General features: G+C 39.6%; 2 protein-coding genes across 2 annotated transcripts; one reads left to right on the top strand and one right to left on the bottom strand.

The window, feature by feature from the left end:
* Window positions 1–37,760: 37,760 nt before the first annotated feature.
* LOC128638090 (ferritin light chain, oocyte isoform) lies at window positions 37,761–45,047 on the top strand. The gene is made up of 4 exons (XM_053689952.1): window positions 37,761–37,998; window positions 40,578–40,724; window positions 42,882–43,007; window positions 44,805–45,047. The coding sequence occupies exons 1-4, from the start codon at window positions 37,897–37,899 to the stop codon at window positions 44,961–44,963; spliced, it is 534 nt and encodes a 177-aa protein (XP_053545927.1). The 5' UTR covers window positions 37,761–37,896; the 3' UTR covers window positions 44,964–45,047.
* A 14,042-nt stretch (window positions 45,048–59,089) lies between these two features.
* LOC128638672 (circularly permutated Ras protein 1) lies at window positions 59,090–243,340 on the bottom strand. The gene is made up of 15 exons (XM_053690786.1): window positions 243,254–243,340; window positions 239,147–239,329; window positions 195,785–195,844; window positions 173,516–173,605; window positions 172,590–172,741; window positions 139,400–139,481; window positions 121,283–121,410; window positions 120,040–120,124; window positions 89,521–89,627; window positions 89,283–89,395; window positions 67,321–67,432; window positions 66,312–66,452; window positions 61,516–61,612; window positions 61,205–61,246; window positions 59,090–59,450 (listed from the first exon to the last, which is right to left on the bottom strand). Exons 2-15 carry the CDS (start codon window positions 239,270–239,272, stop codon window positions 59,364–59,366), a joined length of 1,422 nt encoding a protein of 473 aa, XP_053546761.1. The 5' UTR covers window positions 239,273–239,329; window positions 243,254–243,340; the 3' UTR covers window positions 59,090–59,363.
* Between the last annotated feature and the right edge of the window lie 31,717 nt (window positions 243,341–275,057).

Raw genomic sequence — 275,057 nt, forward strand, 5'->3', positions numbered from 1 at the left:
TCAACAGATGCAAGTCCTACAGGTTGGGGAGCTGTGTGGGGGTCTCTGACAGCACAAGGGGTTTGGGAATCTCAGGAGGTGAGATTACCGATCAATATTTTGGAACTCCGTGCAATTTTCAGAGCTCTTCAGTCTTGGCCTCTTCTAAAGAGAGAATCGTTCATTTGTTTTCAGACAGAAAATGTCACAACTGTGGCATACATCAATCATCAAGGAAGGACTCACAGTCCTCTGGCTATGAAAGAAGTATCTCGAATTCCGATATGGGCGGAATCCAGCTCCTGTCTAGTTTCTGCGGTTCATATCCCAGGTATAGACAATTGGGAAGCGGATTATCTCAGTCGCCACACATTTCATCCGGGCGAATGGTCTCTTCTCCCAGAGGTATTTCTTCAGATTGTTCAAATATGGGGTCTTCCAGAAATGGATCTGATGGCTTCTCATCTAAACAAGAAACTTCCCAGGTATCTGTCCAGATCCAGGGATCCTCAAGCGGAAGCAGTGGATGCGTTGTCACTTCCTTGGAAGTATCATCCTGCCTATATCTTTCCGCCTCTAGTTCTTCTTCCAAGAGTAATCTCCAAGATTCTGAAGGAATGCTCATTTGTTCTGCTGGTGGCTCCAGCATGGCCTCTCAGGTTTTTGGTATGCGGATCCTGTCCGGATGGCCTCTTGCCAACCGTGGACTCTTCCGTTAAGACCAGACCTTCTGTCACAAGGTCCTTTTTTTCCATCAGGATCTCAAATCCTTAAATTTAAAGGTATGGAGATTGAACGCTTGATTCTTAGTCAAAGAGGTTTCTCTGACTCTGTGATTAATACTATGTTACAGGCTCGTAAATCCGTATCTAGGGAGATATATTATAGAGTCTGGAAGACTTATATTTCTTGGTGTCTTTCTCATCATTTTTCCTGGCATTCTTTTAGAATTCCGAGAATTTTACAGTTTCTTCAGGATGGTTTGGATAAAGGTTTGTCGGCAAGTTCCTTGAAAAGACAAATCTCTGCTCTTTCTGTTCTTTTTCACAGAAAGATTGTTAATCTTCCTGATATTCGTTGTTTTGTACAAGCTTTGGTTCGTATAAAACCTGTCATTAAGTCAATTTCTCCTCCTTGGAGTTTGAATTTGGTTCTGGGGGCTCTTCAAGCTCCTCCGTTTGAACCTATGCATTCTTTGGACATTAAATTACTTTCTTGAAAAGTTTTGTTCCTTTTGGCCATCTCTTCTGCCAGAAGAGTTTCTGAATTATCTGCTCTTTCTTGTGAGTCTCCTTTTCTGATTTTTCATCAGGATAAGGCGGTGTTGCGAACTTCTTTTAAATTTTTACCTAAGGTTGTGAATTCTAACAACATTAGTAGAGAAATTGTGGTTCCTTCATTATGTCCTAATCCTAAGAATTCTAAGGAGAAATCATTGCTTTCTTTGGATGTAGTTAGAGCTTTGAAATATTATGTTGAAGCTACTAAGAATTTCCGAAAGACTTCTAGTCTATTTGTTATCTTTTCCGGTTCTAGGAAAGGTCAGAAGGCTTCTGCCATTTCTTTGGCATCTTGGTTGAAATCTTTAATTCATCATGCTTATGTCGAGTCGGGTAAAACTCCGCCTCAAAGGATTACAGCTCATTCTACTAGGTCAGTTTCTACTTCCTGGTCGTTTAGGAATGAAGCTTCGGTTGTTCAGATTTGCAAAGCAGCAACTTGGTCTTCTTTGCATACTTTTACTAAATTCTACCATTTTGATGTGTTTTCTTCTTCTGAAGCAGTTTTTGGTAGAAAAGTACTTCAGGCAGCTGTTTCAGTTTGATTCTTCTGCTTATAATTTCAGTTTTTTTCATTATAAGTTTTAAACTTTGTTTGGGTGTGGATTATTTTCAGCGGAATTGGCTGTCTTTATTTTATCCCTCCTTCTCTAGTGACTCTTGCGTGGAAGATCCACATCTTGGGTAGTCATTATCCCATACGTCACTAGCTCATGGACTCTTGCTAATTACATGAAAGAAAACATAATTTATGTAAGAACTTACCTGATAAATTCATTTCTTTCATATTAGCAAGAGTCCATGAGGCCCACCCTTTTTTGTGGTGGTTATGATTTTTTTGTATAAAGCACAATTATTCCAATTCCTTATATTTATGCTTCACACTTTTTTCTTATCACCCCACTTCTTGGCTATTCGTTAAACTGATTTGTGGGTGTGGTGAGGGGTGTATTTATAGGCATTTTGAGGTTTGGGAAACTTTGCCCCTCCTGGTAGGAATGTATATCCCATACGTCACTAGCTCATGGACTCTTGCTAATATGAAAGAAATGAATTTATCAGGTAAGTTCTTACATAAATTATGTTTTTTCTAAGAATTTAACACCCCCGACTCCTGGTGACATCACCGATGATATACGTTTAGGGGAATCATGTGGGTATGACCAGGAAGTGCAGACAGGCAGGATTTTTGGCGTGGATTTGCTTTACTTCATGCTAGCGTTTTGGCTGTAATCTCCCTGCATTATGGTATAGCGTAGCCTCTTAAACAGCTTTAGCAGGTACTTACGTGTTTCTTTTTTACTTATTTCATTCAATGTTGTATTTATGCCTTATCAGTATTTGGCACTGTTCCTTAATTAGACACATAAAACACTACAGATATTAAATTGTGTGATGTATACGCTTTTCACTATTTTATTAAATTGATCATTATGCTTGATGTTTGGCATTATTTAGAATCTGAACTTTAGCTGAATGATTTATTTGCTCATGTTGTGTATGGGTTGCCATGACAATGTAATGGTGCCTTTTTTTACTAGGGAGTGATGTTATGGTCTATTTAAACTGTATGATGCACTTGTTGTCAGACTGAGGAAGGGACCTGAAATTGCCACGCCCCCTTGACCATGCCCCTGACCACAACCCTCACTGGCACCGCACCAGCTGGTCCCAGTTTCACCTCTAAAAATTATGGTAAGCCTATATATATATATATATATATATATATATATACACAGGTAGCCCTCAGTTTACGCCGGGGTTAGGTTCCAGAAGGAATGGTTGTAAATTGAAACCGTTGTAAATTGAAACCCAGTTTATAATGTAAGTCAATGGGAAGTGAGGGAGATAGGCATCTCTCAAAATTGTCATAAGTAACACCTAATACATTATTTTTAAAGCTTTTAAATGAAGACTTTAAATGCTAAACAGCATTATAAACCTAATAAAATAATCACACAACACAGAATATATAATTAAACTAAGTTAAATGAACAAAAACATTTGCTAAACAGCAATATGAACCAAAACAAAATAATCACACAACGCAGACTTCACTGCATTTTTCTGAAAACAGTTCTTTCTATGCATTTCAATCTGGACTGATTTATAGACAGGAAGATCTTGTTCCTTTGAACTCTGCTCGATAGCTCAGGTCTGGTTAAACTGATTAATTTCAGCTTGCTTGGCTTTGCTGCAACACAAGCGGACAGCTCCACCTACTGGCTATTTTAATAAATGCACTGCTTCTCAATGCTTTTCAATAGCAGTCACATGACTGGAAAAAAAGGTTGTTATTCTGAAACGGTGTAAATTGAACCGTTGTAAAACGAGGGCCACCTGTATATATATATATAAAACCAATCCAAAGTAAAGGCACTGACTGGACTTTAAATAAAATATGTCGGTTTTAAACTTGTAAAATAAACGTTGTTATAAACGTTATATTTTCCAGCCAGTGCCTTTAGTTTCGATTGGTTCTCTATGCTACTACTTAAGTGCACCCTGGCAGTTGTGATAATAGTAAGACTGTGCTTATCCTGTTTGGAACTTTTTAATATATATATGGACCTTGGATGCTTGCTAATTTCTCTCTCTTGAGATTTTATTCTGTATGTATGTTTTGTTTGCTCTGTACTGCCTTACATTTTGCAAATAAAGCTTGTTTTTTAAAAAATAAATAAATCCTAAAGTCATGTACCAAAAATGAGATGTATGATGAGTGAAACTTGCTACAGCCAGGTACAGACAGCATATCACGGTGGTACATGATTTTCCAACTTAATTTGTTTTTGGCTCAAAATGTGCAAACAACAGGTTAAGAATGTGTATGACTGGAAAAGGAACTTAAATATGTATGTTAGATGTAACTGAGCAACAGGGCCATATGTGGTAACATTGAAATTTAGAACACTGCAACAATTAATAATTTACTCTCAATGATGTTAGCTCATAAATAAAGTATCAGAAAATCTTGAAACTGGATTGTAAACATGTTAGTGCATGAAAGTTGTACCTTTTAGTGATGGTATCATTCTGTGGTTTTATGTATTGGATCTGCAACTATATAAAAATGTAAAATTATTATTTTTCTCTTAAAATAGCAATTGGATATGATTATATATCCAATGGCTATTGTAAGAGGGAAAAAATAATATAGATAGATAGGCAACACCTGGAGAATCCGGGGATACAAGTGACGTCACCAGGACCAGGAAACCCAGATGAACACCGGGTTGTTGCAGAAGGTTTAAGTGAAATGCATGAAGGGGGTAAGTATTCAAAAACCTCAATCTCAAATCCCTTAAGCCCTATAAACTACCAAGACCTATCGTTTGAAAGAGAAAAACATAATTTATGCTTACCTGATAAATTCCTTTCTTCTGTAGTGTGATCAGTCCACGGGTCATCATTACTTCTGGGATATTACTCCTCCCCAACAGGAAGTGCAAGAGGATTCACCCAGCAGAGCTGCATATAGCTCCTCCCCTCTACGTCACTCCCAGTCATTCGACCAAGGACCAACGAGAAAGGAGAAGCCAAGGGTGTAGTGGTGACTGGAGTATAATTTAAAAAAATATTTACCTGCCTGAAAAAACAGGGCGGGCCGTGGACTGATCACACTACAGAAGAAAGGAACTTATCAGGTAAGCATAAATTATGTTTTCTTCTGTTAAGTGTGATCAGTCCACGGGTCATCATTACTTCTGGGATACCAATACCAAAGCAAAAGTACACGGATGACGGGAGGGATAGGCAGGCTCTTTATACAGAAGGAACCACTGCCTGAAGAACCTTTCTCCCAAAAATAGCCTCCGAGGAAGCAAAAGTGTCAAATTTGTAAAATTTGGAAAAAGTATGAAGCGAAGACCAAGTTGCAGCCTTGCAAATCTGTTCAACAGAGGCCTCATTCTTGAAGGCCCAAGTGGAAGCCACAGCTCTAGTAGAATGAGCTGCAATTCTTTCAGGAGGCTGCTGTCCAGCAGTCTCATAAGCTAAACGAATTATGCTACGAAGCCAAAAAGAAAGAGAGGTAGCAGAAGCCTTTTGACCTCTCCTCTGACCAGAGTAAACGACAAACAGAGAAGACGTTTGTCGAAATTCCTTAGTTGCCTGTAAGTAAAATTTTAGGGCACGAACTACGTCCAGATTGTGCAGTAGACGTTCCTTCTTCGAAGAAGGATTTGGGCACAAAGAAGGAACAACAATCTCTTGATTGATATTCCTGTTAGTGACTACCTTAGGTAAGAACCCAGGTTTAGTACGCAGAACTACCTTATCCGAATGAAAAATCAAATAAGGAGAATCACAATGTAAGGCTGATAACTCAGAGACTCTTCGAGCCGAGGAAATAGCCATTAAAAATAGAACTTTCCAAGATAACAACTTTATATCAATGGAATGAAGGGGTTCGAACGGAACGCCCTGTAAAACATTAAGAACAAGGTTTAAACTCCATGGTGGAGCAACAGTTTTAAACACAGGCTTAATCCTGGCTAAAGCCTGACAAAAAGCCTGAACGTCTGGAACTTCTGACAGACGTTTGTGTAACAGAATGGACAGAGCTGAGATCTGTCCCTTTAATGAACTAGCAGATAAACCCTTTTCTAAACCTTCTTGTAGAAAAGACAATATCCTAGGAATCCTAACCTTACTCCAAGAGTAACCTTTGGATTCACACCAATATAGGTATTTACGCCATATCTTATGGTAAATCCTTCTGGTAACAGGCTTCCTAGCCTGTATTAAGGTATCAATAACTGACTCAGAAAACCCACGTCTTGATAAAATCAAGCGTTCAATTTCCAAGCAGTCAGCTTCAGAGAAGTTAGATTTTGATGTTTGAAAGGACCCTGTATCAGAAGGTCCTGTTTCAGAGGTAGAGACCAAGGTGGACAGGATGACATGTCCACCAGGTCTGCATACCAAGTCCTGCGTGGCCATGCAGGTGCTATTAGAATCACTGATGCTCTCTCCTGTTTGATTCTGGCAATCAATCGAGGAAGCATCGGGAAGGGTGGAAACACGTAAGCCATCCTGAAGTCCCAAGGTGCTGTCAGGGCATCTATCAGGACTGCTCCTGGATCCCTGGATCTGGACCCGTAACGAGGAAGCTTGGCGTTCTGTCGAGACTCCATGAGATCTATTTCTGGTTTGCCCCAACGTCGAAGTATTTGGGCAAAGACCTCCGGATGAAGTTCCCACTCCCCCGGATGAAAAGTCTGACGACTTAAGAAATCCGCCTCCCAGTTCTCCACTCCCGGGATGTGGATTGCTGACAGGTGGCAAGAGTGAGACTCTACCCAGCGAATTATCTTTGATACTTCCATCATTGCTAGGGAGCTTCTTGTCCCTCCCTGATGGTTGATGTAAGCTACAGTCGTGATGTTGTCCGACTGAAACCTGATGAACCCCCGAGTTGTCAACTGGGGCCAAGCCAGGAGGGCATTGAGAACTGCTCTCAATTCCAGAATGTTTATTGGCAGGAGACTCTCCTCCTGACTCCATTGTCCCTGAGCCTTCAGAGAATTCCAGACGGCACCCCAACCTAGAAGGCTGGCGTCTGTTGTTACAATTGTCCAGTCTGGTCTGCTGAATGGCATCCCCCTGGACAGATGTGGCCGAGAAAGCCACCATAGAAGAGAATTTCTGGTCTCTTGATCCAGATTCAGAGAAGGGGACAAGTCTGAGTAATCCCCATTCCACTGACTTAGCATGCACAGTTGCAGTGGTCTGAGGTGTAAGCGAGCAAAGGGCACTATGTCCATTGCCGCTACCATTAAGCCGATTACCTCCATGCATTGAGCCACTGACGGGTGTTGAATGGAATGAAGGGTGCGGCAAGCACTTTGAAGTCTTGTTAACCTGTCCTCTGTCAGGTAAATCTTCATTTCTACAGAATCTATAAGAGTTCCCAGGAAGGGAACTCTTGTGAGTGGAACGAGTGAACTTTTCTTTTCGTTCACCTTCCATCCATGTGACCTTAGAAAAGCCAGTACTAACTCTGTATGAGACTTGGCAGTTTGAAAGCTTGAAGCTTGTATCAGAATGTCGTCTAGGTACGGAGCTACCGAGATTCCCCGTGGTCTTAGTACCGCCAGAAGAGCACCCAGAACCTTTGTGAAGATTCTTGGAGCTGTAGCCAATCCGAATGGAAGAGCTACAAACTGGTAATGCCTGTCTAGGAAGGTAAACCTTAGATACCGGTAATGATCTTTGTGAATCGGTATGTGAAGGTAAGCATCCTTTAAATCCACTGTGGTCATGTACTGACCCTTTTGGATCATGGGTAAAATTGTCCGAATAGTCTCCATTTTGAATGATGGAACTCTTAGGAATTTGTTTAGGATCTTTAAATCCAGGATTGGTCTGAAAGTTCCCTCTTTTTTGGGAACCACAAACAGATTTGAGTAAAACCCTTGTCCCTGTTCCGACCGTGAAACTGGATGGATTACTCCCATTAACAAAAGTTCTTGTACGCAGCGTAGAAACGCCTCTTTCTTTGTTTGGTTTGTTGACAACCTTGACAGATGAAATCTCTCTCTTGGAGGAGAGTATTTGAAGTCCAGAAGGTATCCCTGAGATATTATCTCTAGCGCCCAGGGGTCCTGGACATCTCTTGCCCAAGCCTGGGCGAAGAGAGAAAGTCTGCCCCCCACTAGATCCGATCCCGGATCGGGGGCCCTCAATTCATGCTGTTTTAGGGGCAGCAGCAGGTTTCCTGGCCTGCTTGCCCTTGTTCCAAGACTGATTAGGTCTCCAGCTTTGTCTGTAGCGAGCAACAGATCCTTCTTGTTTTGGGGCAGTGGAAGTTGATGCTGCTCCTGCTTTGAAATTCCGAAAGGAAAGAAAATTAGACTGTCTAGCCTTAGGTTTGGCTCTGTCTTGAGGCAGGGCGTGGCCCTTACCTCCTGTAATGTCAGCGATAGTTTCTTTCAAACCGGGCCCAAATAAGGTCTGCCCTTTGAAAGGTATATTAAGTAATTTGGACTTAGAAGTTACATCAGCTGACCAGGATTTTAGCCACAGTGCTCTGCGCGCCTAAATGGCGAATCCGGAATTCTTAGCCGTAAGTTTAGTTAAATGTACTAAGGCTTCCGAAATGAATGAATTAGCTAGCTTAAGGATTCTAAGCCTGTCCGTAATGTCGTCCAGAGTAGCTGAACTAAGGTTCTCTTCCAGAGACTCAATCCAGAATGCCGCTGCAGCCGTGATCGGCGCAATGCATGCAAGGGGTTGCAATATAAAACCTTGTTGAACAAACATTTTCTTAAGGTAACCCTCTAACTTTTTATCCATTGGATCTGAAAAGGCACAGCTATCCTCCACCGGGATAGTGGTACGCTTAGCTAAAGTAGAAACTGCTCCCTCCACCTTAGGGACCGATTGCCATAAGTCCCGTGTGGTGGTGTCTATTGGAAACATCTTTCTAAATATCGGAGGGGGTGAGAACGGCACACCGGGCCTATCCCACTCCTTAGTAATAATTTCAATTAGTCTCTTAGGTATAGGAAAAACGTCAGTACTTGTTGGTACAGCAAAATATTTATCCAACCTACACATCTTCTCTGGTATTGCAACTGTGTTACAATCATTCAGAGCCGCTAACACCTCCCCTAGTAATACATGGAGGTTTTCCAGCTTAAATTTAAAATTTGAAATATCTGAATCCAATCTGTTTGGATCAGAACCGTCAGCCGCAGAATGAAGCTCTCCGTCCTCATGTTCTGCAAGTTGTGACGCAGTATCTGACATGGCCCTAGCATTATCAGCACACTCTGTTCTCACCCCAGAGTGATCACGCTTGCCTCTTAGCTCTGGTAATTTAGCCAAAACCTCAGTCATAACAGTAGCCATATCTTGTAATGTTATTTTTAATGGCCGCCCAGATGTACTGGGCGCCACAATATCGCGCACCTCCCGAGCGGGAGATGTAGGTACTGTCATGTGAGGCGAGTTAGTCGGCATAACTCTCCCCTCGTTGTTTGGTGAAATTTGTTCAATTTGTACAGATTGACTTTTATTTAAAGTAGCATCAATACAGTTAGTACATAAATTTCTATTGGGCTCCACTTTGGCGTTAGTACAAATAGTACAGGTCTCATCCTCTGAATCAGACATGTTTAACACACTAGCAACTAAACTTGCAACTTGGAAATATTATTCAAGTAAAATACAATGAAACACGTACTGTGCCTAAGAAGCACAGAAAGATATATGACAGTTGAAATCAATAAACTGAAAAGGTTACAGCATCAAACTTTGTAAAACAAAACACAATTTTAGCAAAGGCTTGTTCCCATTAGCAAAGAATAACTAACCCTGATGGCATAAAAAAGTTAAAGAATAAACGTTTTTTATCACAGTCAACTACAATCTCACAGCTCTGTTGTGAAGATTACTTCCCTCAAACAAGCTTTGAAGACCCCTGAGTTCTGTAGAGATGAACCGGAACATGCAGGAAAAAACAATGAGTTTCTGACTGAAATTTTTGATGCGTAGCAAAAGCGCCAAAAAAAGGCCCCTCCCCCTCACACACAACAGTGAGAGAGATCAGTAAACTGTCATAATTAGATCAAGCAACTGCCAAGTGGAAAAATAGTGCCCAAACATTTTATTCACCCAGTACCTCAGAAAATGAAAACGATTTTACATTCCAGCAAAAACGTTTAACATAAATTAAGAGTTATTAAAAAGCCTGTTGCTTGCAAATAGGCTAAAGTCTTATATACACAGTGTAATTCCAGTGAAGTACCATTCCCCAGAATACTCAAATGTAAAATATACATACATGATATTATATCGGTATGGCAGGATTTTTTCATCAATTCCATTGTCAGAAAATAAAAGCTGCTACATACCTCTTTGCAGATTAATCTGCCCGCTGTCCCCTGATCTGAAGTTTACCTCTCCTCAGATGGCCGAGAAACAGCAATATGATCTTAACTACTCCGGCTAAAATCATAGTAAAAACTCTGGTAGATTCTTCTTCAAATTCTACCAGAGAAGGAATAACACACTCCGGTGCTATTAAAAAATAACAAACTCTTGATTGAAGAAATAAAACTAAATAAAATCACCATAGTCCTCTCACACATCCTATCTAGTCGTTGGGTGCAAGAGAATGACTGGGAGTGACGTAGAGGGGAGGAGCTATATGCAGCTCTGCTGGGTGAATCCTCTTGCACTTCCTGTTGGGGAGGAGTAATATCCCAGAAGTAATGATGACCCGTGGACTGATCACACTTAACAGAAGAAAGCCTGTTCTTTTAAACAGTGGATAACTTAGGGGAGTAAAGTAAAAACACATTTTTTTAATAAATTAAAATAAAAAAATACACATTTTGTAGGCAGATAGTCTATATGGGCCTTTAAAAGTGAATCAAAACGGCCTAGAGACCCCCAAGACCCTTAAATTTAAAGCCCAGAAGCTCACTAAAAAAAACCTAACATGCTCATATATAGCTCTGAATAGCAAGGTAATAACAGTGGTAATATTGATCACCTGGCTTGATTAATTGTGCACCTATATGAGTGGAGGCTCATGGGAGCCCCTATGTGCAGATAAAAAAATTACACCCAAAGGGCCTTTTTTATATGTTGATAAACCCTTTTTCTTTTTACAACAGAGTTTAGAAAAAAAACACACACACACAATTTGTTACAGCCTTGTTTATTACAATTTTAAGAAAATATACATTTTGAATACACATTTTGTTGCAGAGTTCTCATTTGTCATGATATCTAGATAAAATATTAATCTGCATTGGTTTCTCACTAAAAATGACTACAGTGGGGATTAGATGTGAGCAGCACCTAAATACCCAAATTAACTCAGCACAGGAAGTGGAAATGGCTCAACAGTTAAAGTGATGGTAAACTTTCCCGATTGTATAAACAGATCCATAATGATAGCAATATTTAAGATGGAGTTTAATCCATCAGTTGTAATGAAGATGCGTTTTAACTTACTTCTTAATTTAGCGCTGAAATTTAAATACCCTGCGCTCCGGCCGCTTAATTTTTTTTATTTGTGAGCTAATGGTTTCAACTGTTCTACAATAAGCACTCTAGCCATACAGCTTTATTTTTGTAGCTAGAGAGCTGATTGAAGAACAGTTCAAACCGGGGAATTTGAATTTCAGTGCTACATTGAAAAGTAATTTATAGTGTATCTTCATGTATTCCCCCAAAGAAGTCAATGAAGACAAAAAGTGGAAAAAATAATTAACACCCCACTCTCGCGTAAATATTTCTACATATATATGATTTTTGGGTACATTATATATCTATACATATATATATATATATATATATATATATATATATGTATAGATATATACACACATATATATATATATATATATATATATATATATATATATGTATGAATATCTATAGAAAAAGTTAGAACATATTCTGCTATGTACATGACATTGTACTGTGAAATATTTACAGTAAATATGCAGTATAACACTTTATTAAAAATGAATATTGCATAAATGTTTTTACATGTTTTCATCTACTTAACCGCAAAGGGCTCCAATGCACTTCTATATATGTCTACATATGTATTTATATGTTTATATGTGTATATATGTCTGTAAATACATATATACACATATAAATAAATACATATATAGACACATATATAGACACACACACACATATATATATATATACACAGTATATACACAATACAGGTTTATAAAAAAAAGTTAAATATATGTGTGGCACAATTATTGGCACTTTTAGTCAATACTTTGTGCTACCTCCCTTTGCAGCTCTGAATCTTCTCCTATAATGCCTGCTGAGGTTGGAGAATACAGGGCAAGGTATCTGAGACCATTCCTCCATACAGAATCTCTCCAGATCCTTCATATTTTGAGGTCGACACTGGTGGACTCCCCTCTTCAGTTAACCCACAAGTTTTCTATGGGGTTAAAGTCAGGGGACTGGGATGGTCATGGCAGGACCTTGATTTTGTGGTCAGTAAACCATTTTTGTGTTGATTTTGATGTATGTTTTGGATCATTGTCCTGGAAGATCCAACCATGGCTTATTTTAAGCCTTCTGGCTGAGGCAGTCAGATGTTCATTTAATATCTGTAGATGTTTGATAGAGTCTATGATGCCATGTATCCTAACAAAATGTCCAGGTCCTCTGGCAGAAAAACAGCCCCAAAACATTAAAGAACCACCACCATATTTAACCTTGGGCATAAGGTACTTTATCCTATGGCTACCTCTCTGTGTGCTCCAAACCTACCTCGGGTGTTTATTGCCAAATGCTCTATTTTGGTTTCATCTGACAACAAAACCTGATCCCATTTGATGTTCCAGTAGTGTCTGGCAAACTAAAGATGCTTGAGTTTGTTTTTGGATGAGAGTAGAGGCTTTTTTTCTTTCCTAAGATATGGAGAGTCCACAACGTTTTTCAATTACTAGTGGGAATATCACTCCTGGCCAGCAGGAGTAGGCAAAGAGCACCACAGTAAAGCTGTTAAGTGTCACTCCCCTACCCATAATCCCCAGTCATTCTCTTTGCCTCTGTCAATGGAGGAGGTGAAGTTTGGTTTGGTTCTGAAGAAATTAATTCCTTTTTCCCTGCCAGCAAGGATTTGAGTTTAGTCCACATCAATCTCTTCAGTAGAGTGGTGGCTTTTAAGCAGTTAGGAAGTTGTGAGGTAGTCCTTGCTTTGTTTCCTAACCCGTTGCTGCCCATGGTACAGAAAGCCAGAAATGGTTACTCTGTTCTTTCTTTTTCTACAGGTCTCTGTAAGGAGTATGTCTTCCTGCTGGACAGCTAGTCTGCAGGTAAGTGCTTTTGTCTTCTACGTCTTGGAGACTTGCACTTCAGAAGACTATGTCATATGCAGTAGATGTGGACTTTTTAAAATCCTTTATACAGGATTTTCTTTGACAGTAGGCAGGCACATTGTGTATGTTGAGACTAGGGGTTAATTTTCCCTTTATTGGGACGTTTTTCCTCTTTAGGCTAATTTTGTTGAAATACTTTATTAGTATGTGTGTGGCTTATTTTTTATACAGGGATTTATTATATATAAACATAAAATTTGGCAGTTGGTTTTCTTTGCTTGCTTAGCTAGAACAGGCTAACTGACAGGCTGCTTGAGCGTTTGTGTAAATTAAGCTCCGGTGTTGTAGGCAGAGGGAAAAGCGCGCCTTTGCTGCATAGTTTCCTCTCTCTGCCGGTCATGTTACTTCTCTCTGCTGTCAGATATTCTCGGAACGGAGCGGCGTAATTAAATTTCAGTCTCTTCAGTGTTGATCTACTATATAATCGTTTTAGAGACTTCTGGCAGCCAAATTGTGTATACGTGTTACGGTAAGGCACCTTAGTCTGTCTGAGGTGTAGGGGGCCTGATTGGTTTATTATTTTAAATAATCTTTGCATAAGGTTAAGTGGCTGTGGTATTAAAAATTCTTAAAGTGACAGTGTATTTAAAAAAATTCTACAATTTGGGGAATTTTTTATTTAGTATTATGGACATGGACCAAGACTCTGTGTCTTTTGACAAATGCTTGTTATGCCTTGAGGTACAGATTGTTTTGCCTATGCAATTCTGTGCTGCATGCTTAGCTAGAACACTTCAATTTAAAGATAAATTGTTGTCCTCCGAGCCCCATGTCTCTCAGGATGATGCTGTTCAGGCAATGCCACAGCTTTCTCCTCAAATGTCCTAAGCCTCTATGGCATCACATACAGTGCCCTGCAGTTCCTTTCAGCCTCCTGGAGGAGTTTATTTGCCTGCAGTTTTTGCTGCACAGGTATCTTCTGCGGTATCTGTGGCATTATCTGGTTTTCCTATGCTGGGAAAACGTAAGAGGAAAATTAGACATTCAGATAGTAAGGTTTCTGTTCCACCTATTGCTACACAGGTTGCCCTTCCTCATAAGTCTGATGAGGAGGATAGGTCGGTAGCCTCTGAGGGTGAAATCTCAGATTTAGATAGTATTATTCCTTCATCTGATACTGAAAAAGTAAATTTCAGATTTAAGCTTGAACACCTTTGTGTACTGTTAACGGAGGTATTGGCTACTTTGGAAGACTCCGATACTTCTGTCGTTGTCAACCCTAAGAAGTCTAGTAAACTTAATAAATACTATGATGTTCCTTCCTCTGTGGAAGTTTTTCCTGTCCCAGACCGTGTGACTGAGATTATTTCATAGGAATAGGAGAAGCTAGGGATTCCTTTCTCCCCGACTCCTGTATTTAAAAAGTTGTTTCCTGTTGCTGACTCCATTAAAGATTCTTGGCGCACGGTGCCTAAAGTAGAAGGGGCTATTTCTACTCTGGCTAAGAGAACTACGATCCCTATAGAGGATAGCTGCTCCTCTAAGGATCCCATGGACAAAAAGCTGGAAGATTATTTGAAGAAGATGTATGTTCATCAATGTCTTCAATGGCAACCTGCAGTTTGTATTGCCACATTAGCAAGTGTGGCATCTTATTGGTGCGACGCCTTGTCTGAATCAATTTTAGTAGAGACTCCATTGGAGGAGATACAAGATAGGATTAAGGCTCTCAAATTAACCAATTCCTTTATTTCTGATGCTAACATGCAAGTTATTAGACTGGGAGCCAAGATGTCTGGCTTCTCTGTCCTAGCCCGTAGGGCATTGTGGCTAAAATCTTGGTCAGCTGATGTTTCCTCTAGGTCCAAGCTTCTGGTGCTTCCTTACAAGGGTAAGACCTTGTTCAGACCTGGTCTGGCAGAAATAATTTCTGATATTACGGGTGGAAAAGGGTCTTTTCTACCGTTAGACAAGAAGAACAGACTCAAAGGATATCAAAGTAATTTTCATGCCTTTCGTACCTTTAAAGGTCAAAAGTCTTCCTCTGCCTCTTCCAAGTAGGAGCAGTCCAAGTCTTTTTGGAAGCCCAATCAGTCTTGGAATAAGGAGAAGCAATAAAAGAAAGCCTCAGCTGAGTCTAAGTCAGCATGAAGGGTCGGTCCCCCGGTCCGGGATCGGATCAAGTGGGGGGCAGACTTTCCCTATTTTGTCAAGCGTGGAGACGAGATGTCCCAGATCCTTGGGTTGTGGACATAGTATCTCAGAGTTACAAAATAGAATTCAAAATGTTCCCTCCCAGGGGCAGATTCCACCTCTCAAGATTATCTGCAGACCAGGTAAAAAGAGAGGCATTCTTGAACTGCGTTCAGGACCTTTCCTCCCTGGGAGTGATTGTTCCAGTTCCACTAAGGGAACAGGGTCTATGATTCTATTCAAATCTGTTAGTGGTTCCTAAAAAAGAGTGAACTTTTCAACCCATTTTAGACCTAAAGTGCCTCAACAAGTTTCTCGGGGTACCATCCTTCAAAATGGAAACCATTCTTTCCATTCTTCCTTTGATCCAAGAGGGTCAGTTCATGTTCCCATTCACAGGGATCATCACAAATTCCTGAGATTTGCCTTTCTAGATAAACACTTTCAGTTTGTGGCTCTTCCGTTTGGACAGCTCCCAGAATTTTCTCAAAGGTTCTGGGGACTCTCTTGGGAGTGATCAGGTCTCGGGGAATTGCAGTGGCGCCATACCTGGTTCAGGTGCCATCTTTTCAACAAGCAAACCTCATACAGAGATCTTGTTGTCTTTTCTACGTTCCCACAGTTGGAAAGTGAATCTGGAAAAGAGTTCCCTTGTTCCAGTTACAAGGGTGGTTTTCTTAGGGCCATAATAGATTCCCTATCTATGAAAATTTTTCTGACGGAGGTCAGAAAATCCAAAGTTCTCTCCTCTTGCCTCTCTCTTCAGTCTACTGTTCGCCATAAGTGGCTCAATTTATAGAGGTAATTGGTCTGATGGTCGCTTCCATGGACATTATTTCCTTTGCTCGATTCCATTTGAGAGCTCTGCAATTATGCATGCTCAGACAATGGAATGGAGACCATTCAGATCTGTCTCACAGGATAGATCTAGACCAGTCGACAAGAGACTCTCTCCCGTGGTGGCTTTTTCAGGACCATCTATCTATGGGCACATGCTTCCGGAGACCTTCCTGGGTGAATGTGACCACGGACGCCAGCCTGCTAGGCTGGGGAGCAGTCTGGGACTCGTTAAAGGCACAGGGACTATGGACTCGGGAGAAGTCTGCTTTTCCCATAAACACCTTAGAGTTGAGAGTGATTTACAATGCTCTGATGGCTTGGCCTCAATTGTCTTTAGCCCGGTTTATCAGGTTTCAGTCGGACAACATCACCTCAGTGGTTTACATCAGGGAAGAACTTGGAGTTCCTTAGCCATGAAGGAGATGGCACGGATTATTCAGTGGGCGGAAGCTCACAATTGTTGTCTATCTGCCATCCACATTCCTGGAGTGGACAACTGGGAAGCGGATGTCCTGAGCAGACAGACATTTCATCCCGGGGAGTGGGCTCTCCATCTGGAGGTGTTCTCCAGGTTAACCCTCAAATGGGGGGTGCCGGAGTTGGATCTGATGGCGTCTCGGCAGAACGCCAAGCTTCCAAGGTACGGTTCAAGGTCAAGAGATCTTCAGGCCACTCTGATAGATTCTCTGGCGGTTCCTTGAGATTTCGGTCTAGCATACCTGTTTCCTCCATTTGCGCTCATTCCACGAGTTATTGCTCGTATCAAACAAGAGAGAGCATCTGTAATTCTAATAGCTCCTACATGGCCTCGCAGGATCTGGTATGCAGACCTAGTGAAGATGTCATCTCGGCCGCATTGGAGGTTGCCTCTGAGGAAGGACCTTCTAACTCAGGGTCCATTCCTCCATCCAAAACTCATTTCTCTGAAGCTGACTGCTTGGAGATTGAACGCTTAGTTCTGTCTAAGTGTGGATTTTCTGAGTCGTCATTGAGACCATGATCCAGACTCGCAAGCCTGTTACTCGAAACATTTACCATAAGGTATGGCGTAAATACCTTTATTGGTGTGAATCTAAGGGCTACTCTTGGAGTAGGGTCAGGATTCCTAGATTTCTGCATTATCTATTTTGTGCCAGTAGTTCAATCTTTTTGTCAGTCCCTGGTCAGAATCAGGCCTGTGTTTAAACCTGTTGCTCCTCCTTGGAGCCTTAATCTTGTTCTTAAAGTTTTGCAGCAGGCTCCGTTTGAGCCAATGCATTTCATAGATATTAAAGGGACAGTCAACCCAAAAATTATTATAACTTATTCAGATAATGTTTTTAATGATTTGTACAGCAAACTGTAGCCCAATTTTGATGTAAATATATTTTACAAGTAAAAAGACTTACTAGTATTCCTCTGGCCGTTTTGAAATGGCCTCCTGACCCCTCCTTTCCTGACGTCACTCCAGCTTCCACTGAATGAATTAAGTCTATCCTGCATGTTCCCTTGTTTAATGCATGCGCAATGCGCCGGTTTCCTCAAGGGGGACTTTTTAAGTATGGAACTGAAAAAAAAGCTCTAGGGAATTGGAGTAAGCAATTGTCAGTCCATATTCGCTAAAAGCACTTTTACATGTTGATTCAAAATTAATCCCTAAGGAATGTAAAAAGTTAAAAGTCATGTATACAATTATAAGAGCCTGGCAATTATTATGTAAAAAAACTGATTTAGTATTTAATAAATCTAACTAACTATCTCGAAATTACGGAAAACCCACTATTTTCAGAAAGTTTAAGGTCTGAAGTATTTTACAGATGGAGAAGATCAGGTTTGATATATGCTGCACAAGCAGTAGATTATATAGGAGGAACTGAGACAATAAAGTTATTTGAAGAACTAAGGAAAGAGTATAATATACCACAGAAAGACTTTTTCGCATACCTACAATTTAGACATTGGTTAACTAAAATCAGGAATGAATACAAAGGAGACTGGAACTGAAACCAAATAGAATCATGCGTGAGTTTATGTAGATCAGGGAATTACTCTATAAATAAATAGTACAATTGTCTCTTGGGGACAGAAGGTAAATTAATGACTAAGAATCTGCTTCTTAAATGGCGTTTGAAGGGTATGCGTCTAGTAGAAGAAACTATTAAAAATAGTATAACAAGCGCCAGGAGAGCTTTACGAGCTAATAATTTTAGAGAGGCACACTTAAATATAATACATCAGATTTATTTTACACCCTCCTTTCTTCATAGATGGAGAGTAGATGTCAGTGATAAATATATTATCTGGAGGAAGGTATTATTCTGGAGGAAGATTAATTATTGGTTATCAAATATTCTCCATGAAAATTATAATTTACAACTCGCAAACGTGATGTTTCTTCTCCCAAAACAAAATAGATATAAGAATAAAGACCTTGTACATGTTTCCATCTTATTAGGGAGGAATTTAATCCTAAAAAATGGATTTCTATAAAAAGTCCCACTATAGCTGAAGTTGTGAAAAGAATGTACAGCGAGTTGGTTCTGGAACAGTGTGAAGTAGATTTAAGTAAGGAGAATGAAATGAAAAAATGTTTTAAAAAAATGGGAGGATTTGATAAAATCATATTCAATATGAATTCAAAAGATGATAACCTATCCGTTCCGACATTCTATTTATTTTTAAGAGACAACATTAAGAGGGGACTTCTCCTAAATCTAGGTATATGGGAGTAATGGGGGAGGGGGAAGGAGTGAAAGAAAAGGGGGGAAAAACATTTTATTTCTTTTTTTTTTATTATTATTTTTAATTATTTTCTTTATTTTTTGTGGGTGGGGGGGATATGAATAATTTAAAAGAGCTCTGCAATTTTGAATTGTCATGATTAAGAAAAAGAATACTGTGTAGATCTTCATATATTTTAGATTCCGCTGTTTGTTATTTTACATAACTTGTATGTTATCTACAAAAGTATGTTACTTTGTTTTCCTGCTTCTTGTTTTTCCTTTATGGTTGTATTTGGGTATGATAAATAAAGGATATATATATATATATATATATATATATATATATATATTCTTTTTAAAAAGCAATTATTATTTACTAAAGCATTGTTTAGCAATCTAATAGCTGTCTTCTCAATAATGATACGCATAAAAGTAAATGTGCTATATTATGGTCTCTTATATATGTCAACAAATCAAACTGTGACAGATTGCATCCAAAAATTCTTACACAGCGCTGTGCTATTGAACGGAAGCGATGCCTGATCACAGTAGATGGCTAATTGGAAGTACTCGTGAGCAAAGCCAGTAGTAAGAGCTGGAAGGAAATTCATCAGGGATCCGGTGCGCATGCTATCATCTTCTTACACTACTGCTCATGCGCTTGAGTGCGGCAATGGCCGATTATAATATTCATAATTGCCCAAGATGACTGGACACATATATTGCGGTTGGAACAGCCCATTATTTTAGCTGCCTTAGTTAGTCACACTGCAAATAAAATGATTTAATTTTTAGCAAAAGCAAACTTCATTTTGTGAAAAAAGTAAGTTCTTTTTTATTTATCTTATAATGCTAAATTGATTATATGTTTTGTTTATAAGACTTTTATGAGAGATTTATAATCCGTTTAATGCACAAGAGCTTACTTACTACTCAGTAGTTACACTCTGAGATCAGTATGACTTCAAGTAAGCACATTAAAATTGTATGCTGTACTTCCGTCATTTTATCCACATTGTGCTTTCCCCTTGCCCTGCTCAAAACCTGCTCTTTTGGTTACATCCTATAAATCTCCCCTTTTCTAGTCTTACAGCTGCAAACAAGGGCCGATGACCTAAAACGCTCCACTTCATCGACATGTTCTAAAAAGATCCATCAGTGATGTGATATTACATGATCTAAAAAGATCCATCGGTGATGTGACATTACATGATCTAAAAAGATCCATCAGTGATGTGATATTACATGATCTAAAAAGATCCATCGGTGATGTGATATTACATGATCTAAAAAGATCCATCAGTGATGTGACATTACATGATCTAAAAAGATCCATCGGTGATGTGACATTACATGATCTAAAAAGATCCATCAGTGATGTGACATTACTTGATCTAAAAAGATCCATCAGTGATGTGACATTACATGATCTAAAAAGATCCATCAGTGATGTGACATTACATGATCTAAAAAGATCCACCAGTGATGTGACATTACTTGATCTAAAAAGATCCATCAGTGATGTGACATTACTTGATCTAAAAAGATCCATCAGTGATGTGACATTACTTGATCTAAAAAGATCCATCAGTGATGTGACATTACTTGATCTAAAAAGATCCATCAGTGATGTGATATTACATGATCTAAAAAGATCCATCAGTGATGTGATATTACATGATCTAAAAAGATCCATCGGTGATGTGACATTACATGATCTAAAAAGATCCATCAGTGATGTGACATTACTTGATCTAAAAAGATCCATCAGTGATGTGACATTACATGATCTAAAAAGATCCATCAGTGATGTGATATTACATGATCTAAAAAGATCCATCAGTGATGTGACATTACTTGATCTAAAAAGATCCATCAGTGATGTGACATTACTTGATCTAAAAAGATCCATCAGTGATGTGATATTACATGATCTAAAAAGATCCATCAGTGATGTGACATTACATGATCTAAAAAGATCCATCAGTGATGTGATATTACATGATCTAAAAAGATCCATCAGTGATGTGATATTACATGATCTAAAAAGATCCATCAGTGATGTGACATTACATGATCTAAAAAGATCCATCAGTGATGTGATATTACATGATCTAAAAAGATCCATCAGTGATTTGACATTACTTGATCTAAAAGCACATTTTACACTGTGAGCTGTATATTTTGCCTAAGGCTGCATGATCAAAAACTCGCCGGCATGCAGGGAAATCACGCTAAATCTTTAGGCACTTTTTCTTTAGCTTTAAATTGTAATATTGGTATCACTCCTTCACACCCAGAACCCAGCGTAGTGAGATAAACCACAATCATGCTAAAATTTGCCTTTCTAAAAGACCTTGCAGTCCTGGTGAGACTTCTTAGATAATCTTGGCAGAGCTTTAGATCATTCTGTAATGGTGATATACTGTACATGCATTCAGGATAGTGCTCAATGAACTAAGGATTTCAAAAGCACATTGACTGTATGTTGTAAAAACTGTAATCATATTGTGCATAAAAACTTGTATACATAGTTTGCATTCAAATTGGGGTTAAAAACCTGCTGCAAATCTTAATTTACATAATACCATACAGTAAATGTTAAAGGGACAGTCTACACCTTGGTCATCTTAAAGTCTTACCTTAGATAAAGCTGCAAATAGCCTCCTGCAGCTTTTTCTATATCATGCAGCAAGAATGGTAAAAAAGTTAATTTAAAATGAATATTGTTTCTGGCCACTTTGAAATGGCTGCCAAGCTCAGCCCACTGATGACACCATTATCTGGACTGTATATGGCATCCAATCACAAAAGGCTCACTAGTTTGATGCAACAATACTATTCAGCAGAGTGCCTAGATGCAGCCCAGATTGTGATGTCAATTTCAAAGTAGCCAGAAAAAATATTCATTTTAAAATAACTGTCACTGTTGCTATGGAAATGACTAAGCATACAGTGGAAATGTTTTCTAATGTTCACATAGCTTTATTGTAAACATAACACACTCGTGTACTGTACACACAGGATAAATAACGTTACATATATAGCGATTTACACAGTGTCTGCTACTGAGCGCATGTAGCTGCTGCTATAGCAATGCCTGCTCAGTGACCAGTAGTAGCCTTTGGCTTGCAGCCTGATGCTCATTATGTGACCGTAAAGCCATGTGTGCCAGGAAAATACTGCACTAGTCACTGGCACTGTTGGAATTAATGTGTCACCCGGGTGGACTGTTAGCGTCTTGCTAACATGGCAACTGCATGTCCCATAGTGCTGTGTACCTCACATGCTGCCTACCCTCACGCTTGCCGCACATCATGTGACTGACGTTACTCACTTCTGTGCTATTCAGTGCTGCACTACTTAGCTTCACAGTGCCACTGACTGTAAACGAAGTTTGTCAGGCAGTCAGTAAGGCACATGGACAGAATGGACCCAAAACTGTCCGTTTTAAAAAAAAAAAGTAATTTACCGGACAGCAAACAGAAATACCGGACTGTCCAGTCAAATACAAGACACCTGGCAAACTGGGACAGAATGAACAATCAGGTGGGACACTGGGACAGCGCCTCCAAACAGGGACAATCCCAGTCAAACTGGGACTTCTGGTAAGCCTACATTTAGGGGTTTACTGCAAAATGTTGCTGCATTGAAGTTCAATATTTATTATGCTTTTCCTAAGAAATATATGATATGTGGTTTAATAAATAAATACAGGTATTATGTAATTACAGGGCATAGGGATATCTTTGTAACATTTGTACAAGAATTGATCAGATCTTCCCTATGGATTTTAAACTATTAATGCACTCAGTAACAGACAGTGAATGGATAAACTGTAAAACTGAATTCAAATTGGAAAGTTTGTTTCCCTTTAATAGTTTAAACGCTGACTCGTACATATTTTCTGCAAGTTAAAGGGACATTAAACCCAAAATGTTCCTTTCATAATTCAGACAGATAATACAATTTTAAACAACATTCCAATTTACTTCTATTATCTAATTTGCTTCATTCTTTAGATATCCTTTGTTAAAGAAATAGCAATGCACACGGGCAAGCCAATCACAGGAGGCATCTATGTGCAGCCACCAATCAGAAGCTACTAAGCCTATCTAGATATGCTTTTCAGGAAAGAATATCAAGAGAATGAAGCAAATTATATAATATAAGTAAATTAGAAAGTTGTTTAAAATGGTATTCTCTAAGAAACTCTTCCTTTTTTTATTTTTTTTTAGCATAAACAGCAGACATTGTTACTATGAATAATTGTAATATGCTCCTATTTATCTATTGTGTATGTACCAGATTGTGGTTTATTGTTGCATCTTTTCTTTTTATGTGGGTACTGTTGAAAACCTCAATAAAAATTATATTTAAAAAAATAAATAAAAAAAAAGGTATTCTCTATTTGAATCATGAAAGAAAAAAATTGGGTTTAAGGTCCCTTTAATTTTATAACAAAAATATTCTCTTCAAATATACGATATGTGTATTCTGACAGCAGCAATGCAGGAAGTGCTTGATATGTAATTTGTGATCTAGTGACCCATTGCCTCAACATTTTGTCCAGTGACTCATCAAAAAAATCTTCTACTCACAACATGACTTAGCAGGTTATGATCCAAAGGCAACATTACTCAGCAAGTTAATTCTCTTCTATTTTTCTTCTAAATTATTACAATTATATGCACTCACATAGGCCTAGATTTGGAGTTCGGCGGTAGCCGTCAAAACCAGCGTTAGAGGCTCCTAACGCTGGTTTTGGCCGCCCGCTGGTATTTGGAGTCAGTGATTAAAGGGTCTAACGCTCACTTTTCAGCCGCGACTTTTCCATACCGCAGATCCCCCTACGCCATTTGCGTATCCTATCTTTTCAATGGGATCTTCCTAACGCCGGTATTTAGAGTCGTTTCTGAAGTGAGCGTTAGAGCTCTAACGACAAAACTCCAGCCGCCTGAAAATAGCAGGAGTTAAGAGCTTTCTGGCTAACGCCGGTTCATAAAGCTCTTAACTACTGTACCCTAAAGTACACTAACACCCATAAACTACCTATCTACCCCTAAACCGAGCTTCCCCCACATTGCCGCCAATCGATTAAAATATTTTAACCCCTAATCTGCCGACCGCCACCTACGTTATACTTATGTACCCCTAATCTGCTGCCCCTAACCCCGCCGACCCCTGTATTACATTTATTAACCCCTAACCTGCCCCCCACAACGTCGCCGCCAGCTACTTAAAATAATTAACCCCTAATCTTCCGACCGCAAAGCGCCGCTACCTACGTTATCCCTATGTACCCCTAATCTGCTGCCCCTAACACCGCCGACCCCTATATTATATTTATTAACCCCTAATCTGCCCCCCTCAACGTCGCCGACACCTGCCTACACTTATTAACCCCTAATCTGACGACCGGAGCTCATCGCTACTATAATAAATGGATTAACCCCTAAAGCTAAGTCTAACCCTAACACTAACACCCCCCTAACTTAAATATAATTTACATCTAACGAAATAAATTAACTCTTATTAAATAAATTATTCCTATTTAAATCTAAATACTTACCTGTAAAATAAATCCTAATATAGCTACAATATAAATTATAATTATATTATAGCTATTTTAGGATTAATATTCATTTTACAGGCAACTTTGTATTTATTTTAACCAGGTACAATAGCTATTAAATAGTTAAGAACTATTTAATAGTTACCTAGTTAAAATAATAACAAATTTACCTGTAAAATAAATCCTAACCTAAGATATAATTAAACCTAACACTACCCTATCAATACATTAATTAAATAAACTACCTACAATTACCTACAATTAACCTAACACTACACTATCAATAAATTAATTAAACACAATTCCTACAAATAAATACAATTAAATAAACTAGCTAAAGTACAAAAAATAAAAAAGAACTAAGTTACAAAAAATAAAAAAATATTTACAAACATAAGAAAAATATTACAACAATTTTAAACTAATTACACCTACTCTAAGCCCCCTAATAAAATAACAAAGCCCCCCAAAATAAAAAATTCCATACCCTATTCTAAATTAAAAAATTTACAAGCTCTTTTACCTTACCAGCCCTGAACAGGGCCCTTTGCGGGGCATGCCCCAAGAATTTCAGCTCTTTTGCCTGTAAAAAAAAACATACCATACCCCCCCCCCAACATTACAACCCACCACCCACATACCCCTAATCTAACCCAAACCCCCCTTAAAGAAACCTAACACTAAGCCCCTGAAGATCTTCCTACCTTGTCTTCACCATCCAGGTATCACCGATCCGTCCTGGCTCCAACATCTTCATCCAACCCAAGCGGGGGTTGGCGATCCATCATCCGGTGGCTGAAGAGGTCCAGAAGAGGCTCCAAAGTCTTCCTCCTATCCGGCAAGAAGAGGACATCCGGACCGGCAAACATCTTCTCCAAGCGGCATCTTCGATCTTCTTCCATCCGGTGCGGAGCGGGTCCATCTTGAAGCAGGCGACGCGGATCCATCCTCTTCTTCCGTTGTCTCCCGACGAATGACGGTTCCTTTAAGGGACGTCATCCAAGATGGCGTCCCTCGAATTCCGATTGGCTGATAGGATTCTATCAGCCAATCGGAATTAAGGTAGGAATTATCTGATTGGCTGATGGAATCAGCCAATCAGAATCAAGTTCAATCCGATTGGCTGATCCAATCAGCCAATCAGATTGAGCTCGCATTCTATTGGCTGTTCCGATCAGCCAATAGAATGTGAGCGCAATCTGATTGGCTGATTGGATCAGCCAATCGGATTGAACTTGATTCTGATTGGCTGATTCCATCAGCCAATCAGAAAATTCCTACCTTAATTCCGATTGGCTGATAGAATCCTATCAGCCAATCGGAATTCGAGGGATGCCATCTTGGATGACGTCCCTTAAAGGAACCGTCATTCGTCGGGAGACAAAGGAAGAAGAGGATGGATCCGCGTCGCCTGCTTCAAGATGGACCCGCTCCGCACCGGATGGAAGAAGATCGAAGATGCCGCTTGGAGAAGATGTTTGCCGGTCCGGATGTCCTCTTCTTGCCGGATAGGAGGAAGACTTTGGAGCCTCTTCTGGACCTCTTCAGCCACCGGATGATGGATCGCCAACCCCCGCTTGGGTTGGATGAAGATGTTGGAGCCAGGACGGATCGGTGATACCTGGATGGTGAAGACAAGGTAGGAAGATCTTCAGGGGCTTAGTGTTAGGTTTCTTTAAGGGGGGTTTGGGTTAGATTAGGGGTATGTGGGTGGCGGGTTGTAATGTTGGGGGGGGGTATGGTATGTTTTTTTTTTACAGGCAAAAGAGCTGAAATTCTTGGGGCATGCCCCGCAAAGGGCCCTGTTCAGGGCTGGTAAGGTAAAAGAGCTTGTAACTTTTTTAATTTAGAATAGGGTAGGGAATTTTTTATTTTGGGGGGCTTTGTTATTTTATTAGGGGGCTTAGAGTAGGTGTAATTAGTTTAAAATTGTTGTAATATTTTTCTTATGTTTGTAAATATTTTTTTATTTTTTGTAACTTAGTTCTTTTTTATTTTTTGTACTTTAGCTAGTTTATTTAATTGTATTTATTTGTAGGAATTGTGTTTAATTAATTTATTGATAGTGTAGTGTTAGGTTAATTGTAGGTAATTGTAGGTAGTTTATTTAATTAATGTATTGATAGGGTAGTGTTAGGTTTAATTATATCTTAGGTTAGGATTTATTTTACAGGTAAATTTGTTATTATTTTAACTAGGTAACTATTAAATAGTTCTTAACTATTTAATAGCTATTGTACCTGGTTAAAATAATTACAAAGTTGCCTGTAAAATAAATATTAATCCTAAAATAGCTATAATATAATTATAATTTATATTGTAGCTATATTAGGATTTATTTTACAGGTAAGTATTTAGCTTTAAATAGGAATAAGTTATTTAATAAGAGTTAATTTATTTAGTTAGATGTAAATTATATTTAAGTTAGGGGGGTGTTAGTGTTAGGGTTAGACTTAGCTTTAGGGGTTAATACATTTATTAGAATAGCGGTGAGGTCCGCTCGGCAGATTAGGGGTTAATAATTGAAGGTAGGTGTCGGCGATGTTAGGGAGGGCAGATTAGGGGTTAATACTATTTATGATAGGGTTAGTGAGGCGGATTAGGGGTTAATAACTTTATTATAGTAGCGCTCAGGTCCGCTCGGCAGATTAGGGTTTAATAAGTGTAGGCAGGTGTCGGCGACGTTGAGGGGGGCAGATTAGGGGTTAATAAATATAATATAGGGGTCGGCGATGTTAGGGCAGCAGATTAGGGGTACATAGGGATAACGTAGGTTGCGGCGGTTTACGGAGCGGCAGATTAGGGGTTAAAAAAATATGCAGGGGTCAGCGATAGCGGGGGCGGCAGAATAGGGGTTAATAAGTGTAAGGTTAGGGGTGTTTAGACTCGGGGTACATGTTAGAGTGTTAGGTGCAGACGTAGGAAGTGTTTCCCCATAGGAAACAATGGGGCTGCGTTAGGAGCTGAACGCTGCTTTTTTGCAGGTGTTAGGTTTTTTTTCAGCTCAAACAGTCCCATTGTTTCCTATGGGAGAATCGTGCACGAGCACGTTTTTGAGGCTGGCCGCGTCCGTAAGCAACTCTGGTATCGAGAGTTGCATTTGCGGAAAAAATGCTCTACGCTCCTTTTTTGGAGCCTAACGCAGCATTTGTTTGAACTCTCGATACCAGAGTTAAATTTATGGTGCGGCCAGAAAAAAGCCCGCGGAGCGTTAACAGCCCTTCTACCGCCAAACTCCAAATCTAGGCCATAGACTTTTAATGCACATAACAAATTAAGTTTAGACATGAGAGAACATTTCTTTGTTGTTTTTTTTTGTCTTCATTTAAGACAAATGTTTTGTTGATACTTGGTGGATTTATTGGAGGCTGGTTTTTAAAGTGATTTAACATTTCTATTATATAACACACCAAAAACCTTAATCTAACGGGTCTAAAGGTCCAAGTTGAAACCCTGTAGGGTGCAAGACTGTGAAAAAAAGATGCAAAATGTGTGAAACTGAACATGTTAGCAGACCTCACAACTGTGCCTATATGAAAGAGACAGTCCCTGATTCGGAGCGCTGTTCCTTTTTCCCTCTAAAACAGCCATATGTCCCTCTTTACAGACTTTTCCTTAGCCCCACTCACGGAACACCCATAAACACCCACAAACTGCCCTGACACACCCACAGACCACCCAGAAAGAGCCACAATCCCGCCCACTAACCACACATGATCCCTCCCCTCCTAACACTGCACCACCCAAAAAATGGTAACGGGCTTCTATCAACCTCCTGTGTCCCTCATTGTCAGAAAGAAATGTTTTTAGGTATGTGTTAGTAAAAGTCTTGTGGATTGAATCTGCACTAACAAAAGTCGTGGGGAAGAAAAAAAAGCAATTGGTAATGACCAGTGAAACTAAAAACTTAAAATATATATTTTCACCTATGCCTCTTCCCTCATGCCAACTGCTGTCTAACAAGTTGGTTTTGCTAGTATGTAAGGAACCCCTAGGCATCTATTTATCAAGCCGTAAACCGCAAATACGCTGGAATTCCGCAGCGTATTTGTGGCGAGCCTGATTCGCCTTAGTTATCAAACCCTACAAACCTGCAAAAGTAGAATTTAGTGACGTAACATACGATCCGCCGGACTCAGTCCGACACAGATCGATGCTTACGTCACTACAGATGTTCCAAATGCAAGTTCGGCACAATCTGACTACTTTTGTAAGTTATCAAATATCTACCAAGTACGCACAAACTACCACCAAATGATACAGCGCAATACTATCCCAGCAAGAATTAAAGACAATTAGTTAAAAATATATGCAGAATTTGAATGAGTATTCTATTCCAAGATAAACAGTTTCATACCTAAAAAAATAAAAAAATAAATTATATATGAAAATATGTGTATTGATTGAGAAATAATAAAAAGAATAATAAAAAAACAAACTGAAATAAAGTCTTATAAATAGGAACCAATAATTTTGTATAAATCCAAATGTGGACACAGTCTTACTGTTGATTGTAGTTGTTCCAAAGATATTCCTTTCAGACCCAGCTGCAGCTATTTCAAACACACTGCTTGTCTTGCAGTTTAATCACCAAACACTTCTCTCCCAGAAAAACAGCGCAGACTGTGAAAAAAAGGACTCCAATAGTGCAATATTGTATGAAATAAGCACTCTTTATTTACAACAGACAAGCCAAATACTCACAATATCTGGCGTGGTTAAAATCACATAAAGGTATCTTTAAAATAACAGCTGATCTTGAGCAATCCTGTGGTCTGTACACGCTTGGGAAGTGAACAGCGATGTACCCGATCTACCAAGTACGCTCGCCACTATTCCGTTCCAGCATACCTGGTTGGAGGCGGCAGATGCCATAGGAATCAATGGGAGTGGGAAAGCAGCGAAAGCTTATGTTCGCTGCTGCCTAATATCTCATTGATTCCTATGTGAATGTTTACACCTAACCCCTTAACATGTACCCCGAGTCTAAACACCCCTAATCTGCCCCCCCTACACCGCCGCCACCTACATTATACTTATTAACCCCTAATCTGCCGTCCCTACACCGCCGCCACCTAAATAAAAGTTATTAACCCCTATCCCGCCGCTCCCGGACCCTGCCGCAACTAAATAAACTTATTAACCCCTAAACCGCAGCTCCCGGAGCCCACCGCCACCTACATTATACTTATTAACCCCTAATCTGCCGCCCCCAACGTCACCGCCACTATATTAAATTTATTAACCCCTAAACCTAAGTCTAACCCTAACACCCCCTAACTTAAATATAATTTAAATAAATCTAAATAAATATTACTATCATTAAATAAATTATTCCTATTTAAAACTAAATACTTACCTATAAAATAAACCCTAAGATAGCTACAATATAACTAATAGTTACATTGTAGCTAGCTTAGGGTTTATTTTTATTTTACAGGCAAGTTTGTATTTATTTTAACTAGGTACAATAGTTATTAAATAGTTATTAACTATTTAATAACGTCCTAGTTAAAATAAATACAAAAGTACCTGTAAAATAAAACCTAACCTAAGTTACAATTACACCTAACACTACACTATAATTAAATAAATTCCCTAAACTAAATACAATTAAATAAAATTAAAAAAAATTATCTAAAGTACAAAAACAAACAAACACTAAATTACAGAAAATAATAAAATAATTACAAGATTTTTAAACTAATTACACCTAATCTAATCCCCCTAACAAAATAAAAAATCCCCCCCAAAATAAAAAAGCCCTACCCTACACTAAATTACAAATAGCCCTTAAAAGGGCCTTTTGCGGGGCATTGCCCCAAAGTAATCAGCTCTTTTACCTGTAAAAAAAAATTACAACCCCCCAAACATTAAAACCCACCACCCACACAACCAACCCTACTCTAAAACCCACCCAAGCCCCCCTTAAAAAAACCTAACACTAACCCCTTGAAGATCACCCTACCTTGAGAAGTCTTCACCCAACCAGGCCGAAGTCCTCAACGAAGCTCGCAGAAGTTGTCCTCCAGACGGCAGAAGTAGTCCTCCAGACGGGCAGAAGTCTTCATCCAGGCGGCATCTTCTATCTTCATCCATCCGGGGCGGAGTGGCTCCATCTTCAAGACATCCGACGCGGAGCATCCTCTTCTGACGACGGCGACTGAAGAATGAAGGTTCCTTTAAGTGAAGTCATCCAAGATGGCGTCCCTTTGGAACAGCCAATAGAATGCGAGCTCAATCCTATTGGCTGATTGGATCAGCCAATAGCATTGAACTTCAATCCTATTGGCTGAATGCATCAGCCAATAGGATTTTGCCTACCTTAATTCCGATTGGCTGAATTCTATCAGCCAATCGGAATTAAGGTAGGCAAAATCCTATTGGCTGATGCAATCAGCCAATAGTATTGAAGTTCAATCCTATTGGCTGATCCAATCAGCCAATAGTATTGAGCTCGCATTCTATTGGCTGTTCCAATCAGCCAATAGAATGCAAACTCAATCCTATAGGCTGATTGCATCAGCCAATAGGATTTTTCCTACCTTAATTCCGATTGGCTGATAGAATTCTATCAGCCAATCGGAATTGAAGGGACGCCATCTTGGATGACGTCACTTAAAGGAACCTTCATTCTTCAGTCGCTATCGTCAGAAGAGGATGCTCCGCGTCGGATGTCTTGAAGATGGAGCCGCTCCGCGCCGGATGGATGAAGATAGAAGATGCCGTCTGGATGAAGACTTCTACCCGTCTGGAGGACCACTTCTGCCCGTCTGGAGGACCACTTCTGCCGGCTTCGTTAAAGACTTCGGCCCGGTTGGGTGAAGACTTCTCAAGGTAGGGTGATCTTCAAGGGGTTAGTGTTAGGTTTTTTTTAAGGGGGGATTGGGTGGGTTTTAGAGTAGGGTTGGTTGTGTGGGTGGTGGGTTTTAATGTTGGGGGGGAATTGTAATATTTTTTTTACAGGTAAAAGAGCTGATTACTTTGGGGCAATGCCCCGCAAAAGGCCCTTTTAAGGGCTATTTGTAATTTAGTGTAGGGTAGGGCTTTTTTTATTTTGGGGGGGATTTTTTATTTTGTTAGGGGGATTAGATTAGGTGTAATTAGTTTAAAAATCTTGTAATTATTTTATTATTTTCTGTAATTTAGTGTTGTTTTTTTTTTGTACTTTAGATAATTTTTTTTAAATTGTATTTAATTGTATTTAGTTTAGGGAATTTATTTAATTATAGTGTAGTGTTAGGTGTATTTGTAACTTAGGTTAGGTTTTATTTTACAGGTAAATTTGTCTTTATTTTAACTAGGAAGTTATTAAATAATTAATAACTATTTAATAACTATTGTACCTAGTTAAAATAAATACAAAGTTGTCTGTAAAATAAAAATAAACCCTAAACTAGCTACAATGTAAATATTACTTATATTGTAGCTATCTTAGGGTTTATTTTATAGGTAACCCACCACCCTGGTTATTTAAAAAGCAAGAATGTAAGTTTAGATGCCGGCCCATTTTTGGTGAACAACCTGGGTTGTTCTTGCTGATTGGTGGATAAATTCACCCACCAATAAACAAGTGCTGTCCAAAATGCTGAACCAAAAATTGTCTGGCTCCTTAGCTTAGAAGCCTTTTTTCAAATAAAAATAGCAAGAGAACAAAGAAAAATTGATAATAGGAGTATATAAGAAAGTAAATAAGAAAGTTGCTTAAAATTGCATGCTCTATCTGAATCACGGAATAATTTTTTTTGGTTTCATTGTCCCTTTAAAAGCTCCCAGTTTAGCACTGTTGATGTGGTAAGGCTGGGACAATCACTGAAAGGGGCTTGGGAAACAGGAACTGCAGGCACAGATAATACAAACAATAGCAGCTAGAATCTGTAGACATCAGTATACATCTAAAATGTTGTGGCTTGGTTAGGAGTCTGAAAATCAGCACAATGTTATTAACAAAATAAGCAAAACTATACATTGTTACAAAAACACTCCCAGATGGGCTAAATAAATGGATCATCTACAAAACATTTATGCAAAGAAAAATCTAGTGTACAATGTCCCTTTAAGTCATTATATTTATCACATTTAAATCAATGGGTTTCTTGCATAGCTCAGAAATATCAAACAATTATTGTTATGCCCTTCTGTGGAATCTGGCAGACTTTCAATGTGACATTCCAAAATACAAAATACAATGTTTCAAAATTACACTCCCACGGCAAATAACACATTCTCGCTATAAACAATTCCTGTGGCAAATGACAAAATTAAAGGGAGAGTTAAGTTAAAATTGATTCACATGCAATTAGAAATGACTTTACAATTTGTTTCTATTACCTCATTTGCTTTGTTTGCTTGGTATACTTTGTTCAAAGCCATACCTAGGTAGGCTTGGGAGCAGCGATGCGCCACTGGGAGCTAGCTGCTGATTGATGGTTGCAGATATATGACTTTTGTTACTGGTTCACCAGATGTGTTCAGCTATTTCCCAGTGGTGCATTGCTGCTCCTTCATCAAAGAATTATAAGAGAATTAAGCTTATTTGCTAATAGAAGTAAAATGGAAAGTTGATTAAAATAGTATCATGAAAGAAAAGTGTTGGGATTCATGTCCCTTTAACGACCAGCGACATACCCTGTGGATTGCTTTTTTGATATAGCACATTCTATTCCAGGATATCTGCAGGAGGAAGGGAGATCTTATTAGTGAAACCCGCACTATTATGGCCTGAAAAACCCTGAACGACCAGCAACGTACAGGGTTGGAAGTGGTCGTTATGGGGTTAAAGAACAAATCAGTAAGACCAACACCTGTGAAAAATAGCATGCAAGCTGCTAGAATAACTGCACTTCCTCATAAACTATGTATAACAAACTGCAGCAGCACAGCATAAAAATAAAAGCAACTAAACAAATCTGAAATGCTTCTCTAATAAGAGTTGTTTTTATTTTATGCTGTGCTGCTGCAATTTGTTGTACATGTCCTTTAAAGGGGACATAAAGCTGCAATAGTAAAATCCTCTGTGCTTAAAGGGACATAGGGTTGCCACCTCAGCCATGTTTTCCTGGACACTTATGAGTTACACATGCTGCAGGGTGTGCAGGGAGGAACATGTATTGTGTTTCTGGACAGCACTATTCATATTCCTCCCTGCACACCCTGCAGCATGTGTAAGTTATAAGTGTTCTGTATTTTAAGCGACAGGTGGCAACCCTAAAGGGACATGAAACCCAAAAAATTTTTCTTTCATGATTTAGAAAGAGCATGCAATTTTAAACAACTTTCTAATTTACTTGTATTATCTAATTTGCTTCATTCTCTTGATATTCTTTGCTGAAAAGCATATCTAGATAGGCTTAATAGCCGTAAATTGGTGGCTGCACATAGATGCCTCGTGTGATTGGCTCACCCATGTGCATTGCTATTTATTCAACAAAGGATATCTAGAAAATGAAGCAAATTAGATTATAGAAGTAAAATGGAATGTTGTTCAAAATTGTATTCTCTATCTGAATCATGAAATACACTTTTTGGATTTAATGTGTCCCTTTAATGAAACATGTTATGGGGAATAGTGAATTCTGAGTTTACTGTCCCTTTATCTACATGTTTACACCAATACAAGAGACCATTTTCTTATTGTAAATTTATGTTGCTTTTAAAACAAAATGTTTAGCTAGGACTGGAAATTTGTTAATAACCTTGATTGTTCAAAAAAATACATTGTAATGTAAAAATGAAATGCTCTAATTTGCTAGAGTTTACCATTTCTGCATTACTGGCTATGTGTTTTTCCATCTACAAAGGGATTAAACACATAACTATCATCTCACTGGGGAGCCTCAGCACTTTGCAACTCAGGAATAGCTTCATGTATGTATTTACTCACTGGCCTCTTGCTCAGAAGCTGCAATATATTGAGGCTCTAGCACGACAGTTAAAGGGACAGTGTCATTGCAAATGATTTAATTTGTTTCCAATGACTTGTTTAACCAACAGTATATATTAAAATGCATGGGAAAGTGCTCATTTAACTTTTTACAACTTATTTTAATCCTTATCTCTCACTGTATACACAAAGGCCATACTTGTAGAGAGCAATTGAAAATGAACATTTTAGTACATACCTCTATTATCCCCCAGACAGACAGTGCATACAATTTAAAAAAAAAAAAGTTTCCAATTTACATTTTCTTATCAAATTTGCTTTGTTTCCATGGTATTCTGTGTTGAAGAGATACCTAAGTAAGTGTCTGGAGCACTAAATGGCAGGAAATAGTGCTGCCATCTAGTGCTCTAGCAGATGGATAACATTCTTGCAAAACTTCTGCCAAATAGTGATCCAGACGCTCACACTCCTGAGCTTACATATGTTTTGCAACAGAAGATACCAAAAAAGATAAAGATTTGATGATAGAAGTAAATTAGAGAGTTGTTTAATCAAAAAAGAAAAATGTGGGAGTTTCATGTCTCTTGAAAGGAGATTAAAAAATTACAGTACACTGTCCCTTTAAGCTGTTTAACCCTTTTTGAACATTACAGCATTTAAAGGGCCATTAAACCCAAAAAATGTATTTCACGATTCAGATAGAGAAAACAATTTTAAACAACATTCCAATTTACTTCTATTATCTAATTTGCTGCAATCTTTAGATATCCTTTGTTAAAGAAATAGCAATGCACATTGGTGAGCCAATCACACGTGGCATCTATGTGCAGCTACCAATCAGAAGCTACTGAGCCTATCTAGATATGCTTTTCAGGAAAGAATATCAAGAGAATGGAGCAAATTAGATAATTGAAATAAATTAGAAAGTTGTTTAAATGGTATTCTCTATCTAAATCATCAAAGAAAAAAATTGGGTTTAATGTCCCTTTAAAGATGGAATGAGAGAGATAAAAGATTTGGAACATCTCTGCTCTTGGTAAATTTAAAGGGACAGTAAAGTCAAAAATAAACCTAAATTGATTGGATAGAGTATGACATGTTAATCAATTTCCAATTTACTTCTATCATCAATTTTGCTTATTTCTCTTGGTATCCTTTGTTAAAGAGTAATCCTAGGTGAACTATCTGTCAGCAGTGTTTGCAACATTATTTTTTAAATGTACACAACAACAAAAATTCATGAAAAAATATGACATTCTGTAAGGAACCATATCACAGTATCTATTCCTTTAAATATATTTTTACTCTAATGAGAAGAAGAACAAAAACAACCTGTCCCTCATATTTCAGTCATTCTTTACTGCTTATTGTCAAACCATAAAAGTGTTAATGTTGAGAGTGTGGTATAACCCAGCAAAAACCACACCCGTAGGGGGTGCCTCCAAACACAAATGACAAAAAATAGTAGTGTGAAAGGAAAAAGAGAAAATGGATATACAACTCTATAAGCACTATATCTACCAAACAATGTCCATAGGAGATATGTGGAAAAAAAGTTCCAATGTACAATAGTCCAAAAAAAGTGTGGCAGCTCTCGGTTGTAGGATGGTCTTCCTATGATGTTAGATAACTGAAAAAAGAAAAAACAGAGGCGCCGACATGGCCTAGTAATGCAAAGATAAGTGGCTTCAATAAACACAAATCCAGATGTATACTCACAAGAGCAGCGCACCCTGTGGTGCTATTGATGCAGGCCGGAGCCTCGCAGTGGTCCAGCTCACTGTGGGATTGAAGTGGATACCCAGAAGATGTCCCTGAGGGGATTGATAGTAGATATCCTATGTGGACACAAAGTATATGCACATAGCCCAGTATTGTTAAGACAGAGAGACAAGTAAGTATAGAATAAACTTACAAGATCCAATGCACCTCCAGGTGCATTAACAGCAGGCTGGGACCTAACAGTCACCCAGCAGACTGGAAAACTCCCAGCAGGTCCTGGTCTTCCTCAGGTGGCTAATAGCAGCACAGCCCAATTATGTACTCACAAAAAATACACCAAAGGGCAAGCAAGTGTATTAAAATGTATAAAACTTTAATAAAAATTCACGCGTTTCTCAGCTGACTAAGAGCTGTTTCCTAAGGCTAAAAAATATCAATATATCAGAGTTAAGTCAAATCTCATGAGATCACAGTAAAAGAGTTTATGACCTCAGCACTGCTGATGCTGATTGGCTGCTGTTCATTTCTTCATTTTTTTTATTTTTTTTACCTGCAGCTGGGAGCAGCTGAGTATAACTTTTTACACAGAACTTACTGTGCTGAGCTGAGGAAGTTGTGAGATAAAATATCTTCCTTTTTTTACATAGAGATGCTCAGGTGATATTTTCCTGTCAGCTTTTTACAGTTATACTGCATCAGTTTCAAGTGATTTAGCATATGAGTATTATGTCCCTTTAAAGGACCAGTAAATACTGTAGATTTGCATAATTAACAAATACATGATAAAAACAAAATGCAATAGAACTTAGTCTGAACATCAAATAAGTAGTAGATTTTTTTCTGACAATTTTCACTTATGTCTGTTTCCACTCCCCCGTATCATGTGACTGCTATCAGTCAATTACAAATGTATATACATATATTCTGTGAATTCTTGCACATGATCAATATGAACGGTTAACTCAAAAAGTGTAAATATAAATAGACTGTGCACATTTTGTTAATGGACGTAAATTGGAAAGTTGATTAACCCTTTCGTGACAGGGTTAAAGTGCCTACATCGGAACAACTGTTCCGATGTAGACAAATTGAAACTACGCGATCGTGCATACGATCGCGAGATTTCAATTATTGGATCGCATCTGGGGGGCGTCCCTACAATCCTAGGAACGCCCTCCAGACCGCGATTAAATCCCTGAAGCACAGAAGGCTTCAGGACAGCCGTTAGTTATGACGTTCCATTCCGTCATAACGGCTTTAAAGCCCAGTCTAATTATGACGGAATGGAACGGCATAACGGCTTTAAAAGGTTAAAATTGTATGCTCTATCAGAATCATGAAAGTTTAATTTTGACTTGTGTCCCTTTAATGACTAAATGCATTTCAGTAAATCTTCCTTGCTAAGTTACCAATGTATGTGATATTGTGACACTGCCTTATTCTATCACCATTATATATAATATATATTACATTATAAGCTAATTTTGCATTGTATATATTACATTATAAGCTAATTTTGCACTGAATTTCCATATGTTCTGAGAATGTATAGAAATTATTTTTGTCATGACAAAGTAGCCACACATCCATAAAATATGTAGATACATATCTATCTAATCTATCAATCTATGTCAGGGCTAAATTATGTTTCTGTTTAGCAATGAAATTTGGAAAACTAAAATCCCAACCGGCATTTTACATTGGAATGGGTGGAGTTCACTGGGGATGCCCCGCCTACCGCCAGTATAAAACCTCTAACGCTCATGCAAGTAAGTCAGATCAGATATACCAGTCATCAGTATTACTTGGGGGACGGTTCTTGCTTCAACAGTGCTTGAACGGAACTTGTGTACTTAGCTTGTTATCATTTAGACATCCCCGTTATATAGCACTCGACTTTACCATGAGCTCCCAGATCCGTCACAATTACCATCAGGAAAGCGAGGCCGGTGTCAACCGCATTGTGAACCTGCAGTTACATACTTCTTATGCCTTCTTGTCTTTGGTGAGTCCCTCTACTCTTGTAAGCTGCAACCTGTTACAATATATATTACTAACGTATGTAGTTCGCCATCTGTCTGCTTGCAGGATTGTGTTACACCACTACTGCATCCTTGTCTCCATTTAGTGTTGCGTCTGGTAATATTGTTTTGAAGGTTTTAACATTCATTTTATAGCAGTTAATCAACCGATCCACTAATGAGCTCAATTTTCAGTCTAAATGAGGACATGCGCAGCTTGTTTACCCCCCCGCACTGAGCTGCGTTATCCTTCACTCAAATCTAAATCGCATTTTCCCAGTTGCATTAGCTCTCCCTCAAATCTGTTCTACAGGCTTTTTTTCCCCCGACTGCTAAACCAGCATTCTGGCTCTCATGTCCGTAAAACTGAAGTCTGAATACGAAACACATCACTGTAATGACAACCTAGAGGCGCTACTGCGTTTTCGTGAACTATAGTAAGCGGCATTCTCCTTTACTAAAAGGGATTTTGAGTTTTGCTGACCGTGTAACATGGCGGTCCAGATGCTGCTACTTTCCCTCAGTAGTAAGTTTCCTCAAACGCTGCACCCGCTGTTTTTATCTAAGTTTCATATTAGGCGGGTACAGGACAGGTATAAAACCTGCAATAATCCTTCAGCGATTTACAATTGTATTTCTCATAATTCAGAGTATGGAGTTTTAAACTGCTTTCCAATCTGCTGCTATTATTGCATTTGTTTTTATTCTCGACATTGTCTGGTGTTTGTTTGTTTTTTTGAAAGGTTTATTGGGGGTGCACTCTCTATGCCTCATTATGTTGGCTCATCTAGTGAATTCAGCTAGCTCCCTGTAGTGTGTTGCTGCTAGTTCAGAGAATAACAAAATGAAGCAAACGTGGTGATATTAAAACAAATTGAAAGGTTTTTTTTTTTTTATTCTGAGCCTTTAAAGGGTTTTATGTCCCTTTAAAGGGAAAAACTTAATTCAGTGTGCAGTTTAAAGGGATAGTCAAAACAAAAATTGTTTAAAAAAAAAAATGCCTTTACTACCCGTTCCCCAGCTTTGCATAACCAACATGGGTTATATTAATATACTTTATAAACTTTAAACCTCTAATTTTCTGTCTTAAGTCACTTAAAGTAATAACTATAAATTAGTACCCGTTTTTTTAAAAATACTATTAAACGGGGGCACTTTCATTGAAAGTTTACATTGCACCGTATTTTTATAAATACCTTTTTTACTTCAAAGTCGGATCGGCATCCCGCCTGCAGGTCCTCTGTAAATTCGTCTCCAATGATGAAACCGACTTCCTCCAATCACAGGGTCCATCTCGTGAGGCCCTGCTGTGATTGTCGGAAGTCTGTTTAGTCATTGGAGACGTATTTAGAGGACCTGCAGGCGGGGGATGCCGATCCGGCTTTGAAGAAGTAAAAGGTATTCGTAAACTTTCAATGAAAGTGCCCCTGTTTTTTAAAAGTATATTTAAAAACCAGGCACTAATTGATGAAAGTTTGACATTTACTTTAAGACAGCCCCACGATCACATGCTTTTTATTGGCTTTTCACAACAGGGGTGTGCTAGTTCATATGAGACGGATAACATTGTGCTCACTCTTGTGGGTTCTAACACAGCACTAATTGGCTTAAATGCAAATTATGATATTGGTCATTTGATCAGGGGGCTGTCAGAAGATGCTTGGATACAAGGTAATCGGATGTAAAGTGTATTAACTTTTCTGTGAAACTGGGGAATGGTAATAAAGAAGGGATTATCTATTTTTGTACTCCAATTTTTTTTTTTTTTTTTTTTTAGCTGACTGTCCATTTAAGTTTCCAGTTTTGCTTCCATGAACAAATTGTGTACTACTTTAAATATGTACACACTTTTTAGGCTGTTCTCAACTCCAGTAACCAAGTACCCCTAACAGGCCAGATTTTCATGATACCTTGACTATAGCACAAGTGAAATCAGCTTATGGATGAGAGCAGGTTAATAATCATGGTTACTGACCTAAAACACAAAAGAAACAAGTGTGCCAAAATGGCCTAGTGCAGTCTAACAAAACTATGAAATGTGTACAGAAGGCTCACATTTTGGAGCCCTTGTTTTCTTTGTTAGATTATTTCACCTGTGCTCAAGATATCTTGAGAATCTGTCCCGTTAGGGGTACTTGAGGACTGGAGTTGAGAAGCTTTGTTCTAAGGCAATGGCTCCTACTGAGCATGCACAAGAGTTCACTGTATACCTGAGTCTGATGGCTGTGAAATTAAAGGACATTTATAAATGTGTTTGAATTTTAAATAAGACACACACGCAAGCACACATTTTCTTCTTATTCACTTGTGGATTATACAATTCTACTGTATTGGGTCCTTTATGTAACATTTTATAAATGACAATGTTTTGTTGCAGTTAAATTGTCTAATGCCATAGGGTTGGCTACATATTCTGTGGAGAACAGTCAAGTGGTCTAAACAACTTAAACTAACCTTGCACTTTCTTGTAGCTACAAAAACTGTGCTATGTCTAAAATGTAGGTCAAGCACATAACATTTCCCTCTACTAATTTTTTTTATTTTTCCTTGTTTTAATCTTTAGGGAAGTTACTTTGACCGTGATGATGTTGCACTGCCCAAATTCTCCAAGTTTTTCCGTAAACAGTCTGAGAAGAAGAGGGAGCAGTCAGAGAAGTTCCTTGAATTCCAAAACAAACGTGGTGGAAGGGTGGTGCTTCAAGATATTAAGGTACACAACACTTCAGATAAGTAACCTCTTTAGAGCTGTATCATCAAACTAAACATTCTTTCATGATTCAGATACTGCATGAAATTTTTTTTTTTTCTATCTTTTGTTAAAAAGCAGGGACGTAAATTTTTAGGAGCCAGCCCATTTCTTGAGCACGATAGGGCAGCACTTTTGCAAGAATGTGTTATCAATTAGCAAGAGCACTAGATGGCAGCGCTGTTTCCTGTCATGTTAGGGCTCTTCAACACGAATATCATAGGAACAATGCAAATTTGATAGAAGTAAATTGGAAACTTTTTTAAAAGTGGTTTTTTTTTTTTTTTTTGCATTGCTTGACAGCCCAAGGATGGTCTGCTGGAGCACAATGAGCTGCTAGTTTTAATGTACAATTTGGCTTAAAGGGCCATAATACCCAAATGTTTAAACACTTGAAAGTGATGCAGCATAGCTGTAAAAAGCTGATTAGAAAATATCACCTGAACATCTCTATGTAAAAAAGAAAGATATTTTACCTCAAAAGTTCCTCAGTAGCCACCTCCCATTGTAAAGGATTTCTAAGCAGCATTTTAGTGTTTGTCCTGGGACAGCCGAAGGGACTAGCATCGTGCACTCATATTATTTTTCCAATCAGGTAAAGGAAGCTTACTGTGAAATATCATGAGATCACAGTAAGAGTTCATGACCTCAGCACTGCTGATGCTGATTGGCTGCTGTTCACTTCTTCATTTTTTTAAATTTGTTTACCTGCAGCTGGGAGCAGCTGAGTATAACTTTTTACACAGAACTTACTCTGCTGAGCTGAGGAAATTGTGAGGTAAAATATCTTCCTTTTTTACATAGAGATGCTCAGGTGATATTGTCCTGTCAGCTTTTTACAGTTATACTGCATCAGTTTCAAGTGATTTAGCATATGAGTATTATGTCCCTTTAACTATGCACTTAAAAATTAATATCTCGATTTAGAGCAGGCGATTTTTAAAGAACTTTCCAGTTTACTTCCATTAGCAAAATGTGCAGTCTTTCAAAGTCACACGCTCCTACTGAGCATGTGCAAGAATTCGCAGAATATACGTATATATGCATTTGTGATTGACTGATGGCTGTCACATGATAGGGGGAGTGGAAATAGCCTGATCTTCAAATGAGTGAGTTTTTTTTAATTTTTTTGTCGCTGGCATTTGTAAATGCACTCATACATACCCCCCCCCCCCCCCCATTCAGGGCTTTCTTGTGATACCCTTAATAGTAAAGCATTTTTGCTGTTTAACTTCTGCAAAAAATAGTGTAGTAAAATAGTTCAAATCTAAGCCTCTACAGACAGCCCCCTTATATCAAAGCTATTTATGGTCTTAAATTTTAGCCAATTAGTGCTGTGTCCTGCACACATGAATGCAGTGTCTTGTTGTGAAAAGCTAATACAAATGCAAGTGATAAGAAGCTGTAGTGGCTTAGAAACAGGCAGAAAGTTAGAGGTTTAAATGCTATGTTAATATACTTTAAAACAATGGTGGTTGTGCAAATCTGGGGAATGGGTAGTAAAGGTGTTATATATATTTTTTTTTTTAAACAACAATTTGTGTAGACTGTCAATTTAACCATGCTTGGACTGCAGTCACCCAATCCAAAACAACTACACAAGTATCTTTGTAGGAACTACACACTAGTACTTATGTAGAGGAATTTTGACTCAACACTTACTGCCAAGTAAAAAAAAATGAAACATAGGGATAAAAACACACTTTAGTAAAAAATAAACCTAACACTTGAAACAGATGCTGACAGTGAGAGGACTCAAGACAAACCATTGTTTACAAACCATGGCTTAACATTTCAGATGTGGTCACATGACATTAGGGACACTTTCAGAATCACTAGACTGCCTCACTTCATGCCTTTATGTATAAAGTCACTGAATGGCTCACACTGACTTCATATAAGGGTGGCACCCAACTGCCTGAGGTGACCTCCATATTGCTATTTCTGCAATGACTTGCTACGGAGGTGTGCTAAAATAGCAATCTCAGACACATGCTACCCTAGCCCAGGAAGCATTAAGGGGTTAGTATACCAGTATCCACTTGTGTAAAATGCTTATCTGGTAACTTGTATCTAAGTTCTGTTTAACAAATCTTTAAAACGTCTGTCCCATGCCTATAGAAGCCAGAAGCTGATGAGTGGGGAAATGGGACCCAAGCCATGGAATATGCCCTAAAACTAGAAAGGAGTGTGAACCAGGCCCTACTGGACTTGCATAAAACTGCCACTGGTCATGTTGATCCTCATGTAAGTTACTGATGGGTATTTTGTTCCCATTTTTGTTTTGTCGTGCCCCCCTTTATCTCCACTGCTATTGGTTTCAATACAGAGATTGACCTAAATGGGAAATATGGATTTCCTATAGAAAGCTACTTGAAGTGGTGGAAATGGGCCATTAAAGTTGTAAAAATAACAAATTAAAGCATGGTGGTTTTTTTTTCTTTCAATTAATGGTCTTTTAATGATAAAGGCAAAGTGGTTATGGTTAGTTCAAATACTACCACTTAAACTCCATAAACGTGCCATTCTACAGGGTAAATGTTTAAGACCTGCAAGTTTGCACTGTTTTAAACACATTACTTCAAATCTACTCAAAGCAAGCTTTTGCATTTAAAAAAAATACTTGCGCTTTTTTTTTTTTTTTTAAAGGGACACGATACCCAAAAATTTTTTTTTTAATAAAATTAACTTCCTAATTTACTTCTATTATAAAATTTGCTTCGTATGAAGGAACAGCAAATAACTACTGGGACCTATATACTCTAATCACATGACATTGACTATTCATGTATGCGGCTAGCTCCCAGTAGTACACTGCTGCTCACAAGCCTACCTAGGTTTGCTTTTCAACAAATGATATCAAGAGAACAGAGCAAATGAGATAATAGAAGCAAATCAAAGTTTTAACATTGTAAGCTATATAAATCAAACTTTTTTTTTTTTTTTTAAATGCTTGTTTTCATAATCATTTTATTCTATTTAACACTAATACAGCAGTGAGTTGTCCATGTGCAAAAATTATGCTTGTACAATAGTTGGTAGAGATAAATAAAAACAAACTTGTCTGCTTACAAGTTTTTAAGAGCCTGCAAAAATATCAGCTTTGACTTTCCTTGGCAATATTTTGAGTAGTCCATTTAAAGGGTCGTAGAACACAATGTTAGGACTAGCATTCCTATGTTTAACCTCCACATGAATTAAAAACGTAGTTAAGGCATTGCTCACAGCTGCAAGGATAAAAACTGCAGTAGTTGGACACCAGATGTGTCAATGCTTTTGCTGATTACCTCAGTGGCTGCATCCACTTAGGACCTGCAGATTTCTGCAGTACTTTTAACACGTTTTTGGGGTTAAGCACAAAGTGTACTGCAGGGTCAGAAGTACTAAAATTATGTAAGATTATTTTTGCACCATAATATCCTTTTAAGACTGATTACATTTAATTAATGGTGGTTCACTGATCATTGTTGTAGAAGGGACATTAATCACCTTCACCATAAAGTGATGGTACTTTCCCCTTGATAAAAACAGATCTGGAATTTTTTTTTAATTTTTTTTTTTTTTTTTTTTTTTTTTTTTTAAATATGAAATTCAAATACTCCACCACATACTTGCTCAAGTCACAGTTCCAGAGCTTACTGTTTGAACTGTTCTCCAATCCGCACTCTCCCCTTATGGCACTTTGAATTGTTGTCCAATTGGCACTTTAGCTAAAACCAGTGCCATATGGGGAAAGAACTGATTGGAGAACAGTTAAAACCGTTGGCTCACTGAAATATTGACTTGTGTGCAGCAGAGCATTTGAATTTCAAATCTATATTAAAAATTATAGCGCATTTTCATTACAACTGAATCAACATGGAGGACCACAGTTGAGAAACACTGCACTACATGACTATGGAGTGTAGTTACATGATTAGTATGCAGGGATAACCGATTTATACAGATTAAAATCTGCCTTATGATCAAAGTGCAGACTGCACTCTGGAAGTCCTCACTTGAATACCCCTTCACTGACTTGCTTTCTTGATCTCTCCCTATCAGATGTGTGACTTCCTTGAGTCGGAATACTTGGACAAAGAAGTAAAGCTAATTAAGAAGTTGGGTGACCATATCACCAATCTGAAGCGTCTAAAGGCAGCTGAGGTGGGAATGGGAGAATACCTCTTTGACAGACTGACCCTTGGAGAAGACAGTGACTAACAGTGCTTCCATAATCTGGTCATACTGTAAAAATCTACAGAAGTTATCTGAGAATACTCAATAAAGCCTCCATAAAAGCATAAATTTGTGTTTGGGTTAGTTTTGATAGGTTTACTATAGCTCATGTCTATTACCTAGATTCTTGCTGGTACAGCATGTTTGCAGCAATTTGTACATCCTAGGGGTTTCAAAGGGATTAACTTAAAGGGACAGTAAAGTCAAATTAAACTTTCATGATTAAGATAGGGAATACAAGTTTATAAAATTTGCTTCTCTTGGGTTTTGAAGAGTAAACCTAGGTAGGCTCATATGCAAATGTCTAAACCCTTGCAGTCTGCCTCTTACCTCAGTACGCTTTATTAGCATTTTACAGCCATATAGTGCTAGTTCATGTGACATATAAACATTGTGCCACTTCTGTAGAGTTATGCAGGAACCAGCACTAATTGGCTATAATGCCCCCTTAGCTCAGTGCTTTTTATAAACTTAAATGTAGCTTACTAATTAGTTTACCCCAAGTGCTGTATTTTAAGTGTCCTTATAACTGAAGCTTGCTCGGTCACTTGAGTGCAACACAACAGCGCTACATAATTAGCATGACAGACTTTAAGTTAAGTGATAAGGCTAGAATAAAAGTGTAATAGACGTGTAAAACATATTAAAATAAAGTTTCTCCTATATACATATTAAATGTAAAAAAAAAAACTTAATGAAAAAAATGTATAAAGTGATATGGTATATCACAAGGTGTTTGACTGGAAAGGACTCAAATTTGTTATCTATCCTAATTTAAAAAAAAAAATTAAATAGTTTTCCCTCATTAAGTGTTTCTCTATATATCAGCTATTATATTTCAGATATGGTAGTGAGTCCCAAAATTCCTGTTCTTACTTATGGGGAATACTTAACCGAGCCACTAAGAGGAAGCAAAGACACCCCAAACAGAGCATTCACATTCTCCCCTCCCAGTAGTTCTTTGCCTTGCTCATGGAGGTAGGTTTGGGACAATGTAATTCTGAGTTTAGGTGTATTTTAGTTCCTGTCACATGGAAGTTCCTATGCCTTTACCAGTGAACTCATGCTATATACCCCTTTTCAGGCAAATGGCGTTGGTTACTTTTTTTTTTTTCTTTATGGTACAGGACTGCTCAACAGAAACAGGAGTTAGTCATGCCTTTTTCTTATAAGATAGATCCTTGCCTCCTAATGGCTTGTTGCCTAACAGATGTGGAGTTGACTTTGAGGTCACTATCTGCAGGATTCCTGTAGCTGCAGAAGTTAATTTACATGCCTGATATATTGAAAAGGTGTAAGGATTATTCTCCATTGGGCAATCTGCAACAAAACTCAGTGAGTTCCTATTATACCCAGAGTCTCCATGTTTAATTAGTGTGACTTGACTCAGGAGACCGCACCGGGTCTTAAGACTTAACTTGCCTTTCACTTAGTGCATGCCACTGTACTTGGATTCTAATCCGGTCATTTATGGGACCATATCTTGGGCCCATTGAGCAATTTGATTTGCAGTGGTAGGAGTTAATAATTTTCCCTGTCATATTTGGTTTGGACTCGGCCCTATCTGCTGACCCAGATTGCACAATGCTTCAGACCTCTCTGATCAGAGCAGCGATGTGGGAGCTGACAGGCTTGTCCAGAGGTGGTAAGACGCCTCGGACGGAGCATTATTTTATCATGGTGCTGATATCTTATTGTACTGTGAGGTAAATCGCAGGGGACCCCACTACCTTTTATCTCACTGCTAACACCCTGTTAAATCAGGTGCAAAGGGTAACTGGACAGTAATGGAGTGATTAAGTTAGATCAATAGGGGAATCTTTCTACTTGGTGGTTTTAAAAATGTGCTCTAAGTTACATATGGTATACTCTCCTGCAACTGTTCTCTTGTCTCATTCTGGGGGTGCTAGTACCCAGACTACTGCAGTATCTCCCCCTCACATTCTGTACCTAGTCAGCATTTTCTGAATCTAGGACCAGCAGTTCTGTTGGAGCAGCAGCTGTTAGTCATATGCAGCTTTCTGAAGTGGACTATTCCTCGGCTAGTTCTGAAGGTGAACTTTCATCTTCTAACTCTGGAAAATCTGAAACCGATTCTGAGGATATATTTTAGATTTAAAATAGAACACCTAAGATATTAAAGGGATACAAAACCCAAGTTTTTCTTTGATTCAGAAACGGCATATGATAAACAACTTTCTAATTTATTTCTATTTCTTCGCGCTCTTGGTATATTTTCCTAAAAAAATAGGGACGTAAGCTCGAGCCGGCCCATTTGTCAAGCACTATATGGCAAGTTTTACGGGAATGTCTTCAATTTGAAAGTAGTAGATGGCAGCATTATTGCCTGCCATGTAGTTCTCCAGATGCCTTCCTATGTATATACTAAACTCAGAATATCATGGGAACAAAGCAAATGTGGTGATAGAAGTAAATTGGAGACTGTGTGGGTTTTTTTTTTTTTTTTTTTTTGTCCCATCTTAGACCTGAAGTGCCTCAACAAAATAGTAAGGGTACCTCCATTCTTCCGCTTCTGCAGGAGGGTCAATTCATGACCACCATAGATATGAAGGATACATACCTTCGCATTCAGATAATACCAGTATCTGTTTTGCTTTCCTGATCAACAATTACCAATTTAAAGCTCTCCCGTTTGGTTCAGCTACTGCTCCCAGGATCTTTACAAAGGTGTTGGGATCTCGCATTGCTGTGTCTCCTTACTTGGATGCTATCTTTAAATTTAGTGACTTCTCGCACAGAAGTTACTCTATCTTCAGACGCATGGCTGGAAGTTAAACCTAGAAGAGTTCTCACAAGAGTGAGCTTTCTGTGGATCATCATTGATTCAGCATGCATATTTACCTCATAGATCAACACAGGGAGAAGCTTCAGGCTGCCTACCATCTACTTCATTGTACAACAGAATATAAATACAGCGCTTAGCCTAAAAAGTTATAACTTGCCACTCTCAGACCACCTCCCTTAGGATGGACTAGGATAATGTTACAAAATGGATGAAAAAAGAGGGCGCTAAAAAGCCAGATATAACACATTCTGTTAACATATAGTCAAATGGAAAAATCTACATATGTCTAAAATTCATAAAATAAAAACAGATATCAGGGACGTCTCCCTTAATAAGATAATAATCTAGGTTATATTCAAAATTGTTAAGTATCTGTAAGAATAATGACCAATACCACCTTTATAATCAAACAACCTTTAAACGGCTCCAAATAATGGACAGTTAATTTTCCTTATACAGAGAGAGGATTCGTGTCTTCAGGCAATAGATCCAAATAGTCTGTGTGCACATGCAACAATGTAGCAGATAATGGCTTAATAAGAAATGTAACAGATCTTCTTTAGTAACTTTGTTACTTTAAAAGGCAACTTGGTACAAAATGTGTGCAGTCCGCCAGGTCTTAATAAACCACTGCTCACCTTCAGGGAAAGTAGGATGGATAACACTTACCCCACTTATGCAGCTGGTGTATTACTACTCAGTCCTACCGGATCACGGTTTGTCAGGCTAGTGTCTTACGTGAAAGATTCAGTACTCAGTCCTTTATGTCTGAGAAGAGCCGACAGGATCCCGGTGATTAGTAGAATTCGTGTTCAACAAAAATGAACCCGCACTTAGCGTATATCACGAGAGTGAGCTTTCTGGGGATCATCATAGATTCAGCATGCATATTTACCTCACAGATCAGCACAAGGAGAAGCTTCAGGCTGCCTACCATCTACATCACTCTACTTTGCCCTTCGGTGGCTCAGTGCATGGAAGTGGTAGGTTTTATGGTTGCAGCAGCGGACACTACTCCTTTTGCGTGCTTTCATCTGAGACCTCTAGTGATATGTATGCTAATGGAAGTCATTTAGACCTGTCTGGATCCAGAGATATTACATGAGACGGGAGTCTCTATTCTGGTGGCTATCTCTGGAAACCTCTCTACAGGGCATGTGCTTTCAGCGCTAATTCTGGGAAATTATAACAGATGGTGTTTGACAGGCTTGTGGGCCGTGTGGTGTTCTCTGCGAGCTAAGGGCAGCTGGCGCCCAGAGGCAAACTAAGATTCTGATCAACAGCCTGGAACTGAGGGCCATCGCCAATGCTCTTCTGTCATGGCCCCAGCTATGTTCCGTCTGTTATAATCTATTTAAGACAACATCACTACAGTGGCTTATGTCAACTGTTAGTGTCAAACTCGCAGCTCTCTGGTGATGCTGGAGGTACCTCGTATTCTTCAATGGGCAGAAACTCATCTGTGCCATACACTTCCCAGGTTTATAGAACTGGGAAACTGATTTCCTGAGCAGACGGACTCTGCATTCCAGGGGAATGTTTGCTAAACCAGGAGCTGTTTTGCAAGATCACCCGCAGGTGGGGGTGCCTGGAGATAGATCGGATGGCTTTCTGTCTCAATGCCAAACTGAGAAGGGTCGAGATTGAGATCCTGAGGCTGAGTTGGTTGACGCCTTAGCAGTTCCGTGTCCTTTTAATCTAGTGTATCTTGTTCCTCTGTTCTACTTCTTCAAATACTAGCTTGAGTCAAACAGAAGAGAATATCGGCGATTGTTAGCTCCTGCATAGCCACTTGGTATGCAGACCTTGTAAGAATGTCATCTGCCCTCCATGGTGGCTACCTCAGAGGCTGGACCTTCTGGCGCAAGGTCTGTTCTATCAAAATCTAGATTCTGAGGCTGACTGCATAGAAATTGAACTGTTATATATCCAAGGTTACAATATCATTTAATTATATCTCAGCAGTAACCTTTAATGTATTATATTTACGTAACTATTTTTGATTAATGGAATTATGAATATTAATAATCACAAAATTATCGTCTGCAATATCAATTCTGAGATGACAGAAATTGTCATACTCCAGTGAAACATTAAATCTCAGTGTATTTCAAAATGCTGAGATATCTAGATTTTATGACAAAATTATCAACATAAGTATTCTCAAATTAAATTAATTCATGAGTTCTGACCAGTTAAACTTTATGTACACATTGAAAATATTTATGTAGAAAATAGTGTATTAATTATGACCAATTATAAATGTCTAGTTGCAATATTCTATACAAAGCAAGCTATAAAAATATTTAATGAAGTCTGGTAACCTTAAAATGAATTGCTTATTAAATATCACACATGAATAAAAATATTTAATGAAGTCTGGTAACCTTAAAATGAATTGCTTATTAAATATCACACATGAATTATGCTAGAACAATTTATAACATTGATCCAATGCCAAAATATGGGTTTATGATTTAAGACTTGATATTATATCCCAATGTTATAAGAATCTTAACTCAAATTCAACAAGTCTAATGGAATTTCCAGGGAAATATAATTCACTCTTTTCAACCCAATATAATCTTCTAATACTTTAAATAATCAACAAGAGAAATTTGTATATTATCAACACAATAGCCAATTTATGTGCAGTTCTTAAAAGATCTCTCAGCAGATAAAACTGAATTTATAATTATGGAATACAAAACCTTTCCTAATAATAAAATTACTTGGGGTCTTCCAGAGAGATCTCATGGCCTCTCATCTAAACAAGAAACTTCCCAGATACCTGTCCAGGGATGTTCAGGCGGAAGCAGTGGATGTGCTGACACTTCCTTGGTGTTATCAACCTGCTTATATCTTCCCGCCTCTCTCTTCCAAGAGTGATCTCCAAAATCATCAAGGAACAATCGTTTGTGTTGCTGGTGGCTGCAGCATGGCCACACAGGTTTTGGTATGCGGATCTGTTCGGATGTCCAGTTGCCAGCCTTGGCCACTTCCGTTAAGGCCGGACCTACTGTCTAAAGGTCCGTTTTTCCATCAGGATCTCAAATCATTAAATTTGAAGGTATGGAAATTGAACGCTTAGTACTAAGTCATAGAGGTTTCTCTGACTCGGTGATTAATACTATGTTACAAGCTCGTAAATCTGTCTCTAGAAAGATTTATAGAGTTTGGAAGACTTACATTTCATGGTGTTCTCATAAATTCTCTTGGCATTCTTTTAGAATTTTACAGTTTCTTCAGGATGGTTTGGATAAGGGTTTGTCTGCAAGTTCCTTGAAGGGACAAATCTCTGCTCTTTCTGTTTTATTTCACAGAAAGATTGCTATACTTCCTGATATTCACTGTTTTGTACAGGCTTTAGTTCGTATTAAGCCTGTCATTAAATCGATTTCTCCTCCTTGGAGTCTTAATTTGGGTTTGAAGGCTAAGCATTCTTTGGACATTAAACTACTTTCTTGGAAAGTGGTGTTCCTTTTGGCTATCTCCTCTTTCTTGTGAGTCTCCTTTTCTGATCTTTCATCAGGATAAGGCAGTTTTGCGGACTTCTTTTTCAATTTTTACCTAAGGTTGTGAATTCTAACAACATTAGTAGAGAAATTGTTGTTCCTTCCTTGTGTCCTAATCCTAAGAATTCTTTGGAGAGATCCTTACATTCTTTGGATGTGGTAAGAGCTTTGAAATATTATATGGAAGCTACTAAAGATTTCAGGAAGACTTCCAGTCTATTTGTTTTATTTTCTGGTCCTAGGAAAGGTCAGAAGGCTTCTGCTATTTCCTTGGCTTCTTGGTTGAAACTTTTGATTCATCAAGCTTATTTGGAGTCGGGTCTGGCCCCGCCTCAGAGAATTACAGCTCATTCTACTAGATCAGTCTCCACTTCGTGGGCCTTTAAGAATGAAACTTCAGTTGATCAGATTTGCAAAGCGGCAACTTGGTCCTCTTTGCATACATTTACTAAATTCTACCGTTTTGATGTATTTGCTTCTTCGGAAGCAGTTTTTGGTATAAAGGTTCTTCAGGCAGCTGTTTCAGTTTGATTCTTCTGCTTTTGATTTAAGTTTTTTTCTTTCATTTATGAGAAACTTATTTTTTTGGGTTGTGGATTAATTTTTTCAGCAGAAAATGGCTTATTTGTATCCCTCCCTCTAGTGACTTTTGCGTGGAGTTCCACATCTTGGGTATTGCTATCCCATACGTTACTAGCTCATGGACTCTTGCCAATTACATGAAAGAAAACATAATTTATGTAAGAACTTACCTGATAAATTCATTTCTTTCATATTGGCAAGAGTCCATGAGGCTCACCCTTTTTATGGTGGTTATGATTTTTTTTTTTTTTTTTGTATAAAGCACAATTATTTCCAAATTTCTTTTGATGCTTTTTACTCTATCACCCCACTGCTTGGCTATTCGTTAAACTGAATTGTGGGTGTGGTGAGGGGTGTATTTATAGGCATTTTGAGGTTTGGGAATCTTTGCCCCTCCTGGTAGGATTGTATATCCCATATGTCACTAGCTCATGGACTCTTGCCAATATGAAAGAAATGAATTTATCAGGTAAGTTCTTACATAAATTAGGTTTTTTCTTCATTCTCTTGGTGTCTTTATTTGAAAAACAGGAATATAAGCTTAGGAGCCGGCCCATTTTTAGTTCAGCACCTGTGTAGAGCTTGCTGATTGGTGGCTTAATGTAGCCACCAATCAGCAAGCACTACCCAAGGAAGTTGATCCAAAAATGGGACTGCTCCTAAGATTACATACATTCCTTTTTCAAATAAAGATACCAAGAGAACGAAGAACGATTGATAATAGGAGTAAATTAGAAAGTTGCTTTAAATTGCATGCTCTATCTGAATCATGAAAGAAAAAAATTGGGTTTATACCAGACCACAAAAGAGTAAAAGGCTTCACTTGTTTATGTACTTCATTGCTTGTTTCTTAAGTGAACAATGTTCAGAAGCAGCTTTTTGCAACTTTAAAGGATTATGAAGCTGTTCAAAATTGCATATACAAAAACCCACCAATTATCAAATAACATAACACGAAAATAAAACTCACTATTTTGTAAAAACAAAGCTTCTGAATAGTTTTACATCAATAACAGTTTTGTTACTGACAGCCCACCAAAAAGGGCCGTTCTACAAGCAAATAATGCTGCCAATCAGCGACACAAACTTCTTCCATTTTGAATATTAATCAGTTCAGTGATTCGGCTGAACACATGCACATTATAGGGAAATCATAAGCACATACGCGCAAATTTTATTGAAGACTATCCCACCAGGACCTAATACTGGATTTGCGGATGTGCATTTTCAACTGGTTGTCAGCAGAAATGTGGGCTCTCGCAGCGCTCTCCCTTAATAGCTCTGTGAGCTTATTTAGTAACAACATGTGGTTGACGTATACAGCTACGTCAGAGGTTACAATTTTGCAAGTGCTATGTCTCGCACGTACACAAAGGCGTAGGGCCTTTGTTTACGTGCAAGACATTGCACTTGCAAAATTGGTAGCCCACTGTAATAGGACTTTTATAATGAGTCCCATGATTAGTTTGGAAAATCAACACATTTTATTATGAAAATGAAGAAAAGGTTGTAATAGTAAGTAATTGATAGGTAAATGCATTCAACAGTGTCGTTCACTGCCGAAGACTGCGGCCTCTTGTCGCTTTCTGCTCTTCGGAGTTAAAATCTTTCATGTAAATTAGGGCTGGGCAATATGGGGGGGGGAAATTGCAATTTAATCGTGATTTTCTTAAAAATTACTATAACACCTTAATTTTTCAATAAAAAGTTTTTTTTAACACTACAGAATCTTAATGTATATGTTTCTCAATGTCCATTACACTCTGGGAGCATAAAAATACAAACCATGTATATATATAAAAAAAACAAAAACATACATAGTTACACACATATGTGTATATATATATATATTTTTTTTAAACATTTTATCTTGACTTATTATGAGCCCTGCTCCTGTGCAGGAATCCAAAACAGACATAGAGCAGTGGGCTGCTCCTTTCAGAAATGCTGTGCCTTGCTGATATCAAATACATTGTAGATGCAGTTAACCCAACAGCGAGCTAGCAGAGGGGACTGCAGTTTTAGCCTTTTTGGCAGCTGTGGGGTGAACTGCATCTGCTATGTATTTGAGCCGTTTCTCAGAGAGCAGGAGATTGTGTGGGAGGTTCCATAATGATTACATACCCTAAGTTTCAGACTGCAGACATCCCTAGGGGGAAATATAAAGTAAGTGGCTTTCCCTCCTCTTCAGTCTCCTGCATGGGCTCTGCTTTTAGACTTCTATAGATTAATTGGCTGCTACTGAGATCAAACAGAAAGTGAAAGTTAAAACAGCCATTTTACAAATGTGTGCTAAAAGCAACCACTAGATGGAGCTGGTTTGCAAGAAATCATACAAATCAATGCAGTACAGACACATCTGAAAAAATTTTTTTTCCAAAAACTCGTGTACTTGTGGTTTTAAAACCGCGGCTGTTAAACGTGCAGCCCTAATGTAAATTTGCAACACAATAAGATTTGGATTTAGTGTGTTGCACTTTCACAAGAAAGATTTCGGCTCCGAAAAGAGCAGAAAGCAGCAAGGGTCCGCTGTCTTCAACAGTGAATGTGTGTGTGTGTGTGTGTATGTATGTGTGTGTATATATATATATATAAAAAAATATAGAGTTCAGTACATGCACTCTCACCACCTCTCTATCCCCCCCATGGTATACCCCCTTTAAAAATCAATTAACTGATCAGGTAGTCGGTCTCTCTGAGAGTCCATGACCTATTGATGTTATTGGTTATTTTAACGGTCTCCTAAACGGTGTCTGACCCACAAGATATGATCAATTGTATATGTGTTTCTCTATTTGGCTCTGTCTAACATATTGTGTTATTTGTTTTTATTTTATTGTTTTTAAGTTACTTTATTTTTGGTTTTGTCTTCAGGGTCCATGGTCCAGAGTTACACCTAATGATGGTTCCAGTATAATGTATATAACTTAGGGTGATTTTTTTCATATGAGGTATTTGGTCTTTGACCCCTGTAGGGTCGTTTGTTTGTTATTTGATTGGTATATTCCATCTACTGTGGGGTGTCTGGCATATAGCTATGTAATCCCATTAAGGATTTGGTCTTAATGACTGCAAACCTCATTTATGTGGTCTAAGGACACTCTAGTAGAGTGGCGTGTTGTGCACTGTGGATGCTTGCAGGTTTTAGGGTTGGTTCCATCTGGACATTCTTTAATATTATGCTGTCTACGAACCCAGGTGGGTTTCATTTGTTTATTTTTTGTTAGATTATTTATATTTCTTTTGATTATTTTTTTATTTTTTTTTTGGACGTAGTTTTGTTTGTTAATGTTTCACTGAAGGTTGCAATTCGGCACTTATAGCATAGTGATAAATTGGCATCTCACTTATCTATATGGTTGTGATATTTATATGCTCCAATACGAAGTGTGCTATTTGGGAAGCTCCGGCCTGACAACTGTGAGGTTTAACAATTAGCGAGATAGTTGTAGACACATTATAGGTGATGATGATTTGGTTTCTCTCTGATTGGTCCTAGGTAGGGCTGGGCGATATGGGTGAAAAAAATTTGCAATTTTTTTTTTTATTAAAAAAAAAGGCGATTGCGATTTAATCGCGATTGTATTAAAAATTACTATAACACCTTCATTTTTCAATAAAACGTTTATTTAACACTACAGAATCTTACTGTACATGTTTCTCAATATTCAATATACTCTTGGAGAATAAAAATACAAACCACAAAATAGTTAAAATAAAATTAGCTAGTGCTACCTGTGCTGTGGTTACATAGATAGTATAAAGTCCCTTTATTTAACAGTAAACTACAGAATCTTACTGTACATGTTTCTCAATGCCCAATGCACTCTTGGAGCATAAAAATACAAACCACAAAAGAAGTTTTTTTTTTAAAAAAAAGTCAGTAAGGCACTTTAAAGTATTTGTACAATACTCACTTTATTGCTCACAACTTTGAGCTGTCCCACCGCCACACCACTGCTTGACCACCCCCACACTGCTCCCAGATGACTCCCACAAAATGGCAGTTTTGCGGGCATTCTCAGGTCCGCCCACGGCCGCACACTGGTCTGCCACTCATCCTCCCTCTCCGCCTCCGTTTTCAGGACAATCTGAGGATTTTTCTTTTTAAAAAAATATTGCGTACTCTCGCGGTTTTAAAACCACAGCGATTAATCGCGGTTTAAACCGCATCTGCGATTAATCGTGCAGCCCTAGTCCTAGGTGATCGTGATGACTTTTCTTTTTTTTTTTATATGTCTCTGTGGGTATAGTACTTTGCGTTGCACAGTGGGAGTGATAAGAGGGCTGGTTATGTAGTGGAGCACTGACATGTTGGGGAATTTGTTCCCCTGGTTTGTTCAGTTGCTGTACACAGTAGGTGGCTCTCCCCTTTATTTGCTAGAGTAGCGTGTTCTTTGTTAATTTTTCAGTGCCATGTGTGTTTGTTATGACACACGGATTGGACAAGGCGATACATTTGATAACGGATACCTTCCTGCAGTGGGTGTGACTTGGAAAAATAAACAGACCTGAGTATGAGTATGTGTAAATATGATACTTGGATTGCGGCGGGTCTAGTCTTTACCCATGGGGTTGTTTACTTCACTGGATCTTCAACCGAGTGCGTAGGGGATTCAGTAGAATTTTTATTTACCATCTTTTGTTACTTAGCAATTTTTTGTTGACAGTTAGTGCCTGATGGGCGGAGTATGTTTACGTCAACCCTTGGAGGGATTGCTATTGGACAATTATGCGGTTACTGTAATTAGACCACAGAGATTGTTTTAGTGTGTTTGGTTTATTCTTTATTTCGTTTTATCTTATGCTTTATAGACGTTGTATCTGGAACGTTGTCTGGTTTTCTAGCTGGAATTAGGGACCCTGTTGACAAGTGTAGTATATTTCATACTTTTTCACAAAGTTTTCATGTAACGCTTTATTTCACTTACCCATGTGTTGGCTATTTACCTATCAGATTTAGGCATTTGGGGGTGTGTATGTAACAGGGCCTTTGATTGGCCTTGAGGTTTTGGGAGTGTGTTTGGGGCCTACATAAGGCTGCCTTTTTCACTGTAACACTGTCAGAGGAAGGGACTGTGCTTGGTCCCGAAACAACACAGCACAAAATAAAGATTTTTGGTGACTTTGTTATCAGAAGACCAGTGAGTGCTTACTTTCATCTTTGGCTATACAGTGGGGCAAAAAAGTATTTATTCAGCCACCAATTGTGCAAGTTCTCCCACTTAAGAAGATGAGAGAGGCCTGTAATTTTCATCATAGGTATACCTCAGCTATGAGAGACAAAATGTGGAAACAAATCCAGACAATCACATTGATTTGGAAAGAATTTATTTGCATATTATGGTGGAAAATAAGTATTTGGTCACCTAAAAACAAATAAGATTTCTGGCTCTCACAGACCTGTATCATCTTCTTTAAGAGGCTCCTCTGTCCTCCACTCATTACCTGTATTAATGGCAGCTGTTTGAACTTGTTATCAGTATAAAAGACAGCTGTCCACAACCTCAAACAGTCACACTCCAAACTCCACTATGGTGAAGACCAAAGAGCTGTCGAAGGATGCCAGAAACAAAATTGTAGACCTGCACCAGGCTGGGAAGACTGAATCTGCAATAGGCAAGCAGCTTGGTGTGAAGAAATCAACTGTGGGAGCAATAATTAGAAAATGGAAGACATAAAAGACCACTGATAATCTCCCTCGATCTGGGGCTCCACGCAAGATCTCACTTAGTGGGGTTAAAATGATCACAAGAACGGTGAGCAAACATCCCAGAACCACACGGGGGGGGCCTAGTGAATGACCTGCAGAGAGCTGGGACCAACGTAACAAAGGCTACCATCAGTAACACTACGCCGCCAGGGACTCAGATCCTGCAGTGCCAGACGTGTCCCCCTGCTTAAGCCAGTACATGTCCGGGCCCGTCTGAAGTATGCTAGAGAGCATTTGGATGATCCAGAAGCGGATTGGGAGAATGTCATATGGTCAGATGAAACCAAAGTAGAACTGTTTGGTAGAAACACAACTCGTCGTGTTTGGAGGTGAGAGAATGCTGAGTTGCAACCAAAGAACACCATACCTACTGTGAAGCATGGGGGTGGCAACATCATGCTTTGGGGCTGTTTCTCTGCAAAGGGAACAGGACGACTGATCCGTGTACATGAAAGAATGAATGGGGCCATGTATCGTGAGATTTTGAGTGCAAACCTCCTTCCATCAGCAAGGGCATTGAAGATGAAACGTGGCTGGGTCTTTCAGCATGACAATGATCCCAAACACACCGCCTGGGCAACAAAGGAGGGCCTTCGTAAGAAGCATTTCAAGGTCCTGGAGTGGCCTAGTCAGCCTCCAGATCTCAACCCCATTGAAAACCTTTGGAGGGAGTTGAAAGTCCGTGTTGCCCAGCGACAGCCCCAAAACATCACTGCTCTAGAGGAGATCTGCATGCAGGAATGGGCCAAGTGTGACAACCTTACAGAAAACGTTTGACCTCTGTCATCGCCAACAAAGGATATATAACAAAGTATTGAGATGAACTTTTGATATTGACCAAATACTTATTTTCCACCATAATATGCAAATAAATTATTTCCAAATCAGACAATGTGATTGTCTGGATTTGTTTCCACATTTTGTCTCTCATAGTTGAGGTATACCTATGATGAAAATTACAGGCCTCTCTCATCTTCTTAAGTGGGAGAACTTGCACAATTGGGGGCTGACTAAATACATTTTTGCCCCACTGTGTGTGTGTGTGTATGTATGTGTGTGTGTGTATATATATATATATAGGGAAAATAGTTTCTCCTTTACCTACCTGGGCTTGTAGGGCAGACTGATTTCCAAATAAAGGTTTTTAGTAAAACCCTATAGGGAAAAGGGTAAATGTTTGTGTAATGTAACAAGTCCAATCTCAAATGATTAATATAGCCATAGTATAGACTATGAACAGAGGTCTTAGATCTTGTTGTCTGACACCCCTAGACCAGCTATAGGACTCCCCTAAGTACAACATGCGCAGCAAATTTATGGCTTTTGACACCTTTTAGAATTAGTGGTTCTCCAGTGATGATTGGGATACTTTGCACCCACCTAGAACAACGAAGCAGCCTGCACACAAACCTTATCTCATAGATGTAGTGCTTTCTATTGAGAATGGATAACATATATTTATAAATATATTAACAAACACCATTTTCAGCTTCAATAGTGTAATACTGTTCTACCTGCTGACAAACAGCTCATTTATTTTTAATTTAGGTGTTAATAAATGTGTATAGTTTATTTGAATATACTTTACAAAATGACATAAAGATGTAAACATGTTAACAATTCAGGAAAAATATAGACACCAATCTAGCAGTTTAGATTTCATGCCAGGTGGTCCCCACTAAATATAGACGTTCCTAACACAGGTCACTCCCTTTTAAATAGTTCTGCTCTTTGCAATAAGATGTAATCAGCATCCCCTCTTCTATGCTTTACTCTGTGTGTTTCAGCTTGTTCAGTACCTTCTGTCTGGCTTTCTTCAGATGAAACATCATGGATGCCATCTCATCTGTCAATGACTACAAACATAATAATAATAATTATTTAGTATAATAATAATTATTTAGCAACTTACTGTATATGGAATAAACTTGTTATCATGCAATCCTTGTTTGCTATCCAGTGTTACAGTTTGATTTGATTAAATTGACAAGTAATGCATTTCAAATACCAATAGATATCTTTACGCTACATGTATATATTTGTTGCAAGTCATGTGACTTGTCACTGGAGGGGGAAAATTGCCAAATACGTTTGCCACTCTTGATTGGCATACCCAGTTTCCTGCTCAGAAGCAGCAATGTATGTGACTCCCGAGTGCTACTTTACCTGTTTATTTAAGGGGGCATAAAGTCAAAATTGAACTCATGATTCAGATACAGCATGCAATTTTAAACAACTTTACAATTTACTTCCACTATGTTGCTTTGATTTCTTGACATTCTTTGAAGGGCATACCTAGGTAGGTTCAATAGAAGCATTGCAGTGATAGGAACTAGCAGCAGATTGGTGACTGCACATATATCCCTCTTATTGGGTCACTCAATATGCTCAGCTAGCTCCCAGTAGTGCATTGCTGATCCTTCAACAAAAGGATACTAAGAGAATAAGCAAATTTAATAATAGAAATAAACTGGAAATTTGTTTAAAATTTTATATAATCTATTTGAATCATGAAAGAACATTTTTTCATATCCTTTTTACTCCTTTTCCGGCGTTAAACATAGAGGGCTAGATTACAAGTGGAGCGCTAAATATAGCTTGCATGCAAGCGATATTAGCACTCCACATTATCGTGCGCTGGTATTACAATTTAATCGCAATGCGAGCTCGCGGTCACATTGCTAGGAAGCATTGCACTCACCTGAGATCTGAACTTGTAATGGCTGGTTAATAATCGTGCTCCGTTTGGGGAAGCGTGATAATTTAGTGATCCACTTGTAATCTAGCTTAGTTAGTTAGGGAAAGTTAATGCCAAAATAACATGCTTTAACAGATTAGAGAATGCAATTTTTGTATCAGTGTTCCTTTAATCGGTCATGCTTTCATTTAAAAAGTATGACATTTAAATTACACAACCAAAATAAAAAAAATACATGATATACACAAGTGATAATGTAGAAAAAATCAGTACAGAACTGATAATGGTGTACACTTGTGAGGCACTCACTTTCCTAACAGTCTGTTAAACTAAAGAGCAAAGATAATGACTATTAGAGATGCGCTTAGTTAAAATATAACCTTTATTAGAATATTTAAAATAGAATGATAATCTACTCACACAACTTAAAAACACAAAGGAGTAAACCTGTTTATAAATGTTTGGCACTTGTTAAGTGGTAGAAGGGAAATTTCAATTTATATATCTATCCTAACCAAGGATGTCAGTATTAATCCATAGCTAGGGGATATACACCTGATTGTAATAGATGCTTTATTGGAGTATATTTGCATTTAATAGAGATATCAACAGTTATATTCAAAGTTGGATGATGCTAACTATGTCATGGAGTTCCTCCTTAACGGTCCATTATAGTGATTAGCGACAATTAGGATCAGCGACAATTTCTGCTTGGGACCTGCAGGACATATGAGTGGCTTTAACCATGCGTTTAACTCTTTGCAGGGGTTAAACACATCGTTTTGCAGCCTTGCTTGTTATGTAATGACATGCTCTAACAAATTTGAGTTTATAATTTTATCACTATAATGGCCCTTTAATGTCTCTGTTTATATAATGATAATATGGAAAATGTCTTTCCTAATAGCTTACCTTTATTACATTGTTCCTTGTGTTCTTTTCTTCATCAGTTTTCTGCAATGTTCCATAAATAATATTAATATAAGAAAACCTTAGAAATAAGAAAAACACAGTTTTACAGTGTCATGCTCTGTAAACATTTAAGTCTATCTAGTAAAATTAAATCTGTTTCCTAGCTTTGTATAAAGATGTGCTTACGAAATATCCATCTTACACACTTATGAGCATTCTCGCCTTAGTAAGTAACACAATTAGGATTTCATGAAATGGTTGTATTACTCGGGGGGAGGGGGGCGCATTGTGGTCCTTTAATACTTACGAACCTGCATATACATACTGAGATCTTCATAGATTGGGGACATAGCATTTTCCCATTCTCCATAGACTATCTGACTGTTGCCATTGTCCGCCTGCTGTTTCCTTGGGGATAAGAGAAACAAAGGCGTTAGAAATCCTGACTATAAACTGTGTATTTGATTTGTACTTCCTATTGCCCTTTTTGTATATAGCTACCAAGCACTTTAGCGGTCACCACACCATCTGCATTCCCTTAAAGGGACACTGAACCTAAATTTTTTCTTTTGTGATTCAGATAGAGCATGACATTTTAAGCAACTTTCTAATTTACTCCTATTATCAAATTTTCTTCATTCTCTTGGTATCTTTATTTGAAATGCAAGAATGTAAGTTTAGATGCCGGCCCACTTTTGGTGAACAACCTGGGTTGTTCTTGCTGATTGGTGGATAAATTCATCCACCAATAAAAAGTGCTGTCCAGAGGTCTGAACAAAAAACAGCTTAGATGCCTTCTTTTTCAAATAAAGATAGCAAGAGAACAAAGAAAAATTGATAATAGCAGTAAATTAGAAAGTTGCTTAAAATTGCATGCTCTATCTGAATCATGAAAGAAAAAAATTGGGTTCAGTGTCCCTTTAATAAATTAGTATTTAAAGAAACAGCTGTCCTGAAAAGGTCACAAAAAATATATTTGTCTAAGTGTTGCCAACTCTTATCCTATAAACCTCTACATTAGAAATATCTGCTCCCATTGCATAAAGCCCAATGAGACATAATATATATATGTTGTGTATCAAAACCAAGAGGAGTATTATAAGGTGGAGTTTTTTATTTGCTCCACTAGAAAGAATAAACTAAACACAGAAATCTGGTACGATGCCGCAGTTTGTATTATAAGTAGTTCAGTTTGCTTTGTCTAAAGTTTAGCATGTATGGCATCCAAATAAACGAAAAAGTATATTGTATGATTCCCTTAACAGTAGAATCTTTAAAGGGACATTGTACACTAGATTTTTCTTTGCATAAATGTTTTGTAGATGATCCATTTATAAAGCCCATCTGGGTGTGTTTTTGTAAAAAAAACTTATAGTTTTGCTTATTTTTAAATAACATTTTGCTGATTTTCAGACTCCTAACTAAGCCCCAAAGTTTTAGAGGTATACTGATGTATACAGATTTTAGACTGCTTTTGTTTGTATAATGAGTATTTTCATATGCAGGGGAGGGGGGAGGTTCTGCTCTCAGCCCCTTTCAGTGGGTGTCTCAGGCTAATATAATCAACAGTGCTAAATTGGGAGCTTCTAAGTAAATTTTTAAAAGGTTTTATACTGGATTTTGATATCCGTATCTGTGCATATTCTTCTTTATAGTAGTGTCTATTACATGCAGTTAAATTAAAATTGGTTTATACTGCCCCTTTAAGGAGCGCTTGAAACTTTAAAAACTAGGGGAGAGCTTTGTGGAGCGAGGCCGAGAGTTCCAAAAGATAGGCGCCATTCTGGAAAAGTCCTGTAAATGGGAATAGAAGGAGGTAACGAGAGGAGGAGAGCTGGAGGTCATGAGCAGAGCGAAGGGGATGAGAGGGAAAGTATCTGTAGACTAGGGGGCATATTTATCAAGCTCCATATGGAGCTTGATGCCCCTTGTTTCAGAAGTTATAAGTCTAAATACCGCTGACCATAACTTGTCCGTCTGCTCTGAGGCGGCGGACAGAAATTAACCCGATCGGGTTGAATGACACCCCTTGCTAGCGGCCGATTGGCCGCAAATCTGCAGGGGGCGGCATTGTACCAGCAGTTCACAATGCTGCTATGCTGTCGGCATTTATCGATGTGCGGCGGACATGATACGCTACTTCGTATCCTGTCCGCTCGCACATTGATAAATATGCCCCTTGGTCTGAGATATGGGGGGAGCAGAGTTATTAAGGGCCTTGAATGTCAGACTCAGGATTTTGTTTTTAATTCAGGAGGCTAGAGGAAGCAAGTGAAGGTACTAACAGAGAGGTGCAGCAGATGAAGAGTGACGTGTAAGGAAGATCAGTCTCACGGAGGCATTCATTATAAATTGTAAAGGAATTAGATGGCAACTAGGGAGACCAGAGAGGATGGAGTTGCAATAGTCAAAGTGGAAAATGATGAGAGTGTGGATTAAAATTTTAGTTGTCTTGTGTGAAGAAGGTGCACATTTTAGAGATGTTTTTAAGGTGGAAACCACAGGAATTGGCCAAAGACTGGATGTGAGGAGTGAAAGAAAGAACCAAGTCAAGTGTGACCCCAAGACATCAGGCATATGATATGCACTTCTCAGTTTTTTTGAAGCCCGATTCCTCTCGGAGTACAGTGAATGTCAGAGGGATGTGTAGGGAATATCACCTATTGAATGCAATGGTTTTCCTAACAGGGATCTATTTCATAGGTTCTCTGTTATTGGTCGTAGAGATTCATCTCCTACCTCCCTTTTCAGATCGACGATATACTCTCATATTCCATTACCTCTACTGATAACTGTTTCAGTAGTGGTTTGGCTATCTGCTATATGTGGATGGGTGTCTTTTGGTAAGTATGTTTTCATTACTTAAAACACTCTCAGCTATGGTTGGCACTTTGTATAATGTTCTAAATATATGTATTGTACTTATATTTGCCATGATTCAGGTTTCAGTATATTTCCTTTTTTGCAGACTGTCAGTTTCATATCTGGGAAATGCATTTTTCTGAAAAATTATTTCTTATCTGGGGTTTAGTCTTTTTCAAATTGACTCTTATTTTAAGAAAAGAATTGCGGGCTGTATTAGGCTTGCGAGGGCGCAAAAATGCCAAAATTTATTGCTTCATTCTTGGCGCAAGATTTTTTTGCGCGAAAGTTACGTTCGTTGGCGCAACTTCGTCATTTCCGGGGTCTTAGTTGGTGCCGAGTCCTTCACGAGGTTGCGTCATCTATGACGCTAGTGTTTCGTTTCCGGGCGTTTTTGGCGCCAAAAAATATTTTTCTGTTTGTTGTGCGTCATACTTGGCGCCAAATATTTTCATTATTTAAGACCCCATTCCTTGTGCCTCTGGCCTTTTTTCTATGTCAGAGGGCTATGCTGTTTGCATTTTTTCCCATTCCTGAAACTGTCATATAAGGATATTGATAATTTTGCTTTATATGTTGTTTTTTCTCTTACATTTTGCAAGATGTCTCAATCTGATCCTGTCTCAGAATCTACTGCTGGAATCCTGCTGCCTGATATCGGTTCTACCAAAGCTAAGTGCATTTGTTGTAAGCTTGTGGAGGCTATACCTCCAGCTGTGGTTTGTAATAGTTGTCATGATAAACTTTTACATGCAGATAATGTTTCCATCAGTAGTAGTTCATTACCTGTTGCTGGTCCATCAACATCTAATGCTCAGGATATTCCTGTAAATGTAAGAGAATTTATTTCTGATTCCATTCAGAAGGCTTTGTCTGCCATTCCGCCTTCTAATAAACGTAAAAGGTCTTTTAAAACTTCTCATAGAGTTGATGAAATTTCAAATGATCAACAACATACTGATTTATCTATCTCTGATGAGGATCTATCTGATTCAGAAGATCCTGCCTCAGATATTGACACTGACAAATCCTCTTATTTATTTAAAATGGAGTATATTCGTTCTTTATTAAAAGAAGTGTTGATTACATTAGATATGGAGGAGACTAGTCCTCTTGATATTAAAACTAGTAAATGTTTAAATACTGTTTATAAACCTCCTGTAGTTATTCCAGAGGTTTTTGCCCTCTAACTATTGCCTATAAACCCCTTTTTTTATTTATTATTATTTTTATTTTTTATTTTTTCTGTAGTGTAGTGGTTCCACCACCTCCCCCCTCCTGCAATCGCCATTTATACCCCCAAACTCCTTTTCTGTAGTGTAGCTGCCCCATCCCTCCCTGTTCCTTTAAAAAAAAATTCTGTAGTGTAGGGCACTCCCACCTCTGAGCCGCCACCCGCCTCCATCCCACACCTCCCGACGGCACCAGCAGAAGATCGTTATAGACGATGACACACAGTATCACCGTCTGTAATGATTAGGCATCTGCCCTCCTATGGAGACTAAGCACCGATTGTGCTCCTGCTCCATATGCGGCAGACGCCTGGAGCTTCAGGAGCTCCAGCTTTTGGCTGTCACATAACAGCTGAGAGTGCTGGAGGTTCCTGAAGCTGTCTCGCGCAGCGGTTAAAGGCCAGGTATGTTTGAGGAATACGTGAACGCACACGCGTTATTCGATGTTCAGATTTTTTTTTGCGCTAGTCGGTTATCGCTTGCGCAAAATAAATTTTTTTTTAACTTGTAATACAAGTGCAACTTGACTAGCGCAAAAAGTTTAACTCTAGCAGAGGTTTTTTTCTGCAATCGCAAAAAAAATCACTATACCGTGCCACTTGTAATCTAGCCCTAAAGATTAGATGGGTATGAGGAGAACCACAAGAGGGCTATTGCAAATTTTGTAGGATTGGAAGGCTTCAAGCAAGAGAGAATGGTCAACAGTATCAAAGGCTGCAGACAGATCAAGAATGATTAACAGAGAGAAGTGGCCTTTTGATTTTACTTTAAGTAGGTCATTAGTAACCTTAACTATTCACATGCAGAACTAGCTGCTAATATTTTGGTGTGTTTGATTTCTAAATATCATGGTAGACAAATCCCAATGCATAGATTTCAGGAGATAATTTCCTTCCAAAAGCAAGTAAATGACTTCAAAGCTTTATGGTTTGAATGAATCTTGTTAATAGATACAAAAAGCTAATGTATTCATTGATAATAAACTGTGAGTTTGTGTATGCTCTGGGACTTACAAAACTTCATCAATGAGGTCTTTCAATGCTAGTGCCACCTTAGTGGCCTCTTCCACGTGTCCTTCCATAACAAGTTGAGCACTCAACTGAGCACTGTGGATCTGAAGGACACTCACACTAATAGACTCCAGTGCAGCAGAGCTAATGTGAAGGAAACAAGAAAGGATAACTGTAAAATACATATATATATATATATATATATATATATAATGCATGTGTATGCAGACAATTAAAATTACATATATGAAAGGGATATGAAAGTCAGATAGAGCATGCCATTGTAAGGGACTTTTTAGTTCACTTATATTATCAAATTTGCTTTTTTTTGTATATTTGTTGAAAAGTATCAATGCACTAGTGGGAGCTAGTTGGTGATTGGTGGCTACACATATGTGCCTCTTGTCATTGTGTCACCAGATGTCTTCAGCTAGCTTCTAGTAGTACATTGCTGCTTTGGAGCTGACTTTAACTATGTGTTTAACTCTGTTGCAGGACTTGAACACACAGTTATATACAAGCAACAGCGCAAAAATAAAATACTTTAACACAGAACATTTTCTTTTTGTACTTTTATGCCCCTTCAAATGGCATTCTATATTTAACAATAAAGGAATACTGGAATTAAAAAGATCCTTGTATAAAATGAAGGAGCACATAGTGGCGTCTTACTTTTTCAAATATGCTTCAGTATAAAGTAAACTGGTAAAAATATGAATTCAGCAAGCTCCTAATGGTAACACAGACAGGGCTTAAGTTTAGCAGCACTTTTGACATGAACTTGTTAGGCAGTTGGGTACATTTTTCCATAGTGCAGATTCTCTGAAAAGGCAAGTTATATGTGTAATAAACTAAACTGGCTTCACTATGATGTCTAAGTAGCACAGTTTGTGCATTCCTAGGTAGATTTCTACAACGTGTATGTCAATAAACAAATGAACAAAAGTCAAACATGGATGAAATTGTTTGTTTCAGACATTTGTTTAGACTATGGGATGGCACTGCTACATACCTGTCATTGGTCACAGGCCTCCTCTGGCTTATAATGCGGTGCCCTTTCCTTCCATCCATAAGTGAGAAGGTTAACTGCACTTGTATGGGAAGCTGGGAATAGCGTAGCACCTCTGTGATTCCACAACACAACAAATTAAATTGGTTAGAGGAATCAAATTAGGTTAAAGGAACAGTAAACACTTTGTAATTAGAATGTTTTGTTGAGTAAGAGTGACATCTAGTTTAAGGATAGGATAGCTAATGGTGAAACACTTATTTTTATTATTATTTCTTTTTAAAGACACGAGTCCTCAGATTTCATCCTTACTTGTGGGATTACGCCTCCTGGCCAGCAGGAGGAGGCAAAGAGCACCACAGCAGATCTGTATATATATATATAGCTCCTCCCTTCCCTCCCACTCCAGTCATTCTCTTTGTCTGTGTTAGTGATAGGAAGAGGTAAAGTGAGGTGTTAGTTTAGATTCTTCAATCAAGAGTTTGTTATTTTAAAATGGTACCAGTGAGTGTTTTATCAAGGGTGTAGCCGTATTCCTTGTCAGCCTCTAGAGTAGAGCTACAGGTGGCTTTAAAGCAATGGGAACTGGTGGGACTTAACTCTCACTGCGCCTCCCATACTGTGTGCTGCCCTTCTTATGATGGTCTTAGCAGATATTAACTAAGGCCCTATCTGTATCCACAGGGCTGGGAGAGGGAGAAGACCTCTGGACCCTGTGAGAACTATCATGCTGTCGCACAGCAGCAAGGTAAGTGCAGTCTTTATTTCTGGGCAATATATATATCTCAGAAGTGACTATGCACTTATATTTTTTATGGTGGGGGAGATGGGGTCCTTTTATGAAAGACCTTCCCTTTTGAGCAGCTAGTGGTGTCACATGTTTCAGGATAACCGACGCTGTTTTTCTCAGTTATACCGGGACTAGGGGGACAAATAGTAAGAGAGCTCTCCTATTAGTTACTGGCTTTAGGTATGGGCAATGACGCTGGGGATTTTTTGACCGGAGCTTTTATTCAATCTGATAGGTTCCAGTACAGGGCTACATTGATGTTTTGTGTGCGGGGTTAATTTTGGCGCGTTCTGTCTCAGAAAACCCGCGCAGTGATTTTGTTCCGGAAGTTCCGCTGCTCCAGTAACCTGCTTCGTTTAACAATCTAGCAGGGCTAGATATCAGGCGGTCTTTAGTTTCAGCGACAGGATCGGGAGTCTTGCTATCCTGGTCGGTGTACTGTGGGGGCAGGTAGGCGCCTCAGCAGAACTGTTGTGGCGAAGAGGTGGTTTTTTTTATACTATCTAGATATTGCATTGCAATTGATGTCACTTTTTACTGTGCAGAAAAATTATTGACGTTTTATTTTTTTAAAGGCACAGTACTCGGTTAAAGTTTCAACAACCTGTTATATTACTGTTTGTAACCTTATATTTTTTCTTGGACCATATATTATAATTTCATTATTTAAAGGGGCCAAGACCATTTTTGTATCATGGATGCAGAAGATAACCAAAATGTTCCATGTGTTTGAATGGCAATGTGGAACCTCCTGTTACTTTTTGTCCCTCATGTGTTGAGAGGGCCTTACACTATAGAGATCAAATTGTGTTTGATAAAAGGTTGCCTAAAGCTGATGCTTCTCAGGAATCTACCGATGAGATGCAGAGTATGCCAAAGCTTTCTCCCCAAGCATCACAGCCTTTAACGCCCACTCAAGCGGTGCCAAGTACTTCCTCAGATTCTACTGCGGTCACGTTAAAGAACATAGCTGCAGTTATGTCATCTACACTTTCTGCCTTTCCCATATTTCAAGGCAAACGCAAAAGGAAAACCACGTGATCAATGTGGCTTCGGATATGCTGGCGATCTCAGAGGTACCTTCCCAGGGCTCTGAGTTGGAGGGTATGGAGGTCCTATCTGAAGGTGAGCTATCTGATTCAGGAAGTGCCTTACCACTGACAGATTCAGAAGTGGTTTCTTTCAGGTTCAAACTTGAACACCTCCGTTTATTATTGAGGGAGGTTTTGGTGACTCTGGACGACTGTGATTCAATAGTGGTTCCTCCAAAGAAGTTGAGTAAGTTGGACAGCTATCTGGAAGTCCCTTCTTATTCTGATGTCTTTCCAGTTCCCAAGAGAACTTCAGAGATTATTGCTAAGGAATTCCCTTCTCTCCTTCTCCCATTTTTAGGAAGATGTACCCTATAGCTGACACTATTAGGGATTCTTGGCAGACAGTCCCTAAGGTGGAGGGTACTATTTCAACTTTGGCTAAACGAACTACTATTCCTATTGAGGATAGTTGTGCTTTTAAAGATCCTATGGATAAGAAGTTAGAGGGTCTCCTTAAGAACATCTATGTTCATCAGGGGTTGCTATTACAACTGGCGTCTTGCATTGTTACGGTTACCAGTGCGGCTGCTTATTGGTTTGATGCTTTGGAAGAGTCTCTTAAGACTGAGACTTCCTTGGAAGAGATAAAGGATCGGATTAAAGCTCTGAAGTTAGCTAATTTGTTTATTACGGATGCTTCTTTGCAGATTACTAAGTTAGCGGCTAAGAGTTCGGGTTTTTCCATCTTAGCACGCAGAGCCTTATGGTTGAAGTCTTGGTCTGCGGATGTGTCATCCACGTCTAAGCTTTTGGCTATTCCTTACAAAGGGAAAACCCTGTTTGGTCCTGACTTGAAAGAAATTATTTCTGACATCACGGGAGGTAAGGGTCATCTCCTCCCTCAAGATAAAAGATCAAAACAGAGAGGTCGACAGAGTAATTTTCGTTCCTTTCGAAATTTCAAGGGAATCCCCTCTTCCTCTAAACAGGAAGGGAACTATTCACAAACCAAGTCTACCTGGAGACCCAATCAGTCTTGGAATAAGGGTAAACAATCCAAGAAATCTGTGGCTGTTCCCAAGTCAGCATGAAGGGCTGGCCCCCGAACAGGGACAGGATCCCTGGGCAATAGAGATAGTGTCTCAGGGATACAAACTAGAGTTCAGAAATTCATCTCCAGAGGAAGGTTTCTTCTTTCAAGATTGTCTGTAAACCAGATAAAAAGAGAGGTGTTCTTACGTTGTGTAAGAGACCTCTCCTTCATGGGAGTTATCTGTCCCGTTCCACTTCAGGAACAGGGGCAGGGATTTTATTCAAATCTGTTTGTAGTTCCCAAAAAAGAGGGAACTTTCAGACCTATTTTAGACCTCAAGTGTCTAAACAAGTTTCTCAGAGTTCCATCTTTCAAGATGGAAACTATTCGTACCATTCTTCCATTGATCCAAGACGGTCAATTTATGACTACAGTGGATCTAAAGGATGCATATCTTCATGTTCCTATTCACAGAGATCATCACAAGTTCCTGAGCACTGTTCCCTCTAAGACCAGTTTTTCGTGCGGCCCAACAGTAAAACAGTTAATCAAGTAACCACACCCAGCAATTAGCAAACATTGCACAATGCAGACTGGAAGGTATGGTTCTCTTAATAACTGTTTCACTGCTGGGCCGCACACAAAACTGGCCTTAGAGGGAACACTGTTCCTGAGGTTTGTTTTTCTGGACAAACATTTTCAGTTTGTAACTCTCCCTTTCGGTCTGGCCACGGCGCCACAAAGGTTCTGGGGTCTCTACTGGGGGTTCTAAGACCACGGGGCATTGCGGTGATGCCTTATCTGGACGATATTCTGATTCAGGCGTCATCTTTCCAACTAGCAAGATCTCATACCGACATTGTGCTAGCCTTCCTGAGAACTCATGGGTGGAAGGTAAATCTGGAAAAGAGTTTAATTCCTCAGACAAGGGTGCCTTTTCTGGGAACCCTGATCGACTCTGTGTTAATGAAAAATTTTCTGACGGAGGTCAGGAAGTTAAAAATTCTGAATACATGTCGAGCACTTCAGTCCAATCCTCGGCCGTCAGTGGCTCAGTGCATGGTAATTGGATTGATGGTGGCGGCAATGGACATTGTACCGTTTGCACGTTTTCATCTCAGGCCTCTGCAGCTATGCATGCTCAGGCAATGGAATGGAGATCATACAGATTTGTCTCCTCGAATAACCCTAGATCAGGAGACAAGGGACTCTCTCTCTTCTATGGTGGTTATCGCTGGATAATCTATCCCAGGGGACATGCTTTCGCAGACCCGCGTGGGTGATTGTGACAATGGATGCCATCCTGTTAGGTTGAGGAGCAGTCTGGAGCTCCTTAAGGGCTCAAGGAGTATGGACTCAAGCAGAATCTCTCCTTCCTATCAACATTCTAGAGTTAAGGGCGATATTCAATGCGCTTCAAGCCTGGCCTCAGATGGCCTCGGCCCAATTCATCAGATTTCAGTCGGACAACATAACGACAGTGGCTTACATCAATCATCAGGGAGGAACAAGGAGTTCCTTGGCAATGATGGAGGTATCCAAAATAATTCAGTGGGCGTCTGTCGGCGATCTACATCCCAGAGGTAGAGAACTGGGAGGCAGATTTTCTGAGCAGGCAGACTTTTCATCCAGGAAAGTGGGGGCTCCCTCCGGAAATATTTTCAAGCCTGATTCCCAGATGGGGTTCGCCGGAGTTGGACCTTATGGCGTCTCGTCAGAATGGCAAGCTTCCGAGATACGGGTCCAGGTATCCCCAGGCCGAGCTGATAGATGCTTTGGCAGTTCCTTGGTCGTTCAACCTAGCGTATGTACTTTCTACATTTGCTCTCCTTCCCCGGATTATTGCTCGAATCAAACAGGAGAGGGCATCAGTGATTCTCATTGCTCCTGTGTGGCCTCGCAGGATTTGGTATGCCGATCTGGTGGAAATGTCATCTCGGCCACCGTGGAAGCTTCCATTGAGGAAGGACCTTCTCATTCAGGGTCCCTTCCATCACCCAAATCTAGTTTCTCTGCAGCTGACTGCTTGGAGATTGAACGCTTAATTTTATCTAAGCGAGGGTTTTCTGATTCAGTCATAGATACTTTAATTCAGGCACGTAAGCCTGTCACTAGGAACATTTACCATAAGATATGGCGTAAATATCTTTATTGGTGTGAATCTAAGAGCTACTCATGGAGTAGGGTTAGGATTCCCAGGATGTTGTCTTTTCTCCAAGAAGGATTGGAGAAAGGGTTATCAGCAAGTTCCTTAAAGGGACAGATTTCTGCTTTGTCTATTTTGATACATAAGCGTCTGTCAGATGTTCCAGATGTGCAATCTTTTTGTCAGGCTCTGACTAGAATCAGGCCTGTATTTAGACCAATTGCTCCTCCTTGGAGTTTAAATTTAGTTCTTAAAGTTCTTCAAGGGGTTCCATTTGAACCTATGCATTCCATAGATATTAAGTTATTATCTTGGAAAATTTTTGGTTGCTATTTCTTCTGCTCGAAGAGTTTCTGAGCTTTCGGCATTACAAAATGATTCTCCTTACCTTATTTTCCATTCGGATAAGGTGGTGTTACGTACAAGACCTGGTTTTCTTCCTAAAGTTGTTTCTAACAATAATATTAATCAGGAGATTGTTGTTCCTTCCTTGTGTCTTAATCCTTATTCTAAGAAGGAACGTCTGTTACATAATTTAGATGTAGTCCGTGCTTTAAAGTTCTACTTACAAGCGACTAAGGATTTTCGACAATCGTCTTCTTTGTTGTTTTTCAGGGAAACGTAGGGGGTCAGAAAGCTACGGCTACCTCTCTTTCTTTTTGGCTGAAGAGTATCATCCGTTTTGCATATGAGACTGCTGGACAGCAGCCTCCTGAACGAATTACGGCTCATTCCAATAGGGCTGTGGCTTCCTCATGGGCATTCAAAAATGATGCTTCTGTTGAACAGATTTGCAAGGCTTGCAACTTGGTCTTCTCTTCATACTTTTTTTTAAATTTTACAAATTTGATACTTTTGCCTCGGCTGAGGCTGTTTTTGAGAGGAAAGTTCTTCAAGCAGTGGTGCCTTCCGTTTAGGTTCCCTGTCTTGTCCCTCCCTTTTCATCCGTGTACTATAACTTTGGTATTGTATCCCACAAGTAAGGATGAAATCCGTGGACTCATTGTGTCTTTAAAAAGAAACAAATTTATCAGGTAAACATACATTTTCTTTTCTTTTTAGACACGATGAGTCCACAGCCCGCCCTGTTCTCTGAGACAGGTTATTAATTTTTGTAAGCTTCAGACACCTCTGCACCTTGGCTTTTCCTTTCTCTTCCTGACTTCGGTCGAATGACTGGAGTGGGAGGGAAGGGAGGAGCTATATATACAGCTCTGCTGTGGTGCTCTTTGCCTCCTCCTGCTGGCCAGGAGGTGTAATCCCACAAGTAAGGATGAAATCCGTGGACTCATCGTGTCTAAAAAGAAACAAATTTATTAGGTAAGCATACATTTTCTTTATTTTTACCTAAATGTAAATTCATACGAGTTAAGTCCTAAACCAAACACCACAAGAAACAGTTTATAGATGGCATTACCATTACACGCAGGTTCACCAGCAAAAGAAACTGGGGCCAATTATACATAAAACAGGTAAGAGAAAGAAGGTTAAGACATAACACAACCAGAGACTCCAGGCCCAAGGGTAACCTGTGATTGTACCAAAAAGCCTGCAGGAGACGAGAGAGGGCAGGGCCAATTCATTGCAAGTATATGTATTATGTGACATACAGATACCATGGGGCATATTTATTAAATGCCTGTCCGACATGATCCTATCAGCGGATCATGTCCGACAGACATCGCTGAATGCGGAAAGCAATACGCTCTCCGCATTCAGCATTTCACCAGCAGCTCTTGTGAGCTGCTGGTGCAACGCTGCACCCTGCAGATTTGCGGCCAATCGGCCGCTAGCAGGGGGAGTCTTTAGACTGCTGCTTCATAACTGGTGTTTCTGGCGAGCCTGCAGGCTCGCCAGAAACACAGGCCCTCAAGCTCCATACGGAGCTTGATAAATGGGCCCCCATGTCTCACATACTCTGTTACTACAGCTGTAAGACAGGTGAAGATTCGGTCACAAAATCATTTTCTTATTTAACTACAAGGACAAATTGTTACAGCATTATAAAATTAGCTTGAGATGTCTGCAAACCGTTTTTTTCTAAACCTGTAATACAAATGGAAAGTATATTATTACTTAAAGGGTCATAAACATCTTGTAATTACAAGACGTTATGTTCCTAAAAAATTTAATTATCAGAGATGAATTACAGGAAAATGGGGTAAAATAAAAAATAAAAGTACTTAAAGTGAAGGTAAACTTTGATGAATGAAAGCCCGTTTTTTAAAAATACTATTAAAAACAGGGGCACTTTCATTCATCAAAGTTTAGAAAGCAGCCGTTTTGATTAAAAACGTACATGTTTTTTTTCACAGCCAGAGCAGCTTCCCCCACACAGAGATCCTCTCTTCACACGTCATCAATGACTAACCAGTAGTCATTGCCTGAGGCCATGCCATGATTGGAGGAAGCTGGATTAGTAATTGATGACGTGTGAAGAGAGGATCTCTGGTGGGGGAAGCTGCTCTGGCTGTGAAAAAAACAAAGGTAAGTTTTTAATCAAAACGGCTGCTTTCTAAACTTTGATGAATAAAAGTTCCCCTGTTTTTAATAGTATTTAACAAAAAAAAGTGCCCCTGTTTTTAATAGTATTTAAAAAAAAAGGGCTTTCATTCATCAAAGTTTACCTTCACTTTAAGATTTTAAATACAAACCTCAATTTTTTTTTAACTTTCCCTTTAATTATTCATATAACTATATACATTGTTACGTGGTCTAAAATTCTCTTCAGTGCAATGAATGCACTGTCTGAAATTAGACGTTTGTACATATCTAACAAAACACAAAGGGCCAGATTACGAGTGGAGCACAAAATATCGCTTAAGCAAGTGCAATATTTGTGCTCCACTCACATTTGCGTGCGCTGGTATTACAAATCGCGTTCGCATTGCAGGAAAGCTTTGCACTCATGAGATTGCGCTTCCATAGGCTCCAATGGAGCCTTGTTCTGATGCCGTCATACACGGCACAGAACCTATTGCAGCGATGGGCAGCACATTTAAAATATATGATATCTGATCTCTGGTTAATTTTCGGATCGCTAATTGCTACCGCAAGCTTGTAATGGCTGGTTATTTATCTGCGCCTGTAAATGGGTGTATTTGCCCGTTTATGGGCGTACAATAAATTAGTGCTATACTTGTAAGCTAACACAATGACTTTGCCATGCACCTAATAACACAGACACCTCTTTCCTGTTACACAAGCAACACATATAGAAACTCAATAACAACAATAATCACATTACATATTTATAAAATCCACTAAAGTTTCATCATTTCTAGGGATTCATTACATACATGTCTATTTTGTTTATTGCCTAATAATTTTCATGTATCTGTGTTTTATAACCTTGCTTTGATGGTGATTACTCTATTATTGTTGCTTTTGCAGGAACAAATTCTATGATGTTGCTGTGTTTTTTGACTATTTCGGTATTATTTTTATGAAATGGTTATGCATGCTTATTTAAAGTGGTAAACTTTAGCTACTCAAATTCCAAATATGTAATCTTTGCCATTAGAAAAGTATATGTGTACCTTTTTTTTATTATTTATCCATGACAATAGTTAAATCTGTGCCTATAGTAATGATTCTATTGCAATGTTATTGGATTCCAATGAAAATCCAATCAGTGTGTGTGTGTCATATGACACTCTTGAAGTCCAGCCCTTTAAAAGCCCTTAGGAAGCCTATGTAGAGAGTGGGACAGCCCAGCCAAATAAGGAAACAAAGGGGGGCGGAGGAACAGAAGATACCAAGTAGGATTATAAATCTTTTAGTCTAAAATAAATATACACTTTAAAAAAAAACAAAAAAAAAAACGTATGCAGTTTTGCTTGTACACTAATATATTTTTCATTACAACATCTTAAAGTCTGACATTTACCATTACGTTAATATATTGCTAGATAAACATTTTGTGTACTTATATTGTTTGTGGTCTCAGTTGCCTATCATAAAAGTGCTCACATTAATAATGTGCTATAATACACCTTTATGCTAGATAATTGGTTGGGAATTGCCATTACATAGTATTTGTGTTTTGAAAGAATAAATATTGTTGTCAGTGGGAGCTTTATCATTGGGGCCAGAAGAAGCTGAAGATTGTTATTCCAGAATCCAAGAGAAAGGCAGCAACCTTTTAAAGAGATGGGAGAATTTTCTTATTTTCATTTATTTATATTTTTGTGGGGGGGGGGGGGGGATTTTCAGGGAACATGTCCCATAGTTGCTATGGTGGAATTTTCCTTAAAGGGACAATAAAGTCAAAATAAACGCCCATGATTAAGATAGAGCAAGAGCACACAATTTATTCCTATGGCATGTAGAGTTTACGAAACATTCTAATTACTAGTGAGATATTCACTCCTGGCTAGCAGGAGGAGGCAAAGAGCACCCCAGCAGAGCTGTTAAGTATCACTTCCCTTACCCATAACCCCCAGTCATTCTCTTTGCCTTGATCACGGGAGGATGGCGAAGATGGTGTCTGAAGATTTTAATCCTTTTAATGGGTACTTTTCCCTGCAAGCAAGGATTGGGGCTATGCTGTGTCCATGCCAATCTCTTTAGTAAGAGTAATGGTGGCTATTAGCAGTTAGAAGACGCAAGGTAGTCTTTGCTTAAACTTCTAACATTATTGCTACCCCTATTATAGAAAGCCAGAGTTGGTTAACCTGTTCTTTCTTTTTTTTAGGTCCCTGGTAGATATGGTGAAGCTGCCGCACTTTAGAAAACAGCTCCTGCCTGACAGAGCAGGATCCACAGGTAAGTGCTTTCCCTTCTGGGTTTGAAGGTACCGGCACGATAGGGGTTAAATCCTTGTGGAAAGTATTTCAATCTGTTTTAGGGGCATTGCTTTTATGTGAAAAGAGGCATAATTTTTTATTGGGGGCTCAGAGATGGGAGAGTGTATGAAGTGTTTGACAGGTGTTTGTTTTCTCTTACTTGTTGCAATCACTTTTCAGCTCAGCTTATTAGCCTAATCACTTGCTGTGCTGCTGTTGGTTTTCGCGCCGTTTTTGTTTGGCGTAATTTTTTCCCGGGACTTTCGGTTTTCGGCCTCTCTGTTCACATCGGAGTTTGCCGTGGTGAGTGTGGAGGCTGAATTTTCTTCTGTCTACAGTTGCAAGTGGATTTGGGCTGTTCCGGTAACAAGGAGGTGTTTTTTTGCTACCGTGTGTGCCCGGTTTTCTGTGCTAGTTAGATAGCAACTTCTGGAGGGGTAAGACCTCAGCAGAGCTGAGGGTTTTATGTGCTTATTTATGTTTTATTGCTTCATATAAATAAACTTAATTTGGCATTTAAATTTTTTTAATTGTGAGCTGATACCCAATTATGGACACTAATACTGAAGTTGATTCATTTGAAAAATGCTTCTTGTGTTTGTGTCAGGGTGCCAGGAATCAGACTGAGACGAGAAGTGCAAAAATAATCACACCTTTATTAATAGCAAAAAATAATAAAAAAGTCCACAAGTCAAATAACAAGCCAGGAGTCAAAACCAGAGCTGTTAATCAGACGAGCCAAGTCAGGAGCCAAAGCGAATAGTCAGACGAGCCGAGTCAGGAGCCAAAGCGAGTAGTGAGACGAGCCGGAATCAGGAACAAGGTGAACAGCAGAGTCAGGAACAAGCCAGGGATCAGGGACCAGGAGGGACATCAGACAGCCAGGTAATACACAGGAACTTTCACAAACAGGTCTGAGACAACGCAAGGGCAAAGCATACTGAACAGAGGCCCTTTAAATAATTAGTGATGACATCAACATTCTGAAACTGCAACCTGTCTCACATGGATGATGTACACTAATACTGAAGTTGATTCATTTGAAAAATGCTTCTTGAGTTTGTGTCAGGGTGCCATGAATCAGACTGAGACGAGAAGTGCAAAAATAATCACACCTTTATTAATAGCAAAAAATAATAAAAAAAAGTCCACAAGTCAAATAACAAGCCAGGAGTCAAAACCAGAGCTGGTAGTCAGACGAGCCAAGTCAGGAGCCAAAGCGATAAAAGGGCATGCAGGAAATAAGCAGCATCACACAATATGCACCAGAGTCAGCAAGAGAAGTGAGTAAAATGATTGCCAGCAGCACATGGCAAACAAAGCAGGGAAAAAACCCTGACAGTACCCTCCCCTCAACTACCCCTCCCCGCGGAAGGACAAAAGGCTTATTGGGGAAACAGGCATGGAAGGCATGGAGGAGGGTGGGAGCATGAACATCAGAGGAGGGAACCCATGAACGCTCCTCCGGACCGTAACCCCTCTAGTGAACCAAATACTGTACGCGGCCCCTGGACATACGAGAGTCAATAATGCTGCTGACCTCATATTCTTGGTTTTCATATTCATGGTTGTCAACAAAGATAGGACGGGGACGAGGCAACACAGTGGTAAATCGATTACAAACCAATGGTTTCAAGAGGGAGACATGAAAAACATTGGAGATGCGCATTGCAGGAGGAAGGTCAAGAGCGTAGGCCACAGGATTGACCCGTCGGAGTAGTCGAAAAGGAAAAACATAACGGGGAGCCAGTTTATTGGAAGGCACACGAAGGTTCAAGTTGCGGGAGGACAGCCAAACCCTGTCACCAACCTGGTAGGAAGGCGCGGGCACACGCTTACGATCAGCCTGGAACTTTTGGCGCTGCATAGAACGATGAAGGCAATCCTGAATCTGCACCCACATGGAACTGAGTTGTCGGAGATGCTCCTCCAAAGCCGGAATACCCTGAGACATGAATGAATTGGGCAACAAGGATGGTTGAAACCCATAATTCGCCATAAACGGGGATAACTTGGAGCATTAATAGCACTATTATGAGCAAACTCTGCCCAAGGTAACAGTTCAGACCAATTATTGTGGTGATCTGAGACATAGCAACTGAGGAACTGTTCCAGAGCTTTATTAGACCGTTCCGCAGCCCCATTGGATTGAGGGTGATAAGCCGAGGAGAAGGAAAGCTGGATCCCCATTTGAGCACAAAAGAAACGCCAAAATCTGGAGACAAACTGGCTACCCCGGTCCAACACAATCTCCTTGGGTAACCCATGTAAACGGAAGACCTCCCGGGCAAAAATTGAAGCAAGCTCCTGAACGGTAGGCAGCTTCTTCAAGGGAATGCAATGTGACATTTTAGAAAAAACGGTCAACCACCATAAGGATAACAGTATTGCCATTGGAAACAGGGAGCTCGACAATGAAGTCCATGGAAAGATGTGTCCAAGGACGCTCAACATTAGCAATAGGATGAAGAAGACCCACAGGAAGACGTTGAGGAGTCTTATTCTGTGCACAAACTGAGCAGGAGGCAACATACGCAGCAACATCAATCAGAACGAAGACCTGGCCACCAGAATTGTCGAGTGACAGACCAAATAATTTGATTCTTGCCTGGGTGACCTGCTGCTTTAGGATAGTGGTAAGTTTGCAAAAGTTTAGTTCGATTCTCAGGAACAAAACACTTACCACTAGGTTTCTCAGGAGATGCTTTGGTTTGTGCAGCCAGAATCTCCTCCCCCAAGGGAGAAGTCAAATTAGTACGTATGGTAGCCAAAATATGGTCAGGAGGTATAACTGGAGTAGGTACAGACTCCTCTTTTGACAGAGGCGAAAATTGTCGAGAGAGGGCATCAGCCCTAACATTCTTACTACCAGGCAGGTAGGAGACCACATAATTAAAAAGAGACAAAAATAGCACCCATCTGGCCTGTCGGGGCGACAAACGTTTTGCTTCAGATAGAGAAGTTAAATTCTTGTGGTCAGTAAGAATGAGCACTGGCACGCTAGTACCCTCGAGAAGATGCCTCCATTCCTTGAGTGCCAAAATTATGGCCAGTAATTCCCTGTCGCCAATTTCATAATTGCACTCCGCTGGAGACAATTTCTTAGAGAAGAAACCGCACGGATGCAAGGAACCGTCAGGCGTAGGAAGTTGAGACAAGAGGGCACCTACTCCAGTCTCAGACGCATCGACCTCAAGAACGAAAGGCAGGGCAGGGTTAGGATGAGCCAGAACTGGAGCGGCAGCAAAGGCAGTCTTAAACTATCAAAGGCCTTAATGGCAGTAGGTGACCAATGGAGTGGATCATTCTCTTTACGGATCATGTCTGTGATAGATTTGATCAAGGAAGAAAAGTTTTTAATAAACTTTCTATAGTAATTGTCGAACCCCAAAAAACGTTGAATAGACTGAAGACCAACTGGGCGAGGCCACTGCAGAACTGCAGATAACTTGTCAGGATCCATGAGAACCCTGCAACGGAGATAACATAACCTAGGAAGGTTACTTGAGTCTGATGGAACTCACATTTCTCGAGTTTATAAAACAGGCCGTTTTCACGTATTCTCTGAAGAACCCGTGTAACATCAGAATGATGAGCCTCAAGCGTGGGTGAGTGTATGAGGATGTCGTCTAAGTACACCACAACACACTGTTGCAACATATCTTGTAGGACATCATTAATAAATTCCTGGAAAACAGCAGGAGCATTACATAGGCCAAAGGGCATTACAAGATACTCATAATGTCCACTCCTGGTGTTAAATGCTGTTTTCCATTCGTGGCCCTACTTGATCCTAACAAGATTGTACACTCCTCTCAAATCAAGTTTAGAATAGACTGTAGCTCCATTGAGGAGGTCAAAGAGTTCCGTAATGAGTGGAATAGGGTAAGCATTCTTAATGGTAAGACGATTAAGACCCCTATAATCGATGCATGGTCTTAACTCGGTACCCTTTTTCTTCACAAAGAAGAAGCCAGCCCCTGCAGGAGAGCATGATTTGCTGATTATCCCCCCGCGACAGAGCATCGGTAACATACTCCTCCATAGCACAATTCTCCACAACAGACAGAGGGTAAACCCGGCCCCGAGGAGGAATGGCTCCGGGTTGCAGGTCTATGGCACAATCGTAAGACCGGTGAGGAGGCAACGTACCAGCATGCACTTTGTCAAAAACATCTAGGAACTCTCTGTACTCCTCTGGCAATTGAGATATCAAAGAAGGGACCGAGGCAAAACAGGAATGGAGTGCTTTGATGCAAAAGCACTGTCAATGAAATAGCCCGCAGCACCGTAGTCAACAAGAGCCTGGGTGACTATGGAGGAGTCCCCCCAGGAAAGGACAACCATGACCAAAGGTTTCTCCTTTAGCGGTTCTGGGGACGAGGATAAACCACCCAAGGTCTGCCCCCGACAGGACCTTAGGTGTGAGCGTTTTTCCGGTTGTGTAGGACAATACTTCAAAAGGTGGCCCTGTAACCTACAAGAGGCAGAACCCCTCCCTCCTCCTGAAGGCCCTCTCCACCACGGAGAGACGTGTGAATCTCAACTGCATCAGCTCAGCAGTACCTGGTGACTCGGGACCAGGAGGTATGGGTGGGAACGAACACGTAGGAGACAACGGAACAGGAGGCTTCCGCAAGCGCTCCTTGAAAGAGGGCCTCTCTGAGTCTGATGTCAATTAGGATAAAAAAAGACACCAAAGCCTTAAGATCCTCTGGTAAATCTCTGGCAGCAACTTCGTCTTTAATCGCATCAGAGAGCCCATGAAAGAAGCCGGCAACAAGGGCTTCATTGTTCCAACCTACCTCTGCGGCAAGCGTACAGAACTCAATGGCATACTGAGCAACATATCTCGTACCTTGCTGAATGGACATGAGTCGTTTAGCAGCAGCAGAGGAGGAGCGAGTCAGAACATCAAATACCCTTCGAAAGGAGGCCACAAATTCAGGGTAATTTGAAATCACAGGTTTATTAGTTTCTCACAAGGGATTAGCCCAGGCAAGAGCTGTGTCAGAGAGTAACGAGATGAGAAATCCCACCTTAGCTCTGTCAGAGGGAAACGCCTGAGGTAACATCTCAAAGTAAATGCCCACCTGGTTCAGAAACCCTCTGCACTGAATAGGATCACCTCCATATCACTGAGGTAGAAGTGCAGAACCGGACATGCACCTGGTAGGACTAGGTGCAGCAGCGGAAACAGGAGCAGCCATAACTTGCGGAACACTTTGGTCCAAATGTGCTGTGCGAGTCAGCAGGGTTTGCAGGGCTAGTGTAAATTGATCCAAGCGGTGATCATGTTCATCCATCCTGGAAATTATGGTAGGTAAAGGTGGATTATTAGCACCATCAGGATTTATGGCCCTTGCGTAATGTCAGGGTGCCAGGAATCAGACCGAGACGAGAAGTGCAAAAATAATCACACCTTTATTAATAGCAAAAAAAATAATAAAGTCCACAAGTCAAATAACAAGCCAGGAGTCAAAACCAGAGCTGGTAGTCAGATGAGCCGAGTCAGGAGCCAAAGTGAATAGTCAGACGAGCCGGAATCAGGAACAAGGAGAACAGCAGAGTCAGGAACAAGCCAGGGATCAGGAACAAGAAGGGACGTCAGACAGCCAGGTAATACACAGAAACTCTCACAAACGGGTCTGAGACAACGCAAGGGCAAAGCATACTGAGTGATGACATCACAATTCTGAGACTGCAACCTGTCTCACATGTATGATGTACACCAGTCTGGCCATAAAAGGGCATACAGGAAATGAGCAGCATCACACACTATGCGCCAGATTCAGCAAGAGAAGTGAGTAAAATGGCTGCCAGCAGCACATGGCAAACAAAGGAGGGAAAAACCCTGACAGTACTCTACCCTCAATGACCCCTCTCCCGCGGCAGGACAAAAGGCTTATTGGGGAAACGGGCATAGAAGGCACGGAGGAGGGCGGGAGCATGAACATCAGAGGAGGGAACCCATGAACGCTCCTCTGGACTGTAACCCCTCCAGTGAACCAAATACTGTCAATAATGCTGCTGACCTCATATTCTTCATGGTTGTCAACAAAGATAGGACAGGGACGAGGCAACACAGTGGTAAACAGTTTGGAGGCTAAGATAATTTCTTCTGTACAGTTTTGCTCTTCATATCTAAATAAAACTTTAATGTTTAAAGATAAGATGTCTCTCCCTGAGCCTCCTGTCTCTCAGGATAGTGTTATCCTTGCTACGCCTCAGCTTTCCCCTCAAGCTTCACATGCAGTGCCCTACGGTTCCTCTCAACCTCCTGAGGGTGTTTTTTTTACCTGGGGATTTCGCTGTGCAGATTACTTCTGCTGTTTCTGCAGATTTATCAGCTTTACCAAAGGTTACTGGTAAACGAAAGAGGAAATCTAAACATATTGATGTTAGTAAGGCTGACTCTGCGTTAGTTTGTCTCAATGATCTGATGAGGATGATTCTTCAGTGGCTTCTGAGGAGGAATTGTCAGATTCTGATACTGTAGTGACAAATTCTGCAGATTCCGAGGAGATTAATTTCAGATTTAAGTAAGAACACCATTGAGTTCTTTTGAAGGAGATTCTTGCTACTATGGAAGAATCCGAATCTGTTGCGGAGAATCCAAAGAGGTCTAGTAAGCTTAATAATGTATATGATGTACCCTCCAGTTCCAGATCGCATGGCAGATATTATAACTCAGGAAAGGGATAAACCAGGGATTCCTTTTTCCCCGTCCCCTGTTTTTAAAAAGATGTTTCCTGTTGCTGACTCTATTCGTGACTCGCATAAATAAAAAGAGAGAAGCGCTCAAGCTGGGAACGAACAATAGCATAATAGCTTGTTCTATGGCTAGTTACCACCCAAGAAGCAGCCTCCTTTTGCTCAACATGTGCCTTTCACAGAGAAGAACTTTCCTGAAGCATATCAGTCTGATCCTGACTTCACAGTACAGTCTAGCCCTGAAATACCAGGCAATCGCCATAGAACTAGCTGATGAGCTGTTGTTTCTTCCTGGTAGAGCGCTTTTCTCTTTGTATGCAAATTAATATGACCCTGGGGAAGTCTACCTATGGGTGATGGGGCAAACCAGACGTGGACTCCTTGCCCAGTGTGCTTAGAGGAATGTGGCTGCACCTCACTGACGAGGCCCATAGGATGCCGAAACGATCATCTGGGGTTGTCATGTTCCTTGTTCAGAGGAGAATTGTCTGGTATTTCGGGGCTGGACTGACCTTAATTGGCGGGATCAGACTGATATACTTCAGGAAAGTTTTCCTTTGTGAAAAGCACACTGGTCTAAAAGAGGCTGCTTCCGGGTGGTAAATCACCATAGAACTAGCTGATGAGCTGTTTTTCGTTCCTGGTAGAGCGCTTCTCTCTTTGTATGCAAATTAATATGACCCTGGGGAAGTCTCTCTATGGGTGATGGGGGAAACCAGACGTGGACTCCTTGCCCAGTGTGCTTAGAGGAATGTGGCTGCACCTCACTGACGAGGCCCATAGGAGGCTGAAACGATCGTCTGGGGTTGTCATGTTCCTTGTTCAGAGGAGAATTGCCTGGTATTTCGGGGCTGGACTGACCTTAATTGGCGGGATCAGACTGATATACTTCAGGAAAGTTTTCCTTTGTGAAAAGCACACTGGTCTAAAAGAGGCTGCTTCCGGGTGGTAAATCGCCATAGAACTAGCTGATGAGCTGTTGTTCGTTCCTGGTAGAGCGCTTCTCTCTTTGTATCTATTCATGACTCGTGGCGTACAGTGCCCAAGGTAGAGGGAGCTATCTCTAGTCTGGCTAAGAGAACTACTATTCCTATTAAAGATAGTTGTTCTTTCAAGGATCCCATGGATAAAAAACTTGAGGGTTTTTTGAAGAAGATGTACATTCATCAGGGATTACAGTGGCAACCTGATGGTAGTATTGCTACAGTTGTGGGGCAGCATCTTATTGGTGCAATGATTTATCTAATCTTATCCTAGAAGAGACTACTATAGAGGAGATCCAAGACAGGACCAAGGCTCTCAATCTAGCCAATAACTTTATTTGTGATGCCAACATGCAGGTTCTTAGGTTGGATGTTAAAATTTCTGGTTTTACTGTTTTAGCTCGGAGAGCTCTCTAGCTAAAATCTTGGTCTGCAGATATTACATCCAAGTCCAAGCTTTTATCTCTGCCTTATAAGGGTAAAACCTTGTTTGGACCAGATCTGGTAGAAATTATTTCTGACATTACAGGTGGAAAGGGTTCTTTTCTACCTCAGGAGTAAAATAATAGTCCTAAGGGTCGCCAGAATTCTAATTTTCATTTCTTTTGTAACTTTAAGGGACAGAAGTCTTCCTCTTTCTCGTCAGATCAATCCAAGAGGTCCAGTCAGCCTTGGAATAGGGGGAAGCAAGCTAAGAAACCTTCCCTTGATTCTAAATCAATATTAAGGTTCAGGCTTTCATTTTTTTTAGCAGGCTTGGGTACACGATGTTCCAGATCCTTGGGCCAGAGATATAGTGTCCCATGGTTACAGAATAGGATTCAAATCTTGTCCTTCCAGGGGCAGGTTCCACCTGACAAGGTTATCTGCGAATCAGATAAAGAGAGAGGCCTTCTTAAACTGCATAAAGGACCTTCCCTGGGAGTGATTGTTCCAGTTCCTCTAGAGGAACAGGGTCTAGGATTCTCTTCAAATCTATTTGTAGTTCCCAAGAAGGAGGCCACTTTTCATCCCATTCTGGACCTAAAGTGTCTCAATCAATTCCTCAGGGTTCCGTCCTTCAAGATGGAGACCATCCATTCTATTCTTCCTTTGGTCCAAAAGGGTCAGTTCATGACGACCATAGATCTGAAGGACGCATATCTTCATGTTCCTATTCACAGGGATCATTACCAGTATCTAAGGTTTGCCTTCCTGGACAAACATTTCCAGTTTGTTGCCCTTCCTTTTGGCCTTGCTACAGCTCCCAGAATTTTTACAAAGGTTCTGGTGACTCTTCTGGCAGTGGTGAGGTCCCAGGGTATTGCTGTGGCGCTTTATCTAGACGACATTCTAGTTCAAGCACCATCTTTTCATCTAGCAAGGTCTCATACCGAGATGTTGTTGTCTATTCTATGTTCCCACAGGTGGAAAGTGAATATGGGAAAGAGTTCCCTTGTTCCAGATACAAGGGTTTGCTTTTTGGGAACAATCATAGATTCCCTGTGCATGAAGATTTTTCTGACGGACGTCAGAAAATCCAAGCTTCATGTTTCTTGCCTGTCTCTCCAGTCTGCTATTCGTCCATCTATGGCTCAATGCATGGAGATGATTGGATTGATGGTTGCCCCATGGACATCTTTCCTTTCGCTCTGTTCCATCTGAGACCTCTGCAGCTATGCATGCTCAGTCAATGTAACGGGGACCACTTAGATCTCTCGCAGAAGATACATTTGGATTCCCCAACAAGAGTCTCACTCTCATGGTGGGTTTCACAGGACCATCTGTCTCGGGGCACATGCTTCCTGAGGCCTTCCTGGGTGATTGTTACCATGAACGCCAGCCTGTTGGGCTGGGGAGCAGTTTGGGGTTTCTTAAAGACTCAGGGTCTGTGGACTCCAAAGGAGTTGTCTCTTCCAATAAACATCTTGGAGTTAAGAGCAATTTTCTATGTTATATCTTTAATAGCTTGGCCTCAACTAGCTTTGGTCCGATTTATCAGATTTCAGTCGGACAACATCACCTTGGTGGCCTACATCAATCACCATGGAGGAACTTGGAGTTCCTTGGCAATGAAGGAGGTGTCTCGCATTCTCCAGTTGGCGGAGTCTCACGATTTCCATCTCTCTGCCATCCATATTCTAGGGTTGGACAACTGCGAGGTGGATTTTCTTAGTAGGCAGACTTTTCATCCCGAAGAGTGGGCTCTCCACCTAGAGATTTTCACAATAATAACTCTCTGGTGGGGGGTTCCTGAGTTGGATCTGATGGTGTCTCGTCAAAATGCCAAGCTTCCAAAGTACGGTTCAAGGGATCCTCAAGCCGTTCTGTTAGATGCTCTAGCGGTTCCTTGGAGCTTTAATCTAGCATACCTGTTTCCTCTGTTTGCGTTGCTTCCACAAGTAATTGCTTGCATCAAACAGGAGAGAGCTTCTGTGATTCTAATAGCTCCTGCATGGCCTCGCAGGATCTGGTTCGCTCGATCTGGTGACTGTCATCTCTTTCGGCACGAAGATTACCTTTCAGGAAGGACCTTCTACTTCAGGGTCCATTTCTTCATCCAAATCTGGTTTCTCTGAAGTTGACTGCTTGGAGATTGAACATCTTAGTTTGGCTAGACGTGGCTTCTCTGAGAAAGCCATAGATACTATGCTTCAGGCTCGTAAACCGGTTACTCACAGAATTTACCATAGGGTATGATGTAAATACCTTCATTGGTGTGATTCAGCAAAGTAAGGGTTCCTCAAATTTTGAAGGGTCAGATTTCTGCTCTGTCTATTCTTCTGCATAAATGTCTGTCAGTTCTGCCAGATGTTCAGTCTTTTGCTTAGGCCTTGGTGAGAATCAGGCCTGTGTTTAAATCTGTTGCTCCTCCTTGTAGTCTTAACCTTGTTCTTAGAATTTTGCAGCAGGCCCGTTTGAGCCGATGCATTCTGTTAGTATTAAATAACTATCTTGGAAGGTTTTATTTCTTCTTGCTATTTCTTCTGCTTGCAGAGTTTCCGAACTTTCGGCTCTGCAGTGTGATTTCCCCTTACCCTATTTTTCATACTGATAAGGCGGTCCTTCGTACTAAACTGGGGTTTCTCCCTAAGGTAGTATCGGATTGCAATATTACAAATGACAGGAACGTTTCGAGCCTACAATAGGCTCTTAGTCATGTACATGACTAAAAGCCTATTGTACGCTCGAAACGTTGTTCCTGTCATTTTTGGACCCAACCGATGAGAATAAAGGTCTTTTAACAAGAAAATTTGCTGGTGGCTGGAGTACTTTTCTATATATGTCTATTTGGATAACTAAGATTTGGAAAATCTTACTCTGTGCCCCATAATCAGGTGTGCTTTTTAGGAAGGAAATTGTTGTTCCTTCTTTTTGTCCTAACCCTTCTTCCCAGAAGGAATGTCTTTTGCATAACTTGGATGTTGTGTGTGCTTTTAAATTTTACCTTCAAGCAACTAAAGATTTTTGGCAGACTTCTGCCCTGTTTATTGTTTTCTCTGGTAAGCGTAGGAGTCAGAAGGCCACTTCTACCACTCTTTCTCTCTGGTTGAGAAGTGTTATCCGTTTAGCTTATGAGACAGCTCGACAGCAGCCTCCTGAGAGAATTACGGCTCATTCCACTAGAGCTGTTTCATCTTCATGGGCTTTCAAAAATGAAGCTTCTGTGGAGTAAATCTGTAAGGTAGCCACTTGGTCCTCTATTTATGCTTTTTCCAAATTTGATACTTTTGCCTCAGCTGAGGCTTCTTTTGGGAGAAAGGTTCTTCAAGCAGTCGTGCCTTCAGTTTAGGCCCACCTGTCTTGTTCTCCCTCCCTATTCATTCTGTGTCCTCTAACTTGGGTATTGGTTCCCTCTAGTAATTAGAATGTTTTGTGGACTCTCCATGACATAGGAAATAAAATAAAATGTATGCTTACCTGATAAATTTATTTATTTCCGGCATGGAGAGTCCACGACCCACCCTTATTCAAATTATGACGGCAGGTTTTTTGTCCTCAGGCACCTCTATACCCTTGTGTTATCTTCTTTTTCTGTTTCCCTTTGGCAGAATGACTGGGGGTTATGGGTAAGGGAAGTGATACTTAACAGATCTGCTGGGGTGCTCTTTGCCTCCTCCTGGCCAAGAGTGAATATCCCACTAGTAATTAGAATGTTTCGTGGTTTCTCCATGACAGGAAATAAATAAATTTATCAGGTAACCATAAATTTTGTTTTTTAATCATTTTCTTCAGATCAATTATCTAAATATGCACAGTCTTTTTATATACATACTTTAATGCACCCACTCCTACTGAGCATGTGCAAGATTCAACTAATATATGTATATGCATTTTTGTGATTGGCTGATGGTTGTCACATGAATGCAGTAGGAAGGAAAATAAAACTTAATTTGTCTGAAAAAAATCTACTGCTCATGTGATTTAAACAAAGTGCTTTTGCAATGTCTATTTATTTATTGAGTGTTATTCTGTGTTTAGTGGTCCTTTAAACTTACCCTGAACCTTGGATGACTGGATGCCAAACTCTAGAGTCATAACTGTGTCGGAAGTGGTGACGCCAATAGTTTGTTCAAGCAATGGCTCTGTATGATCTTTGTACAGAAAGTACCTTTGAAGCCAAGAGAACAGACAGAATGGCCATATTTATTATCATTATTTTAATGATTGTACCTTAATCAAACAAGCTTTCTAAATAACTATAAAATAACATTCTTTGGGACACTTTTTTCTTACATTGTGTTGGGTAGATACACCTTCACTTTGACATTAGTAGCAGTAATTTCTTCTTCCAAAATAGATTGGAATTCATTGGCCAAGTGTAATGGGTGCACAATGTTTACCTGTAGACCATAAACATGATATTAGTAGGACACTCTATTAAACAAACCTTTAAATTTCACAAGAGCTAGCAACAATATAGAATTAACCATAACACTCTTATCTAAACTACATTCAGTAAATAAATACAGCTGAACTGTTAATCTCGCTGCTAAAACTCTTATTTCACATGAAAATTATTTATTTTGTGTAATTTTTTTTTAAGAAATAAAAAAGCAAAGTATATAATGTATGTATGTGTAGATTTATATTTATTTATTTATATATATATATATATATATATACATTACATACACACACTCACACTTCATTGCTGAACATACTGTATGTGGACACCTTTACTAATTGAGTGAAGGTGTTTCAGCTACACCCATTGCTAACAAGTGCATAAAATCCAGCACATAACCATGCAATATCCATAGACAAACATTGGCAGTACAATGGGTTATACAGAAGAGCGTAGTGGCTTTAAATATGGCACTATCATAGGATGCCATCTTTGCCACAAATCAGTTTGAGATATTTCTTCTCTACTAGATCTGTCCTGGTGAACTGTAAGTTCTATTGTTGTGAAGTGGAAGCGTCTAGGAGCAGCAACAGCCAAACTCAGCCACAAGGTGACCACAGAAACTCACAGAGCGGGGTCACCGAGTGCTAAATCACATAGAACGTAAAAATCACCTATCATCTGTTACATCATTGTAATGGAATGATATTAAATTGATTAAAGGGACATGAAACCCAAAAATTTTCTTTCATGATTCAGATAGAGAATACAATTTTAAACAACTTTCCAATTGACTTCTATTGTTTAATTTGCTTCCTTCTCTTGTTATCCTTTGCTGAAAAGTTTATTTTGGAAAGCACAGGAGCAACAAAGAACCTAGGTTCTAGCTGCTGATTGGTGACTGCATATATATATATATATATATATATACTGATTGTCATTGGTTCACCCATGTGTTCTGTTAGAAACCCGTAGTGCATTGCTGCTCCTTCAACAAATGATACCAAGAGAATGAAATAAATTAGATAATAGAAGTAAATTAGAAAGTTGCTTAAAATTGTATTCTCTATCTGAATCATGAAAGCAATATTTTGGGTTTCATGTCCCTTTAAATTCCATTTCACTAGTTAGGACAGTAAAAAAAAACATAATTTATGTAAGAACTTACCTGATAAATTCATTTCTTTCATATTAGCAAGAGTCCATGAGCTAGTGACATATGGGATATACATTCCTACCAGGAGGGGCAAAGTTTCCCAAACCTCAAAAAGCCTATAAATACACCCCTCACCACACCCACAAATCAGTTTAACGTATAGCCAAGAAGTGGGGTGATAAGAAAAAAGTGCGAAAGCATATAAAATAAGGAATTGGAATAATTGTGCTTTATACAAAAAAATCATAACCATCACAAAAAAGGGTGGGCCTCATGGACTCTTGCTAATATGAAAGAAATGAATTTATCAGGTAAGTTCTTACATAAATTATGTTTTCTTTCATGTAATTAGCAAGAGTCCATGAGCTAGTGACGTATGGGATAATGACTACCCAAGATGTGGATCTTCCACGCAAGAGTCACTAGAGAGGGAGGGATAAAATAAAGACAGCCAATTCCGCTGAAAAAAATCCACACCCAAAACAAAGTTTAAATCTTATAATGAAAAAAACTGAAATTATAAGCAGAAGAATCAAACTGAAACAGCTGCCTGAAGTACTTTTCTACCAAAAACTGCTTCAGAAGAAGAAAACACATCAAAATGGTAGAATTTAGTAAAAGTATGCAAAGAAGACCAAGTGGCTGCTTTGCAAATCTGATCAACTGAAGCTTCATTCCTAAACGCCCAGGAAGTAGAAACTGACCTAGTAGAATGAGCTGTAATGCTTTGAGGCGGAGTTTTACCCGACTCGACATAAGCATGATGAATCAAAGATTTTAACCAAGATGCCAAAGAAATGGCAGAAGCCTTCTGACCTTTCCTAGAACTGGAAAAGATAACAAATAGACTAGAAGTCTTTCGGAAATCCTTAGTAGCTTCAACATAATATTTCAAAGCTCTAACTACATCCAAAGAATGCAACGACTTTTCCTTAGAATTCTTAGGATTAGGACACAATGAAGGAACCACAATTTCTCTACTAATGTTGTTAGAATTTACAACCTTAGGTAAAAATTTAAATGAAGTTCGCAACACCGCCTTATCCTGATGAAAAATCAGAAAAGGAGACTCACAAGAAAGAGCAGATAATTCAGAAACTCTTCTAGCAGAAGAGATGGCCAAAAGAAACAAAACTTTCCAAGAAAGTAATTTAATGTCCAGCGAATGCATAGGTTCAAACGGAGGAGCTTGAAGAGCCCCCAGAACCAAATTCAAACTCCAAGGAGGAGAAATTGACTTAATAACAGGTTTTATACGAACCAAAGCTTGTACAAAACAATGAATATCAGGAAGACTAGCAATCTTTCTGTGAAAAAGAACAGAAAGAGCAGAGATTTGTCCTTTCAAGGAACTTGCAGACAAACCTTTATCCAAACCATCCTGAAGAAACTGTAAAATTCTAGGAATTCTAAAAGAATGACAAGAAAAATGATGAGAAAAACGCCAAGAAATGTAAATCTTCCAGACTCGATAATATATCTTCCTAGATACAGTTTTACGAGCCTGTAACATAGTATTAATCACAGAGTCAGAGAAACCTCTATGACTGAGAATCAAGCGTTTAATCCCCATACCTTCAAATTTAAGGATTTGAGATCCTGATGGAAAAAAGGACCTTGCGATAGAAGGTCTGGTCTTAACGGAAGAGTCCACGGTTGGCAAGTGGCCATCCGGACAAGATCTGCATACCAAAACCTGTGAGGCCATGCTGGAGCCACCAGCAGAACAAACAAGCACTCCTTTAGAATCTTGGAAATCACTCTTGGAAGAATAACTAGAGGCGGAAAGATATAGGCAGGATGATACTTCCAAGGAAGTGACAATGCATCCACTGCCTCCGCTTGAGGATCCCTGGATCTGGACAGATACCTGGGAAGCTTCTTGTTTAGATGAGAAGCCATCAGATCTATTTCTGGAAGTCCCCACATTTGAACAATCTGAAGAAATACCTCTTGGTGAAGAGACCATTCGCCCGGATGTAACGTTTGGCGACTGAGATAATCCGCTTCCCAATTGTCTATACCTGGGATATGAACCGCAGAAATTAGACAGGAGCTTGATTCCGCCCATACCAGTATTCAAGATACTTCTTTCATAGCCAGATGACTGTGAGTCCCTCCTTGATTATTGACATATGCCACGGTTGTGACATTGTCCGTCTGAAAACAAATGAACGACTCTCTCTTTAGAAGAGGCCATGACTGAAGAGCTCTGAAAATTGCACGGAGTTCCAAAATGTTGATTGGTAATCTCACCTCCTGAGAATCCCAAACCCCTTGTGCTGTCAGAGACCCCCAAACAGCTCCCCAACCTGTCAGACTTGCATCTGTTGAAATCACAGTCCAGGTCGGAAGAACAAAAGAAGCCCCCTGAACTAAACGATGGTGGTCTGTCCACCACGTCAGAGAGTGTCGTACAATCGGTTTTAAAGATATTAATTGAGATATCTTTGTATAATCCCTGCACCACTGGTTCAGCATACAGAGCTGAAGAGGTCGCATGTGAAAACGAGCAAAGGGGATCGCGTCCGATGCAGCAGTCATAAGACCTAGAATTTCCATGCATAAGGCTACCGAAGGGAATGATTGAGACTGAAGGTTTCGACAAGCTGAAACCAATTTTAGACATCTCTTGTCTGTCAGAGACAGAGTCATGGACACTGAATCTATCTGGAAACCTAAAAAGGTAACCCTTGTCTGAGGAATCAATGAACTTTTTGGTAAATTGATCCTCCAACCATGTTTTCGAAGAAACAATACAAGTCGATTCGTATGAGATTCTGCTAAATGTGAAGACTGAGCAAGTACCAAGATATCGTCCAAATAAGGAAATACCACAATACCCTGTTCTCTGATTACAGAGAGAAGGGCACCGAGAACCTTTGTAAAAATCCTTGGAGCTGTTGCTAGGCCAAACGGCAGAGCCACAAACTGGTAATGCTTGTCTAGGAAAGAGAATCTCAGAAACTGATAGTGATCTGGATGAATCGGAATATGCAGATATGCATCCTGTAAATCTATTGTGGACATATAATGCCCTTGCTGAACAAAAGGCAGAATAGTCCTTATAGTTACCATTTTGAATGTTGGTATCCTTACATAATGATTCAATATTTTTAAATCCAGAACTGGTCTGAAGGAATTCTCCTTCTTTGGTACAATGAAAAGATTTGAGTAAAACCCCAGCCCCTGTTCCAGAACTGGAACTAGCATAATTACTCCAGCCAACTCTAGATCTGAAACACATTTCAGAAATGCTTGAGCCTTCACTGGATTTACTGGGACACGGGAAAGAAAAAATCTTCTTGCAGGAGGCCTTATCTTGAAGCCTATTCTGTACCCTTGTGAAACAATGTTCTGAATTCAAAGATTGTGAATCGAATTGATCCAAATTTCTTTGAAAAATCGTAATCTGCCCCCTACCAGCTGAGCTGGAATGAGGGCCGCACCTTCATGTTGACTTGGGAGCTGGCTTTGGCTTTCTAAAAGGCTTGGATTTATTCCAGACTGGAGATGGTTTCCAAACTGATACTGCTCCTGTAGGGGAAGGATCAGGCTTTTGTTCCTTATTGTGACGAAAGGAACGAAAACGATTAGTAGACCTAAATTTACCTTTAGATTTTTTATCCTGTGGTAAAAAAGTTCCTTTTCCCCCAGTAACAGTTGAAATAATAGAATCCAACTGTGAACCAAATAATTTATTACCCTGGAAAGAAAGGGAAAGCAAAGTTGACTTAGAAGACATATCAGCATTCCAAGTTTTAAGCCATAAAGCTCTTCTAGCTAAAATAGCTAGATACATATACCTGACATAAACCCTAATGATATCAAAGATGGCATCACAAATAAAATTATTAGCATGTTGAAGAAGATTAACAATGCTATGAGAATTATGATCTGTTACTTGTTGCGCTAAAGCTTCCAACCAAAAAGTTGAAGCTGCAGCAACATCCGCTAAAGATATAGCAGGTCTAAGAAGATTACCTGAACATAAGTAAGCTTTTCTTAGAAAGGATTCAATTTTCCTATCTAAAGGATCCTTAAAGGAAGTACTATCTGCCGTAGGAATAGTAGTACGTTTAGCAAGAGTCGAGATAGCCCCATCAACCTTAGGGATTTTGTCCCAAAACTCTAATCTGTCAGATGGCACAGGATATAATTGCTTAAAACGTTTAGAAGGAGTGAATGAATTACCCAAATTATTCCATTCCCTGGAAATTACTTCAGAAATAGCATCAGGGACAGGAAAAACTTCTGGAATAACTACAGGAGATTTAAAAACCTTATTTAAACGTTTAGATTTAGTATCAAGAGGACCAGATTCCTCTATCTCTAATGCAATTAAGACTTCTTTAAGTAAAGAATGAATAAATTCCATTTTGAATAAATATGAAGATTTATCAGCATCAACCTCTGAAACTGAATCCTCTGAACCAGAAGAAACATTATCAGAATCAGAATGATGATGTTCATTTAAAAATTCATCTGAAAAATGAGAAGTTTTAAAAGACCTTTTACGCTTACTAGAAGGAGGAATAACAGACATAGCCTTCTTAATGGATTTAGAAACAAAATCTCTAATGTTAACAGGAACACTCTGAGTATTAGATGTTGATGGAACAGCAACAGGTAATGTAACATTACTAAAGGAAATATTATCTGCATTAACAAGTTTGTCATGACATTCATTACAAACAACAGCTGGAGGAACAGATACCACAAGTTTACAGCAAATACACTTAACTTTGGTAGATCCAACATCAGGCAGCGATTTTCCAGAAGTATCTTCTGATTCAGGGTCAATCTGAGACATCTTGCAATATGTAATAGAAAAAAACAACATATAAAGCAAAATTTATCAAATTCCTTAAATGACAGTTTCAGGAATGGGAAAAAATGCCAGTGAACAAGCTTCTAGCAACCAGAAGCAAATAAACAATGAGACTTAAATAATGTGGAGACAATAATTACGCCCATATTTTTTAGCGCCAAAAAAGACGCCCACATAATTTGGCGCCTAAATGCTTTTAGCGCCAAAAATGACGCCACATCCGGTAACGCCGACACTTTTGGCGCAAAAACGTCAAAAAATAACGCAACTTCCGGTGACAAGAACGACGCCGGAAATAACAAAGAATTTTTTGCGCCAAAAAAGTCAGCGCCAAGAATGACGCAATAAAATTAAGCATTTTCAGCCCCCGCGAGCCTAACAGCCCACAGGGAAAAAAGTCAAATTTTAAGGTAAGAAAAACAGAATTTATGTTTACCTGATAAATTTCTTTCTCCAACGGTGTGTCCGGTCCACGGCGTCATCCTTACTTGTGGGATATTCTCCTCCCCAACAGGAAATGGCAAAGAGCCCAGCAAAGCTGGTCACATGATCCCTCCTAGGCTCCGCCTACCCCAGTCATTCGACCGACGTTAAGGAGGAATATTTGCATAGGAGAAACCATATGGTACCGTGGTGACTGTAGTTAAAGAAAATAAAATATCAGACCTGATTAAAAAAACCAGGGCGGGCCGTGGACCGGACACACCGTTGGAGAAAGAAATTTATCAGGTAAACATAAATTCTGTTTTCTCCAACATAGGTGTGTCCGGTCCACGGCGTCATCCTTACTTGTGGGAACCAATACCAAAGCTTTAGGACACGGATGAAGGGAGGGAGCAAATCAGGTCACCTAAATGGAAGGCACCACGGCTTGCAAAACCTTTCTCCCAAAAATAGCCTCAGAAGAAGCAAAAGTATCAAACTTGTAAAATTTGGTAAAAGTGTGCAGTGAAGACCAAGTCGCTGCCCTACATATCTGATCAACAGAAGCCTCGTTCTTGAAGGCCCATGTGGAAGCCACAGCCCTAGTGGAATGAGCTGTGATTCTTTCGGGAGGCTGCCGTCCGGCAGTCTCGTAAGCCAATCTGATGATGCTTTTAATCCAAAAAGAGAGAGAGGTAGAAGTTGCTTTTTGACCTCTCCTTTTACCTGAATAAACAACAAACAAGGAAGATGTTTGTCTAAAATCCTTTGTAGCATCTAAATAGAATTTTAGAGCGCGAACAACATCCAAATTGTGCAACAAACGTTCCTTCTTTGAAACTGGTTTTGGACACAGAGAAGGTACGATAATCTCCTGGTTAATGTTTTTGTTAGAAACAACTTTTGGAAGAAAACCAGGTTTAGTACGTAAAACCACCTTATCTGCATGGAACACCAGATAAGGAGGAGAACACTGCAGAGCAGATAATTCTGAGACTCTTCTAGCAGAAGAAATCGCAACTAAAAACAAAACTTTCCAAGATAATAACTTAATATCAACGGAATGTAAGGGTTCAAACGGAACCCCCTGAAGAACTGAAAGAACTAAATTGAGACTCCAAGGAGGAGTCAAAGGTTTGTAAACAGGCTTGATTCTAACCAGAGCCTGAACAAAGGCTTGAACATCTGGCACAGCTGCCAGCTTTTTGTGAAGTAATACCGACAAGGCAGAAATCTGTCCCTTCAGGGAACTTGCAGATAATCCTTTTTCCAATCCTTCTTGAAGGAAGGATAGAATCCTAGGAATCTTAACCTTGTCCCAAGGGAATCCTTTAGATTCACACCAACAGATATATTTTTTCCAAATTTTGTGGTAAATCTTTCTAGTCACAGGCTTTCTGGCCTGAACAAGAGTATCGATAACAGAATCTGAGAATCCTCGCTTCGATAAAATCAAGCGTTCAATCTCCAAGCAGTCAGCTGGAGTGAAACCAGATTCGGATGTTCGAACGGACCCTGAACAAGAAGGTCTCGTCTCAAAGGTAGCTTCCAAGGTGGAGCCGATGACATATTCACCAGATCTGCATACCAAGTCCTGCGTGGCCACGCAGGAGCTATCAAGATCACCGACGCCCTCTCCTGCTTGATCCTGGCTATCAGCCTGGGGATGAGAGGAAATGGCGGGAACACATAAGCTAGTTTGAAGGTCCAAGGTGCTACTAGTGCATCCACTAGAGCCGCCTTGGGATCCCTGGATCTGGCCCCGTAGCAAGGAACTTTGAAGTTCTGACGAGAGGCCATCAGATCCATGTCTGGAATGCCCCACAGGTGAGTGACTTGGGCAAAGATTTCCGGATGGAGTTCCCACTCCCCCGGATGCAATGTCTGCCGACTCAGAAAATCCGCTTCCCAATTTTCCACTCCTGGGATGTGGATAGCAGACAGGTGGCAGGAGTGAGACTCCGCCCAAAGAATAATTTTGGTTACTTCTTCCATCGCTAGGGAACTCCTTGTTCCCCCCTGATGGTTGATGTACGCAACAGTCGTCATGTTGTCTGATTGAAACCGTATGAACCTGGTCCTCGCAAGCTGGGGCCAGGCCTGGAGAGCATTGAATATCGCTCTCAGTTCCAGAATATTTATCGGTAGAAGAGATTCTTCCCGAGACCAAAGACCCTGAGCTTTCAGGGATCCCCAGACCGCGCCCCAGCCTATCAGACTGGCGTCGGTCGTGACAATGACCCACTCTGGTCTGTGGAACATCATCCCTTGAGACAGATTGTCCAGGGACAGCCACCAACGGAGTGAGTCTCTGGTCCTCTGATTTACTTGTATCTTCGGAGACAAGTCTGTATAGTCCCCATTCCACTGACTGAGCATGCACAGTTGTAATGGTCTTAGATGAATGCGCGCAAAAGGAACTATGTCCATCGCCGCCACCATCAACCCGATCACTTCCATGCACTGAGCTATGGAAGGAAGAGGAACGGAATGAAGTATCCGACAAGAGTCCAGAAGCTTTGTTTTTCTGGCCTCTGTTAGAAAGATCCTCATTTCTAAGGAGTCTATAATTGTTCCCAAGAAGGGAACCCTTGTTGACGGGGATAGAGAACTCTTTTCCACGTTCACTTTCCAGCCGTGAGATCTGAGAAAGGCCAGGACAATGTCCGTGTGAGCCTTTGCTTGAGGAAGGGACGACGCTTGAATCAGAATGTCGTCCAGGTAAGGTACTACTGCAATGCCCCTTGGTCTTAGCACCGCTAGAAGGGACCCTAGTACCTTTGTGAAAATCCTTGGAGCAGTGGCTAATCCGAAAGGAAGCGCCACGAACTGGTAATGTTTGTCCAGGAATGCAAACCTTAGGAACCGATGATGTTCCTTGTGGATAGGAATATGTAGATACGCATCCTTTAAATCCACCGTGGTCATGAATTGACCTTCCTGGATGGAAGGAAGGATAGTTCGAATGGTTTCCATCTTGAACGATGGGACCTTGAGAAATTTGTTTAAGATCTTGAGATCTAGGATTGGTCTGAACGTTCCCTCTTTTTTGGGAACTATGAACAGATTGGAGTAGAACCCCATCCCTTGTTCTCTTAATGGAACAGGATGAATCACTCCCATTTTTAACAGGTCTTCTACACAATGTAAGAACGCCTGTCTTTTTATGTGGTCTGAAGACAACTGCGACCTGTGGAACCTCCCCCTTGGGGGAAGTCCCTTGAATTCCAGAAGATAACCCTGGGAGACTATTTCTAGCGCCCAAGGATCCAGAACATCTCTTGCCCAAGCCTGAGCGAAGAGAGAGAGTCTGCCCCCCACCAGATCCGGTCCCGGATCGGGGGCCAATATTTCATGCTGTCTTGGTAGCAGTGGCAGGTTTCTTGGCCTGCTTTCCCTTGTTCCAGCCTTGCATTGGTCTCCAAGCTGGCTTGGCCTGAGAAGTATTACCCTCTTGCTTAGAGGACGTAGCACCTTGGGCTGGTCCGTTTTTACGAAAGGGACGAAAATTAGGTCTATTTTTTGCCTTGAAAGGCCGATCCTGAGGAAGGGCGTGGCCCTTACCCCCAGTGATATCAGAGATAATCTCTTTCAAGTCAGGACCAAACAGCGTTTTCCCCTTGAAAGGAATGTTTAGTAGCTTGTTCTTGGAAGACGCATCAGCCGACCAAGATTTCAACCAAAGCGCTCTGCGCGCCACAATAGCAAACCCAGAGTTCTTAGCCGCTAACTTAGCCAATTGCAAAGAGGCGTCTAGAGTGAAAGAATTAGCCAATTTGAGAGCATTGATTCTGTCCATAATCTCCTCATAAGGAGGAGAGTCACTATCGAGCACCTTAAGCAGTTCATCAAACCAGAAATATGCGGCTGTAGTGACAGGGACAATGCATGAAATGGGTTGTAGAAGGTAACCCTGCTGAACAAACATCTTTTTAAGCAAACCTTCTAATTTTTTATCCATAGGATCTTTGAAAGCACAACTATCCTCTATGGGAATAGTGGTGCGTTTGTTTAAAGTAGAAACCGCTCCCTCGACCTTGGGGACTGACTGCCATAAGTCCTTTCTGGGGTCGACCATAGGAAACAATTTTTTAAATATGGGGGGAGGGACGAAAGGAATACCGGGCCTTTCCCATTCTTTATTAACAATGTCCGCCACCCGCTTGGGTATAGGAAAAGCTTCTGGGAGCCCCGGCACCTCTAGGAACTTGTCCATTTTACATAGTTTCTCTGGGATGACTAAATTTTCACAATCATCCAGAGTGGATAATACCTCCTTAAGCAAAATGCGGAGATGTTCCAATTTAAATTTAAATGTAATCACATCAGATTCAGCCTGCTGAGAAATGTTCCCTAAATCAGTAATTTCTCCCTCAGACAAAACCTCCCTGGCCCCCTCAGATTGGGTTAGGGGCCCTTCAGAGATATTAATATCAGCGTCGTCATGCTCTTCAGTAACTAAAACAGAGCAGCCACGCTTACGCTGACAAGGGTTCATTTTGGCTAAAACGTTTTTGACAGAATTATCCATTACAGCCGTTAATTGTTGCATAGTAAGGAGTATTGGCGCGCTAGATGTACTAGGGGCCTCCTGAGTGGGCAAGACTCGTGTAGACGAAGGAGGGAATGATGCAGTACCATGCTTACTCCCCTCACTTGAGGAATCATCTTGGGCATCATTGTCATTATCACATAAATCACATTTATTTAAATGAATAGGAATTCTGGCTTCCCCACATTCAGAACACAGTCTATCTGGTAGTTCAGACATGTTAAACAGGCATAAACTTGATCAGAAAGTACAAAAAACGTTTTAAAATAAAACCGTTACTGTCACTTTAAATTTTAAACTGAACACACTTTATTACTGCAATTGCGAAAAAACATGAAGGAATTGTTCAAAATTCACCAAATTTTCACCACAGCGTCTTAAAGCCTTGAAAATATTGCACACCAATTTTGGAAGCTTTAACCCTTAAAATAACGGAACCGGAGCCGTTTTAAGCTTTAAACCCCTTTACAGTCCCTGGTATCTGCTTTGCTGAGACCCAACCAAACCCAAAGGGGAATACGATACCAAATGACGCCTTCAGAAGTCTTTTATAAGTATCAGAGCTCCTCTCACATGCGACTGCATGCCATGCCTCTCAAAAACAAGTGCGCAACACCGGCGCGAAAATGAGACTCTGCCTATGCTTTGGGAAAGCCCCTAAAGAATAAGGTGTCTAAAACAGTGCCTGCCGATATTATTAAATCAAAATACCCAGAATAAATGATTCCTCAAGGCTAAATAAGTGTTAATATCAATCGATTTAGCCCAAAAAAAGTCTACAGTTTAAATAAGCCCTTGTGAAGCCCTTATTTACAATCGTAATAAACATGGCTTACCGGATCCCATAGGGAAAATGACAGCTTCCAGCATTACATCGTCTTGTTAGAATGTGTCATACCTCAAGCAGCAAGGGACTGCAAACTGTTCCCCCAACTGAAGTTAATTGCTCTCAACAGTCCTGTGTGGAACAGCCATGGATTTTAGTTACGGTTGCTAAAATCATTTTCCTCATACAAACAGAATTCTTCATCTCTTTTCTGTTTCTGAGTAAATAGTACGTACCAGCACTATTTGAAAATAACAAACTCTTGATTGAATAATGAAAAACTACAGTTAAACACTAAAAAACTCTAAGCCATCTCCGTGGAGATGTTGCCTGTACAACGGCAAAGAGAATGACTGGGGTAGGCGGAGCCTAGGAGGGATCATGTGACCAGCTTTGCTGGGCTCTTTGCCATTTCCTGTTGGGGAGGAGAATATCCCACAAGTAAGGATGACGCCGTGGACCGGACACACCTATGTTGGAGAAAAAATTGATTATTCAAATGCATTATCCCAAATAATGAAACTGACTGTCTGAAATAAGGAATATTGAACATCCTGAATCAAGGCAAATAAATGTTTAAACACAAATATTTAGAACTTTATATAAAAGTGCCCAACCATAGCTTAGAGTGTCACAAAAATAAGACTTACTTACCCCAGGACACTCATCTACATGTAGTAGAAAGCCAAACCAGTACTGAAACGAGAATCAGTAGAGGTAATGGTATATATAAGAGTATATCGTCAATCTGAAAAGGGAGGTAAGAGATGAATCTCTACGACCGATCACAGAGAACCTATGAAATAGACCCCGTAGAAGGAGATCATTGAATTCAAATAGGCAATACTCTCTTCACATCCCTCTGACATTCACTGCACGCTGAGAGGAAAACCGGGCTCCAACCTGCTGCGGAGCGCATATCAACGTAGAATCTAGCACAAACTTACTTCACCACCTCCACAGGAGGCAAAGTTTGTAAAACTGATTTGTGGGTGTGGTGAGGGGTGTATTTATAGGCTTTTTGAGGTTTGGGAAACTTTGCCCCTCCTGGTAGGAATGTATATCCCATACGTCACTAGCTCATGGACTCTTGCTAATTACATGAAAGAAAACATAATTTATGCTTACCTGATAAATTTATTTCTCTTGTAGTGTATCTAGTCCACGGATCATCCATTACTTATGGGATATTCTCCTTCCCAACAGGAAGTTGCAAGAGGATCACCCACAGCAGAGCTGCTATATAGCTCCTCCCCTAACTGCCATATCCAGTCATTCGACCGAAACAAACAGAGAAAGGAGAAACCATAGGGTGCAGTGGTGACTGTAGTTTAATTAAATTTTAGACTTGCCTTAAAATTACAGGGCGGGCCGTGGACTGCATACACTACAAGAGAAATAAATTTATCAGGTAAGCATAAATTATGTTTTCTCTTGTTAAGTGTATCCAGTCCACGGATCATCCATTACTTATGGGATACCAAAGCTAAAGTACACGGATGATGGGAGGGACAAGGCAGGGATTAAGCGTAAGGAACCACTGCCTGAAGAACCTTTCTCCCAAAAACAGCCTCCGAAGAAGCAAAAGTATCAAATTTGTAAAATTTTGAAAAAGTGTGAAGCGAAGACCAAGTCGCGGCCTTGCAAATCTGTTCAACAGAGGCCTCATTTTTAAAGGCCCAGGTGGAAGCCACAGCTCTAGTAGAATGAGCTGTAATTCTTTCAGGGGGCTGCTGTCCAGCAGTCTCATAGGCTAGGCGTATAATACTCCGAAGCCAAAAGGAAAGAGAGGTTGCCGAAGCTTTTTAACCTCTCCTCTGTCCAGAATAAACGACAAACAGGGAAGATGTTTGACGAAAATCTTTAGTAGCTTGTAAGTAAAACTTCAAGGCACGGACTACGTCCAAAATATGTAAAAGACGCTCCTTCTTTGAAGAAGGATTAGGACACAATGATGGAACAACAATCTCTTGATTGATATTCTTGTTAGAAACCACCTTAGGTAAAAACCCAGGTTTGGTACGCAGAACTACCTTATCTGCATGAAAAATCAGATAAGGAGAATCACATTGTAAGGCAGATAGCTCAGAGACTCTCCGAGCCGAGGAAATAGCCATCAAAAACAGAACTTTCCAAGATAAAAGTTTAATATCAATGGAATGAAGGGGTTCAAACGGAACTCCTTGAAGAACTTTAAGAACCAAGTTTAAGCTCCATGGGGGAGCAACAGGTTTAAACACAGGCTTAATTCTAACCAAAGCCTGACAAAATGCCTGGACGTCTGGAACTTCTGCCAGACGCTTGTGCAAAAGAATAGACAGAGCAGAAATCTGTCCCTTTAAGGAACTAGCTGATAATCCTTTGTCCAAACCCTCTTGGAGAAAGGACAATATCCTAGGAATCCTAACCTTACTCCATGAGTAATTCTTGGATTCACACCAGTAAAGATATGTACGCCATATCTTGTGATAGATTTTCCTGGTAACAGGCTTTCGTGCCTGTATTAAGGTATCAATGACTGACTCGGAGAAGCCACGCTTTGATAGAATCAAGCGTTCAATCTCCATGCAGTCAGTCTCAGAGAAATTAGATTTGGATGATTGAAAGGACCTTGTATTAGAAGGTCCTGTCTTAGAGGCAGAGTCCATGGTGGAAAGGATGACATGTCCACTAGGTCTGCATACCAGGTCCTGCGTGGCCACGCAGGCGCTATTAGAATCACTGATGCTCTCTCCTGTTTGATTTTGGCAATCAGTCGAGGGAGCAGAGGAAACGGTGGAAACACCTAAGCCAGGTTGAAGAACCAAGGCGCTGCTAGAGCATCTATCAGCGTCGCTTCTGGTTCCCTGGACCTGGATCCGTAACAAGGAAGCTTGGCATTCTGGCGAGACGCCATGAGATCCAACTCTGGTTTGCCCCCACGATGAATTAACTGAGCAAACACCTCCGGATGGAGTTCCCACTCCCCCGGGTGAAAAGTCTGACGACTTAGAAAATCCGCCTCCCAGTTCTCCACGCCTGGGATATGGATTGCTGACAGGTGGCAAGAGTGAGTCTCTGCCCAGCGAATTATTTTTGAGACTTCTAACATCGCTAGGGAACTCCTGGTTCCCCCTTGATGGTTGATGTAAGCCACAGTCGTGATATTGTCCGACTGAAATCTGATGAACCTCAGTGTTGCTAACTGAGGCCAAGCCAGAAGAGCATTGAATATTGCTCTTAACTCCAGAATATTTATCGGAAGGAGTTTCTCCTCCTGAGTCCACGATCCCTGTGCCTTCAGGGAGTTCCAGACTGCACCCCAACCTAGAAGGCTGGCATCTGTTGTTACAATTGTCCAATCTGGCCTGCGAAAGGTCATACCCTCGGACAGGTGGACCCGAGACAACCACCAGAGAAGAGAATCTCTGGTCTCTTGATCCAGATTGAGCAGAGGGGACAAATCGGTGTAATCCCCATTCCACTGACTTAGCATGCATAATTGCAACGGTCTGAGATGTAGGCGCGCAAATTGCACTATGTCCATTGCCGCTACCATGAAGCCGATCACCTCCATACACTGAGCCACCGAAGGGCGTGGAATGGAATGAAGAATACGGCAAGCATTTATAAGCTTTGATAACCTGGACTCCGTCAGGTAAATTTTCATCTCTACAGAATCTATAAGAGTCCCTAAGAAGGAGACTCGTGTGAGTGGGGATAGATAACTCTTTTCCTCGTTCACTTTCCACCCGTGCGATCTCAGAAATGCCAGAACTATCTCTGTATGAGACTTGGCAATTTGAAAGCTTGACACCTGAATCAGGATGTTGTCTAGATACAGAGCCACCGCTATGCCTCGCGGTCTTAGAACTGCCAGAAGTGAGCCCAGAACCTTCGTAAAGATTCTCGGGGCTGTAGCCAACCCGAAGGGAAGAGCTACAAATTGGTAATGCCTGTCTAGAAAGGCAAACCTTAGGAACCGATGATGATCTTTGTGAATCGGTATGTGAAGGTAGGCATCCTTTAAGTCCACTGTGGTCATGTACTAACCCTCTTGGATCATGGGTAAAATGGTCTGAATAGTTTCCATTTTGAAAGATGGAACTCTGAGGAATTTGTTTAAGATCTTTAGATCCAAAATTGGTCTGAAGGTTCCCTCTTTTTTGGGAACCACAAACAGATTTGAATAAAAACCCTGTCCTTGTTCCGTCCGCGGAACTGGATGGATCACTCCCATTACTAGGAGGTCTTGCACACAGCGTAGGAATGCCTCTTTCTTTATCTGATTTGCAGATAACCTTGAAAGATGAAATCTCCCTTGTGGAGGGGAAGCTTTGAAGTCCAGAAGATATCCCTGAGATATGATCTCCAACGCCCAGGGATCCTGAACATCTCTTGCCCACGCCTGGGCGAAGAGAAAAAGTCTGCCCCCTACTAGATCCGTTGCCGGATAGGGGCCCGTTCCTTCATGCTGTCTTAGAGGCAGCAGCAGGCTTTCTGGCCTGCTTGCCTTTGTTCCAGGACTGGTTAGGTTTCCAGGCCTTCTTAGATTGAGCAAAAGTTCCCTCTTTTCTTGAAGTGGAGGAAGTTGATGCTGCACCTGCCTTGGAATTTCGAAAGGCACGAAAATTAGACTGTTTGGCCTTTGATTTGGCCCTGTCCTGAGGAAGGGTATGACCCTTACCTCCAGTAATGTCAGCAATAATTTCTTTCAAACCAGGCCCGAATAAGGTCTGCCCCTTGAAAGGAATGTTGAGTAATTTAGACTTTGAAGTCACATCAGCTGACCAGGATTTGAGCCATAGCGCCCTACGCGCCTGGATGGCGAATCCGGAATTCTTAGCCGTTAGTTTAGTCAAATGAACAATGGCATCAGAAACAAATGAGTTAGCTAGCTTAAGAGTTCTAAGCTTGTCAACAATTTCAGTCAATGGAGCTGTATGGATGGCCTCTTCCAGGGCCTCAAACCAGAATGCCGCCGCAGCAGTGACAGGCGCAATGCATGCAAGGGGCTGTAAAATAAAACCTTGTTGAATAAACATTTTCTTAAGGTAACCCTCTAATTTTTTATCCATTGGATCTGAAAAAGCACAACTGTCCTCAACCGGGATAGTGGTACGCTTTGCTAAAGTAGAAACTGCTCCCTCCACCTTAGGGACAGTCTGCCATAAGTCCCGTGTAGTGGCATTTATTGGAAACATTTTTCTAAATATAGGAGGTGGGGAAAAGGGCACACCGGGCCTATCCCACTCCTTACTAATAATTTCTGTAAGCCTTTTAGGTATTGGAAAAACATCAGTACTCACCGGCACTGCATAGTATTTATCCAGCCTACACAATTTCTCTGGCACTGCAATTGTGTCACAGTCATTCAGAGCAGCTAATACCTCCCCAAGCAATACACGGAGGTTCTCAAGCTTAAATTTAAAATTAGAAATCTCTGAATCAGGTCTCCCCGAATCAGAGACGTCACCCACAGACTGAAGCTCTCCGTCCTCAGGTTCTGCATATTGTGAAGCAGTATCAGACATGGCTCTTACAGCATCTACGCGCTCTGTATCTCATCTAACCCCAGAGCTATCGCGCTTGCCTCTCAATTCAGGCAATATGGATAATACCTCTGACAGGGTATTATTCATGATTGCAGCCATGTCCTGCAAAGTAATCGCTATGGGCGTCCCTGATGTACTTGGCGCCATATTAGCGTGCGTCCCTTGAGCGGGAGGCGAAGGGTCCGACATGTGGGGAGAGTTAGTCGACATAACTTCCCCCTCGACAGACCCCTCTGGTGACAATTCTTTTATAGATAAAGACTGATCTTTACTGTTTAAGGTGAAATCAATACATTTAGTACACATTCTCCTATGGGGCTCCACCATGGCTTTTAAACATAATGAACAAGTATCCTCTGTTTCAGACATGTTTGTACAGACTAGCAATGAGACTAGCAAGCTTGGAAAACACTTTAAAGCAAGTTAACAAGCAATATAAAAAATGTTACTGTGCCTTTAAGAGAAACAAATTTTGACACAATTTGAAATAACAGTGAAAAAAGGCAGTTACACTAACAAAATTTTTACAGTGTATTTAACAAGTCAGCAGAGCATTGCACCCACTTGCAAATGGATGATTAACCCCTTAATAACAAAAACAGAATAATAAATGACAAAAACGTTTTTTAAACACAGTCACAACAACTGCCACAGTCTACTGTGATTGTTACCCTCCTCAAACACGACTTTGAAGCCTTTTGAGCCCTTCAGAGATATCCTGTATCATGCAGAGGGAAGCTGAATGTCTCTGTCAGTATTTGTAGCTGCACAGAAAAGCACTAAAATAGGCCCTTCCCACTCATATTGCAACAGTGGAAAGCTTCAGGAAACTGTCTCTAGGCAGAAATCAAACCAGCCATGTGGAAAAAAACTAGGCCCCAATAAGTTTTGTCACCAAACATATATAAAAATGATTAACATGCCAGCAAACGTTTTATATTACATTTTTATAAGAGTATGCATCTCTATTAATAAGCCTGATACCAGTAGCTATCACTGCATTTAAGGCTTTACTTACATTAATCCGGTATAAGCAGCATTTTCTAGCAAATTCCATCCCTAGAAAAATATTAACTGCACATACCTTATTGCAGGAAAACCTGCACGCCATTCCCTCTCTGAAGTTAACTCACTCCTCAGAATATGTGAGAACAGCCATGGATCTTAGTTACTTCTGCTAAGATCATAGAAAATGCAGGCAGATTCTTCTTCTAAATACTGCCTGAGATAAACAGCACACTCCGGTACCATTTAAAAATAACAAACTTTTGATTGAAGAAATAAACTAAGTATAAAACACCACACTCCTCTTACGACCTCCATCTTGGTTGAGGCTTGCAAGAGAATGACTGGATATGGCAGTTAGGGGAGGAGCTATATAGCAGCTCTGCTGTGGGTGATCCTCTTGCAACTTCCTGTTGGGAAGGAGAATATCCCATAAGTAATGGATGATCCGTGGACTGGATACACTTAACAAGAGAAATCAGGTTTTTTACATGTAGTACTTAAAAACTTAGAACCATAAATGAATTAATTATGAATACCACTTTGGTTTCAGTTTGTGTCTCAAACTGTAGGGGTTATATAATCTTCTTGTTATGGTGGAACTTTGTGTTGAATAAAACCAACATCTAAATGTTCCAGCACAAAAATTAGGATTTTCTTGTTTGTTTGTCATAATGTTCTGCTCTTGACACTGGAACAAAATCTCATGCATTTAAATAATAATAAAAAGAGTTGCATTGTGCTTTGTCTTTTTGCATTGAGGGACCTCTAGAGGACATTAACTTATTATAAACTGACTTTCCTCACAAGGAGGAAAAGGCCATTTGAGTTGGAGTCCTTAAAGGTACAGTAAACCTAGCAAATAATGTTATATAATTCTGCACATAGTGCAGAATTATATAACATTAGCTTAGCGCCAGCTTTCTAAAGCAAAGGACTACAGAGATATTGTACTACGAACAATGAATTTTACAGAACGCCGCTCCTGCCTCTACTGAGCGGGTCTGTTTTTTTCTCCTTATTTGGATTGGAGATTTTTAGTGAATATAGGTAACACGTAGATTCTCAGTTGATACCTGCATATATTAAGCCACTTAGTGGCGTCACAGAGTTTTTTTCAACTTATATCTGAATTTAGCTTTAAAGGGACACTCAGGCTTTATTACATTTTCATGATTCAGATACAGCATGTAATTTTAAACAACTTTCCAATTTACTTCCATTAAAAAAAATGTGCACAGTCTTTTATATTTACACTTTTTTTGAGTCACCAGCTCCTACTGAGCATGTGCAAGAACTCAGACTATACGTATATGCATTTGTGATTGGCTGAATGCTATCACATGGTACAGGGGGAGTGGAAATATATATAACTTTAAAATGTGTTAGAAAAGAATCTACTACTCATTTGAAATTCAGAGTAAATTATATTGTATTGTCTTGTTATCTTGCATTTGTTGATTGTGCAAATCTGCTGTGTTTACTGGTCCTTTAAGGAAATTTTTTCTCCTAAGTGCATCGCAGGCACGCTGTCTAGTTACAGCCGGCCCGATTGCGCTATTAAACTCAATGTAGCTCGCTCCCACTACCAGACAACCCGCTACTATATTTATATCTGAGACAGGCTTCTTTCACACTCCCCTGGGCCAATCTTGGAACAATGACAGAGTTTTTATGACTCTAATATATTGAAAATGTTTTTATAAACATTATCTCTGGCCTCAAGTACTTTTATTTTAAATCTTATGTATTGAAACAGCTGTGTCAAGCTAAGAAACGCGTTGCTTATTTTACAATATTATTAAAGTAAGTTTTTAATTTTATTACTTGCTATAATTCATTTATTGCTCAAAACTCTATATCCTGAATTTGAGAGAAAAAACATTCCTATTGCTGGTGAACCACGAGAGGCCAGTCTGCTGGGTGACTGAGATTCCAGCTTGCCACACTTGCACCATATAGGGGGGCTTTATGTGCAGGTATTCCTATTTTAAATGCATATTTTATTGTTCATAACAAAATCACAGATACTGCTGGTATTAAGCAATACGTAGAAAAAAATAATAACAAGCTTAAAGGTAAATCTTGATTTTATCCAAAAAAAAAAAAAAAAAAAAAAAAAAAAAAGCTGCGAGAACCAAAATTACATAAAGATCCCTAAACATTAGCATTAGTGTGTTATTTCTTTCCAAAGGCAGGGAGAGTCCACAACTTCATTCCTTACTGTTGGGAAATATAACACCTGGCCACCAGGAGGAGGCAAAGACACCCCAGCCAGAGGCTTAAATATCCCTCCCACTTCCCCCTACCCCCCCCCCCCCAGTCATTATTCGCCTTTCGTCACTAGAGGAGGATGGCAGAGAAGTCTCAGAAGATTCGGATAGACCTTTAATGGGTATTTTCCCTTCAAGAGAGGACTGGAGTTTTAAGTAATCATATAAATCTCTTACTGAGAGTATTGATGAACGTTAGAGTCTGGAGATGCAGGGAAAGTTTTTCTGTGAAGCGATCCAGACTGTCTAGCTAACAGCTCCTGGGCAATCAGTGTTAACGAGTTACACTGCTTGCCTTTCTACACTTAGGTCCCTGTTAGAACACAGCGGCAAAGCTGTCACACTTGAGAGACTGTATCTGTTCCACAGCATAGATCTTGGAGGGTAAGTCCGCTTTATTTATGATTTAGCAGGGACTCCTATTATTAGGGTCACAGTGTGACTCCTCATAACCTCAATAGGATCAGAGGTTAATATCTCATTTAATTTAAAGATTTTTTTGGCACAGTTTGGGGAATATATGTACTGCTTTGTTCTATAAAAAACACTTGTGAAGGTTTGGGCTCAAATAGACTGTGTACTCTTGGCAATGGAACAGACAGGTTTTACTTTAGTTTTTTCGTGAGTTGCGCAGCTCCTAAGCGCTTTATGCGCTTTTCTCATAGCAGGGGAGGTCCTTTCTTGTGCACCACTTAAACGGGTGCGACTGCATTCGTTTTACTTATGATACTGCTGCAGGAACTCTGGCAATCCTACGGAGAGGGTTTTCTATAACTTGTCTGGGTGTAGGAGGTGATGAGTGACCCAGCCGTTGGGGTTATAAAGGTGCCTCTTTTATTAATAAACCGTTGTTTGAAACTGTTTTTTCTTACTGTGGGATTGCATCTCCAGCATGGAAGACTCTGATAATATGTTAGAAGGTTCTGCACCTTCTATATTGAATAATAATGCCTGTTTACATTGTGAGGAGGCGGTAGTTTGTCCACCTGCTCAATTTTGTTCCAATTGCCTAGGAACCGTTATAAAGTCTAAGAAGGGAGCTAAGTCTGCTAACCCCCCTATCATAATTAGTCCCTCTGAGCCGTCAACCTCTCAGGGACTCTGTGGTCCGGGAGATGCCTACCCTATCCTCTCAAACCGCTTCACATGCAGTTCCCCGCGGCATGCCTATTGCTCCGGCTGGAGGGGGCTTTTCTTTCATGTAATTGGTAAGAGTCCATGAGCTAGTGACGTATGGGATATACAATCCTACCAGGAGGGGCAAAGTTTCCCAAACATCAAAATGCCTATAAATACACCCCTCACCACACCCACAATTCAGTTTTACAAACTTTGCCTCCTATGGAGGTGGTGAAGTAAGTTTGTGCTAAGATTTCTACATTGATATGCGCTTCTCAGCATTGTTGAAGCTCGATTCCTCTCAGAGTACAGCGAATGTCAGAGGGACGTGAAGGGAGTATCACTTATTGAATACGATGATTTCCCTTATGGGGGTCTATTTCATAGGTTCTTAGTTATCGGTCGTAGAGATTCATCTCCTACCTCCCTTTTCAAATCGACGATATACTCTCAATTTACCATTACCTCTACTGATAACTGTTTTAGTACTGGTTTGGCTATCTGCTATATGTGGATGGGTGTCTTTTGGTATGTTTTTTATTACTTAAGACACCTCAGCTATGGTTTGGCACTTTATGCATTTATATAAAGTTCTAAATATATGTATTGTACTTATATTTGCCATGAGTCAGGTTCATGTATTTCCTTCTGCAGACTGTCAGTTTCATATTTGGGGAATATAAACATTTTTTTAAGAAATGTATTTCTTACCTGGGGTTTAGTCTTTTTTTCAATTGACTACATCTTGCAAATTGCGGGCGGTATTAGGCCCGCGGGTGCGTCAAATGCTTAACTTTATTGCGTCATTCTTGGCGCGAAAATATTTTTGGCGAGAAAAAATACGTCTATGATGCAATTTCGTAATTTCCGGCTTCATACTTGACGCAGAGACCTTTCACACGGTTGCGTCATTAGTGACGCGAGTGTGTCATTTCCGGTTATTTTTGGCGCCAAAAAAGTTTTAGTTACGTTGTGCGTCATACTTGCCGCCAAACTTTTTCATTATTTCAATACCCCATTGATGTTTGCCTCTTGCCTTTTTCTCTATCAGAGGGCTATGCTATTTGCATTTTTTCCCATTCCTGAAACTGTCATATAAGGAAATAGATAATTTTGCTTTATATGTTGTTTTTTCTCTTACATTTTGCAAGATGTCTCAATCTGATCCTGCCTCAGAAGTTTCTGCTGGAACATTGCTGCCTGACATCGGTTCTACCAAAGCTAAGTGCATTTTCTGTAAAATTGTAGAAATTATTTCGCCGAATGTCATTTGTAATAGTTGTCATGATAAACTTTTACATGCAGATAGTGTATCCATCAGTAATAGTACATTGCCAGTTGCAGTTCCTTCAACTTCTAATGTGCATGATATACCTGTACATTTTAAAAGAATTTGTTTCTGATTCTATCCTGAAGCCTTTGTCTGCATTTCCACCTTCTAATAAACGTAAAAGGTCTTTTAAAACTTCTCATTTAGATGATGAAAATTCAAATGACCAACAACATAATAATGTATCCTCTTCTGATGAGGATCTATCTGATGCAGAAGATCCTTCCTCAGACATTGACACTGACAAATCTACTTATTTATTTAAAATAGAGTATATGCGTTCTTTATTAAAAGAAGTGTTAATTACTTTGGATATTGAGGTAACCAGTCCTCTTGACGTTCAGTCTAATAAACGTTTAAATGCTGTTTTTAAACCTCCTGTGGTTTCTCCTATTCCTGAGGCTATTTCTGGTATGATTTCTAAGGAATGGAATAAGCCAGGTACTTCTTTTATTCCTTCTTCAAGGTTTAAAAAATTGTATCCTTTACCAGCAAAATCTATAGAGTTTTGGGAAAAAAATCCCCAAAGTTGATGGGGCTATTTCTACTCTTGCTAAACGTGCCACTATTCCTATGGAAGATAGTACTTCCTTTAAGGATCCTTTAGATAGGAAGCTTGAATCTTATCTAAGGAAGGCCTATTCATATTCAGGTCTTCTCAGACCTGCAATTTCTTTGGCTGATGTTGCGGCTGCATCAACTTTCTGGTTGGAAAATTTAGCGCAACAGGAATTGGATTCTGACTTATCTAGCATTATTCGCTTACTGCAATATGCTAATCATTTTATTTGTGATGCTGTTTTTGATATGATCAAAATTGATGTTAGATCCATGTCTTTAGCTATATTAGCTAGAAGAGCTTTGTGGCTTAAATCTTGGAATGCTGATATGACATCTAAATCTAGATTACTATCTCTTTCTTTCCAAGTTAATAATTTATTTGGTTCTCAGTTGGATTCTATTATTTCAACTGTCACTGGGGGAAAGGGAGTTTTTCTGCCTCAGGATAAAAAACCTAAGGGTAAATCTAAGGCTTCTAACTATTTTCGTTCCTTTCGTCAGAATAAGGAACAAAACTCAATTCTCCCCCCAAGGAATCTGCTCCCAATTGGAAGTCTTCCTCAAATTGGAATAAATCCAAGCCATTTAGGAAACCAAAGTCAACCCCTAAGTCCGCATGAAGGTGCGGCCCTCATTCCAGCTCAGCTGGTAGGGGACAGATTAAGGTTTTTCAAGGATATTTGGATAAGATCTGTCCAAAATCAATGGATTCAGAGCATTGTCTCTCAAGGGTATCGAATAGGATTCAGAGTAAGACCTCCTGTGAGAAGATTTTATCTCTCACGTATCCCAGCAAATCCAGTAAAAGCTCAGGCTTTCCTGAAGTGTGTTTCAGACCTGGAGTCTTCAGGGGTAATCATGCCAGTTCCTCTTCAGGAACAAGATTTGGGGTTTTATTCAAATCTATTCATTGTCCCAAAAAAGGAAAATTTATTCAGACCAGTTCTGGATCTGAAAAGTTTGAATTGTTATAGTCACCATTTTGAAAGTTGGTACTCTTACATAAGGACTATTCTGCCTTTTGTTCAGCGAGGACATTATATGTCCACAATAGACTTGCAGGATGCATACCTTCATATTCCGATTCATCCAGAACATTATCAGTTTCTGAGATTCTCTTTTCTAAACAAGCATTACCAATTTGTTGCTCTTCCATTTGGCCTAGCAACAGCTCCAAGAATCTTTTCAAAGGTTCTGGGTGCCCTACTCTCTGTAATCAGAGAACAGGGTATTGCGGTGTTTCCTTATTTGGATGATATCTTGGTACTAGCTCAGTCTTTATGTACTGCAGAATCTCACACAAATCAACTAGTGTTGTTTCTTCGGAAACATGGTTGGAGGATCAATTTACCAAAAAGTTTCTTGATTCCTCAGACAAGGGTCACCTTTTTAGGCTTCCAGATAGATTCAGTGTCCATGACTCTGTCTCTAACAGACAAGAGACGTTTAAAATTGGTTGCAGCCTGTCGGCATCTTCAGTCTCAGTCATTCCCTTCAGTGGCTATGTGCATGGAAGTCATCGGACGCGATCCCCTTTGCTCATTTTCACATGAGACCTCTACAGCTTTGTATTCTGAACCAATGGTGCAGGAATTATACAAAGATATCACAATTAATATCCTTAAATCCCAATGTACAACACTCTCTGACGTGGTGGATAGATCACCATCGTTTAGTTCAAGGGGCTTCTTTTGTTCCGCCAACCTGGACTGTGATCACAACAGATGCGAGTCTTTCAGGTTGGGGAGCTGTTTGGGGATCTCTGACAGCACAAGGGGTTTGGAAATCTCAAGAGGCGAGATTATCAATAAATATTTTAGAACTCCGTGCAATTCTCAGAGCTCTTCAGTTTTGGCCTCTGTTAAAGAGAGAACCGTTCATTTGTTTTCAGACAGACAATATCACAACAGTGGCATATGTCAATCATCAGGGTGGGACTCACAGTCCCCAAGCTATGAAAGAAGTATCTCGGATACTTGCTTGGGCGGAATCCAGCTCCTGTCTAATCTCTGCGGTGCATATCCCAGGTGTAGACAATTGGGAGGCGGATTATCTCAGCTGCCAGACTTTACATCCAGGGGAGTAGTCTCTCCATCCAGATGTATTTTCTCAGATTGTTCAGATGTGGGGTCTTCCAGAGATAGATCTCATGGCCTCTCATCTAAACAAGAAACTTCCCAGATACCTGTCCAGGTCCAGGGATGTACAGGCGGAAGCAGTGGATGCGCTGACACTTCCTTGGTGTTATCATCCTGCTTACATTTTCCCGCCTCTAGTTCTCCTTCCAAGAGTGATCTCCAAAATCATCATGGAACAATCATTTGTGTTGCTGGTGGCTCCAGCATGGCCACACAGGTTTTGGTATGCTGATCTGGTTTGGATGTCCAGTTGCTTGCCTTGGCCACTTCCGTTACGGCCAGACCTACTATCTCAAGGTCCGTTTTTCCATCAGGATCTCAAATCATTAAATTTGAAGGTATGGAAATTGAACGCTTAGAACTAAGTCATAGAGGTTTCTCTGACTTAGTGAATAATACTATGTTACAAGCTCGTAAATCTGTCTCTAGAAAGATTTATTATAGAGTTTGGTAGACTTACATTTCATGGTGTTCTTCTCATAAATTCTCCTGGCATTCTTTTAGAATTCCTACAATTTTACAGTTTCTTCAGGATGGTTTGGATAAAGGTTTGTCTGCAAGTTCCTTGAAAGGACAAATCTCCGCTCTTTCTGTTTTATTTCACAGAAAGATTGCTATACTTCCTGATATACACTGTTTTGTACAGGCTTTAGTTCGTATTAAGTCTGTCATTAAATCAATTTCTCCTCCTTGGAGTCTTAATTTGGTTCTGAAGGTTTTACAGGCTCCTCCATTTGAACCTATGCATTCTTTGGACATTAAACTACTTGGAAAGTGTTGTTATTTTTTGCCATCTCTTCTGCTAGAAGAGTTTCTGAGCTATCTTCTCTTTCTTGTGAGTCTCCTTTTCTGATTCTTCATCAGGATAAGGCAGTTTTGCGGACTTCTTTTCAATTTTTACCTAAGGTTGTAAATTCTAACAACATTAATAGAGAAATTGTTGTCCCTTCCTTATGTCCTAATCCTAAGAATTCTTTGGAAAGATCCTTGCATTCTTTGGATGTGGTAAGAACTTTGAAATATTATGTGGAAGCTACTAAAGATTTCAGGAAGACTTCCAGTCTATTTGTTTTATTTTCTGGTCCTAGGAAAGGTCAGAAGGCTTCTGCTATGTCATTGGCTTCTTGGTTGAAACTTTTGATTCATCAAGCTTATTTGGAGACACTTTGTGGGCTTTTAAGAATGAAGCTTCAGTTGATCAGATTTGCAAAGCAGCAACTTGGTCTTCTTTGCATACATTTACTAAATTCTACCGTTTTGATGTATTTGCTTCTTCTTCGGAAGCAGTTTTTGGTAGAAAAGTTCTTCAGGCAGCTGTTTCAGTTTGATTCTTCTGCTTTTGATTTAAGTTTTTTTCTTTCAATTATGAAAATAAATTTATTTTTTGGGGTTGTGGATTAATCTTTTCAGGGGAAAATGTCTGGTTTTATTTTATTCCCTCCCTCTCTAGGGACTCTTGAGTGGAGATCCACATCTTGGGTATTTCTATCCCATACGTCACTAGCTCATGGACTCTTGCCAATTACATGAAAGAAAACATAATTTATGTAAGAACTTACCTGATAAATTCATTTCTTTCATATTGGCAAGAGTCCATGAGGCCCACCCTTTTTATGGTGGTTATGTTTTTTGTATAAAGCACAATTATTTCCAAATTTCTTTTGTTGATGCTTTCTACTCCTTTCTTTATCACCACACTGCTTGGCTATTCAGTAAACTGAATTGTGGGGGGTGTGGTGAGGGGTGTATTTATAGGCATTTTGAGGTTTGGGAACCTTTGCCCCTCCTGGTAGGATTGTATATCCCATACGTCACTAACTCATGGACTCTTGCCAATATGAAAGAAATGAATTTATCAGGTAAGTTCTTACATAAATTATGTTTTTCCGTGCGGACTTTACCACACAGTTGCAATCTGCTTTGTCTGCGGCCCTGAGTGCCTTACCTATTTCTGGGAAACGAAAGAGAAAGGTTAAACATAGTTCTACGGAATTAGATACAGCTAATTTTCAATCGGATTTAGTCAGTATGTCTCAACTGTCCGAGGATGAGCTAACCTCTGTAGCTTCAGAATGTGAACTTTCGGAGTCGGAGACTTTATTTACTAAACCCCCTACTTCTGAGGAGCCTTCCTTCAGATTTAAGATTGATCATCTGCGTTTTTTACTGTTTTTTTTTTTTTTTTTACCGTCCTGGGAGATTGTGACTACAAATGCAAGTCTTTCTGGCTGGGAAACCGTTTGGGGTTCACCCTCCCGATCAATATCTTGGAACTTCGCTCAACCTTCAATGCACTGAAGGCTTGGCTCCTTCTGCGTTTGTCCCAGTTTATCAGATTCCAATCAGACAATATAGCTACGGTTGCCTACATCAACCATCAGGGAGGAACGAGAAGTTCCTTAGCGATGAAGGAGGTGTCTCAAATCTTAGAATTGGCAGAAGCCCACAAGTGTATGCTGTCAGCGATCCACATTCTGGGAGTGGACAACTGGGAAGCAGACTTCCTCAGCAGACAATCTTTTCACCCGGGGGAATGGTCCTTCCACCCCAAGGTGTTTGCAGGGATTTGTAGCAGATGGGGGATGCCTGAGATAGATCTCATGGCCTCTCGACTTAATGCCAAACTACCCAGGTACGGGTCGAGATCAAGGGATCCTAAAGCAGAGTTAATAGACGCTCTAGCGGTTCCATGGAGGTTCAGACTCGTATATCTCTTTCCTCCATTGACTCTTCTACCTTGTGTGGTGGCCTGCATCAAGCAGGAGCAAACATCAGTGATTCTAATTGCTCTATCCTGGCCGTGAAGGACCTGTGTAATGGACTGTACCTTGTCAGGAAATGTAGAGCACAAACAGAATGATGCAAAATAAGTTTTCACTTTTAAACAAAAAGTCTTTATTTTCAGTTAGCAGTTCAAGGGTTAAACAACCACCCTTTTGTTGTTAAACAAGCAAAATAAAAACAGTACAGACACAAAGTCATACGTTTTAGAACAGAAAAACAAACACACAACTTATATAATCCTACAAGTTCTTAGGATAAAGCATTAGGCATTTTAATACAGGTTATCCAAGACAACTCTCCCAGTGTCTTGCTACTTCCCTGTCTGAGATCCAAATGAATCTAAACTTGCTTGCAAGAGCTGCCTTATATAGCCCTCTAACTATCCTCAGCTGTTGCTAATTGGCTTCTTGTTGTCTGCCTGTTACTAATAGTAACATTTTCAGCAGTGAGCTGGCAAGCCTTACAGCATTTTGGTTCTTTTTTGAGTATAATATTTTTCCCTGTAGAAAAATTAACTCTTTCTACAGGAATGAGTTTATACACTCCATCACAACCTGGTTTGCGGATCTGGTAAAAATGTCATCTTCTCCTCTGTAGAGGTTACCTTGTCATAGGGACCTGCTGATACAGGGTCCCTTCCTACATCAAAATCTAGATTCTCTGAGGCTGACTGCGTGGAGATTGGAATGCTTAGTCTTAGCCAGGAGAGGTTTCTCTGATAGTGTCATAGACACTTTGATTCAAGCTCGTAGGCCGGTTACTCGGCGCATCTAACAAAAGATGTGGCGGACTTACCTGCACTGATGTGAGGAACGTGGTTTTTCTTGGCATAAGGTCAAGCTTACCAGAATGTTATCTTTTCTCTGAGATGGATTGGAGAAGGGCCTAGCTGCCAGCTCTCTGAAGGGACAGACATCGTCCCTGTCGGTGTTGCTGCACAAGAGATTAGCTGAGCTTCCGGATGTGCAGTCCTTTGTTAAGGCTCTGACTAGGATTAGACCTGTGACTCTGCCTTGGAGTCTCAATGTTGTTCTCCGTGTTCTGTTCGGTTTGAGCCCATGCATACTGTTGACATTAAACTGTTATCTTGGAAAAGTTTTGTTTTTATTAGCCATTGCCTCTGCTCGCAGAGTCTCTGAGATTTCGACTTTACAGTGTGACCCACCTTACCTTGTTTTTCATGCCGATAAGGCGGTTTTGCGTACTAGGTTGGGTTTGCTTCCTAAGGTGGTGTCAGATCGTAACATTAATCAAGAGATCGTTCTTCCTTCCTTGAGTCCCAATCCTTCAGCGAAGGAATGTTTGCTTCACAATCTGGATGTGGTTCATGCTTTGAAGTTTTACTTTCAGGATACTAAGGAGACAATCTTCATCGTTGTTTGTCGTTTATGCAGGTAGATGTAGGGGGCAGAAGGCCACTACGTCTTCCTTGTCTTTCTGGTTGAGGAGTGTCATCCGCTTGGCTTATGAGAAAGCGGGACAGCAGCCTCCTGAGAGGATTACGGCTCATTCCACTAGAGCAGTTGCTTCTTCCTAGGCTTTTAAGAATGAAGCCTCTATGGATCAGATTTGTAAGGTGGCTACCTGGTCCTCCTTACATGAGTGGCTCCCTTTTTGTTTTTCTTCTGGCACCTTTATACTCTTTCTCCTACTTTTCCTCGTTCCCTCAGCCGAATGACTGTGGGGGGGGGGGGGGGGGGGCGCCAGTAGGAGGGATATTTGAGCCTTTAGCTGGGGTGTCTTTGCCTCCTCCTCGTGGCCAGGTGTTGTATTTCCCAACAGTAAGAAATGAAGTTGTGGACTCTCCCTGCCAGGAAAGAAAATAATTTATCTTTTAAGCATAAATTTTGTTTTGATGTACCCAGCAGAACTTACCTTCCCTCCTGTTCTGTCAGCAAGCTGCCCCAGATCAGCCAATCTGCAGTCAGTGCCCTCCAAAGTCAGTACAGAGACTACAACACTGGAAGAAAATGCACTTTTTTGAGTCCAACAGAGCTATATCAAGGCAAATCCAAGAGAAAAATCTCATTGACCAAATTTATTACTGATCAGGTTATTTTGTGAACAGACTTCTGTGTTGACCTTTTTGTGTACTGACATGGTTAACTTTACTTATCATTCGTACAATTTCAAGCAATTGTGATATATTCATTGCTAAGAATATCTATACCTCACTCACGTACAAAAAAATCCATCTTTACATATTCTGCTAATGAATTTGTGTGTATTAATCCAGAATTGTTAAAAGAGTAGGTGACAGATTAACGTATGGATTAAAGTTTGAGCATCCTATTGTGTGCTCAAGTCAATCAAAGTCAAGGATGACTCAAGACATTGTGCTGCCTGGTTCCAAGAAAGAAATGACATCACCTAATTTTATTCCCACTACAATTTAAACCCAACCGTAGTCAGGACTCACAAAGATTAAAATTCTACTGATTGAAGATTGACATGAGAACATGCTTATACCCAGCTGATGGACACCATATGAAAGTAGTTTCTACTATAAAACACTATTAGCCTTTATATGCTCTCTCTATGTGACACCCTTATCAAATGCTGTCTGGGTCCCATAGTTCCTCCGGGTCCAATTATAGAGCCAGGACTGATGAGGTTGTATGTCAGCAACCCATAACATTTATTTTATTTCTTTATATTTAAAAAAAGCAAAAAAAAAACAATAGCAAAAAAGCATTTCAGGTAATAGCAACAGAATAGTTTTGTTATCTCTTATTTTAAACTATGCACTACTTTGTGAGGTGTTTTTTGGTGTATAGACTGCATCAGATTCCCAATTAAAATGTAAAATTTTTCCTACCTACAGTGATTTGCTTTTTTAACCATAGCAGCAGTAGCCAAAATATTCTCGTGTGTTCTGAGCTACATCTTTCAGCTACTGACACAAAGGTCTCCATTTAACAATGGTCAAGAATTCACAGTATATACGTATTTCCATTTTGTGATTAGCTAATGGATGTCACATGATGCAGTGGAAAGAAACCCATTGTGTTCAATGGTCCTTTTTGCTTGAGTTTTAGGTTTTCTTAGTAATGCTTGATGAGGAAAAGGCAGTTATTACAGGTTATACACAATACATAGCATTAACTAGTGGTCTAACCTGTGCTCTAAAGCCAGATCTGCCAAATTGCTGTAATATAGTTTGGATGACTTGTATGCAGATTCCTCTGTAATATCCTCTAGATTACCCAGGTCAGTGTTAGCTCTTCCATCTGTGCAGATAATCACCTAAGGTAAATAATAAGAGTACACATATTTACTGGGAATTGTGCAAGCTGTTTATTTATTTTACAAAATATGATGATTAAAAACCTCTTGCTTTTGTGTAAACATTTTGCTGTGCCACACACAATCTAGACAGGCCAATAAGCAAAATCTAACCTAGGTTTTTAAAATGCAGCAAATCTCCCAAACCAGCTTCTGTATAATGAACTATTTTACAGAATGAAGAATATCAATAACATATCATACACACATAGGGGCCGATTTATGAAAGCTTCAATTGATAATACAAAGGAATCCGTTTGAATCCCGCATCATATTCGGCGCAAATTGAATCTGCCATAATTAACAAAGCATCAACATTGTCAAATGTTGAAATGTGTGACGTAACATACGCTCCCGCAATCTCAATCCGACTCAGAAAGATGCTTGTGTCATTCCAGATGTTTCAAATTCACATTCAACTCTATTTGACCCTCTTCCCAATTTATCAAACATTCAACAGGTACGCTTGCGTCTTTTCCGCCGCAGCGTACCTATCATTCAAACCACCACCCTTGAGGCCGCGAATTCCATACAAATCAATGGGAGTCTGAAAACCCAGAAAGGTTATGTTAGATGTTGCAAGAGAATGATGTTTATTACATATTTATGTAAATTATAAAGTTGATTACAATTGTATAGTCTTTCTAAATCACACAGACAACAAAAACGCATGTTCAGTATCTAAATAATATGTTAAATAATATTATAACCACATGTAATTTCAAGGGATAGATTCATTTCAAAAGTAGTTTTAATGACAGGTAACGTCTGTCTGGCAGCAGGACTAGTAGATATAGGGATAAAAATAAAATAAATACATCACATACTATAGCTAACTTCCTTTTTTTGATCAATCTAATTTCACCATGTTTAACGCATGTAATACAAGTCCCACTGCATTTCGCACTAAATTTGATGCAATACTTCGCACCAAATTGGACGCAATACTCAAACTCCTAAACAACCCAAAAACTAGTGAAATTTTCCACCACTTTTGATTGGGAAATGCATAATCACATGATTTATGACATCAGCCAATCTGATTTAAATATACATTATATACTATCACTAACGAATCAAATTGCTCGATACTTGTGTCATTGATCACTCTTCCGAACTTGTAAGTGCCATTTGTTACATTGTGTATTATACTTTGAAAGTATGTATATGTGAAATTAGTATTAAAGTTAAACATTGATGATGACATTAGGACACACAGTGTAATATTTTTGACAATGATTTTAATGATTCAATATAATCTTAAGATGATAGCTCAAAGGGATAGTCCACCTAACATTAAACTGTCATGAATTAGACATAGTAGAAATTAAATTAAAATCACCTCTTTACTGTCATGATATTTTCAGTGTTTTTCTTCCTTCTCTTGAATTTCATTTTCATTAAGAAATTTCATCTTATATACCAACCCATTTTATAACACCTGTGTAGGGGTGGTGTTTAAAACTAGACTGAGAGAAAACTGGCCCAGCTCTTAAAATATTATGATACCCTGATTACATGTTATATTCACATATTATTCTTGCTCAGAACAATAATATATTTACACTATATACATATAGTGGTATAAGTAAACACAGAGAAATGAAAGACAACATTGTTTAGAACAAATGAAAATGTAGGGACATGTAAATATGTTTGGAAAAGATTTCTAACATAACACACACATATACTGTGTGTGTATATATATGTATATATATATATAAATATCTCTGTGTGTATATATATATATATATATATATATATATATTTATATATATATATACAGGTATATATATGTATATACATATACAAGTATGTGCAAATATATATGTACAAATTCTAGCATTAATAATCATTTAAAAAAAAAAGAAAAAAACATGAGCTAGTCATATCATTATTTCTAGAAATACAAATATACAATAATTTATGTGAAAATATCATATATCAGATTTTTTGTATAACAAATAAATAAAACAATGAGATATTATTGTTTGTTCAGGTATACATCTAGCTATTTTATTGGACATTAACAGATGAAAAATAAAAAAACATAAATTATGCTTACCTGATAATTTCATTTCTGTATGGAAGAGTCCACAACTGCATTCCTTACTTGTGGGAAATACTGAACCTGGCCACCAGGAGGAGGCAAAGACACCCCAGCCAAAGGCTTAAATACCTCCCCCAGTTCATAACCCCAGTCATTCTGTCAAGGGAACAAGGAACAGTAAGAGAAATATCAGGGTGAAAAAGGTGCCAGAAGAAAAAATATTAAATTTAGGGCCGCTTATCAGAGAACACGGGCGGGAGCTATGGACTCTTCCCATACAGATGGAAATGAAATTATCAGGTAAGCATAATTTATGTTTTCCATCTTAATATGGGAAGAGTCCACAGCTGCATTCCTTACTTGTGGGAAACATATACCCAAGCTCTAGAGTACACGGAATGCCAAGCTCTAGAGTACACGGAATGCTAACGGGAGGGTAAAAAGAGAGGCGGCCCTTAATCTGAGGGGCCCACAGCCTGCAAAACCTTTCTCCCGAAGGCTGCTTCAGCAAAAGCAAAAACATCAAACTTGTAAAATTTTGGAAAAAGTATGTAAGGAGAACCAGGTAACCGCCTTACAAATCTGATCCATAGAGGCCTCATTTTTGAAGGCCCAAGAGAAAACCACTGCTCTCGTAGAATGAGCCGTAATCCTCAGAGGAGGCTTATGTCCCGCTGTTGCTATGCTAAACGGATGACACTCCTCAGACAAAAAGATAAGGAAGTCGAAGAGGCCCTCTGACCCCTACGCTTCCCGGAAAAGAGAACAAACAGAGAAAGAGGTTTGTCTAAATTCCTTTGTGGCCCAAAGATAGAACTTCAAGGCACAAACCACATCCAGAAATACATTGAAAACGTTCCTTCGACGAAGAAGGATTAGGACATAAGAAAGGAACCACAATCTCTTGATTGATGTTGCGAATTGACACAACCTTAGGAAGAAAACCTAACTTGGTTTATAGAACAGCCTTATCGGCATGAAAAGCCAGATAAGGAGGGACGCATTGCAAGGCAGCAATCACAGATACTCTGTGTGCAGAAGCAATAGCCAGTAGAAAAGGAACATTCCAAGACAACAGTTTAATGTCTACTTCATGCATAGGCTCCACGGAACCCGTTGCAAAACTTTAAGGACAAGATTTAAACTCGGAGGAGCCTTAGATCTAAACACAGGTCTGATCCCAGCAAAGCCTTAACAAATGGCTGCACATCTGGAAGCTCTGCAAACCTCTTGTGCAGTAACACAGACAGGGCCAAAAACTGTCCCTTCAGGGGACTTGCAGAAAAGCCCTTCTCCAGTTCATCCTGGAGAACAGAATAAGTAGGTCCTCCCCACCTTATGACAGATGCGATGAGTAACCAGCTTACGAGCTTGAATGAGAGTAAAAATAACGCTCTCAGAGATAAAAATAACCCTCTCTTGGCTAAGACTAAGCGGTCAATGTCCACGCAGTCAGCCTCAGAAAATCTAGACATTGATGAACAAAGAGACCTTGGTCAGCAGATCCCTGCAACAAGAAAACTTCCACGGAGGAGATGACATCCCTGCTAGATCCGCGAACCATATCCTTCGCGGCCAAGACGGAGCAGTCAGTATCACTGACGCCTGCTTGACTCAAGCCACTACACTAGGAAGTAGTGGTAATGGTCGGAAAGGATAAATTAGATTGAACCTCCAAGGCACCGCTAATGCATCTGTTAGCTCCGCCTGAGGATCCCTGTACCTCGACCCCTATCTGGGTAGCTTGAAATTGAGACGTTATTAGATCTTCCTCTTGCAAATCTCGGGATGGAGAGACCATACTTCCGGATGAAAGGATTGTCTGCTGAGGAAATCCGCTTCCCAGTTGTCCACACCCAGAATGTGGATCGCTGACAGCGAACAAATGTGGGTCTCCCCTACACCAGAATCCAAGATACTTCCCTCAAAACTAGGGAGCTTCTCGTTCCCCCCCCCGATGGTTGATGTAAGCCACCGAGGATATATTGTAACTGGGACAAACCCAGCAGAGGCCAAGCCTTCAGAGCATTGTATATTGCCCGAAGATCCAAAATGAGATCAGGAGGGAGCTTTACCTCCTGAGACCAGAGACCCTGTGACTTCCTGGTACCCCAAACAGCTCCCCATCCTGACAGACTCACAACCGTAGTCACAATCACCCAGGATGGTCTTGAGACGGACGTCCCTCAGGACAAGTGATCTGGACAAAACCACCAGGAGAGCGATTCTCCCGATTGGTTGTCCAGAGAAATCTGTTGAGACAGATCCGAATGATCGCCGCTCCACTAGTTCAGCATGCACAGTTGCAACAGTCTAAAGTGAAACCTGGCAAAGGAAATGATGTCCAAGCTGGACACCATGAGACCGATCACCTCCTTACACCGAGCCACAGATGGCCTTAAGGAGATCTGGAGGGCAAGACATGTTGAAGCTAGCTAGCAATGTCTGTGGTCTGTTAGAAATATTCTCATGTCTATGGAGACTATTATAGTACCCTAGAATTCTACCCTGGTACTTGATACAAGAGAACTCTCTCTAGATTATCTGCCATCCATGGGATCGAAGAAGACAGAGGAGATATTCCGAATGGTCCACTTTTCGAAAAATGTATTTAGCTAGACCAAACAGAAGGGCAATAAACTGGAAGTGCTGGTCCAGGAATGCAAACCTTAGGAACTGGAAGTGGTCCTTGAAGATTGGTACGAGAAGGGAGTATCCTTCAGATCTATCGTGGTCATGAACTACCCCTCTCAAATGAGGGGAAGAATGGACCTTATTGTCTCCATCTTAAACGATCCAGAAGAGGACCGGGGACCGCCCATTCATGCCAACGTAGACTCGGCAGGTTTCTTGCTCTGTTTGGATTTATTACAGGACTGAGCCGGCTTCCAAGAGCTCTTGGTTTGCTCTGGCTTAGCGGAGGACTACTGACATGGGCTTTATCAGAACGAAAATCATCCCTTAGATTAGTTCATATACTCTTGCGGTAGGAGGGCACCCTTGCCCCCTGTGACCGTGGAGATAATTGAGTCCAGGCCTGGACCAGACAAAATTCCCTAAAAGGGAGGGAAGAAGTCTAGACTTATTAGTCATATCCGTAGACCATGACTTCAGCCAGAGCCCGACGGGCCTGAACAGAAAAAGCTGAAGCCATAGCATTCAAGTGAATAAACTGCCTAATAGCAGCACAGATAAAAGAATTAACAACCCTCAAGGCCGTAAATCTTTTCTGAGTAACGTTGAGGGGATCCCCCACCCCGAACAAATCCTATAAGGAGTCACACAGAAGGTAGTTTTTTACAGCCGCTGCCAGTTCGGAACAAATATCCTGTATGTTGAAACATCTTTCTTCAACAATTCACAGGGGAAGACAGCACCTTACTCAGAGTCTTTGGGGCACGGGAATAGGGTTAGCCAAACCCCAATGTTACTTAATCAAAAGATTTCCAGCCTCCAAGTAGTAAAATTTAAAAAATCTTTATTCACACAGGGTCCATAATACAACAACGTTTCAAACCAGCAATTGGTTCATGTCAATAAGTGATTGCGCAGGTATGCCTTTTATACCTATCAAGCAGTCATTAGATTAAACTATACTGCCATCTTGTGGATTTTTTCAGTATGCATGTAAACAAATATAACGTTAAGTTAACATATATTTGTAAAGATTATTCACATGTATACTATTCCATATATTTATAATTAAAACCAAATTAAAATCAAGCAAAACCTATAAAAACAAGAAAATTCAGAATCATGCACCAATCTATTTTTTAGGTATATTTAAAAGAACAAAGAACAGTCAAAATCCTTATTAAGCCCTTTTAGTTGTAGGGAGTCCAATTTTCTAATCCAAAACATTTCCCTTTTCTTCAATATCAATTCCCTGTCACCTCCCCTCCTTGGTTTGGCCACATGTTCTATAATTTGAAAGCGTAACTGACTAATGTTGTGGCCCATGGAAAGGAAGTGACAGGAAAGGGGGGCATCCATGTTATTAGTCCTGATGTTAGACTTGTGTTCAGTCAATCTCTCTCTGAACTCCCTACACGTTTCGCCAATGTAAATTCTCGCACACGGACACTTAATAATCTATATTACATATGTACTCCTACATGTTAAAAAATCTTTTATTTTGTATTTTATTCCGTTAATGGGATGGTAGAAGTTATCCCCTTTTATAATTGAACTACAATGACTACAGTGTAGACAGGGATAACACCCTGTTCTTTTGGATCCTATATAAGTTTGAACATTAGACTTTTTACTGCTTATATCTGCATGAACTAAAAGATCTTTTAGGCTCCTATTTCTCCTGTATGCTGTCATTGGTCTCTCTTGAAAACTCTCAATTTGGGGATCACACTCCTTCAAAATATACCAGTATTTATTCAGAATATGTGTAATTTTTTTTCCTAATTGGTTATATTGGGTAACAACTATAATTCTTTCTCTGTTTTTACCTTCCATCTTTTTAGTTTGTTTATCTCCAACTTTATTAATAGATTCAAGTTGGTCCTTGATCAATCTCTCAGGGTATCCTCTCGCCCTGAATTTATTAGCCATTTCCCTTAGCCTTAAATTAGACCTCACTTCATCTGTTACAATTCTTTTGACCCGCATAAATTGGCTCTTTGGTATGGCCTCTATTGTGTTAGGTGGGTGAAAGCTATTATATTCCAGTACCTTATTTTTATCTGTCGATTTCGTATATAAATCAGTTTTTGGAAAAGGTAATATATACAAAGGTAATATATACAAAGGTATTCAAAAATTGGACCCCCCATTTTACTCATATTTAATGTAAATTTAAGGCCAGATACTGCTAGGTTAAGCTCATTAACGAATTCCAATAGGCTACCAACGTTGCCCAACCATATGCCAAAAATATCATCGACGAACCTCCACCAGGCGGCACCATACCGCAAAAATAGTTGTGGATATACAAACTTTTCTTCAATATGTGACATGTAGATGTTGGCATAGGTTGGAGCGACGTTGGAGCCCATTGCCGTTTCTTGCAACTGTAGGTAGAATTGATCCTGGAACAAAAAATAATTTTGGTAAAGAATTAGAGATAACAAATTCCCCAAAAATTGGATTTCCTCCTCACTATATTCATTACTCATTTTAAGTGTATTAACTACTGCAGAGATACCACTAGTATGTTTTATTGAGGTATACAAACTTGTAACGTCTAACGTATATAGGACACATTTGTTACCAATATAACCCATGTCCTTTAGTTTGCTTAGAAAATCATTAGTGTCCTTTAAATATAAGGAAGACTTAAAGAGATCTGGGGGCCCATTTATCAAAGGGCTTGCGGACCTGATCGTATTCGATCGGGTTGATTTCCGGCGATTTCTGTCCGCCTGCTCAGAGCAGGCGGACAGGGTTATGGAGCAGCGGTCTTTAGAGGTATCACTGGGCTGTCTTTCTATTTCCTGTACATAATTGACTTTATTTAATAAAACAACAGCACCACCCTTGTCCGCCTCCTTAATTACCACTTCTTTATTATTCTTCAACTGGTTAATTGCTTCTCTCTGCCTGTATTAGTCTTTTATTTTTTTATCTTCTTAGCAAGCTGTCCACCTCTTTCTGAACCGGTTTAGCATAAGTGGCAACACTATGTGGAATAGATGGATTAAACTTACTTTTTCCCTTAATACCAAACTCTTTTGGATCATTAAATTTGACATTACCTTGTATTTTTTGTTTATTCTGTAATCCAACAGGATCTAATATACCTGTTAACATAGCAAAGTGAATTTTAAGTTTTAATTTCCTATAGACCCTCTGTAGGTCTTGTTGGATAACAAAATCCTTATTCAGAATTCTATACTGCCTCAGTATTAGGGAACAGAGACTTTTTAAAACGTGCACCTGGAGAAGTAACAAGCAGGAATTTTGAAAAGGACAGCAAGAGAAAGATGATTTTGGAGTTGCATGCAATTACTCTTGCAGAATATCACAAAGTACAGCGTATCCCCAGAGGCTTAAGGATGTCAACTTGTCCAACTTTATTTTCAGATTGTGAAGATTATTGTGAAACATTTGAAAGCATCCTTAATAAGTGCTCGTTTGATCTTATTACATGGACAGTTGAATATGCCCAAAAGGAAATTAATAAATATAAAGAAACAATTAACAAGCAGAAAGAACAACTAATACAAAATGTACCTTTGGATGAATACAATAAAGTGGTGACCGAAGTGGAGAAGTCTGTACAAGACTATAGAAAACTGCTGGAGAGAGAAAAAGATCCAAATTAATTTGTGATGATCAGGATTACTCCACCGGAATGGTATATAGATGGCGCCAGAGGAACAGTCATCAAGGCCTACCAGGTACTGGTAATAGAGAACTGAGAAGGAGAGGTAGGAAGCGCAATGCCCAGGATGACAACAGCGGTAACAGTGGATCGGAATCGTCAGCAAGTTTTTTAACAGAGAACTCGGACGTAGATCACACCGCGCCGGGAGGAAACTCAGGAAGATGCGCTCATTACCTGACGTCACAGCCGGAACGACAGAGAGCCCGGCGGTCACGAGGCTACCAGCGCGGCTACTACCAGCACTAACACGGACACCACCGAAAACCAGGTACATGGATACTGTTGTAGATGACATGGGAGGCATGGACTGTGATCAAAATAGCACAAATAACAATTTGTATATATACAAAGGGGGTACGTGTACTGATATGGGACATACCTTGGGATGACACATGAATAAAATTGGAAAAAACTATGTCTATTGTACAACTCCAACACAGGACATTTTGACTATGGACATTGGCCTTTTAATGTCGAGGGACAGTGATACTTTGGATGGTATACCACATATACAGGGTGAACAATCTCTAAATGATGCAAAAATATTGGATGATTCTGGGAACAAATGAACTTTAAAAAACATGGACTTAATTGATATGATTGACACTTGCATTTTAAATAATAATGCAGTATGTAATATGAGCACATTGGTTGATTCTGCAGAAATTTGCACTTTAGATAATATGGATGTATGTAATATTGTGAACACTTGCACTTTACTAAATAATGATTTACAAAATATACATAGCACAAATTTGCACTTATTAAACAAAGACACAAATATGCACTTTAAAGAAAAATGCATTGATAATAATTTAGTGCATAATATTTCTAATTGCACATTATCAGAGAATGAGTATAGAATTCTGAATAAGGGTTTGTCATTTTGTTTACCCAATAATAGTGATGATTTTGTTATCCAACAAGACCTACAGAGGTTCTATAGGAAATTAAAACTTAAAATTCACTTTGCTATGTTAGCAGGTATATTAGATGCTGTTGGATTACAGAATAAACAAAAAACACAGGGTAATGTCAAATGATCCAAAAGAGTTTGATATTAAGGGAAAAAGTAAGTTTAATCCATCTACTCCACACAGTGTTGCCACTTATGCTAAACTGGTTCAGAAAGAGGTGGACAGCTTGCTAAGAAGATACAAAAATAAAAGACTAATACAGGCATGAAAAAATGAGAGAGAAGCAATTAACCAGTTGAAGAATAATAAAGAAGTGGTAATTAAGGAGGCGGACAAGGGTGGTGCTGTTGTTTTATTAAATAAAGTCGATTATGTGCAGCAAATAGAAAGACAGCTAAGTGATACCCAGGTAAACAAACCCCTAAAAGGAGACCCTACCATCCCAATTAACAAAGAGCTAGAATACATTACAAACCAGGCAGTGAAAATAGGTATTATATCAGAAAAATTCAAGAAATCTCTAATTGAGAAGAATCCAATAAGACCTGTCTTATATGTATTACCTAAAATTCACAAGGATCAACAACATCCACCAGGTCGCCCAATTGTAGCAGGGCTAAATTCAGTATTTTCTAAAACCTCAATTTTTTTGGATAGGGTGTTACAACCATATCTCTCTAAGTCTTCCTCATATTTAAAGGACACTAATGCTTTTCTAAGCAAACTAAAGGACATAGGTTATATTGGCAACAAATGTATCCTATATACGTTAGACGTAACAAGTTTGTATACCTCAATAAAACATACTAGTGGTATCTCTGCAGTAGTTAATACACTTAAAATGAGTAATGAATATAGTGAGGAGGAAATCCAATTTTTGGGGAATTTACTATCTCTAATTCTTTACCAAAATTATTTTTTGTTCCAGGATCAATTCTACCTACAGTTGCAAGGAACGGCAATGGGCTCCAACGTCGCTCCAACCTATGCCAACATTTATATGTCACATATTGAAAAAAAGTTTGTATATCCACATCAACTATTTTTGCGATATGGTGCCGCCTGGTGGAGGTTCATCGATGATATTTTAGGCATATGGTTGGGCAACATTGGTAGCCTATTGGATTTTTTTAATGACCTTAACCTAGCAGTATCTGGCCTTAAATTTACATTAAATATGAGTGAAATGGGGGTCCAATTTTTGGATACCTTTGGATATATTGATGAAGGTTTTCCAAAAACTGATTTATATACGAAATCGACAAATAAAAATAAGGTACTGGAATATAATAGCTTTCACCCACCTAACACAATAGAAGCCATACCAAAGAGCCAATTTATGCGGGTCAAAAGAATTGTAACGGATGAAGTGAGGTGTAATTTAAGGCTAGGGGAAATGACTAATAAATTCAGGGCGAGAGGATACCCTGAGAGATTGATCAAGGACCAACTTGAATCTATTAATAAAGTTGGAGATAAATAAACTAAAAAGATGGAAGGTAAAGAGATGGAAGGTAAAAAGAGAGAAAGAATGATATTTGTTACCCAATATAACCAATTAGGACCAAAAATTACACATATTCTGAATAAATACTGGTATATTTTGAAGGAGTGTAATCCCCAAATTGAGAGTTTTCAAGAGAGACCAATGACAGCATACAGGAGAAATAGGAGCCTAAAAGATCTTTTAGATCATGCAGATATAGGCAGTAAAAAGTCTAATGTTCAAAAATATATAGGATCCCTTTTTACACTGTAGTCATTGAAGTTCAATTATAAAAGGGGATAACTTCTACCATCCCATTAACGGAATAAAATACAAAATAAAAGATTTTTTTAACATGTAAGAGTACATATGTAATATAGATTATTAAGTGTCCGTGTGCGAGAATTTACATTGGCGAAACGTGTAGGGAGGTCAGAGAGAGATTGACTGAACACAAGTCTAACATCAGGACTAATAACATGGATGCCCCCCTTTCCTGTCACTTCCTTTCCATGGGCCACAACATTAGTCAGTTACGCTTTCAAATTATAGAACATGTGGCCAAACCAAGGAGGGGAGGTGACAGGGAATTGATATTGAAGAAAAGGGAAATGTTTTGGATTAGAAAATTGGACTCCCTACAACTAAAAGGGCTTAATAAGGATTTTGACTGTTCTTTGTTCTTTTAAATATACCTAAAAAATAGATTGGTGCATGATTCTGAATTTTCTTGTTTTTATAGGTTTTGCTTGATTTTAATTTGGTTTTAATTTTAAATATATGGAATAGTATACATGTGAATAATCTTTACAAATATATGTTAACTGAATGTTATATTTGTTTGCATGCATACTGAAAAAATCCACAAGATGGCAGTATAGTTGAATCTAATGACTGCTTGATAGGTATAAAAGGCACACCTGTGCAATCACTTATTGACATGACTAAGAACCAATTGCTGGTTTGAAACATTGTATTATGGATCCTGTGTGAATAAAGGTTTTTTAAATTTTACTACTTGGAGGCTGGAAATCTTTTGATAAAGAAACATCTTTCTTAACAGAGTTTCCATCTTTTATCCATGGGCTCTTCAAACCAAGGACTATCCCCAAGCGGGATAGTAGTACGTTTAACAAGGGTGAAGATAACGCCATCCCATTTAGGGACAGAACCTCACAACTCCATTGACAGTCCAGGACCGGTGGCAATTTGTTAAAGTGAGAAGAGGGGGAAAAGGAATCCAATCCTGTCCCATTCATTCTTAATAATGTTCGCCATTTAACAGGAGCAGGGAAGGATAAGGAACCACCCTGTCCTCAAACTCTATCCAATTTAGGAATTAAAGGTTCAACAGGCAATTTGGCCTCTGGAACCTCTGAATGCGCCAAAAACTTCCTTTAGAAGAAAGCGCAAATTCCTAAACTAAAGTTTGCTTCCTCCGCAGCCGGAGGTTTAGAGGCAGCAGACTGTTCATACTCTGAAGTCTCAGAAAGAACTTCATCCTCGTATAACCCTCAGTTAAATCCAATAAATGATCTGATGTACTCTGGGAAGGAGTTCAATATGTAACCTTTCGCTTGCGCTTAGCAGGGCTAGTAAATCATTAAAGGCCGCAGACACCGCCGTCTGAACTGTGCAGTAACGTCTGGTGAACAAAGGCCCCCTCCAGATGGAGGATCAACAATGCTAGGGGAAAACTGCATGTGTAGAGACATAAGAATGTAGGGTACGCACCTCACTGGACGACAACTACTCAGAGGTGGACGGCTCTGTGGTATCACACATTATCAAGGCATATGGAACATAACTGAGAGGGCGGAACTAAGGACTCCTCACCATATAAACAGGAATTACTCATTAGGAATAGAGGGGAGTGCCCTCTAAAGTAACAGAATCCTCCATCGCTAGTGCAATAACTGGAGAACTAGAGAAATAAAACATCTTATTTTATTCCAATAAACGGCACCCTTATACCCCAATGGCTGGGGCACTCACCACCTCTTATGACCCAGAGAGTACAGAGATTTATGGCTCCTCTCTGATAGACACCCGGTCAGGAAAAAGGGAATGAATCACATGGTGCACAATGCAGGACTGTCCCTGCTGTGAGAAAGCTTGTAAGCTGCATGGCTCTCAAAGTGAAAGTAAAACCTGTATATTCCATAACAGCCTATAAGCCCATAGCATCTCACACATAAAAGCAGCATAAAATCAAATAAACATATAAGATTATTCCCCCCTGTTCAATTATCCCCATAAGGAGATATTAACCCTTGATTTTATACAGATAAAAGGAGTCACACTGTGACCCTGTCTTCTTGCGTTATCATACATGTATAAAATATTAAACAATCTTACCAGAATCTACGCCGTGGAACAGGAACACGGCCCTTCAAGTGTGACAGATAGTAGCATCGATTCTGACATAGACTTAAGTGAAGAAAGCAGACAGCGAAACTTGTCAACGTTGATTGCCTATGGAGCTGTTAATATGAGTCGGGATGGTTTCGCAGAAAGACTCTCCCTGCATCTCCGGACTCTAACTTTCATCCATACTCTCACTGAGAGACTGACAGGACTACTTAAAACTCCAGTCCCATCTTGAAGAGTTCTACCCTCCATAAGAGACTTCTCTGAAATCTTCTAACACTTCTCTGCCAACCTCCTGTGACAAAAGGCAAAGAATGACTGGGGTTATGCAGATGTGGACTCTTCCCATATTAAGATGGAAATTAGCTTTAGAGAAATGTGCTTGTTCATGCACAGTAATGAAATGGTATAAATAAAGTTGGAAAAAACAGAATATCCGCAACATCGATGACTCTCATTTATCAACAGTCCGATGCTCATCGCTCCGTCGACGCGTGTGTTTTTTGACAGACTTTTTAATAAATAAGGGCATTGATGAGGATTTGCGGCAGCGATGTCTGGCAAGCGTATTGACTCCAGCGAATGCACCGAGATTGACGCTTTGATAAATCAACCCCATGTACTGTTTACCCATAGTGCCTCAGCTTAAAGTTTTGCTATTCTTTTGGAGGTAAAAAGGATCATTACACACATGTAAATTGTTGTCATTTCACACTGTACAACAGTATCAATGCAAATACCTGTATTGTAAGAGATAGACTTTATCTACATTGTATTAAAGGGACATGAATCCCAAAATGTTTCTTTCATGATTCAGATTCAAAACTTTGCAAGTTACTTATATTATCTTATTTACTTCATTCTCTTGATATCCGTTGTTGAAGAAGCAGCAATGCACTACTGGGAGCTAGTTGACTGCATTGGGGTTACAGCCAACAATCAGCAGCTCCTGATAACGGAAATAAATTGAAACGTTATTTAAAATCACATGCTCAATTTGAATCATGAAAGAAAAAACTGGGTTTCATGTCCTTTTAATGATTTGCATTTGTATAACATGAAACTGGTAGGTTTCTGGTAACTTCACAATGGGTATTAAGGCTTACTTTCAGCTCTGGTAACGTCACAACGGGTATTAAGACTTACTTTCAGCCATGGTAACGTCACATTGGATATTAAAGCTTACTTTCAGCTCTGGTAACGTCACAACGGGTATTAAGGCTTACTTTCAGCTCTGGTAACGTCACAATGGGTATTAAGGCTTACTTTCAGCTCTGGTAACTACACAATGGGTATTAAGACTTACTTTCAGCCATGGTAACGTCACATTGGTTATTAAAGCTTACTTTCAGCTCTGGTAACGTCACAACAGGTATTAAGGCTTACTTTCAGCTCTGGTAACTTCACAATGGGTATTAAGGCTTACTTTCAGCTCTGGTAACTACACAATGGGTATTAAGGCTTACTTTCAGCTCTGGTAACTTCACAATGGGTATCAAGGCTTACTTTCAGCTCTGGTAACTTCACAATGGGTATCAAGGCTTACTTTCAGCTCTGGTAACTTCACAATGGGTATCAAGGCTTACTTTCAGCTCTGGTAACGTCACAACGGGTATTAAGGCTTACTTTCAGTCTGGTAACATCACAATGGGTATTAAGACTTACTTTCAGCTCTGGTAACTTCACAATGGGTATTAAGGCTTACTTTCAGCTCTGGTAACTACACAATGGGTATTAAGGCTTACTTTCAGCTCTGGTAACTTCACAATGGGTATTAAGGCTTACTTTCAGCTCTGGTAACTTCACAATGGGTATCAAGGCTTACTTTCAGCTCTGGTAACTTCACAATGGGTATCAAGGCTTACTTTTAGTTCTGGTAACTTCACAATGGGTATCAAGGCTTGCTTTCAGCTCTGGTAACTTCACAATGGGTATTAAGACTTACTTTCAGCTATGGTAACGTCACAATGGGTATTAAGGCTTACTTTCAGCTCTGGTAATGTCACAATGGGTATTAAGACTTACTTTCAGCTCTGGTAACTTCACAATGGGTATTAAGGCTTACTTTCAGCTCTGGTAACGTCACAACGGGTATTAAGACTTACTTTCAGCTCTGGTAACTTCACAATGGGTATTAAGATTTCCTTTCAGCTCTGGTAACGTCACAATGGGTATTAAGACTTTCAGTCTGGTAACATCACAATGGGTATTAAGGCTTACTTTCTGCTCTGGTAACTTCACAATGGGTATTAAGGCTTACTTTCAGCTCTGGTAACTTCACAATGGGTATTAAGGCTTACTTTCAGCTCTGGTAACTTCACAATGGGTATTAAGGCTTACTTTCAGCTCTGGTAACTTCACAATGGGTATTAAGACTTACTTTCAGCTCTGGTAACTTCACAATGGGTATTAAGACTTACTTTCAGCTCTGGTAACGTCACAATGGGTATTAAGACTTACTTTCAGCTCTGGTAACGTCACAATGGGTATTAAGACTTACTTTCAGCTCTGGTAATGTCACAATGGGTATTAAGGCTTAGTTCCTGCTCTGGTAACTTCACAATGGGTATTAAGGCTTACTTTCAGCTCTGGTAACTAGCACTTGATTGAGAAAACTTTACATTCAACTTCTAATACAAAAACAATGCTGTTCATGGTATACTCGTGGTTTAAATTTTACTCAAGTGCAATTTATACTTGAAATCTTGAGCAAAATACAACTGCACTTGTAATCCAGTTCCAGGTGTTTTAGACGTCTTTAAGGCTGCATATAAATTATAGGCTTTTCAAAATGGTGCCATTTCTATCATCAGAACTAATCCTATTCATTCTTGCCATATGGATAATTTTAATCTCATGCTTTTATCTCCACCATAATTTTAATGAATTTTGATTTTGCCCTGGAATGAGCTTTACCTAGCAGCAATCAAAAATCTATCTACTTCTGATGAGTTCTAATAAGAACGAAACAGCTGTTCTAGTAGTGATTTTTGCATTTGCTGCATTTACCCCATTAGGGGACCTTTGTGTGTTAACACAGTATTTGAAGCAAAAATCCTGAGATATTGCATATATAATTTGCATATCTTACCCAGAATCCTTATTTACAAAGATGAACTGTACCTGCTGTGTAAGCAAGTCAGTACAAAAAAAAGAATGCTTTTATACACTGTAATTCAATTATATAAATTAGTTTGGTTGATTACTGGAACTTGGAGTTCCAGTAATCAACCGAACTAATTTATATAATTGAATTACAGTGTATAAAAGCATTCTTTTTTTTGTACTGACTTGCTTACACAGCAGGTACAGTTCATCTTTGTAAATAAAGTTTTTCATATGCTTACGCACTGCTCCTTAAGTGTTCAGGTATAAATCTTAAATCGAATTACTTCAAGTAAAAAATCAAAGTTAAGAGACAAAACACTTAGGTAGATAATTCTTTAAGCCTCTAATAATAAAGGTTCAAAACTTCTCCCTAAATACATTTACCCAGAATCCTGTTGTGCATTGGTAACAGTGTATATGGAGTTTTACTGGGTAAAGGCAAGCGGGGATACTTGCCTAGATGTGCTAATTTCCTGTTCAATCATTTCTATTGATTTTTTTTTTGCAAAACAGTAATTTCTCACTGTACAGACTGGGATTGCAGGATCCATTGTATGAAACATACAAGTAATAATTTATTTTATAATTATTTTCTAAAAATGTCCAGTAGCACAGGGCCAGATTTAGGTAAGGTCGTACCATCTGGCTGCTGCTCTCCCCTCTAGAGGCCAACTTGCTGACCTGGGGCCATAAAATCTATGGTACAAATTCTTAGTATTGCTTCTTTTTACCCACGGCTGTAAAAACTAGTGCACAGTGTTGCATGTTGCCAGCACCACTAAACCTCAAGAATTACTCTGTCAAGGAAAAGAATAATAAGATCTAATGACTGCTGTAAAATGAATCCACCAGCATAAACACAGATTACATTACATTTATTAAAACAAGGGTCTATGGTAAACAAACAATTACTTCAGCCTTAAAAAATATGAAACACTTAGCGATTGTAATAAAAATGTGTAGTAAAAACAGCTTTCATTATACTTTCATTATTTATTTTCCCCATTTTCCTAAAATGTAACTTTGAAAATTGTGGGTTTTCCAGTTCTGAGAATTGGAAATGCACACTGCAGACATTACAGTTGCCTAACTTCATAACCTTGCTACATATGTGTCTCCAATTGGTCTCAGCAGAAGTGATAAGACACTGTAAAACAATACAAGTTTTCCTAACAAAATGTACTTATCTACTCCAGTCTGGATTGTATTCTCCTAATAAGACAAGTAGTTGGGAGCATACCTGGTGTTAATATATTCAGAAAGCTTTCACACTCAGCCAGTATGCAAATTTATTGCAAGGCTACAAAAAAGTATTGTAATTACAAGCTGTTTTATGTCCCTTGAAATGATTAAGCACTGAGAGTCTGAAACAGCAGTTTGTGTCTTGGAAAGTTTGAATAAATGTCATTTGAAATATTTTTTGTGTTGCTGAATACATACTACTGAAATTACATGTTTTGCAGCTCATTTTTACTACAGACAGGGAAAAGTGATGTATTCCTACTGGAACATTTTCAATGAAGAAAAGCCAAAATCTTTATTTTCCAGAGGTGTCCCTATAACCTGGGATACATTAACTAGAAAAATATTTTCTATTGATTTTCTGGAACGATTACATCAAACAATTAGCATATGAACTAAACTAGTTGTATATTTGTGTTTTTATGTAACTCACTTGCCTTTGATCCAGGTTTCTGAGATGCCATTGCTATGGCAACCAGCGCTGCCGGCCCCAGTGCTGTTGCTCCGTTCTCAGTCAGCCTATAGTATAACAAAATAATGTATGGGTATGTTTAAATTGTCACCACTTCTATGTCACTGTTATTGATTATATTATTGTACAATACAGGTGGCCCTCGTTTTACAATGGTTCAATTTACACTGTTTCAGAATAACAACCTTTTTCCCCCAGTCATGTGACTGCTATTGAAAAGCATTGAGAAGCAGTGCATTTATTAAAATAGCCAGTAGGTGGAGCTGTCCGCTTGTGTTGCAGCAAAGCCAAGCAAGCTTAAATTAATCAGTTTAACCAGACCTGAGCTATCGAGCAGATTTCAAAGGAACAAGATCTTCCTGTCTATAAATCAGTCCAGATTGGAATGCATAGAAAGAACTGTTTGCAGAAAAATCTGTGTTGTGTGGTTATTTTATTAGGTTTATAATGCTGTTTAGCAAATGTTTTTGTTCATTTAACTTAATTTAATTATATATTCTGTGTCGTGTGATTATTTTATTAGGTTTATAATGCTGTTTAGCTTTTAAAGTCTTCATTTCAAAGCTTTAAAAATAATGTATAGGTGTTACTTATGACAATTTTGAGAGGGGCCTGGAACCTATATCCCTCACTTCCCATTGACTTACATTATAAACTGGGTTTCAATTTACAACGGTTTCGATTTACAACCATTCCTTCTGAAACCTAACCCCGGCGTAAACTGAGGTCTACCTGTATTTACTTATAGCATATACTTGTTAGAGACAAAATACATGTATGGTCCATCCATCACTGTAGAAAAAAAAGTAATGTTGAAATATCTTGATTATTAACGCATGTAATAATTGTTTCACCATAACATGCAGCAGTTACATTTTCTTTCATGTAATTGACAAGAGTCCATGAGCTAGTGACGTATGGGATATACAATCCTACCAGGAGGGGCAAAGTTTCCCAAACCTCAAGATGCCTATAAATACACCCCTCACCACACCCACAATTCAGTTTTACAAACTTTGCCTCCTACGGAGATGGTGAAGTAAGTTTGTGCTAAGATTTCTACATTGACATGCGCTTCTCAGCATTTTGAAGCCCGATTCCTCTCAGAGTACAGTGAATGTCAGAGGGATGTGAAGGGAGTATCCCCTATTGAATGCAATGGTCTTCCTAACGGGGATCTATTTCATAGGTTCTCTGTTATCGGTCGTAGAGATTCATCTCCTACCTCCCTTTTCAGATCAACGATATACTCTCATATACCATTACCTCTACTGATAACTGTTTCAGTACTGGTTTGGCTATCTGCTTTATGTGGATGGATGTCTTTTCCGTAAGTATGTTTTTTTATTACTTAATACGCCCCAACTATGGTTTGGCACTTTATGTATTTATATAAAGTTCTAAATATATGTATTGTACTTATATTTGCCATGAGTCAGGTTCATGTATTTCCTTGTGCAGACTGTCAGTTTCATATTTGGGGAAAATAAAATTTTAAGAAATATTTTTCTTACCTGGGGTTTAGTCTTTTTTTCAAAATTGACTACATTTTTCTTGCAGATTGCGGCAGATGCTAGACTTTATTGCGTCATTCTTGGTGCGAGAATTTTTGGGTGCAAAAGTACGTCCATTGACGCAAGTTCGTCATTTATTATTCCTGATGCTATTTCTGATATGATTTCTAAGGAATGGAATAAGCCGGGTACTTCTTTTATTCCTTCTTCAAGGTTTAAAAAATTGTATCCTTTGCCAGCAATTTCAATAGCGTTTTGGGAAAAGATCCCCAAAGTTGATGGGGCTATTTCTACACTTGCTAAACGTACCACTATTCCTATGGAAGACAGTACTTCTTTTAAAGATCCTTTAGATAGGAAACTTGAATCTTATCTAAGGAAAGCCTATTCATATTCAGGTCATCTTCTCAGGCCTGCAATTTCTTTGGCTGATGTTGCGGCTGCTTCAACCTTTTGGTAGGAGAATTTAGCGCAACAAGAATTGGATTCTGACATATCTAGCATTGTTCGATTGCTGCAAACATGCTAATCATTTTATTTGTGATGCCATTTTTGATATTATCAAAATTTATGTTAGATCCATGTCTTTAGCTATTTTAGCTAGAAGAGCTTTGTGGCTTAAATCTTGGAATGCTGATATGACATCTAAGTCTAGATTACTATCTCTTTCTTTCCAAGGTAATAATTTATTTAGTTCTCAGTTGGATTCTATTATTTCAACTGTTACTGGGGGAAAGGGTTTTTTTTGCCTCAGGATAAAAAACCTAAGGGTAAATCTAAGGCTTCTAACCGTTTTCGTTCCTTTCGTCAAAATAAGGAACAAAAATCTAATCCTTCCCCCAAGGAATCTGTTTCCAATTGGAAGCCTTCCTCAAATTGGAATAAATCCAAGCCATTTAAGAAACCAAAGTCAGCCCCAAAGTCCGCATGAAGGTGCGGCCCTCATTCCAGGTCAGGGGTATCAAATAGGATTCAGAGTAAGACTTCCTGTGAGAAAATGTTTTACTTTCACGTATCCCAGCAAATCCAGTAAAAGCTCAGGCTTTCCTGAAGTGTGTTTCAGACCTGGAGTTTTCAGGGGTAATCATGCCAGTTCCTTTTCAGGAACAAGGTCTGGGGTTTTATTCAAATCTATTCATTGTCCCAAAGAAGGAAAATTCATTCAGACCAGTTCTGGATCTGCCTTTTGTTCAGCAAGGACATTATATGTCCACAATAGACTTGCAGGATGCATACCTTCATATTCTGATTCATCCAGATCATTATCAGTTCCTGAGATTCTCTTTTCTAGACAAGCATTACCAATTTGTTGCTCTTCCATTTGGCCTAGCAACAGCTCCAAGAAGCTTTTCAAAGGTTCTCGGTGCCCTGCTCTCTGTAACCAGAGAGCAGGGTATTGCGTTGTTTCCTTATTTGGACGATATCTTGGTACTAGCTCAGTCTTTTCGTTCTGCAGAATGTCACACAAATCAACTAGTGTTGTTTCTTCGAAAATATGGTTGGAGGATCAATTTACCAAAAAGTTTCTTGATTCCTTAGACAAGGGTCACCTTTTTAGGTTTCAGATAGATTCAGTGTCCATGACTCTGTCTCTAACAGACAAGAGACATTTGAAATTGGTTGCAGCCTGTCGGCACCTTCAGTCTCAGTCATTCCCTTCAGTGGCTATGTGCATGGAAGTTTTAGGCCTGATGACTGCAGCATCGGACGCGATTCCTTTTGCTCGTTTTCACATGAGACCTCTCTAGCTTTGTATGCTGAATCAATGGTGCAGGGATTATACAAAGATATCACAATTAATATTCTTAAATCCAAATGTTCGACACTCTCTGACGTGGTAGTTAAATCACCAGCGTTTAGTTCAAGGGGCCTCTTTTGTTCGGCCAACCTGGACTGTGATCACTACAGATGCAAGTATTTCAGGTTGGGGAGCTATTTGGGGATCTCTGACAGCACAAGGGGTTTGGAAATCTCAATAGGCGAGATTACCGATCAATATTTTAGAACTCCGTGCAATTCTCAGAGCTCTTCAGTTTTGTCTTCTGTTGAAGAGAGAGCCGTTCATTTGTTTTCAGACAGACAATATCACAACTGTGGCACATGTCAATCATCAGGGTCGGACCCCAAGCTATGAAAGAAGTATCTTGGATACTTGCTTGGGCAGAATCCGGCTCCTGTCTAATCTCTGTGGTGCATATCCCAGGTATAGACAATTGGGAGGCGGATTATCTCAGCCGTCAGACTTTACATCCGGGGGAGTGGTCCCTCCATCCAGATGTGTTTTCTCAGATTGTTCAGATGTGGGGTCTTCCAGAGATAGATCTGATGGCCTCTCATCTAAACAAGAAACTTCCCAGATACCTGTCCAGGTCCAGGGATGTTTAGACGGAAGCAGTGGATGCGCTGACACTTCCTTGGTGTTATCAACCTGCTTATATTTTCCCGCCTCTAGTTCTTCTTCCGAGAGTGATCTCCAAAATCCTCATGGAACAATCGTTTGTGTTGCTGGTGGCTCCAGCATGGCTTCACAGGTTTTGGTATGCAGATCTTGTTCGGATGTCCATTTGCTAACCTTGGCCACTTCCGTTAAGGCCGGACCTATTGTCTCAAGGTTCGTTTTTCCATCAGGATCTCAATTCATTAAATTTGAAGGTATGGAAATTGAACGCTTAGCGCTAAGTCATAGAGGTTTCTCTGACTCAGTGATTAATACTATGTTACAAGCTCGTAAATCTGTCTCTAGAAAGATTTATTATCGAGTTTGGAAGACTTAAATTTCATGGTGTTTTTCTCATAAATTCTTTTAGAATTCCAAGAATTTTACAGTTTCTTCAGGATTGTTTGGATAAGGGTTTGTCTGCAAGTTCCTTGAAGGGACAAATCTCTGCTCTTTCTGTTTTATTTCACAGAAAAATTGCTAAACTTCCTGATATTCACTGTTTTGTACAGGCTTTAGTTCGTATTAAGCCTGTCATTAAATCAATTTCTGCTCCTTGGAGTCTTAATTTGGTTTTGAGGGCGTTATAGGCTCCTCCATTTGAGCCTATGCATTCTTTGGACATTAAACTACTTTCTTGGAAAGTGTTATTCCTTTTGGCAATCTCTTCTGCTAGAAGAGTTTCTGAGCTAACTGCTCTTTCCTGTGAGTCTCCTTTTCTGATTTTTCATCAGGATAAGGCAGTTTTGCGGACTTCATTTAAATTTTTACCTAAAGTTGTGAATTCTAACAACATTAAAGTTGTGAATTCTAACAACATTAGTAGAGAAATTGTTGTCCCTTCCTTGTGTCCTAAACCTAAGAATTCTTTGGAAAGATCCTTACATTCTTTGGATGTGGTAAGAGCTTTGAAATATTATGTTGACGCTACTAAAGATTTCAGGAAGACTTCTAGTCTATTTGTTATATTTTCTGGTCCTAGGAAAGGTCAGAAGGCTTCTGCTATTTCTTTGGCTTCTTGGTTAAGGCTTTTGATTCTTCAAGCTTATTTAGAGTCGGGTCAGGCCCCGCCTCAGAGAATTACAGCTCATTCTACTAGATCAGTTTCCACTTTGTGGGCTTTTAAGAATGAAGCTTCAGTTGATCAAATTTGCAGAGCGGCAACTTGGTCTTCTTTACATACATTTACTAAATTCTACCGTTTTGATGTATTTGCTTCTTCAGGCAGCTGTTTCAGTTTGATTCTTCTGCTGATGTTTTAAGTTTTTCTTGTCATTTAAAGAATAAACTTATATTTTGGGTTGTGGATTATTTTTTCAGCGGATTATGGCTGTTGTTTATTTTTATCCCTCCCTCTCTAGTGACTCTTGTGTGGAGTTCCACATCTTGGGTATTGATATCCCATACGTCACTAGATCATGGACTCTTGCCAATTACATGAAAGAAAACATAATTTATGTAAGAATTTACCTGATAATTTCATTTCTTTCATATTGGCAAGAGTACATGAGGCCCACCCTTTTTATAGTGGTTATGATTTTTTTTTTGTATAAAGCACAATTATTTCCAAATTCCTTTGTTGATGCTTTTTACTCCTTTCTTTATCAACCGACTACTTGGCTATTCGTTAAACTGAATTGTGGGTGTGGTGAGGGGTGTATTTATAGGCATTTTGAGGCTTGGGAAACGTTGCCTCTCCTGGTAGGAATGTATATCCCATACGTCACTAGCTCATGGACTCTTCCCAATATGAAAGAAATGAATTTATCAGGTAAATTCTTACATAAATTATGTTTTTTTAATAACATAAGTTTTAAGGTTTATTGAAAGCTGGATGAGTGCGTTCTGCTTTCAACAAATAAGAAGCTTAATGCAACATAGAGAACAAAAGACACAACTGAAAAAGGACATTTTACTACTATGTGTGACTGGTTAGTTAGGTATATATGATAAAGTTTTTAAAAAAAACACACAAACCATCTATAAACTAGCTTAGACACATTTCAATAAGGAAATTTGAATTAAATTATCAACTCAATTGTCTTGTATAGTCGCTAAAAGTCTAACAGATGGGTCAGATGCACCTTCATCGACTTACAAAGCACAATAGAAAATGCTAAGCACTGCATTAAAGGAACAGTCTACACCAGAATATTTATTGTTTTACAAGATAGATAATCCCTTTATTACCCTTTCCCTAGTTTTGCATAACCAACACAGTTATATTAATACACTTTTTACCTCTGTTATTATCTTGTATCTAAGCCTCTGCAAACTGCCCCTTATTTCAGTTCTTTTGACAGACTTGTATTTTAGCCAATCAGTGCGGGCTCCTAGGAACTCCACGTGCGTGAACACAGTGTTATCTATATGAAACACATGAACTAACACCCTCTAGTGGTGAAAAACTGTCAAAATGCCCAGAGCTAAGAGGCGGCCTTCAAGGGCTTAGCAATTAGCATATGAACCTCCTAGATTTAGCTTTCAACTAAGAATAACAAGTGAACAAAGCAAAATTGGTGATAGAAGCAAATTGGAAAAGTGTTTAAAATAACATGCCCTACCTGAATAATGAAAGTTTGTTTTGGACTAGACTGTCCTTTTAAGGTAAAACCTTTATTATTGCTGCAAAGCTACAAGCAAAACATGTACCTCCCAAATAACAATAAATAAACATATACAATGGGCCTTAGCTACAAGAGCAATCCACCTGGAAAGCCGTCCTACTTCACCTAAATTCAAGACACCAGTCAACACAGAGGGGCCGATTCATCAAGTTCTGAATGGAGCTTGATGCAGCTGTTTCCGCTTGAGACTTCAGGCTCGCCGGAAACAGGAGTTAAGAAGCAGGGGTCTTAAGACTGCTGCTCCTTAACTCGTCCGCCCGATCACATATGATCGGGTTGCTTGACACCCCCTGCTAGGAGCCGATTGCCGGTGAATCTGCAGGGGGCAGCATTGCACAAGCAGTTCACCAGAACTGCTTGTGCAATGATAAATGCTGACAGCGTATGTCTGTCTGCACTTTCATTAATCGGCCCCATAGAACCATCTCCAACACCAGCCTGCTTTATGGTGCTCTAGCTGTCCGAAAAGCCTCTATATGTTTCACCACAGCCATGTAAACGTTATCAATAGGAGCAAGCAACAGGCTTATGTCAAAAGAGAAGCCCGCACACCGGCAGCCATTTCAAGCAGAAGGAACACAACAAGACCCACAGAGCGGAAAAACTCCTGGAACCTGTGCCCACCACCAGTTGCACTTACCATTTCATTAACATCCAGTACTTTCAGTAGCAGAAACATTTTAATTAATTGTAATAAATAACTTAAAGGGAGATCCCAGAACAAACTATTCTGGGGATATATAGCATCAGAAGAGTTGCAAAATCAGTTTGCTTAGCCTTTTTTTTTTTTTTTAACTCTGATCAGCATAGCAGTGTGCACTAGATGCTAATTCTATGACCATTCTATGCACTATGAAAGTGCTTGAAAAGTTTACACTGGAATGTCCCTTTGAAAGACACCCTCATCAGCATAAGATACTATGTCAACGGCCATACCAAGAAATATATGAAAATACAGGCCTATACCTAGCAATAACTGAATGTCTTTATATTACATAAGAATATTCACTAGCAATATAGTCTTTGAGTAGGTAGAAAATTCCAAGAAATCAGACTCTCCCCCTTAATCTATATAATTCTTCCTTCTCTACCAGCTTCAGGTCATGAAAAGCCCTACCATTTCCAATTTGGATAAAATGAAGAAAGAGGAATGTCACCAGAGATGATTCCAGGAAACAGACGAGGTACAAAAAGTTAAATGTGAAAGAGGACAAGGTAGCTGCCTTTTTCTCCAACATTGGTGTGTCCGGTCCACGGTGTCATCCATTACTTGTGGGATATTCTCCTCCCCCACAGGGAAAGGCAAGGAGAGCACACAGCAAGAGCTGTCCATATAGTCCCTCCCAGGCTCCGCCCCCCCAGTCATTCTCCTTGCCGCTCTGAACAAGTAGCATCTCCTCGGGGATGGTGAGGAGTTTGTGGTGTTTAGTTGTAGTTTTTTATTCTTCTATCAAGAGTTTGTTATTTTAAAATAGTGCTGGTATGTACTATTTACTCTGAAACAGAAAGAGATGAAGATTTCTGTTTGTGAGAGGATTATGATTTTAGCAGACAGTAACTAAAATCGTTTGCTGTTTCCACATAGGACTGTTGAGATGAGATAACTTCAGTTGGGGGAAACAGTTAGCAGACTTTTCTGCTTAAGGTATGACTAGCCTTATTTCTAACAAGACTGTGTAATGCTGGAAGGCTGTCATTTTTCCCTCATGGGGATCGGTAAGCCATTTTCTTAGTCTCAAACAGAATAAAGGGCTTATTATGGGCTATAAACTGGTAGACACTTTTAGGGGCTAAATCGATTGCTTTATTTAAGTATTATATGCAGTTTGAAGTTGTATTTCACACTTTTATAACATTGGGGAACGTTTTTAGCACCAGGCACTTGTTAAGACACCTTCCCAGTCAGGAAGGGCCTTTCTCTGTAGTAGACAGAGCCTCATTTTCGCGCCATTACTGTGCAGTTAATTTTGAGTTCAGTACATGCAGCTGCATGTGTGAGGGTCTGGAATCCACTAAAAACGTTCCTAGAAGGCTTCATTTGGTATCATATACCCCCCTGGGATTGGTGAAGTTGCAGCAAAGGCTGTGGCTGGGACTGTAAGGGGGTTAAAATTAAAAACGGCTCCGGTTTCCACATTTTAAGGGTTAACAGCTTGAAAATTGGGGTGCAATACTTTGAATGTATTAAGACACTGTGGTGAAAATTTGGTAAAGATTGGATAATTCCTTCATAGTTTTTCACATATTCAGTAATAAAGTGTGCCCTGTTTAACATTTAAAGAGACAGTAACGGTTTTGTTTTAAAACGGTTTTTGTGCTTTATTAACCAGTTTAAGCCTGTTTAACATGTCTGTACCTTCAGATAGATCATGTTCTGTATGTATGGTAGCCAATGTGGTTCCCCCTTCAAATATAGTGTGATAATTGTGCCATTGCGTCCAAACAAAGTAAGGACAGAACTGTCACAAATTGTAAAGTTGCCCAGGATGATTCCTCAGATGAAGGAAGTAGACATAGTTCTACATCATCTCCTTCTGTGTCTATACCAGTTATGCCCGCGCAGGCGACCCCTAGTACTTCTAGCGCGCCAATGCTTGTTACTATGCAGTAATTGACGGCAGTAATGGATAACTCCATAGCTAATATTTTATCCAAAATGCCAGCATTTCAGAGAAAGCGCGATTGCTCTGTTTTAAACACTGTAGAGCAGGAGGGCGCTGATGATAATTTTTCTGTCATACCCTCACACCAATCTGAAGTGGCAGTGAGGGAGGGTTTGTCAGATGGGGAAATTTCTGATACAGGAAGAATTTCTCAGCAGGCAGAACCTGATGTTGTGACATTTAAATTTAAATTAGAGCATCTCCGCGCATTACTTAAGGAGGTGCTATCTACTCTGGATGATTGTGACAATCTGATCAACCCAGAAAAATTGTGCAAGATGGACAGTTCCTTGAGGTCCCGGTGCACCCTGATGCTTTTCCGATACCTAAACGGGTGGCGGACATAGTGAATAAGGAGTGGGAGAAGCCAGGCATACCTTTTGTCCCTCCTCCTATATTTAAGAAATTGTTCCCTATGGTCGACCCCAGGAAGGACACATGGCAAACAGTCCCTAAGGTGGAGGGGGAGTTTTCTACTCTAGCCAAGCGCACGACCATTCCTATTGAGGACAATTGTGCTTTCAAAGATCCTATGGATAAAAAATTGGAGGGTTTGCTTAAAAAGATTTTTGTACAGCAAGGTTACCTCCTTCAACCTATTTCGTGCATTATTCCTGTCACTACAGAGGCGTGGTTCTGGTTCGAGGAACTGGAAAAGTCGCTCAGTAGGGAGACTCCGTATGAGGAAGTCATGGACATAATTTACGCACTTAAGTTAGCTAATTCCTTTATTTTAGACGCCGCTTTGCAGTTAGCGAGGTTAGCGGCAAAAAATTCAGGGTTTACAATTGTGGCGCGCAGAGCGCTCTGGCTAAAGTCTTGGTCGGCGGATGTATCTTCCAAGACAAAATTGCTTAATACCCCTTTCAAAGGTAAGACCCCTTTTGGGCCAGAATTGAAAGAGATTATTTCAGTCATCACTGGGGGAAAGGGCCATGCCTTCCCACAAGATAAACCTTTCAAGGCTAAGAATAAGTCCAATTTTCGTTCCTTTCGCAATTTCAGGAACGGACCGGCTTCCAACTCGGCAGCCTCTAGACAAGAGGGTAACGCTTCCCAGACTAAACCAGCTTGGAAATCAATGCAAGGCTGGAACAAGGGTAAACAGGCCAAGAAACCTGCTGCTGCTACCAAGACAGCATGAAGAGGTAGCCCCCGATCCAGAACCGGATCTAGTAGGGGGCAGACTCTCTCTCTTCGCTCAGGCTTGGGCAAGAGATGTTCAGGATCCCTGGGCACTAGAAATAGTCTCTCAGGGTTATCTTCTAGAATTCAAGGAACTACCCCCAAGGGGAAGGTTCCACATGTCTCACTTATCTTCAAACCAAGTAAAGAGACAGGCATTCTTACATTGTGTAGAAGACCTGTTAAAGATGGGAGTGATACTCCCAGTTCCAACTGTGGAACAAGGTCAGGGGTTTTACTCAAATCTGTTTGTAGTTCCCAAAAAAAGAGGGAACTTTCAGACCAATTCTGGATTTAAAAATTCTAAACAAATTTCTCAGATTGCCATCGTTCAAAATGGAAACTATTCGAACGATTTTACCTACAATCCAGGAGGGTCAATTTATGACTACCGTGGATCTAAAGGATGCGTATCTGCATATTCCTATCCACAAAGATCATCATCAGTTCCTAAGGTTCGCCTTTCTGGACAAACATTACCTATTGTGGCTCTCCCATTCGGACTAGCCACTGCTCCAAGGATTTTCACAAAGGTGCTCGGGTCCCTTCTAACGGTTCTAAGACCCAGGGGCATTGCAGTGGCACCTTACTTGGACGACATCCTAATTCAAGCGTCGTCTTTTCAAAGACAAAGGCTCACACAGACATTGTTCTAGCCTTTCTCAGATATCACGGGTGGTAGGTGAACATAGAAAAAAGTTCCCTGTCTCCGTCAACAAGAGTCCCTTTCTTGGGAACAATAATAGATTCTTTAGAAATGAAGATTTTCCTGACAGATGTCAGAGAGTCAAAGCTTCTAAACGCTTGTCAAGTTCTTCACTCTGTTCTACGGCCTTCCATAGCTCAGTGCATGGAAGTAGTAGGGTTGATGGTTGCAGCAATGGACATAGTTCCTTTTGCGCGAATTCATCTAAGACCATTACAACTGTGCATGCTCAAACAGTGGAATGGGGACTATACAGACTTGTCTCCAGTGATTCAAGTAGATCAGAAGACCAGAGACTCACTCCGTTGGTGGCTGACTCAGGATCACCTGTCCCAGGGAATGAGCTTCCGCAGACCAGAGTGGGTCATTGTCACGACCGACGCCAGTCTATTAGGCTGGGGCGCGGTCTGGGATTCCCTGAAAGCTCAGGGACTATGGTCTCGGGAAGAGTCTCTTCTCCCGATAAACATCCTGGAACTGAGAGCGATATTCAATGCTCTCCGGGCTTGGCCTCAACTAGCAAAGGCCAGATTCATAAGATTCCAATCAGACAACATGACGACTGTTGCTTACTTCAACCATCAGGGGGGAACAAGGAGTTCCCTGGCGATGAGAGAGGTGACCAAGATCATCAAATGGGCGGAGGATCACTCCTACCACCTGTCTGCGATCCACATCCCAGGAGTGGAAAACTGGGAGGCGGATTATCTGAGTCGTCAGACCTTTCATCCGGGGGAGTGGGAACTCCACCCGGAGGTGTTTGCCCAGTTGACCCAATTATGGGGCATTCCAGACATGGATCTGATGGCGTCTCATCAGAACTTCAAGGTCCCTTGCTACGGGTCCAGATCCAGGGATCCCAAGGCGACTCTAGTGGATGCATTAGTGGCGCCTTGGACTTTCAACCTAGCTTATGCGTTTCCACCGTTCCTTCTCATTCCCAGGCTGGTAGCCAGGATCAAACAGGAGAAGGCCTCGGTGATTTTGATAGCTCCTGCGTGGCCACGCAGGACTTGGTATGCAGACCTGGTGAATATGTCATCGGCTCCACCATGGAAGCTACCTTTGAGACAGGATCTTCTAGTACAAGGTCCATTCGAACATCCAAATCTAGTTTCTCTCCAGCTGACTGCTTGGAAATTGAACGCTTGATTTTGTCTAAGCGTGGGTTTTCGGATTCTGTGATAGATACTCTGGTACAAGCCAGAAAACCTGTGACTAGAAAGATTACCATAAAATATGGAAAAGATATATCTGTTGGTGTGAATCCAATGGATTCTCATGGAGTAAGATTAAAATTCCTAGGATCCTTTCCTTTCTCCAAGAAGGTTTGGATAAGGGATTATCAGCGAGTTCTCTAAAAGGACAGATTTCTGCTTTATCTGTCTTGTTACACAAACGACTGGCAGCTGTGCCAGATGTTCAAGCTTTTGTTCAGGCTTTGGTCAGGATCAAGCCTGTTTACAGACCCTTGACTCCTCCCTGGAGTCTAAATTTGGTTCTTTCAGTTCTTCAAGGGGTTCCGTTTGAACCCTTACATTCCATAGATATCAAGTTGTTATCTTGGAAAGTTCTGTTTTTGGTTGCTATTCTTCTGCTAGAAGAGTTTCTGAATTATCTGCTCTGCAGTGTAATCCGCCCTATCTGGTGTTCCATTCAGATAAGGTTGTTTTGCGTACTAAACCTGGTTTCCTTCCAAAGGTTGTTTCCAACAAGAATATTAACCAGGAAATAGTTGTGCCTTCTTTGTGTCCGAATCCAGTTTCAAAGAAGGAACGCTTGTTACACAATTTAGATGTAGTCCGTGCTTTAAAGTTCTATTTAGAAGCAACAAAGGATTTCAGACAAACGTCTTCTTTGTTTGTAGTTTATTCTGGCAAGAGGAGAGGTCAAAAAAGCTACTGCTACCTCTCTTTCCTTTTGGCTGAAAAGCATCATACGATTGGCTTACGAGACTGCCGGACGGCAGCCTCCCGAACGAATCACAGCTCACTCTACTAGGGCTGTGGCTTCCACATGGGCCTTCAAGAACGAGGCTTCTGTTGATCAGATATGTAAGGCAGCGAACTGGTCTTCTCTGCACACTTTGTCCAAATTCTACAAATTTGATACTTTTGCTTCTTCGGAGGCTATTTTTGGGAGAAAGGTTTTGCAAGCCGTGGTGCCTTCTGTTTAGGTAACCTGATTTGCTCCCTCCCTTCATCCGTGTCCTAAAGCTTTGGTATTGGTTCCCACAAGTAATGGATGACACCGTGGACCGGACACACCAATGTTGGAGAAAACAGAATTTATGCTTACCTGATAAATTACTTTCTCCAACGGTGTGTCCGGTCCACGGCCCGCCCTGGTTTTTTAATCAGGTTTGAAGAATTTCTTTCTCTATACACTACAGTCACCACGGCACACTATAGTTTCTCCTTTTTTTCTCCTAACCGTCGGTCGAATGACTGGGGGGGCGGAGCCTGGGAGGGACTATATGGACAGCTCTTGCTGTGTGCTCTCCTTGCCTTTCCCTGTGGGGGAGGAGAATATCCCACAAGTAATGGATGACACCGTGGACCGGACACACCGTTGGAGAAAGTAATTTATCAGGTAAGCATAAATTCTGTTTTTTAGTTGGCTAAGGAGGGTGTAGATGTTTTTTGCATCTTTCTGGTACTAGATTTAATTGCATGAAAAGTATTACAAAAGATCTGTACACAGAAAGGGCTAGATTACAAGTGGTGTGCTATTTAGCGATTATGCTCAAGCACAAACACCGCCAGAACTAAAATGCAATAGCGCACGTATTACAAATTAAAAGTAAAATGTTTGCGTGCGAGTGAAAGCCAACATGTGCTAACTTGAGGACTTCGGTTATCACTACCATGTTAAATTCTTCTCCCCATAAACTTCAATGGAGAGCGCAAACTGGAAAAAATACTTATCTCTCGCTTGCTAACCCGACAGGAGTTTAAAAAAAAAACTACAGCGTTAACTTAAATGTAGTTTTAAATATTTTACATTCCAATGTTTTTCTCTTAGAATTTATTTTAAAATTTATTTTTAAATAGATATTTATATATATATATATATATATATATATATATTAACACAAAAGAGAAAAAATCATATACAGAGTTCAGCGCAACAATTACCATATATAAATTATTATTCTATTATAAGGCGTACTAATACTGATAAAGTCTTAGTATAAATATACTGTTCGTTGGTAAGAAAAGCCTACAAAGTCTTTTCTGCTTCCAATATTAACGTGGAATATGATCTACAGCATTCACTATAGTAGGTGTCTCCTTACCAGATTTACCCTCAATCATATGAGGTAATGAGTGGTCACGAAAAGGTAAACTCAGGTGATTCTGGAGCAGTGGTGGTGTGTTGTCTGTGACCGTTTTTCCCAGGAGAGTGTGGGTATTCTGTTCTTGTGCGTGCCACTTGCTGAATGGAAACTTCCAATGGATCTTTTCCTTATGTTGAGGAACTTGTCTGTGGTCTCTCAGGAGTATGGTATTATCCCAGTTCGATAATTTATAGAAGGAAAGAGAACAAAAAAGACATAGCGTAATACTGTATAAAAAGTGTTAATTTATTACAGTGATTTAAACGCTACACACTTACATTTTAAAACCTCAATCCATAATGAGGTAAGCATTCAAATATTTAAAATAGTAAAAGGTGTAGATTGAACCAGGTCAATCTAATGGTGCAGAGCTTGATACTGAATGACTTGATTACCGGTGATTTATATCCGTTAATACACACACAGTCACTTGTATTTGATGATAGAAAATTGCAGTGCACTTGCAATAGTCAAATAGTGTGACATTACCTCTGACGAAGAAGTACCATACGGACACACTTCGAAACGCGTAAGGTCTTTTGAATAGTGGCAGTGCAGTCTTACTATATCCAGCGGTCCGGCTCATTTTTTGCTTGCCATACTCCAAGCCTCTCGCATTACAACAGGCAACTTACTTGCTTAAAATAACACATAGCCTGTTAGTGAACAACAGGATAAATAGTGGCTCCTTAATCCCACAACATTGATTTCTTCAGTCACACTATTTGACTATTGCAAGTGCACTGCAATTTTCTATCATCAAATACAAGTGACTGTGTGTGTATTAACGGATATAAATCACCAGTAATCAAGTCATTCAGTATCAAGCTCTGCACCATTAGATTGACCTGGTTCAATCTACACCTTTTACTATTTTAAATATTTGAATGCTTACCTCATTATGGATTGAGGTTTTAAAATGTAAGTGTGTAGCGTTTAAATCACTGTAATAAATTAACACTTTTTATACAGTATTACGCTATGTCTTTTTTGTTCTCTTTCCTTCTATAAATTATCGAACTGGGATAATACCATACTCCTGAGAGACCACAGACAAGTTCCTCAACATAAGGAAAAGATCCATTGGAAGTTTCAATTCAGCAAGTGGCACGCACAAGAACAGAGTACCCACACTCTCCTGGGAAAAACGGTCACAGACAACACACCACCACTGCTCCAGAATCACCTGAGTTTACCTTTTCGTAACCACTCATTACCTCATATGATTGAGGGTAAATCTGGTAAGGAGACACCTACTATAGTGAATGCTGTAGATCATATTCCACGTTAATATTGGAAGCAGAAAAGACTTTGTAGGCTTTTCTTACCAACGAACAGTATATTTATACTAAGACTTTATCAGTATTAGTACACCTTATAATAGAATAATAATTTATATATGGTAATTGTTGCGCTGAACTCTGTATATGATTTTTTCTCTTTTGTGTTAACATTTCTATAAGTGACAAGGGTACACTTTGATCATTTCAAGCTGCACTACCATTTGAACGGCCAGGTAGTTTCATTAGACTACTCTCTATACCACTCTCTGTCCATTTAGAATAATAGGTATAATTTAGCGCTGGTAACTTCTCTTGCCTTACTCTATATATATATATATATATATATATATATATATATATCTGGTGTATTTTTTTGTAAAATATATATCTATACAGGTATAGGTATATACATATATATATATATATATATATATATATATATATATATATATAGTCAGAATATCCTGTGAATGTTATTAAATAATATATATATATATAATTTATTTAATATATATATATGGTTGTATACGCCAAATAATTCATTTTATTTGTAAAACTCCAGACGTCACTGTAACAAACCAACCCCCTCTCCCATTCATCAAAGGAATGGTTTTCAAGTTATCTTAGAAAAAATCACTTCAAAAGACCTTATGGTCACTACCTGGAAATGTGTAATAAGATTTCCTACTTCTTACAAGAGAGTCTAAAAGTCTGAGACAAGTGACAAGTTTTGTGGGAAAGTGACCATTCAAACTTCGATGCAAATTGGTGCCTGCTGTGTCAGATAAACATGTGCTGAACCAAACAAAAACACATGTTTGTATTGTAGTTTTAAAATATTTTTTTAAAATACAGCCTGTATAATTTTAAATACTGTATAAAAATGTGTAGCTGAAAACCTAAGAAGCAGTGCCTAATAGTAACATATTAGATAAATACTTGCTGAGCTGATAAATACTGCAAAGAGATGTATACATGTTTGACATTTCTTTCATGTAATTAGCAAGAGTCCATGAGCTAGTGACGTATGGGATATACATTCCTACCAGGAGGGGCAAAGTTTCCCAAACCTTAAAATGCCTATAAATACACCCCTCACCACACCCACAATTCAGTTTTTCCAAACTTTGCCTCCCATGGAGGTGGTGAAGTAAGTTTGTGCTAGATTCTACGTTGATATGCGCTTTGCAGCAGGCTGAAGCCCGGTTTTCCTCTCAGAGTGCAGTGAATGTCAGAGGGATGTGAAGAGAGTATTGCCTATTTGAATACAATGGTCTTCCTCTAGGGGATCTATTTCATAGGTTCTCTGTTATCGGTCGTAGAGATTTCTTCTCCTACCTCCCTTTTCAGATCGACGATATACTCTATACCATTACCTCTACTGATTCTCATTTCAGTACTGGTTTTTACTATCTACTATATGTAGATGAGTGTCTTAGGGTAAGTAAGTCTTATTTTATTTATGACACTCTAAGCTATGGTTGGGCACTTTATATGTAAAGTTCTAAATATATGTTTTAAACTTATATTTGCCATGATTCAGGATATTCATTATTCCTTCTTTCAGACTGTCAGTTTCATTTTTTTGGGAAAATGCTTATGAATTAATATTTTTTCTTACCTTAAAAATATTCAAATTTACTTTTTTCCTTGCGGGCTGTTAGGCTTGCGAGGGCAGAAAATGCTTTAATTTATTGCGTCATTTTTGGCGCAAACTTTTTTGGCGCCAAATTTTTGTCATTTCCGGTGCCATAGTTGACGCCAGAAGTTTGTTCATGGTTGCGTCATTTTTTGACGCATGTGTGTTACACACGTTTTTTTGCGCCAAAAAATTTGGGCGTCATTCTTGGCGCCAAAAAATGTGGGCGTCATACTTGGCGCCAAAAAATGTGGGCGTTATACTTAGCGCCACTTTTTTTTTCACATTATTTAAGTCTCATTTTTTTGTTGCTTCTGGTTACTAGAGGCTTGTTCTGTTTTGCATTTTTTCCCATTCCTGAAACTGTCATTTAAGGAATTTGATAATTTTGCTTTATATGTTGTTTTTTTCTATTACATATTGCAAGATATTTCAAACACTGTTCCTGTATCAAGAAATGCTGAGGGATTCCTGTTGACTGATATCAGTCCTACCAAAGCTAAGTTCATTTATTTTAATGTTATGAATGTTTATCTTTAGCTATGGTTTGTAATAAGTTATCATGATAACTTTTACATGCAGAATCGATTAGTATTTATGCTTTATATATTGCTATTCTTTTTACATCTTATGTACAAGATATACTTAGAAATTTATAAGAATATTTTTCTGATTCTATTTTAAAAGCTTTGTCTGACATCCCACCTTCTAATAAAATTTTTAGGTCTTTTTCAAACTTCTTTTTTAGTTGATGAAGTTTCAAATGACCAGAATTTTTCTTCATCAGATATTGACACTAACAAATCTACTTTTTTATTTTTTAATAGAGTACATTTGTTCTTTGTTCAAAAGGTGTTGATTATTTTGGATATTGAAGTAACTAGTTCTTTTGATTTTAAAGACTAGCTAACATTTAAATTCTGCTAATTTATCTTCTGTGGTTTCTTCAGAGGTTTTTTTTCCAGTTCCTGATACTAGGGAATGGAATAGGCTGAGAATTTTCTTTTAGTCCTTCTTTAAAGGGACACTGTACCCAATTTTTTTCTTTTGTAATTCAGAAAGAGCATGCAATTTTAAGCAACTTTCTAATTTACTCCTATTATCAAATTTTCTTCGTTCTCTTGATATCATTATTTGAAAAAGAAGGCATCTAAGCTTTTTTTGGGTTCAGTACTCTGGACAGCACATTTTTATTGGTGGATGAATTTATGCACCAATCAGCAAGGACAACCCAGGTTGTTCACCAAAAATGGGCCGGCATCTAAACTTACATTCTTGCATTTCAAATAAAGATAACAAGAGAATGAGGAAAATTTGATAATAGGAGTAAATTAGAAAGTTGCTTAAAATGTCATGCTCAATCTGAATCACGAAAGAAAAATTTTGGGTACAGTGTCCCTTTAAGGTTTTTAAATTGTATTCTTTGCCGGTAGTTAGTTTTCAGTTTTGAGGAAAGATTCCCCAAGTTAATGGGGCTATCTCTACTCCTGCTAAATATACTATTATTCTTATAGCAAATAGTATTTATTTTTTTCCTTCAGATGGTTGTATCTTATTTAAGGAAAATTATTTTCAGGTACTTTTCTTAGACCTGTAATTTATTTGGCTGATGGGCAATTGCTTCATCTTTCTGGTTGGATACTTTAAGATCAAGTATCGGATTATGATTTATTTAGCATTGTTAAAAGGACAAAATCTACTATTCATTTGAAGTTCAGACTAAGTGCTATTGCATTGTCTTGTTATCTTGCATTTGTTGATTGTGCAAGTCCAGTGTGTTGACTGGTCCTTTAACTTGATTAACATGCTAATAATTTCATTTGTGTTGTCATTTTATTAAATATTTTCGCAAATGAGGTTTAATCTATGTCTTTAGCTATTTTAGCTAGAAGAACTTTGTGATTTCAATCTTGGAATGCTAATTTGATTTCTAAAATCCATATTTCTTTTTTTCCAAGATAATCAATTATTTGGTTCATAATTGGATTAAATTCTTTAACTGTTACTCTGGGCTTCAAGATTGAGTTCTAAGACTAAAACTTTAAGCTTATATTAGTTTTCTGTTCTTACTAAGGAACGGAATCCTGAATTCTTCCCCAAGTAACATGTTTATAATTGGAAGTTTTTTTCTTCATTCAATTAAGCCTTTTAAAAGTTCAAAGTCAGCTCCCCAAATTTGCTTGTAGGTGCGGTTCTTATTCCAGCTTGGCTGGTAAGGGGCAGGTTAAGACTTTTTTGAAATTTGTTTGGTTCTATTCGGTCCAAACTTCTTAGACTTTGGGTACAGAATAGGATTCAGAGTAAAACTGTCTGTGAGAAGTCTTTTTTCTCTATCATATTCCAGCTATTCCAGTAAGACTAACACTTTCCTGAAGTGTGTTTCAGACCTATATGTTTTGGGTACTGGTGAAGTGCAGCTGGTCACCCGTTGGGGTTCAAGCGCTGCTCAGACCTGGAGTTTTCTGGGGTATTTATTCCAGTTTCATTTTAGGAACTGGATTTTGGGGTTTTATTCAAGACTATTCATTGTTCCAAAGATAGAAAATCTTTTTGAATTGTCATATAAGTGTACCATCTTTTAGAATGGTGTTTATATGGTCTATTCTGCCTTTTGGTCAGTGATGGCATTATTTGTTTACAATAGATACAATAGATGCATAGCTTCATTTTCTGTTTTCATTCAGATTATTTTTATTTTCTGAGATTCTCTTTTTTTGACAAGCATTACCAATTTGTTGCTTTTCCTTCTGGTCTAGCGACAGCTCTAAGAATCTTTTCAAGGTTCTCAGTGTTCCTTATTTGGACGGTATCATGGTACTGGCTCAGTCTTTTCGTTCTGCGGAATCTCATACGATTCAACTTTGTTGTTTCTTCAAGACATGGTTAGAGGATCTTTTTATCAAAAGCTCCTTGATTCCTCACACAAGGGTCACCTTTTTTAGGTTTCCAGATAGATTGTGTCAATGTTTTTGTCTCTAACAGACAAGTGACAAGTTTATTGGGTTCCGTTTGTCGGAACCTTCAGTCTCTATTATTTCCTTCAAGTTGCTATATATGCATGGAAGTTTTAGGTTTCATGGCTGCAGCATTGGATTAGATTCCCTTTGCTAATTTCATAGGAAACCTTTCCAGTTTTTTTTTTTTTTTTTATTTAAATCTTTATTAAGTCATTGAAAAAGACATCAGGTTAACATTTCTTGATAAATATAATGCACAACATGAATTGAAACTTATACGAAATAAAGGAGTTATCGAGGCCATGTTATAGATTCTACAAACCAAGAATGTCTAGTCCATTCTGGATTATAAAGGTATGAGAATTCAAATTGTATGAATACAGTAATTAAAACTTGTCTAAATTTTTCTCACATAGCGTAAACAGATTTTATAGTTTTTAGATATTTGACAACACCAGTTTGTCAAACTTCATACAAATCTAAAGAAGAAAGAAGAAAAGAAGATGTTAATTTCGATAGAAAGAAAGGAGAAGAGACAGGTGAATTAGGGGGGGAATAGGGAGGAAATTGGGGAAGGGGAGAGAAAAAAAAAAGAAAAAAAAAAAAAAAAAAATATCCAATAAATTAAAAGATTATATTTTCCTTTGCCACGTTGCCAGCATTAGTTCATGTGTTTCCAATTGGTGCGTTTTTAGGTAATGGTATCTCTCCAGCAAGAGAACTTCGGAGACAGCGGTTCTCCAAGCCTCTACAGTGGGGACTGTCTGGGACTTCCAATACTTTGGGATGAGTTTTTTTGCTGCCGAGAGCATGATTAAAAGAAGTGGGCGTTTGCCCACTCCTTCTGTCTTGGGAAGGTCAAGGAACAAAATAGTTTTTGGGTCAAGAGGGATTGTGATTCCAAGAATCTCCGACATTTCTGTCAGGGTGTCTGCCCAGTATTTGAGTAGCCGAGGGCATGACCACCAGATGTGAAGGATAGAGCCCACCTCCCCACAGCCCCTCCAGCATGTGTCCCTAAGGCCAGGGAATATCTTGTGGAGTCTTACTGGGGTAAAGTACCACCTACACAGAAGTTTTAGGTGAGTTTCTTGAATTGTTGCCGAGACTGAGGATTTTTTAATTATTTTAAAAGCTCTATGCCAGGTGTCAGCATCTATGTTACTATCTAGGTCTCTGTTCCAAGAGTATGTGTATGAGGGGAGGTTTGCTGCCTCCGCGCTGGTAATTATCTTATATAGTTTAGAAATTAAGTGTGTTGGGGTTGTTATGGAGATACACAGCGTCTCAAAGGGTGTGAGTCCCCTGCCGAGCTTCTCTTTGCATCTATGATGGGAGACGTAGTGAATCAATTGATGATAATGCAGCCATGAAGAGAATATCCCTCCATGGGACTCTGCCATTTCGGCATGAGTCTTGATTTTACCGCTCTCTGAGAGAAAGTGAACCGATCCCACTCTAAGACTGTATGGTTGTAGTTTGGTGAAGCCTAGTCGATAGTATGGAAGTTCAGTATGTTCCAGGATCGGTGTTAAAGGGCCATCTCTCGAGGAGACGTGTGTGCTTGTAGATAAAAGTTTATCCCAGTCCGATAACACCCCTGCTGTGATGTTATAATTTTCGATTAATTTAGGTCTTTGTTGGTGAGGTGTCCAGGCTAGTGTTGCTACATTGTTAATTTTGAGAATTTGTCTGTCTATATGTATCCATGCTTTATCTTGCAAATTGTGCCCCCACTCTATTATGTGTTGAAGAGATACTGCAGTTTTATATGCTTGCAAACAGGGAACACCTAGGCCCCCATTGTCCCTCGAGAGATACATGGTCCTCCTAGGGATTCTAGGCCTAGCCCCATCCCAGATAAACTGTTCAAAGGCTTTTTGTAATAAATTTATGTAACCTGTCGGGAGTTGTATTGGAAGAGTTTGGAATAGATATAAAAGGCGGGGGAGAATATTCATTTTTAAAACTCCTACTCTCCCTAACCATGAGAGCTTTTTATTTTTCCAAACTGAGAGGTCTCTAATTATTTCGTTCTTTATTGTGCCATAGTTTAGTTTGAATAGGTCTTGATTGGAGGTGGTGAGATTAATCCCTAAGTATTTCAACTTATGTTGGGCCACGGGAATGTTGTAATAATTGCTTAAGTGTTGTACCTGAGTTGGGTTATAGTTAATGTTAAGAATTTCTGATTTAGTCACATTGAGGTGAAAATTGGAAATCTTGCTATAATTTTTTATCTCGGTGAGTAGTGCAGGGATGGATGTTTCCGCGTTAGTTAGTGTAAATAGTGCATCGTCAGCATATAGTGCTTGTTTATGTTCCCTCTCGCCTACCACCAATCCCGTGATCCCCTTATTTTCTCTGACTTTTTGGGCTAGTATTTCAATGGATATGGCAAAGAGAAGGGGGGATAAGGGGCAGCCTTGCCTTGTGCCGTTTTTTATATCAAAGGACTCAGAGAGAGTGCTGTTTATTCTAATTTTTGCGTTTGGGGAGGAATATAAAGCCATAGCCGAATTTAGGAAGGGTTCAGGAATTCCCATCATAGTCATTGATTTGCTCAGGAAAGGCCAGCACACTCTATCAAAGGCCTTTTCTGCGTCAGTTGCAAAAAGGACCATTGGAGTCCGCGACGTTTTAGCATAGTTAATTAAATTCAGTATCTTAATGGTATTGTCGCGGGCCTCTCGGCCGGGAATAAAGCCAGATTGGTCTGGAGAGATCAATTTTGGTAAATATTTATTCAATCTATTTGCAAGAACCTTAGCAAGAAGTTTCATGTCCGAATTTATAAGTGAAATGGGTCTAAAATTCTCTGGGCAGTTGGCAGGTTTCCCTGGTTTAGGAATAACTGTTATATGCGCTTCGAGCAGTGATTTAGAGAGTGTGGGTCTGTCTCTTAGGGAATTAAAAAGTTTAAGCATATGGGGAGATAATGTTTTACTAAGCAATTTGTAGTATTTAGGGGTATAGCCATCTGGGCCCGGACTTTTACCTGTCGGCATATCTTTTATTGCTCTTTGTAATTCGTCAGCTGAAAAAGGAGAAGCTAGATCCAGTTTTTCCTCCTCAGACAGAGAGGGGAGGGAAATATCTGTAAGATAGTCTTTCGCTTGTTCCTCAAAAGATTCCAGTTCTGACTCTGCGAGCGGGACAGCTAAAGTGTCTGTTAAATTATACAACGATTTATAATAATCCCTAAAGGTTGATGCAATGAGTTTACTACTAGTGACTAGGGTGCCATTTTTTGATTTGATGGAGTGTATGTAAGAGGATAATTGTTTCCTGCGGAGGGTTCTTGCTAGAATTTTTCCCGGTTTATTTCCCCCTTCATAATAATACTGTTTTAGATGAAGAGCAGTACGTTGATATGTTTTGTTTAAGAGTTCTTTAAGTTCTGATCTAGCTAAGATTAGATCCTGGAGTACCGAATTAACAGAAGGGTTTTGTTTGTGTGCTTTTTCTAGGGTATGAATTCTTTCTAAGAGGGACGAATGATAAACCCTGGACTCCCTAGCTATTTTCGAGCTTTGTTTGATAAAGAGACCCCGAATAACAGATTTATGAGCCTCCCATTCAATTGTAGGAGACGTGGCTGTGTTTTCGTTTAGCGAGAAATATTCTATTAGAGATCTCTCTATGTCTTTTAAAAATATAGGGTTGTCCAGTAATGTGTCATCTAATTTCCATGTTCTGTTGGTAATTGGTAAATCTGGCCAGAGAATGGAGCAAGAGATAGGGGCATGGTCAGACCAGGTAATGTTTCCAATGCTGCACTGTGCGGCAAGGGAGAGGCCGTGAGAGTCTATCATAATATGGTCAATTCTTGTATAGCATTTATGCGGAGGAGAATAAAAAGTGTAGTCTTTTTCGGTTGTGTGTAGGGATCTCCACAAATCATGAAGGTCTAGGTTAGTTAATGAGTTTTTAACTGTTTTTAGGGTAGATTTTGGAACCGTAGATACTCCTCGTGAGGAGTCTAAGCTTGGGTCAAAGATGATGTTGAAATCACCCGCCAGGAAGATCACTCCCTTAGCTTGGTCTAGCAGCAGATTCGTGATTTTTTTAAAAAATTTGGTTTGGGCTTGATTGGGGGCGTATATATTTAGAATAGTAAATTGTTGGCCATAGAGAGAGCCTGTTAGTAGAATGTACCTCCCCTCTGTATCTTTAACCATATGGTTTACATGTACGGGAAGGGACTTGTGTATGAGTATTCCCACTCCTCCTTTTTTGTTTGGGCCAGAAGCAAAATGCTTTATGGGGAAGTGGGGTAGATTCCAGCGCGGTTCTCTACCTTTTTGAAAATGGGTCTCTTGTAATAAAATAATTTGGCTTTTAAGTTTATTCAGTTCCCTAATAGCAATAGACCGCTTGCCTGGGTTATTCAACCCCTTGGCGTTGATGGACGTGATTTGGAAAGAATGCTCTCCAAATCTACTATGGTGAGCTGGCATGGTGAAGGAGAAGAAGAAAAAAAAAAAAAAAAAAAAAAAAAAAAAAAAAGGGGGGGGAGAAGGGAAGAGAAGAAGGTAGTAAGGGAGAAGAGTAGCTAGAGAGAGCGAGGGAAAGGAATCAAGGAGTAGAGAAAGAAGAGAAAAATTAGAAAAACTTTGAAGGCTTTAGACAGGGGAAGTATCTCCATCTCTGACTAAGTGGGATGTATATCTGAAAATAGAAATATAAGCTGGCAAAAGGGTTGGTAGAGGAGGGAGGGGGGAAGAGTTGTAATGGGGGGGTAAGGGGTTCAGGTGGGAAGATATAGTGGGACGTAATGGGAGGGGTGATACTGGGAAGGGGTGAGGAAGGGTCCTATAGTTCTGGGAGCTGAAATGACCTCCTGATACAAGCCGTAATCTAGAGTTATTAAAAGAGAAATAAATACAAAAAAGAAACAAAAATATGTGAGGTCGTACAGGAGTTTCAAGATTCATTCAAACAAGGACACAGTTACAAACCTTAGAATATGTATATCAGTGAATGAACTAATAATAGATATTAAATCTCTATAGCATTGAAAAACATTTTACCCAGTCTCACATATTTGAAAATCTTAAGGTTATAAATGTTTTTTTTTTTTTTTTGAGAACTCTCGTATATGATTTCAATTAACCTTAAACAACAGTGTGATTAGGCTCTATAAACATACTAGGTCATTTGAAAATATCAAATATGTAAAAATAAAGTAGAGAAACTCAGAATGATCACACATTCGTGCTATATACTTTCTCCAAAAAGGCTAAGTTCCTGTCGTCTGGGAACAGAGACAGTATAAAAGATGACAGTTCAAGTGATCTTTGGTGTGCCTTGTCAATGAAAGTCTGTGTATATTTTTACGGAGCAAACATTTTCTTACAGCACTCACCGTCTGTTTCTCAGGAGCCACTGATGACAAAACCTTACTTGGCTTTTGAGATTTAAGGTGTTAAAATCCAGTGGTCTGTAAGGAAAGTAGGTGACATCTTTCAGCGTTGAGTAAGACTAGAGCTTGCTGTATTTCCTGCTATCTGGTGTGACACAAGGGGTCTATGGCCTTCTTCATCGTCCGGGTTCGTGGGTAGTGACAGTTCCCTGTAAAAGACATTTGGATCCGAACCAGGCCTGAAGATGGCGGTTTTATTGTTGGATGTGGAGATTAGGGAGACAGGAAATCCCCATCTGTAGGGGACACCGTGTTTCTTCAAGGTAGAGGTGACATGAGAAAGTTCTCTTCTCTTCTGAAGTGTAGTAGAAGAGAGGTCTGTGAATAGTTGGATTTCTTCTCCGGCATGAAAAATTGGGTGTTTTTCTCTCGCTTTTCTGAGCAGATCTTCCTTATCCTTGTATTTTAAAAATTTGACAATTATGTCCCTCGGCGGGGCTTTAGGGGGAGGTTTAGGACGTAGAGCTCTGTGGGCACGCTCTATATGAATTTCTTCTGCAGATGGGTCGTCTCTGATAACTCTGAATAGGGCTTGAAGGTAGCCCTCAATCGCAGGAGGAAAGATAGATTCGGAGACACCCCTTATGCGCAAGTTATTGCGCCGTGTCCTGTTTTCCAGGTCTTCCAATTTGTCTGAGAGGGTGTGTAGTTTGGCTTCATGATCTTGTAAGCTGGAGGAATTGGAGCGAGCTTCTTCAGCGAGGGCTTCTTGATGTTTTTCCAAGGTGACCACTCTTTTTTCCATGGCCCCCAGATCTTTCCTCAAATCACCAAAAAGGGTCCTCATTTCATGGAGGACCACCTTTATATCATCCTTAGAAGATAGGTTTATTATGTCTCTTTTTGTAATGAAAGAGCTTGGATCTTGATCCGCTGTCTGAGGAAGGGGTGTCATGGGGGACTGCATCTCTCTGGCTTCCTCTGTATCTGAGGAGGGAATTGGGTCTTTAGGTTTTAGATAATGACTCAGTGATTTGGATGTGGAGATTTTATCACTTTTTATGTTTTTTTTGCAAGGCATCCCCCTCACATACAACCTGTGCAGCCTGGGTTTTGAATGAAGCAAAAAACAGTTCACACTATGTAATTGTGTGTTTAGAATGTCTCCTCTGTCTTCTTGGAAAAGAAGGAGATAATATAGATAGAAGGAAAAAGGAGTGTATATCTTTTAATTATTGTATTCCTGTCTGAGATTGTGTTTTGCGCCCCAAAAATATGCTAAGCGTTAATGGAGTCTCCTGCTGTTACTCCCAGCCCTGTGATTGACAGAGTTCCACAAGTTTTAACAATCGGGGCTTTTATTATTCAGAGTATCTTATCAGGCAGCCAGTGGAGTTAAATGTGGGGTCAGCTCCGTGTCAGCGGCTATGCAGTATTATATTGTGAGGTGGCTTATAACAGTTAAGGTGTCCGTGCTGCCACCGGAGATCCGCTTGTATCTGTGAGGTAAGGCGGAGTGATATGATGATGTGGTTAGGCCGCTCTCGACTTACGTGCTGGATGATGGTTCGGGGACAATGCGATCAGCACCCGCATTCAGCCTCTGTGCCCCGCAAGTGCTGCAACGATGATCCTCCGGGTCATCAGACCAATAGGCCAAATATCCTTTCTGGGCCCTCCAACAGCCCTGAACAGTCCGGGTCCTTTGCCGCCAAGTGGGCTACGTGTCAGAAGGCCGCAGTAAACAATATCACAGGGGGTAAGTGAAAGCTGAGCAAGTTTTGTCTCGCTCCGTGCCGGGTATATGGTCAGACCCTCAGGTGGGAAAGGGGAAGGGAAAAATTAGGTTTTGCCAGCTTTTAAGAGCTTTTTGACAGAGTAGGAGATAGGAGTCTTCCTAAAAAGCAGCCATCTTCTAGCGTGGCTAGACTCCGCCCCCACCTTTCCAGTTTTTTATGCTGAATAATGGTGCAGGGATTCTAGGATATCACTTTTTATATCTTTGAATCCTAATGTTTAACTATCTTTGATTCGGTGGTTAAGATCACCATCATTTAGTTCTACAGGTCTCTTCGGTTCTTTCAACCTGGATCATGATCTCTACAGATGCGAGTCTTTTAGGTTGGGAGGCTGTCTGAGGATCTCTGTCAGCACAAGGGGTTTGGAAATCTCAGGAGGCGAGATTACCATTTGATATTTTGGAACTCCGTGCATTCTCAGAGTTCTTCAGTTGGTTTCTTTTTGAAGAAGAGACGTTTATTGTTTTTTCAGACAGACAATGTCACAACTGTGGCGTATGTCAATCATCAGGGTGGGACTATCAGTCCTTAGGCTGTGACAGAAGTATCTCGGATATTTGCTTGGGCTAAATCCAGCTCCTATCTAATTTCTGTGTTTTTTTTCCCCAGGTATAGACAATTGGGAAGCGGATTATCTCTGTTAATCAAGCTTTACATCCGGGAGAATGGTCTCTTTACCCAGATATGTTTTTCAATTTTTAAGATGTGAGGGCTTCCAGAAATAGATCTGATGGCATCTCATCTAAACAAGGAACTTCCCAGGGGCCTATTCAGGTCTGGGGATCCTCAGGCGGAAGTAGTGTATGCATTGACACTTCCTTGGAATTATCAATCTGCCTATATTTTTTCATCTCTGGTTCTTCTTTTAAGAGTGATTTTCAAAATCATCAGAGAGCAATCTTTGGTGTGGCTGGTGGCTCCAGCATGGCCACACAGGTTTTGGTATATGGTTCTTGTTCGGATGTCCAGTTGCCGATCTTGGCTACTTCCATTAAGGCCAGACCTTATATCTTAACATTCAGGTTTTTTTCATCAGAAATTCTAATTATTAATTTGATGGTATGAAAATTTAACGCTTAGTACTTAGTCATAGAAGTTTCTCTGTCTCAGTGATTAATACTATGCTGCAGGCTCGTAAATCTGTGTCTAGTAGGATTTATTATCGAGTTTGGAAGATTTACATCTCATGATGCTCTTCTTATGAATTTTCTTGGCATTATTTTAGAATTCCTAGGTTTTTATAGTTTCTTCATAAGGTTTTGTCTGCATGTTCCTTGAAAGGACAAATCTCTGCTTTTTCTGTGCTGTTTCACAGTAAGAATTGCTAAATCTTTCTGATATTCATTGTTTTGTTCAGGCTTTGGTTCGTATCAAGCCTGTCATTAAGCCAATTTCTCCTCCTTGGAGTCTTAATTTGGTTCTGAAGGCTTTACAGGCTCTTCTGTTTGAGCATATGCTTTCTTTGGACATTAATTACTTTCATGGAAAGTATTGTTCTTTTTAGACATCTCTTCAGCTAGAACAGTTTTTGAATTATCTGTTCTTTCTTGTGAATCTCCTTTTTCTGATTTTTCATCAGGATAAGGTGGTTTTTGCTGTCCTCATTTCAATTTTTACCTAAAGTTGTGAATTCTAATAACATTAGTAGAGGAATTATTGTCCCTTCCTTGTGTCCTAATCCTAAGAATTCTTTGGTAAGATTCTTACATTTGTTTTGGATGTGGTAAGAGTTTTGAAATATTATGTTGAAGCTACTCAGATTTCAGACAGACTTCTAGTCTATTTGTTATCTTTTCTGGTTTTAGGAAAGGTCAGAAGGCTTCTGCCATTTCTTTGGCATCTTGGTTAAAGCTTTTGATTCATCATGCTTATTTGGAGTCGGGTTAATCCCCGCCTCAGAGGATTACGGCTCATTCTACTAGGTCAGTTTCTACTTCCTGGACTTTTAAGAATGAAGCTTAAGCTTCTGTTGATCAGATTTGCAAAGCAATAACTTGGTCTTCTTTGCATACTTTTACTAAATTCTACCATTTTGATGTTTTCTCTTCTTCAGAAGCAGTTTTTGGTAGAATAGTACTTCGGGCAGCTGTTTCAGTTTGATTCTTCTGCTTATAATTTCAGTTATTTTCATTATAAAAATTGAAACTTTTGATTTGGGGAGTGGATTAATTTTTCAGCGGAATTGGCTGTCTTTATTTTATCCCTCCCTCTCTAGTGACTCTTGCGTGGAAGTTCCACATCTTGGGTATCTGCTATCCCATACATCACTAGCTCATGGACTCTTGCTAATTACATGAAAGAAAACATAATTTACATAAGAACTTACCTGATAAATTCATTTCTTTCATATTAGCAAGAGTCCATGAGGCCCACCCTTTTTGTGGTGGTTATGATTTTTTTGTATAAAGCACAATTATTCCAATTCCTTATTTTTGATGCTTTCGCTCCTTTCTTATCACCCCACTTCTTGGCTATTCCTTAAACTGAATTGTGGGTGTGGTGAGGGGTGTTTTTATAGGCATTTTAAGATTTGGGAAACTTTGCCCCTCCTGGTAGGAATGTATATCCCATACGTCACTAGCTCATGGACTCTTGCTAATATGAAAGAAATTAATTTATCAGGTAAGTTCTTACATAAATTATGTTTTTTCCCTTTGTTTTACAGACAACAAGATGTCCTTAGCCATAAACATGGATATCTTCTATTTTATCATAGAAATTGATAAAATACTGGCGTTTGGTATCAAATTGTACATTTTCTGTTATGCTAAATGAAATATAGATGCTGACAAGAGAGGTTTATTAATGCTAAAAGTTATAGTATGTTGAATAACCACTTTATAAGGATGTAGTAAATTGTTAGAAATATTGATGATGAGATCTGAAGTGCGGTTGTTTGCTGCCCCCTAGGGGATTAAAACTGGTATGACAGCCAAATGAATTGTCTATTGAAACACATGCAAATCCAAATAGCCAATCAAATTTTTCAACTCGAAGGGCCAATCAATGCTCAGCTCCGTTAGGGCCAATCTGAAATCTTGTGGGAATGATTAAAGAAACGGGGGAGGAATTCTTTATTCTTGGAATAAAGATCCAGGCTCGCTGCACAGACAGACTGAAAGAAGCATTAACTTTTGGAAAGAAAATACATAGGCTTTGGTGCCAAGTATACTCTCTGCCATTTTTGGGGACACTTTCTTGAACAAAGAAAGATTAACAATTCTGGAAGTATAAACCTGTGCACATTGTGAGTAAATCCTCCATAGATGACCCACAAGAAAATCTGGAATATGAAACATTGATCTGCTTATTTGGGTGAAGTATAAGAAATTGTTAGATATATAATTTGATATTTTAAAGCAAATACATTCATTATTACTGCGGTCTAATTACAGTTAGTAAATTTAAAAGGGCCCAAGTTGTATTTTAAACTTGTGTTTCATAGCCCTGTGTATTTTAACACTAATCATTGATGCTAAGTAATTTATATTTGGATATATATATATATATATATATATATATATTAGAATTTGTCATAACTGTAGATAATTAAGAATTTATTTCAGCTCAGATAAATTGGCATAGGAGTTGGTTGTTTGTACAAATAATATATACAATTTCTGATGTTTTAAATTGGAGTTATATAAAATCATTTGTGGGTTAAATAGCTTAGTTGTATTAATCTGAATGTTAGTGGCTCATATCTTGGTATCTCATTGTGGTATTTTAATGCAACTCTGATTTGGGAGATTATTGTGAATAAGGTGATTTTTATGATCTTTGTATAGCATATTATAACGGTTTATGCTGGTATAGTTTGATTCATATCTGGTTTCCTATAAATATAATTCAATGTGTCTATACATTTTAACTAATATAAATAATTTAGGAATTTACATTAATTATATTGTTTTGTATATGCATTTTATTGGGGGTTTGTTTTTAAAGAATAATTATTAAATATATTGTATTATAACCCGGCCATATACTCACAATATATTTATATAGGAATGTCCCCTATGTGAAGAACATTGGAATGTAAAATACACAGTAAAACACAAATATTAATATTGAATACAAATTATTTATTATAGCCCTTTGCAGTCAAACACCTTCTCATATACCATGCCCATGGAGTTACAAGTGAGAGGGCACTGATTGGCTAAAATACAAGTCTGTCAAATGAACTGAAACAGGGCAATGGGTAATAAAGGGATTGTCTATCTTTTTAAACAATAACAATTCTGGAGTAGACTGTCCCTTTAAATAATGTCTCTGGTCTGCTTAGGGGTGGCCAGTTTTCTAGTGCTCTGATCTAAGCAATCACTGTATAGAATGTTGTAGGGTAAAATAAATGTCACAATACATTAAGTATGACAGAGGAACTCCAGTCTCTGTGGAAGGAGTGGGACAAGCACAGTATTCAGTTATTTTATTCCAAACACAGAGAAAATGAATAATGATAAATGTGGCAATGTTGTTTTAATTTTCTTAAAGGGACCGTTTACCCTACATCTTTTATCCCCTTTAATTTCTTCCCAATTATCCATTTTACCTGCTGGAGTGTATTAAATTGTGTACTCATAGCTAATTTACCTTTATATCAGCATTTATATCAGCTTTATATCAGCTTATTTTGCCTGTGGCCTTCCTACCTATACTGAAAGTTTCTAAACTTAAAGGGACAGTCAACACCAGAATTTATGTTGTTTTAAAAGATAGATAATCCCTTAATTACCAATTCCCCAGTTTTTTGCATAACCAACAGTTATAATTATACAAGTTTTACCTCTGTAATTACCTAGTATCTAAGCTTCAGCAGACTGCCCCCTTATTTTAGTTTTTTTGACAGACTTGCATTTTAGCCTATCAGAGCTGTCTCCATGGTAAATTCACGTGCATGAGCTCAATGTTATCTATATAAAACACGTGAACTAATGCCCTCTAGTGGTGAAAAACTATCAAAATGCATTTAAATTAGAGGCGGCCTTCAAGGTCTAAGAAATTTGAATATGAACCTCCTAGGTTTAGCTTTGAACTAAGAATACCAAGTGAACAAAGCAAAATTGCTGATAAAAGTAAATTGGAAAGTTGTTTAAAATTTCATGCCCTATTTGAAACATGAAAGGTTTTTTTTTTTGGACTTGACTGTCCCTTTAAGTATACCCTATAGAAAATTATTTAAACAGAGAGAAAAGCAATACAATGTTAATTTTAACTTGTTCTCTCTATATTGGGCTTTGGTAAACAGACATAGATAATATAAAGAAGAATGTGTGTAAAATGTGATACATGGGTTGTGGTTTCAAAGAACAAAATCAGCTATTTCATATACAAACATAAACCAAAATAAGCAATTTCTCATACATTTAATACTCTCTAGCGGATATAAAAAGTAATTGGAAACACATTAAGGGAAAAACAATTTTACAGTACAATGTCCCTTTGAATATTTTATGGATGATTACATTTTGATGTTTGGTGATTTGTCATGGAGAGATTCTCATAAACATTTTGAATGCAGCAAAATCTTTTGAATTAAATGTCTAGTTTATGATGTCAGTTGTGATTGTATGCATATTAAGACATATAGATAGACAGATGTTTGCACACTGTTACAATATTTGATATCAGTAATACCGTTCAATCCTGGACTCCAGTGCACATAGAGTCTCCTCTAGTTTGCATGGCATGGGCTGGCATTTCCCTTGTACTGTTAGATAATCTGGATCCAGCAACTCTGAGTCTTCTAGGACTTTCGGTTCTAATGTCCCATCTCCATATATTTTTATCTGGTAAACAAATAGATTCAATTAGTAGGCTAAAGTGCTGGCAGCTAAAACGGCTTGCAAGGTCTGTATTACAAAGCTATATATATATATTCCAGATGGATTAAGCACACCATATCCTTGCGAAAATAAAGATAGCATAATGGAAAGCTGAGTCTTCATGTTTATGAGATATATATATATATATATATATATATATATATATATATATATATATATATATATATACTGTATATACATATATATATATGCATATGATATGTTAAAGTGTTCGGAAAGATTCGACACACGACTACAAAAAGTATTGTAATTACAAGCATTTCATATCCCTTCAACTGTAATGTGGCTTTTGTGTATGCAAGGTTTTAATTGTTCTGGGTTAATAAATACAAAAACAAATATGGCTAGCCAGTTTCACCCTGGTGAGACCAATTTGTTCCTCTGAGCCCCCCATCAACGTAAGTTTACTTAATTCAGCAGGCATCTTACCACATCATAGTATAAAACATTTTTATCATTTATAAAACCAGAATTTATCAAGGGATTTATTGTTATTTTTTTATTTGACTAATTTATCTAATTTGTAAGTTTTTACTTTATTTACCAATATATTGGTAAATGTGTTCCGTTTGTGAATACTAATTCAATATCTAATAAACTAAAATGCAATAATGTTTCAGCCCAAATTACTATTATTGTTATTTTGTGAAAATACATCATAAAAAAGGGAATACAAATACCCATCTATTATCAGAATACAGTCAGAACGAAACTTACTTTGTCACTAAATGTAATAAGGGCCACTCTTCTCTTAGGACAATGTCTATAAAGATTGTACAAGGATTCGAGCAACCCAGTCTTCACAGCCTGTGGTAACAAACAGGGCTGGATTAGACTAAAGACAAATATGATTTGCAAAAACAGAAATGAAATGATATTTTAGTATACATGTAGGTATTAAAACTGAATAATAATAAAAAAATATAAGAATGAGAAAACAAATATAAATAATTAAATATTAGTTAACAGTCAGTTCTTAACTATGTTTATTTTTTAAAAAGCATACATACCAGCACTATTTTAAAATAACAAACTCTTGATTGAATAATAAAAACTACAGTTAAACACTAAAAAACTCTAAGCCATCTCCGTGGAGATGTTGCCTGTACAACGGCAAAGAGAATGACTGGGGTAGGCGGAGCCTAGGAGGGATCATGTGACCAGCTTTGCTGGGCTCTTTGCCATTTCCTGTTGGGGAAGAGAATATCCCACAAGTAAGGATGACGCCGTGGACCGGACACACCTATGTTGGAGAAATGGTGCATTTTATTAACAAAATGTGCAGGATTTTTGCCAATGTATTTCAGTATAGGTATACGTCCCATAACAAATGGGTACCTGGTCTTCTTTGCTTTGGCCAATTAGAAGCCAGATGCAAATGAGCTTGGGCACTCCTGTAAGTGAAATTTGAAACAACTGAAAGGAACAGATTTATCAATTTTATAAAATCGTGAACCTGTCTGCTCTTGATCGCAAATTGTGGGGCGTAAATATTTATCATTGCACAAGGGCACACCTTGTGCAATGCCACCCCTATACCCCCACACAACTAATTGCGTGAGAGTAGGCTTGTCAATCAACCCGCTCAAATGAATCCGGTTTGATTTTCATCCGCCAACTCCAGTTTGGCGGAGAGAGTTTATGAAGCAGCAGTTTAAACTGCTGCTTCATAAATATCAGTTGGAGGCTCAAATAAGCGAGCCTGCAACCGATCGGGAGCATCATAAATCTCGCCATAAATCTTGTCCAATGTGTCACCTACCCATGCTACATAATCAGGGTCAGGTAAACTGTATTTTAAGTAAAATGTGTACTATTGATTCATATTAGAGAATTTCCCCAACAAATGCTACATCAAGGAATACTAGCTAAAGCTACTAGTACTTAAATTAAGGGCTCTGTTTGTGAGACTTTTCGGTTTGGAGACAAGAATAAAGACAACAAGCAGAAAGGAGTCTGGTTCAGTGGAAGTGATAAATTGTGTTAAAGGGACACTAATGCAAAACTTAGGGCCTGATGATCTAAAGTTCTCAGCTGTGCTGAGATTATCTAAGAAGAATTGTAAAGGCAAATTTTAGCTTGAGAGCTGTTTAACCCCTTATGCATCATTCAGGATGTGAAGGAGAGACACACGTATATTACAGTATAATTCTAAAAGAAACACAAAGATTTTGTGTGATATCTCTTCACGTGTTTAGGTTCATCAGCCCCTTATGTATATAGTCTCAGCATTAATGTATCTTATTATGGCTTAGATAACATTATTATGTGCTTAGCCTTGCGCAAACAATAAAACACAATCGAGTATTAAAAGTTGTTTGTTTAAATGTATTTTAGCCAAAATTAAACTTTTAACGAAAGTATTTTTATCACAGCCGATACATAAATAACGTGCTTAATACTTTCAATAGAAGTGGTAGTGGAGAGCACATGCACAAACAGAAATACCGCTTTCCTATTTAACCCCTTAATGACCGGACCATTTTTCAATTTTCTTACCCTTAATGGCTATTTTTACATTTCTGCAGTGTTTGCGTTTAGCTGTAATTTTCCTCTTACTCGTTTACTGTACCCACACATATTATATACCGTTTTTCTCGTCATTAAATGGACTTTCTAAAGATACCATTATTTTCATCATATCTTATAATTTACTAAAAAAAAATGATAAAATATGAGGAAAAAATGGAAAAAAACACACTTTTTCTAACTTTGACCCCCAAAATCTGTTACACATCTACAATCACCAAAAAACACCCAGGCTAAATAGCTTATAAATTTTGTCCTGAGTTTAGAAATACCCAATGTTTACATGTTCTTTGCTTTTTTAGCAATTTATGGGGCAATAAATACAAGTAGCACTTTGCTATTTCCAAACCACTTTTTTTCAAAATTAGCGCTAGTTACTTTGGAACCCTGATATCTGTCAGGAATACCTGAATATCCCTTGACATGTATATATTTTGTTTTAGAAGACATCCCAAAGTATTGATCTAGGCCCATTTTGGTATATTTCATGCCACTATTTCACCGCCAAATGCGATAAAAAAAAAAAAGTTAACTTTTTCATAAATTTTGTCACTAACTTTAGGTTTCCCACTGAAATTATTTACAAATAGCTTCTGCAATTATGGCACAAATGGTTGTAAATGCTTCTCTGGGATCCCCTTTTTCAGAAATAACAGACTTATATGGCTTTGTGGTTGCTTTTTGGTAATTAGAAGGCCGCTAAATGCCGCTGCGCACCACATGTGTATTATGTCCAGGAGTGAAGGGGTTAATTAGGAAGCTTGTAGGGAGCTTGTAGGGTTAATTTTAGCTTTAGTGTAGTGTAGTAGACAACCCCAAGTATTGATCTAGGCCCATTTTGGTATATTTTATGCCACCATTTCACTGCCAAATGCGAGCAAATAAAAAAAAAAAACTTTACATTTTTCACAATTTTAGGTTTCTCACTGAAATTATTTACAAACAGCTTGTGCTATTATGGCAGAAATTGTTGTAAAAGCTTCTCTGGGATCCCCTTTGTTCAGAAATAGCAGATTTATATGGCTTTGGCGTTGCTTTTTGGTAATTAGAAGGCCGCTAAATGCTGCTGCGCACCACACGTGAATTATGCCCAGCAGTGAAGGGGTTAAATTAGGTAGCTTGTAGGGAGCTTGCAGGGTTAATTTTAGAGATCAGCCTCCCACCTGACACATCCCACCCCCTGATCCCTCCCAAACAGCTCTCTTCCCTCCCCCACCCCACAATTGTTACCGCCATCTTAAGTACTGGCAGAAAGTCTGCCAGTACTAAATAAAAGAGTTTTTTTTTTTTTTTAAATAAAAATTATAAAATATTTTAGTTGTGATGGACCCCTGCCTTAGCACCAACCTCCCTGATCCCCCCCTCCAGCTCTCTAACCCTCTCCCCTACCTAATTACCGCCCCACAAACCAAACTATTTTAATGTTATTTATAACTTTTATTTGTATGTTTAATTATTTCTGTAGTGTAGCAGCCCCCCCCCACAATACCCCCACCCCCTCCTCCTCCCAGATCCTTTTAAATGTAAAAAAAAAAAAAAAAAATACTTTTTTTCCCCTTCCTTTTTCATTGGATCGTGTGCCAGCGAGCGCGCATCGTGCACACGCGCACACACGCTCCCTCCTCCCACCGGACAAAGGCACCATCACTACCGGTGCAGAGAGGGCCACAGAGTGGCTCTCTCTGCATCAGAGTCTTGTAAAGGGGTATTGCAGGATGCCTCCATATCGAGGCATCACTGCAATACCCTCAGAGCTGCTGGAAGTGATTGTGATCACTTCCAGCACTCTGTTAGACAACTGACGTACCAGGTACGTCCATTGTCATTAACTGCTTGTTAATGCATGACATACCTGGTACGTCAGTTGTCATTAAGGGGTTAAAGCTTTTGAAAACCAGATATACAGTATTATTTTTTGCTACTGTGCATTCAGACATGGAAAGAGAATATCAAAGAACATAACAAAAAACTCCAATACTTGAGCTGAATTTCTTGCGCTTGAGCATTATCCCATATTCATTTTAGTGCTATCATAGAAAAATATTATCTGAGGGAAAGAATGCACCTGCACTATCTGACAGATTACTGTATCAAATTGTAAAATAAAGTGGTTTTTGTTTTTTTACAGTAACTACTGTACAATTTGTTGATTTACTACATGAAATTTGTCAATTCCTTAGTCTACCTTATTATTATTATTTTTTTAAAGTTGGCAACCCTTCTTCACACATTAGTCACTTAGGTTTAAAATGAGGGGTTATATAAGCGCTATGCATTTGTTTATGGTGGGTTTTTCTTTAAGGGCTATTAATACACTGCATGAGGTTTTAACATAAAATATTTAATTATGTGTAGTTAAATAACTTTGCAATATAGTTTCATTGTTTATTTTCTGTAATTTAACTCTGCAAATGGTTGTTTTTCTAAATTCTACTGAGTTTCTTTAAAGTAATGGGTGTTGCCATGTTTGAACTTAAAGGGACATGAAACCCACATTTTTTCTTTCATGATTTAGAAAGAGCATACAATTATAAACAACTTTCTAATATACTTCTATTATCTAATGTGCTTCATTCTCTTGATATTCTTTGCTGAAAAGCATATCTAGATATGCTTAGTAGCTGCTGATTGGTAGCTGCACATAGATGCCTCCTGTGATTGGTTCACTGTGTGCATTGCTATTTCTTCATTAAAGTATATCTAAAGAATGAAGCAAATTAGGTAATAGAAGTACATTGGAATGATGTTTAAAATTGTATTCTCTACGTTAATCATGAAAGAAAATGTTTGGGTATAGTGTCCCTTTAAGTTGCCCCTTATCTGTTTCCCCAGCTGAAGATAATTAGGGACAGATATAAAACAGGCACATACATAGAGTAACCTAAAAGCGATGCTACACATAGATAAATAGAAAACTAGTTCAAACATGGTGGATTACGTTTTTCTTTATACAAACAAAAGTACTTTATAGAAACTAAAACTTTACACTTTTATTTTCAATATTTAAACAACTAATATACAGTATCTCACAAAAGTGAGTACACCCCTCACATTTTTGTAAATACAGGTGGCCCTCGTTTTACAACGGTTCAATTTACACCGTTTCAGAATAACAACCTTTTTTTCCAGTGATGTGACTGCTATTGCAAAGCATTGAGAAGCAGTGCATTTATTAAAATAGCCAGTAGGTGGAGCTGTCGCCTTGTGTTGCAGCAAAGCCAAGCAAGCTGAAATTAATCAGTTTAACCAGACCTGAGCTATCGAGCAGATTTCAAAGGAACAAGATCTTCCTGTCTATAAATCAGCCCAGATTGGAATGCATAGAAAGAACTGTTTGCAGAAAAATGCAAGTGAGTCTGTGTTGTGTGATTATTTTATTAGGTTTATAATGCTGTTTAGCATTTAAAGTCTTCATTTCAAAGCTTTAAAAATAATGTATTAGGTGTTACTTATGACAATTTTGAGAGGGGCCTGGAACCTATCTCCCTCACTTCACATTGACTTACATTATACACTGGGTTTCAATTTACAACGGTTTCGATTTACAACCATTCCTTCTGGAACCTAACCCCGGCGTAAACTGAGGGCTACCTTGTATTTTATTATACATTTTCATGTGACACTGAAGAAATGACACTTTGCTACAATGTAAAGTAGTGGGAAAAATGGAAGAAAAAGAGAAGCGCTTGTGTGTACCAGTCAGGTGAAACAAAGATAATGTATATCCAAAACAGGGTACTCACATTTTCCAATAGCACTCATACAGTGCTATTGGGCACATACTGGGTAATCACAGCAACCCAGCTTGCTGAATCTCCAACGTGTGTACAGGAACACTTGTGCTTTAAATCCTTGGAGATGGATCACAGAAACAACCCCAATAACAGGAGGCAAAAAGGCACAAAGGGATTTCCACACCAAGAAAATCCAGTTCCCAATAGGGTAGTAGGTAAATAGTGGTAGGTGTATAAAAGGATCAGTAGAGGTTCCAGTCAGGTTAAAAAATGGAATTTATTTAAAACAATAAAAAAACAGGAACCAACAGGTAGGGCATAAAGTATCCCTCCTTGTAAACATGCAACACGTTTCTCAGCACCAACGCTGTTTCATCCGGCATATAGTACATACTGATCATAACACTTATATATATATATATATATATATATACACCAAACCAACCATACAAATGTAGTAACGAACACCTGAGAGTCTCCCTCTGAAGGGCTGGCTCCCAGCATTTTAACCCTTCGTTTGCGGTATATGTTTCACATTTGATGATATTCAATATATAATCTACATTTATAATAATCTATCACAAACCCTAAATTATATTACATATATAATTCATAGATCTCTTGATCTTGTTAAAAAATTCCTAATATACTAATATGTTGAACTGTAATCTGTTTAAACGATCGATATAATAATAACACAAAAAATATACAAGTATATATATATATATATATCCCTGTATTTATACCTGCTTCATCCTTTGAAGATTCATAAGTTTGCAAAATAGAATTGCATATAAGCTTCGTTTAGTCCGTGATACGAATGAATATGGTGGTGATGATGGCGGAAGTGACGTCATATTGTCTACTACCTATCATATACTAGAAAATACGGAACTACAGCCAATCAGATGATCCTAATGTGGACGCATATGAATTAATGTGGTTGTAGTAATGGCGGAAGTGACATTATATTGTGTACAAACTATCAGTTACTTATAACAACGAAGCAGCGACCAATCATATAGACATGAAGTGAGCATGTGTAAAGATGACTTACTATAATAACAAAGGGGCATGTAACAGAGTGTTAATGACACTTACTAGAACAACGATAAAGGGGCGTGTAACAAGATATCAGTGATTCCCAAACTACTATTCATAATAACAAAAGAATGTGACCTAATGATAATGAGAGAAATATAAAAGACTTATAATGGTAGTGATGAATAATTGTGATAAAATGCTCAGGGGAACTTAAGAGCAATAACCAAAAAAACATAATTTATGCTTACCTGATAAATTTATTTCTCTTGTAGTGTATCCAGTCCACGGATCATCCATTACTTATGGGATATTAACTCCTCCCCAACAGGAAGTGCAAGAGGATTCACCCAGCAGAGCTGCTATATAGCTCCTCCCCTAACTGCCATTACCAGTCATTCGACCGAAAACATGCAGAGAAAGGAAAACCATAGGGTACAGTGGTGACTGTAGTTTAATGGAAAAATTACCTGCCTTAAAGTGACAGGGCGGGCCGTGGACTGGATACACTACAAGAGAAATAAATTTATCAGGTAAGCATAAATTATGTTTTCTCTTGTTAAGTGTATCCAGTCCACGGATCATCCATTACTTATGGGATACCAATACCAAAGCTAAAGTACACGGATGACGGGAGGGACAGGCAGGCTCTTTATACGGAAGGAACCACTGCCTGAAGAACCTTTCTCCCAAAAACAGCCTCCGAAGAAGCAAAAGTGTCAAATTTGTAAAATTTGGAAAAAGTATGAAGAGAAGACCAAGTTGCAGCCTTGCAAATCTGTTCAACAGAAGCCTCATTCTTAAAGGCCCAAGTGGAAGCCACAGCTCTAGTAGAATGTGCTGTAATTCTTTCAGGAGGCTGCTGTCCAGCAGTCTCATAGGCTAACCGTATTATGCTACGAAGCCAAAAGGAGAGAGAGGTAGCCGAAGCTTTTTGACCTCTCCTCTGACCAGAATAAACGACAAACAGGGAAGACGTTTGTCGAAAATCCTTAGTTGCCTGTAGATAAAATTTCAGGGCACGGACTACATCTAGATTGTGTAGCAGACGTTCCTTTTTCGAAGAAGGATTAGGACACAAAGATGTAACCACAATCTCTTGATTGATATTCCTGTTAGTGACCACCTTAGGTAGGAACCCAGGTTTAGTACGCAGAACTACCTTGTCTGAATGAAAAATCAGATAAGGAGAATCACAATGTAAGGCAGATAACTCAGAGACTCTTCGAGCCGAGGAAATCGCCATTAAAAACAGAACTTTCCAAGATAACAACTTGATATCAATGGAATGAAGGGGTTCAAACGGAACCCCCTGTAAAACATTAAGAACTAAGTTCAAACTCCATGGTGGAGCAACAGTTTTAAACACAGGCTTGATCCTAGCTAAAGCCTGACAAAAAGCTTGAACGTCTGGAACTTCTGACAGACGTTTGTGTAAAAGAATGGACAGAGCTGAAATCTGTCCCTTTAAGGAACTAGCGGATAAACCCTTTTCTAAACCTTCTTGTAGAAAAGACAATATCCTCGGAATCCTAACCTTACTCCATGAGTAACTCTTGGATTCGCACCAATATAAGTATTTGCGCCATATCTTATGGTAAATCTTTCTGGTAACAGGCTTCCTAGCCTGTATTAAGGTATCAATAACTGACTCAGAAAAACCACGTTTTGATACAATCAAGCGTTCAATTTCCAAGCAGTCAGCTTCAGAGAAATTAGATTTTGATGTTTGAAGGGACCCTGGATCAGAAGGTCCTGTTTCAGAGGTAGCGACCAAGGTGGACAGGATGACATGTCCACTAGATCTGCATACCAAGTCCTGCGTGGCCATGCAGGCGCTATTAGAATCACTGATGCTCTCTCCTGTTTGATTCTGGCAATCAATCGAGGAAGCATCGGGAAGGGTGGAAACACATAAGCCATCCCGAAGGTCCAAGGTGCTGTCAAAGCATCTATCAGAACCGCTCCCGGATCCCTGGATCTGGACCCGTAACGAGGAAGCTTGGCGTTCTGTCGAGACGCCATGAGATCTATCTCTGGTTTGCCCCAACGTCGAAGTATTTGGGCAAAGACCTCCGGATGAAGTTCCCACTCCCCCGGATGAAAAGTCTGACGACTTAAGAAATCCGCCTCCCAGTTCTCCACTCCCGGGATGTGGATTGCTGACAGGTGGCAAGAGTGAGACTCTGCCCAGCGAATTATCTTTGATACTTCCATCATTGCTAGGGAGCTTCTTGTCCCTCCCTGATGGTTGATGTAAGCTACAGTCGTGATGTTGTCCGACTGAAACCTGATGAACCCCCGAGTTGTTAACTGGGGCCAAGCCAGAAGGGCATTGAGAACTGCTCTCAATTCCAGAATGTTTATTGGTAGGAGACTCTCCTCCTGATTCCATTGTCCCTGAGCCTTCAGAGAATTCCAGACAGCGCCCCAACCTAGTAGGCTGGCGTCTGTTGTTACAATTGTCCAGTCCGGCCTGCTGAATGGCATCCCCCTGGACAGATGTGGCCGAGAAAGCCACCATAGAAGAGAATTTCTGGTCTCTTGATCCAGATTCAGAGTAGGGGACAAGTCTGAGTAATCCCCATTCCACTGACTTAGCATGCACAATTGCAGCGGTCTGAGATGTAGACGTGCAAAGGGTACTATGTCCATTGCTGCTACCATTAAGCCGATCACCTCCATGCATTGAGCTACTGACGGGTGTTGAATGGAATGAAGGACACGGCATGCATTTTGAAGCTTTGTTAACCTGTCTTCTGTCAGGTAAATCTTCATTTCTACAGAATCTATAAGAGTCCCCAAGAAGGGAACTCTTGTGAGTGGAAAGAGAGAACTCTTCTTTTCGTTCACCTTCCATCCATGCGACCTTAGAAATGCCAGTACTAACTCTGTATGAGACTTGGCAGTTTGAAAGCTTGAAGCTTGTATCAGAATGTCGTCTAGGTACGGAGCTACCGAAATTCCTCGCGGTCTTAGTACCGCCAGAAGAGCACCCAGAACCTTTGTGAAGATTCTCGGAGCCGTAGCCAATCCGAATGGAAGAGCTACAAACTGGTAATGCCTGTCTAGAAAGGCAAACCTTAGATACCGGTAATGATCTTTGTGAATCGGTATGTGAAGGTAAGCATCCTTTAAATCCACTGTGGTCATGTACTGACCCTTTTGGATCATGGGTAAAATTGTCCGAATAGTTTCCATTTTGAACGATGGAACTCTTAGGAATTTGTTTAGGATCTTTAAATCCAAGATTGGCCTGAAAGTTCCCTCTTTTTGGGAACCACAAACAGATTTGAGTAAAACCCTTGTCCTTGTTCCGACCGCGGAACCGGATGGATCACTCCCATTAATAAAAGATCTTGTACGCAGCGTAGAAACGCCTCTTTCTTTATTTGGTTTGTTGACAACCTTGACAGATGAAATCTCCCTCTTGGGGGAGAGAATTTGAAGTCTAGAAGGTATCCCTGAGATATGATCTCTAACGCCCAGGGATCCTGGACATCTCTTGCCCAAGCCTGGGCGAAGAGAGAAAGTCTGCCCCCCACTAGATCCGTTCCCGGATCGGGGGCCCTCGATTCATGCTGTCTTAGGGGCAGCAGCAGGTTTCCTGGCCTGCTTGCCCTTGTTCCAGGACTGGTTAGGTCTCCAGCCTTGTCTGTAGCGAGCAACAGCTCCTTCCTGTTTTGGTGCAGAGGAAGTTGATGCTGCTCCTGCTTTGAAATTACGAAAGGAACGAAAATTAGACTGTCTAGCCTTAGGTTTGGCTCTGTCTTGAGGCAGGGCATGGCCTTTACCTCCTGTAATGTCAGCGATAATTTCTTTCAACCCGGGCCCGAATAAGGTCTGCCCTTTGAAAGGTATATTAAGCAATTTAGATTTAGAAGTAACGTCAGCTGACCAGGATTTTAGCCACAGTGCTCTGCGTGCCTGAATGGCGAATCCGGAATTCTTAGCCGTAAGTTTAGTTAAATGTACTACGGCATCTGAAATAAATGAGTTAGCTAACTTAAGGGCTTTAAGCTTGTGTGTAATCTCATCTAATGGAGCTGATTCAAGTGTCTCTTCCAGAGACTCAAACCAAAATGCTGCTGCAGCCGTGACAGGCGCAATGCATGCAAGAGGTTGCAATATAAAACCTTGTTGAACAAACATTTTCTTAAGGTAACCCTCTAACTTTTTATCCATTGGATCTGAAAAGGCACAGCTATCCTCCACCGGGATAGTGGTACGCTTAGCTAAAGTAGAAACTGCTCCCTCCACCTTAGGGACCGTTTGCCATAAGTCCCGTGTGGTGGCGTCTATTGGAAACATCTTTCTAAATATCGGAGGGGGTGAGAACGGCACACCGGGTCTATCCCACTCCTTAGTAACAATTTCAGTAAGTCTCTTAAGTATAGGAAAAACGTCAGTACTCGACGGTACCGCAAAATATTTATCCAACCTACACATTTTCTCTGGTATTGCAACTGTGTTACAATCATTCAGAGCCGCTAACACCTCCCCTAGTAATACACGGAGGTTTTCCAGCTTAAATTTAAAATTTGAAATATCTGAATCCAGTTTGTTTGGATCAGAACCGTCACCCGCAGAATGAAGCTCTCCGTCCTCATGTTCTGCAAATTGTGACGCAGTGTCTGACATGGCCCTAATATTATCAGCGCACTCTGTTCTCACCCCAGAGTGATCACGCTTACCTCTTAGTTCTGGTAATTTAGCCAAAACTTCAGTCATAACAGTAGCCATATCCTGTAATGTGATTTGTAATGGCCGCCCAGATGTACTCGGCGCTACAATATCACGCACCTCCCGAGCGGGAGATGCAGGTACTGACACGTGAGGCGAGTTAGTCGGCATAACTCTCCCCTCGTTGTTTGGTGAAATATGTTCAATTTGTACAGATTGACTTTTATTTAAAGTAGCATCAATACAGTTAGTACATAAATTTCTATTGGGCTCCACTTTGGCTTTAGCACATATAGCACAGATATCTTCCTCTGAATCAGACATGTTTAACACACTAGCAAATAAACTAGCAACTTGGAAATACTTTTCAAGTAATTTACTATAATATGAAAACGTACTGTGCCTATAAGAAGCACAGAAAAAGTTATGACAGTTGAAAATTAATAAACTGAAAAGTTATAGCATCAAATCTTTGTAAAAAACACAATTTTAGCAAAGGATTGCTCCCATTAGCAAAGGATAACTAACCCTGATAGCAGAAAAAAAAAAAAAAATACAGAAATAAACGTTTTTTTATCACAGTCAACTACAATCTCACAGCTCTGCTGTGAGTGATTACCTCCCTCAAAACAAGTTTTGAAGACCCCTGAGTTCTGTAGAGATGAACCGGATCATGCAGGGAAGACAATAAACTTCTGACTGAATTTTTTGATGCGTAGCAAAAGCACCAAAAAAGGCCCCTCCCCCTCACACATAACAGTGAGAGAGATCAGTAAACGGTCATAAATTAAATAAAACGACTGCCAAGTGGAAAAAAATAGTGCCCAAAACATTTTTTCACCCAGTACCTCAGAAAATTAAACGATTTTACATGCCAGCAAAAAACGTTTAACATTAATAAATTGAGTGTTATTAAAAAGCCTGTTGCTAGTCCCTGCAAATTAGGCTAAAGTTTTATGCATACAGTATAATTCCAGTGAAGTGCCATTCCCCAGAATACTGAAGTGTAAAATATACATACATGACAGCCTGATACCAGTTGCTGCTACTGCATTTAAGGCTGAGTTTACATTATATCGGTATGGCAGAATTTTCTCATCAATTCCATTGTCAGAAAATAATAAGCTGCTACATACCTCTTTGCAGATTAATCTGCCCGCTGTCCCCTGATCTGAAGTTTACCTCTCCTCAGATGGCCGAGAAACAGCAATATGATCTTAACTACTCCGGCTAAAATCATAGAAAAACTCAGGTAGATTCTTCTTCAAATTCTACCAGAGAAGGAATAACACACTCCGGTGCTATTATAAAATAACAAACTTTTGATTGAAGGTATGAAACTAAGTGTAATCACCACAGTCCTCTCACACATCCTATCTATTCGTTGGGTGCAAGAGAATGACTGGTAATGGCAGTTAGGGGAGGAGCTATATAGCAGCTCTGCTGGGTGAATCCTCTTGCACTTCCTGTTGGGGAGGAGTTAATATCCCATAAGTAATGGATGATCCGTGGACTGGATACACTTAACAAGAGAAATAAAAACATTTAATAAAATCCATGAGCACAATAGGCGAACCTAAGTCGCCTAATAATAATAAAAAAAAATATATATAGGGGGAAAATAATAAATATACGAATATGTCTATCTATCCTCAGATACAGACTCTATATACTGTATATGTGACAGCTATATAATTGAGATCAAAACACCTAAAGTAAAATACATGAAATGTATATACACATATAATAAGAAGTGTAACTAATATAAAAACATTTGCAGGTTAGGGGTACGGCCATGGGCACCAGGTTCGCGCCCAGTTTTGCTAACCTCTATTTGGGAGCCTTTGAAAATCTTTACATCTATGGTTCAAACTGGGCGCAGAACCTGGTGTTCTATGGCCGTTATATTGATGACCTGCTTTTCATCTGGGATGGTACTGCACAGGAAGCAGAGTTATTTGTCAAACATCTAAATAACAATGACATGGGCCTCACTTTCACTTATAACATTCAGTCTCAAATTATTGAATTTTTGGATGTTCTATTGCAGTGGGATTCTGGAGGTAATGTGTGTACTTCCACTTTTTTCAAGAAGGTTGATAGCAACAACTTTTTACATTTTGGAAACAACCACTTGAGAAGTTGGAAGACCAACATTCCTTTCAGCCAATTCAATAGAATTAGAAGAAATGGTAGCACCTTGCAAATTTATGACGAACAATCATCTATTCTAGTAGATAGATTCTTGGCAAAAGGTTACCCTCCTGCCCTGATTAGGAATAGTCAGGAAAGAGCTAGAGACCTTAACAGAATTGCATTACTTCAAAACAATAAAAAGAAACATATCATGACCACACAAAATACTGAATAGATCCTACAACCTAGGTTTATAACCCAGTATAATTCCAATCATAGAGCGATAAGAAAGTCACTCACTAAACATTGGCACATTCTACAGAAAGACCCTGTTCTTCAACAAATATTAGAAAATCAGCCAATGATAACCTTTAGGAGGGCCCCCACCCTGAAACAGAGACTTGCACCAAGCAAAGTAGTCATGTCTAGAAAAGTTAAGAGGCAGACTTTTAAACACACTTCCACAGGGATACATAGATGTGGTCACCCTAGATGCTCAATGTGCAAATACATTGTACCCAAAACAACAGCTATCACTGCTAACACTACGGGAGAGGTATTCAAGATAAAAAGTTTAATTACTTGTAATACATCCTTTGTAGTTTATGCATTGACCTGCAAGTGTGGCCTTCAATATTTGGGCCGCACGACTCGTAAAGTTCGCACTAGATGGAGCGAACATTTGCGAAATGTGAAGAAGAGGTTACTCAATCACAGTGTACCTCGACATCATGTACAGAGTCACTTCGGAGAACCTTGCAGCTATTCCATTACCCCCATAGAATATATTCCACCATCTCACCAATACAATAGATATATCAAATTAAGACAAAGGGAAACCTTTTGGATCTATAAGTTCCAATCCTTATTACCCAAAGGTCTCAATGAAGTTATTGACTCGGCTGCTTTTAACTAATGGTATGATGTACACTGGAGTTTCGGTTTATATGTTTCACATTTGTTTTTTGCTTGTTTTCAATTGGATCTTATATAAGATCCTTGTTATTAAATATATTATCTTAATTACATTTTTTTTCATTTATTTATATATTAGTAATTATATGTTTATAGATCTTATGTACATTTATTACATTTCATCTCAACAGTTATAGTCCATAACTACTTATTTACTATCAGTCATAATAGGGTTCACTATGCATTGTTTTACTTTTAGTTAACCGTATTTTTATTTATTATTCGGATTCATCACTTACACTATAATACTATAGTATATATATCACAAGAAACAGTTTCATATATTGTTTTATATCACTATACTACATATATATATCACAAGAAACAGTTTCTTTTATTTTTGGTTTATTTGTCTTTGTTTATATTTCCCACCAATTAGTGTCACACATATTGATCTTTCCTCCTATTTGACAATCTCTTACTTCATATATCCTATTTGTATTTTATCATACTCTCACCTTTATACACCTCTACTTTTTCACATCATTATGGGTTTTGCTACTTCTATGTATGCTCATCAATTAGATTCCCATAATTTATTGATATTAGTTACACTTCTTATTATATGTGTATATACATTTCATGTATTTTACTTTAGGTGTTTCGATCTCAATGATATAGCTTTCACATATATATAGGGTCTGTATCTGAGGATAGATAGACATATTCGTATATTTATTATTTTCCCCTATATATATATTTTTTTTTATTATTAGGCGACTTAGGTTCGCCCATTGTGCTCATGGATTTTATTAAATGTTTTTATTTTTTGGTTATTGCTCTTAAGTTCCCCTGAGCACTTTAGAACAATTATTCAACACTACCATTATAAGTCTTTTATATTTCTCTCATTATCATTAGGTCACGTTCTTTTGTTATTATGAATAGTAGTTTGGGAATCACTGATATCTTGTTACACGCCCCTTTATCGTTGTTCTAGTAAGTGTCATTGACACTCTGTTACACGCCCCTTTGTTATTATAGTAAGTCATCTTTACACATGTTCACTTCATGTCTATATGATTGGTCACTATTTTGTTGTTATAAGTAACTGATAGGTAGTACACAATATGATGTCACTTCCGCCATTACTACGACCATATTTATTCATACACGTTCACATTAGGATCATCTGATTGGCTGTAGTTCCGTATTTTCTAGTATATGATAGGTAGTAGACAACATGACGTCACTTCCGCCATCATCACCACCATATTCATTCGTATCACGGACTAAACAAAGCTTATATGCAATTCTATTTTGCAAACTTATGAATCTTCAAAGGATGAAGCAGGTATAAATACAGGGATATATATATACTTATATCATTTTTGTGTTGTTATTATTATATCGATCGTTTATCTAAACATTAGATTACGGTTCAACATATTAGTATATTAGGAATTTTTTAACAAGATCAAGAGATCTATGAATTATATATGTAATATAATTTAGGGTTTGTGATAGATTATTATAAATGTAGATTATATATTGAATATCATCAAATGTGAAACATATACCGCAAACGAAGGGTTAAAATGCTGGGAGCCAGCCCTTCAGAGGGAGACTCTCAGGTGTTCGTTATTACCAATTGTTTAATTGATTACATTTGTAAGGTTGGTTTGGTGTATATATATAAGTGTTATGATCAGTATGTACAATATGCCTGATGAAACAGCGTTGGTGCTGAGAAATGCATTGTATGTTTACAAGGAGGGATACTTTATGCCCTACCTGTTGGTTCCTGTTTTTTTATTGTTTTAAATAAATTCCATTTTTTAACCTGACTGGAACCTCTACTGATCCTTTTATACACCTACCACTATTTACCTACTACCCTATTGGGGACTGGATTTTCTTGGTGTGGAAATCCCTTTGTGCCTTTTTGCCTCCTGTTATTGGGGTTGTTCCTGTGATCCAGCTCCAAGGATTTAAAGCACAAGTGTTCCTGTTCACACGTTGGAGATTCAGCAAGCTGGGTTGCTGTGATTACCCAGTATGTGCCCAATAGCACTGTATGAGTGCTATTGAAAAATGTGAGTACCCTGTTTTGGATATATATTATCTTTGTTTCACCTGACTGGTACACACAAGCGCCTCTCTTTTTCTTCCATTTTTCCTTCTAGACGTCATTCCATCTTGATGTGAGGAGAGAGCAGCTTTACTGATTTTCTTTGCTTGATGGATTCTTCGTTACTTTCCTGATTTGGATTCATCACTGGGACCTTCTGCCTCAAGAGAGACTTTTTGGTTCTATACACTGTATATTTTATATATATATATATATATATATATATATATATATATATATATATATATATATATATTGATTAGTATTTTATTTTTGCAATAATTATTTCATTATTATTTTTTTGATGGTGTTCAGATATATATACACATACATTTAAATTAACTATTTAGTCTCTCTACCATCTTTATCATCTACATATATATGTGTATGTATATGTGATTACAGTTTATACCATTTTTTATCATTTGTTATTATCACCATTTATTATTTATTATCTCTTATTTTTTAACATATGGTCCACAATTGTCTCGGTTGCTATTGATATAGTGCGCCCCCTATCAGGATCTCTTTATTGAGATTCTATTCCAAATGTAAAGTAGTGAGTGTACAGCCTGCATAACACTGTAAATTTGCTGTTCCCTCAAAATAACTCAACACACACAGCCATTAATGTCTAAACCGTTGGCAACAAAAGTGAGTACACCCCTAAGTGGAAATGTCCAAATTGGGCCCAATAAGCCATTTTCCCTCCCCGGTGTCATGTGACTCGTTAGTGTTACAAGGTCTCAGGTGTGAATGGGGAGAAGGTGTGTTAAATTTGGTGTTATCGCTCTCATACTCTCTCATACTGGTCACTGGAAGTTCAACATATCACCTCATGGCAAATAACTCTCTGAGGATCTGAAAAAAAGAATTGTTGCTCTACATAAAGATGGCCTAGGCTATAAGAAGATTGCCAAGACCCTGGGCAAGACCATACAGCGGTTTCACAGGACAGGTTCCACTCAGAACAGGCCTCACCATGGTCGACCAAAGAAGTTGAGTGCATGTGCTTAGCGTCATATCCAGAGGTTGTCTTTGGGAAATAGACATATGAGTGCTGCCAGCATTGCTGCAGAGGTTGAAGGGGTGGGGGGGGGGTCAGCCTGTCAGTGCTCAGACCATACGCCGCACTCTGCATCAAATTGGTCTGCATGGCTGTCATCCCAGAAGGAAGCCTCTTCTAAAGATTATGCACAAGAAAGCTTGCAAACAGTTTGCTGAAGACAAGCAGACTAAGGACATGGATTTGGATGTACCATTAATTGCAAAGACAAGAAGAAATCTTGCAAGAAAGGGGATAGGCCTGTCGGGCTCTAAGCATATATTTTAAACAACCCACTGGTTTAGATTATCAGCACAAGATAATAATTCATGGAAAAGAGCAATGCTCTATGTCAGGGAGTAACTAGAACCCCATATATCCAATTTGGAACTTAGAATGAAGTTAAAATTGTCTCAGAAAACCATTCATACTGACAAAATCTTTATTAAGAGACAAAGGATAAAGTCCAGCAGGACTCAGACAAACATTCACACATACACTTGCTGTACCCTTGCTGTACATGTACAGCATGTCCTTTTGTTAAAAAGATAAAAGAGATCAAAGACAAATATGGCACAGTCCATAAACTTTACCAACATTTTACATGTAGGACCTCTGGGGTAATCTATATTATCTTTTGCGAATGTGACAAAGCCTATGTAGGAATGACTACTAGAGAGGCACGAGTAAGGATATTGGAACATAAGAACAACATCAAAAATGCTGAAAATGGCCTTCAGAACGGCAAAAAGATTACTAGTGTTGCTAAACACTTCTTAACTAAACAAAGAAGTCAATATAACCATATGAAATTTGCAGTATTACAGAAAATATCACTAGGCATAAGAGGTGGCAATATTGAGAATGCACTACTGAAGGCAGAGTGCAGATGGATACATTTGCTCAATACTGTACACCCAGTTGGATTAAATGAGCATAATAACTACAATGTTTTCTTGCAAACCTAATAAATCACTGAAACCGACTAATATGCAGATCGGTTACTCATTTAAAATTGTTTGCATACACAAAGTTTCAGTCAAGTGTTTGAATAGTTTTATAAAATTGAAAAGGGCACATACATTAGCAAATTTCTTTGCTATCTCATATTTATGTCACCTATCACATTATTAGAATATAACTTTACCATACTTATTTAATAGTATGTTTTTCTACCTTCACCATGTCTGTTATTAATGTCAAACACCACGCTTGATATTCCAGAGCACATTTTATATTTTATATAAAAAAACCTTCCAAGTGATCGTGTTTTATTTCCCCACTCTCACGTTGAATATTCTATTATATTTTATCCAAATACAAGGTGCAATCTCACACAAGTACTTTAGCACATTTCCCTTACACTTTTCTATTTTCTGCATCACGTATAAACTGGAACTGATCAAACACAACATGATACTGCATTGCTTAACATATTGTAAATTATACTGACAAGTGCACACAAAAAGTGCAGGCATTACAGCTTATGATATCCAAGCAGCTTAATGAATCATTCCTTTTTGCTCATTTGATCGTCTCTGTTTTACAGATCGAGTCTTTCTGTCACATGAATTTTACCTGACAACAGGTGATGCTCGCAAAGATTATTTGATTGGGTCAGTCATAGGTGCGTCCCATCTATACTAACCAATACCATCCGACAATCTGATACTCTGTGAGCCAATCGATGATCCTGACTGGGTCTTTCAAAAGAATATAACATTACAAGTCCGGCCGGCGCGTACCCCTCTGAAGAAGCGTTATGTGAAACGCGCGTCAGGGGCATTGTTCACGAGGTCATAGTACCTCACTGCTTTTAGCCGCTCGCTCGCTAATATACTTTCTAATACTTATTGAATATATGCGTGTGTGAAATTGGAGCAGACTAACAGTAATACAGTCTCCGATATAGTAGAGACTTTTGTAGATCAAGATATGAACGTTTGAGTGTTATTAGCTAGAAGTAATATTAATTACAGCCTCCGCTATAGAAGAGGCTTACTTCAGCCAGGGGTTATGAGAGTTTCCTTACTTTGCTAAATTTGTAAAACTGATATTCAACAATACATTAACCCATATATGTTTGGCAACTAAGGTGGCAACTTGATATTTGTGCTAGGCTCACGTTAATATCAAAACTAAAGGAATAGGTTAACCAAAATCTATGATACTAATATATAGGTTATAAAACCTGTGGTACATTACCTAAATACCTATATATACATGTTATGGTAACCTGGTATTAACCAAAGTTACAACAACAGTGCAGCCTAGCATATATATGTTTTGTAACTGGGAGACATTAGATATTGATTTATATTTTCAGCTGTGCTAATATGTATCAAAATATACAAATGTAACCATTAGTGAGCACGCACATACCAGTTAAACCATTGAGAATATTGGGTCACAAAATATCGCTTAGGTCAGACCTAAAATATATTTTCTCTCTGAGCAACATTGCTGAAAGCTCCCAGTCATATTGCAATTTATTTAATCGATCTCTGAGATAATCGAATACTATTTGGTGTTCACCATTTTTTGCACATAGCATCTATATTATCTCTGAACAACATTGCTGAATTCAAGCCTTCAGTTATATTGCAATACAATCAATTCATCTTAGTGATATTAAGCGCTACCCTGTGCTCCCCATAAGTGCACAAACTACTGAACCTTATGACACCCTGAATGCTAAAAATTAAATAAGCTACATATATATATCCTAGCTATATTCCTTGTACACACCATCCAAAGGTCCACCATTTACTGTAGAACAGTTATTCTGCACATTACAATTTTTAGGAATCTTTCAACATTTGCTCATATTAGATATCCTTAAGAATTCCACTTGCAGAGATTACTATTTAAATACTATTTCTATTTCACACGCCATACACTGCATTCTCTTTAATTAAGAAACGAGCTTGAGCTATTTTTAACCAGTGTATGTGTGAATGTTTGTCTGAGTCCTGCTGGACTTTATCCTTTGTCTCTTAATAAAGATTTTGTCAGTATGAATGGTTTTCTGAGACAATTTTAACTTCATTCTAAGTTCCAAATTGGATATATGGGGTTCTAGTTACTCCCTGACATAGAGCATTGCTCTTTTCCATGAATTATTATCTTGTGCTGATAATCTAAACCAGTGGGTTGTTTAAAATATATGCTTAGAGCCCGACAGGCCTATCCCCTTTCTTGCAAGATTTCTTCTTGTCTTTGCAATTAATGGTACATCCATATGTATCTTTCCTGTCTCTCTCTTAAAATTATAGGGCTAATATACTTATAAGTCTTTATCATATAATTTCTCCCTACAATTTTTTATCTAGTCTTAACCCACTAGCCCTCAGCCCCCCTTTTTCTACGTAATAAGGACATGGATTACTGGAACCATGTCCTGTGGTCCGATGAGACCAAGATAAACTTATTTGGTTCAGATAGTGTCAAGCGTGTGTGGCGGCAACCAGGTGAGAAGTACAAAGACAAGTGTGTCTTGCCTACAGTCAAGCATGTTGGTGGGAGTGTCATGGTCTGAGCCTGCATGAGTGCTGCCGGCACTGTGGAGCTACAGTTCATTGGGGGAACCATGAATGCCAACATGTACTGTGACATACTGAAGCCGAGCATGATCCCTTCTCTTCGGAGACGGGGCCACAGGGCAGTATTCCAACATGATAACGACCAAAAACACACCTCCAAGATGACCCCTGCCTTGCTAAAGAAGCTGAGGGTAAAGGTGATGGACTGGCCAAGCATGTCTCCAAACCTAAACCCTATTGAGCATCTGTGGGGCATCCTCAAACGGAAGGTGGTGGAGGGCAAGGTCTCTAACATCCACCTGCTCCGTTATGTTGTCATGGAGGAGTGGAAGAGGACTCCAATGGCAACCTGTGAAGCTCTGGTGAACTCCATGCCCAAGAGGGTTAAGGCAGTGCTGGAAAATAATGGTGGCCACACAAAATATTGACACTTAGGGCTCAATTTGTATATTTCCACTTAGGGGTGTACTTACATTTGTTGCCAATGGTTTAGACATTAATGGCTGTGTGTTGAGTTATTTTGAGGGTACAGCAAATTTACATTGTTATACAGGCTGTACACTCACTACTTTACATTGTAGCGTGTCATTTCTTCAGTGTTGTCACATGAAAAGATATAATAAAATATTTACAAAAATGTGAGGGGTGTACTCACTTTTGTGAGATACTGTAACTGTAAAAATGCATCAACATATTCTAAGGCTAATCTTTGCTTTGAATGCATCATTATGTCTAGCATATATTTACTGTTAAGCATCCCTTTTAGTCAGAAGGCAATGTCACAGTTCTGACTCTACTAAAGCTGTGTATCACAGCATTTACAGAAATTTTGAGATGACTCTCGTTTCTTATAGTAAGCCCCCATTGTTCTAAAGCTTCACAACCTTTAACTTTTACCAAGCTACAGACAACTGGAGAGATGGAGTGGCAGCCTTGTCTATAGAGGGAGCATATGCTATCCCATGGTGACGTTCCCTATATCCCTGGATGATCTTGGACAGTGAATTAAAATAGAGTTGTAGCTGTTAAAAAATAATAATAAGAGTGTTTTGATGAGAAATAATTATCTCTCAGGTTAACGAAAGGGAGAGACCAATTAGAGGAGAATTCTTTTAATACACATAACAAATATGCAATAAATACTACATTGATTTAATTTAAACATCTCATCTATGTCAAACACTTCAGCTGTCAACCTTTTTACCATTCATTTTCTGTCTATATTGTTACCTCCATCCTTGTAGTATAGCAAGCCGACGTACCATAGTTGTAGCCAGTTTCATTTGGAATCTGCAGTAATAGTAATTCCACAGTATTAGAATCGCTTGTACCCCAATAAAGTTTTCATACAGATTACTCAATGTTGCTTGTTACCACTTTTCATCATAACACACAAATTAAATAGCATATGAACAACGTGTGAATAATCCAATACATAGCTCAAGTTGTATCTTGTGTGTTACATGAATTCTCATAGAAAACTGCCCGCAAGCACACCATATTATTGCCAAGTATAAAAACAAGATTTCTGAATATCTCTTATTAGTTGTGGCAAAGTTACCATTTGTTCAGTTTAAAATGCTGATATAAGGACATTATTAAGATATCAAAAGGAACGTAAATATCACAATTAGTCTGAAACTGATTTGTGACTTTCAGAACTCAAAGTCGCTGTCATTTGCCATGTCAGTATTTCATTGTTTAAAACAAAAATGTATATACATAACATTATCGTACATCTAAGCATGACTTTGCATTTGTAATTCAATTACAAAGTGCTGTTTGCTTGATAGCAATCACATATGTACCCTTATAAACAGCTGTATCTAAAATGTAGCTTGTTTAGAATATCATTAAGATAATAGGGTATTACATTTTGCATTTAATCTAAATGTAAACAAAATATTTTCAGGTCAACCCATTTTCTCTATGAAAATGTTTTGCATCTGTATATTATGTGTCACAGTTATGACTTCAAGTATAATTTTTTTTTGTTTAGAATGAATAACAGAATTTATGTTTACCTGATAAATTTCTTTCTCCAACGGTGTGTCCGGTCCACGGCGTCATCCTTACTTGTGGGATATTCTCTTCCCCAACAGGAAATGGCAAAGAGCCCAGCAAAGCTGGTCACATGATCCCTCCTAGGCTCCGCCTACCCCAGTCATTCGACCGACGTTAAGGAGGAATATTTGCATAGGAGAAACCATATGGTACCGTGGTGACTGTAGTTAAAGAAAATAAATTATCAGACCTGATTAAAAAACCAGGGCGGGCCGTGGACCGGACACACCGTTGGAGAAAGAAATTTATCAGGTAAACATAAATTCTGTTTTCTCCAACATAGGTGTGTCCGGTCCACGGCGTCATCCTTACTTGTGGGAACCAATACCAAAGCTTTAGGACACGGATGAAGGGAGGGAGCAAATCAGGTCACCTAAATGGAAGGCACCACGGCTTGCAAAACCTTTCTCCCAAAAATAGCCTCAGAAGAAGCAAAAGTATCAAACTTGTAAAATTTGGTAAAAGTGTGCAGAGAAGACCAAGTCGCTGCCCTACATATCTGATCAACAGAAGCCTCGTTCTTGAAGGCCCATGTGGAAGCCACAGCCCTAGTGGAATGAGCTGTGATTCTTTCGGGAGGCTGCCGTCCGGCAGTCTCGTAAGCCAATCTGATGATGCTTTTAATCCAAAAAGAGAGAGAGGTAGAAGTTGCTTTTTGACCTCTCCTTTTACCTGAATAAACAACAAACAAGGAAGATGTTTGTCTAAAATCCTTTGTAGCATCTAAATAGAATTTTAGAGCGCGAACAACATCCAAATTGTGCAACAAACGTTCCTTCTTTGAAACTGGTTTTGGACACAGAGAAGGTACGATAATCTCCTGGTTAATGTTTTTGTTAGAAACAACTTTTGGAAGAAAACCAGGTTTAGTACGTAAAACCACCTTATCTGCATGGAACACCAGATAAGGAGGAGAACACTGCAGAGCAGATAATTCTGAGACTCTTCTAGCAGAAGAAATCGCAACTAAAAACAAAACTTTCCAAGATAATAACTTAATATCAACGGAATGTAAGGGTTCAAACGGAACCCCCTGAAGAACTGAAAGAACTAAATTGAGACTCCAAGGAGGAGTCAAAGGTTTGTAAACAGGCTTGATTCTAACCAGAGCCTGAACAAAGGCTTGAACATCTGGCACAGCTGCCAGCTTTTTGTGAAGTAATACCGACAAGGCAGAAATCTGTCCCTTCAGGGAACTTGCAGATAATCCTTTTTCCAATCCTTCTTGAAGGAAGGATAGAATCCTAGGAATCTTAACCTTGTCCCAAGGGAATCCTTTAGATTCACACCAACAGATATATTTTTTCCAAATTTTGTGGTAAATCTTTCTAGTTACAGGCTTTCTGGCCTGAACAAGAGTATCAATAACAGAATCTGAGAATCCTCGCTTCGATAAAATCAAGCGTTCAATCTCCAAGCAGTCAGCTGGAGTGAAACCAGATTCGGATGTTCGAACGGACCCTGAACAAGAAGGTCTCGTCTCAAAGGTAGCTTCCAAGGTGGAGCCGATGACATATTCACCAGATCTGCATACCAAGTCCTGCGTGGCCACGCAGGAGCTATCAAGATCACCGACGCCCTCTCCTGATTGATCCTGGCTACCAGCCTGGGGATGAGAGGAAATGGCGGGAACACATAAGCTAGTTTGAAGGTCCAAGGTGCTACTAGTGCATCCACTAGAGCCGCCTTGGGATCCCTGGATCTGGCCCCGTAGCAAGGAACTTTGAAGTTCTGACGAGAGGCCATCAGATCCATGTCTGGAATGCCCCACAGGTGAGTGACTTGGGCAAAGATTTCCGGATGGAGTTCCCACTCCCCCGGATGCAATGTCTGACGACTCAGAAAATCCGCTTCCCAATTTTCCACTCCTGGGATGTGGATAGCAGACAGGTGGCAGGAGTGAGACTCCGCCCATAGAATGATTTTGGTCACTTCTTCCATCGCTAGGGAACTCCTTGTTCCCCCCTGATGGTTGATGTACGCAACAGTTGTCATGTTGTCTGATTGAAACCGTATGAACTTGGTCCTCGCTAGCCGAGGCCAGGCCTTGAGAGCATTGAATATCGCTCTCAGTTCCAGAATATTTATCGGTAGAAGAGATTCTTCCCGAGACCAAAGACCCTGAGCTTTCAGGGATCCCCAGACCGCGCCCCAGCCCATCAGACTGGCGTCGGTCGTGACAATGACCCACTCTGGTCTGCGGAACGTCATCCCTTGAGACAGATTGTCCAGGGACAGCCACCAACGGAGTGAGTCTCTGGTCCTCTGATTTACTTGTATCTTCGGAGACAAGTCTGTATAGTCCCCATTCCACTGACTGAGCATGCACAGTTGTAATGGTCTTAGATGAATGCGCGCAAAAGGAACTATGTCCATCGCCGCTACCATCAACCCGATCACTTCCATGCACTGAGCTATGGAAGGAAGAGGAACAGAATGAAGTATCCGACAAGAGTCTAGAAGTTTTGTTTTTCTGGCCTCTGTTAGAAAGATCCTCATTTCTAAGGAGTCTATAATTGTTCCCAAGAAGGGAACCCTTGTTGACAGGGATAGAGAACTCTTTTCCACGTTCACTTTCCAGCCGTGAGATCTGAGAAAGGCCAGGACAATGTCCGTGTGAGCCTTTGCTTGAGGAAGGGACGACGCTTGAATCAGAATGTCGTCCAGGTAAGGTACTACTGCAATGCCCCTTGGTCTTAGCACCGCTAGAAGGGACCCTAGTACCTTTGTGAAAATCCTTGGAGCAGTGGCTAATCCGAAAGGAAGCGCCACGAACTGGTAATGTTTGTCCAGGAATGCAAACCTTAGGAACCGATGATGTTCCTTGTGGATAGGAATATGTAGATACGCATCCTTTAAATCCACCGTGGTCATGAATTGACCCTCCTGGATGGAAGGAAGAATAGTTCGAATGGTTTCCATCTTGAAAGATGGAACCTTGAGAAACTTGTTTAAGATCTTGAGATCTAAGATTGGTCTGAACGTTCCCTCTTTTTTGGGAACTATGAACAGATTGGAGTAGAACCCCATCCCTTGTTCTCTTAGTGGAACAGGATGAATCACTCCCATTTTTAACAGGTCTTCTACACAATGTAAGAACGCCTGTCTTTTTATGTGGTCTGAAGACAACTGAGACCTGTGGAACCTCCCCCTTGGGGGAAGTCCCTTGAATTCCAGAAGATAACCCTGGGAGACTATTTCTAGCGCCCAAGGATCCAGAACATCTCTTGCCCAAGCCTGAGCGAAGAGAGAGAGTCTGCCCCCCACCAGATCCGGTCCCGGATCGGGGGCCAATATTTCATGCTGTCTTGGTAGCAGTGGCAGGCTTCTTGGCCTGCTTTCCCTTGTTCCAGCCTTGCATTGGTCTCCAAGCTGGCTTGGCTTGAGAAGTATTACCCTCTTGCTTAGAGGACGTAGCACTTTGGGCTGGTCCGTTTTTACGAAAGGGACGAAAATTAGGTCTGTTTTTCGCCTTGAAAGGCCGATCCTGAGGAAGGGCGTGGCCCTTACCCCCAGTGATATCCGAGATAATCTCTTTCAAGTCAGGGCCAAACAGCGTTTTCCCCTTGAAAGGAATGTTTAGTAGCTTGTTCTTGGAAGACGCATCAGCCGACCAAGATTTCAACCAAAGCGCTCTGCGCGCCACAATAGCAAACCCAGAATTCTTAGCCGCTAACCTAGCCAATTGCAAAGTGGCGTCTAGGGTGAAAGAATTAGCCAATTTGAGAGCATTGATTCTGTCCATAATCTCCTCATAAGGAGGAGAATCACTATCGAGCGCCTTTATCAGCTCATCAAACCAGAAACATGCGGCTGTAGTGACAGGGACAATGCATGAAATTGGTTGTAGAAGGTAACCCTGCTGAACAAACATCTTTTTAAGCAAACCTTCTAATTTTTTATCCATAGGATCTTTGAAAACACAACTATCCTCTATGGGTATAGTGGTGCGTTTGTTTAAAGTAGAAACCGCTCCCTCGACCTTGGGGACTGTCTGCCATAAGTCCTTTCTGGGGTCGACCATAGGAAACAATTTTTTAAAAATGGGGGGAGGGACGAAAGGAATACCGGGCCTTTCCCATTCTTTATTAACAATGTCCGCCACCCGCTTGGGTATAGGAAAAGCTTCTGGGAGCTCCGGCACCTCTAGGAACTTGTCCATTTTACATAGTTTCTCTGGGATGACCAACTTTTCACAATCATCCAGAGTGGATAATACCTCCTTAAGCAGAATGCGGAGATGTTCCAACTTAAATTTAAATGCAATTACATCAGGTTCAGCCTGTTGAGAAATGTTCCCTGAATCAGTAATTTCTCCCTCAGACAAAACCTCCCTGGCCCCCTCAGATTGGGTTAGGGGCCCTTCAGAGATATTAATATCAGCGTCGTCATGCTCTTCAGAAACTAAAACAGAGCAGCCACGCTTACGCTGACAAGGGTTCAATTTGGCTAAAATGTTTTTGACAGAATTATCCATTACAGCCGTTAATTGTTGCATAGTAAGGAGTATTGGCGCGCTAGATGTACTAGGGGCCTCCTGAGTGGGCAAGACTCGTGTAGACGAAGGAGGGAATGATGCAGTACCATGCTTACTCCCCTCACTTGAGGAATCATCTTGGGCATCATTGTCATTATCACATAAATCACATTTATTAAAATGAACAGGAATTCTGGCTTCCCCACATTCAGAACACAGTCTATCTGGTAGTTCAGACATGTTAAACAGGCATAAACTTGATAATAAAGTACAAAAAACGTTTTAAAATAAAACCGTTACTGTCACTTTAAATTTTAAACTGAACACACTTTATTACTGCAATTGCGAAAAAACATGAAGGAATTGTACAAAATTCACCAAATTTTCACCACAGTGTCTTAAAGCCTTAAAAGTATTGCACACCAAATTTGGAAGCTTTAACCCTTAAAATAACGGAACCGGAGCCGTTTTAACACTTTAACCCCTTTACAGTCCCTGGTATCTGCTTTGCTGAGACCCAACCAAACCCAAAGGGGAATACGATACCAAATGACGCTTCAGAAAGTCTTTTCTAAGTATCAGAGCTCCTCTCACATGCGACTGCATGCCATGCCTCTCAAAAACAAGTGCGCCACACCGGCGCGAAAATGAGGCTCTGCTATGCTTTGGGAAAGCCCCAGAGAAATAAGGTGTCTAATACAGTGCCTGCCGATATTATAATATCAATATACCCAGATAAAATGATTCCTCAAGGCTAAATATGTTTTAAAACTGAATCGATTTAGCCCAGAAAAGTCTACAATCTTAATAAGCCCTTGTGAAGCCCTTATTTACCATCGTAATAAACATGGCTTACCGGATCCCATAGGGAAAAATGACAGCTTCCAGCATTACATCGTCTTGTTAGAATGTGTCATACCTCAAGCAGCAAGAGACTGCACACTGTTCCCCCAACTGAAGTTAATTGCTCTCAACAGTCCTGTGTGGAACAGCCATGGATTTTAGTTACGGTGCTAAAATCATTTTCCTCATACAAACAGAAATCTTCATCTCTTTTCTGTTTCTGAGTAAATAGTACATACCAGCACTATTTTAAAATAACAAACTCTTGATTGAATAATAAAAACTACAGTTAAACACTAAAAAACTCTAAGCCATCTCCGTGGAGATGTTGCCTGTACAACGGCAAAGAGAATGACTGGGGTAGGCGGAGCCTAGGAGGGATCATGTGACCAGCTTTGCTGGGCTCTTTGCCATTTCCTGTTGGGGAAGAGAATATCCCACAAGTAAGGATGACGCCGTGGACCGGACACACCTATGTTGGAGAAAACTCTTGATTGAGCACAACCATAATGCAACACTCACTTTACACTTATCATGCAGGTTGAACTCACTAACAAGCTTCATAACAAGTAACAAAATTGCTAGATTTTGTGTATTCTTCCTCTATGATTATTTACCATCAGATTGCCCCATTATTGATAAAGGTTTCTGTGTTCATGTGTGCTTCTAAAATTTTAGATTAATCAAGATATAAGCAGAAAAAGAAAGGACTGATACCAGTCTGGATATAACCTCTGTGAAGTTTATTCATTCCAAACAGTAAACAAAACTCAGTGTCAAAGGCAATGAAGGGTGATCTGACACATTTTGGTTTGTTTGGTTTGTTCTTGTTTGTTATTCACATTGAGTTACAGTTGTAGTTTATATGGAGTGGTCACTAATACTGTGTGTCGTTGTTTTAGGAAGAGCTAGTGTGGTGTCACTCCTATGTTCTCTGGACCAAAGTTAAAGCAGCTCATACAGAAGGGGGTAGCCATTGGAGAATCGGCAAGAGGCAAGTCAACTTGAGATGGTTATGAAAAAGAGGAATGAGATGGAGGGACCTAGTACTGACCACACAAGGAACAAGGAGAAGATGGGGGATACCAAACGCCCTCATCATTCACCTGGGAGGGAACAACTGCTGCTAGAGTTGAGAAATCTAGTAGAGGATGTCTTCAGGTGGTTGAGAATAGTATGGATGGGAGTAAGAGTAATATGGTTCACCATGATATCAAGGCAGCGGTGGAAGTGTGAATCACAGAGGACAGGGTATAGAAACAGGAAAATGTCAACCATACAGCAAGGAAGGCTGTAAACGAGATAGGAGGTGCAGTCCTGGGACACCCAATCATGTCAGTGAGGAGATAGGACCTATTCCGAAAAGATGGCGTGTACCTGACTGATGGAGGAAATAACCTGCTTCTGAGGGATATAAAGGGAATGACTGGATAGCTTTTAAGGTAAGGGTAGGACACAACAGGTGTTGGCAGAAAAGAGGGCCCTCTGCTTTTGTGGTGATGAATTTGGGGCCTGGCACATAGGTGCGGTGGCTGGCATACTCAGTGGCGTATTCAGTGGACTGCTGGGTTAAACTGGACCATAGGGCCCTGGGCAGCCCCTTCCTTGACCCCTTGCCATAAGTGGAGCATGGTCTTGCCACCTGAGTCGTGGGCCACTATTCAGTGTCATGTTCTTACTATTTGATTTATTTGGATAATGAACTGGATAATTAATTTTTGATTGTTGACATTTAATTGGGTCACTCATAATTTTGCCATAAAGGCAATGGTTTGGTCTATAATTAATAAATGTGACGTTTCCAATATTCCATCAAGAAACTGTGTCAGTGTGTTAATTTGGGGTAACATTATAGAAAAGTAAGTTTGTATGGTAAAGGGAAAGGGGTGGGATGTTGTAAGGGTATGGTGTAAGCAGATAGGAAACTCTAATTTTTTAATGGATAAGTGGATAATTTCAGCAGCAGTTGCCACCAACGTGTTATGTATTGTAATTATGAATATTAATAATTAATTGCAGTATAAAACTCTTGTCAGTGATATCTACAATTAATATAGCAGAATTTTGTCAATACACTCCAGTAAGATGTTAATTCTCTGTAGTATACCCAAAAATATCACTATTGAGATATCTATACATTTGACAACAATATTATTATTGAAAATTAATATTTAATCTCAATATAAAATATTCCTGAATTCTGATCAGTTAATCTTTATATACACGTTGATTATATCTATGTAGTAACTGAATATCACCTATGACCAGTTATATCTATCAATTTATCAATACAATATTAAAATATAAAGCAGGCTATACAGATATTTAGATTACTATTCAATAGATATAGTCTATTATCACATGAATGGACGAAAAAGTTCTATAAATTAACCTTTGCTCTGAATGAATTAAAGGTACCTCAGTATATGGACACAATATTTCTATTAATTAAACTTAACTCAAAATGAATCACTTAACAAATATCCCACAAATCTAATGAAATTTCCAGGGAATACAATTCCCTTTATTACCCAAAAATAGTCTTACAATCCTATATTATAAAAGGCCAAGTGTGTTTGTCTGAAGCCGTCATGCGCAGTACAGACTGCGCGCGGACAAACACACCTGGCCTTCAGGTGCAGAGTAGTGCGCACTGCGGAAGCTGCCTGGTGGGGGCGTGACCGGCGTCGGGCATGCTGTGATGGGGGCGTGATGAGGGGGCGTGGCCTCGCGGGAGCGCGCAAGAGGGGCGTGGCCGGCGGGAGAGAACAAAACAGAGGAAGGAAGGAAAGAAAGAAAGCGAGCAGAGAGAGGGGGGAAGAGCAAAAGAGGGAGAGAGAGCGCAAGAGAGTGGGAGGGAGAGAGAGCTCAAAAGAGAGGGGGGAGAGAGAGAGCTCAAAAGAGAGGGGGGAGAGAGCTTAAAAGAGAGGTGGGAGAGAGAGCGCAAAAGAGGGAAAGAGAGAGAGCGCAAAAGAGAGGGGGAGAGAGTGCAAGAGAGGGGGAGAGAGAGCGCACAAAAGAGGGGGAGAGAGAGAGCTCAAAAGAGAGGGGGGAGAGAGCGCAAAAGAGAAGGGGGAGACAGAGTGCAAAAGAGGGAGAGAGAGAGAGCGCAAAAGAGAGGGAGAGAGAGAGCGCAAAAAAGAGGGGGAGAGAGCGCAAGGGGGAGAAAGCACAAAAGAGAGGGGGAGAGAGAGAGCTCAAAAGAGAGGGGCGGGAGAGAGCTCAAAAGAGAGGGGGGGAGAGAGAGTTTAAAAGAGAGGGGGGAGAGAGAGTGCAAAAGAGAGGGGGAGAGAGCGCAAAAGAGAAGGGGGAGAGAGCGCAAAAGAGGGGAAGAGAGAGCAAAAGAGAGGGGGAGAGAGAGAGCAAAAGAGAGGGGAAGAGAGAGCAAAAGAGAGGGGGGAGAGAGAGCAAAAGAGAGGGGGAGAGAGAGAGAGCAAAAGAGAGGGGGAGAGAGAGAGAGAGAGCACAAAAGAGAGCGGAGAGAGAGCAAAAGAGGGGGGAGAGAGCAAAAGAGGGGAGAGAGAGAGCAAAAGAGGGCGAGAGAGAGCAAGAGGGGGGAGAGAGCAGATGAGGGGGGGAAGAGAGAGAGCAAAAGAGGTGGGAGAGAGAGAGCAAAAGAGGGGGGAGAGAGAGAGCAAAAAAGGGGAGAGAGAGAGAGCAAAAGAGGGGGGAGAGTGCAAAATAAGGGGGAGAGAGAGAACTCAAAAGAGAGGGGGGGGGGGAGAGAGAGAGAGCGCAAAAGAGAGGGGGGAGAGAGAGGGAGCAAGGGTTGGAACCGCGGCACCTAAAAAATTGGCCCGTGTACACGGGCTTTAGGACTAGTACTTTAAATAATCAACCAGAGATGTTTACACAAATGTATTAACTCAATATACATAGCATTAAATAGTTCCAACTTAGCCACAATTGTAAATGCGATTTCTAAAATATATCACAGTAACTCAAATTAATTTATGACTTCAAAATACAAACGGCTAGATTACGAGTCTTGCGTTAGCCTTAAAAAGCAGCGTTGAGAGGTCCCAACGCTGCTTTTTAACGCCCGCTGGTATTACGAGTCTGGCAGGTACATGTGTACCGCTCACTTTTCTTCCGTGACTCGAGCTTACCGCAAATCCCCTTAAGTCAATTGCATATCCTATCTTTTTAATGGGATTTGCCTAACGCCGGTATTACGAGTCTTGGAAAAAGTGAGTGGTAGACCCTCTCCTGTCAAGACTCCTACCGCATTTAAAAGTCAGTAGTTAAGAGTTTTATGGGCTAACGCCGTAACATAAAACTCTTAAAGGGACACTGAAACCATTTTTTTTCTTTCATGATTCAGATAGAGCATGCAAGTTTAAGCAAATTTCTAATTTACTCCTATTATCAATTTTTTTCGTTCTCTTGCTTTCTTTATTTGAAAAACAAGGCATCTAAGCTATTTTTTTTGGTTCAGGACCATGGAAAGCACTTGTTTATTGGTGGGTGAATTTATCCACCAATCAGCAAGAACAACACAGTGTGTTCACCAAAAATGGGCTTGCATTCTTGCATTTCAAATAAAGATACCAAGAGAATGAAGAAAATTTGATAATAGGAGTAAATTAGAAAGTTGCTTAAAATTGCATGCTCTATCTGAATCATGAAAGAAAAAATTTGGGTTCAGTGTTCCTTTAACTAAAGTGCTACAAAGTACACTAACACCCATAAACTACCTATTAACCCCTAAACCAAGCCCCCCCCCACTTCGCAAACACTTAAAGTTTTTAACCCCTAATCTGCCGACTGGACATCGCCGCCTCTGTAATAAATATATTAACCCCTAAACTGTCGCACTCCCGCCTCGCAAACACTAGTTAAATTTCTCTTGTAAGATGTATCGAGTCCATGGATTCATCCTTACTTGTGGGATATTCTCCTCCCCTACAGGAAGTGGCAGAGAGAGCACCCACAGCAGAGCTGTCTATATAGCTCCCCCCTTAGATCCACCCCCCAGTTATTCTCTCTGCCTGCTTAACTGCTAGGAAGGGCAAGAGGAGTGTGGTGACAAAAATGTTAGTTTCTTTCATGTAATTAGCAAGAGTCCATGAGCTAGTGACGTATGGGATATACATTCCTACCAGGAGGGGCAAAGTTTCCCAAACCTCAAAATGCCTATAAATACACCCCTCACCACACCCACAATTCAGTTGTGAATTCCAACAACATTAGTAGAGAAATTGTGGTTCCTTCATTATGTCCTAATCCTAAGAATTCTAAGGAGAAATCGTTGCATTCTTTGGATGTTGTTAGAGCTTTGAAATATTATGTTGAAGCTACTAAATCTTCCGAAAGACTTCTAGTCTATTTGTTATCTTTTCCGGTTCTAGAAAAGGCCAGAAAGCTTCTGCCATTTCTTTGGCATCTTGGTTGAAATCTTTAATTCATCTTGCCTATGTTGAGTCGGGTAAAACTCCGCCTCAGAGGATTACAGCTCATTCTACTAGGTCAGTTTCTACTTCCTGGGCGTTTAGGAATGAAGCTTCGGTTGATCAGATTTGCAAAGCAGCAACTTGGTCCTCTTTGCATACTTTTACTAAATTCTACCATTTTGATGTATTTTCTTCTTCTGAAGCAGTTTTTGGTAGAAAAGTACTTCAGGCAGCGGTTTCAGTTTGAATCTTCTGCTTATGTTTTTCATTAAACTTTATTTTGGGTGTGGATTATTTTCAGCAGGAATTGGCTGTCTTTATTTTATCCCTCCCTCTCTAGTGACTCTTGTGTGGAAAGATCCACATCTTGGGTAATCATTATCCCATACGTCACTAGCTCATGGACTCTTGCTAATTACATGAAAGAAAACATAATTTATGTAAGAACTTACCTGATAAATTCATTTCTTTCATATTAGCAAGAGTCCATGAGGCCCGCCCTTTTTTTGTGGTGGCTATGATTTTGTATAAAGCACAATTATTCCAATTCCTTATTTTATATGCTTTCGCACTTTTTTATCACCCCACTTCTTGGCTATTCGTTAAACTGAATTGTGGGTGTGGTGAGGGGTGTATTTATAGGCATTTTGAGGTTTGGAAAACTTTGCCCCTCCTGGTAGGAATGTATATCCCATACGTCACTAGCTCATGGACTCTTGCTAATATGAAAGAAATTAATTTATCAGGTAAGTTCTTACATAAATTATGTTTTTTTATTTTCTCAAGCAAAAGTTTGTTATTTTAAATGGTATCGGTGTGTACTATTTACTCTCTGGCAGAAAAGGGATGAAGATTTCTGCAAGGAGGATGATGATCTTAGCACTTTGTAACTAAGATCCGCTGCTGTTCTCACAAGGGCTGAAGAGTACAGGAAAACTTCAGTTGGGGGAACGGTTTGCAGGCTAAACTGCATTAAGGTATGTTCAGTCTATATTTTTCTAGACAGACTGTGTTGATTCTAGAAAAGGCTGGCATTATTCCCATGAGGGAAGGGTAAGCTGTATTCAGACTCTTTGATAGGAATTTCAGCTTGCTTGAAGGGCTCATTAGTTACTGGTGACACTGTTAAAAACAAAACAAAAAAAAAAAACATTTTTGTTTATTCAGTGAATGATGCAATTATAACGTTTTTTTGAAGGGACTAAAGGGGTCATTGTGGCTTGTTTTTTGTTTTTTTAACCCACATGGTTAATTAAAAGACACTGGTGTTTGTTTGATAGGCCTCACGCCTCAGTTGCGCAGTTTCTTTTCCTCAGAGACATCTAACTGCTTCTCCTGAGGTTCCTGCTGTGTTTGAGAGCTGTAAAATAAGTTTTTTTCCCCACAAATCGTTCTGAAGGGCAGGTAGGAGCCACAGAAGATGTGGCAAGGTGCTGAAAGTCTTTTTTTACCGGTTTTGACGTTTTTTCAATCCGGTTTTGCCATTAAGGGGTTAATTGTTTATTTGCATAGCTGTGCAAAGTCACTAAGTCTTTATGATGCTACTGTAAAAATTTCGTTAAGTTTACTGCTTTTTTACACTGTTTTGCAGAATTTGTGCAACTTTTCTTCTCTTAAAGGCACAGTACCGTTTTAATTCTAAGTGTTATTTAGTGTTTTCCAAGCTTGCTTGTTAAATTACTAGCCTGTTTAACATGTCTGACACCAAGGAAAATCCTTGTTCAACCCCCTCTTAGTATGTGTCCCAATTGTACTGATATGTCTATAAACTATAAAGAACATATATTAGCACTTAAAAATAGAGCAATAGATGATTCTCAGTCAGATGTAAATGAGGGTTCGCCATCTAGCTCTCCCCAAGTGTCACAACCAGTAACGCCCGCTCAAGTGACGCAAAGTACCTCTAGTGCGTCAAATTCTTTTACTTTACAAGATATGGCCACAGTTATGAATACAACCCTCACAGAGGTTTTATCTAAACTGCCTGGTTTACAAGGAAAGCGGGACAGCTCTGGGTTTAGGAAAAATGCTGAGCCGTCTGACGCTTTAGTAGCCGTATCTGATATGCCCTCACAATGCTCTGAAGTAGGGGTGAGGGATTTGTTATCTGAGGGAGAAATTTCTGATACAGGAAAGACGCTTCCTCAGACAGATTCTGATATGACGGCCTTTAATTTTAAGCTTGAACACCTCCGCTTATTGCTCAGGGAGGTATTAGCGACTCTAGATGATTGTGACCCTATAGTGGTTCCAGAGAAATTGTGTAAAATGGATAAATACTTAGAGGTTCCTGTTTACACTGATGTTTTTCCAGTCCCTAAGAGGATTGTTAATATTATTACTAAGGAGTGGGATAGACCAGGTATTCCGTTCTCTCCCCCTCTTGTTTTTAAGAAAATGTTTCCCATATCTGACACCATGCGGGACTCATGGCAGACAGTTCCTAAGGTGGAGGGAGCTATTTCGACTCTGTCTAAGCGTACAACTATACCTATCGAAGACAGTTGTGCTTTCAAAGATCCTATGGATAAAAAATTAGAGGGTCTCCTGAAGCAAATTTTTGTTCATCAGGGTTTTTCTCTCCAACCATTGCGTGCATTGTTCCTGTAACTACTGCAGCTGCTTTCTGGTTTGAGGCTCTTCAGATGGAGACTCCATTAGAGGAGATTATGGACAGAATTAAGGCCCTTAAGTTGGCTAATTCTTTTATTACTGATGCCGCATTTCAACTGGCTAAATTAGCGGAAAAGAATTCAGGTTTTGCCATTTTAGCACGCAGGGCGTTATGGCTTAAGTTCTGGTCTGCTGATGTGTCATCTAAATCTAGACTTTAGAACATCACTTTCAAAGGAAAGACCCTATTCGGGCCTAAACTGAAAGAGATTATTTCAGACATCACTGGAGGGAATGGTCATACCCTTCCTCAGGATAGATCAAATAAGATGAGGACCAAACAAAATAATTTTAGTTCCTTTCGGAACTTTAAGAGTGGTCCTGCTTCAGCTTCCTCTGCTTCAAAGCAAGAGGGGAATTTTGCCCAATCCAAGTCAGTCTGGAGACCTAACCAGGCTTGGAACAAGGGTAAACAGGCCAAGAAGCCTGCAGCTGCCTCTAAGACAGCATGAAGGGGTAGCCCCCAATCCGGGACCGGATCTAGTAGGGGGCAGACTCTCTCTCTTCGCTCAGGCTTGGGCAAGAGATGTTCACAATCCCTGGGCTTTAGAAATTGTGTCCCAGGGATATCTTCTGGAATTCAAAGACTCCCTTCCAAGGGGGAGATTTCACATTTCTCGACTGTCTGTAAACCAGACAAAGAGAGAGGCGTTCTTACGCCCTGTAGAAGACTTACATACCATGGGGGTGATCCGCCCAGTCCCAAAAGAGGAACAGGGGCTAGGGTTCTACTCAAACCTGTTTGTGGTTCCCAAAAAAGAGGGATTTTTCAGACCAATCTTGGATCTCAAAATTCTAAACAAGTTCCTCAAAGTTCCATCATTCAAGATGGAGACTATTCGGACTATTCTACCTCTGATCCAGGAGGGTCAATATAAGACTACCGTGGACTTAAAGGATGCGTATCTACACATCCCTATTCACAGAATTCATCATCAATTTCTCAGATTCACCTTTCTAATCAGGCATTACCAGTTTGTGGCCCTTCCCTTCGGGTTGGCCACGGCTCCAAGAATTTTCACAAAGGTGCTAGGGTCCCTTCTGGCAGTTCTATGACCACGGGGCATAGCAGTGGCGCTTTATCTAGACGACATCTTAATTCAGGCGTCGTTTTTCCAGCTAACCAAATCTCACATGGACATCGTGTTGGCTTTTCTGAGATCTCACGGGTGGAAGGTGAACATGAAAATGAGTTCTCTCTTCCCTCTTACAAGAGTTTCCTTTCTAGGGACTCTGATAGATTCGGTAGAAATGAAAATATTTCTGACGGAGGTCAGAAAATCAAAACTCTTAACCTCTTGCCGAGCTCTTCATTCCATTCCTCGTCCATCAGTGGCTCAGTGTATGGGGGTAATCGGACTCATGGTAGCGGCAATGGACATAGTTCCTTTTGCCCGCCTACACCTCAGACCACTGCAACTATGCATGCTCAAACAGTGGAATGAGGATTATGCAGATTTATCTCCTCAACTGCATCTGGACCAGGAGACCAGAGATTCTCTTCTCTGGTGGTTGTCTCAGGACCACCTGTCTTAGGGAATGTACTTCCACAGGCCAGAGTGGCTCATTTCAGATGCCAGCCTGCTAGGCTGGGGTGCAGTCTGGAACTCCCTGAAAGCACAGGGCTTATGGTCTCGGGAGGAATCTCTTCTTCCGATAAACATTCTAGAACTGAGAGCAATATTCAATGCGCTTCAGGCATGGCCTCGGCTTGCTGCGGCCAAATTCATCACGTTTCAGTCGGACAATATCACGACTGTAGCTTATATCAATCATCAAGGAGGAACAATTAGTTCTCTAGCGATGATGGAGGTAACCAAAATAATCCAATGGGCAGAGGATCACTCTTGCCATCTCTCAGCAATCTACATCCCAGGAGTAGAGAACTGGGAGGCGGATTTCCTAAGTCGTCAGACTTTTCATCCAGGGGAGTGGGAAAGCCATCCGGAGGTATTTGCTCAGCTGATTCAGTTATGGGGCACACCAGAATTGGATCTGTTGGCGTCCCGTCAGAATGCCAAACTTCCTTGTTACGGGTCTAGGTCCCGGGATCCCCAGGCAGTGCTGATAGATGCTCTAGCAGTGCCTTGGTCCTTCAATTTGCCCTATGTATTTCCTCCGTTTCCTCTCCTCCCACGTCTGGTTGCCAGAATCAAGCAGAAAAGAGCTTCAGTGATTCTGATAGCACCTGCGTGGCCATGCAGGACTTAGTATGCAGACCTAGTGGACATGTCCTCGGTTCCACCGTGGACTCTGCCAATGAGGCGGGACCTTCTAATCCAAGGTCCTTTCAGCATCCAAATCTAGTTTCTCTGCGTCTGACTGCTTGGAGATTGAACGACTGATTCTATCAAAGCGTGGTTTCTCTGAGTCGGTCATTGATACCCTGATTCAGGCTAGAAAGCCTGTCACCAAAAAGATCTATCATAAGATTTGGCGCAAATATCTTTATTGGTGTGAATCCAAAGGTTACTCGTGGAGTAAGATTAGGATTCCTAGAATATTGTCTTTTCTCCAAGAAGGTTTGGAGAAGGGATTATCAGCTAGTTCCCTAAAAGGGCAAATATCTGCTTTGTCTATTCTACTACACAAACGTCTATGTTTAAACCTGTTGCTCCGCCATGGAGTTTGAATTTAGTTCTTAAAGTTCTTCAAGGGGTTCCGTTTGAACCTATGCATTCCATAGATATTAAGCTTCTATCTTGGAAAGTTTTGTTTTTAGTAGCTATCTCTTCGGCTCAATGAGTTTCTGAGCTATCTGCTTTACAGTGTGATTCCCCTTATCTTATTTTCAATGCAGATAAGGTGGTTTTGCTTACCAAACCTGGGTTTCTTCCTAAGGTTGTTTCTAATAAGAATATCAATCAAGAGATTGTTGTTCCTTCACTGTGTCCTAATCCTTCTTCAAAGAAGGAACGTCTATTGCACAATCTTGATGTGGTTCGTGCTTTAAAGTTCTACTTACAAGCAACTAAAGATTTCCGTCAAACATCTTCATTGTTTGTTGTTTATTCTGGTAAGCGGAGAGGTCAAAGGGCTATGGCTACCTCTCTTTCCTTTTGGCTGATAAGCATCATCCGTTTGGCCTATGAGACTGTTGGACAGCAGCCTCCTGAAATAATTACTGCTTATTCTTCTAGAGCTGTGGCTTCCACATGGGCTTTTAAAAATGAGGCTTCTGTTGAACAGATTTGTAATGCGGCGACTTGGTCTTCGCTTCATACTTTTTCCAAATTTTACAAATTTGATACTTTTGCTTCTTCGGAGGCTATTTTTGGGAGAAAGGTTCTACAAGCAGTGGTGCCTTCCGTTTAAGGTCCCTGTCTTGTCCCTCCCTTCATCCGTGTCCTAAAACTTGGTATTGGTATCCCACAAGTAAGGATGAATCCGTGGACTCGATACATCTTACAAGAGAAAACATAATTTATGCTTACCTGATAAATTTATTTCTCTTGTGATGTATCGAGTCCACGGCCCGCCCTGTTTATTAAGACAGGCATATATATTTTTATTTTTAAACTTTCAGTCACCACTGTACCCTATAGTTTCTCCTTTTTCTTCCTAGCCTTCGGTCGAATGACTGGGGGGTGGAGCTAAGGGGTGAGCTATATAGACAGCTCTGCTGTGGGTGCTCTCTCTGCCACTTCCTGTAGGGGAGGAGAATATCCCACAAGTAAGGATGAATCCGTGGACTCGATACATCACAAGAGAAATACATTTATCAGGTAAGCATAAATTATGTTTTTATTAACCCCTAATCTGCCGTCCCTAACATCGCCGACACCTATCTACATTTATTAACCCCTAATCTTCCGGCCCCAACGTCGCCGCTACTATATTAAATTTATAAACCCCTAAACCTAATTCTAACCCTAAGTCTAACCCCCCCTAACTTCAATATAATTTTAATAAAACGAAATAAAATTACAACAATTAAATAAATTATTCCTATTTAAAACTAAATACTTACCTGTAAAATAAACCTTAAGATAGCTACAATATAACTAATAGTTACATTCAGGCCCATTTATCAAGCTCCGTACAGAGCTTGAAGGGCCGTGTTGCTGGCGAGTCTTCAGACTCGCCAGAAACACAACTTATGAAGCAGCGGTCACAAAGACCGCTGCTCCATAACCCTGTCCGCCTGCTTTGAGCAGGCAGACAGGAAACGCCGGAAATCAACCCGATTGAATACGATCGGGTTTATTGACACCTCCCTGCTGGCGGCCGATTGGCCGCAAGTCAGCAGGGGGCGGCGTTGCACCAGCAGCTCTTGTGAGCTGCTGGTACAATGTTAAATGCGGAGAGCGTATTGCTCTCCGCATTTAGCGAGGTCTTGCGGACCTGATCCGCAGTGTCGGATCAGGTCCGCAAGCCCTTTGATAAATGGGCCTGAAAGTATCTATCTTAGGGTTTATATTTATTTTACAGGCAACTTTGTAATTATTTTAACTAGGTAGAATAGTTATTAAATAGTTATTAACTATTTAATAACTACCTAGTTAAAAAAAAGTACAAATTTACCTGTAAAATAAATCCTAACCTATGTTACAATTACACCTAACACTACACTATCTTTAAATTAATTTACTAAATTACCTACAATTAAATACAATTAAATTAAACAACCCTAAATTACAGAAAATAAAAAATAATTACAATTTTTTAAACTAATTACACCTTATCTAATCCCCCTAACAAAATAAAAAAGCCCCCCAAAATAATAAAATTCCCTACCCTATACTAAATTACAAATAGCCCTTAAAAGGGCCTTTTGCGGGGCATTGCCCCAAAGTAATCAGCTCTTTTACCTGTAAAATAAAATACAATACTCCTCCCAACATTAAAACCCACCACCCACACACCCAACCCTACTCTAAAACCCACCCAATCCCCCCTTAAAAAAAAACTAACACTACCCCCTTGAAGATCACCCTACCTTGAAACGTCTTCACCCATCCGGGCACAAGTGGACCTCCAGAGGGGCAGAAGTCTTCATCCGATCCGGGCAGAAGTGGTCCTCCAAGCGGCAGAAATCTTCATCCAGACGGCATCTGTTCCAATCAGCCAATAGAATGCAAGCTCAATCCTATTGGCTGATTGGATCAGCCAATAGGATTTTTCCTACCTTAATTCCGATTGGCTGATAGAATCCTATCAGCCAATCGGAATTCAAGGGACGCCATCTTGGATGACGTAATTTACCGGATGGATGAAGATAGAAGATGCCGTCTGGATGAAGATTTCTGCCGCTTGGAGGACCTCTTCTGCCCGGATCGGATGAAGACTTCTGCCCCTCTGGAGGTCCACTTGTGCCCGGCTGGGTGAAGACGTTTCAAGGTAGGGTGATCTTCAAGGGGGTAGTGTTAGTTTTTTTTTAAGGGGGGATTGGGTGGGTTTTAGAGTAGGGTTGGGTGCGTGGGTGGTGGGTTTTAATGTTGGGGGGGTATTGTATTTTTTTTTTTACAGGTAAAAGAGCTGATTACTTTGGGGCAATTCCCCGCAAAAGGCCCTTTTAAGGGCTATTTGTAATTTACTATAGGGTAGGGAATTTTATTATTTTGGAGGGATTTTTTATTTTATTAGGGGGATTAGATTAGGTGTAATTAGTTTAAAAAAATATAATTATTTTTCATTTTCTGTAATTTAGTGTTTTTTTTTGTACTTTAGTTTATTTAATTTAATTGTATTTAATTGTAGGTAATTTAGTAAATTAATTTAATGATAGTGTAGTGTTAGGTGTAATTGTAACTTAGGTTAGGATTTATTTTACAGGTAAATTTGTATTTATTTTAACTAGGTAGTTATTAAATAGTTAATAACTATTTAATAACTATTCTACCTAGTTAAAATAAATACAAAGTTGCCCGTAAAATAAATATAAATCCTAAGCTAGCTACAATGTAACTATAAGTTATATTGTAGCTAGCTTAGGGTTTATTTTATAGGTAAGTATTCAGTTTTAAATAGGAATAATTTATTTAATTGTAGTTATTTTATTTAGATTTATTTAAATTATATTTAAATTAGGGGGGTGTTAGGGTTAGACTTAGGTTTAGGGGTTAATAACTTTATTATAGTGGCGGCAACGTTGGCGGCGGCAGATTAGGGGTTAATAAGTGTAGTTAAGTTGCGGCGACATTGGGGGGGGGGGCAGATTAGAGGTTAATAAATATAATGTAGGGTTTGGCGATGTTGGGGGCAGCAGATTAGGGGTTCATAGGGATAATGTAGGTGGCGGCGGTGTCCGGAGTGGCAGAGTTGGGGTTAATAATTATAATGTAGGTAGTGACGATGTCGGGAACGGCAGATTAGGGGTTAATAAGTGTAAGATTAGGGGTGTTTAGACTCGGGGTTCATGTTAGGGTGTTAGGTGTAGACATAACTTTTCTTTCCCCATAGGAATCAATGGGGCTGCGTTAGGAGCTGAACGCTGCTTTTTTGCAAGTGTTAGGTTTTTTTTCAGCCGGCTCAGCCCCATTGTTTCCTATGGGGAAATCGTGCACGAGCAAGTTTTACCAGCTTACCGCTACCGTAAGCAACGTTGGTATTGAGGTGAGATGTGGAGCTAAATTTTGCTCTACGCTCACCTTTTTGCGGCTAACGCCGGGTTTAAAAAAAAAACGTAATACCAGCGTCGTCTTAAGGTAGCGTAAAAAAAAAAAGCTTGTTAGCAACGCACCCCTGTTACCTCAAAACTCATAATCTCGGTGATATTATTAATAGACTACACAGGCCTATGGAACCTACCTGTGACTACAAATTACACTTACAAATCACAGCTATACTTAAACTACTGCGATAGAGACTACCTTTGATTTAAAATATTAAATATATTTAACAATCACCATACATTACCAGATAACCAATATGAGAGTTTCACATTTCCAGATATCTCTATTGTCATATATTTTAAGGGAGATATTGAACAATCTGAAGGTTAATAGTAGGTCCAATTTGTTTACTCTTGCGGTATAAAGAGGGTCCCAAACGTTTATCTCACCAAGATTGTATATCCAAGGCAGTAAGTTTAACCAGGCAAAGGTCAGGCTCAATCAGTCACAAGTCAAAGTAAGTAGCATCAGCCCCTTTCACCTTCTGTGCTAAGAGTTTTATCTCTCATAAACTCCTTCCCATTTCTTGTATCATTCAATAGAATCTGGATATGCCCTTTGAGCCGGAGCTCACCTCTCATAGATTACTGGGAATTGCCACTTTGTAATTCAATCTCCCTTTGATTGAATTTCTCTGGCTGTAATTCTCACATTGAACACCGGGGGCACAATAGGCAATGGAATGTAGTTTCATTAGAAAAATATAATTTATGCTTACCTGATAAATTTATTTCTCTTGTAGTGTATCCAGTCCACGGATCATCCATTACTTATGGGATATTCTTCTTCCCAACAGGAAGTTGCAAGAGGATCACCCAAGCAGAGCTGCTATATAGCTCCTCCCCTCACATGTCATATCCAGTCATTCGACCGAAACAAGACAAGAAAGGAGAAACCATAGGGTGCAGGGGTGACTGTAGTTTAATTAAAATTTAGACCTGCATTAAAAGGACAGGGCGGGCCGTGGACTGGATACACTACAAGAGAAATAAATTTATCAGGTAAGCATAAATTATGTTTTCTCTTGTTAAGTGTATCCAGTCCACGGATCATCCATTACTTATGGGATACCAATACCAAAGCTAAAGTACACGGATGATGGGAGGGACAAGGCAGGTACTTAAACGGAAGTGACCACTGCCTGTAAAAAAACCTTTTCTCCCAAAAATAGCCTCCGAAGAAGCAAAGTATCAAATTTGTAAAATTTGAAAAAGTATGAGGAGCAGACCAAGACTCCGTCTCGTAAATCTGTTCAACAGAAGCCTCCTTCTAAAAAGGCCCAAGTGAAAACCACAGCTCTAGTAGAATGAGCTGTAATCCCTTCAGAAGACTGCTGTCCAGCAGTCTCATAAGCTAAATGAATTATGCTTTTTTACCAAAAAGACAGAGAGGTTGCTGAAGTCTTTTGACCTCTCCTCTGTCCAGAATAGACAACAAACAAGGTGAATGTTTGATGAAAATCTGAAGTAGCTTGTAAGTAAAACTTTAAAGCACGAGTCACGACCAAATTGTGTAATAGACGTTCCTTCTTTGAAGAAGGATTAGGATACAAGAACGGAACAACAATCTATTGAGTGATATTCTTGTTAGATACCACCTTAGGTAAAAACCCAGGTTGGTACGCAGGACTACCTTATCCGTACGGAAGACCAAATAAGGAGAATCACATTGTAATGCAGATAACTCGGAGACTCTACGAGCCGAGGAAATAGCTACCAAGAAGGAACTTTCCAAGATAAAAGTTTGATATCTATGGAATGAAAAAAGTTCAAACGGAACTCCTTGAAGAACCTTAAGAACCAGGTTTAAGCTTCATGGCGGAGCAACAGTTTTAAACACAGGCTTGGTTCTCACCAAAGCCTGACCAAAAGCCTGAACGTCTAGAATACCTGCCAGACACTTGAGCAAAAGAATAGACAGTAAAAATCTGTCCTTTTAAGGAACTAGCTGACAACCCTTTCTCAAAATCATCTTGGAGAAAAGATAATATCCTGGGAATCCAGACTTTACTCCATGAGTAACCCTTGGATTCATAACAATAAGATATTTACACCCTATCTATGTTAAATTTTCCTAGAGACAGGTTTTCATGCCTGTATTAAGGTATCAATGACTGACTCGGAGAAGCCATGCTTTGATAACATCAAACGTTCAGTCTCCAGGCAGTCCAACTCAGATTAGTTAAATTTAGATGGTTGAAAGGACCCTGAGGTAGAGGGTCCTGTCTCAGAAGCAGAGACCGTGGTGGAAAGGATGACATGTCCACCAGATCTGCATATCAGGTCCTGCGTGGCCACGCAGGCGCTGTCAAAAAAACACCAAGCACTCTCCTGCTTGATCTTGTGCAAACACCTCCGGAGGGAATTCCAACTCCCCCGGATAAAAAGTCTGACGACTTAGAAAATCCGTCTCCCAGTTCTCAACACCTGGGATAAGTATAGCTGATAGACAAGAGTGAGTCTCTGTCCAGTGAATTATTTCAAGACTTCTAACATCGCTAGGGAACTTTGTTCCCCCTTGATGGTTGATGTAAGCCACAGTCGTGATATTGTCCGACTGAAATATGATGTACCTCAGAGTTGCTAACTGAGGCCAAGCCTGAAGAGCATTGAATATCGCTCTCAGTTCCAGAATATTTATTGGAAGGAGTGTCTCCTCCTGAGTCCACGATCCCTGAGCCTTCAGGGAGTTCCAGACTGCACCCCAACCTAGAAGGCTGGCATCTGTTCCCTAGGAGGGAAACCCTTGAGATTGGGGATAGAGAACTCTTTCCTTGTTCACTTTCCCCCCATGCGATCTCAGAAATGTCAGTACTACGTCTGTATGAGACTTGGGAACTTGGATGTTTGACGCCTGTATCAGGATGTCGTCTAAATAAGGGGCCATTTTTATGCCCCGCGGCCTAAGGACCGCCAAAGCGACCCCAGAACCTCCATAAAGATTCTTGGGGCTGTAGTTAACCCAAAGGAAAGAACTACAAACTGGTAATGCCTGTCTAGAAAGGCAAACATGAAAAAACGATGGTGATCTTTATGCATCGTAATGTGGGGATAAGCATCCTTCAAATCCATTGTAGTCCTCTAATGACTCTCCTGGATCATAGTTAAGATGGTACGAATAGTTTCCAACTTAAATGATGGAATTCTAAGGAATTTGTCTAAGATCTTTAGATCCAAAATAGATCTGAAGGTTCCCTCTCCTTGGGAACCACAAACAGATTTGAGTAAAAATTCTATCCCTGTTCCTCCCCTGGAACTGGATGGGTCTCGTACACAGTGTAAGAATGCCTCTTTCTTTATTCGGTTTGCAGATAATTGTGAAAGGTGAAATCTCCCCTTTTTTGGGGGGAAAAGCTTTGAAAACCAGAAGATATCTCTGGGATATAATTTCCAATGCCCAGGGATCCTAGGCCTCCCTCTCTCTCCCACGCCTGGGCGAAAAATGAAAGTCTGCCCCCTACAGGATCCGTTACCGGATAGGGAGCCGTTATACATGCTGTCTTAGAGGCAGCAGCAGGCTCCTTGGCCTGCTTATCTTTGTTCCAGGTCCGGTTGTCACCAGACCGTCTTGGACTGAGCAAAAGTTCTCTCTTGATTTGCCTCAGAGGAAATTGATGCCACGCCTGCCTTGAAGTTTCGAAAGGCACGAAAATTAGACTTTCTGGCCCTTGATTTGGACCTGTCCTGAGGAAGGACATTACCTCTTCCTCCAGTGATATTAGCAATAATCTCCTTCAAACCAAGGCCGAATAGGGTCTGCCCCTTGAAGGGAAGTAAGTAGCTTATTTAGTAAAGTCACGACAGCTGACCATAATATAAGCCATAGCGCTGTGCACGCCAGCATAGTAAAAACAGAATTCTTAGCCGTTAGTTTAGACAAAAAAAACAATGCATCAGAAACAAAGGAATTGGCTAGCTTAAGTGCTCTAAGCTTGTCAAGTATTCATCCAATGGAGTCGGTACCTGTAAAGCCTCATCCAGAGACTTAAACCAGAACGCCGCAGCAGCAGTGACAAAAGCAATGCATGCAAGGGGCTGCAGGATAAAACCTTGTTGAATAAACATTTTCCTAAGGTAACCTTCTAATTTTTTTATCCATTGGATCTAAAAAGGCACAACTGTCCTCGACAGGATAAGTGGTACGTTAGCTAGAGTAGAAAATCTTCTCTCCACCTTAGGAACTGTCTGCCATAAGTCCCGTGTGGTGGCAACTATTAGAAACATTTTTCTAAAAATAGGAGGGGAAGAGAACGGCACACCTGGTCTATCCCATTCCTAATTAATAATTTTAGTAAATCTCTTTAGGTATTGGAAAAACATCAGTACACACCGGCACTGCATAGTATTTATCCAGTCTACACAATTTCTCTGGCACTGCGATTGTACACAGTCAATCAGAGCAGCTAAAACCTCCCTGAGCAACAAGTGGAGGTTCTCAAGCATACATTTTAAATCTAGAAATATCAGAATCAGGTTAAATCATCTTCCCTGAGTCAAAAATATCACCCACAGACCGAAGCTCCCCAGCTTCTGCATATTATGAGGCAGTATCAGATATGGTTCTTAAAGCGTCTGTATGCTCTGTAACTACCCCCAGAGCTATCTTGCTTTCCTTTAATTTCAGGTAGTCTGACTAATACCGCTGCCAGTGTATTATTCACAACCTTTGCCATGTCTTGTAAAATAAACGCTATGGGCGCCCTTTATGTACTTGGCGCCATTTGAGCGTGAGTCCCTGAAGCGGGAGTCGAAGGATCTGACACGTGGGGAGAGTTAGTCGGCATAACTTCCCCCTCGACAGAATCCTCTGGTAAAATAAACGCTATGGGCGCCCTTGATGTACTTGGTGCCATTTGAGCGTGAGTCCCTAAAGCGGGAGTCAAAGGGTCTGACACGTGGGGAGAGTTAGTCGGCATAAATTCTCCCTCGACAGAATCCTCTGGTGATAATGTTTTTAAAGACAAAAAATTATCTTTATTGTTTAACATGAAATCAGTACATCTGGTACACATTCTAATATGGGGTTCCACCATGGCTTTTAAACATAATGAACACAGAGCTTCCTCTATGTCAGACATGTTAGAACAGACTAATAATGAGACTAGTAAGCTTGGAAAACACTTTAAATCAGGTTAACAAGCAATATAAAAAACGTTACTGTGCCTTTAAGAGAAACAAATTTAGTAAAAATTTGAAAAACAGTATATGTAATAAGGTAACAGAGCATTGCACCCACTTGCAAATGGATGATTAACCTCTTAATGCAAAAAAACAGATAAAAAAAAAACAAAAAAAAAAACAACATAGACGTTTTTAAACAGACACAACAAAACTGCCACAGCTGAGCTGTGGATTACCTTCCCTATAAACGATTTTGGAAGTCTTTTTAGCCCTATAGAGATGTCCTGTAGTAATCATGGGACTGCTGAGGGAATCTGGATGATTCATTTTGTAATCTTAACTGCGCAAAAAAGCGCTAAATTAGGCCCCTCCCACTCATATTACAACAGTGGGAAGCCTCAGTTAACTGTTTCTATGCAGAATTTAAGCCAGCCATGTGGAAAAATTAGGCCCCAATAAGTTTTATCACCAAACATATGTCAAAAAACGATTAAACATGCCAGCAAACGCTTTAAAACACATTTTTATAAGAGTATGTATCTCTATTAATCAGCCTGATACCAGTCGCTTTCACTGCATTTAAGGCTATACTAACATTACAGTTTTATCACCAATGTACGTTAAAAAACGATTAAACATGCCAGCAAACGTTTTAAAACACATTTTTATGAGACTATGTATCTCTATTAATAAGCCTTATACCAGTCGCTATCACTGCATTGAAGGCTTTACTTACATTACTTCGGTATCAGCAGTATTTTCTTAGTCAATTCCATTCCTTAGAAAAATATTTTACTGCACATACCTTATTTTCAGGAAAAACTGCACGCCATTCCCCCTCTGAAGTACCTCACTCCTCAGAATGTGTGAGAACAGCAAATGGATCTTAGTTACTTCTGCTAAGATCATAGAAAAACGCAGGCAGATTCTTCTTCCAAATACTGCCTGAGATAAACAGCACACTCCGGTGCCATTTAAAAATAACAAACTTTTGATTGAAGAAATAAACTAAGTATAAAACACCACAGTCCTCTCCCGACCTCCATCTATGTTGAGAGTTGCAAGAGAATGACTGGATATGACATGTGAGGGGAGGAGCTATATAGCAGCTCTGCTTGGGTGATCCTCTTGCAACTTCCTGTTGGGAAGGAGAATATCCCATAAGTAATGGATGATCCGTGGACTGGATACACTTAACAAGAGAAATACTATATACAAAAAAATATATTTTCTCATATATTTTTTAAAGTGTTCATTTAATACACATATTTTCGTGCTCAATAAACTATTTGGTCAATTTGATATGGTATTATTTAATTTAACTGAGCATGTATATTTCAATACCAGACATGGGGTATGCCGATATCTCTCAAACATATATGTTTATAGTAAACATAATATGAATATACCTATCTGACGTATGCTTCCATACAATTCTACTTATAATATCTTAAGAGATGTACTTAAAAATCATGTTTCCATATTCCATACGTACCTGCACTTAGAATTCTGTTGGAACAAATATCACTATTGATAAATATATATTTATATTATTTCACTTTAATATTGAGTGCATAAAACTATATGATACAATTCATAGCACAAATTACATAGGCATTGCCCATTTCAGAATATAGAACCTTTTATACATCCTAAATATCATTTGTCAATCAAATGTCTGAAAAACGAAGACAAATATTGTTGAGCATATATTTTAAATAGGGCAATACAGCTGCTCATGTAATACATTGCACATCTGTGGATATCACTTCATATTTAATATATTATATAAACCTTAGACACATCTACCACGTGCTTTAAATATACATTTATACAATACTGAGGTACAAATGAAACATCTGAACAATTATAATATGTTATTTAAAATCCCAATCTGCTTTCACATGCCTGTAAATGCTTCCTCTAGATAGTATATTGTGTATTGGGACTTGAAAGGACTTGGTGATCTACCATTTAATTACCATATACATGTTAATTTCTTTCATGTAATTGGCAAGAGTCCATGAGCTTGCGACGTATGGGATATACAATCCTACCAGGAGGGGCAAAGTTTCCCAAACCTCAAAATGCCTATAAATACACCCCTCACCACACCCACAATTCAGTTTTACAAACTTTGCCTCCTATGGAGGTGGTGAAGTAAGTTTGTGCTTGATTTTCGTCTGTGATATGCGCTTCTCAGCATTTTAAAGCCCGATTCCTCTCAGAGTACAGTGAATGTCAGAGGGACGTGAAGGGAGTATCACCTATTCAATTCAATGGTTTTCCTCTCGGGAAATCTTTTCATAGGTTCTCTGTTATTGGTCATAGAGAATCATCTCCTACCTCCCTTTTCAGATCGACGATATACTCACATATTCCATTACCTCTACTGATAACTGTTTCAGTACTGGTTTGGCTATCTGCTATATGTGGATGGGTGTTTTTCGGTAAGTATGTTTTTATTTCTTAAAGACACTCTCGGCTATGGTTTGACACTTTATGTATTAATGTAAAGTTCTAAATATATGTATTGTACTTATATTTGCCATGAGTCAGGTTTATGTACAGGGGCGGACTGAGACCAACCAGGGCCCCCGGGCAAAAGTGTGGCAGGGCCCCCCATCCCCTTTTTGCTCCACCTAACTACCTCTGCCCCTCCTCTACCATATTGCCCCTCCCACCTCCCTTGCCCCTCCCACCTCATATGCCCCTCCCCCACCATGTTTTTAATTGCCATATAATGAGACAATTTTTTTCCTTAAATATTTTTACTAAGAACTAAATATTGTAATTTAACAAGTGCTTATGCAAAAAAAATCCCCATACCTATATGCACTACAATATGGAGCAGAAAGTAATGAGGGGCAGACAAGGGGGTAAAATCACTTGTTACTGGCAGCTAAAGAGGTAAAATCATTCATTTGTATTCGTATATTTCCTTTCAATAAGAGATACATGATCCTATAAGATAAAACTATCTTCATTTTAACTGAAACCAGAGGAGGTTTAGAGAAATCAATTTTAAAAGGGAGAGTAAAGTCAAAATTTAACTTTAAAGGGACATGAAACCCAAAACATTTCTTTCATGATTTAAGTAGAACATACAATTTTAAACAACTTTCCAGTTTACTTCTATCATCAAATTTGCTTAATTCTCTTGGTATCATTTGTTGAAGGAGCAGCAATGCACTACTGGTTTCTAACTGAACATATGGGTGAGCCAATGACAATTAAGGTTCTCTGTCACACACACAGCCCCCTCCCCAGTTCCTTATATACAGATATATATTATAGAGGTTCCCTTTGTTACACACACAGGCCACTCCCCAATACTTATATAATGATATATATTATAGAGGTTCCCTTTGTTACAAACACAGACCCTTCCCCAGTACTTATATACAGATGTATACAGAGGTTCCATTTGTCACACACACAGCCCCCTCCCCAGTAGGGAATCAAAGAAAGTATAACAGACAATAAAAATACATTTAAGATCATAATTAGATAATACTAACCAGCTACCACCAGCCAAGCCAATATATAACAAGTGAAGCAATACTGAATAAATAAAGCAAGCAGACTGCAATCCAATATTTTACTAATTACTTACATTGACTAATCTATTAATTTGAACTTAAAGCAAATGCCTCACTTGACTCATACTACCCAGTTATATGGTAATAATTATTAGAGCTTAAAGGGTCATGAAACCCAAACATTTTCTTTCATGCTTGAGAAAGAGCATGCCATTTTAAACAACTTTCTAATTTACTTCTATTATCTATTTTGCTTCATTCTCTTGATATACTTTGCTGAAAAGCATATCTAGATAGGCTTAGTAGCTGCTGATTGGTGGCTGCACATAAATGTCTCATGTGATTGGCTCACCCATGTGCATTGCTATTTCTTCAGCAGAGGATATCTAAAGAATGAAGCAAATTAAATAGAAGTAAATGAGAATATTGTTTAAAATTGTATTCTCTACCTGAATCATGAAATAATTTTTTTGGGTATAGTGTCCCTTTAAGTCAATCTTTATTGTTTGGCTGCTTTGCATAAGTAAATGCTTGGTCATTGCCCCCAAGAGCAATATAAATGGAGGAAGGTGGTATTAAGCAGGCCCTCACCTGTTTAGCAGTGATCACACTAAAAAAGCATTCCATACAGACAGTTTTCAATGTAAAATGCAGAGAGCATGTATAAAGAGCATGCAGTGGGAGCAAAACTAGTAGTTTTGCAGAAAGAGACCTTGCACAGCTAGAGAACCTACAAACTTATTTTTTGTGTACAGAGTATCTATGAGAAACAATGCTTGTACAGCAAAAGCGAATCAATACTTTTTTTATACATAGAGAAAAACAGAATTTATGTTTACCTGATAAATTACTTTCTCCAACGGTGTGTCCGGTCCACGGCGTCATCCTTACTTGTGGGATATTCTCTTCCCCAACAGGAAATGGCAAAGAGCCCAGCAAAGCTGGTCACATGATCCCTCCTAGGCTCCGCCTACCCCAGTCATTCGACCGACGTTAAGGAGGAATATTTGCATAGGAGAAACCATATGGTACCGTGGTGACTGTAGTTAAAGAAAATAAATTATCAGACCTGATTAAAAAAACCAGGGCGGGCCGTGGACCGGACACACCGTTGGAGAAAGTAATTTATCAGGTAAACATAAATTCTGTTTTCTCCAACATAGGTGTGTCCGGTCCACGGCGTCATCCTTACTTGTGGGAACCAATACCAAAGCTTTAGGACACGGATGAAGGGAGGGAGCAAATCAGGTCACCTAAATGGAAGGCACCACGGCTTGCAAAACCTTTCTCCCAAAAATAGCCTCAGAAGAAGCAAAAGTATCAAACTTGTAAAATTTGGTAAAAGTGTGCAGTGAAGACCAAGTCGCTGCCCTACATATCTGATCAACAGAAGCCTCGTTCTTGAAGGCCCATGTGGAAGCCACAGCCCTAGTGGAATGAGCTGAGATTCTTTCGGGAGGCTGCCGTCCGGCAGTCTCGTAAGCCAATCTGATGATGCTTTTAATCCAAAAAGAGAGAGAGGTAGAAGTTGCTTTTTGACCTCTCCTTTTACCGGAATAAACAACAAACAAGGAAGATGTTTGTCTAAAATCCTTTGTAGCATCTAAATAGAATTTTAGAGCGCGAACAACATCCAAATTGTGCAACAAACGTTCCTTCTTTGAAACTGGTTTCGGACACAGAGAAGGTACGATAATCTCCTGGTTAATGTTTTTGTTAGAAACAACTTTTGGAAGAAAACCAGGTTTAGTACGTAAAACCACCTTATCTGCATGGAACACCAGATAAGGAGGAGAACACTGCAGAGCAGATAATTCTGAAACTCTTCTAGCAGAAGAAATTGCAACTAAAAACAAAACTTTCCAAGATAATAACTTAATATCAACGGAATGCAAGGGTTCAAACGGAACCCCCTGAAGAACTGAAAGAACTAAATTGAGACTCCAAGGAGGAGTCAAAGGTTTGTAAACAGGCTTAATTCTAACCAGAGCCTGAACAAAGACTTGAACATCTGGCACAGCGGCCAGCTTTTTGTGAAGTAACACAGACAAGGCAGAAATCTGTCCCTTCAGGGAACTTGCAGATAATCCTTTTTCCAATCCTTCTTGAAGGAAGGATAGAATCCTAGGAATCTTAACCTTGTCCCAAGGGAATCCTTTAGATTCACACCAACAGATATATTTTTTCCAAATTTTGTGGTAAATCTTTCTAGTTACAGGCTTTCTGGCCTGAACAAGAGTATCGATAACAGAATCTGAGAACCCTCGCTTCGATAAGATCAAGCGTTCAATCTCCAAGCAGTCAGCTGGAGTGAAACCAGATTCGGATGTTCGAACGGACCCTGAACAAGAAGGTCTCGTCTCAAAGGTAGCTTCCAAGGTGGAGCCGATGACATATTCACCAGATCTGCATACCAAGTCCTGCGTGGCCACGCAGGAGCTATCAAGATCACCGACGCCCTCTCCTGATTGATCCTGGCTACCAGCCTGGGGATGAGAGGAAACGGCGGGAACACATAAGCTAGTTTGAAGGTCCAAGGTGCTACTAGTGCATCCACTAGAGCCGCCTTGGGATCCCTGGATCTGGACCCGTAGCAAGGAACTTTGAAGTTCTGACGAGAGGCCATCAGATCCATGTCTGGAATGCCCCACAGCTGAGTGACTTGGGCAAAGATTTCCGGGTGGAGTTCCCACTCCCCCGGATGCAATGTCTGACGACTCAGAAAATCCGCTTCCCAATTTTCCACTCCTGGGATGTGGATAGCAGACAGGTGGCAGGAGTGAGACTCCGCCCATAGAATGATTTTGGTCACTTCTTCCATCGCCAGGGAACTCCTTGTTCCCCCCTGATGGTTGATGTACGCAACAGTTGTCATGTTGTCTGATTGAAACCGTATGAACTTGGCCCTCGCTAGCTGAGGCCAAGCCTTGAGAGCATTGAATATCGCTCTCAGTTCCAGAATATTTATCGGTAACAGAGATTCTTCCCGAGACCAAAGACCCTGAGACGGAATGAAGTATCCGACAAGAGTCTAGAAGTTTTGTTTTTCTGGCCTCTGTCAGAAAAATCCTCATTTCTAAGGAGTCTATTATTGTTCCCAAGAAGGGAACCCTTGTTGACGGAGATAGAGAACTCTTTTCCACGTTCACTTTCCATCCGTGAGATCTGAGAAAGGCCAGGACAATGTCCGTGTGAGCCTTTGCTTGAGGAAGGGACGACGCTTGAATCAGAATGTCGTCCAAGTAAGGTACTACAGCAATGCCCCTTGGTCTTAGCACAGCTAGAAGGGACCCTAGTACCTTTGTGAAAATCCTTGGAGCAGTGGCTAATCCGAAAGGAAGCGCCACGAACTGGTAATGTTTGTCCAGGAATGCGAACCTCAGGAACCGATGATGTTCCTTGTGGATAGGAATTTGTAGATACGCATCCTTTAAATCCACCGTGGTCATGAATTGACCTTCCTGGATGGAAGGAAGAATAGTTCGAATTGTTTCCATCTTGAACGATGGAACCTTGAGAAACTTGTTTAAGATCTTGAGATCTAAGATTGGTCTGAACGTTCCCTCTTTTTTGGGAACTATGAACAGATTGGAGTAGAACCCCATCCCTTGTTCTCTTAATGGAACAGGATGAATCACTCCCATTTTTAACAGGTCTTCTACACAATGTAAGAATGCCTGTCTTTTTATGTGGTCTGAAGACAACTGAGACCTGTGGAACCTCCCCCTTTGGGGAAGTCCCTTGAATTCCAGAAGATAACCTTGGGAGACTATTTCTAGCGCCCAAGGATCCAGAACATCTCTTGCCCAAGCCTGAGCGAAGAGAGAGAGTCTGCCCCCCACCAGATCCGGTCCCGGATCGGGGGCCAACATTTCATGCTGTCTTGGTAGCAGTGGCAGGTTTCTTGGCCTGCTTACCCTTGTTCCAGCCTTGCATTGGTCTCCAAGCTGGCTTGGCTTGAGAAGTATTACCCTCTTGCTTAGAGGACGTAGCACTTTGGGCTGGTCCGTTTCTACGAAAGGGACGAAAATTAGGTTTATTTTTTGCCTTGAAAGGCCGATCCTGAGGAAGGGCGTGGCCCTTACCCCCAGTGATATCAGAGATAATCTCTTTCAAGTCAGGGCCAAACAGCGTTTTCCCCTTGAAAGGAATGTTAAGTAGCTTGTTCTTGGAAGACGCATCAGCCGACCAAGATTTCAACCAAAGCGCTCTGCGCGCCACAATAGCAAACCCAGAATTCTTAGCCGCTAACCTAGCCAATTGCAAAGTGGCGTCTAGGGTGAAAGAATTAGCCAATTTGAGAGCATTGATTCTGTCCATAATCTCCTCATAAGGAGGAGAATCACTATCGACCGCCTTTATCAGCTCATCGAACCAGAAACATGCGGCTGTAGCGACAGGGACAATGCATGAAATTGGTTGTAGAAGGTAACCCTGCTGAACAAACATCTTTTTAAGCAAACCTTCTAATTTTTTATCCATAGGATCTTTGAAAGCACAACTATCCTCTATGGGTATAGTGGTGCGTTTGTTTAAAGTGGAAACCGCTCCCTCGACCTTGGGGACTGTCTGCCATAAGTCCTTTCTGGGGTCGACCATAGGAAACAATTTTTTAAATATGGGGGGAGGGACGAAAGGAATACCGGGCCTTTCCCATTCTTTATTAACAATGTCCGCCACCCGCTTGGGTATAGGAAAAGCTTCTGGTAGCCCCGGCACCTCTAGGAACTTGTCCATTTTACATAGTTTCTCTGGGATGACCAACTTGTCACAATCATCCAGAGTGGATAATACCTCCTTAAGCAGAATGCGGAGATGTTCCAACTTAAATTTAAATGCAATCACATCAGGTTCAGCTTGTTGAGAAATGTTCCCTGAATCAGTAATTTCTCCCTCAGACAAAACCTCCCTGGCCCCATTAGACTGGGTTAGGGGCCCTTCAGAAATATTATTATCAGCGTCATCATGCTCTTCAGTATCTAAAACAGAGCAGTCGCGCTTACGCTGATAAGTGTTCATTTTGGCTAAAATGTTTTTGACAGAATTATCCATTACAGCCGTTAATTGTTGCATAGTAAGGAGTATTGGCGCGCTAGATGTACTAGGGGCCTCCTGAGTGGGCAAGACTCGTGTAGACGAAGGAGGGAATGATGCAGTACCATGCTTACTCCCCTCACTTGAGGAATCATCTTGGGCATCATTGTCATTGTCACATAAATCACATTTATTTAAATGAATAGGAATTCTGGCTTCCCCACATTCAGAACACAGTCTATCTGGTAGTTCAGACATGTTAAACAGGCATAAACTTGATAACAAAGTACAAAAAACGTTTTAAAATAAAACCGTTACTGTCACTTTAAATTTTAAACTGAACACACTTTATTACTGCAATTGCGAAAAAACATGAAGGAATTGTTCAAAATTCACCATATTTTCACCACAGTGTCTTAAAGCCTTAAAAGTATTGCACACCAAATTTGGAAGCTTTAACCCTTAAAATAACGGAACCGGAGCCGTTTTGAACTTTAACCCCTTTACAGTCCCTGGTATCTGCTTTGCTGAGACCCAACCAAGCCCCAAGGGGAATACGATACCAAATGACGCCTTCAGAAAGTCTTTTCTAAGTATCAGAGCTCCTCTCACATGCGACTGCATGCCATGCCTCTCAAAAACAAGTGCGCAACACCGGCGCGAAAATGAGTCTCTGCCTATGCTTTGGGAAAGCCCCTAAAGAATAAGGTGTCTAAAACAGTGCCTGCCGATATTATTATATCAAAATACCCAGATAAAATGATTCCTCAAGGCTAAATATGTGTTAATAATGAATCGATTTAGTTAAACACTAAAAAACTCTAAGCCATCTCCGTGGAGATGTTGCCTGTACAACGGCAAAGAGAATGACTGGGGTAGGCGGAGCCTAGGAGGGATCATGTGACCAGCTTTGCTGGGCTCTTTGCCATTTCCTGTTGGGGAAGAGAATATCCCACAAGTAAGGATGACGCCGTGGACCGGACACACCTATGTTGGAGAAATCTGTGTTTTTTGCCACAGGGAATAGATGCTCATGCTTTACAGATACACATATATATATAAGAATGTTTTTTTATTAAAATGTTTGGTCTGCAAATTCTTTAAGACAATCTGATGTCTCCCTTGCAACTTCCTGTTAATACACACAGACATGCCATCTCAGAAAGCAAACTGGTCGCTTGCAATATACAAACAAAACCTTCATTTAAGACAGCCAGTATGCCTAATGAAAATATGAAAAAGACCTGAACCTCATAAACCCAGTACTACTGGCCGACCACATTATAACAGAACAAACAGTGTTCGCTCCTAATGAGTAAACCGCACCAGCCAACCGGGTGCTGCCGGATGCAGATGTGACTGCTGAGTCTGTTGCGCGCCACTTCACTGATCACAGGCGACAGCGAACACTTTGCATTGGTGGCAGTGGTGTGTGTGAGTGACGTGTCCCTCCCATAATAATTAAAGTTATAGTTATAACTTATAGATTCTCCCAGGACCGAGTCCAAACACAGACAGAGTGAACATTACATATCTAGTAATCCTAACAGGCAGTCACCAGGCTCAGCAGCACAATTAAGGGTATCATGAAACATATTGCTGCTTAGTGCTTACTTGCCTCCGGTAGCCGGCTCTCGAGTCTGAGCTTCACTTACCTTACCCGAGTCGTTGTCGTCGCCTCGCCTGACTCAGTCCTCCTCCTTCACCACACGTGGCTACGCTGCTGCAGTGCCGCGTCCTCAAAATTGGCACAGTTAAAATTGTGTGCGCACGCCGTGTGGGTGGAGCTCAGTAAGCAGCTGAGCCAGGTGAAAAAGGAAGTAGGCCAGCGGCAGCAGCTTAACGCACACTAAGTCACAGTGAACTTCGTGAAGTCACACACTAACACTTGAGTCCCTCAACTCCACCACCGCAACACGCACATGTGAGAGGGCCCCCCTGCTGCCCCCACCCACATAAAAAAAAAAACAAAGACCAAAAAAAAATACATTTATATAAGATGTTTCATATTGTGGTTTTTGTTGTGACCATGTACAAAATACACACTGTGGTGGTGTTGGCAGAAGATGACCAGCACAATGTTATATTATAATATGTTTTTAGTTATATTAATGTTTATGTTTTTGTTCTTTGGAGTCACGGGATGCCCCACACGTACGCAGAGCTCATCAATTATAGGTGAATCGCTAAGAGGTTGGGAGAGGTCTCATCAGAGGGAGAACAAGGTACCCCTAGAATACTCAACTACTGGTAAGAAAAGAGTAGTGTACAATTTTATGCTTAAGAATGTCATTAGCTAGAATAACACTGCTCTTGCATAATGCGAGAGGTCTTAACACCGACATAAAAAGAAGGACTGCACTGACTAATTATAGACGACTGAAAGCTACTGTAGTTTTCCTCCAGGAAACACATTTCCTACACTCCACCATTCCCAAATACTGGGCTAGAGACTTTCCACAACAATTCCACTCTACGATAGATTCTAAAAAAAGGGGAGTCTCTATTCTTATTCATTCCTCTATACCTTTCACACACAAAGAAACTATAGCAGACAGAGATGGCAGATACCTCCTGGTGTCAGGTCAAGTGGGGGGAACAGACATAGTCTTCTGCAATGTGTACGCCCCAAATGAACAACAAGACAAATATTTTCAAAATATATCTCATCTACTAACTGACTGGTCTAGGACACGTATAGTCTTAGCAGGAGACTTTAACATAGATATACAATCACTGATGAAACACACAGCTAACCTGCAATCTAAAAAGAAGAATAGACAGAAAGGGGTAGCTAAGAACATAGGGGGGATGCTCGAGCAGCATACGCTGCAGGACACTTGGCAAGTACTTAATGGGGATGCTAGAGACATCACATTCTACTCATCGGCACACAACAGTTACTCGAAGATAGATTATGTGTATACGAGTCAGATACTGCAACCGATATTACAACATATAGAAATTCTTCCGTGTGTATGGTCAGACCATTCAATTACTAAACTATGTCTAGGGGACCTACTGGACCCAAAGAGAACAAAATCATGGACTTATGATCCGTCTTGTATTAAAAATCCGCTCGTAAAAGATAAAATTCTTAAGGATCTAGAGGAATATTGGCAGATTAATGTAGATACCACGAGTAACCCTATCATACCATGGGCGGCACATAAAGCAGTGATTAGAGGTATATTAATTAAAGAAAAGACAGCAGCCAGGAGACAGCACACCCTACTCCTGAAACAATTATACTCGGAGATTACTTCCTTAGAGAGGGCACATAGAATAACTAAATCCCAAGCCACATTGACGCAATTGCAGAACACTAAAAATAAGCTACAAACCATACTAAATGAACAATCCGTCAAAGCGGCACACAGACTGAAAACAAACTACTTTATCTTCTCAAATAAACCTGATAGATATCTAGCGAAAAAAATCAGAGACAATTATCAGGCCTTATCAATACCGAACATACAAGACTCGAAGGGACGCATGACATCCCACCCACAGGAAATTGTTGACACATTTGCTCACTTTTATAGCGACTTGTATGATGGGACTAAAGTGCAACACTGCCCTTTGACGGAAAAAGTATTTGATTCTTTTTTACATAAAGCAGACCTGAAACCAATTTCTGAGGAAGATAGGGAGGCCCTGAACGCTAAAATTACACCTGAGGAGGTACGAGCTGCCATTAAAGATCTTAAACCTAGCAAAGCCCCAGGTCCAGATGGATTCCCAGGGGAATATTATAAAGCTTTTAGAGATATACTATTGCCTCACTTGGTGGTATTTGCCAACCACATTATGGAAGGGGGAGAAATACCTATAGAACTGCTTCAGGCTAGGATAGTGGTGATCCCAAAACAGGGAAAGGACCCCCATTTTTGCGCTAATTATAGACCGATTTCCCTTATCAACCAGGACCTTAAGATAGTTACTAAAATACTAGCCAATAGACTGAAACACATCCTGCCCTCAATCATACACCCTGATCAAGTTGGATTTATCAAGGACAGGGAGGCCCCCGACAATATACGTAGAATGGTGTCGGTTATTGACTTTCTCCGGGACAGGGGGATGCCTTCTCTGATCCTATCTTTGGATGCGGAGAAGGCATTCGACCGAGTCGACTGGAAATATATGTTGAGAGTGCTGTCACTAATGGGTTTTGAGGGACGGTTTATGAAAGCTATTGAGGGATTATACTCGACACCCACGGCTCAGGTCAGAGCAATCGGACACCAGTCTGAGACTATACATATACTTAATGGTACACGACAGGGATGCCCTTTATCACCCTTAATCTTTGCGCTATGCATAGAACCCTTAGCTGCATATATACGCAATTGTCCTGATATCTGGGGACTGGAAGTAGGGAAGATACATCATAAAATTACCTTATTCGCAGACGATGTGTTGCTCACCATTACGAAACCACTCATCTCGTTGCCACACGTATATCACGCCATACAATTATTCTCCCAGATATCGGGGTATAAAATTAACGCAGACAAGTGCGAAGCACTCCCCCTATCGTTACCCAAACATACCATGAAGGCAATTGAATCAAATTTTGACTTCAAATGGGTATTAGACGGGCTCAAATACCTGGGGATAAAGCTGACTACTCACTCTTCTAAATTGTATGCCACAAATTATTTTCCCCTTTACAAAGCAATTAGGTCAGACATAGGAAGGTGGAGGAAAATGGGATTCTCCTGGTATGGAAGGCTGTCTGCTGTCAAGATGACGATCCTACCCAGAATCCTCTATCTGTTCAGGGTCCTCCCAATTAAAGTTATCAGTTCAGACTTAGAGAATCTCCAAAAAGACATACACAGATTTCTGAGGGATAATAAACACCCGAGGATCCCACACCAAATCCTGACAAGACATAGACAACTGGGGGGGGTGGGAGCTCCTAATTTGCATGATTATTATACAGCAGCTAGACTAGCGCAAAACTCAATACTTGGGAGAAGACAAAAAGATGTTCTCTGGCCTGCCTTGGAGGCTGCTATGGGGGCAATGGAGGGACCCGAGGATATCCTCTGGGGTAACATAAAGAATAAGGACCCAGAGATCTATCATAATAAATCCACAAAATTGGCCAAACAACAATGGACCAAGATACAGCGGATAGGGAAACTGATGCCCAGACAAACCCTGATAATACCACTAAAATACTTGATAAATGAGTTTATATACCATATCAAAAAATGGGAAAATAAAGGCTTATACAGGGTGGCAGATATATATTCACAAGGTAAATTACTGACCTTCACACAGCTTAGACAGAAGCTAGAACCTAATCAGATACACTGGTTCCTCTACTTGCAGATCACATCAGCTATACAAACATATATCGGTAGGGCCACAATACACAGTCAAAGAACGACTCTCGAAAATTTATGTTTAGCAATCAACAGACCCAAGAAAGCAATATCTAGATTATACATATCACTACAGGAAACTAAATACACAACTAAATCTACATTGCTACTAAATTGGGAGGAAGATATTGTAAGAGAGCATACGATTGACGACTGGAAAGATATATTTCATTACGCTAGTAAGGGCCTCATTAGTGCAGACCTCAGAGAGAATGTACTGAAGACAACCTTTAGATGGTACTTAACACCAATGAAAACATCTCATATGACATTAGGAAACTCTAGATACTGTTATAGGGGATGTAAAGTTAGGGGATCATATCTTCACATGTGGTGGGATTGCCCTAGAGTCCAAAACATTTGGAAGAAATTGTCTTTAATGCTCAGCACCCTGTTAAGCGAAAGGATCTCTCTTACACCAGCTCAGGCGCTGTTGCATGAGACACTTCCGAGACTAAACCCACATATAAACACTTTCATTCGAATCCTATGTACCACCACAAGAATAGCTATAGCTAAATATTGGAAAGACGAGGCGCCAACATGGACAGAGGTCCTCAACAGAATACAGTTGGTTTATTCGATGTACGAGACAGCAGCATTTATTCAAGACACAGGGCCTACATTCCAGAAGATCTGGTTTTACTGGATAATCAGGGAAAGTGAGGGGACAGGGTAGAGGAGAAAGGCGAGAATTTCTTGGAGGCAGACTGGTGCTGATTTGACATAGGAGACTACCCAACAAAAGGAAAATTGATGAGAGAGCTACTAATAGCCATATAAATAGGTACTAGGTTGGGGGGCACCCGTGACTCCATTAGTTTGATTTGTTGTAATACAGGAGTTATTGAATTGTGTTTATTTGTTCTATTTAGATAAATGATATTACTGAAATTATAAGAATATTACCCCCCAAGATTATATACTTCCAATATGAACTGCAATAGCCAAGGACATATAAAAGAAGTAATTGAGGGAAAAATATGAAAATGAGAGAAACCTCCATATGCTTTGAGATAGACTGCAGCAAAGGTAGTAGATTAGATTGACTGTTGATATTTTATGAATAAATGATGAAGGCCAAAGTTAGAAAGCTTCAATGGCAAACCTGCTCAAGGAATGGTCCCTAGGAGAGTACTACGAGATCCTTAGAATACAACTATGAGTAAGGTACTAGCTACTCTGCTGCTGAAAGCTCCTTATATTCTTTTTTATGAATCTTATGCTGTTTCTTTTGTCTTTCTCATTGTATGTCACATGTAATGTATCAGATGTATATGGAGGAGGTTTGTGGTTTAATAAAGAATATTTTATCTAAAAAAATACATTTATAAAAAAAAAACTGCTTCAGTATATGATCAGAATGGGGCCCCTAAGAAGCCGGGCCCTCGGGCAAGGGTCGATTTGCCCGACCTGTCAGTCCGCCCCTGTTTATGTATATTTCCTTTTGGAGACTATCAGTTTCAAAATTGGGAAAAACATATTTAGGAAGTTATTTTTCTTACCTGGGGTATAGTCTTTTCTTCAAAATTGACTGTTTTCATTAATTTCCGCGGGCAAAATTTAGGCTTACGAGGCCGCAAAATGCTAATATTTATTGTGTCATTCTTGGCATGAGAATTTTTTTGGCGCAAGGGTACGTTCGGTGATGCAAATTCGTCATTTCCCGCGTCTTAGTTCTGATTTTTCATCAAGATAAGGCAGTTTTGCAGACTTCATTTAAATGTTTACCTAAAGTTGTCAATTCTAACAACATTAATAGGGAAATTGCTGTCCCCTCTTTGTGCCCTAATCCTAAGAATTCTTTGGAGAGATCCTTACATTCTCTGGATCTTGTAAGAGCTTTGAAATATTATGTTGAAGCTACTAAAGATTTCAGGAAGACTTCTAGTCTATTTGTTGTCTTTTCTGGTTCTAGGAAAGGTCAGAAAGCTTCTGCTATTTCCTTGGCATCTTAGTTAAAGCTTTTGATTCATAAGGCTTATGTGGAGTCGGGTCAGGCCCGCCTCAGAGAATTACAGCTCATTCTACTAGATCAGTCTCCACTTTGTGGGCTTTTAAGAATGAAGCTTCAGTTGATCAGATTTGCAAAGCAGGGACTTGGTCTTCTTTGCATACATTTACTAAATTCTACTGTTTTGATGTATTTGCCTCTTCGGAAGCAGTTTTTGGTAGAAAAGTTCTTCAGGCAGTTGTTTCAGTTTGATTCCTCTGCTTATGTTTTAAGTTTTTTTCTTTTCAATTATAAGAAAAACGTATTCTTTTGGTTGTAGATTTAATTTTTCAGCGGAAAATGGCTGTTTTTATTTTATCCCTCCCTCTCTAGTGACTCTTCTGTGGAGTTCCACAACTTGGGTATTACTATCCCATACGTCACTAGCTCATGGACTCTTGCCAATTACATGAAAGAAAACATAATTTATGTAAGAACTTACCTGATAAATGAATTTCTTTCATATTGGCAACAGTCCATGAGACCCACCCTTTTTATGGTGGTTATTTTTTTTTTATAAAGCACAATTATATTTCCAGTTCCTTTTTTATGCTTTTTACTCCTTTTTCTATCACCCCACTACTTGGCTATTCATTAAACTGAATTGTGGGTGTGGTGAGGGGTGTATTTATAGGCATTTTGAGGTTTGGGAAACTTTACCCCTCCTGGTAGGATTGTATATCCCATATGTCACTAGCTCATGGACTCTTGCCAATATAAAAGAAATTCATTTATCAGGTAAGTTCTTACATAAATTATGTTTTACTATCTTCCTGAGGATTTTGAGCATTATTGAACTAAAGTACAGACCCAGCGTCTCCCTCGCCCCAGGGGTTGGTGATCTGGGGAAAATGTTTCTCAGGGTAATTTAATTTACAGATTTCAATCTGGGAAAACCACACAACAAAAACTCTATTGAACTGACCTCTTCTCTGAGTCCGTGATCAAAGATTCTTGAGATGTGACATTATCTCTATTTAAACAAATGTTTCTTTTGAACTCTCATACATCAGGTTTATTAGAAGTGTATCTTAATCAGTAAGAGGGGTCTATAATGTGTATCTGGTCACAGCAGGCAGTCTGAATAAAAATACTTTATTTCTGTGTACTGTGACAGGCTAGGCTTGTGCTGGGTATCTGAGCCTTCAGCAAAGGGAGGTCTGGATCGCCCACCTCAGTCATTGATAGAGAGAACTTTATCATTTACAGATATCAAGACATTTTTATATAACACTAAAATATTACATATATTATAGGTTGAGATATATATATATATATATATATATATATATATATCTCAATTAAATATCACTCACCAATACCCTGACATTTCTTTGGAATAGTTCATTATTGTTATTATGTTAGTGACACCATAAACATTGCAAACATAAATATTAAAATTATTAAAGTGTATTAGACATTGATATATTGAGTCCTCACCTCTGTGGTCACACTCATGCTCCCTGAGATGTCAATGCAGAATATCAAGATAGAGTCTTCAGCTAGGTTATACCCAATTGGCATTTCTGGATCCCAGATGTGAAGCTGCTCTTCACCCATGTTCATATATTTTTCTGAGTTAGTAATTGAGTTTTCAACATTACAAAAAACACAGGACCATGTCTGAAAGGTAACATACATAATTAAGTAGTAAACTATAGACATATTCATTATGCAGATGTACAACACAACCAGTAAAATTAGATGATATTATGTCCCAGTAACTAATAAAACAAATATTTGTCAACCCAACCACAAAATGATTGTTGTTGTTCTTTTTAATTTGATTGGCAGAATAGCTATATACAGTATATATATATATATATATATATACACACATACATATATATATATATACATACATACAGTGAGGGGAAAAATCATTTAATCCCCTGCTGATTTTGTACGTTTGCCCACTGACAAAGAGATGATCAGTCTAGAATTTTAATGGTAGGTTTATTTGAACAGTTAGAGATGGAATAACAACAAAAAATCCAGAAAAACGCATTTCAAAAAAGTTATAAATTGATTTGCATTTTAATGAGTGAAATAAGTATTTGATCCCTTGTCAATCAGCAAGATTTCTGGCTCCCAGGTGTCTTTTATACAGGCAACGAGCTGAGATTAGGAGCACTCTCTTAAAGGAAGTGCTCCTAATCTCAGCTTGTTACTTGTATAAAAGACACCTGTCCACAGAAACAATCAATCAATCAGATTCCAAACTCTAAACCATGGCCAAGACCAACGAGCTGTCCAAGGATGACACAGACAAGATTGTAGACCTACACAAGGCTGGAATGGGCTAAAAGACCATCGCCAAGCAGCTTGGTGAGAAGGTGACAACAGTTGGTGTGATTATTCGCAAATGGAAGAAACACAAAATAACTGTCAATCTCCCTCGGACTGGGGCTCCATGCAAGATCTCACCTCATGGAGTTTCAATGATCATGAGAACGGTGAGGAATCAGCCCAGAACTACACGGGATGATCTTGTCAATTATCTCAAGGCAGCTAGGACCATAGTCACCAAGAAAACAATTAGTAACACACTACGCCGTGAAGGACTGAAATCCTGCAGCACCCGCAAGGCCCCCCTGCTCAAGAAAGCACTTGTACAGGCCTGTCTGAGGTTTGCCAATGAACATCTGAATGATTCAGAGGAGAACTGGGTGAAAGTGTTGTTGTAAGATTAGACCAAAATCGAGCTCTTTGGCATCAACTCAACTCGCTGTGTTTTGAGGAGGAGGAATGCTGCCTATGACCCCAAGAACACCATCCCCACTGTCAAACATGGAGGTGGAAACATTATGCTTTGAGCGTGTTATTCTGATAAGGGGACAGGAACCTCCTTCCCTCAGCCAGGGCATTGAAAATGGATGGGTATTCCTGCATGACAATGACCCAACACACATGGCCAAGGCAACAAATCTCCAAAAGTCTCCAGACCTTAATCCCATAGAAAATCTGTGGAGGGAGCTTAAGATTCGAGTTGCCAAACGTCAGCCTCAAAACCTTATTGACTTGGAGAGGATCTGCAACGTGGAGTGGGACAAAATCCCTCATGAGATGTGTGCAAACCTGGTGGCCAACTACAAGAAACGTCTGACCTCTGTGATTGTCAACAAGTGTTTTGCCACCAAGTACAAAGTCATGTTTTGCAAAGGGGTCAAATACTTATTTCACTCATTAAAATGCAAATCAATTTATAACTTTTTGAAATGCGCTTTTCTGGATTTTTTGCTATTCTGTCTATCACTGTTCCAATAAACCTACCTTTAAAATTATAGACTGATCATTTCTTTGTCAGTGGGCAAACGTACAAAATCATCAGGGGATCAAATACTTTTCCCTCTCGCTGTGTACGTATGTATATATATATATATATATATATATACATACACACACACACATACAGTACATACATTTTATATATATATATATATATATATACACACAATACTGTGCAAATGGTTTAGGCTGAAAAATAAGAATTCTTTCATAAATAGAAACGTTAATAGTTTATTTTTATCAATTAACAAAATGCAAAGTGAATGTCTTGTTGCTGTGCTTAGTCTTGCCATGGTGGGGGATGACTTTTGACATTAAACTGTCTTCAGCAATCTCACCTTGTTAGCAGAGTTTGGCTGTTCCTCACCTATTCCTCCTACACAGCTGTTTCTGTTTCAGTTAATTATTGTTTCAACCTACAATTTAAATTGATGATCATTAACACCTGTTTGGTATAATTGTGACTACATGCCTACAAATTCCTGACTGCGCAAGTGTGCTTAGAAGAATTTATGCTTTTTTGAAGGCAAAGGGTGGTCACACAATTATTGATTTGATTTAGATTTCTCTTCTGTTCATTGAATTTGTTAATTGATAAAACACAAACCATTAACATTTTCTATTATATATATATATATATATATATATATATATATATATACATACACACTCACCGGCCACAATATTAGGTACACCTTGCTAGTACCAGGTTGGACCCCCTTTTGCCTTCAGAACTGCCTTAATTCTTCAAGGCATAGATTCAACAAGGTGTTGGAAACATTCCTCAGACACTTTGGTCCATATTGACATAATAGCATCATGCAGTTGCTACAGATTTGTCGGCTGCACATCCATGATGCGAATCTCCTGTTCCACCACATCCCAAATGTGCTCTATTGGATTGAGATCTGGTTACTGTGGAGGCCATTTGAGTACAGTGAACTCATCATCATGTTCAAGAAACCAGTTTGAGATGATTTGATCTTTGTTACATGGTGCATTATCCTGCTGGAAGTAGCCATCAGAAGATGGGTACACTGTAGTCATAAAGGGATGATGGTCAGCAACAATACTCAGGTACGCCGTGACGTTTAAACAATGCTCAATCGGTAATAAGGGGCCCAAAGTGTGCCAAGAAAATATCCCCCACACCATTACACCACCACCACCAGCCTGAACCGTTAATGCAGGATGGATCCATGCTTTTATGTTGTTTACGCCAAATTCTGACCCTACCATCTGAATAACGCAGCTGAAATCGAGACTCATCAGACAAGGCAAGGTTTTTCCAGTCTTCTATTGTTCAATTTTGGTAAGCCTGTGCAAATTGTAGCCTCAGTTTCCTGTTCTAAGCTGACAGGAGTGGCACCCGGTGTGGTCTTCTGCTGCTGTAGCCCATCTGCTTCAAGGTTCGACGTGTTGTGTGTTCAGAGATGGTATTCTGCATACCTTGGTTGTAAAGAGTGGTTATTTGAGTTACTGTTGCCTTTCTATCATCCCGAACCAGTCTGCCCATTCTCCTCTGACATCAACAAGGCATTGTCGGCCACACAACTGCCACTCACTCAATATTTTCTCTTTTTCGGACCATTCTCTGTAGACCCTAGAGATGGTTGTGTGTGAAAATCCCAGTAGATCAGCAGTTTATGAAATACTCAGACCAGCCCGTCTGGCACCAACAACCATGCCACGTTCAAAGTCACTTAAATCTCCTTAATTCCCCATTCTGATGCTCGGCTTGAACTTCAGCAAGTCGTCTTTGCCACGTCTAGATGCCTAAATGCATTGAGTTGCTGCCATGTGATTGACTGATTAGCAATTTGTGTTACCAAGCAATTGAACAGGTGTACTTAAAGGGACACTCAGGTTTTATTACATTTTCATGATTCAGATACAGCATGTAATTGTAAACAACTTTGCAATTTGCTTCCATTAAAAAAAAATGTGCACAGTCTTTTATATTTACACTTTTTTTGAGTCACCAGCTCCTACTGAGCATGTGCAAGAACTCAGACTATACGTGTATGCATTTGTGATTGGCTGATTGCTATCACATGGTACAGGGGGAGTGGAAATATACATAACTTTGAAATGTGTTAGAAAAGAATCTACTACTCATTTGAAATTCAGAGTAAATGCTATTGTATTGTCTTGTTATCTTGCATTTGTTGATTATGCAAATCTGCTGTGTTTACTGGTCCTTTAATAAAGTGGCCAGTGAGTGTATATTCTGGGTTATCATGTTATGGTTTAATTTACCTTGCTTTCTGAGATACTGTTGAGGTCTGATAAGGCAGCTGAGCAGCTTTTACACAACGCTGGATTTTCCTGACTTAAATTATCTGTGAAAAGTACAAAAACCCAATAAATATTTAGAGTACGGGAGTTTGTAATGAGTTACATTGCATTCTAAACATTGTCGTATTGCTGAAATGTTACATCTTTAGCCTCTAGTATGTTAGCCAATTGGCTAGGATGTCTATAGCCTCCCATTGGGGTGAATGAAACTTTCAATCATACAAACTGTTTTTTTTCATGACTCCTTTCTTAGTTAATACAATAACCAATTTGCTTAGAAATAAACAGAGCAAGCTATAACCAACGAAACAATATCCCTATAAATCCTTAAAGGGACATTGTACCGTAAAGTTGTTTTCCCCTTAATGTGTTTCTAATGATTTATACCTACTGCACAGTATTAAATGTATAAGAATTTGCTCATTTAGGTTATTTTGTATATGAAATAGCTTTCCCTGTGCATTGAACCCCCAACCCATGCAAATGAGCTGAGCTTGTTGGGAGAGCATATAGTCTTATGTTATCATTCTCTCTATACACAAAGTCCGCATATTGTATCCCTCACTGTATACACAATACCCATTACTTAGGCCCTGATGATTAAAATATTGTCAGATCCATGAGAAATTGCCTTTTTGGCCTCGCCAGTTTCACAATCTGCGGATCTTATGATATATTACTAAAAAGTGGTCTAAACCTCTCTGTTCCAACAAGTGGCGATGTGTCTCCCATAAGAAATAATAGAGATCGCAGCTTCAGCAAAAGTGCGCCCACATTGCCACTCATCTGCGATCTCAGGGTGTGTGTGTGGGGGGGCTGTATTTAAAGTATGTTTACACAACATAGACTGTGCGTTGGATAAAACAAAAAACGGTTTCACTGTAGTAACAGTTCTAATATTGCCTATGTCAATTAAGTTTCCCTGTACATTCAATATATTTCTCACAATGGAAATTCTCGCCACTGAAAAGCTGGTGAGACTGATATGGCTGAAAATGTGCATCCAAGATGGAGAACAGTGCTTTGAACATTTGAAGTGCTCTGTGATTTTTTTTCCCCATTTAAAATACAAGTTACTCCCATTAAACACCCATCAAACTCCTATGGAATGCCTATATATTCATAACTTCATTTAATGACGACAAAAAAAAAAAGAACTTACTATTAAACCTATAGGAGCTGGGGCATTGTGGTATAATATACATGCATATACAATGTTTAATTTATATATATATTTTATAGTATAATGCTATAATATGTATTCAAATGATTGTGTTTTTAAAAATCGGGTATTCTGCTTTTGGCTTGCCTTTTTATTTTTTAGAAAAAAGATTTAGAGTTTGTGATAATTATATTCCAATACAGAAATAAAACTATAAAGTTGCAGCTACTGTCTATGGAATATTAATATCGCAAACACAAAAGCACAATTTAACATGTTTTGCTTTCCATGTCCTAGCTGTTTGGCTGTCCTTAAAGGGACACTAAACCCACATTTTTTCCTTTATGATTTGGAAAGAGCATGCAATTTTAAGCAGCTTTCTAATTTACTCCTATTATCAATTTTTCTTCATTCTCTTGCTATCTTTATTTGAAAAAGCAGGAATAAAAGCTTTGGAGCCGGCCCATTTTAGGTTGAAAACCTGGGTTGCGCTTGCTGATTGGATGGCTAAATGCAGGCACCAATCAGCAAGCCCTATTCAAGGTACTAAACAAAAAATAGCCTGGCTCCAAAGCTTTCATTCCTGCCTTTTCAAATAAAGATAGCAAGAGAACAAAGAAAAAATGATAATAGGAATAAATTAGAAAGTTGCTTAAAATTGAATGTTCTATCTGAATCGCGAAAGAAAAAAATTAGGTTCAGTATCCCTTTAAGCCATAGAAGCTGCCTAAATGGGATTGCGGGCTGCAGGGCGTGCCTAGCGTCATAGGCACTCCCCCTGATCCGAACCAATCATTAAAATCACACGATTGCATGAATGATCGCGTGATTTAAATATTTACTTAATTGTTTACATCTGAATTTTGTTCCGATGTAGACAAATAAGTCCCGGCGGGAAAAGGGTTAAATTGACATTTGTTGTAATGTAATTGTAATTTGTTATGTATACATAGTTTACATCAGCAATTAAAGACACATTTTCTATAATGATGTATTTAAGGCTAAAATCATATCCCTATATAAGAAAAAACAAGCAAAATACACTATTTTTAAAAACACTTCAATAATTTAAATACATATTATAGCATTATACAATAAAATACATATACATAAAGCATTGTGTGTGTGTGTATGTATATATATATATATATATATATATATATATATATATATATATATATATATATATATATATATAGGGAATATGTGAGTGAAATAGTGCGCTGGGTGTTAGGATACCAAACTCCTTACAGAAAAAATAGATCCTTCAATCTATTTAAAGTTTGTGAACACAGAAAGGGTTGTAAGGGCGCTCAAAGCTAAAGATATCCAGCTAGAGACTAAATATACATACGTATGCAAGGAATTCATGAAAATATAGAACCATCAAAGGAAGTTAAAATAATTTATAATTTATTTTTTAAGTACATAGAGATATATTAAACCTATAGAGACGTCTCTAAAACTAATAAAAAAAAAATTAAGTTAAAAAATCAGCATATTCAGATCTAAGGTCATTGCTAGGTATAAAATATACAGAATATATAAAAGGTATATCTCGTGTGAGAAGTACACATTTGGTGTATATGTACAACACTTAAATCTTTACTCTAAATCGTACCTAAAATTGTAAACAGCAGATTTAGCAAAAATGAGAAACAGACTAACTAGCTTAGTTCTATATAGATATGCACCAAACAAATGCTAAGAAAATCACTTCTAAATATAAAATAAAAAAGGTTTCACACTGATATATAAAACAAAGTGCATTGAATCCAGCAGTGTTAAAAAAGGGGAAAGCGCTGTTATCTCAAATGGGTATAGATAGTAAAGCTTTAGAATGTCAAATGTCTTGTCAGCATATAGCCGATGGATGGTATTCAAAAAAACCTCCTAAGGGATTAAATAACGTTCCTGTTTATAGTATAGGATTGTACCTTAGAGATTTTGTTGACCTGAAGGGAAAGAGTGTCCTGTGCGTCCCGCAATCTGGATGCTCGTGAGTTTGTTCCTCGTGACTTTGGGCGTCTGACATCACGGCCAACCGACTTCCAAGCCGACACAGAGAAGGAATACCTTTAGCACTCTACTTCTTAGTGTGTATACAAGCTGAGGTATATATTATTATATAGACTTCACCTGCCCTTAGTGCTATGCACGCAGGTTCTGTAGATGGAATAGTTGTGACAAATGAATCAATGTAGAAACAACCCGGGTTTAAAAAGATTCTTGTATTACTGTATATATATATATATATAATATACCCATAACCCCCCAGCTCCTATAGTTGTATTATTGAGTTCCTAGTTTACCTATTGTATTGTAACCAAAGGGGGCTGAGTATTGGTTGACCATGTAAGTTATATAGCCATACAATACATGATACCTTGGAAGTAGGTGGCGATGCTGCTTTGAAAATATCACCAGTATCAGAAAGCATTGCCACCCACAGAGTTGTATAGTAAAATGCCTCTTGGTAAGACTGCATTCAAACACTGATGTCAGCAGTTTTGAATATTTCACTGGGAATTTTGTTCCTGCAATGGATTACTTTTGAAAATATTGCCACATCGAGGATGTTTTCATCATCAGAGCCTTAGAAAGAACAATTAAAAAAGGACCTTTTATTGACTCTCTCTCCCACCCCCCACTGGGAGTGTAATTTTTCTCTGCTTCTTCTTGTTTACTTAGCTTTTCTTTAGCCATTGCTGCAGTATTGAACTGTTCAATATATATGGGGATACAACAGGCAAAAGTAGCAATTTCAAATGGCAAAATAAAAATAAAAGTGCTAGTTGTAAACAATTTAACACATTCCAGCAGGAAAAATAGATCATTGGGAACACTCAATCAGCCAATAGGATTGAGCTCGCATTCTATTGGCTGATTGGATCAGCCAATAGGTTGAAAGCTCAATCCTATTGGCTGATTGCAACAGCCAATAGGATTTTTTCAACCTTAATTCCGATTGGCTGATAGAATTCTATCAGCCATTCGGAATCTAAGGGACGCCATCATTTAAAGGAACCTTCATTCGGGAAGAAGACGTCGGAAGAAGAGGATGCTCCAGGATGCTCCACGTCGGATGTCTTGAAGATGGAGCCGCTCCACGCCAGATGGATGAAGATAGAAGATGCCGTCTGGGTGAAGACTTATTTACGGGCTTGGATGAAGACTTCTGCTGGCTTCGATGAGGACTTCTCCCAGCTTCTTGGAGGATGGATGTCGGATCTTCAAAACTGTAAGTGAATCTTCAGGGGTTAGTGTTAGGATTTTTTAAGGGTGTATTGGGTGGGTTTTAGTTTTAGATTAGGGTTTTGGCTACGATAGAGCTAAATGCCCTTTTAAGGGCAATGCCCATACAAATGCCATTTTCAGGGCAATGGGGAACTTAGGTTTTTTTAGTTGGGTTTTTATTTGGGGGGTTGGTTGTGTGGGTGGTGGGTTTTACTGTTGGGGGCGTATTTGTTTTACAGGTAAAAGAGCTGATTTATTTGTGGCAATGCCCCGCAAAAGGCCCTTTTAAGAGCTATTTGTAGTTTATTGTAGGCTAGGGTTTTTTTTATTTTGGAGGGGCTTTTTTATTTTCATAGGGCCCTTAGATTAGGTGTACTTTTATCATTTCTTTTTTATTTTGTGTAACTTAGTGTTTATTTTTTTTTTGTAATTTAGTGTTTGTTATTTTTTGTAACTTAGTTCTTAGTTTTTTGTAACTTTGTAATTTATTATTGTAGATTTAAATTATTTGAGTAGGGTTAGGCGTTTAAATATATAATATAGTTAATTTAATTTGTAGTTTATTGTAATTTTAGTATAACAGTTAGGGTAGATTAATTATTAGTTTAATATAGTTTAATGTAATTTTAGTATAACAGTTAGGGTAGATTAATTATTAGTTTAATATAGTTTAATGTAATTTAGTATAACAGGGTACATTAATTATTAATTTAATTTATTATTAATTATTAATTTAATATAGTTTAATTTAAATCTAAAGGTAAGTTTAAATTTATTATAAGATAGGGATGAGTTAATATTTAATGTACAGTAAGCGGGTTGTTAGGTTTAGGGGTTAATAGGTTAATTTAGTTTATGGCGATGTAGGGGGCTGGTGGTTTAGGGGTTAATAACTTTATTTAGTTGCGGTGGGCTCCATGAGCGGCAGGATAGGGGTTAATAACATAATGTAGGTGGCGGCGGTGTAGGGGACGGCAGATTAGGGGTTAAGAACATAATGTAGGTAGCGGTGGGGTCCGGGAGCGGCGGGATAGGGGTTAATAAGTTTATTAGAGTTGCAGTGGGCTCCGGGAGCGGCGGTTTAGGGGTTAATAACTTTATTTCAATTTGGCAGTGTCGGGGAGCGGCGGGATAGGGGTTAAACATTTTAGTATAGTGGCAGTGCTTAGTGATAGTATACAAATAAAGCTGGGAAAAAGCCGAATAGCAGCGAAATCGATGACTGTTTAGTTAACAGCAGTCCACTGCTCATCTTGGTGCGCGGCTTTTTGGTTAAATTTGGAGAACGTATTCAGGTCCGCGGCAGCGATGTTAGGAGATGTCAGGCGAACGTATTGGTGCCGTCGAATGCAGCACAGTTGTCGGCTTGATAAATAGGCCTCTTAGCCTTCTATTTAACTCCTTAAAGACCGTATTCATTCTGGCAATAACATAATTTATGCTTACCTGATAAATTTATTTCTCTTGTAGTGTATTCAGTCCACGGGTCATCCATTACTTATGGGATATATTCCCTTCCCAACAGGAAGTTGCAAGAGGATCACCCAAAGCAGAGCTGCTATATAGCTCCTCCCCTCACATGTCATATCCAGTCATTCGACCGAAACAAGACAAGAAAGTAGAAACCATAGGGGGTGCAGTGGTGACTGGAGTTTTAATTAAAACTTAGATCTGCCTTAAAAAAGACAGGGCGGGCCGTGGACTGAATACACTACAAGAGAAATAAATTTATCAGGTAAGCATAAATTATGTTTTCTCTTGTTAAGTGTATTCAGTCCACGGGTCATCCATTACTTATGGGATACCAATACCAAAGCTAAAGTACACGGATGATGGGAGGGACAAGGCAGGAACTTAAAAGGAAGGAACCACTGCCTGTAGAACCTTTCTCCCAAAAACAGCCTCCGAAGAAGCAAAAGTGTCAAATTTGTAAAATTTTGAAAAAGTGTGAAGTGAAGACCAAGTCGCAGCCTTGCAAATCTGTTCAACAGAGGCCTCATTTTTAAAGGCCCAGGTGGAAGCCACAGCTCTAGTGGAATGAGCTGTAATTCTTTCAGGGGGCTGCTGTCCAGCAGTCTCATAGGCTAAACGTATTATGCTACGAAGCCAAAAGGAGAGAGAGATTGCCGAAGCTTTTTGACCTCTCCTCTGTCCAGAGTAAACGACAAACAGGGAAGAAGTTTGACGAAAATCTTTAGTTGCCTGTAAATAGAACTTCAGGGCATGGACTACGTCCAGATTATGCAAAAGTCGTTCCTTCTTTGAAGAAGGATTAGGACATAATGATGGAACAACAATCTCCTGATTGATATTCCTGTTAGAAACTACCTTAGGTAAAAAGCCAGGTTTAGTACGCAGAACTACCTTGTCTGAATGGAAAATCAGATAAGGAGAATCACAATGTAAGGCAGATAACTCAGAGACTCTTCGAGCCGAGGAAATAGCCATCAAAAACAGAACTTTCCAAGATAAAAGCTTAATATCAATGGAATGAAGGGGTTCAAACGGAACACCTTGAAGAACTTTAAGAACCAAGTTTAAGCTCCACGGCGGAGCAACAGTCTTAAACACAGGCTTAATCCTAGCCAAAGCCTGACAAAAAGCCTGGACGTCTGGAACTTCTGCCAGACGTTTGTGTAAAAGAATAGACAGAGCAGAAATCTGTCCCTTTAACGAACTAGCAGATAAGCCCTTTTCTAAACCCTCTTGTAGAAAGGACAATATCCTAGGAATCCTAACCTTACTCCATGAGTAACTCTTGGATTCGCACCAATATAAATATTTACGCCATATCTTATGGTAAATTTTTCTGGTAACAGGCTTCCGTGCCTGTATTAAGGTATCAATAACTGACTCCGAGAAGCCACGCTTTGATAGTATCAAGCGTTCAATCTCCATGCAGTCAGCCTCAGAGAAATTAGATTTGGATGGTTGAAAGGACCTTGTATTAGAAGGTCCTGCCTCAGAGGCAGAGACCATGGTGGACAGGACGATATGTCCACTAGGTCTGCATACCAGGTCCTGCGTGGCCACGCAGGCGCTATCAGAATCACCGATGCTCTCTCCTGTTTGATCTTGGCAATCAGTCGAGGCAGCAGCGGAAACGGTGGAAACACATAAGCCATGTTGAAAACCCAAGGGGCTGCAAGAGCATCTATCAGCGCCGCTCCCGGGTCCCTGGACCTGGATCCGTAACGAGGAAGCTTGGCGTTCTGGCGAGACGCCATGAGATCCAGTTCTGGTTTGCCCCAACGATGAACCAGCTGAAAGAACACCTCCGGATGAAGTTCCCACTCCCCCGGATGAAAAATCTGGCGACTTAGAAAGTCCGCCTCCTAGTCCTCCACGCCTGGGATGTAAATCGCTGACAGGTGGCAAGAGTGAGACTCTGCCCAGCGAATTATCCTTGAGACTTCTAACATCACTAGGGAACTCCTGGTTCCCCCTTGATGGTTGATGTAAGCCACAGTCGTGATGTTGTCCGACTGAAATCTGATGAACCTCAGTGTTGCTAACTGAGGCCAAGCTAGAAGAGCATTGAATATTGCCCTTAACTCCAGAATATTTATTGGGAGGAGTTTCTCCTCTTGAGTCCACGATCCCTGAGCCTTCAGGGAGTTCCAGACTGCGCCCCAACCTAGAAGGCTGGCATCTGTTGTTACAATCGTCCAATCTGGCCTGCGAAAGGTCATACCCTTGGACAGATGGACCCGAGAAAGCCACCAGAGAAGAGAATCTCTGGTCTCTTGATCCAGATTTAGCAGAGGGGACAAATCTGAGTAATCCCCATTCCACTGACTTAGCATGCATAATTGCAGAGGTCTGAGATGCAGGCGCGCAAATGGCACTATGTCCATTGCCGCTACCATTAAGCCGATTACTTCCATGCACTGAGCCACTGACGGGCGTGGAATGGAATGAAGGACACGACAAGCATTTAGAAGTTTTGATAAACTGGACTCCGTCAGGTAAATTTTCATCTCTACAGAATCTATAAGAGTCCCTAGGAAGGAGACTCTTGTGAGTGGTAATAGAGAACTCTTTTCCACGTTCACCTTCCACCCATGTGACCTCAGAAATGCCAGAACTATCTCTGTATGAGACTTGGCAATTTGAAAACTTGACGCTTGTATCAGAATGTCGTCTAGATACGGAGCCACCTCTATGCCTCGCGGTCTTAGAACCGCCAGAAGTGAGCCCAGAACCTTTGTAAAGATTCTCGGGGCCGTAGCTAACCCGAAGGGAAGAGCTACAAACTGGTAATGTCTGTCTAGAAAGGCAAATCTTAGGTACCGATAATGATCTTTGTGAAACGGTATGTGAAGGTAGGCATCCTTTAAGTCCACTGTGGTCATGTACTGACCCTCTTGGATCATGGGTAGGATGGTTCGAATAGTTTCCATTTTGAATGATGGAACTCTTAGGAATTTGTTTAAGATCTTTAAGTCCAAGATTGGTCTGAAGGTTCCCTCTTTCTTGGGAACTACAAACAGATTTGAGTAAAATCCTTGCCCTTGTTCCGTCCGCGTAACTGGGTGGATCACCCCCATTACTAGGAGGTCTTGTACACAGCGTAGAAATGCCTCTTTCTTTATTTGGTTTGCTGATAACCTTGAAAGATGAAATCTCCCTTGTGGAGGAGAAGCTTTGAAGTCCAGAAGATATCCCTGAGATATGATCTCCAACGCCCAGGGATCCTGGACATCTCTTGCCCACGCCTGGGGGAAGAGAGAAAGTCTGCCCCCCACTAGATCCGTTTCCGAATAGGGGGCCATCCCTTCATGCTGTCTTAGGGGCAGTAGTAGGTTTTCTGGCCTGCTTGCCCTTGTTCCAGGACTGGTTAGTTTTCCAGGCCTGTCTGTAACGAGCAACAGTTCCTTCCTGTTTTGGAGCGGAGGAAGTTGATGCTGCTCCTGCCTTGAAGTTTCGAAAGGCACGAAAATTAGACTGTTTGGCCTTTGATTTGGCCCTGTCCTGAGGAAGAGTATGACCCTTACCTCCAGTAATGTCAGCGATAATTTCTTTCAAGCCGGGCCCGAATAAGGTTTGCCCCTTGAAAGAATATTAAGCAATTTAGATTTAGAAGTCACGTCAGCTGACCAGGATTTAAGCCATAGCGCTCTGCGCGCCTGGATGGCGAATCCGGAGTTCTTAGCCGTTAGTTTAGTTAAATGTACAATGGCATCAGAAACAAATGAGCTTGTCCATAATTTCATCCAATGGAGCTGTGTGAATGGCCTCTTCTAGAGACTCAAACCAGAATGCCGCAGCAGCAGTGACAGGCGCAATGCATGCAAGGGGCTGTAAGATAAAACCTTGTTGAACAAACATTTTCTTAAGGTAACCTTCTAATTTTTTATCCATTGGATCCGAAAAAGCACAACTATCCTCCACCGGGATAGTGGTACGCTTAGCTAAAGTAGAAACTGCTCCCTCCACCTTAGGGACTGTCTGCCATAGGTCCCGTGTAGTGGCGTCTATTGGAAACATTTTCCTAAATATAGGAGGTGGGGAAAAGGGCACACCGGGTCTATCCCACTCCTTGCTAATAATTTCTGTAAGCCTTTTAGGTATAGGAAAAACGTCAGTACACACCGGCACCGCATAGTATCTATCCAGCCTACATAATTTCTCTGGAATTGCAACTGTGTTACAGTCATTCAGAGCCGCTAAAACCTCCCCTAGCAATACACGGAGGTTCTCAAGCTTAAATTTAATATTAGAGATCTCTGAATCCGGTTTCCCTGGATCAGATCCGTCACCCAAAGAATGAAGCTCTCCGTCCTCATGTTCTGCAAACTGTGACGCAGTATCGGACATGGCTCTCACAGCACCAGCGCACTCTGTCCTTATCCCAGAGCCTCTTAATTCTGGCAATTTAGATAATACTTCTGTCAGGGTATTATTCATAATAGTAGCCATGTCTTGTAAAGTGATTTGTATGGGCGTCTCTGATGTACTTGGCGCCACAATATCACGCGCCTCCTGAGCGGGAGGCGAAGGTACTGACACGTGAGGAGAGTTAGTCGGCATAACTTCCCCCTCGTTGTCTGGTGATAATTCCTTTATAGATAAAGACTGACCTTTATTATTTAAAGTGAAATCAATACATTTAGTACACATATTTCTATGGGGCTCCACACTGGCCTTCAAACATAGTGAACAAACAGATTCATCTGTGTCAGACATGATTAAACAGACTAGCAATGAGACTAGCAAGCTTGGAAAACACTTTAAAATAAATTTACAAGCAATATAGAAAACACTACTGTGCCTTTAAAAAGCACAAAAAACTGTCACAGTTGAAATAACAATGAACCAAATCAGTTATAGCAACCAAATTTTCACAGTAAATGTATTAAGTTAGCAGAACATTGCACCCACTTGCAAATGGATGATTAACCCCTTAATACCCAAAACGGATAAACAAATAGAGAAAAAAACGTTTTTAACACAGTCAACACACTGTCACAGGTCTGCTGTGACTGATTACCATTTCCTCTGCTCCCTCGTCTAATTGCCAAGATCAAGCAGGAGAGAGCTTCGGTGATTTTGATAGCTCCTGCGTGGCCACGCAGGACTTGGTATGCAGATCTGGTGGACATGTCATCTTTACCAACATGGACTCTGTCGCTGAGGCAGGACCTTCTACTTCAAGGTACCTTCAAACATCCAAATCTAATTTCTCTGCGTCTGACTGCTTGGAGATTGAACGCTTGATTTTATCAAAGCGTGGTTTTTCTGAGTCGGTCATTGATACCTTAATTCAGGCTCGAAAGCCTGTCACCAGGAAAATCTATCATAAGATATGGTGTAAATATCTTCATTGGTTTGAATCCAAGAGTTACTCATGGAGTAAAGTCAGGATTCCCAGGATATTATCTTTTCTCCAAGAAGGATTGGAGAAGGGATTGTCAGCTAGTTCCTTAAAGGGACAGATTTCTGCTATGTCTATTCTATTGCACAAGCGTCTGGCGGATGTTCCAGATGTTCAGGCGTTTTGTCAGGCTTTATTTAGAATCAAGCCTGTGTTTAAACCTGTTGCCCCGCCATGGAGTTTACATTTAGTTCTTAAAGTTCTTCAAGGGGTTCCGTTTGAACCTCTGCATTCCATAGATATCAAGCTTTTATCTTGGAATGTTCTGTTTTTGGTAGCATCTCTTCGGCTTGAAGAGTTTCAGAGTTATCTGCCTTGCAGTGTGATTCCCCTTATCTGATCTTCCATGCAGATAAGGTAGTATTGCGTACCAAACCTGGGTTTCTTCCTAAGGTGGTATCTAATAAGAATATCAATCAGGAGATTGTTGTTCCGTCACTGTGTCCTAATCCTTCTTCAAAGAAGGAACGTCTATTACACAATCTTGACGTGGTTCATGCTTTAAAGTTTTATTTACAAGCTACTAAAGATTTTAGTCAAACATATGCATTGTTTGTTGTCTACTCTGGACAGAGGAAAGGCCAAAAGGCTTCAGCAACTTCTCTTTCTTTTTGGTTAAGAAGTATAATCCGCTTAGCTTATGAGACTGCTGGCCAGCAGCCTCCTGAAAGAATTACAGCTCATTCCACTAGAGCGGTGGCTTCCACATGGGCTTTTAAAAATGAGGCTTTTGTTGAACAGATTTGTAAGGCGGCGACTTGGTCTTCGCTTCATACTTTTTCTAAATTCTACAAATTTGATACTTTTGCTTCTTCGGAGGCTTTTTTGGGAGAAAGGTCTTACAGGCAGTGGTGCCTTCCGTTTAAGCGCCTGCCTTGTCCCTCCCTTCATCCGTGTCCTATAGCTTTGGTATTGGTATCCCACAAGTAATGGATGAATCCGTGGACTGGATACACCTTACAAGAGAAAACAAAATTTATGCTTACCTGATAAATTTATTTCTCTTGTGGTGTATCCAGTCCACGGCCCGCCCTGTCATTTTAAGGCAGATGTTTTTTATTTTTAAACTACAGTCACCACTGCACCCTATAGTTTCTCCTTTCTCTTGCTTGTCTTCGGTCGAATGACTGGGAGGTGGCAGTTAGGGGTGGAGAAATATAGACAGCTCTGCTGTGGGTGATCCTCTTGCAGCTTCCTGTTGGGAAGGAGAATATCCCACAAGTAATGGATGAATCCGTGGACTGGATACACCACAAGAGAAATACATTTATCAGGTAAGCATAAATTTTGTTTTTTGTTACGTTTACCTCTTAGCCTGATAGTGCAATCAGGTCTTAAAGGGACAGTCAACACCAGATTTTTTGTTGTTTAGAAAGATATATAATCCCTTTATTACCCATTCCCCAGTTTTGCATAACCAATACTGCTATATTAATATACTTTTGCCCTGTGATTAACTTGTATCTAAGCATCTTCTGACAGCCCCCTGATCACATGACATTTTATTTATTATCTATTGACTTTAATTTTTGCCAATTAATGCAGTGTCTGCCACAAGGCACAGGAGTGATCACAATGTTATCTATATGGCTCACATGAACTAGCTCTCCCCTGTTGTGAAAAGCAAATAAAAAAGCATGTGACAAGAGGCGGCCTTCAAGGGCTTAGAAATTATGAGCCTTCTTAGGTTTAGCTTTCAACTAAGAATACCAAGAGAAAAAAGCAAAATTGGTGATAAAAGTAAATTGTAAAGTTGTTTAAAATTGCATGGCATGCCCTATTTGAAAGATGAAAGTTTTTTTGGACTTGACTGTACCTTTAAATAGAGCTTTAGGGAATTTTCCATGGCGCTACTCTTTCCTCCCATCTTTCCACATAATTACCTATGATTACATTGTATAGCGAAACATATCAGGACTGGCCCTGTGGGGGGTGTTGGTAACACTTTAAAGGGATACAGAACACAAATTATTTTAACTTTAAAATGAATGCTGTAAGAACTTGTAACTGTTTAAATTCCCCTGGACCATCCATCCACACCCCAACCTGTCTAGCCATTTCCCATCTACAGCCCAGCCCATTGAACACTCATGACTCTGCCCTTACTAATTTGGATTCTGCACACAAATCTCCCAACTCTGCCCATGGCCTTCTTGGCTTAATCCCCTGCATTAAAGGGACACTGAACCCAATTTTTTTCTTTTGTGATTCAAATAGAGCAACTTTCTAATTTACTTCTATTATCAATTTTTCTTCATTCTCTTGGAATGTTTATTTGAAAAGCAAGAATGTAAGTTTAGATGCCGGCCCATTTTTTTTTTTATTTTTTTTAATTTTTTTATTCGTTTTAAAGGTTATAAGTAACAATTGGGGACACGCAGGACCCCTGATCTAAAAGATACAAACGTGAGATTAAAGTACACATGTCAAAGAATAATGTACACAGATTCAACACAAATAAGTATACCCAAATACAGAATCAAAAATACCCTCTCGTGAGAGGGATTGTGGCGAAAATAGTCCGCCTAGTTTGAACCCTGGTGTGGGCTCTATAGCTGGGGGGGGGGGGGGGGTGAGCTAGTTCAGAATAATCAATGTAACCGAACATAAAGGTGAGTAGGTATAGCATAGTATACGAGTTAAAAATAAGTGTTACTTATTCTAAACATAATATTCTTTCCTTATCTTACCTTCAGGCATAACAAAACCTAGCATATTATAGGTGACATAGTACTGGACATCTTACAGAGTCTAGGACCCATCTACCATGCTATGGGGTCGTGCCATTTAACAACATTAGATTAAATGATCTGAGCTTGCATCTATCTTATGGGAATGGATTATCCCCTGGGTATTACAACACTCAACTACAGTATAGACTTCCCATGTTAGTGAGACCAACTCTCCTACGTAGCCCTTCTCATTGCTGTATATAAGGGTTTATATTAGTTGATCCTAGGATAGCGTGTTCGTGGACTAAACTTCCTTTATGTGGTCTCCCTCCAGACCCTGGCCACTGGTCCAGAGGGAGGAACACATATTATGAGTGAAAGAATAATGACACATAACAATACTGTGGCAGTGTATACTTGTCCCTATCGAGGGCCCCCTCAAACCCCCAGACTGGACAAACACATATACAGGGTTCATCAGTATCATTACGGTATTGTGTCAGTAACACGCGTACAACACGGTTGTTGTGTAGCTGCTACGGCATTTGTTGCTCTTACACTTGTACATGTATCCCTCCCGGGGCTAGATGCCGGCCCATTTTTGGTGAACAACCTAAGTTGTCCTTGCTGATTGGACAGCACCAATAAACAAGTGCTGGCCATGGTTCTGAACCAAACATTTGCTGGCTCCTTAGCTCAGATGCCTTCTTTTAAAAAAAAAAAATAGCAAGAAAATTAAGAAAAATTGATAATATGAGTAAATTAGAAAGTTGCTTAAAATTGCATGGTCTTTTTTTTTTTTTTTTTTTTTTCCTTTTTGTTTTTTGTTTTGATACAAAGTTAAAAATTCCAACAATGTTTCACAAAATTGAAGTAAATACAACCAATAAAAGGTGCAAGGTGGATATGTCCATTCTTATGAAGCATCTATGTATAATTAAGGTTGAAGAGACACAAACATTGCAATATGGGTGTCTTGTATTTTTATTTTGTTGATGTTTTTGTTTTTTGCATATTTTTGCTTGGATCGTTATATTGTCGAATATGTTACGTTGTTGGTATAAAAAAATAAAAAAAAATAAAAAAATTGCATGCTCTATCTGAATCATGAAAGAAAAAAAACAAAATTTATGCTTACCTGATGAATTCCTTTCTCCTGTAGTGTGGTCAGTCCACGGGTCATCATTACTTCTGGGATATTAACTCCTCCCCAACAGGAAGTGCAAGAGGATTCACCCAGCAGAGCTGCTATATAGCTCCTCCCCTCTACGTCACCTCCAGTCATTCGACCAAGGACCAACGAGAAAGGAGAAGCCAAAGGGTGTAGTGGTGACTGGAGTATAATTCAAAAAATTTTTACCTGCCATAAAAAACAGGGCGGGCCGTGGACTGACCACACTACAGGAGAAAGGAATTTATCAGGTAAGCATAAATTTTGTTTTCTCCTGTTAAGTGTGGTCAGTCCACGGGTCATCATTACTTCTGGGATACCAATACCAAAGCTAAAGTACACAGATGACGGGAGGGACAGGCAGGCTCTTTATACGGAAGGAACCACTGCCTGAAGAACCTTTCTCCCAAAAACAGCCTCAGAGGAAGCAAAAGTGTCAAATTTGTAAAATTTGGAAAAAGTATGAAGAGAAGACCAAGTTGCAGCCTTGCAAATCTGTTCAACAGAAGCCTCATTCTTAAAGGCCCAAGTGGAAGCCACAGCTCTAGTAGAATGTGCTGTAATTCTTTCAGGAGGCTGCTGTCCAGCAGTCTCATAGGCTAACCGAATTATGCTACGAAGCCAAAAAGAGAGAGAGGTAGCCGAAGCTTTTTGACCTCTCCTCTGACCAGAATAAACAACAAACAGGGAAGACGTTTGTCGAAAATCCTTAGTTGCCTGTAGATAAAATTTAAGGGCACGGACTACATCTAGATTGTGTAGCAGACGTTCCTTCTTCGAAGAAGGATTAGGACACAAAGATGGAACCACAATCTCTTGATTGATATTCCTGTTAGTGACCACCTTAGGTAGGAACCCAGGTTTAGTACGCAGAACTACCTTGTCTGAATGAAAAATCAGATAAGGAGAATCACAATGTAAAGCGGATAACTCAGAGACTCTTCGAGCCGAGGAAATCGCCATTAAAAATAGAACTTTCCAAGATAACAGCTTGATATCAATGGAATGAAGGGGTTCAAACGGAACACCCTGTAAAACATTAAGAACTAAGTTCAAACTCCATGGTGGAGCAACAGTTTTAAACACAGGCTTGATCCTAGCTAAAGCCTGACAAAAAGCTTGAACGTCCGTAACTTCTGACAGACGTTTGTGTAAAAGAATGGACAGAGCTGAAATCTGTCCCTTTAAGGAACTAGCGGATAAACCCTTTTCTAAACCTTCTTGTAGAAAAGACAATATCCTCGGAATCCTAACCTTACTCCATGAGTAACTCTTGGATTCGCACCAATATAAGTATTTGCGCCATATCTTATGGTAAATCTTTCTGGTAACAGGCTTCCTAGCCTGTATTAAGGTATCAATAACTGACTCAGAAAAACCACGTTTTGATAAAATCAAGCGTTCAATTTCCAAGCAGTCAGCTTCAGAGAAATTAGATTTTGATGTTTGAAGGGACCCTGGATCAGAAGGTCCTGTTTCAGAGGTAGAGACCAAGGTGGACAGGATGACCTGTCCACTAGGTCTGCATACCAAGTCCTGCGTGGCCATGCAGGCGCTATTAGAATCACTGATGCTCTCTCCTGTTTGATTCTGGCAATCAATCGAGGAAGCATCGGGAAGGGTGGAAACACATAAGCCATCCCGAAGGTCCAAGGTGCTGTCAAAGCATCTATCAGAACCGCTCCCGGATCCCTGGATCTGGACCCGTAACGAGGAAGCTTGGCATTCTGTCGAGACGCCATGAGATCTATCTCTGGTTTGCCCCAACGTCGAAGTATTTGGGCGAAGACCTCCGGATGAAGTTCCCACTCCCCCAGATGAAAAGTCTGACGACTTAAGAAATCCGCCTCCCAGTTCTCCACTCCCGGGATGTGGATTGCTGACAGATGGCAAGAGTGAGACTCTGCCCAGCAAATTATCTTTGATACTTCCATCATTTCTAGGGAGCTTCTTGTCCCTCCCTGATGGTTGATGTAAGCTACAGTCGTGATGTTGTCCGACTGAAACCTGATGAACCCCCGAGTTGTTAACTGGGGCCAAGCCAGAAGGGCATTGAGAACTGCTCTCAATTCCAGAATGTTTATTGGTAGGAGACTCTCCTCCTGATTCCATTGTCCCTGAGCCTTCAGAGAATTCCAGACAGCGCCCCAACCTAGTAGGCTGGCGTCTGTTGTTACAATTGTCCAGTCCGGCCTGCTGAATGGCATCCCCCTGGACAGATGTGGCCGAGAAAGCCACCATAGAAGAGAATTTCTGGTCTCTTGATCCAGATTCAGAGTAGGGGACAAGTCTGAGTAATCCCCATTCCACTGACTTAGCATGCACAATTGCAGCGGTCTGAGATGTAGGCGTGCAAAGGGTACTATGTCCATTGCCGCTACCATTAAGCTGATCACCTCCATGCATTGAGCTACTGACGGGTGTTGAATGGAATGAAGGACACGGCATGCATTTTGAAGCTTTGTTAACCTGTCTTCTGTCAGGTAAATCTTCATTTCTACAGAATCTATAAGAGTCCCCAAGAAGGGAACTCTTGTGAGTGGAAAGAGAGAACTCTTCTTTTCGTTCACCTTCCATCCATGCGACCTTAGAAATGCCAGTACTAACTCTGTATGAGACTTGGCAGTTTGAAAGCTTGAAGCTTGTATCAGAATGTCGTCTAGGTACGGAGCTACCGAAATTCCTCGCGGTCTTAGTACCGCCAGAAGAGCACCCAGAACCTTTGTGAAGATTCTTGGAGCCGTAGCCAATCCGAATGGAAGAGCTACAAACTGGTAATGCCTGTCTAGGAAGGCAAACCTTAGATACCGGTAATGATCTTTGTGAATCGGTATGTGAAGGTAAGCATCCTTTAAATCCACTGTGGTCATGTACTGACCCTTTTGGATCATGGGTAGGATTGTCCGAATAGTTTCCATTTTGAACGATGGAACTCTTAGGAATTTGTTTAGGATCTTTAAATCCAAGATTGGCCTGAAAGTTCCCTCTTTTTTGGGAACCACAAACAGATTTGAGTAAAATCCTTGTCCTTGTTCCGACCGCGGAACCGGATGGATTACTCCCATTAGTAAAAGATCTTGTACACAGCGTAGAAACGCCTCTTTCTTTATTTGGTTTGTTGACAACCTTGACAGATGAAATCTCCCTTTTGGGGGAGAGGATTTGAAGTCCAGAAGGTATCCCTGAGATATGATCTCTAATGCCCAGGGATCCTGGACATCTCTTGCCCAAGCCTGGGCGAAGAGAGAAAGTCTGCCCCCCACTAGATCCGTTCCCGGATCGGGGGCCCTCAATTCATGCTGTCTTAGGGGCAGCAGCAGGTTTCCTGGCCTGCTTGCCCTTGTTCCAGGACTGGTTAGGTCTCCAGCCTTGTCTGTAGCGAGCAACAGCTCCTTCCTGTTTTGGTGCAGAGGAAGTTGATGCTGCTCCTGCTTTGAAATTACGAAAGGAACGAAAATAAGACTGTCTAGCCTTAGGTTTGGCTCTGTCTTGAGGCAGGGCATGGCCTTTACCTCCTGTAATGTCAGCGATAATTTCTTTCAACCCGGGCCCGAATAAGGTCTGCCCTTTGAAAGGAATATTAAGCAATTTAGATTTAGAAGTAACATCAGCTGACCAGGATTTTAGCCACAGTGCTCTGCGCGCCTGAATGGCGAATCCGGAATTCTTAGCCGTAAGTTTAGTTAAATGTACTACGGCATCCGAAATAAATGAGTTAGCTAACTTAAGGGCTTTAAGCTTGTGTGTAATCTCATCTAATGGAGCTGATTCAAGTGTCTCTTCCAGAGACTCAAACCAAAATGCTGCTGCAGCCGTGACAGGCGCAATGCATGCAAGAGGTTGCAATATAAAACCTTGTTGAACAAACATTTTCTTAAGGTAACCCTCTAACTTTTTATCCATTGGATCTGAAAAGGCACAGCTATCCTCCACCGGGATAGTGGTACGCTTAGCTAAAGTAGAAACTGCTCCCTCCACCTTAGGGACCGTTTGCCATAAGTCCCATGTGGTGGCGTCTATTGGAAACATCTTTCTAAATATTGGAGGGGGTGAGAACGGCACACCGGGTCTATCCCACTCCTTAGTAACAATTTCAGTAAGTCTCTTAGGTATAGGAAAAACGTCAGTACTCGACGGTACCGCAAAATATTTATCCAACCTACACAATTTCTCTGGTATTGCAACTGTGTTACAATCATTCAGAGCCGCTAACACCTCCCCTAGTAATACACGGAGGTTTTCCAGCTTAAATTTAAAATTTGAAATATCTGAATCCAGTCTGTTTGGATCAGAACCGTCACCCGCAGAATGAAGCTCTCCGTCCTCATGTTCTGCAAATTGTGACGCAGTGTCTGACATGGCCCTAATATTATCAGCGCACTCTGTTCTCACCCCAGAGTGATCACGCTTACCTCTTAGTTCTGGTAATTTAGCCAAAACTTCAGTCATAACAGTAGCCATATCCTGTAATGTGATTTGTAATGGCCGCCCAGATGTACTCGGCGCTACAATATCACGCACCTCTCGAGCGGGAGATGCAGGTACTGACACGTGAGGCGAGTTAGTCGGCATAACTCTCCCCTCGTTGTTTGGTGAAATATGTTCAATTTGTACAGATTGACTTTTATTTAAAGTAGCATCAATACAGTTAGTACATAAATTTCTATTGGGCTCCACTTTGGCATTAGCACATATAGCACAGATATCTTCCTCTGAATCAGACATGTTTAACACACTAGCAAATAAACTAGCAACTTGGAAATACTTTTCAAGTAATTTACTATAATATGAAAACGTACTGTGCCTATAAGAAGCACAGAAAAAGTTATGACAGTTGAAAATTGATAAACTGAAAAGTTATAGCATCAAATCTTTGTAAAAAAACACACTTTTAGCAAAGGATTGCTCCCATTAGCAAAGGATAACTAACCCTGATAGCAGAAAAAAAAATACAGAAATAAACGTTTTTTATCACAGTCAACTACAATCTCACAGCTCTGCTGTGAGTGATTACCTCCCTCAAAACAAGTTTTGAAGACCCCTGAGTTCTGTAGAGATGAACCGGATCATGCAGGGAAGACAATAAACCTCTGACTGAATTTTTTGATGCGTAGTAAAAGCGCCAAAAAAGGCCCCTCCCCCTCATACACAACAGTGAGAGAGATCAGTAAACTGTCATAAATTAAATAAAAACGACTGCCAAGTGGAAAAAATAGTGCCCAAAACATTTTTTCACCCAGTACCTCAGAAAATTAAACGATTTTACATGCCAGCAAAAAACGTTTAACATAAATAAATTAAGTGTTATTACAAAGCCTGTTGCTAGACCCTGCAAAATAGGCTAAAGTCTTATGCATACAGTATAATTCCAGTGAAGTGCCATTCCCCAGAATACTGAAGTGTAAAATATACATACATGACAGCCTGATACCAGTTGCTGCTACTGCATTTAAGGCTGAGTTTACATTATATCGGTATGGCAGAATTTTCTCATCAATTCCATTGTCAGAAAATAATAAGCTGCTACATACCTCTTGCAGATTAATCTGCCCGCTGTCCCCTGATCTGAAGTTTACCTCTCCTCAGATGGCCGAGAAACAGCAATATGATCTTAACTACGCCGGCTAAAATCATAGAAAAAACTCAGGTAGATTCTTCTTCAAATTCTGCCAGAGAAGGAATAACACACTCCGGTGCTATTATAAAATAACAAACTTTTGATTGAAGGTATAAAACTAAGTATAATCACCACAGTCCTCTCACACATCCTATCTATTCGTTGGGTGCAAGAGAATGACTGGAGGTGACGTAGAGGGGAGGAGCTATATAGCAGCTCTGCTGGGTGAATCCTCTTGCACTTCCTGTTGGGGAGGAGTTAATATCCCAGAAGTAATGATGACCCGTGGACTGACCACACTTAACAGGAGAAAATGGGTTCAGTGTCCCTTTAAGCTCTGCAAAGAAAGTATTTGCACACTCATAATTACATTTCAGTAATTACCACTGATGCCATCCCATTTTTTACAGAGACCTTGAAGCTAAGCTTTACCATGAGGGAATATTCAAGCTCTGTTTTAGTCATCTGAGCAGAGTGAATATACTGCCATTCCAATATTATTTGCATCAAATTCGTAGGGTTTAGAGAAGTACATTTTCTGCCAGAATTTTTTTTAAAAAGAAGTTAAATAAATAAGCGCTAAAGTTAATATCCCCTAAGCCTCTTACTCCTGCTATCTTCTTCCTAGATAGAAATTTGTCAAAAACTAGAATTGGGGGAGTGGAGAAATGGCGCTAAAAAATAGCACTAGGGGTAAGGGTACTATGGATATAATAATAACCTCTCACTTATAGAGAGGAATAGGAAACCTGTATATATATATATATATATATATATATATATTATATGGTGAATATCAACAACAAAATATGAAGAATAAATAGTAATTTAATAGTTTAATACAAATATGACTAATTAAATAAAAACGCACATATCATGTAAAACATATAAAATTGAAAATTTATCTAGGTGTTGCAACACTGAAACAATTAGCTATAAAATGCTTCTATACATTGATACATAAAATAAATCCACCTCATAAAAACAAATATCGCAGGATAAACTTTATCATAAACACCTAGAAATGCTTAACTCCGATACCGTCAAGCAAATACTACATACAATGTTGCTAATACTGTTAAATCCTCTTTTTAGCTATACAACAAATTACAAGTGGCAAATGACAACAGTGTACAGAGTTGCGAGTATGCAAATATGCAGAGTGGCTAATCGCCGTGAGTTCAGTCAGTGTTCCAAATTGCATATAAATATATGAATAAAGCTTGTCAACTTTTTCTTTAAACCTATATCGTAAACACCATAAAAGTAAGTGTTGTACACTGAAACCCTCAAGGAGATGCTGGATGCAATTCTTGTTAGTACTGCTATATTCCCATAATGGCTTATGCCAGACTTATGTAAATGGTAAATGGCAGCAGTGTGCAGAGCTGAAAATATGCAAGACAGTTTGTTGGCTTAAATTCTATTGGTATTCCGAATGTTCCTATACATATGAGTATATAGTTCTTAGGGAGATATTCTTACCCTTATTTAGGATATAGTGAGCAGGTATTACTCTCGGCGTCCTGTCCGGCTCCTAATGCTTACCACAGCTTCTCCTCCGTGTTCTCAGCAAATTCTTAAGGAGAGCAGTTCCAGAAGGGGAATTACCTGGTGACCCCGGTCTCAGTCTGGCTTGCTTATGCCCGTTGTACTGAGGGCAAGCACCGCAAATAGCGAGGTTTTTCTTTCTTCTAACTTGCGCAAGTTTTTCTGTAAGTTGTCCTCCATTTCTATATATCCTGCGCTTTAGTACTATACATACACAGGTAGTAATTGGTTTTCTCCTGGTGTCAGAAATAGATCACACTTCCATCGACATGTTTCGCTAGGTGCTCTGGCTTTCTCAAGATGAAGTGTGAGCTTAGTATACACCTGTATATAGTGACGTTTAGGCTTCTATTGGTTCACTTATCACTACATTTTTTCACTGGGTCCTAAAGTCGAATTGTTTGGGTATATATTTTTTCTTACATTGCCATGTCCATTTACCATTTCTTTATATCCTTGCTGCTCTCTTTATTTCATAGAGTTAGCCACTTTTAAGATTGACGGTTATTTTAATAATTGAATTTCAATTTCATTCTCTATTTTTGAAAATCCAATTAAACAATCAATTATTTAAACCATATACAGCTATTGTATCCTAGCGATTTCATCATAGATTATAAGATTAACCCTTTAAGGACGCAGCTTTCAGTTTGCTCAATTGTTTTATGACGGAAAAATTCCGTCATATGTCCTTAAGAGGTTAAAAACATATAAAGTGCAATTTTACTGAAACAGATTATGATGAAAAAAATACATAGATCTCAGCTTGTACTAACTTCATGTGCTTGATTTAAGTAATTTTGTTTCGTACAAAAAAATGGAGTTCTTACAGTGTGCCAAAAACATGAAGTGCTATTAGGTCCTAGGAAAAGGGGGGTGGATGTGTTAAATTATAAAAGAAGAAAGAAGAAGAAAGAATGAAAAAAGAAAAGAAAAATTAATAAAACATAAAAGTGATATGTATAAAAATAAATATATCTACATAATGCTCTAGTGACAAAAATTTTTTTGACTTTAGGACCCAGAGAAAAAATGTAGTGATAAGTGAACCAATAGAAGCCTAAACGTCACTATATACAGGTGTATACTAAGCTCACACTTCATCTTGAGAAAGCCAGAGCACCTAGCGAAACATGTCGATGGAAGTGTGATCTATTTCTGACACCAGGAGAAAACCAATTACTACCTGCGTATGTATAGTACTAAAGCGCAGGATATATAGAAATGGAGGACAACTTACAGAAAAACTTGCGCAAGTTAGAAGAAAGAAAAACCTCGCTATTTGCTGTGCTTGCCCTCAGTACAACGGGCATAAGCAAGCCAGACTGAGACCGGGGTCACCAGGTAATTCCCCTTCCGGAACTGCTCTCCTTAAGAATTTGCTGAGAACACGGAGGAGAAGCTGTGGTAAGCATTAGGAGCCGGACAGGACGCCGAGAGTAATACCTGCTCACTATATCCTAAATAAGGGTAAGAATATCTCCCTAAGGACTATATACTCATATGTATAGGAACATTCGGAATACCGATAGAATTTAAGCCAACGAACTGTCTTGCATATTTTCAGCTCTGCACACTGCTGCCATTTACCATTTACATAAGTCTGGCATAAGCCATTATGGGAATATAGCAGTACTAACAAGAATTGCATCCAGCATCTCCTTGACGGTTTCAGTGTACAACACTTACTTTTATGGTGTTTACAACATAGGTTTAAAGAAAAAGTTGACAAGCTTTATTCATATATTTATATACAATTTGGAACACTGACTGAACTCACGGCGATTAGCCACTCTGCATATTTGCATACTCACAACTCTGTACACTGTTGTCATTTGCCACTTACAATTTGTTGTATAGCTAAAAAGAGGATTTAACAGTATTAGCAACATTGTATGTAGTATTTGCTTGACGGTATCGGAGTTAAGCATTTCTAGGTGTTTATGATAAAGACTTAGATTTATCCTGCGATATTTGTTTTTATGAGGTGGATTTATTTTATGTATCAATGTATAGAAGCATTTTATAGCTAATTGTTTCAGTGTTGCAACACCTAGATACATTTTCAATTTTATGTTTTACATGATATGTGCGTTTTTATTTAATGAGTCATATTTGTATTAAACTATTAAATTACTATTTATTCTTCATATTTTGTTGTTGCTATTCACCAAATATATATTTCTTTCATGTAATTAGCAAGAGTCCATGAGCTAGTGATGTATGGGATATACATTCCTACCAGGAGGGGCAAAGTTTCCCAAACCTCAAAATGCCTATAAATACACCCCTCACCACACCCACAAATCAGTTTTTACAAACTTTGCCTCCTATGGAGGTGGTGAAGTAAGTTTGTGCTAGATTCTACGTTGATATGCGCTCCGCAGCAGGTTGGAGCCCGGTTTTCCTCTCAGCGTGCAGTGAATGTCAGAGGGATGTGAGGAGAGTATTGCCTATTTGAATTCAATGATTTCCTTCTACGGGGTCTTTTTCATAGGTTCTCTGTTATCGGTCGTAGAGATTCATCTCTTACCTCCCTTTTCAGATCGACGATATACTCTTATATATACCATTACCTCTACTGATTCTCGTTTCAGTACTGGTTTGGCTTTCTACTACATGTAGATGAGTGTCCTGAGGTAAGTAAGTCTTATTTTCTGTGACACTCTAAGCTATGGTTGGGCACTTTTATATAAAGTTCTAAATATATGTATTCAAACATTTATTTGCCTTGACTCAGGATGTTCAAACATTCCCTATTTCAGACAGTCAGTTTCATATTTGGGATAATGCATATGAATAAATTTTTTTCTTACCTTAAAATTTGACTTTTTTCCCTGTGGGCTGTTAGGCTCGCGGGGGCTGAAAATGCTTCATTTTATTGCGTCATTCTTGGCGCGGACTTTTTTGGCGCAAATTTTTTTTCTGTTTCCGGCGTCATACGTGTCGCCGGAAGTTGCGTCATTTTTGACGTTTTTTTTGTGCCAAAAGTGTCGGCGTTCCGGATGTGGCGTCATTTTTGGCGCCAAAAGCATTTAGGCGCCAAATAATGTGGGCGTCTTTTTTTGGCGCTAAAAAATATGGGCGTCACTATTGTCTCCACATTATTTAAGTCTCATTATTTATTGCTTCTGGTTGCTAGAAGCTTGTTCACTGGCATTTTTTCCCATTCCTGAAACTGTCATTTAAGGAATTTGATCAATTTTGCTTTATATGTTGTTTTTTCTATTACATATTGCAAGATGTCCCAGATTGACACGGAGTCAGAAGATACTTCTGGAAAAACGCTGCCTGGTGCTGGATCGACCAAAGTTAAGTGTATCTGCTGTAAAAGAAGTCTTAATTGCATTAGAAATAGAGGATTCTGGTCCTCTTGATACTAAATCTAAACGTTTAAATAAGGTTTTTAAATCTCCTGTAGTTATTCCAGAAGTTTTTCCTGTCCCTGATGCTATTTCTGAAGTAATCTCCAGGGAATGGAATAATTTGGGTAATTCATTTACTCCTTCTAGACGTTTTAAGCAATTATATCCTGTGCCATCTGACAGATTAGAGTTTTGGGACAAAATCCCTAAAGTTGATGGGGCTATCTCTACTCTTGCTAAACGTACTACTATTCCTACGGCAGATAGTACTTCCTTTAAGGATCCTTTAGATAGGAAGATTGAATCCTTTCTAAGAAAAGCTTACTTATGTTCAGGTAATCTTCTTAGACCAGCTATATCTTTAGCGGATGTTGCTGCAGCTTCAACTTTTTGGTTAGAAGCTTTAGCGCAACAAGTAACAGATCATAATTCTCATAGCATTGTTAATCTTCTTCAACATGCTAATAACTTTATTTGTGATGCCATCTTTGATATCATTAGAGTTGATGTCAGGTATATGTCTCTAGCTATTTTAGCTAGAAGAGCTTTATGGCTTAAAACTTGGAATGCTGATATGTCTTCTAAGTCAACTTTGCTTTCCCTTTCTTTCCAGGGTAATAAATTATTTGGTTCTCAGTTGGATTCTATTATCTCAACTGTTACTGGAGGGAAAGGAACTTTTTTACCACAGGATAAAAAATCTAAAGGTAAATTTAGGTCTAATAATCGTTTTCGTTCCTTTCGCCACAATAAGGAACAAAAGCCTGATCCTTCACCTACAGGAGCGGTATCAGTTTGGAAACCATCTCCAGTCTGGAATAAATCCAAGCCTTTTAGAAAACCAAAGCCAGCTCCCAAGTCCACATGAAGGTGCGGCCCTCATTCCAGCCCAGCTGGTAGGGGGCAGATTACGTTTTTTCAAAGAAATTTGGATCAATTCAATTCACAATCTTTGGATTCAGGACATTGTTTCAGAAGGGTACAGAATTGGCTTCAAGATAAGGCCTCCTGCAAAGAGATTTTTTCTTTCCCGTGTCCCAGTAAATCCAGCGAAAGCTCAAGCATTTCTGAAATGTGTTTCAGATCTAGAGTTGGCTGGAGTAATTATGCCAGTTCCAGTTCTGGAACAGGGGCTGGGGTTTTATTCAAATCTCTTCATTGTACCAAAGAAGGAGAATTCCTTCAGACCAGTTCTGGATCTAAAAATATTGAATCGTTATGTAAGGATACCAACATTCAAAATGGTAACTATAAGGACTATCCTGCCTTTTGTTCAGCAAGGGCATTATATGTCCACAATAGATTTACAGGATGCATATCTGCATATTCCGATTCATCCAGATCACTATCAGTTTCTGAGATTCTCTTTCCTAGACAAGCATTACCAGTTTGTGGCTCTGCCGTTTGGCCTAGCAACAGCTCCAAGAATTTTTACAAAGGTTCTCGGTGCCCTTCTGTCTGTAATCAGAGAACAGGGTATTGTGGTATTTCCTTATTTGGACGATATCTTGGTACTTGCTCAGTCTTCACATTTAGCAGAATCTCATACGAATCGACTTGTGTTGTTTCTTCAAGATCATGGTTGGAGGATCAATTTACCGAAAAGTTCATTGATTCCTCAGACAAGGGTAACCTTTTTAGGTTTCCAGATGGATTCAGTGTCCATGACTCTGTCTCTGACAGATAAGAGATGTCTAAAATTGATCTCAGCTTGTCGAAACCTTCAATCACAATCATTCCCTTCGGTAGCCTTATGCATGGAAATTCTAGGTCTTATGACTGCTGCATCGGACGCGATCCCCTTTGCTCGTTTTCACATGCGACCTCTTCAGCTCTGTATGCTGAACCAGTGGTGCAGGGATTACACAAAGATATCTCTATTAATATCTTTAAAACCGATTGTACGACACTCTCTGACGTGGTGGACAGATCACCATCGTTTAGTTCAGGGGGCTTCTTTTGTTCTTCCGACCTGGACTGTAATTTCAACAGATGCAAGTCTGACAGGTTGGGGAGCTGTGTGGGGGTCTCTGACAGCACAAGGGGTTTGGGAATCTCAGGAGGTGAGATTACCAATCAATATTTTGGAACTCCGTGCAATTTTCAGAGCTCTTCAGTCATGGCCTCTTCTAAAGAGAGAATCGTTCATTTGTTTTCAGACAGACAATGTCACAACTGTGGCATACATCAATCATCAAGGAGGGACTCACAGTCCTCTGGCTATGAAAGAAGTATCTCGAATACTGGTATGGGCGGAATCCAGCTCCTGTCTAGTTTCTGCGGTTCATATCCCAGGTATAGACAATTGGGAAGCGGATTATCTCAGTCGCCAAACGTTACATCCGGGCGAATGGTCTCTTCACCCAGAGGTATTTCTTCAGATTGTTCAAATGTGGGGACTTCCAGAAATAGATCTGATGGCTTCTCATCTAAACAAGAAACTTCCCAGGTATCTGTCCAGATCCAGGGATCCTCAGGCGGAAGCAGTGGATGCATTGTTACTTCCTTGGAAGTATCATCCTGCCTATCTCTTTCCGCCTCTAGTTCTTCTTCCAAGAGTAATCTCCAAGATTCTGAAGGAATGCTCGTTTGTTCTGCTGGTGGCTCCAGCATGGCCTCACAGGTTTTGGTATGCGGATCTTGTCCGGATGGCCTCTTGCCAACCGTGGACTCTCCCGTTAAGACCAGACCTTCTGTCGCAAGGTCCTTTTTTCCATCAGGATCTCAAATCCTTAAATGTAAAGGTATGGAGATTGAACGCTTGATTCTTAGTCAAAGAGGTTTCTCTGACTCTGTGATTAATACTATGTTACAGGCTCGTAAATCTGTATCTAGAAAGATATATTATAGAGTCTGGAAGACTTACATTTCTTGGTGTCTTTCTCATCATTTTTCCTGGCATTCTTTTAGAATTCCGAGAATTTTGCAGTTTCTTCAGGTTGGTTTGGATAAAGGTTTGTCTGCAAGTTCCTTGAAAGGACAAATCTCTGCTCTTTCTGTTCTTTTTCACAGAAAGATTGCTAATCTTCCTGATATTCATTGTTTTGTACAAGCTTTGGTTCGTATAAAACCTGTCATTAAGTCAATCTCTCCTCCTTGGAGTTTGAATTTGGTTCTGGGGGTTTTTCAAGCTCCTCCGTTTGAACCTATGCATTCGCTGGATATTAAATTACTTTCTTGGAAAGTTTTGTTTCTTTTGGCCATCTCTTCTGCTAGAAGAGTTTCTGAATTATCTGCTCTTTCTTGTGAATCTCCTTTTCTGATTTTTCATCAGGATAAGGCGGTGTTGCGAACTTCTTTTAAATTTTTACCTAAGGTTGTGAATTCTAACAACATTAGTAGAGAAATTGTGGTTCCTTCATTGTGTCCTAATCCTAAGAATTCTAAGGAGAGATCATTGCATTCTTTGGATGTAGTTAGAGCTTTGAAATATTATGTTGAAGCTACTAAGAATTTCCGAAAGACTTCTAGTCTATTTGTTATCTTTTCCGGTTCTAGGAAAGGTCAGAAGGCCTCTGCCATTTCTTTGGCATCTTGGTTAAAATCTTTAATTCATCTTGCTTATGTCGAGTCGGGTAAAACTCCGCCTCAAAGGATTACAGCTCATTCTACTAGGTCAGTTTCTACTTCCTGGGCGTTTAGGAATGAAGCTTCAGTTGATCAGATTTGCAAAGCAGCAACTTGGTCTTCTTTGCATACTTTTACTAAATTCTACCATTTTGATGTGTTTTCTTCTTCTGAAGCAGTTTTTGGTAGAAAAGTACTTCAGGCAGCTGTTTCAGTTTGATTCTTCTGCTTATAATTTCAAGTTTTTTTCATTATAAGATTTAAACTTTATTTTGGGTGTGGATTATTTTCAGCGGAATTGGCTGTCTTTATTTTATCCCTCCCGCTCTAGTGACTCTTGCGTGGAAGATCCACATCTTGGGTAGTCATTATCCCATACGTCACTAGCTCATGGACTCTTGCTAATTACATGAAAGAAAACATAATTTATGAAAGAACTTACCTGATAAATTCATTTCTTTCATATTAGCAAGAGTCCATGAGGCCCACCCTTTTTGTGGTGGTTATGATTTTTTTGTATAAAGCACAATTATTCCAATTCCTTATTTTTTATGTTTTCGCACTTTTTTCTTATCACCCCACTTCTTGGCTATGCGTTAAACTGATTTGTGGGTGTGGTGAGGGGTGTATTTATAGGCATTTTGAGGTTTGGGAAACTTTGCCCCTCCTGGTAGGAATGTATATCCCATACGTCACTAGCTCATGGACTCTTGCTAATATGAAAGAAATGAATTTATCAGGTAAGTTCTTACATAAATTATGTTTTTTATATATATATATATATATATATATATATATATATATATATATATATACAGGTTTCCTATTCATCTCTATAAGTGAGAGGTTATTATTATATCCATAGTACCCTTACCCCTAGTGCTATTTTTTAGCGCCATTTCTCCACTCCCCCAATTCTAGTTTCTGCCAGAAGTTTTTAACACAAGATGGCAAGGCTCTAATATCACTGAGAGAAAAAGTATGTGCAGCCATTAAGACACACAATCACACAGTATATCACATGATTTCCCTTAGTTCATAGCGGTGTTTACACTATCAAATAAAGGTCTGATGATGAAAGAGAATAGTCTAGTTTTAGGATCTCATACTGTTGATTGTTAATTCACAATTCTTAACCAAGCAAAAAAATTTACTTTAAATTAGAACAAAAAAATCCAATTATACCCCTTCATTAAAACACACATTCAGCAACCTTTAATACATCAAAAAGAAAAAACATAATAAAAATTAAAAAAAGAAAACATAAAATGGAATAAAAAAAACATTAAAGGGACATAATACTCATATGCCAAATCACTTGAAACTGATGCAGTATAACTGTAAAAAGCTGACAGGAAAATATCACCTGAGCATCTCTATGTAAAAAAGGAAGATATTTTACCTCACAATCTCCTTAGCTCAGCAGAGTAAGTTCTGTGTAAAAAGTTATACTCAGCTGCTCCCAGCTGCAGGTTAAAAAATTAAAAAAAATGAAGAAATGAACAGCAGCCAATCAGCATCAGCAGTGTTGAGGTCACGAACTTTTACTGTGATCTCATGAGATTTGACTTGACTCTCATGAAATTTCATTGTAAACTTCCTTTACCTGATTGGTGAAATAAGATGAGAGTGCACGATGCTCATCCCTTCAGCTGTCCTAGGACAGACATACTAATATGCTGCTTAGAAATCCTTTACAATGGGAGGTGGCTACTGAGGAACTTTTGAGGTAAAATATCTTTCTTTTTTACATAGAGATGTTCAGGTGATATTTTCTAGTCAGCTTTTTACAGCTATGCTGCATCACTTTCAAGTGTTTAAACATTTGGGTATTATGGCCCTTTAATAGGGGAAGCCATATATCACATCAGTTATAGGTGAAATAAAATTCTCAAGTTTAAATTATATTAATTATTCTTCTTGTTTTATTTATTTATTTATTGTGATTTATGAATTGAGGGTGAATGTGTGTTTGAGTAAGGGGTGTATTTGGCTTTTTTGTTTTATTTAAAAAAATAAAATAAATGTGAATTGTTTTTTTAATAAAACTTTTTATGATATTTAATATACTCGTGTATTTTTTGTTCAGGTAAACAATGTGACATGATGATTCAAAAAATTGCTTTCTTTTCTAAAGGGATATAAAACTCTAAATTTTTCTTTCATGATTCAGATAGAGCATGTGATTTTAAACAACTTTTGAATTGACTTCTATTATACGTTTTCTTCGTTCTGTTGGTATCTGTTGTTGAAAAGCCGGCCCTGGAGAATTATATGGCAGCAGCTTTGCAAGAATGTTATCCATGTGCAAGAGCACTAGATAGCAGCACTATTTCCTGATATGTAGTGCTCCAGATGCCTACTTAAGTATCTCTTCAACAAAGAATATCATGGGAATGAAGCAAATTTGATAATAGAACTAAGTTGGAAACTTTTATAAAATAATATGCTCTGTCTAAATGACAAAAGAAAATGTTTGTGTTTCATATCCCTTTAAAATGTGTATATTAAACATTATTTGCAAGTAAATATGATTATATCAATCT

The sequence above is a fragment of the Bombina bombina genome, chromosome 8 (genome assembly GCF_027579735.1).
Source record: "Bombina bombina isolate aBomBom1 chromosome 8, aBomBom1.pri, whole genome shotgun sequence".
Classification (NCBI taxonomy): domain Eukaryota; kingdom Metazoa; phylum Chordata; class Amphibia; order Anura; family Bombinatoridae; genus Bombina; species Bombina bombina.

What these genes read in the sequence shown, in the direction of transcription:
- LOC128638090 (XM_053689952.1), top strand. Translation starts at nt 37,897, where the DNA reads ATGAGCTCCCAGATCCGTCACAATTACCATCAGGAAAGCGAGGCCGGT. An exon ending in TGGTGCTTCAAGATATTAAG is followed by an intron (nt 40,725 to 42,881) that starts GTACACAACACT and finishes CCATGCCTATAG; the next exon opens with AAGCCAGAAGCTGATGAGTG. An exon ending in CTGGTCATGTTGATCCTCAT is followed by an intron (nt 43,008 to 44,804) that starts GTAAGTTACTGA and finishes TCTCCCTATCAG; the next exon opens with ATGTGTGACTTCCTTGAGTC.
- LOC128638672 (XM_053690786.1), bottom strand. Translation starts at nt 239,272, where the DNA reads ATGAACATGGGTGAAGAGCAGCTTCACATCTGGGATCCAGAAATGCCA. An exon ending in CTCAGAAACCTGGATCAAAG is followed by an intron (nt 121,411 to 139,399) that starts GCAAGTGAGTTA and finishes TATTTACCTTAG; the next exon opens with GTGATTATCTGCACAGATGG. An exon ending in GACCTCATTGATGAAGTTTT is followed by an intron (nt 61,613 to 66,311) that starts GTAAGTCCCAGA and finishes CTTATCCCCAAG; the next exon opens with GAAACAGCAGGCGGACAATG.